The sequence below is a fragment of the Bos taurus genome, chromosome 6, assembly GCF_002263795.3.
Source record: "Bos taurus isolate L1 Dominette 01449 registration number 42190680 breed Hereford chromosome 6, ARS-UCD2.0, whole genome shotgun sequence".
NCBI classification, from domain to species: Eukaryota; Metazoa; Chordata; class Mammalia; order Artiodactyla; family Bovidae; genus Bos; species Bos taurus.
In genome coordinates, this window is record NC_037333.1 from 90,400,844 (window position 1) to 90,646,018 (window position 245,175).

The 245,175-nt window shown below is 38.8% G+C and overlaps 3 protein-coding genes and 1 long non-coding RNA gene across 11 annotated transcripts; 2 read left to right on the forward strand and 2 right to left on the reverse strand.

The window, feature by feature from the left end:
• Nucleotides 1-10,845: 10,845 nt before the first annotated feature.
• CDKL2 (cyclin dependent kinase like 2) lies at nt 10,846-56,894 on the reverse strand. 3 transcript variants are annotated; one of them, NR_198862.1, is made up of 16 exons: nt 55,988-56,084; nt 54,906-54,990; nt 53,671-53,869; nt 42,837-43,031; nt 40,763-40,941; nt 38,984-39,096; nt 32,665-32,804; nt 29,912-30,000; nt 27,567-27,702; nt 26,118-26,416; nt 23,867-23,960; nt 20,502-20,625; nt 20,172-20,278; nt 13,967-14,055; nt 13,133-13,281; nt 10,846-12,947 (listed from the first exon to the last, which is right to left on the reverse strand). NR_198862.1 is itself a non-coding variant. In NM_001434815.1 (14 exons), the coding sequence occupies exons 2-13, from the start codon at nt 53,836-53,838 to the stop codon at nt 13,990-13,992; spliced, it is 1,710 nt and encodes a 569-aa protein (NP_001421744.1). In that variant the 5' UTR covers nt 53,839-53,869; nt 56,398-56,894; the 3' UTR covers nt 10,846-12,947; nt 13,967-13,989. The 3 variants fall into 3 exon arrangements, 1 of the variants encoding a protein (NP_001421744.1); XR_234993.4 differs by lacking the exons at nt 54,906-54,990; nt 55,988-56,084 and adding an exon at nt 56,398-56,894; NM_001434815.1 differs by lacking the exons at nt 13,133-13,281; nt 54,906-54,990; nt 55,988-56,084 and adding an exon at nt 56,398-56,894.
• A 102-nt stretch (nt 56,895-56,996) lies between these two features.
• Nucleotides 56,997-67,236, forward strand: LOC132345527 (uncharacterized). 2 transcript variants are annotated; one of them, XR_009494921.1, is made up of 3 exons: nt 56,997-57,077; nt 60,720-62,146; nt 66,553-67,236. It is a non-coding gene; the product is annotated as an uncharacterized lncRNA (long non-coding RNA). The 2 variants fall into 2 exon arrangements; XR_009494920.1 differs by having other exon boundaries at nt 57,003-57,077; nt 62,048-62,146.
• Nucleotides 66,962-159,633, reverse strand: G3BP2 (G3BP stress granule assembly factor 2). 4 transcript variants are annotated; one of them, XM_024993362.2, is made up of 13 exons: nt 159,463-159,633; nt 159,244-159,363; nt 84,142-84,260; nt 81,723-81,804; nt 80,845-81,018; nt 80,314-80,404; nt 79,333-79,435; nt 78,619-78,799; nt 77,540-77,638; nt 73,074-73,176; nt 71,711-71,839; nt 70,314-70,432; nt 66,962-69,926 (listed from the first exon to the last, which is right to left on the reverse strand). In XM_024993362.2, exons 3-13 carry the CDS (start codon nt 84,234-84,236, stop codon nt 69,654-69,656), a joined length of 1,449 nt encoding a protein of 482 aa, XP_024849130.1. In that variant the 5' UTR covers nt 84,237-84,260; nt 159,244-159,363; nt 159,463-159,633; the 3' UTR covers nt 66,962-69,653.
• A 220-nt stretch (nt 159,634-159,853) lies between these two features.
• On the forward strand, nt 159,854-241,038 carry USO1 (USO1 vesicle transport factor). 2 transcript variants are annotated; one of them, XM_005208071.5, is made up of 25 exons: nt 159,856-160,068; nt 180,595-180,681; nt 180,759-180,823; nt 187,901-187,977; nt 200,161-200,261; nt 200,664-200,766; nt 201,108-201,163; nt 205,377-205,497; nt 211,607-211,785; nt 218,490-218,630; nt 220,918-221,006; nt 221,385-221,539; nt 221,955-222,166; nt 223,818-223,838; nt 227,679-227,789; nt 228,121-228,239; nt 228,375-228,556; nt 229,037-229,158; nt 231,724-231,862; nt 233,034-233,197; nt 233,766-233,849; nt 236,124-236,222; nt 238,190-238,297; nt 239,278-239,493; nt 240,002-241,038. In XM_005208071.5, the coding sequence occupies exons 1-25, from the start codon at nt 160,003-160,005 to the stop codon at nt 240,089-240,091; spliced, it is 2,907 nt and encodes a 968-aa protein (XP_005208128.1). In that variant the 5' UTR covers nt 159,856-160,002; the 3' UTR covers nt 240,092-241,038.
• The last annotated feature ends 4,137 nt before the right edge of the window (nt 241,039-245,175 follow it).

Here is a 245,175-nt window from a genome sequence, read left to right on the forward strand (position 1 = left end):
AGATGGTCACACACTAGCTGCCTTCTCACATGGCCTTTTCCCTGCGCCTGTGTGCCTCTGCTGTCTCTCTTGTGTATCCACATACTCTCTTAGTAAGGACATCAATCAAATTGGATTTGGACCCACCATAATGGCCTCATTTTAACTTCCATCACCTTTTTAAGGTACTGTCTCCAAATATATCACATTCTGAAATCCAGTGGACAAGGCTTCAACATAGGAATTTGAAGGGGATGAGCTCAGCCCATAACAGGAGATATCCAATTTTGATAGCAGTAATTACAAACTTTCAGGAGAGCTGCATAATCTAGAGAGAGCTGCTTCCAACTCTAAAGAAAACAAGGGTTACAATGCTTAGGTACTTTCTTAAAAATTGAAGTATAGTTGATGTACAATATTATATAAGTTACAGATGTATAATACAGTGATTCACAATTTTAAAGGTTATCGGTTCAGTTCAGTTCAGTCGCTCAGTCGTGTCCGACTCTTTGCGACCCCATGAATCGCAGCACGCCAGACCTCCCTGTCCATCACCAACTCCCGGAGTTCATCCAAACTCATGTCCATCGAGTCGGTGATGCCATCCAGCCATCTCATCCTCTGTTGTCCCCTTCTCCTCCTGCCCCCAATCCCTCCCAGCATCAGAGTCTTTTCCAATGAGTCAACTCTTCGCATGAGGTGGCCAAAGTATTAGAGTTTCAGCTTTAGCATCAGTCCTTCCAGATCTCCTTTAGAATGGATTGGTTGGATCTCCTTGCAGTCCAAGGGACTCTCAAGAGTCTTCTCCAACACCACAGTTCAAAAGCATCAATTCTTCAGTGCTGAGCTTTCTTCACAGTCCAACTCTCACATCCATACATGACCACTAGAAAAACCATAGCCTTGACTAGACAGACCTTTGTTGGCAAAGTAATGTCTCTGCTTTTCAATATGCTATCTAGGTTGGTCATAACTTTCCTTTCAAGAAGTAAGCGTCTTTTAATTTCATGGCTGCAATCACCATCTGAAGTGATTTTGGAGCCCCAAAAAAATAAAGTCTGACACTGTTTCCACTGTTTCCCCATCTAATTCCCATGAAGTGATCAGTTATACTCCATAGTTATAAAATATTGGCTAGGACTTCCTTGGTGTTTCAGTGGTTAAAAATCTGCTTGCTGGGACTTCCCTGGTGGTCCAGTGGTTAAGAATCCACCCTGCAATTTAGGGGACACAAGGTCAATCCCTGGTCAGGGAACTAAGATCCCACATGCCATGGAGCAAAGATCCTGCATGATGCAATGAAGATCCTGCGTGCCGCAACTGACACCCTATGCAGCCATAATTTAAAAAAAAAAAAAAGAATCTGCTTGGTGCTAAAGGGCACACGAGTTTGATCCCTGCTCCAGGAAGATTCCACATACTGCAGAGCAACTAAGCCCATGAGCCACAACTACTGAGTCTGAGCACCCTAGAACCCAGGCTCTGCAACAAGCAAAGCCCCTCTCACCACAGCTAGAGAAAGCGGGCATGCAGTAACAAAGACCCAGAGCAGCCAAAAAATAAATAAATACATTAAAAAAAAAATTGGTTCTATTCCCCATGTTGTACAATGTATCCTTGTAGCTTATTTTATACCTAATAGCTTGTACCTCCTACTCCCTATGCCTATATAACCTTTCCTCCCTTCCCTCTCCCCACTGGTAACCATTAGTTTATTCTCTATATCTGTGAATCTTTTTGTTATAGTCACTGGTTTGTTGTCTTTTTAAAATTCTACATGTTAGTGAAATTCCACATGTTAGTGATATAATATTGGAGAAGGAAATGGCAACCCACTCCAGTATTCTTGCCTGGAGAATCCCAGGGATGGGGGAGCCTGGTGGGCTGCTGTCTATGGGGTCGCACAGAGTCAGACACGACTGAAGCGACTTAGTAGTAGTAGTAGTAGTGATATAATACAGTAGTTTTCTTTCTCTGTTTGACTTACTTCACTTCACATAATGCCCTCCAAGTTCAACAGTGTTGCTACAAATGGTAAAATTTCATTCTTTTTTGAGGGGCTGAATATATATGTACTGGGGGCTTCCCAGCTGGTGCTAGTGGTAAAGAACTCCTCTGCCAATGCAGGTGGACTTAGATGCAGGTTCAACCCCTGGGTCGGGAAGATCCCCTGGAGGAGGCACAGCAATGCACTCCAGTATTCCTGCCTGGAGAATCCATGGACAGAGGAGCCTGGTGGGCTACAGTCCACAGGGTCGCAAAGAGTCAGACATGAGGAAGCGACCTAGCACGTACATATGTACCACATCTTCTTTATTCTTCATCTGTTGATGGACACTTAGGCTGCTTTCATATTTTGGCAACTGTAAATAATGCTGCTATGAACATTAAGGCGCATGTATTTTTTTCATGTTTTTGGTTTGCTTTTTCTCCCCAGATACATACCCAAGAGTGGAATTGCCAGTGTATGGTAGTTCTATTTTTAGATTTTTGAGAAACCTCCATACTGTTTTCTGTAGCGGCTGCACCAATTTACATTTCCAACAGCAGTTTACAAGGGCTCCCTTTTCTCCACATCCTTACCAGTGCCAGTGCAGACTAATCCTCCAATTTTCATTCATTGTGAGCATCAGCTTACATTTGGCTACTTGTAAATCACACTTGGAAACTGTATTTCCAATTCATTCCAAAGATGTTCAGCACTCTTTTGGGATTAGCATTCTTCGAAGTGGGCTGATCCGCCTCCTGCCACTCTGCCTTTACCCTTCTGCTCACCTTTCATCATTGTGAGGCAAATTTACTTTCATAATTTTCCAAATTCTTTTCTTTTACTCAGGCTTCTCAGTGAAATCCACAGCTCCTCCTCCCCACAGGAATGCTCCCACCAGCAGAGCTCTCCTCCAGCCCCTGCTTCTGCCTCACTGACCTCTGAATCACCAGCAACTTGCTGACCTTAGGGGAGAACCTGATCCAATCAGAGACAAAGTCCACATACCTTGGGTCTCTTCGGCTCCCTCTATGCTTCTTAGAGCCCCTCGTGCTCAGATGCTAAGTCGTGTCCGACTCTTTGCAACCCCATGGACTGAAGCACACCAGGCTTCCTGTCCTCCACTATCTCCTGGAGTTTGCTCAGGTTCATGTCCATTTAGTCAGTGATGCTATCTACTTGTCTCATTCTCTGCTGCCGTCTTCTCTGTTTGCCAAATCAAATAGATTAAGCAATCCTCAACACTGGGCCCTTAAAAATGGGGAAAGAAGACCATTTATGGCATGGACAAAAGGGTAGATAATACCCCTCAAGTGAAACTCATCACAGGTTTTAGCACTTTTCCCCTTAGGACGAAAATCGCTTACAGTGAACGGGGTTTTACTGCCACCTCCTGGATCATGCTTGGCAGCACTGGGCAGCCATGGGCGGAGCCAAAGGAGTAGGGGTCACCATAGCGAAGTGGATGTAATGTCAACTACAAAAACTCCCGAGCTCAGAACTTTCATAACTCTCCTTAAATAACTTCCAGCCATCCAGGCAGCACTGACTTCTTCATTCCTCTACCCTAAAAGGGAAAAATGCCTCTCTCTCATTAACTTATTTTCTCCCAAGACTCAACAGAAGAAAGGGGATCTGAGATCTGACCACCTTACCTGGGATGACAAGTATAATTAAACATAGGCAGAACACATGATGACATAAATCAAAGCAAGATCCTCTATGACCCACCTCCTAGAGTAACAGAAATAAAAACAAAAGTAAACAAGTGGGACCTGATTAAACTTAAAAGCTTTTGCACGATAAGCAACCATAAGCAAGGAAACTATAAGCAAGGTGACAACCCTCAGAATGGGAGAAAATAAGAGCAAATGAAACAACTGACAAAGGATTAACTTCCAAAATATACAAGCAGCTCATACAACTCAATACCAGAAAAACAAACAACCCAATCAAAAAGTGGGGGAAAGACCTAAACAGACATTTCTCCAAAGAAGACATACAGATGGCTAAAAACACATGAAAAGATGCTCAACATCACTCATTATTAGAGAAATGCAAGTCAAAACCACAATGAGATATCACCTCACACTGGTCAGAATCGCCATCATCAAAAAGTCTACAAACAACAAATGCTGGAGAGGGTGTGGAGAGAAGGGAATGCTCTTGCACCGTTGGTGGGAATGTAAATTGATACAACCACTATGGAAGATGGTATGGAGATTCCTTAAAAACTAGGAATAAAAACACCATATGACCCAGCAATCCCACTTCTAGGCATAGAAGGAAACCTGAAGAAACCAGGGTTGAAAGACACATGTATCCCATTGTTCATTGCAACACTATGTACAACAGCTAGAACATGGAAGCAACCTAGATGCCCATCGACAGATGAATGGATAAAGAAGTTGTGGTACATATACACAATGGAGTATTACTCAGCCATAAAGATAAATGCATTTGAGTCAGTTCTGATGAGGTGGATGAACCTAGAACCTATTATACAGAGTGAAGTGAGTCAGAGAGAGAAAGATACATATCATATTCTAACATACATATACAGAATCTAGAAAAATGGTTCTGAAGAATTTATTTACAGGGCAGAAATGGAGAAACAGACATAGAGAATAGACTTAGGAACATGGGAGAGGGGAGGAGAGGGTGAAATGTATGGAAAGAGTAACATGGAAACTTACATTACCATATGTAAAATAGATAGCCAACAGGAATTTGCTATATGGCTCAGGAAACTCAAACAGGGGCTCTTTATCAACCTAGAGGGGTAAGATGGGGAGGGAGGTGGGAGGAAGTTTCAAAAGGGAAGGGATATATGTATACCAATGACTGATTCATGTTGAGGTTTGACAGAAAACAACAAAATTCTGTAAATCAATTATCCTTCAATAAAAAAATTAATTAAAAAAATACATTCTCCAGGCTGCATTGTATTTCCCAGTTTAAAATAATTTTTGATCTACAATATACTTTGTACCAAACTATGTTATCTGAATCTGGTGTTTGCCTTTGTTTTCAGGAGGTGGGAAACATACCTACAAAGGAAAATCTCCAATAGTAGAGCTGAAATCTGCTTCAGTTTTTCTTAAGACCTTTAATATCTTTCATTAACTAAAGCATAGTAACTTCAATACTTTGGCCACGTGATGCGAAGAGCTGACTCATTTGAAAAGACCCTGATTCTGGGAAAGATTGAAGGCAGGAGGAGAAGGGGACAACAGAGTATGAGATGGTTGGATGGCATCATCAACTAAATGGTCATGAGTTTGAGTAGACCCCGGGAGCTGGTGATGGACAGGGAGGCCTGGCGTGCTGTGGTCCTTGGGGTCACGAAGAGTCGGACACGACTGAGCGACTGAACTGAACTGAACTTTCACCCAGTTTGGTCCCCATGGTAAATTTTTCTAAGATTTACTCATTTATTTTTATTTTTGTCTGTGCTGGGTATTCGTATAGAGTGAGGGCTTTCTCTAGTTGCAGCGAGTAGGGGCTACTCTTCACTGTGAAGCATGGGCTTCTCATTGTAGTGGCTTGTCTTCTTGCGGAGCACAAGCTCTGGGCACATGGGCTCTAGAGCACAGGCTCAGTAGTTGTGGTGCATGGGCTTAGCTGCTCCAATGCATGTGGGATCTTCCCAGTTCAGTCCAGTCCAGTCATTCAGTCATGTCCAACTCTTTGCGACCCCATGGACTGCAGCACGCCAGGCCTCGTGTCCATCACCAATTCCCGGAGCTTACCCAAACTCATGCCCATTGACTTGGTGATGCCATCCAACCATCTCATCTTCTGTCATCCCCTTCTCCTGCCTTCAATCTTTCCCAGCATCAGGGTCTTTTCAAATGAGTCAGTTCTTCGCACGATGTGGCCAAACTATTGGAGTTTCAGCTTCAACATCAGTCCTTCCAATGAACACTCAGGACTGATCTCCTTTAGGATGGACTGGTTGGATCTCCTTGCAGTCCAAGGGACTCTGAAAAGTCTTCTCCAACACCACAGTTCAAAAGCATCAATTTTTTGGTGCTCAGCTTTCCTTATAATCCAACTCTCACATCCATACATGACTATTGGAAAAACCATAGCTTTGACTAGACGGATCTTTGTTGGCAAAGTAATGTCTCTGCTTTTTAATACACTGTCTAGGTTGGTCATAACTTTCCTTCCAAGGAGTAAGGATCTTTTAGTTTCATGACTGCAGTCACCATCTGCGGTGATTTTGGAGCCCAAGAAAACAAAGTCAGCCACTGTTTCCACTGTTTCCCCATCTATTCGCCATGAAGTGATGCAATTGGATGCCATGATCTTAGTTTTCTGAATGTTGAGCTTTAAGCCAACTTTTTCACTCTCCTCTTTCACTTTCATCAAGAGGCTCTTCAGTTCTTCTTCACTTTCTGACATAAGGGTGGTGTCATCTGCATATCTGAGGTTATTGATATTTCTCCCGGCAATCTTGATTCCAGCTTGTGCTTCCTCCAGCCCAGCGTTTCTCATGATGTACTCTGCATGTAAGTTAAATAAGCAGGGTGACAATATACAGCCTTGACGGACTCCTTTCCCGATTTGGAACTGTTGTTCCATGTCTGGTTCTAACTGTTGCTTCCTGACCTGCATACAGATTTCTCAAGAGGCAGGTCAGGCGGTCTGGTATTCCCATCTCTTTCAGAATTTTCCAGTTTGTTGTTATCCACACAGTCAAAGGCTTTGGCATAGTCAATAAAGCAGAAATAGATGTTTTTCTGGAACTCTCTTGCTTTTTCAATGATCCAGCAGATGTTGGCAATTTGATCTCTGGTTCCTCTGCCTTTTCTAAATCCAGCTTGAACATCTGGAAGTTCATGGTTCACATATTGTTGAAGCCTGGCTTGGAGAATTTTCAGGATTACTTTACTAGAGTGTGAGATGAGTGCAGTTGTGTGGTAGTTTGAGCATTCTGCCTTTCTTTGGGATTGGAATGAAAACTGACCTTTTCCAGTCCTGTGGCCACTGCTGAGTTTTCCAAATTTGCCAGCATATTGAGTGCAGCACTTTCACAGCATCACCTTTTAGGATTTGAAATAGTTCAACAGGAATTCCATCACCTCCACTAGCTTTGTTCATAGTGATGCGTACTAAGGCCCACTTGAGTTCACATTCTAGGCACTTGCATCAGCAGGCAGATTCTTAACCACTGGACCACCAGAGAAGCCCCATGGAAACTATTAGTAGTATTTTCTAATATGGTCCAGTTGTAGGGAGGTACGTTCTTATACACTGTTGCTGGGAATGTAAATTGGCACGGCATTTCTGGAGGACAATATGTCAGAATCGATCAAAATCTAAGAGGAAGCATACCTTTTGCATTTTCAAAATATCCCTGGTGAGCACTGCGACTGTTTCTCCAGCATCCATTCCTTGTTTGCCTCCAGCTGGGTGGAAGCCAGGTGGTCATTAACCTAGACCCATCAGTATAATCCCGTTTCCTTTTGCTCTTTCATTAATTCAAAGAAATTTAACAGAGACCCAAGCCAAGCAGTGCACACCATTCCCCTGGCTACAATGTTTGATTCAAGGTGAGCAGTATCCAAATCTAATTTAATTAATGTGAAGTTTTGTTTACGGCTGGAGAAACATGCTTCCTCCTCTGTAAATGGATGAGGTTACTTGTAGCTCCAGGAGTCTAAGCTCCAAAAGTTCATATTATCTAAACAAAATACATATATATTTTTTTTTATTGATTCCAGATCTAAGTAATCATGTTGTTGTTCAGTCGCTCAGTCATGTCCAATTCTTTACAACTCCATGAACTGCAGCAAGCCAGACTTCCCTGTCCACTATCTCCCAGAGTTTGCTCAAACTCATGTCCTCAGAGTTGGTGATGCCATCCAACCATCTCATCCTCTGTCACCCCCTTCTCCTCCTGCCCTCAATCTTTCCCAGCATCAGGGTCTTTTCCAATGAGTTGGTTCTTCACATCAGGTGGCCAAAGTATTGGAGCTTCAGCTTCAGCATCAGTCCTTCCAATGACTATTAGGGTTGATTTCCTTAAGGATTGACTGGTTTGAACTCCTTGCAGTCCAAGGGACTCTCAAGAGTCTTCTCAACAAACACCCACAGTTCTATCATTTATTAATTGAGTGACATGATAAATTTCTTAAGCTTTTGAAGCCTATACTTTGCCTGTAAACCATGACTAACATTCCTACCTTCATAGGGCTTCTATTCCTATTGTCAGATAAAAATCACAGAGCTAGATGGTTTGGAACAGAAAGAGGTTATAAAAAAGATGTGGTTCGCAATCTTTAAAGACACAGACATTTTGGCGGCGGCGGCAACTCTGGGTATTGACCTCGCCCGTCTGTGTGCTTTCAGAATCTGGCCCTGACTCTCCCGGAGGGTCTAGAAGTAACTCAACAAACAGCTTTTCTATTTGAAAAATATATAGCGGAGGAGACAGACAGGTAGGTATGTGTGTAAGCAAATGGACTGATCATCAAAGGAAGGAGACTAATTGTAGGTTTGACAGGGACAGAGTAAAGGGACAATGTAAGTGATTAGTTAATCTTACTAGGGGAGTGTAAGTAGGAAAAATATGGAAAATCCCTGTAAGTTAATGATAGCTCAAGAAAGCAAGTTTGCCTAACCATAAAACCAAGCAGGCTTTCTTAGCAACAAAACCATGTAACAGAAGCACGAGACATGCCCCAAAGCAATAAAACAAGGGTGGCATGAGGCCCACCACTTGCCCAATAAACTCAGTAAGTTAATGATCCCTAGGACATGCTCTCTGCACACATAAGAAACAACAATAATTTGTGGACCTAGATGAACCACGTAGGGACAAGAAAATTCCCCTGCTCAACCTGGAGAAGGAACTGATGATAGAAGCACAGAGTCTAGTCAAGAGAGACAAGGAAGTTCTTCTCCCCCTCCCCACTTTTCCTTTGACTGTAAAATTGTAGCCCAGTAAGTTCTCGGTATGCAGCATTTCTTGCCCACCCACTTGTAAGCCTCAGAAGCGTCCTATTGTAATAAATCACTTATCTACCACTTTTCTCTCACTGAATTCTTTCTTGTGCTGAGACATAAAGGACTATAGTACCAGACCTCGTCAGAACCCCTGAAACAACACCAAACAGTTTGGGGTTCAGGAGAGAAGTAACCAGTGGAGACATTGTTGTGGGACAGAAGGACTGTTTTCAATTCAAGCAGCAGTTAATGGAGGTCGTTTTCCAAATTTAGAGGCACATGCGTGTGTGTTCAGTCACTTTAGTCATGTCCAACTGTTTACAACCCTAAGGACTGTAACCCTCCAAGTTCCTCTGTCTGTGGAATTCTCCAGACAAGAATACTGGAGTGGGTTACCATTCCCTCTTCTAGGGGATCTCTTGACCTAGGGATCAAACCTGTGTCTCTTGTGTCTCTTGCACTGACAGGAGGATTCTTTACCACTGAGCCACTGGAGAAGCTCTAGAAGCATGAAGATAGCTAAATGGAGATAAACTGATACAAAAAAACCTGTTCTCTTGACAGATTGGAGATCCTTCCCTAATGTAAGGAGAAGAAAACATGCTGAATTGAAATATTTTGGTTTCACTTTCCTGACTCCTCATTTAATTCATGTTAACCAATAACACAGTTTCCAAAATTTGGCTAGAGCCTTCCTCACTTCTACAGGAGATGATCCTACACGCCAAAGTAGAACATGAAGGGATTAAATAAGGCTATGCAATGGAGGGAAATAAAATTTCACTGAAAGCAAAGGAAAACAACATTTTGTCGGTGAGTTTTTGTTTTGTTTTCAGTTTCTCAGTATATAATAACATCACAAATATCCACAATAATAATATCCAAAAATATCTACAAACACAAAGCTCTAAATCACAAGTTACTTACAAGTGATGACAAGTGATTTGTGGTAAGGTACTTCTCAGAAAGACATGTTAAGAAACAGATAAGCTTTATCATAATTATGAGCTTTTCTGGTGGCTCAGTGGTAAAGAATTAGCTTGCTAATGCAGGAGACTTGGGTTCTATCCCTGGGTCAAGAAGATCCCCTGGAGAAGGAAATGGCAACCCACTCCAGTATTCTTGTCTGGGAAGTCCCATGGACAGAGGAGTCTGGAAGGCTACAGCCCACGGGGAGGCAAAAGAGTCAGAGACCACTTAGTGACTAAACAACAACATGGTAATTACACTTTCGAGTTACTTCATGTCTGAAGCTACAAAGAGAGAAAATAAGACCTTTTAAAACATAATGTGAGAACATACTTTTTCATTCACATGGAGGAGTGTTAAGGGTTCATTTCTAATGCTAAAACACAACACAAAACAATGGGAAAAAATTCATTTAGTCGAATTTTCTAGGACCAGCCTTAAAACCTGAAAAGCAGTGATGCCGAGGTCTCTAATTCCTGCCAATGGTTCGGTTATAGGAAGCAGGGCTTAGCAAACAAGTCAAGTACATTTTCCCACCTAGTGTAACACACAATTTACTATAGATTCAGCCTTGTAGCAAAACTAAAGTGAAGGAACCAATGATGAGAGTCACAAGAGAAAACACATCTTCTGTGTCCCCATTTCTATAGGATGTTAGCTATCCTAACCAAGCAAGGCATTCTCTCTTACCAAGCAAGGTATTCTCAATCAAGAGAACCAGCTTCTAAGATTGAGTTTGTCACAGTTTTTACCAGGTCGTCTTTACAAGACAAGTAAAGGACAAGACAGGGCCAGGCTGCTTGTATCACTGGCTGTACAAGAAAATTAACTTGCTATCCATTTCCTAAATTTTGAAAAGAAAATTAATGGATTATTTCAAACTTATCTGTTAAAACTATACAGTGCTGCATGCATTATTCATGGTCGCAAATAAAAATCAAGCAAAAACCATATATGGAGCTCAGTAAGATATAATATTTATTAATTTTAAAACATACATACACACAGCAAGCCCATTTCCCCCACCAGTACATACATATATTTTCTATTAGTAAGTGGCTTAATCATATCCTTGTAGGTGAGAAAAAGTTAAAAGTAACCTCAAACTGAAAAGAGGGATTATTTTGGTTCAGTATCTATGGCCCCAATTTGCAAAATCTTCTTTTTCAAGTAGTTCTGCAAGTTCTAACCAGATAAGATCCTCAAGTCTCAACCTGGACTTACAGTAAATCATTTTTAGTTCCTTAACTCTGAAGTTCACAATATGTTTTAATAAACAAAAAAATGCCCAAAAGCAAATATAGAAATGAGAAGGTTATTGATCTTAGATCCTTAGACACTGAGATGATATTTTCACACTGATCTATAAATTAAAATAACATAGAAATAAACTAGCGAAACACTTGGCTTTTTAAGTATCATCTGCTTTCCATGCTGTAGAGTCTCTTGGCAATATTTTTAAAAGTAAAAATAAAATAATATTTTAATGTACTTATACACAAATTTTCTTCAGCATGTTAGCCATAACAATCTAGTCAAATACTTGATCAGAGGTTAAAGATAGAACCTCAGAATCAAGACCAAATTTTAGCTGAACTACCAATAGACTCCACATTGGAGCCTCTTATTTTGCCTCCTCTGAAATGTCCTATTCTTTTGAAGCCCAAGTGTCTAAGGTCAGAATTTCAATATTAAGCTCTTTAGAGTAATAGAGAAAAGTGCTAGTTAAATTTGGGAGGCATTCTAGCCAATGCCTTTTGGAAAAAAACAATATGTTGTTAATAGGTTAAGGCAAAAAAAAAGTGTCCACACAAATTCTGGTCCCCTTAAAAACCATTCTCTAAATGCAGAGCATGACTTACAACCCAGAAACCAAAAACCTGCAGTCCAACTGGTTTAACATTACCACCTAAAAGTTTGGACCAGAGCACTAGAAAAGATGTATGTGCTGATGGTAAATGATTTTGCACCTTGATAAAAAGTTTTGGGGAAGGCCTAAGTATTTGAGGAAACAAGGAGAGAGGAACATCTCTAGGTTCTGTCTAATGTCACCTTCAAACTATCAGTGGGACAAGAGAGAAGTCCTCACAGTCGACATTCCCTCCCTAAAGCATTTCCAACTGGGGAGTTTCATAGACACTGAGCCAGATAAGAGTAATCAGCCTGAGTCAACTGGTATAACGAAGTTTCAGTCCTGAAACTCTGTATGGTTACCTCTGTTTTTTTTCAAATGAGAAGCACAGTACTCAGCTCCAAGATAAACTTAACGAAATTCTTCTTCACCATTCATTTCAATCACATTCCTACACACAGGAACATTAGCACTAGAATCTTACAAAACAGAGGACTGTCCAATGCCAGAATCACACTAAGTTATTAGAAATAATGGTTTCTTTGCAAAATTTGCTTTAGTGTGGTTCTTAGAAGATCAGCAGAGGCCAAAATTCCCATAATAACACTGATCAAACATTAACAATAATCACAGAAACCAAAGATACACTTCTATCCATAGAGAGTAGTTACTTTTCTCCTTAAAGCATAGAAACAAGCAAGATTTTTAAATTTGTTTTATAATTAAGTTTGGGTAAAGGAAACAAAATCTTTTTTATCTTTTTTTTTTTTTTTTCATTTTCTTCAATTGATCCTAGTTTTGATCATCTACCTCCACTGAACTCACTTCCAAATAAATGTACACATTTATATAGATAGCAAACAAGATTCAATGCATAAACAACAAAACCTTTTAAATGCTTCTCTTTTATTTTTACTCACTTTAAATACACAATCTACTAATAGTAAATACACATTCATATAACAAGAACCCTATCACTATGCTTTCATTTGATACATCTTGAAATAGCATCAACGGACTTGAAATGTGAGGGGATAACAGTTATTCAATCTTCCTGTGAAACACATGGATGATGTCTTTTCTTCTGCTGTAAGGCTTTTCTTAGAAAATGCAGGCAGTTCAGAAGTCAATGCTCAAAGCCATGAATCTCTGCTCCTAGAATTCTGTTGCACAAGAATGTTCTCTCAGGTACCATAGCAGCATCTAAAAGCAAAGGGGGATATATGCCACCCAATAGTTCATATAAATTCCTGCTAGAAATTGATTTCTACCTCTCTTGCCTTCTTACCCTGTATATATTGATAGTCTTGGTAGGTATTACGTGGTTTAAGAAAATCATGAGTATCAAAAACAAGATTTTAAAGACAGTCTTCAGGATAATTACTCACCAAAACTATCATGTGTAGCACATCCACTTTTATATAAATAATGACTAATTTTGACAAAACAGATCCAGGTTTTAAGAGAGCTTGAAGTTTACACAGTATGTATAATGAATGCATTGTAATGACTTCCACTAGGGCCTTGGAAAGGACCTCTAAAAATGAGAAATTAAAATTTAAAATTTGTTCACGTCACAGTAAATTCACATTTGGTGTCACAGACATTCAAAATACTTTGTGGAGGTTGAAAGATTAATTCTAACAACACAGTTATGAGAATGTGGGATTTTATTACCAATACATTTCACAGAGTTAATGAGATACTCAATTTTGAATGACGTGTGTGAGCTCACATAGAAAAGTATCACCCCCAAAAGGTCTGATTTCGGGGGGGAGAAGTTTTAGCATTAAAAAGTTCTATTTAAAAGGAAAGCAATCACTGGGTTTAGTGCTGATACCTCTTTATTAGGAAAAGGATTATCTAGCAATCATTTGCTCTTTCTTGTTTTACAAGCCCAAAGGGCATATGACTGATAAGAGAGATAAGTCCGTATCCTCCTGGAACATTTCTCACCCTAAATTCACATTACTGTATCCAATAAAATACAGCAGATTAGTTTAAAAGCAAGAGATGTAAACTCTATGAAAAAGGATTTCATCCCAGAGACAAATGTTACTTCTATTTTTTTAAGTGGTACAATTCTTTGTCTATCAGGAGTTCCCACAGAGCCAAACATGGAAGAATATTTTGGCTGGGAATCTGTAACTTTAGCAAGCTATTAACACAAAACATTTCCCATGAAGGGTAACACAGCTCCAAGTGTGAGAAATCAGACCTACCCAGTTCAGAATCGACAGGCCACTCAGTGCTGGTGTTCCACGGGAGGCAAATCAGCCTCTGAATCATCTGACAGGGGAGATTTTGATACCTGGAAGTTAATAATTGAGCATAATAGATTCTCAGTAATTGCCAAAGTCCTACTTCCCCCAAAGGGTTAACTATTCATATGTATAGCTCAAGCTGCTTATACAGAAAAAGATGAAGTAAGGGCTTCATCTTACTCTCTGACCTCGTTGTTGATATATATGCTAAATGATACTTCTGATGTGCCAGGGCAATGTAAACCTGCTGTAACCCATGTTTACTACCTATCAACAAAATAAACAAATCAAAACCATTTGAAAAAAATACAAAAAAAACAACTGAGGATGAAGGACAAGAGTCAAAACTTGGAGATACAACCCTTCGTGTGGGAGTAAGTTTCCAGTTTTGTTTGTTTTTCACCACTGTGACTTTGCCCAAAGGGCAAGCCCTGCTATCAGAGTAGTGAGGAAGTGCAAGATAGATCAGTAGAAATTACTCAATCTGAAAAACAGAAAAAAAGATTGAAGAAGGTGAAAAGCCTCAGGAACCTGTAAAAAAAAAAAAAAAAAACCTACCCAAAGGTCTACCATATAAGTCACTGGAATTTCATAAAGAGAAAAGAAAGATATGGCAGGAAAAAATATTTGAAGAAATAATGACCAAAACTTGCCAAATTTGGTAACAGAGATCAGTTTGCAGATTCAAGAAGCTCAGCAAATTTCAGAAGGATACACTCAAAGAGAACTATGCCCAAACATAAGATAGTCAAGCTAATGAACACAAAAGACAAAGATTAGATAGTGAAAGCAGCTAGAGAAAAATGAAACACTTCATACAGAGGAACAATTCAAATACCTGATAATTTTCCACCAGAAACTGTAGTGACTAGAAGACAGAGAAATAATTATCTTTATAGCACTGAGAGAAAAAAATTCTTTTTTAAAAATCTACCAACTCGTGCTCTATATCCAGTGAAAATATATTTCAGGAAAGAAGGCAAAATAATAATGTGATTCCCAAATGAAAGAAAAGTAAGAGTTTGTCATTATCATACCTGCTCAGTAAAAATCATTACAGGAGGTTTTCCAGACAGAAGGAAAATAATATCAGAAATTAAAACTGTAATCTTTATGAAAGAAGGAAGAACAACATTAAAAGTCAGTAGCTAGGTAAACATAGAAAACTACTTTCTTTGCATAAACTGCTTAAAATACTTATTATTTATAGATTATTTATAGAACAGTCTTTTGGACTCTGTGGGAGAGGGAGAGGGTGGGATGATTTGGGAGAATGGCATTGAAATATGTATAATATCACATATGAAACGAGTCGCCAGTCCAGGTTCAATGCACAATACTGGATGCTTGGGGCTGGTGCAATGGGATGACCCAGAGGGATGGTATGGGGAGGGAGGAGGGAGGAGGGTTCAGGATGGGGAACACATGTATACCTGTGGCGGATTCATTTCGATATATGGCAAAACCAATACAATATTGTAAAGTTAAAAAATAAAATAAAATAAAATACTTATGATTATTTTAGCAAAAAGATAATATAGTGTAGTGAGGCTTTCTATGTATGTGAATAAAATACATAACTCTAACATAAAGTTCAGGTGTGCAGAAGAGATATAGGTTTTGAAAGATTCTACATTTTATAAGTGATACAATACTTATTCTAAGTAGACTATGAAAAAATTAGTTGTATACACTGTAATCCTTAGAGAATTCATTAAAAAAATAATGCAGAGATTATCACCAAAGAACCAGTACTAAAAATACCTAAATACAAAATAAGACTGGAAAGGGAAAACAGAGGAACAAAAATAACTAATAAAAAAATAGTGCTAGATCCAAACACTTGAATAATCACATTAATGTTAATTGGCCTAAATATTCAGTGGTAGGAAGGATTCTAAAGATATTCCCCTAAGATATCTGTACCTGGTTAGTCAATCGAACTCACTTAGCTACTTCTGTGAAAGAACTTTGAAATTAATGAACATGAAATTAAAGAACATGAAATTAATGAACATGAAATTAATTTAGCAATTCAGCTGACCCTCAGAGAGATTATCCCAGTGGGCCCAAGGAATCACATGTGCCCTTAAAAGCGGAAGAATGTCAGAGAGGTGAGGCAGATGAGTTAAGAGTGAGTCAAAGGAGTAAGAAAGTTTCAACCACAGTTGCTGGCTTTGAGGCCTGTGGAATTAGGCCATGAGCCATGTGAATGGCCTCTAGAAGCCAAGAACAACCCCCAAGGTGTCAGTCAGAAAGGAAACGGGACATGAGTCCCACAACCACATGGAACTAGATGCTGCCAACTACTTGAATGAGCCTGGAAACAGATTCCCCCTCTAGAGCCTCCAGAGAGAAACGCAGCCCTGCTGATATCTTAATTTCAGCCTATGAGACTCTTAAGGAGACCAGCAGCTGTACCTTGACTTCCAACCTATGGAAACTGTGAAGCTGAACAAATGGAGATTGTTTTAAATTGGTAGTAACTTGTTAGAAGAAACAGAAAATAAACAGACGTTCCAATTAAAAGAATCAGAATTGACAAAATGGATACAAAGGGAAGATCCTAATTTATCTGCTGTTGGCAAAAGAAACACTTAAAACATAAAAACCAGATAAGCTGAAAGTAAATGAAAGTATTGATAGAAAGACACACTATGAAGACAAATAACTGTAAGTACACTGGAGTGAAGGCTTCCCAGGGGGCACTAGTGGTAAAGAATCCACCTGCCAGTGCAGCAGATATGAGACGTGGGTTTGAGCCCTGGGTCAGGGCAATCCCCTGGAGGAGGGCATAGCAGCCCACTCCAGGATTCTTGCCTGGAGAATTCCATGGACAGAAGAGCCTGGTGGGCTACAGTCCACAGGATTGCAGAGAGTCAGACATGACTGAAGTGACTTAGCACGTACGCACGCTGCAGTGACTATTTTAATCTCAGATAAAATAGACTTTGAGGCACAGAGCACCAAGAGAGATAAAGTGAGAGACTTCAAAATGATAAAAGAGACAATGTATCAGAAAGACAAAACAAGTATAAATGTGTCTGTACCTAATAAAACAGATTTTTTAAAATACCTGAAGCAAAAATAAACAGAAAAATAGACAATGCCACAATCATAGTGAAAGATCTATCAAGATCTTTCAGGAACTGATGGAACTAAACAAAAAAATCATCAAGAATATACAACGTTTGAACATTATCAACCTTAATCGAATTTCACATTTATAAAACACTACATCCAACAACTAATTATATACATTATTTTTAAGAGAATAAGGTTTATTCACCAAGACAGACCATGTGCTGGGCCATAAAACACATCTCCATGCATCTAAAAAAATCGAAATCATACAGAGTATATTCTCTGATCACATGAAGTTAAAATTATAAATTAATAATAAAGTATCTAAAGAATAACCAAGTGTCTGTTAAACAACACATTCCTAAAAAATTATTGGGTTAAAGAAAAAATTACAAGGGAAATTTTTTAAATGTTTGACCAGAATGATAAAGAAAATATAACATATGGAAATTTGTGGGATGAAGCAAACAGTGCTTAGAGGAAAATATTTGAAGTTATGTCTGTAAATATAAAATGTGTAAGCATGGGGTGGAGTGAGGAGTGGAGACATATTCCATGGATTAAGCAATATTTCACTTACAAAATCTATCTTACAGATTGTTCCAGAAGGTATATAATAGACTTTTATAAATGTGAAAATGTTATGTAGTTCAGTGCATTGATGAATACCAGAAAGTAAGGGTGCAAGGCAGGTCACAGCCTCAGAAGGCAGGCCCTTGGCTTTCAGTCTCCAGTTACGTCTCTTTCCACCCAGATTTTCCACACACAAATTCATGTTATTTTGGTGTTAATCTGTGCTTTTTCAATACACCTACTTTCTCTTTCATTGTATTTTAAATACAAATGGAAACTGAACAAATAACTTGAGAGGAAAAATGCAGAACCAGTTTTCAGATATAAAACGATTAGTTTAGAATGAGAAAGAAAAATATTGAAGAAGGGGGAAGGCAGCCAAAGCTTTTCTTCCATTGCATGCAACTAGATTGAGCTGCTGTTGCTGCTGCTGCTAAGTCGCTTCAGTCGTGTCCGACTCTGTGCGACCCCAGAGACGGCAACCCACCAGGCTCCCCCATCCCTGGGATTCTCCAGGCAAGAACACTGGAGTGGGTTGCCATTTTCTTTTCCAACGCATGAAAGTGAAAAGTCAAAGTGAAGTCGCTCAGTCATGTACCGACTCTTCGCGACCCCATGGACTGCAGCCTACCAGGCTCCTCTGTCCGTGGGATTTTCCAGGCAAGAGTACTGGAGTGGGGTGCCATTGCCTTCTCTGTAGATTGAGCTATGTTGACCCAAAAAGTGCTTTGAACAATAATGTGCTCACAAAGAGCAAGTGGGAATTTTTGCCTTTAAAATCTGCTTTACATTTAAGTTTAGACGTACACAAGGAATTTCCCGCAACACTGTAGTTCCTAAAAATAAAATCTGTGGCCATGCTTCATCTTCACACAATAGGAATTTGTTTAGCTTTAATGATGTTGCTCCCGAAATGGCTGGCAAGGGATAAGGCAAAAAGCAACAGCTGTCTATAAATATTTTTCTCAGAATCACTCGGTAACTGCCTCTGTAATTTGTTATCCTCAGCAACAGCATTCCCCTTGTTTGCAGAGTTGTACAAATTATTTCAGGAGTAACAGTAGGAAAAAGTACCCACATAGAGGAAGAGGGTACGTACAGGGGCTGTTTATGAAATGGAGATACTTAAACAATCGGGATGGGGAATTCCAAAATAAAAGTTGCATCAAGCAGAAGTGAAAACTTGTTTGAGGAATAAAAGTGGGGGGAAAAAAGAAGTAAAGGGAAAAATTCAGTGATGCATGTCTCAAGTTTGTTGTTAGTTATGGATGGCCCAAGAGATTAAAAAGTTGGCCAGTTTTCTTAGGGATATGACTGTTGTTGATATGAAAGGAACAGAAACATAAATATTCTGGAGAGATACGAGAAATTATAGAAAAAGACTATATGGAATAGAAAATCTCTAGCATGAACCTAGAGGGGTGGGATGGGGTGGGAAGTGGTAGGGAGGTTCAAGAGGGAGGGGACATACGTGTACCTATGGCTGATTCATGTTGATGTATGGCAGAAACCCACACAATACTGTAAAGCAATTATCCTTCAATTAAAAATAAATAAATTTAAAAAGAAAATCTCTAGCATGGATGGAGCAGATTGCCCTAGGGAAAAGTGTCAAATAAACAATACATTTTAAGAGGATAAAAACAATTCCAGAGTTTAACTCTTTGAAAGATGGGTAATATTAATAATTTTGGTATTATTGCAGTGAAATGCCATAACCTAAAATAAAGAATAGGTATATTAAAGCCACAGCTAGGCTAAATACACACACACACACACAATTTTTTAACCTATAAAAAACTGATCACTGTAAGCTGGGAAATGTTTATGTAAATATATATGTAATAAGGGTGCTTAATGCAATGAATCATAAAATAAAATTTAACATGCAAATTTTATGCTGCTGCTGCTGCTAAGTCACTTCAGTCGTGTCCGACTCTGTGCGACCCCATAGACGGCAGCCCACCAGGCTCCCCGTCCCTGGGATTCTCCAGGCAAGAACACTGGAGTGGGTTGCCATTTCCTTCTCCAGTGCAGGAAAGTGAAAAGTGAAAGTGAAGTTGCTCAGTCATGCCCGACTCCCAGAGACCCCATGGACCGCAGCCCACCAGGCTCCTCCATCCATGGGATCCTCCAGGCAAGAGTACTGGAGTGGGGTGAGATACCACTAATAAACCTACCCAATCAATAAAAGCAAACTCTCCATATGACACTTTAAAAGGAAGTATGTGTGCGTCCTAAGTCACTTCAGTTGTGTCTGACTCTTTGCAACCCTAAGGGCTGTTGCCCACCAGGTTCCTCTGTCCACAGGATTCCCCAGGCAAGAATATTGAGTGGGTTGCCATTCCCTCCTCCAGGGGATCTTCCCCACCCAGGGATCGAACCCACGTCTCCTGCAGTTTCTGCATTGTAGGCAGATTCTTTACTGCTGAGCCACCCAGGAAGCCCAAAAGAAAGTATGAGACAAACCCAAGTTCCATGAAACCTACAGACAGTATTTCTTTACCTGCTGTAATGCGATACTGGGAGTGTGCAAGTCAATTGTGGCCAGAGACGGAATTCGAGATTCTGAAAGATTTTTGTTCTCTTTCTTTATTAGCCTGGAATTCCGAGCTAGACAAAAATAACCATAAACAGTGAGAAAATGAGACGTTTTTGTTTGTTTTTCACATTCTATATCTGTCCTTCAGTCTGTAGTTATTGTACATAAGTCTACATTTTCACATACTTAAAGATGTAAAGTTACTAAACATTTTTAATATTGTTAGTTTACTTAACATACATTTTAAATAACGTATACAAAAGGGCTAAAATAGGAAAAGCATTATAAACATACCGATGCCTTCCAGGGCTTTTAGTTCAGGGAGATGATTATAATTTAGTTCAGGCAAACGGACATCTGTCTTTGAGTATTCCCTTCTTTTCTTATTTGCCTGAAGTAGGCTCTTTTCACTAGCAACCTAATATCATCAGAATGGTTAACACAAATGAATTAGCTTCCAGGTAAGCTTGTCCCCTTTTCATAACTATTATATTCATATCTTAAAATTTATGGAATTCAAAAGCTGGAATAATATACAAAAGCTGGAATAATATAAAGTTTGAGGAACACTAATAACAAATGAAACAACTTCACCCAGTTATTTCAAATCTCTTCCTATTAAATTTACTAAAATTGCTAACAAGTGGGGTGCTTGGTTGCTGAGTTTCTCCTTCTCCCTCCACCAACTGGCAAGCGTCACAAGGTTAAAAGATGGGCATCAGTGTCCTTTCAGGCCAGCAAGGTCAGGCCTTATGACACTTGCTGGACTTCTATGCAAATAGTTGTTACTGACACCTGAATTGTGAATAGTTCATCTTGTTACAGATCACATCGCCTAGCACACTTTTCACTTTCCCAATGGTAATCTTGTTACTCATTTTTTTACATTTGTCCTTGTCTCCTTCCTCAGCATTAGCAAATGATACTATCTTCCTAGAAATGCATTTTATTAAGGTATAAAGGATAAAATTATTATTCAAATTATTTTCCTAATCTTTCTTAGTACTATTACTTCATATTTTATAAAGTCTGGAAAAATAATAAAGAACAGCAGTAGCACTTCAATTCTGCACCTTTGTGAGTTTGACATTTCCCAATCTGTTTCCTTTAAGAAACACAGAAACTCTACAATCTTTTCCACATTTTCAAAACAGATGATACACAGAGATATTATATGATTTGCTAAAAGGAAAAAACTACATATAGATGATGAAATCATATGTATGTCCATGTATATACACATACATGTATAAACAGTGAAATATACACACAAAGACTATAATGACAGTGTTAAGCCCCTGAGGGTCCAGATGTCTTGAGTTTAATATTCTGTGAACTACTCTGCCTCCCAGAAAGTCTTCAGAAGTCCTGTAGTGAACTTTTGAGTTTCTTTATTTTGGATGTTTCTATTTACTCTTTTAATAGAATTAGTGCTAAGCCTCAAGTTTCAAATCAACTATAAAATAAAATAATTAGTTTAAAAAAAAACTATCCACAAGTAAAAAACAATAAAATAATGAGTATAAACTACTAGATTTGTATATTCAAAAAGTGACAAGTTAAAATACATAAGAGATGTTTATAATAATATACTTATCTACATCTCAGAATCAGGGTACAAAGCATGGGAGAAGGGTATTGATATTCAACCTAGAAGTTGAAGAAAGTGTATGCTTAGTTCTGCCTCTGTTAATTTTCATTAAGAAAAGACCCCATGGGTCTTCTCCCCACTAATCTTTACCTCCTTTCTTGAGTCCCTGTTCCAAAGGAAGATAAACAGAAATGAGATCTAAAATTATCAGCCAGCATTGATTATGTAATGCCTGAAAGAAGCCTGATATCAATGGCAGCAAAACGGTGTTGAGCCAGCTACTTTGAGAAGCCTTGCTGATTAAAATAGTCTTCCAAAGGAGATCAGGAATGTAAAACACAAAAAAAATCCATAAATAAATGAGCAGAGTATAGCAAAAAAAAAAAAAGGAAAGTACTATGGATACAGAAATTATAGGCTAAGAATAGTTAAAAGAAAAATAAATGCAATGTCTCAATCATGAGAGATAGGAAAAGAAGGGTATACTTTTCAGCTCTGAGGATGATGAGAGGTAGAGAAGGGAAAATCATGAGAAAAATACTCCTTTGGAAATATACATCCATACCTCCCTGTTCCTGGCAGAAGAATCCATTCACCACATTTCTTAAGCAGTTTAAATGCATGTGACACTATTCAAGGTGTGGGGCAGAACAGTGATGAAAACAAAGAAAGCACAAATTCCTCCTGGGAAGTTTCCATTCAGGGAAAGGGGTAGCGGGGAAAGACATTACATAAATAAGAGAATACAGAGGATGTCAGGTAAGGCAATTAGGGGTGGGGAATTAAACAAGGGGAGGGGAGAAAGTAATAGGAGACAAAATGAGTTAAAACATTTGAGAAGACTTCACAGTAAGATTTCATGAAAGTCAAGAAAGAGAGAAAGCAAAGTCTTTGGATTATCTGGGGTAAGGATACTCTAAAAGGGAGGAAACAGCAAGTGCAAAAACCCAACTGTGGGAGCATGTCTAGCCACGTTCTAGGAATAGCGAGGAAATCAATGTGATTGGACTTGTTTAGTTGCTAAGTCATGGCTGACTTTTTTGCAAGCCCATGAGCCCCCTGGGTTACCATTTCTTACTCCCAGGGATCTTCCCAACCCAGGGACTGAACCTGTGTCTCCTGCATTGGCAAGTAGATTCTTAACCACCGAGCCATCAAGCTGGATGGACTGCAGTGATCAAAAATGAGAGTAGCCAGGAGTGGGATGGAGGGATGGCGAGGGTAAATCACTCAGGGACCAAAAGGCCCTGAAAGCACTTTGTTTTTTCTCAGAGATAAGAAGCCAATGGAGGGTTTTGAGTGGAAGAGCAATGATGATTCAACTTAACTTTTAAAAGAAGACTTCTGGCCTGATAATATTCCTCTCAACCTTCAGAAGACCTCTGAACCTTGACATGATTCTACTACTACAATCTGACACTATGTTTTAATTTGTTTATTCTCTACTAGACCACAAGCTCCTTGAAAAAAAAGATTAACTTATTCTTCTCCAGTGTTTTCTGCTTAATGGATAATAAATATGTTAAGTGAATAAATAGAATATTTCTACCAGAAATCTGATCTGGGTGAGATAAGATAATTTACCTTTTCAAATCTACTCTATAAAAGTACTGATCACCAAACATTAGGTTAAGAAAATTTATGATTACTGAAAAAAATTAAAGCAGGTCATTTTAACAATAACATCTTTTTGACTAAAGTATAGTTGATTTACAATGTTGTGTTAATTTCTGCTGTATAGGAAAATGATTCAGTTATATATACATTCTTTTTTATATTCCTTTCCATTATGGTTTATCTTAGGATATTAAATACAGTTTCTGTGCTATACAGTAGGACACTGTTGCTTATCCATTCTGTATAATAATAACATCTTACATTTAAATTTCTAGATTTATAAAACTTAAACTTGACTTTGATGGTCTGGGATGATATATATATAGTTAAGTTTCTACATTATGATGTATCTCCCAACAAAACTCTCAGTTCTTCACTATCATGTTTAATATTAATAAAACATAGAAATGACTAATGCTTGCTCTTCTACCACTGAGAACAGTTCACTTACCAATGTGGTCACATTAATATTATAAGCTCCTGGTGGAGAATGTTTATTTGGTTTAACAAATGGAATACAATACTTCTTGGTTTTCTCATCCACTCTGTAACAAAAACAACAAAAAAATTTACATTAGAAGCAGTAGTAATTATTTTTTTCAAGCACAAAATTAAATGACCCAACACCAAGTGACATGAACAGACATGAATTTGAGCAAGCTCCAGGAGATAGTAAAGGACAGGGAAGCCTGGTGTGCTGCAGTCCTGGGGTCGCAGAGAGTTGAACATGACTTAGTGACTGAACAAAAACTTACCACCCAGTGACATGCAGTTTAATCAGAATTTACTGCCTATTCTTTTCATTCCAATCCCTGAGAAAGGCAATGCCAAAGAATGCTCAAACTACTGCATAATTGCACTCATCTCACACACTAGTAAAGTAATACTCCAAGCCAGGCTTCAACAATACGTGAACCGTGAACTTCTAGATGTTCAAGCTGGATTTAGAAGGACAGAGGAACCAGAGATCAAATGGCCAATATCCGCTGGATCATCGAAAAAGCAAGAGAGTTCCAGAAAAAACATCTACTTCTGCTTTATTGACTATGTCAAAGCCTTTGACTGTATGGATCACATTAAACTGTGGAAAATTCTGAAAGAGATGGGAATACCAGACCACCTGACCAGCGTCTTGAGAAATCTGTATGCAGGTCAGGAAGCAACAGTTAGAACTGGACATGGAATGACAGGCTGGTTCCAAATAGGAAAAGGAGTACGTCAAGGCTGTATACTGTCACCCTGCTTATTTAACTTATATGCAGAGTACATCATGAGAAATGCTGGGCTGGATAAAGCAAAAGCTGGAATCAAGATTGCTGGGAGAAATATCAATAACCTCAGATATGCAGATGACACCACCCTGATGGCAGAAAGTGAAGAAGAACTAAAGAGCCTCTTGACAAAAGTGAAAGAGGAGAGTGAAAAAGTTAGCTTAAAGCTCAACATTCAAAAAACTAAGATCATGGCATGTGTTCCCATCACTTCATGGCAAATAGATGGGGAAACAGTGGAAATAGTGGCTGACTTTATTTTGGGGGGCTCCCAAATCCCTGCAGATGATGACTGCAGCCATGAAAATGAAAGACGCTTACTCCTTGGAAGGAAAATTATGACCAACCTAGACAGCATATTAAAAAGCAGAGACGTTACTTTGCCAACAAAAGCCCATCTAGTCAAGGTTATGGTTTTTCCAGTAGTCATGTTTGGATGTGAGAGTTGGACTATAAAGAAAGCTGAGCACTGAAGAATTGATAATTTTGAACTGTGGTGTTGGAGAAGACTTGAGAGTCCCTTGGACTGCAAGGAGATCCAACCAGTCCATCCTAAAGGAGATCAGTCCTGAGTGTTCACTGGAAGGACTGATGTTGAAGCTGACACTCCAATACTTTGGCCACCTGATGCAAAGAGCTGACTCATTTGAAAAGACCCTGATGCTAGGAAAGATTCAAGATGAGAAGAGGACGACAGAGGATGAGATGGTTGGATGGCATCACTGACTCAATGGACATGAGTTTGAGTAAATTCTGGGAGTTGGTGATGGACAGGGAGGCCTGGCATGCTGTAGTCCATGGGGTCGCAAAGAGTCAGACATGACTGAGGGACTGAACTGACTACTAAATGCCCACAGCCACACCATGCAACAGCAGACATGCAAAACCAATTATTTCTTTTATTATGACAACCTCTTTTTGTGTTATTAAACTAAATAGCTATAGAGTCTCTTCACCTTAAATAATACAACTCTATTTTCTTAGGACTCGGTAAATTTTTTGATCAAATGCTAATAATTTTCATCACACTGGCCAAGAAGTCTTTTGAAACAGCAACCTGACAAGAAGCAATAGCAGGGACTTCCCTGGTGGTCTAGTGGTTAAGAATGTGCCTTGCATTTCAGGGGACGTAGGTTCAATTCCTAGTCAGGGAACTAAGATCCCACATACTACAGAGCAACTAAGCCTGTGCACCTCAACTCCTGAGCTGTGCCCTCTAAAGCTGGTGTGACACAACTAGAGAGTCTGTGCACTGCAACAAAAGATCCTGTGTTTTGCAAGACCTGACACAGCCAAATAAACAAATAATTTAAAAAAAAGAATGAAGAGTATCCAGAAGTCTGAAAGTAATAATGCAGGTCGTTGGACTGATAAATATTTGCAGCTTGTAAATATGTAAGAACATTTTGTTCTTATTTTCCTAATTCATACCTGTAACTCTGAATTCCTGAGATAGTTCCCATTCCAGAAGTAATAGTGGGAGCTGTTGCAGAAAGATTGTGTGTGAGTGGGGGAATTGCCATGCCTGGATTTCTTGTTTGGTCCACGCTGCCATTGCTGCAATCTCGGAGGCTTGTTGAAGGCACTATTTTGACGGGGCTCATCCCATTGTCATTGAGACAGCTGGCATTTGAAGCTCGACTCGCTTTTTCCACTTTTTCTCCATCTGTTTTTGATCCTTTTATTTTAAATACTTTAGAATCCTTAGTTTGGGGATCAGCATTGGTATCCTGTTATAAAATATTAACAACATTGATGATCTGAGGAGAAGGAAAAATCACCTTTTCCTATGAAGTACTTGTCAACAAAAGCAGAATTCCAGAGACAACACCTTCTTGTGCTCCAGTTTTTTCTTATTCTACCTATGGAACTAAAACTAAACCTGGGATTCTCAGACACCTATTTCAAATGAAAATGCAACTCACACGAGCTCTGACATATATATATCAGATTTAATGATGTATACATAGAACTTCCCTTGTGGTCCAGTGGTTAAGAATCTGCCTGCCAATGCAGGAGACACAGGTTCAGTCCCTGATTCAGGAAGATTCTACTTGCCAAGGGGTAATTAAGGCTGTGAGCCACAACTGCTGAAGCCCGAGTACTGCAACTGCTGAGCTCGTGCCCTAGAGTCCATGCTCCACAGTAAGAGAAGCCGCTGCAGTGAGAAGCCCACACACTGCAACTAGAGACAGCCCACACGCAGCAAAGAAGACTAGCGCAGTCAAAAATAAATTACTTTAAAAAAAATTATATATACACATAAGCAGGTATACACATATCAAATTACAGTTCAGTGGAAAGCAATGAAAGAGGACTCAAGCATGCTGACTTTTGTTCTCATGTATTTAGAGTCAGGGAACACAAAATTGAGTCCTCTTTCTTCTTTGGGTTCATTTGAGAAAATGTGAGTGAGTTGGTGGTAGATTTGAATTATCTTACTGAGAACAGATTCTGGATAATTTACCAAGAAAAGCAAATTTCAAATAAACTGAGTACCAAAATCTCAATTTTTAAATGCTCTACTTTATATACAATTCTAAAAATTATATTTTTCTCTCCTATTATCTAAGGGGGAAAAATGGTGTATATATTTGCATATGAGTGTACACAAGCATGTCTAAATGTTCTTGAATGAGTATGATTTCCTGACAAGCCCTATTATACAGATTTGTGTACAGTAGGCACTCAGTACATGATATCCTAAGATTTTTTTTAAAACAGGTAATGTCTACAGAAAATACATTTTTATAACTAAGCTAAAAGTGAACTTGTTAACCACTCAGGAAACTTTTAAGATCTTCAATATCCCATACCCCCCTCAAATTTAAGGATATATTAAACTTAAAATTTAATATGCATTAAAACATGGAAATTTACCTGTACCACAAGTGTTTTTCTCTCTTCACCCAAGGACTCATCCTTTTCCTTTTCCTTCTTTCTGATTTGAGATTTTTTAGATAAAGAAATGTTTCTGACATCTTTCTGTACTTTTAACTGCAGTTCCTGAGGAAACCTACATAAAAAATACATTTGTCAATAAGACTGTATGAAACAGTAAATTTAGTAAAAATTGGTGTTCAAGATACTTATCTTTAAGAATTGAGTATTAAACTAGACTGTGTTATTCAAAATGAGAAATGAGGTTTCTGCAGACCACTGGGGATCTCTGAAAATCTTTCAGGAGGTTCATAAGATCAAAGCTCTTATCTTATTATGAAGGTGACTTCTTTTTCACCATCTGACATTTGATGAAACAAAAAGCAATGGGGGGTAAACTGCAGGCACCTTACCAAGACTGAAGCAGAGGCACCAAACTTTACAGAGGTACAAAATTTTACAAACCTTACACAGACTTTATTATATTCTTTTAGTCACAAATTCTTAAGTTTAAGTTGGAGAGGGGGCAGTTTTGTTTAAGAATGTCCCTGATGGAACAGTAAATATATACACACACACACACACACACACACACACACACACATTATTAAATCTATACCCCTGAAAAGGTACCTCCGCTGCAAATTAAAGTGCAATGGTTGTCTTAAGAAAAGCACTTGTGTAGCTGGTTGAGTTACAAGCTAAACTAGCCACTTTCTTCATGGAACATTATTACTTGAAAAACTGACAGAAACATTATTACTACTCAGACTTGGGGGTATTCAGCAGATATTTTCTTTTAAAAAATGAACACAGGAGTGTGTTACTTCAAGGAAAAATCCAATATATTTGTGTTAATGATAAAATTCACATTTTTATAAAAAATTAGAATTTCATTCAACTTGTATCCACTACTGTCAACTTAGCAGTTCCTAATACTAAAGGTTTTTCTGATGAGAATGTGACTTTTTTATATAGTCCAATGAAATGTCAACATTACTAAAGTTCTATATAAGTTAGCAAAAGAGTATTTTCCAAATGACTAAATTGATGCTTTTGAATTGTGGTGTTGGAGAAGACTCTTGAGAGTCCCTTGGACTGCAAGGAGATCCAACCAGTCCATTCTGAAGGAGATCAGCCCTGGGATTTCTTTGGAAGGAATGATGCTAAGGCTGAAACTCCAGTACTTTGACCACCTCATGCAAAGAGTTGACTCATTGGAAAAGACTCTGATGCTGGGAGGGATTGGGGGCAGGAGGAGAAGGGGACGACAGAGGATGAGATGGCTGGATGGCATCACCGACTCGATGGACATGAGTTTGGATGAACTCCGGGAGTTGGTGATGGACAGGGAGGCCTGGCGTGCTGCAATTCATGGGGTCGCAAAGAGTCGGACACGACTGAGCGACTGAACTGAGCTGAACTGAATGAATGATTCTACAAAAGCATGCATGAGTAAAAGATCTACTCAAAGTGTAAGACAGACAAGTGGATTTTCATGTAATGGGAAAAGAAGTTCATTGATACGGTTTCAGATTCCACAACACAAGCAACCTTTAAGAAACACCACTGTCCAGTTTTGGTACAGTATCAGAGTTTTTTGGTATGGAATCAAAGAAAAATACCCACAGTGATCTAAAACAACTAGCAAAATTCTCTTCCATTTTCCAACTACATATTTATGTGAGGCCACAGTTTCTCTGTATACTTCAACCAAAACAACATATCATAAGAAATCGAATGTGGAAGCAAATACGAGGATCCAGTTTTCTTTTACTAAGTTAATAATAAATAGATTGGCAAAAACATAAAGCAATGTCATTGCCACTTATCTCACTAATTTTTGTTTCGTCAGCTGCACTGATGCCAGCAGCTGGAGCAGCACAGGAGACTATGCCAGCTACTCTGGCACACACAGGTTTGGCACATGAACGTCTCCATGTACATCCACAGAGTCAGCAGTGTCATAGGACTGGGTATGGTGTAAGTTCAGCAGCAACAGGAGATGACACCTTTGCAAATACATCAGAACCCAAGATGATAGCATCTCACAGCTGGTAGCAAGACCAGAAATCAGTGACCTGAGTGACAGAGGTCATCACAGGGAGAGAAAGAATGGCATGAAGGGACTGTTTCGTGAAAACCAAGAGCCCTAAGTTAGCGAATGCAGGGGACCACTCCTAGGAATGTGTTGTTGCTAAGGGCGAATGGAGGTAGGGTGGTAAATATTTGAGATCCTATTAGAACAGGTGGGTAAAGAAACACTGTTTGTTACTGTTATGTACTGCTATGGGGACCTTACTTTAACTCTAGGTTGATGTGACATACAACACATGGTACCGTACCTCTCAGCAAATCCATCCATATGGAAGAAATCATGGTGCAGGAGCTCAGCACAGAAGGGCCTTTTGTCTGGGTCAATATGTAAGCATTTCTGGGAAACCAAGGAATATATATAGTTCATATCAAAGAAAAACTGCCTACACTTACATGTCTAAACATAGAAAATTCTTCTTCAGAGTCAATGAATTTTAAACATCTATAATAAGTGATAAGGAATAAAGCACAAATCTAGACAGTGACCACCAATGACTGCTAGTATCACAGAAAGAAAGACCACCGGACATTCAGTGTCTCTGAATATACAAAAAGCTCTTATGAAGTATCCTTGCCAAAAACTCAACCTAATTCCGATCAAGCTCTAGCTCTACTATGAGTTTATACAAAATATGGGACATGGAGGAACATATTAAACTATACTATGTGAAAAATTCTATGGGAAAAACAACCTGTTTTCTTTAACAGATAAATGGCAAGGTTTAAACAAAAAACAAAGAGGTGAAGAGGAGCTTGTAAATTAAGTGTCTTAAGAGACATATCAACTGATTGTGATCTCTAGACTTCATGTGGATCCTAATTCAAACTATAAAAAGGAATTATGAGAAAATTAATGAAACTTTGAGCACTGATTAGACATTTTACATTAAGAAATTTTTGAGAATTTTTAAAATTTACAGTACTTGCAGAATGGAAGGGAAGGGAACTACTCTGTGCTTATTATTGTGCTAAATACTTGACATAGATGATTTCATTTTATCTTATTCTTTCATTTTCATATAGATTTTATTATATCTTGTTCTGTCCCTGTGGAGCCACTCACAGCTAGTTAAAATAGAAGGGACTCAATAAGTAGCTTTACAATAACAAGAAAATTATACAAATAATTAAGGTATTTGTAAGTGAAATATCATAATATCTGCAATTTGCTTCAAAATACTCCAAAAAAATGTTGCTGAGGGAATTCCCTAGTGGACCAGTGCTTAAGGCTCTGTGGTTCCACTAATGGGGCACAGGTTCAACTCCTAGTCAAGGAAATAAGATCCCACAGGCCACACAGTAAAAAACTGATGAGAAAAAAAAATTCCTAAGTGTGTGGATAGGATAGATGAAATACTTCCCAAAGATTTTTAACCATTGTAGCTAATGACCAGCTTATGGGGGTTCATGACACCACTATTTTTTCTACTTCCTTTTCTATGTTTAAGATTTCCTATAATAAAATGTTCAAAAAGTCATATGATTCTACCATAAGGGACATAAGCTGGACAATCATTTTACCTTTATTCCTTTTAAATTTCTTTATAGACAGATCATAAAGCTAGTCTAAATAAAGAATATTTGGATCTGTTACATTAGGTAGAAAAATAACAATGTATTTTTCTAAGAACTTGTTGTAACTATTCATAAGCTTACTAAGCTTTTTTTAAATGAGTTATTTAAAGAAGTAAAAAAGCAAAAAATATCTTAGCTAAATGTTATGTGACCCTGCTCTTTTAGAGATATTTATTTTATCGACACTTTAGGACAGGGACCTCCCTGGTCGTCCAATGGGTTAAGACTTCGTGCTTTCACAGCAGAGGGCATGAGTTTGGGTTTGATTCCTGGTCAGGGAACCAAGATCCAACATCACACATGCCACATGGTGTGGGCCACCCCTCAAAAAAACAACACTTTAGGACAGTCCTTGGAGAAGGCAATGGCACCCCATTCCAGTACTCTTACCTGGAAAATCCCATGGGCGGAGGAGCCTGGTAGGCTGCAGTCCATGGGGTCGCTGCTAAGAGTCGGACATGACTTGAGCAACTTCACTTTCACTTTCCACTTTCATGCATTGAAGGAAATGGCAACCCACTCCAGTGTTCTTGCCTGGAGAACCCCAGGGACGGGGGAGCCTGATGGGCTGCCACCCATGGGGTCGCACAGAGTCGGACACAACTGAAGCGACTTAGCAGCAGCAGCAGCAGCAGGACAGTCCTAACTAATGAGGGTTTTTTGAGCTAATAATTCCAAAAGGTCCACTTTTAGAAACAACTTGATCCAGTGAGAATGTTCCTAATATCTTCCTCAATTAAATACAAGGCAAAGGGGATGATCTTCTAAAAATTAGCTTCAGTGAATCTAGTGGTTGAACAAAACCGCTTTTTCACAATAAACTACAGGATCATGATCTGTAGACTTTAATACTTTAAATTGAAGCCCTAGACTTTAATACTTCTCTACTTGTCTTTTCATTTTCTTATCCTATTTTCTTCTTTTTTCCACTTATACAAGGCCTGCATTTTAAATGTTAAACATTAAAAACACATCATTATGGGACTGTTTTCACACTTAAAACATGCTAGATAATACAAAATGATTTTTTTTAAAAAACAAGCAAAATTTTCAGGACTTTATCTCTGACATTCCTCCATCTCTGTTCCCACCAAATCAAACTCTTTCTTAATGTTGTTGTTGTTGTTCAGCGGCTAAGTTGTATCCAACTCTTTGTGACCCCGTGGACTGCAGCACACCAGGCTCCCCTGTCCTCCACTGTCTCCCCATGTTAGCTCAATTCCTGTCCATTGAGTCAGTGATGCTGTCTAACCATCTCATCCTCTGCCGCCCCCTTTCTCCTTTCTTAATGTACAAAAATTTAAGTTGTCAGAGGAAACTGTTGACCGAAAAGATCAAGTAGACCAGGAAAAAAAGAGAAAATCAAATACACATAATGTAAATTCCCTGTCAGAAAGAGCAAAAAAAAAAAAAAAGTATTGATTACCTTTGCTAAATCAATCACAACTTCAGAGAGTTTGGGATAGCGTCTTTCCAGAGGTACAGTTTCTTTGATTTCAGGCAACCTTACTCCAGCAAACACAGGATTTTTATAAAACAGCTCCTGATGTCTTGGAATTAGATTCCCTGGCAGTGAGAATGGCACACATCTCTGTCATTATGCATTATAGGACAGGTGGTATAGAGTAGAGATGAGAGGAACTCAGTATGTAAAGTGGGGACTCTCTCAGCATGCAAAAGCAACCAAAGACAGTGCTCTTATTGTGGTGGTGCCTGGCAGTCATTGTGGTGGTTTTAACACAAAGTCAACTCAAAGGAAATTGACATTCATATCTCAACATACTCATTCAGAAAAGTTCCCATGCCACTGTGTAGAAACTTGAAGACATGAGGGTGGAGCTTAGGAAAAGGACAGGTAAAGAACACTGTATAATTTCTTTTAATTGTATAAAAAATACTTTATTTCCAACAACAAAGCACAAAATTGCTGACCCAAACTGCAAATACTAATAGTTGTATGGTCAGAATCTAATCTAAATAAATAAGTTCCACTCTTTAAGAATGTGATTTTTACCCAAGTGATTTTGGCCTGATTTAATCACTTTTGTCTTTACTCTCAATTTTAATACCTAACCTAATATAAATTACCCAGATAACCACGATGGTGTGATCAATCACCTAGAGCCAGACATCCTGGAATGCAAAGTCAAGTGGGCCTTGGGAAGCATCATTATGAACAAAGCTAGTGGAGGTGATGGAATTCCAGTTGAGCTATTTCAAATCCTAAAAGATGATGCTGTGAATATGCCAGCAAATTTGGAAAACTCAGCAGTGGCCACAGGACTGGAAGGGGTCAGTTTTCATTCCAACCCCAAAGAAAGGCAATGCCAAAGAATGCTCAAACTACCCACAATTGCACTCATCTCACACCCTAGCAAAGTAATGCTCAAAATTCTCCAAGCCAGACTTCAACAGTACGTGAACTTCCAGATGTTCAAGCTGGATTTAGAAAAGGCAGAGGAACCAGAGATCAAATTGCCAACATCCGCTGGATCATTGAAAAAGCAAGAGAGTTCCAGAAAAACATCTACTTCTGCAGTATTAACTAAGCCTAAGCCTTTGACTGTGTGGATCACAACAAACTATGGAAAATTTTTAAAGAGATGGGAATACCAGACCACCTGACCTGCGTCCTGAGAAATCTGTATGCAGGTCGAGAAGCAACAGTTAGAACTGGACACGGAACAACAGACTGGTTGCAAATCAGGAAAGGAGTACGTCAAGGCTGTTTATTGTCACCCTGCTTATTTAACTTCTATACAGAGTACATCATGCAAAATACCAGGCAGGATGAAGCACAAGCTGGAATCAAGATTGCTGGGAGAAATATCAGTAACCTCAGATACGCAGAAGACACCACCTTTACGGCAGAAACCGAAGAACTAAAGAGCCTCTTGAAAGAGACGAGTGAAAAAGTTGCCTTAAAATTCAACATTCAGAAAACTAAGATCATGGCATCCGGTCCCATCATATCATGGCAAATAGATGCGGAAACCATGGAAACAGTGAGAGATGAGAGACTTTATTTTGGGGGGCTCCAAAATCCCTGCAAATGGTGACTGCAGTCATGAAATTAAAAGGCACTTACTCCTTGGAAGAAAAGCTATGACCAACCTAGACAGCACATTAAAAAGCAGAGACATTACTTTGCAAACAAAGGTCCGTCTAGTCAAAGCCATGGTTTTTCCAGTAGTCATGTATGGATGTGAGAGTCAAACTATAAAGAAAGCTGAGCACCGAAGAATCGACACTTTTGAACTGTAGTGTTGGAGAAGACTCTTGAGAGTCCCTTGGACTGCAAGTAGATCCAATCAACCTATCCTAAAGGAAATCAGTCCTGAATATTCACTGGAAGGACTGATACTGAAGCTGAAACTCCAGTACTTTGGCCACCTGATGAGAAGAACTGATTCACTAGAAAAGACCCTGATGTTGGGAAAGATTGAAGGTGGGAGGAGAAGGGGATGACAGAGGATGAAATGGTTGGATGGTATCACTGACTCAATGGACATGAGTTTGAGTAAGCTCTGGGAGTTGGCAATGGATAGGAAAGTTGGCCTGCTGCAGTCCATGGGGTGACAAAGAGTAGGACACGACAAGTGACTGAACTGACTGACTGACTGGATATAAAATACACATATGAAAATTCTTTTGTAAGAAACCCCTGTGTTGTTTATGGAATTTCTAACCTAAACACTTAATCCTCAAGATATTTCCCCTCATTTCCATTTTCCAAACTCCTTCACCCAACAGAAAGTTGACATTTCTACAAATATGAGAAGACTTTGATAATGTCGCTTTGAAATTCTGTCCAAATAGCAAAAGTCCTAACTGAAGCAAGATTAAATTACCTTGGAAGTCCCTGTGCCACTCAATGTAAAGATGAGAATGAGGTAATAGTCATATTATATCAAATGCTTGCTGACCCAAAGATAATATGATCCTTTGTATTCTCTCTACGCATGACTTACTGAATGCAAAAGTGCAGAAAAATTTCCAATGTCTGGTCTTTTCTTTAGAGGGGAGCTGGGCAGAAGGACAGGTAAAAGCATTATTAGGATCATATGTCAGATAGACAAAAGCCAGGCAGAGGGTGAATGAATGAATAAATACATCTATATATATTTATATATATATATATATATATATAAAGGACAGAAATGGTATGCACCTAACAGAAGCAGAAGATATTAAGAAGAGGTGGCAAGAATATACAGAAGAACTATACAAAAAAGATCTTCAGGACCCAGATACTCACGATGATGTGATCACTGACCTAGAGCCAGACATCCTGGAATGTGAAGTCAAGTGGGCCTTAGAAAGCATCACTACAAACAAAGCTAGTGGAGGTGATGGAATTCCAGTTGAGCTATTCCAAATCCTGAAAGATGATGCTGTGAAAGTGCTGCACTCAATATGCCAGCAAATTTGGAAAACTCAGCAGTGGCCACAGGACTGGAAAAGGTCAGTTTTCATTCCAATCCCAAAGAAAGGCAATGCCAAAGAATGCTCAAACTACCACACAATTGCATTCATCTCACACGCTAGTAAAGTAATGCTCAAAATTCTCCAAGCCAGGCTTCAGTGATATGTGAACTGTGAACTTCCTGATGTTCAAGCTGGTTTTAGAAAAGGCAGAGGAACCAGAGATCAAACTGCCAACATCCACTGGATCATGGAAAAAGCAAGAGAGTTCCAGAAAAACATCTATTTCTGCTTTATTGACTATGCCAAAGCCTTTGACTGTGTGGATCACAATAAACTGTGGAAAATTCTGAAAGAGATGGGAATACCAGACCACCTGACCTGCCTCTTGAGAAATCTGTATGCAGGTCAGGAAGCAACAGTTAGAACTGGACATGGAACAACAGATCAGATCAGATCAGTTGCTCAGTCATGTCCAACTCTTTGCAACCCCATGAATTGCAGCACGCCAGGCCTCCCTGTCCATCACCAACTCCCGGAGTTCACTCGGACTCAGTCCATCGAGTCAGTGATGCCATCCAGCCATCTCATCCTCTGTCGTCCCCTTCTCCTCCTGCCCCCAATCCCTCCCAGCAACAGAGTCTTTTCGAATGAGTCAACTCTTCGCATGAGGTGGCCAAAGTACTGGAGTTTCAGCTTCAGCATCAGTCCTTCCAAAGAACACCCAGGACTGATCTCCTTTAGAATGGACTGGTTGGATCTCCTTGCAGTCCAAGGGACTCTCAAGAGTCTTCTCCAACACCACAGTTCAAAAGCATCAATTCTTCGGTGCTCAGCCTTCTTCACAGTCCAACTCTCACATTCATACATGACCACAGGAAAAACCATAGCCTTGACTAGACAAACCTTTGTTGGCAAAGTAATGTCTCTGCTTTTGAATATGCTATCTAGGTTGGTCATAACTTTCCTTCCAAGGAGTAAGCGTCTTTTAATTTTATGGCTGCATCACCATCTGCAGTGATTTTGGAGCCCAGAAAAATAAAGTCTGACACTGTTTCCACTGTTTCCCCATCTATTTCCCATGAAGTGGTGGGACTGGATGCCATGATCTTCGTTTTCTGAATGTTGAGCTTTAAGCCAACTTTTTCACTCTCCACTTTCACTTTCATCAAGAGGCTTTTGAGTTCCTCTTCACTTTCTGCCATAAGGGTGGTGTCATCTGCATATCTGAGGTTATTGATATTTCTCCGGGCAATCTTGATTCCAGCTTGTGTTTCTTCCAGTCCAGCGTTTCTCATGATGTTCTCTGCATATAAGTTAAATAAACAGGGTGACAATATACAGCCTTGATGAACTCCTTTTCCTATTTGGAACCAGTCTGTTGTTCCATGTCCAGTTCTAACTGTTGCTTCCTGACCTGCATACAAATTTCTCAAGAGGCAGGTCAGGTGGTCTGGTATTCCCATCTCTTTCAGAATTTTCCACAGTTTATTGTGATCCACACAGTCAAAGGCTTTGGCATAGTCAATAAAGCAGAAATAGATGCTCTTCTGGAACTCTCTTGCTTTTTCCATGATCCAGTGGATGTTGGCAATTTGATCTCTGGTTCCTCTGCCTTTTCTAAAACCAGCTTGAACATCAGGAAGTTCACGATTCACATATTACTGAAGCCTGGCTTGGAGAATTTTGAGCATTACTTTACTCACGTGTGAGATGAGCACAATTGTGTAGTAGTTTGAGCATTCTTTGGCATTGCCTTTCTTTGGGATTGGAATGAAAACTGACCTTTTCCAGTCCTGTGGCCACTGCTGAGTTTTCCAAATTTGCTGGCATATTGAGTGCAGCACTTTCACAGCATCATCTTTCAGGATTTGGAATAGCTCAACTGGAATTCCATCACCTCCACTAGCTTTGTTTGTAGTGATGCTTTCTAAGACTCACTTGACTTCACATTCCAGGATGTCTGGCTCTAGGTCAGTGATCACACCATCGTGATTATCTGGGTCATGAAGATCTTTTTTGTACAGTTCTTCTGTGTATTCTTGCCATCTCTTCTTAATATCTTCTGCTTCTGTTAGGTGCATACCATTTCTGTCCTTTATAGAGCTCATCTTTGCATGAAATGTTCCTTTGGTATCTCTGATTTTCTTGAAGAGATCCCTAGTCTTTCCCATTCTGTTGTTTTCCTCTATTTCTTTGCATTGACCGCCGAACAGACTGGTTCCAAATAGGAAAAGGAGTACGTCAAGGCTGTATATTGTCACCCTGCTTATTTAACTTATATGCAGAGTACATCATGAGAAACGCTGGACTGGAAGAAGCACAAGTTGGAATCAAGATTGCCGGCAGAAATATCAATAACCTCAGATATGCAGATGACACCACCCTTATGGCAGAAAATGAAGAGGAACTAAAAAGCCTCTTGATGAAGGTAAAAGTGGAGAGTGAAAAAGTTGGCTTAAAGCTCAACATTCAGAAAACGAAGATCATGGCATCTAGTCCCATTACTTCATGGGAAATAGATGGGGAAACAGTGGAAACAGTGTCAGACTTTATTTTTGGGGGCTCCAAAATCACAGCAGATGGTGACTGCAGCCATAAAATTAAAAGACGCTTACTCCTTGGAAGGAAAGTTATGACCAACCTAGATAGCATATTCAAAAGCAGAGACATTACTTTGCCAACAAAGGTCTGTCTAGTCAAGGCTATGGTTTTTCCTGTGGTCATGTATGAATGTGAGAGTTGGACTGTGAAGAAGGCTGAGCACCGAAGAATTGATGCTTTTGAACTGTGGTGTTGGAGAAGACTCTTGAGAGTCCCTTGGACTGCAAAGAGATCCAACCAGTCCATTCTGAAGGAGATCAGCCCTTGGATTTCTTTGGAAGGACTGATGCTGAAGCTGAATCTCCAGTACTTTGGCCACCTCATGCAAAGAGTTGACTCATTGGAATCCCTGATGCTAGGAGGGACTGGGGGCAGGAGGAGGAGGGGACGACAGAGGATGAGATGGCTGGATGGCATCACTGACTCAATGGACGTGAGTCTGAGTGAACTCCGGGAGTTGGTGATGGACAGGGAGGCCTGGCATGCTGCGATGCATGGGGTCACAAAGAGTCGGACACGACTGAGCGACTGAACTGAACTGAACTGATATATATATATAGAGAGAGAGAGAGGGAGAGATGTTTTCCTATTTGCTCCCTATATTCATTCAAAACACACACATCATCTTTAGTGTACCAACAACTTGCAAAATCAATACAAAAAGAAACACATAGGAAAAAATTACTAAAATTTAAAATACAGATGCATAATCTTACCTAAACACACCATAATATGATATAACTGATCAATATCAGAATCTCCAGGAAAGAGGGGCTCCCCCATGAGCATTTCAGTTACCAGACAGCCGATGGCCCACACATCAACAGCCCTGAAAGAAAAGCACGGTGATGTAAAAATCGGGATCCTGATATGTTTCAGTTCAGTTCAGTCGCTCAGTCATGTTGGACTCTTTGCAGTCCCATAGACTGCAGCACTCCAGGCTTCCCTGTCCATCGCCAACACCTAAAATGTTTACTATGACTGAATCTGTTCTGCATATTGTTGCTGTTGTTGTTCAATCACTAAGTCATGTCTAACTCTTTGCCACCTCATGGACTGCAGTGAACCAGGCTTTCCTGTTCTTCACTATCTCCCAGAGTTTACTCAAACTCATGTTCATTGAGTTGGTGATGCCATCTAACCATCTCATCTTCTATCGTTTGCGTATTACTATTTTTGTATTCTTGGTATCAAGAAAAGTAATAGTAAGCCTTAAATTATGCTCCCCCCAATTTTTTTCTTTTATAAACTTAAAGTATTAACTTCCAATATTACATAAATCAGATTTCAGGAAACTTCAAGCGTGTGACACAAGGCTTCCAAAGAGTCAAAATGCTTTGTTAAGTATACTTTACTCTGGAAATAAGCCTTCTGGGTTTGTTTTCAGAGGCTACTCATTTTTATTTACACATAATTTGAACAAGGTTCCTCAGTCTATCCAACTAGACACTGAAAACAGCATACCAGAACGAGATGGTTACTGGGGACACAAGCAACAAGGAGAACAGAAAGCTAATATGGAGAAAACAGAAAACCTCTCTTAAAGAGTGGTCACAAGAACTTAGACTATTCTGGCATCATTACCATAGGAACTACTACCTTGAAATTGCTTAAGGCCATAGCTGGTACAGAAATTACAGTATGGCAGTAAAATGAGAGCTCAGAGTAATCAAGAAAATATTAAATGATATATGCTCTAAAAACAGAGAAATTATAGAAAATATTTTAGAACAATTTCTATTGAAACTGGTAAAACCTGCAATCCCTTCTTCTTTGAAGAATTCATTTATGAAGACGATTTGTATTTTTAAAATGGTTCACTTAATTCCATTTCTACACCCACCCTTGCCCACTCTACTCAGCCTCAATGCAAGTGTCAGACTTACCTAATCAATGTTACCTCTCTTTACAAGTGATAAATATATCTATTTCTAACTTACTGTTAAAAACAGACCATTTACTCACCTTGATTTCTCAACCTCTAAAATAATCATACTCATACCAACCCATTTCACAAGAATGTTTAAAAGGGAAACACAAAAATGATTACAAATCACTTTCTAAAGTTTTCCAAACTGAAAACTTCCTTTCAGTATTAGAGGGATTTTTTTTTTCTTAACGTAAGAAGTGGGATTTATTTAGAGAAACACACTCCACAGATAAGGGTGTGGGCCATCGCAGAGGGCGAGTGTTGAGTCACTAAGTCATGTCTGACTCTTTGAAACCCCAAGGACTGTAGCCACCAGGTTCCTCTGTCCATGGGATTTCCCAGGCAAGAGTATTGGAGTGGGGTGCCGTTTCCTTCTCCAGAGGATCTTCCCAAACCAAGGTATTGAACTCGTGGCTCCTATATTGACAGGCAGATTCTTTACTGCTGAGCTACCAAGGAAGCCCAATTAGAGGGATTGTCATTATATTGAAAACATATTCCACTTTATCAAAAAAAGAGAGTCAAGTCTGCCCTCTGCACCCCCACCTTGCTGACGACATCTTACTTGCCATACTTGACATCACCAACCAACAGCTCTGGAGCTCTATACCATCGTGTTGCCACATAATCAGTATACACCTCCCCAGGAGCTGCCAGTGTCCGTGCAAATCCAAAATCACATAGCTTGACAACGCCGGACTGGGAGACTAATATGTTCTCTGGCTTAATATCTCTGTGAATAATCTATGAGATAAAAAGCAGAGTATGACATATATTGATCAGCACATCAAGTTAAGCGAGTTAACTTTTTTTTAGCACTTGTTATGTGCAGGGCACTGGTTTTGTCCCTATAATGAAGACAGATAAAAGCAGATAAAGTTGTTCCTGCGTTTAAAGAACCTGAGACCTAGCTGGGGAAAAAAGAACATTTATGTTTGAAATTTTATTTAAACGATTAATGATATTGGATGAAATATATGTTGCTGTTGTTGTTCAGTCACTAAGGCATGTCCAACTCTTTGTGACCCCAAAGACTGTGGCATACCAGGTTCCTCTGTCCTCCACTATCTCCTGGAGTTCACTCAAATTCATGTCCACTGAATTAGTGATGCTATCTAACTATCTCATCCTCTGCCAGCCCCTTCTTCTTTGCCTTCAATGAATTTCCAATCAATTGCTCTAATAATGAGGGCTCTCAAGACTAAGAGAATAAAGCTATCACTGAAGACTGCGGTGGTCAGGGAAAATTTTTGAGGAAAAAGGTGGGCTCTAAGACAGGTGTTTAACACTAGTGTGACCTAGATAAATGTAGAAATGAAAGGGCAATCCAAGTGAAGGGGACAAAAAGAGCAAAAGAGTGAGAATGGGAGTAGACCAGTAGCCACTAGGGAAATGTTTTTCCTGGAATAGAGGTTACTTACTAGGTTATGCCTCAACTGCCAGCCTGGGAAGTCTGAGCTCATGTCAAGGTGATGGGAACCCATGGGAACCCATGACATGACCCATATGGTGTTTAAAGAAGATATTGAACATTTAAAGAAGGCCATGAACAAGATAAAGCAAAGAGGGCGACTAGAAGTGGGGAGAAGGGCAGTGGGACAAATATGAGGTGATAGATTGAGGGTGTGAGGAGAAGAGGACAACAGAGGATGACATGGTTGGATGGCATCACCAACTCAAGGGACATGAGTCTGAGCAAATTCCAGGAGATGGTGAAGGACAGGGAAGCCTGGCATGCTGCAGTCTGTGAGGTTTCAAAGACCTGGACGTTTCTTAGCAACTGAGCAACAAAAACAAAAGGCCTACGCTAGTCTGGTGCTCAAAGGAATGGAAAGGAAGAGGTGGAGTGTGGGAATATTCTAAATCAACAGAATTTAGGAAGTAATCTCAGACACTTTCCTTAAACCTGGGAATCTAAAAGAATGGTGGGTCCATTAACAAAAATAGAAGAGTCTAGAGAAGGTTAATTTTGGTTAAGAATAATTAGCAGTTTAGTTTCAGCAATATGTGTTTTTAGGTGGATTTCTGAGCACCCAAGTGGAGGCATACATCAAGCAATTATAAATGTAAAGAGGCAAAAAATATAAATTTTTACATTTGTAAAAATTATAAATGTAAAAAAGGTCAGTTAGTTATAAAAGAGAGACTATGGAAAGAGAAAAGAGGACACTGGGAAACAATAGTAGAAATTCTAGACCTAGGCAAAACAAATTATTAGGTCTAATTCTCTAATACAAGTAAATTTTATTTTGAAAATTTTGAAAATATATTTATTGTAAACTCTTGGAGGACCAGAAACTGGCACTGCTGAGCATTTTGCATAGGCTAAAGTTAGTAGCATAGCTACTAACTTCTATTATATCCTAGATATCCACAGTAAAGGCTAGTTAATAACATGCATAGCTCAAGCATATAGAGTTGAAGTAAACTGATGTCTGTAACTTACTTTCAAATAATGCATAAATAAATCAGGCAGATTAATAAGTAGACAAATGGAAGAAAAGATGAATAAATATTTCATAAAACAAATATAACAAAATGTTAGCAAGTATAGAATCCAGTGATAGGTATATGAGTGTTCACTGTATATTCTCCCAACTTTCCAACTTTATAAATTATTATTTAAACTGAATACTTACATTGTGACTGTGACAAAATCCAATCCCACTGATAACCTGAAACAAATACTTTTGAACTAGTTGGTAGTCTAGTCCATTTGGAGAGAGCTCCAGGTCATCAAGAACCGTATGGTCAACAAATTCAAAGACTAGGTACCATCGCTTTTTTTTCTTACATACTTCCAACAAATTCACCAGATTTTCATGCCTTAGTTGCTATCAAAAAAAAAAAAAAGTGAAAAATAATTTTTTTGAGGACCAAATTATTAGTAATAGTCACAGTCTAAAACAGATCTCAGCACAAGAAAAACATCTAAATAAAATGCATAAACAGTATAAATTGTGAAACTATATCCTGGCTTTTAAAATATGGTAAAAGACCTTACTGCTCCATTCTCCTCTCAGAGAACACAACAAAGCCAATAAGAAAAAGAAGGGTAGCTTCATCTTTGATGAAATTAAGAATGATCTAGGACCCCAACCCCCAAAAAATGAGGTGGCGCCATCAAGGTCAAACAGGAGTCTAGGGAGATACCATAAGATTATCTGTGGTTACAAAGCTGGCAGAGCAGAGTTTTCCAAAGCTGATGACATACCCTGAAAAGAAAAACAAAACCAAAAAAATACCCTTCTTTGATATAATGAGAACAGGGTTCACAGACTGTCAGTGAAAGCGTCCTAAGAACTGAATGGCACCAGGAAACAAGAGGGGAGGGGTGAACAGTCCCATAGAAACTCATCTGCTAGAAGCAGTCTGTCAGTGAAATCAAATGGAAGGCAAAACGATTCATTATGAACAAACCTGCAATTACAAGTTTCAGAGAAATTAAGGAGAACGTAAATAAATCCCACACTAGGGCTTCTGTTGTTAGGAATGTCACTGTGAACCAGGGTGGATTCCTGCTAGCCTGGAACAAGACCATGGCTACTCCTGAAAATGAACCTCCTTCAGAGAGCTGGCCCAGAAGGGTCTCACTTTGTTGCAAGATAAGAAACAATCAAAAAGGAACAAATTCAGAATCTATTCAGAGATACTCTGTAATGTAATATGGGAAAATAATATTTTTAAATGATTGTATGTATATGTATAACTTATACATATATAAGTGTATAATAATACACTTATAATAATAATATATAATTATATATATTTATATATAATTATATAATATAAAAATATATATAATTATATAATAATATATAATAAGTGTATAATGATTCACTTTGCTGTACACCAGAAACTGACAGAACATTTTAAATCAACTATCTGTTGTTGTTTAGTCACTGAGTTGTGTCCGACTCTTTGCGATCCCACAGACTGTAGCACATCAGGCTCCTCTGTCCTCCACTATTTCCCAGATTTTGCTCAAACTAATATCCATTGAGCCAGTGATGCCATTCAACCATCTCAACCTCTCTTGCCCCCTACTCCTCCTGCCCTCAATCTTTCGCACCATCAGAGTCTTCTCCAATGAGTCAGTTCTCATCGTGTGGCCAAAGTATTGGAGCTTCAGCTTCAGCATGAGTCCTTCCAATGAATATTTAGGGTTGATTTCCTTTATAATTGATTGGTTTGATATCCTTGTAGTCAAGGAGACTCTCAAGAGTCTTCTCCAGGACCACAGTTAGAAGGCATAAATTCTTCAGCACTCAGCATTCTGTATGATCCAGCTCTCACATCCATGCATTACTAATGGAAAAAACATCAGTTCAGATCAGTTACTCAGTCGTGTCTGACTCTTTGTGACCCCGTGGACTGCAGCATGCCAGGCCTCCCTGTCCGTCACCACTCCTAGAGTTTACTCAAACTCACGTCCATTGAGTCAGTGATGCCATCCAACCATCTCATCTTCTGTCGTCCCCTTCTCCTCCCGCCCTCAATCTTTCCCAGCATTATGGTCCTTTCAAATGAGTCAGCTCTTCTCATCAGGTGGCCAAAGTATGGGAGTTTCAGCTTCAGCATCAGTCTTTCCAATGAATATTCAGGACTGATTTCCTTTAGGATGGACTGGTTGGATCTCCCTGCAGTCCAAGGGACTCTCAGGAGTCTTCTCCAACACCACAGTTCAAAAGCATCAATTTTTTGGCACTCAGCTTACATCGTAGTCCAACTCTCACATCCATACATGACTACTGGAAAAACCATAGCTTTGACGAGATGGACCTTTGTAGGCAAAGTAATGTCTCTGCTTTTTAATATGATAAGTTGGTCATAACTTTTCTTCCAACGAGCAAGCATCTTTTAATTTCATGGCTGCAGTCACCATCTGCAATGATTTTGGAGCCCCCCAAAATAAAGTCTCTCACTGGTTCCATTGTTTCCCCATCTATTTGCCATAAAGTGATGGGACCAGATGCCATAATCTTAGTTTTCTGAATGTTGAGTTTTAAGGCAACTTTTTCACTCTCCTCTTTAAAGAGGCTCTTTAGTTCTTCTTCACTTTCTGCCATAGGGTGGTGTCATCTGCATATCTGAGGTTACTGATATTTCTCCCAGCAATCTTGATTTCAGCTTGTGCTTCATCCAGCCTGGTATTTCTCATGATACACTCTGCATAGAAGTTAAATAAGCAGGGTGACAATATATAGCCTTGATGTACTCCTTTCCTGATTTGGAACCAGTCTGTTGTTCCATGTTCAGTTCTAACTGTTGCTTCTTGACCTGCATACAGATTTCTCAGGAGGCAGGTCAGGTGGTCTGGTATTCCCCTCTTTCAGAATTTTCCACAGTTTGTTGTGGTCCACACAGTCAAAGGCTTTGGCATAATCAATAAAGCAGATGTTTTTCTGGAACTCTCTTGCTTTTTCAATGATCCAGCGGATGTTGGCAATTTGATCTCTTGTTCCTTTGCCTTTTCTAATTCCAGCTTGAACACCTGGAAGTTCATGATTCACATACTGTTGAAGCCTGGCTTGGAGAATTTTGAGCATTACTTTACTAACATGTGAGATGAGTGCAATTGTGCGGTAGTTTGACCATTCTTTGGCACTGCCTTTCTTTGGGGTTGGAATGAAAACTGACCTTTTCCAGTCCTGTGGCCACTGCTGAGTTTTGCAAATTTGCTGGCATATTGAGTGCAGCACTTTCACAGCATCATCTTTTAAGATTTGAAACAGTTCAACTGGAATTCTATCATCTCCATTAGCTTCCTAGTGGAGATATGATGCTTCCTAAGGCCCACTTGACTTCACAATCCAGGATGTCTGGCTCTAGGTGAGTGATAACACCATCGTGATTATCTGGATCATGAAGATCTTTTTTGTATAGTTCTTCTGTGTATTCTTGCCACCTCTTCTTAATATCTTCTGCTTCTGTTAGATCCATACCATTTCTGTCCTTTATTGTGCCCATCTTTGCATGAAATGTTCTCTTGGTATCTTTAATTTTCTTGAAGAGATCTCTAGTCTTTCCCATTCTATTGTTTTCCTCTGTTTTTTGCACTGATCACTGAGGAAGGCTTTCTTATCTCTCCTTGCTATTCTTTTGAACTCTGCATTCAAATGGGTATGTCTTTCCTTTTCTCCTTTGCCCTTTGCTTCTCTTCTTTTCACAGCTATTTGTAAGGCCTCCTCAGACTGCCATTTTGCCTTTTTGCATTTCTTTTTCTTAGGGATAGTCTTGATCACTGCCTCCTGTATAATGTCACAAACCTCCATGCATAGTTCTTTAGACACTCTGTCTATCAGATCTAATCCCTTGAATCTATTTGTCACTTCCACTGTATAATCCTAAGGGATTTGATTTAGGTCATACTTGAATGTTCTAGTGGTTTTCCCTACTTTCTTAAATTTAAGTATGAATTTGGCAATAAGGAGTTTATGATCTGAGCCACAGTTAGTTCCCAGTCTTGTTTTTGTTGACTGTATAGAGCTTCTCCATCTTTGGCTGCAAAGAATATAATCAATATGATTTCGGTATTGACCATCTCGTGATATCCATGTGCAAAGTCTTCTCTTGTGTTGTTGGAAGAGGGTGTTTGTTATGACCAGTGCGTTCTCTTGGCCAAACTCTATTAGCCTTTGCCCTGCTTCATTCTGTACTCCAAGGCCAAATTTGCCTGTTACTCCAGGTGTTTCCTGACTTCCTACTTTTCCATTCCAGTCCCCTATAATGAAAAGGACATCTTTTGGGAGTGTTAGTTCTAGAAAGTCTTGTAGGTCTTCACAGAACCATTCAAATTCAGCTTCTTCAGCATTACTGGGTGGGGCATAGACTTGGATTACTGTGATATTGAATGGTTTGCCTTGGAAATGAACAGAGATCATTCTGTCATTTTTGAGATTGCATCCAAGTACTGCATTTTGGACTCTTTTGTTGACTATGATGGCCACTCCATTTCTTCTGAGGGATTCTTGCCCATAATAGTAGATACAGTGGTCATCTGAGTTAAATTCACCCATTCCAGTCCATTTTAGTTTCCTGATTTCTAAAATGTTGATGTTCAATCTTGCCATCTCCTGTTTGACCACTTTTAATTTACCTTGATTCATGGACCTAACATTCCAGGTTCCTATGCAATATTGCTCTTTACAGCATCGAACTTTACTTCTATCACCAGTCACATCCACAGTTGGGTGTTGTTTTTGCTTTGGCTCTGTCTCTTCATTCTTTCTGGAGTTATTTCTCCACTGATCTCCAGTAGCATGTTGGGTACCTATTGACCTGGGGAGTTCATCTTTCAGTGTCCTATCTTTTTGCCTTTTCATACGGTTCATGGGGTTCTCAAGCCAAGAATACTGAAGTGGTTTGCCATTCCCTTCTCTAGTGGACCACGTTTTGTCAGAACTCTCCACCATGACCTGTCTGTCTTGGGTGGCCCTACACGACATGGCTTAGTTTCATTGAGTTAGACAAGGCTGTGGTCCTTTGACTATACTGACATTTGTTAGAAAAATGATGTCTCTGCTTTTTAATATGCTGTCTAGGTTTGTCTCAGATGGTAAAGAGTCTTCCTGTAAACACAGGAGACCCAGGTTCGATCCCTGGGTGGGGAAGATCCCCTGGAGAAGGGAATGGCAACCCACTCTAGTATTGTTGCCTGGAGTATTCCATGGAGGGAGAAGCCTGGTGGGCGACAGTCCATGGAGTAGCAAAAAGTCATACACGACTGAGCAATTATCATTTTCATACTTTCCTTCCAAGAAGCAACGTCCTTGAATTTCATGGCTGTAGTCACCATCCATAGTGATTTTGGAGCTCAGGAAAACAAAATCTGTCACTGTTTCCACTTTTTCCCCTTCTATTTGCCATGAAGTGATGGGACCAGATGCCATGATCTTAATTTTTTGAATGCTGTGTTTCAAAACAGCTTTTTCAATCTCCTCTTCCACCCTCAACAGGCTTTTTAGTTCCTCTTCACTTTCTGCCATTAGAATGATATTCCTTGCATATCTGAGGTTGTTGATATTTCTCCCAGCAATCTTTATTTCAGCCTGGCATTTCACAGGATATACTCTGCATATAAGTTAAATAGGCAGGGTGACAATAGATAACATTGTGTGCTCCTTTACCAATTTTGAAACAGTCAGTTGTTCTGTGTTTGGTTCTAACTGTTGCTTCTTGACCCACTTACAGGTTTCTCTGGAGACAGGTAAGGTGGTCTGGTACTACCATCTCTGTAAGAATTTGTCACTGTTCTGTAATCCATAGAGTCAAATGCTTTAGCATAGTCAATGAAGCAGAAGTAGATGTTTTTCTGGAATTCCCTTGCTTTCTCCATGATCCAACAAATGCTGGCAATATGATCTCTGATTCCTCTGCTTCTTTGAAACCATCTTGTAAACTATAAGTTCTCAGGTCATGTACTGCTGAAGCCTAGCTTGAAGGATTTTGAATACAACCTTGCTAGTATGTGAAATAAACAAAATTGTACAGTAGTTTGTACATTCTTTGGCATTGCCTTTCTTTGGGATTAGAATGAAAACTGAACTTTTACAGTTCTGGCCACTGCTGGGCTTTCCAATTTTGCTTACATATTGAGTTCAGGACTTTGACAGCATCATCATTTAGGGTCAAGAAGCAGCAGTTAAAACCAGAGACAGAATATCTGACTGGTTCAAAATTGGGAAAGGAGTACAAGAAGGCTGTATACTGTCACCCTGCTTATTTAACTTATATGCAGAGACATCAAGTAAAATGCCAGGCTGAATGAATCACAAGCTGGAATCAAGATTTCTGGGAAAAATGTCAATAACCTCAGATATGCAGATGACACCACTCTAAAGGCAGAAAGTAATGACGAACTAAAAAGCCTGTTGAGGAGAGTGAAAGAAGAGATTGAAAAAGCTGGTTGAAACTCAATATTCAAAAAACTAAGATCATGGCATCCAGTCCCATCACTTCATGGCAATAGAAGGGGGAAAAGTGGAAACAGTGACAGATTTTATTTTCCTGGGTTCTAAAATCACTGTAGATGGTGACCACAGCCATGAAACTCAAGGACACTTGCTCTTTGGAAGAAAAGCTATGACAAACCTAGACAGCACATTAAAAAGCAGAGACATCGTTTTTCCAACAAAGGTCCATCTAGTCAAAGCTATGGTTTTTCCAATAGTCATGTACGGATGTGAGAGTTGGACCATAAAGAAATCTGAGTGCCAAAGAATTGATGCTTTTGAACTGAGGTGGTGAAGACTCTTGAGAGTCCCTTGGATAGCAAGGAGATCAAACCAGTCAATCCTAAAGGAAATCAACCCTGAATATTCATTGGAAGGACTAAAGCTGAAGCTGAAACTGCAATACTTTGGCTACCTGATGCAAAGAACTAATTCATTGGAAAAGATCCTGATGCTGGGAAAGATTGAAGGCAAAGGAGAAGAGGGCAGCAGAGGATGAGATGGTTAGATAGCATCATCAACTCAATGGATGTGAATTTGAGCAAACCCTGGGAGATAGTGGAGGACAGAGGATCCTGGCATGCTACAGTACGTATCCACAAAGCATTGGACACAACTCAGTGTCTGAGCAACAACAACAAAATGCACCTAACAAGAAAGAATCAAACTATATGATGCAAAAATTGAGAAGTGCAGGGAGAAATACATGAATCTTCTATCATAGTTGGAAATGTCAACATTTTCAGAAATAGATCTAAGTAGGCAGGTAATCAGTAAGGCCTGAGTTGAACTCAAGAACACAATCCAACAACTGGGTAGAACTGCCATCTATAGACTACTTCATCCAACAACAGAAGAAGTAACTTTTTTCTCAACCTCATGTGGAATATGCACCAAGATATACCACTCTGTGGGCCACAGAACACAGTAATAAATTGAAACAAAGAAATCATGCAATGCCTTCTGTCAGATCAAATGGAATTAAACTGTAAATCAATAACACAGAGATAACTGGAAAATCTCAAAATAGGTGGAGATTGAACAATATACTTCTTAATTAAATTAAAACACAGGCTATCTGTTTCATATTATCCCCCATCCCCCTCTCTCTTCCTCTATTGCTCTGCTTTTCTTTCTAACAGACCAAAGCTGAGATTCAGACTTCATTAGAGAAGGCATGGCTGCCATAGCCATGTACAGACTGCCATCGGTGAAGACATGTGCCACAGGACGTCAGCCAGCCAAGTGGAGAAAGTGCAGGTGCACCAGAGGTGTTCCATGAATGATGCTGATACAAGCTACCAAGTCCATCATGTGATCTGCTCCCTTCATGACAAAAAAAGGACCCACCAGGAAGGGAAGCCTCTACTGACAATGCCTAAAATCATACAAGCTGGCAAAAGGAGAACTGTTTGCAGAGGCCCCCTCCAGTTTCACAAAGCAGAGCAAAAAGGAGTGATTCAAAGCTGAAAGTTGATATATGGCACAGTAGCCCATGAACATAGAAGAAAAAAAATCTTGGGAAGAAAACGTCTTCACTCTAGCCTCAAATTATTCCTAAAAAAAATAATGTTTCAAATGTAATGTCCAGAGGAAAAAATAAAGATAACCAGGGCATGCAAAGAAATGTTACTATAAGTAAAAAAAAAAAAAAAATCAGAAGATAAAGTTAATCAAAACAGATGCAATATGAGTTCAGATATTGGAATTATCAGATATAAGCGACTATGCATAAAAAGTCAATGTCAAAAAACTGAGGGAACCTGAAACCATAAAAAGTGATACAATAGATTTGAACCCAAAGAAAAATTCTAGAACAGAAAAGTTCTAGAAAATTTCTGAATGTTAGTGCCACCAAGCACCCTTAAGGGTACCCTCAAGAGCCTCATTTAAGCAAACATAACTTCTCTCAGAGGGTAAGATAACATCATCCAAAAACTCTATAGAACTTTTAGAAATTAATACTGGCATATCAAGAGATAAGACTCAATCAAAAACCAAGAGAAAAAACAGACAATGGAAATAAACATGTGGGAGATCTATTTACTGGACACAGACTTTAGAAAAGCCTGTGATTTAAATAGAAAGCAAAATAGAGGGTCTGGCAGCAAAATGGAAATTATAGGGAAAAAAATCAAATAAAAAATTAGAACATTAAAATATGTCTTTAAGAAATCAGTGGGTGAGCTTAACAATAGATTAGATATAGCTGAAACAGAACTACTGAACTGGGGCTTCCCTGGTGGCTCATTGGTAAAGGATTCGCCTACCAATGCAGGAGACGGGAGTTCAATCCCTGATCGAGAAAGATCCCACATGCCTCGCAGCATCTAAGCCTGTGTACCACAACTGCTGAGCCTGTGCCCTAGAGCCTGGGAGCTGAAACTCTTTGAGTCCACAAGCCACAAGTACTGAGTGCCCTAGAGCCCATGCCTCACTAGAGAAAAGCCCACGCAGCAATGAAGACCCAATACAGTCAGAAACAAATAAAATTTTAAAAAAGAACTACTGAACGGAGGATAGGTCAAAAGAAAATCTGTAGAATGAAGCAAGGGAAAACAAAAGGATGAAAAACACAAAAGAATATAAGACACATATAAGGAAGGTCTCATATATGAAACTGAAATCTTATATGGAAAAGAGAAAGAATGGGACCGTAGCAATATATGAAACAATAATAGCTGAGCATCTTCTAGAAGTGACAAATGACATTATTTTATAGATGCAAGGGCCATAAAATCCAAGCAAGATAAATATAAAGAAACCCACACTTAGGCATATTATTGTAAAAGTGTTGAAAGCCAAAGTCAAAGAGAAAGCTTCAATGCACCCACTAAGGAATGTCTGACCTTTCAATAGAAGCAATGCAAATGAAAGCCAGCAGAACAGTGTAATGTTATCTTGAACATATCAAATGTAACTAACTGCCAACATAGAGTTCTATATCCTGTGAAAACACTCTCTTAAACAGAAAGCAAAGACTTTTTTTGAAAGACAAACACAAACGGACAACATTCCTTACTAGCTTCAAAGAAAATAAAAGGACATGATTTAAGTACAAGAAAAATGATCCAAGATGGAAGCTCAGAAATGTAGGAATAATTGATAAATAACGGAAAAGACAAATATTAGGTATTTATTAAAGGAATAAGAATCTTACATAGTACATACTCAGATCACAGGGCAATTGTGTTAAAACTAAATAATCTAGGGAGAAAAACCTAGAAATTTTCCACACGTTTGGAAATGAAGGAAAATGAGAAAACATTTTGCACGGCTAATCAAAATTTCTAGGACACATACAAGCTATTCTTAGAAGGAAAATGACAGCCTTAAATGCATATATGAGGAAAAAAAAAAAAACCTAGAAATAAAAGAAGTTAGGCGTATAACTCAAAAGGTTAGAGAAAAGAACTATAAAATAACCCACCCAAAATAAGTAGAAGGTATAAAATGCTAAAGAACAAAAATTAATGAAATAGAAAAGAAATACACAACAAGAAAGACCAACAAAGCCAAACACTGGTTCTTTCTAAAGATAAAACGGATAAACTTCCAGTTAGATTGATGTGGGTGGGGTGGAGGAGGGAGTTAACATAGCAGGTCTGAGATTTTTATCCTTAGAAAGTTGGCTTGCAAAGTGAGCCCTTGGCTTGTACCTAGGTACTTGGATTTCAGAAGTGTTCCTTCATTTCTAGAACTGATAAAGTGACTCATGGTGCAAACAATATGGTGTATGCTGAATACCTGCAGTTCTACTAAGAGTCTGGAATTTTGGTGCAAGCAAAGCAAGGAGTACCTCTATGACAAGCCCCGTAAAAAAAACTCGGCACTGAGTCTCTAATGAATTTCCTCACTAGACAATCACACGTAGTGTCATAACTCATTGCTGGAGGAAATTAGCGCATCCTGTGTTAAGCCACTGGGAGAAAAGTGACAGATTTCCTCTGAAATTCACCCCATGTGCCTTTTCCCTTTTCTGATTTTACTGTATATCTTTTTACTTTAACAAGTCATAGCCAAGAGTACAACTATTTGCTGAGTGCTGTGAGTCCTCCTAATCACTGAAACTTGGGATGGTCTTTAAGACTCCCAACACAGCTGTTGGTAAATAGATAGGCAGACAGATAGAGAGAGGGACAACAAATACTTTTAAAATTATGTTCTGGGACTTCTCTGGTGGCCCAGTGACTAAGACTCTGGGCTCCCAATGTGTTGGAGACCTGGGTTCGATCCCTGGTCAGGGAACTAGATTCCACATGCCACAACTAAAGATCCTGCCTGCTTGCAGTAACTAAGACCTGGAGCATCCAAATAAATAAATAAATAATAAAAAATTATGTTATGGATAAATGAAAACTCAGATGTAATCCTTCTGTTTATTACCAAAAGAGAAACAAAAATCTATACTTTAAACTTACTTATGGAAATAAAACAAATATTTAAAAAGCACTTTCTAAAACTGTTGACCAAGAAACAACTCTTTTTTTTTTTCAATTCAATATACATGTTTACTCACCTTTAGTAACTTGATTTCTCGCATGGCAATTTTTTTAACCATTTTATCATCATCACTTTCTAAGAACTTCTTGATGGCCACAATTCTTCCACTATCTTTATTCCTACACTTCATCACCATTCCATAGCTCCCTTCTCCAACCAATCCTAGGTTCTCATATTTTTCCATTTTAATTCAAAACCACCAGGAATTTTTCTCTCTGTGGGAACCGAAATATGGCATTAATTATGTTGAATACATTAATTCCTCTACCCTCCCAAATTAATTCTTCCCCACCTGTTTTCCATATTAGAGCAGACACTGCATTTATAGCTGTCCTGTGTATTTATTCCCATCTAAGCTATGTTTTCAAAATATTCACATACATTTCATAATAGACAAGGCAAGTGGAACTGAAGCCATTAACTTCAAATTTAAATAACTGAATGTCATGTTAATGAAATCTCAATATATTTTTAATGCAGATAAAGCAATGCTTGAACTATTATACAAAACAATTACAGTCTACCTTAGAAAAATACAATTCCTTTTCACTCAGATGTGAAAACCAAGTGAATCTGGTTTTAGTGAAGATAAAATTTATTTTTTTACATCAGGTTTAAAAGATCAAAATTGAGGATCTTTATAGTCTTTCTACTCAGTCGAGGGAAATATTACCAAGTTAACACTAACAACTTCTGATAAACTTTTTTTTTTAACTTTTCTTACCATAGTAATTAAATTCTTACATTGAACATACTAAATAACAGTCACGCAGTATGTAAGAAGATTTTTTAAAATTAAATGTTAATGTTCCAAATATTGTATTTCAAAAATCCTTTTAATGATTAATCACTAGAAGTATGATTATTTGAATTTTGTGTTTAGAATTATTTTGCATCACATTATATGACATTTTCTGAAAAAAGGCAATCCTAACAAATTCTGTCTTACTTTACTAATGATTGGTGAAGGACTAGCAACCATTCCACTTGATATTTTGGAATAGAAAGAAACTTTTCAGTCCAGATACAGTTAGGTTTTAATTCATAAGTTTTGATTGTCAAGAAATATAAAAACTAATAAACTACAACCTCAAAGTTAAATTTATTTTTACATGTGTTTTGGAAATTAAATTCCAGAAGCAGAAAATAAAAAATATTGCTTTTAATTCCAATGTGATTCTAAAAGTTTTGGGAGGAAAAAAAGTCTTTGGTACTATATTCCAGCTTCCCTGGTGGCTGAGAAATAATCACCTGCCAGTGCAGGAGACACAAGTTCAATCCCTGGGTTGGGAAGATCTCCTGGAGAAGGAAATGGCAACCCACTCCAGATTCTTGCCTGAAAAAGAAAATCCCATGGACAGAAGAACCTGATGGGCTACAGTGCATGGGGTCACAAAAGAGTCAGACACGACTTAGCTACTAAACAACAAAATATATATTCAAATGATGATTCATAATTGAAATTCTTTAACCTGACAACATAGAAACACTCATTCATAAAACTCGGAAAGAAACAAATTCTTACCTATAACATTAGTTGTGTACTTATGGCAATCTAAAATTAATTTACCCACCCAGACTGTGAAGTGTGATATTTTCCTTTCTTCCCTATTGGTACACTAATGACTAAGACAAATATTCTCTTTGTTCTAGCAAACTGTGAAAACCCAATGTATACATTTTCATCAGTTTACATTTGACAATTTAGGATATATATATATATATATATATATATACACCGGCTATTTTTGTCCTTGGTATGATAAGCCTAAAGTCTAGTCTTTAGTAACATATGCTGTCTTAGTGATAGGAAAAAAATTAAGGAAAGAAGAAAGAGAGAATTACACTGATAATTTTTTCCAAACACTGACATTTTATTTGAAAGTTAATAGACAGAGGTTAAATGAAATATATATATATATGTTGATAAACATGGAAAATCAGAAGATTGATCTTCGAAAGGAGAAAAAATAAATCCCAGTCAACACCAACCCAATTATGTCATTATTTTACTACCAGCTCTGATAGGAGGTTCTCCCATAAACTGTCCCTGACACTAACTTGCCATACATTTGACATTTTAACTTCCATTTAACTTCTATTAACTATTTTAAAATAAAATGTCAGTGTTTGAAAAAAATCAATGTAATTCTCTCTCTTTCCTTAATTTTTTTTCCTTCCACTAAGACGGCATATTTTATTAAGGACTAGACTTTAGGCTTAATATACCAAGGACAAAAATAGCTGGAATCTATAACTTGAACCATTTAAAAAAAATTTGTAATTGGTGTCCTCAATATTTGGAAATGCAAAGTGAACAAAATTAAAATTACCTTAAGCATGTCACAAGCTAACATTCTGCAAGTTAACTAATCCACATGTACTCTCCAACCAGCTGCACACTGGGTCACGGTACATCGAACACACTTGCTTTTTCAAGTGGCATTGCCCACAAATACCTTAAAAGTATCAAGGCTGAAAAAGCTTCTTGTTTCGTGAAACGGTTACTCATAAACCATAACTTCTCATGCCTTCTACTTGTAAATGTAAAGGGTGATACAAACTAAAAGGAAATCTGACCAATTGGCAATGCGGTAGCTCTGGACATATGCCAAGGAAGCATAGGGTTCTTCTACCAATAATTTAGATAATAAAAATAACGCTGTTTTATTGTGTTAAAGACACAAATCTATTATAGGTGAAAGAACGAGATAATTGAAGCTTTAAAAAGTATTGTACTTACTGTTTGTTTTAAATCTTTCCGCGTGGAAAGTCCCAAAGGTTTTCAACTTGGAGACAAAATTGAGGTGAAGAGCATCTTCTTCGCAGGTCTAAAAGATGCTAACTAGCAAACTAGCAATTCCACAGCTGTCTTTATTTCTTCTGCGGACGCAGTCACGGGTCCCAGGTGAAGCAGGCAGGTAGGCAGATTGGCCTCAACCCGCCGCAAGCTTACACTCAGGAGAACCGCGGGCCGCATGCTGTCGTCGTCAAGGCAACGACCTCACTCTGTCCCCAACCATAGGCACAAAGTCTCCAGAGAGAGATACGGCCGGGGTCGAAATGCGTCCACGGCAGGCACCAACACCTGTTAAGGCCAAGGCCTGTACGGAAATTAGCTAAGGTGAGAGGGCACCGCCCCGCAGCTCTTAAGATGCTTGGTCCTTGTAGTCAGTGAAACGGCTCAGCTCTGGCAAGCCCTAAGCGAAGGCGTTGGCCTCCAAGCTGCAAGGGGGCGGATCCTCACCCGCCCAGGCCCGCCCCCGAGTGCGCCAAGCCGCCCGTGTTCTGATTGGTTGAGCTCTGTCGTCAAGATCTCTGATTGGCTTGGCATCACCCATCCAGCCAGTTCACCTGGGGCTCGGCTCTCGATCTAATCTCTGATGCGCAGACGCTAGAATCAGCATACACCTACGTCCTCAAGTAAGGGAGCACCTTTCCTTCTTTCCTTCGGTGGGAGATCTCTCTAGACTGGGAGCAACAAGCGATTCTGGTGCTCACGGAGAGGCTAAAAGTGGTGGTGGTTTTGTAGGATTGGGTGAAAATGGAAGGGAGAAACCGTGAAAATAGTGCGATGAAGCGTTCTTCAAACTCCTCCACTGAGCCGGGAAGTGGGCTCTGCAGCCCTCGCCCGGGAATGTTCGGGCTTGGAAGCGATTCGACGCTTCCTTTCCGGTCTGGGCAGTGGGGCCAGTGTGGGAAAGGTAGATGAGAGTGACAATATAGGAGGTGATAAGTAAACGAGGCAAGGTGAAGGTAGGTAAGTGACGACAGAACTGACGTTAGAAGGGACCTTGGGGAGGACAGCCTGGGCACTGAAAGTGAGGGAAATATTTTGGAGATAACGAAAGGGGAAGGGAGGACAGGGATGAAATAACAGGAAAGTGGCTAAGACGGTTGGGGAACTAAAAGACATGAGCAATACTGGCATATGACAGACAGCCAAGCAGGGTGCAGTTAGGAATGCTATGTTTAAGGCAAAGACTAAGTCAAACCATGATTAGGCAAAACTGGTAGGTCAGAATCATGCAGATGCTTAAGTCACACACACACACACACACAAAACAGGGTTTTTCCTCATTCCATACCTCTGCAAGGTAAGGTATGAGGATGCCTTAAACTGTTATTTTCACATTAAATCATAAAAACCATTTTATAATGGAATTTGGTCTCTGTAATTCCTTGATCCAGTTAGGAGTGTGTCCTGGATAGCAGAGCTACTAAAAACTGAATTGTACACTTTAAAGGGGTGAATTTTATGTATGTGAATGATATTGCAATAAAACAATAGACATACAGGAGGAGAAGAAATTCATAGCTGGCCCAGAAATCTTTTTCAGTAAATTTATATATTTTAGCTTTGAGCAGCCCAATTCTTTCTCACCTTAGCAGTCATCTGTTAAATAACTCGGCAACAATCATTCTCTATGTATCTGGATATCCCAAAACAATGTGCTTCAGTCAGTTTCTTGCAAGAAAACTTTAAAAAACCTCTCACTTAGGTCTCATGAGATACTGAATGATCATGGGATTTTGGGATCACTTCAGCTGAGTTACCAAGTGAACGGAAGGGCCATAAAATCTTCAGACTAAAAAAGTAAGGTTATCTTCAGTATTTTATGGCTCATGCAGCTATGAATGCATTCTATCATTCTATTAAAACAGACTGACTCATTTTGCAGTTCTTGTTCTTTGATGGAAAGATGGACATTTGTCATAGAAAAGATAATTCTGTTCACAATGTAGTAGTTGATTCAGTGACTCATTGCCACATTTAAAAGTGTTTAAGACAAATAGATTTGGAAACCTAAAGTACAATACTTGGTCAAATTCAGTATACACTATATTTGATCTGTCAGTCACCAACACAGTTATATCATAATAGTATAAACCTGGAATCCATTCCTCAAATATTAAAAATAGCATATTCTGTTTGCACTGATGACTCTTACAAACTCTCCCTTGATGTTCCCTCTCTCCCTCCAGCCTCTATCCCCTTCCTCTGTTTATATTCATAGCACTCATGCATGCTAAGTTGCTTCAGTTGTGTCTGACTCTGTGCCACCCTATAAATGGCAGCCCACCAGGCTCCCCAGACCACAGGATTCTCTAGGCAGGAATACTGGAGTGGGTTGCCATTTCCTTCTCCAAGATATTCATAGCAAACCTACATAAAAAATTGTTAATTTCCTGTTCTCTCTTGGGCTTTCATCCTTCTCACTTCATTGGAATAGTTCTTCCCAAAAGTCACTACGACCTATATAAAGCCATCTGTGTGTGGCAGACTACTGGACACTCACAATAAGCTGGCTCCTTTTTTCTCTATGTGTGGCTCGCTTATTTTCTGAAATTTCCATTGCAGTTAGGGGTGGTCATGTGACTGAAGTCAATGGAATATGAGATGTGTACCATTCCCAGACCTTGCCCATGAAAATCTCCATTCAAGATCCTCCATGTTACTTTTGCCTTCCATCTAGCAGTAATGGAGATGATTATAATGTGATCTTCAAACCACACTGTGAAGCTGGTAGAGCCTTCATTCATCTAGGTCCCTAAATGATTGTGTGAGGGAGCGACTACTGACCTCTTCACCACCACTCCTTTTTTATATGAGGGGGGAAAACTATTGCGTTTGAACTACTACACATTTCAGGGTCTGTTTATTTTAGCAGTTGTGTATTATTCACTCAGCCATGTCTGACTCTTTGCAACCCTATGGATTGTGGCCCGCCAGCCTCCTCTGTCCATGGAATTCTCCAGGCAAGAATATAGGAGTGGGTAGCCATTCTCTTCTCCAGGGGATCTTCCCGAACCAGGGACTGAACCTGGGTCTCCACATTGCAGGCAGGTTCTTTACCATCTGAGTGTCCATCTAATTATTTGACCTCTCAGCAGCATTTAAACAACTTACTATACTTTGCAAGACAAATTCCCAAAACTTAGCTTCCCTTGACACCAATATTTGCCACATTTTATCTGTTTTCTCTGCATGTTCTCCTGTTGTAGAACCCTAAATGCGGGGATTATCTGAGCGCTGTCCTCAGCCTCTTCTGTGCTCTCTTGCTAGATGATCTCATCTAACCCAATAGCTGCAAAGACCTATACTGACCAATCACAGCATAGCACTCTCAGAATTCCAATATCATACTGCCTTACATTTTTTCTTGGATATTCAATTGGCATACAAAACATGGATACAACAGAACTGGTATTTTGTTTGGGCCACACCATGTGGCTTTTAGTTCCACAGGGATTTTAGTTCCCTGTGGCAGTGACAGCCCAAAATCCTAATCACTAGGCCACCAGGGAAATCCCTAAGAGAAATGTTGATTTTTCCCTCCACATTTAATTCATGCTCCTTCATCTCCTTCTCTATCTCAGTAAGAGTACTGCCTTCCACCCAAGTTGCTTCAAAATCCTAGGAGTTATCCTTGAATATTATCTTTCCCTCACATTCAAAATTCAGTCCATAATGGAATTTTCCCAGTAGTCCAGTGGTGAAGACCCCACACTTCCAGTGCAGGGGCAAGGGTTCAGTCCTGATGGAGGAACTAAGATCCCACATGCCATGTGGTGCAGCCAAAACAAGAAGAAAAAAAAAAAAATCAAATCCATTATAGTCTTATAGGTTGTATCCCAGTTATTAACTGACCATTTATCACCATCTTCACTACTCCAAGAGACCACTGCTATAACACAGCATCCCTTCCTGACAGGCTCCTCACATCATTTCCTTGCCCAGATGCCTACAATCCCAGTTCAAGAGTAAAATCCAACTACAGGGCCATCCTCAATTTAGCTCTTACCTACCTCTTGACTGGAGAAGGGAACAGCTACCCACTCCAGTATTCTGGCCTGGAGAATCCCATTGGCTGTACAGTCCATGGGGTCACAAAGTCAGACATGACTGAACGACTTTCACTTCACTACCTCTTGATATCATCTGCTTACTATCATGGCCACACTGGTATTAATGTCCTTAAACACACCAAGCTCCTTGCAAGCACAGCATTGGCTCTATCTGGAATGCTCTTCTTCCTTAAAGCTGCCATCTCTTCATTTCAGATCTCAAATGTACTTCCTGAAGCCTTTCATACCACCCCTGGGAGTGATGAAGGAACAGCCCATCTCCAGTCACTATTACATCCTCTACTAGCTCTATCTACTATTAACCATATGCTATTGGAAAAGCAGTCAACCCCACTGTGCCTGAGTTTAATTCATCTGTAAAATAAATAGGACTCCTCACAGGATTCAGTGGAAACAGTGGAAACAGTGTCAGACTTTTTGGGGGCTCCAAAATCACTGCAGATGGTGACTGCAGCCATGAAATTAAAAGACGCTTACTCCTTGGAAGGAAAGTTATGACCAACCTAGATAGCATATTCAAAAGCAGAGACATTACTTTGCCAACAAAGGTCCGTCTAGTCAAGGCTATGGTTTTTCCAGTAGTCATGTATAGATGTGAGAGTTGGACTGTGAAGAAAGCTGAGTGCCGAAGAATTGATGCTTTTGAACTGTGGTGTTGGAGAAGACTCTTGAGAGTCCCTTGGACTGCAAGGAGATACAACCAGTCCATTCTAAAGGAGATCAGTCCTGGGTGTTCTTTGGAAGGAATGATGCTAAAGCTGAAACTCCAGTACTTTGGCCACCTTATGCAAAGAGGTGACTCATTGGAAAAGACTCTGATGCTGGGAGGGATTGGGGGGCAGGAGGAGAAGGGGACCTCAGAGGATGAGATGGCTGGATGGCATCACCGACTCTATGGACGTGAGTCTGAGTGAACTCCAGGAGTTGGTGATGGACAGGGAGGCCTGGCGTGCTGCAATTCATGGGGTTGGATAGAGTCAGACACGACTAAGTGACTGAACTGAACTACCTCACAGGATTGCTATTGGAACTAAATGAGTTGTATTATGCCCAGGACTAATGAGGACTGAAACTGTTTGTCTGTTGCCTCCCTCAAAAACTACAAGTTTTCTGAGGGTAGGCTGCATCAGCTGTATTGCCAGCCAGCACCCAGGGAGCAGAGTTTCTGGCACATGTGTTAAGTCATTCAGCCATGTCACTTTGTGACCCGCATGGACTGTAGCCCGCCAGGCTCCCCTGTCCATGGAATTCTCCAGGCAATACTAGAATGGGTTGCCATTCCCTTCTCCAAGGGATATTCCTGACTCAGGGATCGAACATGGGTCTCCTGCATCACCACTGCAAGCAGATTCTTAACTGTCTGTGCCACCAAAGAAGATGCTAATATTCACTAACTGCTGTACAAATCTTTCTCACTGCCTTCACACATATTGGTAATTTCACTGCTTGCTTTGAAACATCACTAATCCTTCCTGGTAAGCCACATTCCAACTGAAATGTCTCACATCTGTTTTCTATTCCAGGTCACTATCCTCATTGCTACATGTCAAGTAGAGCTTTGTTTTCACCTCTCCAAGCTTTAGTTCACCTCTTTAAAAATAAAGGAAAATCAGATTATCAGAGTAAGTTGTAGTAACCTAAATAAAATAATAGGTCCTCAAAAATTTTCTCACAGTATTTAACAGGTATTTAGTTTCTGTTCCAAGTCTACACCCTGCCTCATTACTTTAATTAATGCTGAACTTCCTGAATGTTGTAGTTCCTGATTAAAGGATCGTTAATTTTAGGCCTACTCATGCTGGAAACTGATATTTTTCAATTTTGTAAAATAAAGCCAGAGTAAAATTCACTGCAAAGTTTAAACTCTCACTGCTTAAAACTCATCTTTTTTCTAAAATTACTTTTTGAAGCAGAGCAACACTTTTAGCTAATCCAGTATTTCAAATTACTTCATGCTTGTGTAACTATATACACTTTATGAGCCTCCGTCTCATTGTCCATAAAAGATAACTACACCTGGGTTTGCCTAAATATTAGGTCAGATATTGGAGAAAACTCAATTTTGAGAGATGAAAATGGGTGTAAAGATATCTATTTTACTGGTTAGTTTTTATCGATTTGTATACTTATGCTATTTAGAACTTGCCTCAATTCCTTTCAGACACCTAATGTCAGCTGCCAAAAAATAACCTAAATCTATTTCCCTCCCCCTCAGATATCACAACAGCCTCCAGTTTCCATTCTTAACCTCCTACCTAACCTGTACACAGCGTATCACTCACATGATTAACTGTCTTCATAATTAATGGCTTCATGTTGCAATTGAAGGAAATGGCAACCCACTCCAGTACTCTTGACTGGGGAATTCCACGGACAGAGGCTGGCAGGCTATGTAGTCCATGGAGTCACAGAGTTGGACATGACTGAGTGACTAATGCTTACTTACTAAACAAGTTTTAGGATTTTTTTTTTTAAATCCTATTTTGTGGAAAATGCCATTGGAATCTTGAAACAGACTGCACTGAATCTGTAGACTGCTTTAGGTTAGTATAGTATATATGTAGCAATTAGTTTCTCCAAATAAACTCAGTATGTGGGCTGCTTACATGATCCAGTCTAGTTCACCTCTTACCACTTTGCCACCCCTTGAACCCCAATTCCACCTATCCCAGCTTCTCATCAGAGAAGGCAATGGCACCCCACTCCAGTACTCTTGCCTGGAAAATCCATGGATAGAGGAGCCTGGTAGGCTGCAGTCCATGTGGTAGCTAAGAGTTGGACACGACTGAGCAACTTCACTTTCACTTTTATGCATTGGAGAAGGAAATGGCAACCCACTCCAGTGTTCTTGCCTGAAGAATCCCAGGGACAGGGGAGCCTGGTGGGCTGCCGTCTACGGGGTCGCACAGAGTCAGACACGACAAGCGACTTAGCAGCAGCAGCTTCTCATTACCCTCTCCACTTTTCTAATTTCGTAGGCTTTACATTAGTTGGTCCCTCTGACTGGAGTGCTCCTATGTCCCATGTCAACTCTAGGTGACTGGGGAACAGTCTCTAAAGTTGCCACTCAGTTGCTTTGTATTATCTTCTTTTACATCTTATTTACTAAGGAACTTCTTGCTCATGTATCCTCAAGAACAGGGCCTGGGGCACACAGGTGCTCAATAAACACTTGACAAACAGTGTTAAGTGGTCTGTCTTCATTAAAACAATTATGAAGGAAAACACACCCCCACACCCACCAAGCTGTTTATAGAAATCATCCATGGGTTACACTGTCAAGTTCATTCTGTGGGATTATCTGTACTTTCTACAATGGGCACAGCATGCTTTTTTGTGTTAAAACACAGTACATAAATCATTCTATATACTCTTTTGGAAATTAAAAGGCACGAGTCTAAATTACACTCTCCTATACAGCTTCTTCTTTTAGGTCCACTTCATATCAAAATCCAAGAGGGTTCCACTAGCACTCCTGCCTCCCCATCAAGAAAGCATGGTTTTTTAAAACATACACTTTTTTAGAACACTCCTGCCTCCCCATCATGAAAGGCTGGTTTTAAAACTTTCTACATATCACTTTGCTTTTGTAGTTATGCAAGGGAACAACTTTGGATTCTTTGATACTACCTTTTTCCTCACCAAGACCAGGCTGTTTTACCCACAAAGTCTTTCAAATTGTTGAGGTTTCTAACATCACTCTAGTCCAAGCTAGTACAACCACTCTACTATCATGGCTTACTGAAATACAGCATCCTTTCATCCAACTTACTCATTAACTCCTTCACTTTGCTTACTCTGTAGCCAGGTATTTCAAAATAGAATTACCATCCTACCAAATAAACCAACTTCCTATTGTTTTTGTCATGAAGACCAACCTCCTCACAGTCGGCTTCCTAGTTTTTCCTTAAAAAAAAAAAAAAGGATGGAACCTGAGCTCCCCCGGAGGTGGAAGCACGGAATCTTAACCACTGGACTGTGAAGGAAGTCCCCTTAGCTACCTTAAATATGCAACCACTGTTTCAGACCTTTTAACCTGAGAGCAGGGAACCTTGTTTTATTTCATTATTTATCAACAGTACCTAAAACACACCTGGCACGCAGAAGCTCAATCGTTAATGAATTAAATAAGCCAGTGAAAGTTAATCAGAATAGCATGAACAAATGCTATTTGTTCCTCATCCTGAAAAATGGACAGAAGGGAGACAAAGAGAAAATATTAAGCAGAACAGATGAGACTTCAAACATTTTTAGGCTAACAGAGATGTTCACTATCACAGAATTAGGTATGCACACCACTTAGAGAAGCATGGCAGTTAGAAAACACATGGCTTTGGACTTCTGAATTTTGAATTTCAAAGGGCTTGCCTCATAGCTCAGTTGGTAAAGAATCTTCCTATAATGCAGGAGCCCTGGTCGGGAAGATTCTTGCCTGGAGAATCCCATGGACAGAGGAGCCTGGCAGGCTACAGTCCATAGGTCACAAGAGTCAGACATGACTTAGCAACTAAACCACCACCAGGACTTTAAAAGGGGACAAGGCAAAATAGGATTAAAAAAAGAAATGTTTGAAACATAATTATCAGTAGACAGTAGAAATTCAACTGTATAAAAAAAAGTAACAGGCAACACTTAACTGAACGCCCCATACACTGTTCCAGGAGCTTCACGTATTAACTCACTGAATCCTCACACTCCTCCTCCTCAGTCTACAAATGAGTTAAACAGGAGCACAGAAAATGGCTAACCACTGAATGGTGGAGTTCCCATTCAAGGCCAGGCTATCTTCAAAGCCCACTTCTTATCATCACACTACATGAAATTTACTGAATGGACAATATACTGAAGCTAAGGTAATTCCTGGCCTAAATGAAACCATTCAGAGAAAACTTGTGGAGAAAGAGGCTGAGGACAGAAAGGATAGGTATGTGTGTAGGGGGCAGGTGGTGGTGGTTATGGGGTGATGAGTTTATTGTCATAAAACTGAAAGCATTCCAAGTAGGCAGCCAGCTTTATCAAAACTTAGGAGATCAGGGACAAGAGTAGTAATCTTACTGTGAATGTTTAATTCTAAACTCTCACTTATAGTATTTTGCCCAGTATTTGGTAATGCTAAAAACCAATTTCATTTCCTATTAATTCTTAAGTACAAGGTGTGGTTACATACTACATAAACAGATTGGAAGACTTCAATTGTCAAAAATACCTTGAAAACTGAAGGAATTCTGACTTAACTATGCAAATGGCTTTAAACAAAACTACTGACATCTTTTATGATCTATTAAACTACTCATATCTTTTATGAAGGGAAATCTTTCAGAACATAATAAAACATAATTCATTTACCCAGTCATTTAAGATACTTTAGAATTCTGGCATTAAAATGATCAAGACAATAATTAGAAAGTCTTATGAAAACAGACTGAAAAGGAAAAAAAAAAAAAAAATCAAGTATTCACCTGAAGTTGAAATATAAATTATGATGAGCAAGTTATCCTGAAGAAAAAATATGAACATCTATTCATTACATTTTCATTTACTTGATACAAAGACTATATTATATAACAATTGAAACGAAGCATCATGTGTGGTTCAACTTTCAAATATTTTGTTCCATATTTCCTGGACCAAACGATATTTTACTTCTTCAAATTTGTTTTCAATATAGTATGGTACATACATTTTATCCCTTCTGAATGTTTTTCCATAGCCATAAAATTAAATGTTATTATACATCATAATTGAAAGTGAGCCTAATAGACACTTAAAAAATCTTAAGTCTTACTTCCTAAAAGTACTTGAATAACAGTCTAGCTTTTCTCCAGTACAAACTAGTAAAGATTGATTTACGGAATCTTCATACAGTGTTATAAATATATCAGGAAAAATTCACTTGTACTATCCCTGTTAACAAAGTAAAAGTCTCAAGTTCTAAAATTACATATGCCTTATGATTTTATTTTTCATTTGAAGAATATATTTGTTAATTATGACTGAATGATTCTTTTCCCTTTTAATATTCTTTTAGAGCTTCACAAATTTGTTCCAATTGCTGAACTGGTCATGTCCATAACTTCAGATCACCTCGATCTTCCCATCCTCTCTTCCTTCTGAGATGAAGTAGCAATCCTTTGGAAAACCCAAGATTATTAAAAACAAATAAATAAATGTTTAGTAGTCTGCTTCTTACCTTCCTCACCACTTATTATTCTGGTCTAACATTCTCTATCTTGTTTATCAGCTATCTAACTGAACTGGGATCTATCTCAGTTCAAGTAATTATGTTCAAGTCTTACTTAAATAATTTATGTATCAAATTTCACAAATAATAATCAGTTGATTTTAGAACAATTCCTTATTTTACTGAGGTTGTGTGAAATGCCACTGGGAGAAAATATTTCAGAACACAAACCTATAGATTAAATTAGGGACATAGATAAAATGCTGCAGACATCAGTAGTTTATTGTTTGTTTAGTCCAAACACATTCAAAATGGAAACTCAAAGAATACTTTCCACCTGAAACAATTAAACTAGATACTACTAGCATATAATGCTTAACACATTACAGCAATAAAGATGGTAATCCATTGTCTTCTATACCTACTAAAGCCAAGATGGTAAAGCCAATTTGGTTGCAATAGTGTCATAAGGATAGAATAGAATATTACCATCCAAAAAATAAAAACAAACAAACAACAACAATAAAAAAACCCAGCAAATAACAGTTATGGTAGATGAATATTTTTACTCTGGTTCACTGAAAAGGGGACAAAATGTTAAAAGTCCACAGTACTGCAGGTGAACAATCACCATGTAAACTTCTCCATGTGATGTTTTAATGTTTTATTCATGGTATGTAGAGACTGAAGCTGAATGGCTCTTTGCTTTAATTTTCTATTACACTTAACATTTATCATTACTTTTGGTGCCAGAACAGTTTTCATGGGCGGTAGGGCAATATCTTGGATTGAAAATTTTATATATATATATATCAAATGAAGGAAGAGAAAGAAATGAAAGAGGAACAATATGCTATATATATAAAAAAAAAAACACTGACAAGAAACCACTTATTTAAAAGCAGTTTGAATAAAAGCTTCAAAACTCAAAAGTAATTTTCTTGTAAGAACTTCAAGTACTATACATTAGAAAGCGTAAATGTATTTCAAACAGGAAAAAAAAATCCTTAAGCCCCCCAAAATGGAAATTGAGAAATCTGTGTCCCCAAAATATATCCAATAGTGCAAGACTTTTCCTCGAACATGGAAGACCTCATTCAAGGGGGGGAAAAAGGGATAGGCTTAATTTTACTTACATTGCCCGGTACATGGAAAACAAAATATGTGCATCATTTGCTAGTTTACTAAATAGCAAACAGTTTCATAATTAAGAAACAGTTTGCTATTATGTCAAGTGCATTTTTTGTTTGCTTTTACTAAGACAGAATGGAGAAGTCTTCCATGCTACAAGCAGCTTTAAGTGGTCACACTTATTTACCCCACTCCTGGCCTGAAACATCAGAAACTGGTAGGTACCAAATACTCCAAGCATAAAATCGGATATCCTTTGTCATATTTGTGGTTTACCGGAACTTGCTATAAAGACAGACAATAATCCAGCAGCTACAAACTTTGCTCACAGAATTGTTTAGAGATTCATGTAAAAATAAAAGATGTCGTCCCAGACTTAAATTCAGAGCCACTCGGGTGCTGACATCAGGTCAAGAATTGTGCAAAATGAATGACAGTTCCCTGCCCCCCCAAATAGAAAATGCAAACACTTAAGAGCTGCTGTTCTTTTCTCCGAAAATTGCAGTATCCTCACTTCAGGTTTACGTGCCATTTATGGAATCTGACTGCTTTTAAAAGGTCACTAAAAATGTACATCAAGTTGACTGACTTTTCCAAGCACCTCTCAAGTGATACGCTTCAACGTTCACCTTCAGGTTAAGAGAAAAGTCAACAAGAGACTTTGACTCAAATAACTGACTTCCTCCTTCACTCTCCCTCCCAAACACACAAGACTCCCTCCCACAGAGAACACAAAGTTGTTAACTCAAGAACAAGGTAAATAATATTCTAGTTAATTTTACTGATTTTAAAGATACTGCAATTTTTATATACTTCAATGATTTCTCAACATTTTGCAGCTGTTTGGCTTTGCAGCACAGCAATTTATACACTATACTGTACAAAATTACCAGCAAGACTGGAATGATGTATTAATAGAAGGCACCATCATGCGTATTACATTACCAGAGAACAAAAATACAGTAAAGACAATTTTCACTGTACACAGCTTAAAGAAAGGAAAAGGGGGAGGAGGAGTGTGTTGAGCAGCCAGCCATCCCTGTACTGAAGAGGGGCAGGTAGAAAAAAACCTTAGATATGGAGCTACTAAATCTGGTCTAATATTCAAGACCATAGCATTTGAAGTTCTGATCTTTATTTAGTTCATAACTAAATGACTTCCTTCTGGAATATACTTGTAGTCTTGTTAAGGTTTATGTGTACACACGCTGGTCACAGCAAGCAGGTAAAAATGCCCTCATCATTTCACAAACTATGCTCTACTGGAAAAAAAGATGAAAGATTTTTTTCCCCTGTTGCCTCCTGTTGCAGATGTCAAGGTTAATGAGTTCAGAGTACCCATTAGTGCATTCTGATGAGTGCATAACAAGTTTCTGTTGGTTTGTATTTTTGGGGGGAGCCAAGAAAAAAAGGCAAGATTCTCCAATTGCACAAATTGCACTATTTGTGTTTCCAACAATAGGCAGAAACAGTAACACTTAAACAAAATGTGCAGCAGAGGATTTTTTTGACTCAAAGGACCTGAATTCAGTTGGGCATGTCCTTTTAAGTTCATTTTGTTGTAGACAGTTTAAGATATGGTCATTTCTCAGTCCTTAATTCTCCAAGTCTAGATTTATAAATTAACAATGCGAATCTTGTTGTAAAATTGGGGAAATAATGTCCACCTCAATTTAACTGATAACTGAAAGATGCTTTTCACATCAAAGAAATGATCAAAAAGGCTGTGTCACATTCCAAAGCCAAAAAAAAAATTAACAAGAATGCAAACACGATGAATAATGTACCACTGCCAAGACTCTGCCAAGAGTGGAGCCTCAGCGACGCTGTCCTGTGAAGCGGCCTTCCATCTGCCCAGCTCCTCTCCCAGAGCCAAGTTTCTGTGCCATGCCACCTCTCGGAGGGGGTCCTCTTCCATCCCGGTCGCGCATCATTCCACCGCCCACTATTCCCCGGGGACCACCAGGACCTCGATCACTGCGCCTAATATCCCGGCGGTCATCACCACCACCTCGAGTTTCTCGCTCTCTGGCAGCTCTTGTCTTTTTCTCTTCCACATTTAAACGTACTTCCCCTCGAAACATAATTGGCTTTAAAAAGGAAGAAAAAAATGTACATGGGCAGGTTAGACAGTAATAGTGGTGTAAGAAATAGTGATTTTCTTACTTTCTTACAGAAGTAAGAAATCACTTACGTAAGAAAGTAAGAAAATCCTAAAAGACAAAAAAAACTTTCAAAATTCTCAACATGCAATCTATTCTCAATATCCAACTTTCTTTACCAGAGTAAATAATGAAACAAATTTATTTTAAAATGACCCATACCTCAAATTTTAAAACTACTAACACATCTTTATTCTTTGCATAAATACTAGTTCATAGTAAACTATTTTTAACTGTACCATTTAAAAAAGACTAATGCACATTAAATACAACAGGAATAAGAAGGTATTCAATCATGCCATTTAAGTCACTTACTTTTGCAATTAAGATTCTCTGAACTGGTTCAGAGTCATCAAAAACCACAAAACCAAAATTTGGAAGCTTTCCCCCAACACCCTTGGTATTGATGCGAAGTTCCACAACATTTCCAAAACCTGTGAAAATATACATTACACAAAGGATAAAATAAAATATTTTAACAGGATATTTTGTAACTTTAACAGTTCAGAATGAAATACCTCATTCTCCTGATCCATTTCAAAACACAACTTGCAAGCTGCTATAGCCAGTGCACATTAAGATACTTTTCACTCTTACAGGTCATTCACTTAAGATGCCAACAACTAGCCTATTCTGTTGTCCTGCATCTTTATCAGTCCATTCAAAAGGAAAAGTTACCTACACATTTTAGAGAGACAATTTTATTTTCTATATTAGATTTGTATTTGCCAGATGAATCCCATTTCCAAATTTAAGACTGATTCACTCAGCTCTCTCTTCTAACCTCTACAGAACCAGGTCAATCAACACTAAGTACAGTCACTGGGAAACATCTGATATAACCTTATACTCCTGACCAATTAAAGGTGGCTGGTACCTAGAGATATACATACTATGTACAGAGGTAAATGTTTTTTTAAAAATCATATTATGAAAAAAGAACTCTACTCAGTGTAGAATATATATACAATAGAATACTACTAAGCCATTAAAAAGAATAAAATAATTCCATCTACAGGAACATGGGTGGACCTAGAGATTGCCATACTGAGTGAAGTCAGACTGAGAAGGAGAAATATCATATGACATAATACATGGAATCTAAAAAGAAATGACACAAATGAACTTACTTATGAAACAGAAACAGACTCACAGAGAACGAACTTATGACTGTGGGGCGGGGAGCAGATAAAAGGGAAGGGATAGTTAAAGCAGTTTGGGATCAACATGTACATGCTGCTATATTTAAAATGGATAACCAACCAATAAGGACCTACTGTATAGCTACATGGAACTCTGCTCAATGCCATGTGGCAGCCTGGATGGGAAAGGAGCTTGAGTGAGAATGGATACATGTGTATGTATGGCTGAGTTCCTTCACTGTTCACCTGAAACTATCACATCGTTAATTGGCTACACCCCAATATAAGATAAAAAGTTTAAAATAAAAATGGGTAACTAACAAAGGGGAAGAAGAGTCTAAAAAAATTTTTTTTTAAAAAACTCTAGAATCTACAGCAAATCAAAATAGTTGTCAAAAATATTTGGCATTACCGTCAATTATCTGGAATATAATGTTATGTGAAAATCCTGATTATAACAACAGAGTACTTCTCCGAAATAAAAGTCAAGAGGAATAAGTCTTATGATTAGAAAAAAAATTCTCTTCGCCTCCTGCTTAATTTTACCATAAAGCAAAGTAAACCACTTACTCATGAAGAACTCTTTTAGTTCATTTTCATCAATATCATGTGGCAAGTTACCAACAAAGAGTTGATGACTATCTGGATAGCGAATTATTCTACGGTTGTCAGATTCATTCTGTTCAATATCTCCTCTGCCTGAGAAGAGGAACAGAGCAGATATTAAAGCTTACAATGTCATATAATAAAAATTAGTTCAAAGCAATGAAAGTTAAAAACCCTAACACTTGATATTCTTGTTTTAGTTTAATAAGATAATAAGCTCCTTTGAGTTGTGGAACTGCCTATTATTAGTAGGTTAGTTAGAAAACAACATGACACTGAAGTGTTAACCGAGGGTACTGACTAGACTGCTAAAGTCCCTTCTTCGAGATCTACTGGTCTGATCATGTGAAAGCCAAGTATCAGAAGTATAAGTATTTCTCCTTAACCAAACTCTTGCAATCACCCAGGCACCAAACTGCTTTTAGATAGTGAGATGTGTTTGTACTAAATATTTGTTTAGTACTTTACAGTTCACAAATTAATCTTGTATAAAAGACTGTTGTATAAAATTATAGCCAAATCAGTAAATTTAACAGCAATAATGTCATTTATATAACCTTTTATACACCTTAGGGTGCTCATATATACATATATAAAATCTTATATGATCCTCCCACTAACACAAGGAACAGAATGAGGCATATAAAGAAAAGGCATCACACAGAAAAAATTTGTGTAGTAACTGAATGGTTTAAGAGAATGTCACAATTTAAGGGTCTTACACAAAATAACAAACTCAGTGACAAGGTTGGGATGAATCCCAGCTCCCATAACTCCTGGTTTAATAACACACTTTTATTAAAAAAGTATATTTTCTAAATATGATGTATACTATCTCCCACCTCCTCCCAAAAGCAATCTAAACATATTCATAGAATTCAAATAGAGGTTCTACATATATTAGCTAACAATGGAAACAAGTCAAAAATCATGGCAACTTACTTAATACCTAAGACAATCAAAATAAGAAGAATCAGGGTGTGCTTATTGTTTATCTGTGAAGAGATAAGAGTGCTAAGTAAGAGAGTAGGTTATTGGCAGCTCGGTTTTGAATTCTTAGAACCAGTGACAATAACCAAAGAAAATGTGTCTCAAAATTCTCTTATTATTTTCAAAATACATGTCTCTATGGCATGTCAACTAATTTCCCCCTCAAAGTTGTTTTACCCAGGCTGTATATATATCAGATTACTTTAGCCTTTAAGCAACTTGGTACTAAAAGGATTTGCATATAAAATACATTATAATTAAAAAAATTTTTTTCAGTTCAGTTTTCTCTAACTTTTCAACTGCTAACTGCTGAAGATCACAGGAGGGGCTGACTCACCTGGTCTTGGTCCTCTAGGAGGGAAACCAGGTCGTTCTCTAGGTCGTTGTTCACGCACACGAGGTGGCTGAGATTGAACTTCTGGTTTAGCTTCTACTCTCGGCTAAAATACAAGGGAAAAAAACACATTATAAAGAAACACATTCCACAGGAGAAAAACAACCAAACTAAAGCAACAACCAAGTCACCAGCAGGCATTATGGTAATTTTAAGTCTAGAATATTTTTTAGTGTATGTCCTATATATGTAAAACATAAATTTTTATAAAGATATTCTGTACCAATCTAGGACTGTAGGGTAAATTTTGTTTTCTCACTCTAGGTTATAATTCATAATAAGCTGTTTTTTACAACCGTATTTTTTCAATAAAGTTACATCCACATTGAGACAGATACTGCTACGAAAGTAAAAAAATGCAAGATGAGCCATTTCATGTAAATACATATACAAAATAAAAAGCTGTCTTTATCTTTGGAAGATAAAAATATATGATACATACTTCTAATTATCTAGTTTGCTGCCCTTCAAATTTAGTGTTCATATAAACTCCACATCATGAATAATTTTTTAAAATCAATATTTTGGTAATTCAAAATATAAAATTTAGTATACTCTGGCACCTAAAAATACTACCTTAAAGTTAAGATGCACACAAAAAACAATATAGGAACATGTTTATAGCATCTCAAACAGTCACAGAAGTCCTTTAGCTCCCTGTTATTCTTCCTTATGAGAGAGGTATGCATTTAAGGACTGACCCCAACAATGTTTCTCAACTGTTTCTTGAGGGTGGTAGAAGAAGTAATAGATCATTTTAAGTTACCCTCCAAAAGTTTCTGCTAACTGCTAAATACATGTAATTAAATAACTATGTTAAAAATATAACATGACATCTACATCTATTACCTTTTCCTTCATACATGGCATTTTCAGTATTTCCAAATTCTTCAGGCAGTCTATTGCCCAAATATTTATGGTCCAAGGAAGAGAGAAAACATATGCACCTTCAAAGAATGCTGAAAACACTCAGCAGGAATATGGAGAATGTGTCTTCAAATCAGAAAACTAGCTGTCTTTATGGCTGACCACTTCTGAGTACCTCAGCCCAAGAGTGGCTCAAACTCTTTCATAATTTATATAACTGGGATACTATGATTTGCAAGGACAAATTTTGATACAAAGAGCTATGTTTTTTCCAAAAACAATTTATAGTTTCACCCACTGTAACCAAAAGGTATATTATCTCCTATCCTAGCAGTCTTTAATAAATTTGCCTGTCTCACTCAGTTATTTTTCTTCTAGATTTTCTACTTCTCTCAAAATGAAATTGCTTCCCATGTTCTAAAATTTTTAGCTAAAAAAAAAATTTTCAATGTCTAACTCTTTCAGGTATTTAAATTATTTATGTGTACTTATTCCTACAAGGACCATATCTTATTTCTACACCAGAAAAAGTACCAAGTACAGTGCTATTAAACACAGATGTTCAGTAACTAATGGTTCATTTAAAGTTAAATTATATTTGGTTCTCTAATTCAAAACATGTAGAAGAATGTTCTAGCCTGACCAGGGAACCAACATTACAGCCCTGAGACCACTGCTATCTGTATTTAGAATTTAAGACTACATAATAATTTGAGGATATGATGCCTGGAAAAGGCAAGTTATTTAGAAATTTCAACTGAGGAGGGCAGGGCCTAAAAGCACAACTTTAACAGTATGAATAAAAAACCTTATTAAAGAACAAATATTTTCTAAAGTTTGATGAAGCTAGTACTTAAGGAACAAACATAGAAAATCACACTTTTTAATTTAAATATCTAGAAAAACCTCAATTCATTCAATCCAAGAAAAAGAATTCTAGCTGACTGATTCAGATTCTTTTCAAAAGATTACTGAAACAAAAATAACTACAAGTAGCAAAACAAAAAGGTTCTTATTATCCTTTAAGGATTTAATATTAAAAACACAAGTTTAAGTAAATTCCAACATCTTACAAATAACCCATACATGAATTTAGCAACTTTTTAGATATTTGATGTCAGTACAAGAAAAATATGAGACAAAAAAAAAATTATCAATATTTCTTTCAATATATGTCAACTAAGCCAGCTGTGCACTTACAATTCTTCAGGACTAATTTCATGAAAAATTCTTGCTCCAAGGAGATAAAGTAACTAAGACAACCACATACAACCTTCAGGGCCTGAAAATTAATTCCATGCCACCAGAAAGTGTGCTCACATGACAAATTCCACAAATGAAAGCAAACAGAATATGAAATAAAAATGAAACCATCAAATCAACTCAGGAATAGCAGGTAAAACCACAACTAATGTGTACTTCAACCAAACAAAAGCTATTTAAATGAACTGATCAACTTCCAACAAATCTTCCAAGAAAATAACTTAACTACTTCTAAACTAATGCCTACCAATACTTTGGAATTACATTTAATTCTCCTTTTATTAATGTGTGCTAAGTCGCTTCAGTCATATCCGACTCTTTGCAACCCCATGGACTGGAACCCATCAGGCTCCTCTGTCCAGGGCAATCTCCAGGCAAGAATACTGGAGTGGGTTGCCATTTCCTCCTCCAAGGGATCTTCCTGACCCAGGGATCGAACCCATGTCTGTCTCCTGCCTTGGCAGGTGGGTTCTTTACTACTAACACCACCTGGGAAGCCTTTTATTAATAATCGATGCTCAAAGTGTTAAGGAAATGGATACTATACCAAAGTGACAAAATAAAACTGAATGGTTTATTAAATCAAAAGGAAAACAATTATGAATCCATTCTTATACAGCTTAAGGAGATCAGAAACTTATTTTAAATTTTAAATTATAAATGTTTAAAATTCTGTCTTAATAAGGGGATAAGTTATTAAAACACAATCCAGTCTCTTACTTTTTTTTTTTCTTAAAATTTTATTTCTCTAGACAAGAGGCTAGGATCTAATATAATGTAATATATAGACATGACTTAGATACAGCACTCCTCTTCTTTGATGTAAACACTCCTCTTCTTGATGTAAACACTCTTCTTTGATGAGCAGAGATACACTGCCCTCCAAGGCCTGAAGAAACCTACAGGCTTGCATGGGTATCCAACTGCATGAATTCGAAGCCCTGTTGTTTTATTTATATAGCTGTCTGACCTTAGGTGAAGTACTTGAGGTCTCAATTTACTTGTCTGTGAAACAGGAATAATAATAGTAACCATTCTCACAAGGTGGTTGTAGGGATTAGGTAAGAATAAATAAGTACTTTGCACAATGTGTGGTGCCATACTAAAGGCATAATAGGCATTAGTTACTCTAACTTTTAACTAGCGCTAAGTTTAAAATAAATGTAGCCAACTCTCTGAAATTCAAGTAATAATTCAAAAGATTCCAAACACAAATCTGGTAAGAAATCAAGAATTCCAAAAGAAAATTCAGAAAATCACTTATTGAGTCTTCAGATGGGTAGAAAAGTACAATCAGTACTTGGCAAAATAATTTTCTTCATTAAGACAGACTTCTAGTTTGTGATCTGAGGTAATTACTCAGTATTTCCTGAATATCTAGCTGGAAAAAAAAAGAAAAGCTACCACAAGGCCATGTATTCTATTACATAGCTAATTATGTGTACCAACACCAGGCAGACTGCCTAATAATTCCTAGCTACTTTTGAAATCTCACACTTTCAATGTTTAGAGCACAGAAAGAGGTGTATAAACACAATTTTATGTGCACTAACCATTTTACATGTAAATTTTATACCAGAATGAAGCTTGACTCAAAATGTAGGAGAAGTACTGGACACCCTTTAACTGTGCCTATTTACTTTAGAATTGGGTTAACTCTCAAGTATACTAATGAACACATTAGGTAGCCAGTGTCTTTATTTTTCAATGTTTTTGAAAGCTCTGAAGTGGGTAAGATGATAAACAGACAAAAGGCAGAATACTAGAATGATCAGTTAAGGTAAACACTACAGTCATAAGTTGGTACAGGCTTCAATTAAACAGTATGAACCACTTACAGACTGAGAGCTTAGGCAGTGGTTTTTTGTTTTTGTTTTTTTTTTTTTTCAGTTTTCTGTTTAAAAAAAAAAATAACAATGATTCTTTATAATGCCATACTACTCTGTGGCTTTCAAATTTTTTCCCTAAAATATTTTTGCTAAATGATATTTTAAACTTATACAAAGGACTTTTTTGGTTATTTTAAGAAGGCTTTTAAATGACAATATATATTGTTAAAACTAACTAAATCTGTATTTCACACACCCATACCCCAAATACCACCTATGTAGATGATGAATGGAGATCTGGCGCTTAAAGTGGGTGCAACTGACATTTAATACAATTTTTTTGTATATTTAATCCATAATTTCTGATTGACTCATTTTAAAAAATATGAAAAAGATAAGCAATTGGCAATGTAACAAGGATACAATCCAATGTGTTCACAGATTGGTTACCTGTGAGACTGGTGCTTTAACATGGGGTGGAATTCCAGAGGAAGAAACAGTGCCACTAGGAGGCAGGTTTTTACTGGTCACTGAAGCCCAGGAGAAAGCCTGCAGGAAATGCAACAAACCTAGACTACTAATCATGGAAAACCACCAACATTCCTATAGGGAAACTTCCAAATATATATTTTCTTTTCATTTCTGAACTATTGCTCTATATTGGAGGACTCCTAAAAAGAAAGGCACACACACACATGCCAGTCTATGTGCCAGGTTTCAAAATCTCATTATGCAAGATTATGACTGTCTGAACTACTAAATAAATCCACAAGCAAGTTCCTATATACTCTAAGTAGATGAGCAAGTGGCAAGCAAAACCACTAACAACTACACATGCTAGAAAAATAAGAACCTAATAGAATCAATTTATTTCCCCTTTTGGGGGGAAGATAAGGTGTTGTGATGGCGCTAAGGGGAGAGAGAAAGGACAGGAAAGAAGAGAGTACTAGCTGGAAACTTTAACAGACATTCACAAATAGAACAAGCAATCTCCTCCTCTCACTACCCAAATATACCTACTTTACAGAAAGATAGAAGATGTTTTAGGTAGGTTTAAACGAAACACTATGGGTATCACTCATCTTTCCAAGACAGTTTGGTGTAGTAAGGAAATTGTTCCCATTTAAACCAGAAATAGCACACATATCACTTGTTTTAACAATAGGCCAATTTGTTTTAAGTTGGGAAACTGCATGACTCCTATTTGCATCCATGTGTAGAGGACTTAACACAGAATGGAAGAGCAACTCTCAGCTTTATTACATGGACTCGAATAATTTCATGTATGGTACTAAACACTGCACACAGATAAGAATCAATCTTAAATTTTATTCTGAGGGGTGTTTTTTAGGGGGTGAAGTACGATTTCCTCAGAATTACCAAAAAAAACCCCACAGCTTCTTTCATACACATAAAAAAGCATAGTTTACTATTCAGCAATTAAACACAACAGAACAAAGGTCATGCTTCATTAATGGCACCGTATGAAAGCGTGATGTTATGGGTCTAAAGAGTTCCTCTGATCTAACCTTTGGTGGTTCCTGTGGCAGAGAAACAGGCTCAGCAGGCGGAGGAGAAGCAGACTTCTCCTCTAACTCTTCCAAGTTCTTCTCCTCCACTGGCGGTTTCAGCTCTTCAGTCTTTGTTTCAGATTCGGGCTCAGGTTCAGGTTCATGTGAGGATTCTTCTAAAGGCTCCTCTATGCCATTACTACAACAAAACATTTCGTTCCCTTTTCAGTAGGAGTGAAATGATCAACTTAAATAGGAGAAAATCCAGCATTTCTCTAATTAATGGGCAGAACAAGTAATACACGAAGTTCACTAAGAACCAGAAGGCAGAAGAACAATACTCTCAAGCAGCATTTCTTTAACCTAAATGTAAAAACTGGATTATTCAACATGTTTACTTTAGCACTAACTATTAGGAAATAAGGAAATAAAGAATAAGGAATAAGGAAAACCCATTATTTAAAAAATAAAATGCCTACTCTGTGTTGTCCCAAACAGTACACATTATTAGCAAGTGATTAGTTTTAGGCCAAACCATGTTCAATTTTTGAATTAAACGTTTTAAGAATGCTTTCCAAATTTCTTGCATATAACATGGTAAATACTCAGGCACTGGCTACATAGCTTTATCAAGAATTTACTTTCAGCAACAATTCTAGGAACAAAAACCACTTGCAACTACATGATATGAATAGTTTAGGTCAAATTTGGCCTTGCAAGCACTATTCTTACGTCACAGGGTGAGCTTCATAGTAACCACTGTTAGCATTCTCCTGCACAGGTTCTGGAGACGGTTGTCTTTCCTCTTGTTCTTCCTCTACTTCATCTTCTGATTCTGACAACACAAAATACACCACATCTTTTTTTAGGAGGCTTACTACACAATTTCATATATGTATTTTTAATGTTCAAAGAAATCATAAAATAGTTTAAAAACAGCGTGTTTCTTGACAGTACAAAGGCACTTAATATTCCTTGTTCTCTTAAAAAAAAGCAAGCAAGATGAAGTTTGGAATTATGCTATTTTTTTAAAAGATCTATTAGTAAGAAAAGGAAAGGGTAGGAAAAAATGGTCTTTTTTTTTTTTTTTTTTTAATATTATTTATTTGGCTGTGCCATATCTTAGTTGCAGCATGTGGGTTCTAGTTCCCTGACCAGGGATCAAACCCGGGCCTGCAGCATTGGGAGTACGGGGTCTTAGTCACTGGACCATCAGGAGAGTTCCCAGAAAAAATGGTCTTAAAGTCATCACTCGGTTTCCTTTGCCACATTAATTCAATGAAGCAATAATGACAGAGAATCAGAAACGCGCTGATGTGTATCAACAGAAGATTAAATAATTATGGTACAGACAAAAAAATATCAACAGCTAACAAAGATACATTAGATGAAAAAAAAAGGCCTAGCTTTGAATCAGCTACTTCCACTTTTAGGAAAGTATCAGTTGGTATAGAATACAATAAAATTCTGTAGTAGGCACCGAATTCTTGGTTATCTATAGAGAATGACATTGAGGGAGATTTTTTTCCACTTTCTGTGTATGAATTTTATATAAAAAACATCTGTTTTTTAAACAAACAAACAAAAAAAAGAAAAAGGAGCAAAGGGGCTTTGACTCAGTTACAGAGTCAAATTTCTGTAAGTTTCACACTTTACATGTCATTAAAGAGTACTGATACCAATAAAACCCTTGTATCTTAAAAGGAACCTCACCTTCATCAAGTTCTGGTTCAGAATCACCAAATACTTCATCTTCATAACGAAACATATCATTGTGAACATAAAACTTATTTGGAACAGATCCCTATTAAAAAAAACACCCAAATACTCCATAAATACCCATAAACGTGGTATGACATAAAAAGAATAAAGTTTTTATTTTAATACACAAATAATATATACTGAATATAATTTTCCAAAGCTGAACATGCTATAATGTTAATATAAAGAAAATCACAGAATACCTAAACTCAAGAAATGACTACTTTCAAACTATTAAATAACATACTTTTAATATTATTTCTGTAATCTTAATCATCTGTTTGCACATCTGTATCAGGATCTCATTTTTTCTGCTAAATAAAGCACAGAAAGTTCAAATAAACGAACAGGTCCAACACAGATTTCTCAAAAACAGCTATATGCATACCTATACCTATAAGAGGAAACTCTAGCCACTTCAAGCAACTAGTTAACTGCAAAATGAAATCACATAAATGAAAATTAATTGAAATGAAAACTTACTTCAGGAGCCAGAACAAAGGTTTGCATAAACTTCCTCTCTGGTTGTCCACTGTTAGACAGCAAACCCATGACCTGGACCACTACTCCATCACTCAAGGTTGCATGAGCATCCACATGACGAATTTTAGTATGACATTCACTGAAGTTCAGAGATAATACTTTGTGGTGTATATCCTTTATTAGGAGAAGGTGGAGAGGAAATATAAACTCATGATATTGCATTACATTTTTAATACTAAGTTACCTATTCAACACTACAGACTTCCACCGATTTCCTAACAACTCTAGAATACTAACTACTTAATCTCTCTGCCTCATTTGAATCCATTCCACCATGCTATGCATTACTGACAGACCCATGCTCCATAAACTATGTTGACTACTACATGACCTCACATGTGGTTTTACTTTACTGCTGTCTGCATTTCTTCTTTCAATTTCCTCTTGTTTGGTAAGGCCAATCCTATAATTCAGAGACTAGCTGAAATCCCACATCCTCTACAAAGTCATAAGGAATATATTTCTACTCACTCCTGTAACATAAGGTTTAGCCCACATTTCTATAAATGTTATACACTGTCTCAACTGTTTCAGGTATAAAATACACCAGTGATATAAAAATGTCCCATTTTCTCTTTTGTATCCATGCCAATGTTAATACTGTGCTTCCTACAAAATCAATGTTTATAAGAACTCAAAGCACATTTGACAGGTATTGCAACATAAATTTTAGCACAGCTAACTGATCACACTCAAGAAGAAATCCATGGGCACAAGAAGGCTATTTTCCAACTCTCTAACTTAAAATAATCTTAACTTAAGTTAAAGTTTAAATAAGTTAAAATAACCTTAAATATGTATATGAAATTGACACTTACATTTTGGCCATAGACAGCCTCCTGGGGCTTTCCACTAGCATCTACACCACCATGAACATAAGAAGAATTCCTGCCATAAAACCTGAAAAAGCATTGATAATGATTAACATAAAGTTATGAAGAGAAAGACGTCTAAGAGGGAGTAGAGTCCCGGTATTAACCAGAGCTAGTTTCCAGCTCTAGCTCTGTCACTCATTAGCTGTGTAACCTTGAGACTTACAGTCTTCAAGTTCACTTTCCTTGGTAACTTGGAACAAGAGTGACTTCTCCACAGAGTTATTATAAGGATTAAATGAGCAATGACATAGAATTCTTAGTGTGCCTGGCTATTAGTTATGCTGTCTTTAGCTATTCTCATCTTACTGTTATCTATATGCTGTTAAGTGGGAAAATGAGACATTCAAAATATATTCTAAATACTGATGCTGCTATTTATTTACCCATTTTTGTCAAATATAAAAACTCAGTTGTTTAGATCTGTTTGGAATCAGATACTATTTAACATTCATTCTACTAAGAGTTCCAAATGACTACTAATTCCAAAGGCTAAGGTTAAAAGTTTAGATTTAAATTAATTGAAATAATTCAGAGATCAAGTTTAATATATATATATATAATTTTAGCATCTAATATCTCAATATTTTTATACTGCTCTTAAGTACATGATAAATTAGTGTTTCTCTGGTATTAACATAAAGCAACTAGGAGATCTTCCTAAATTAAGGTTATCAAATATGCAAAATTAATTTTCTCATAAAGAGAACTCAGCTCCTACTGCAATAAAACATGAAGACTTCCTCTATGACAAACAACATTCTCAGTGCACTACACATGTATTGATTCATTCTAGTCTAACAACTTCAGGACTAACCTAAGTGCTGTTATCTAAATGAACAAACTGAAGTTCAGAAGAGGTTAAATTAACTCCTCAAATGTTACACACCTATCAAGTCAGAGCAGCTGACTCCAGAGCCCATGCTTTTAACCACTACCCATATTTTTTTTTCTGTTTACACTGTTCTCTGCCATGTACTACTGGCAAGCATGTATACAGTTATCATTTGGACAATTTGGCTGTTAAGTGTGCATAAGAAAAGCTTTAGAGAAAATCATACCTTTGATTTAACAGTTCTATTTCTAGGAAGTTATCCTAAGGAAACAACTAGAAAGATGCACAAAAATGCACGTATAAGAAAGGATATGCACTACCGTGTTAGTAACTGAAAAATTTTAAACAAACTTAAATGTTTTATTAATAGGGAAATCTGCTATACAAGCTAAGTATAAAACAGAAGTCTGTGCTGTTACCTGAAATTATGGTAGAGAGTCTTGTTTTTCCTTGTTATAAAAAGGAAAAGTTAAAAATGCTAATACCTACACTGTGAAGACAAAATTTCAGATAATGAAAAGCCTTAATAATTCCATTCTCCCTCAAACTCACATATACTGTCAACAGGAATGTTTCTATTTTTATAATCAGAAAAATGTACAGGTACTGATTCTTTTGGGGGGTGGGGGCAGTGTTAGTTATCTAAAAATGTCTCCTGGAATAACATAGGGAATATTACACACATGCTTAACAATGGCAGGGCACAATGCAAAATAGAACTTTAGAATGCCCAGCACATTTATAAAGAGAACCTATATATAAAAGAGAAAAGTCCTTTAACATTCTTTCCCATACGAAGCAGCAATGACGTACTTCTCCTTAAGTACACAGAAGTACACATCTGGCTAGTGTGTTCTACAATAAACGCTGGCACAGCCTAATCCTTACAAAGGTCTCACTTATCTTTGACCTACTAAAAAATACAACAGGTAGAACAAAAATTATAAATACTACTCATAATATAAATCAATTTCATTTCAATCTCCAGAAAAAAGTAAGCTCATACATGTCTTGCCAAACTAGTAAACAAGGCTACTGTTGCCATCTCACAAAGGAATATTCTCTTGTGAATCAATCTGAAGGAATTTTCACAAATGAAATCAATTAACTGATTCATTTCCTAACACTGCTACAGAGAACTTTTAAAAACCACACAAAAACCAAACGAAACAACTTAACCTGTGATTTCCATCAAGACTAGAACCCATTAGTTGGTAAAGTCTGTGGTTTAAAAAAGAAAGAAAGAAACATAAAATACCAGACTATGTAATTGTGTATGTGTAAGTGGGTATATAGATGTGAATGTGTTATATAATGGGATCTGGTAAGTGTTTTTCTTACTGTAGATTTCATTCAAGGAGGAAACTTGAAAAAGATGGGTTTTATGTCATCAGTTTGTTAAAATATTGCATGAGGTTTGTAAAGATACTTGTCAGGACACGAGGAGACAGGAAAGACAAAATTTATATGTAGTCATATTCAAGAAAATAAAAGTAAATAAAAATAGTAAATAATCCAATTAAAATTTACCTGTGTAAATATTCTGGAGCTTTATTCAGCAAAGTATAATATTGCCTCACAAACTCCCGCCCTACAAGCAGCGGACTGGGCTTCTCCATAACCATTTCTTTGCTGCACAATGTCAAATACTAGGGAAACAAACATAGGAATAATAATTCTTAAAAGTCATCTTTGTTAAATACCATGAAGCAAATTTTCTTAGACATTCAAATGAAAACAAAATATCACTTATTAAAAAATAACAGTAAAATAATAAATTCCCAATAACTACTTATAACCTCCAACATTTGCCATTTCCTCTTTATCTCTATGTCTCTATTTCTTGATCTCCCTATGTCTCAATACAAGGGGAAGTGGCATGTCCAGTGCTGTCTCAGACTAGGTGGCACCATAATAAAGTCTTTTTACTCATAGTATATTTTTCCTTTGGGGAACATTATCTCCTACATTCTCAGACTCTAATGGTTTGTTTTTGGAAACTAGGCAGAGGGCACAACTCAGGGCTTGGGAGATCATACTTATAGACAGCACTAGCTTTTGTCTTCTTTATGTAATACTCTAGCCTTCTAGGGATTAATTGCACTGTTTCAAAATGATAACAATTACCATTAAAAATCAGCAATACTCTAAATACTCAGATAATGGTGTTTCACATTTTGTGTGTGTCTTTTCAACCTTTCTTGCTATTAATTATCTAACTACATGTCAGGCACTGTTCATAGGAAGTGGGATACCTCAGTGAACAGGACTCTAGCCCTCGGAGTTTATAATCTATCATGGAATACAGACAAGCAAATAGGGAACAGAATGGCTTAGGTGTGACCTAAACGTACCTCTAAGCCCCAACTCTCAAAGATAAACAAGTAAAAAATAAAAATAGAAACATAATCTTTCATCATTTAAAGTAAATAATTTATGTCTATAGCCCTCCAAACAGTAAAAGTCATAACACTAGGAATTAAGAGAAATGGGAAGAAAAAAGAGAAAATATGAGTATCACTAGTTTAAATACATATATACACACGTTTGTGTGTGTGAAATTACTGAGCAAATCAAGATGCAGTTTAAATTCCTGTTAACAAATAAACTTCAACATGGGTTTTTCTGCTGCACTAAACTTGCTGGATCTTAGCTCCCTGTCAAGGATCAAACTCATGCCCTCGGCAGTGAAAGCGAGAAGTCCTAACCACTGGACTGCCAGGGAATTCCCTCAAAGTAGGTCCCCCTTTAAAAAATTTCACAAAGATAACCCACCATTATCATTACAACTGTGATGCTTTTTCAGATACCAGCCATAAAGGAACCTACAGATAAAACTCTATTAAATTAATCCTGGTGACTCCCAACTCAATTTTTACACAATGCTGTATTAGTTTCCCTGTTTCTCCTTTTGCGATTGTCTTGAAAATCTCAGTTGATATTAAAAAAAAAAAATTCTTTTCCAGTGCCAGGGTCTGGGGGGAGGAGCAGTTGCAAGAAGTCCTTGAAATAGCCGAGAAACAGGCAAAGGAGATGGAAGAGGAAGGTAAGGCTTCAAGCAGTAACAAAAAGAGGAGCAGAGAAGCTGGAGGAGCTAAAAGCGAAGGCCATGCGGAAGGTGCCCTGGGCCACAGGCAGAATTTGGAAATCTGGCAAAAAGCTGTTCCTTATGCCTCAGGTGATGGTAATCCTTACTTCCACTGCTGTTTAAACCCTGCATTCTCTTCCATAACATTTTTTTGCCACCTATAACTAGAATAAAAGGCTTCCCTGGTGGCTCAGTGGTAAAGAATCCATGTGCCAATGCAGGAGTAGTGGGTTCAATCCCTGGAACAGGAAGATCCACTGGAGGAGGAAATGGCAACCCATTCCAGTATTCTTGTCTGGGAAATCCAAACCCCATGGACAGAGGGGCCTGGCAGGCTACAGTCCATGGGGTCACAAAAGAGTTGGACATGACTTGACAACTAAACAACAAATAAGCTAGAATAAAATGCTGTCTTGGAGCCCGTGGCACATTCAAGAAAAGAAATGTTCACAGTGGCTTATCCCTTCAGTTCTCCTTTAGTCATTTCTATCCTAGTTGTGAGGTCAAAGTAAACCCAGCCTAGAATCCAGGCAGTCTGTTCTTCAATCTTTGCTCTACCTTAAATTTTGTGCCACCTACAATTAAATCAACTCATTTAAAAAAATTAAAGCACAAAGCAAAGTCAGACACAGTCATTTCAGGTGCCATTAGTTTCCCCCAAACCTAAAAACCTCCAACAATAAGAATTAACAAATCCTGATGCATAAAGAGACTTACTTGCTATGTTTAAAGAAATGAAGCAGGGACTTCCCCCCATGGCTCAATGTTTGAGAATCCACCTTGCAATGCAAGGGGATGGGGCTGATCCCTGGTTTGGGAACTAAGATCTCACCTGTCACAGAGCAACTAAGCCTGAGCACTGCAACCATTGAGCCCACGCACCACAACTAGAAAGCCCAAGCACAAGGAAAGCTCCTCTACGACAAAACGAAGACACAGCCAAATAAACAGTCTTAAAAAGTAATGAAGAAAAAAGACATAGTATTTTTATTAAGAATGACAGGCAAGGTTGAGGAACAGGAGATTTATCTAGTAAAATTTTATAAAACAACAAAAATGTGGAAATTATGCACATTTACTACTACTGTTAACAACTGATGTTAAGCTGTGGCAAAATACTAACTTACCCTCTGAATAAAATATTATGTACAAAACAGTTCTGTTCAAAGGTCAATGACAAAAAAACACTATTAGGCATTGTTTCTGAGTTTGGGGATTCTCACTTTTCCCTCTTTTTCTTCTCTACTTCAGATTTTCTTCAGTGAGACTTTGTTACTTAACCCAATTTCCCATCACATTTATAAAGTACACATTCACCTGCCATTTTTGTCACCTACGTATAGCCAAAGTAAAAAAAAAAGTGTCACACAAATCAGTATCAAAGAAAGGTCAAAATACACTGGAGTTTTTGTAACAAAGTTCAAGAAAGGCTGCACATTGCCCACTACCTTTACAGTCACTGAAGTTGACGGCCATGAAGCCATGGTATCATCAATTTAGATCAGAGAGACAGGCAAAGGAAACTGGCGGTGGGGGTAACTTTTTACTTGATTAGTCAATAAATTACATTTATTCAAAAATAGATAACCTGAAAAGTGAACTTTGAATGGGGAATGAGATAAAGCAGTGCTAACCTGGTAAAAGCCTAAACAAACAGCTATACAGAAGAGGCTGTGCAGAGTCCAGTTTTTAAAAGTTACAGGTAGACTCCCAAAGGGAATATAGATGAAATGAAGATGTTACATAGAGGAAGGTGTTCCAATTAAATACACTGACTTAAATGGACTCAATTTAGATGGCTAAAATATAATTGACTGATGGGAAATAAACTACATTAACCAGAAAGTAAAAAGTATGGAGGGGAGGGGTATGGAAAGCAACCTCACTCTACTTTTAACAACAGGTTAATTTATGTATTCTACACAAACAAGGGAAGCTACAAGGGCTTCCTTTGTAGCTCAGTCGGTATAAAGAATCTGCCTGCAGAGCAGGAGACCCAGGTTCAATCCCCGGGTCAGGAAGATGCCCTGGAGAAGGAAATGGCAACCCACTCCAGTATTCTTGTCTGGAAAATCTCATGGATACAGGAGCCTGGTGGGCTGCAGTCTATGGGGTTGCAAAGAGTTGGGCACAACTGAGCAACTAACACTTACACTTACTTACACAAACAACTGCCATCTTTCAGTTTTCTCCCCTCGAGTGGGGAAATGCATTCACAGAAAAGAACCCAAGTCACAGGCAAGAAATTCACGGGATTTGGGTCCTTTCACTTATGTTTATATATAAAATAAAACCCTGAACATGAAAGTAAGGAAAGGGTTTTAACTAAGGCCATGAAGAAATCTTAACCTTTTGAGATGGTGATCTCTCAACTCACAAATTAAGAAGTGATCTTTAGTCAAGCATACAAGACTATATAATTCAACAAAGATAGCCAAGATTTAAGAATACTTATGTACAAAAAGAATCTTCAGAAGGTTGTTAGCCTTTGTTAGCCTCAAATCATCTTCAAAGAGCAATTATCATCTAACACCTTTTTACAGAATGTCAAATTCCCCTATAAAGTCCTACTTTCTCCCAAAACACATAAATATATGGAGACTGTTGTCACACTGGAATGTACAGTGTAAAAGGTACTCTTTTCCTGTCAGTTAAAAGCAATATCATCCTATTTATTCATCAAGATACCAACCTGATTACATCTGGCTTTCCACACTATTTAACAGAACCTCAACTATCTCAGAGGTCATTCACTAACTCTGCCTGTAACTCCTGTGTATCTTCAAACATCTTTTTATTTGTTCCTGTCTTTCCCCTGAATTCTCAAAGTACTTTTATCATGCACTCGGTTCAGTTTAGTCACTCAGTCGTGTCTGACTCTTTGTGACCCCATGGACTGCAGCATACCTGGCCTCCCTGTCCATCACCAACTCCCAGAGTCTACTCAAACTCACATCCATTGAGTAGGTGATGCCATCCAACCGTCTCATCCTCTGTCGTCCCCTTCTCCTCCCACCCTCAATCTTTCCCAGCATCAGGGTCTTTTCAAATGAGTCAGTCCTTCGCATCAGATGGCCAAAGTATTGGGAGTTTCAGCTTCCTTCAGTATCAGTCTTTCCAATGAATATTCAGGACTGATATCTTTTAGGATGGACTGGTTGGATCTCCTTGCTGTCCAAGGGACTCTCAAGAGTCTACTCCAACACCACAGTCCAAAAGCATCAATTCTTTTCAGTGCTCAGCTTTCTTTATAGTCCAACCCTCACATCCATATATGACTACCGGAAAAACCATAGCTTTGACTAGACAGACCTTTGTTGTCCAAGTAATGTCTCTGCTTTTTAATATGCTGTCTAGGTTGGTCATAACTTTTCTTCCAAGAAGCTATCATGCACTCTGCACTCTATTAATCATATTCTGACCTAAATTACTAACCCTGCATCTATCTTAGTCTTCCCCTTCTCTACTCCCCTCTCAAATATTATAATCCAAGTTCTCCCTTAAATGTAATTCTCTAGAAAGTCACGATTCTCAAAAATCCAATGACCTCAGTCTTCTACCAGTCTGCATCACCATTGATGCTCACCTCCTCCTAACGCTTCTAGATTTCTACCATGAGGCAACTTTCCTTCTCATTAAAATGCAAAGTTCTCAAGGTCTGTCTGCTAATGTGGCAATTTCTGCTCATCAAACAGCTTCATCTCCCAGATTTATCTCAATTTGTATGTAGTCTCTGCTAGAATTCAAATTTGACACCTTAACCCCTTGCTGAATACGTACACATGATCTCATAAGTAAACCAATACATACACTCTCTTCTATACAGATAGAGCAGTTTCCTTGTTTCTGTTAATGATGCCACCACCTTTTTTGCTTTAAAGCTCAGTCCTTGCCCTCTTTAGAGGGAGGGCCCTTTTAAAGAGTGACTTGTCCTCTTTAAAAAGCTTCAAACTAAAATCTTGACAACTCAAAAATCTCTTGGAATTTGATCCATCCTTTCTGTTTCCCACTAAATTCAGACTCTTTCAATTCTTTCTCAAAAGGCTTCCAAACTGGTACAGTGGATGGGAATTTGCCTGCCAATGCAGGGGACAGGGGTGAGGTTCCTGTTCTGAGAGGATTCCACATGCCATGGAGCAACTAGGCCCGTGCACCACAACTACTGAGCCTCTGCGCCTAGAGCAGGTGCTCAGCAACAAGAGAAGCCACCTCAGAAGCTGGAGCACAAGGAAGGGCAGCACCTGCTCACTCAAACAGAGAAAGCCCACAACATAGCAACAAAGATCCATCACGACCGAAAAGAAACAATTTTTCTAAGTTTAATGCCCTCATTAAAAAAAAAGTCTTCCAAACTTCTGTATCATTGTACACATAAAATTGAAACACGTGCATTCAGTTTGAAGTATTATGTCTTCCAGAGAAATCCAGGCTGACATACACAGACCTAATCAACATTTCAAATGTACCTTCCACTACACTTCTCACCTCTCTAAACAAATTCTATGCTCTTAAGTGGTTCAGATGGTAAAGAATCCACCTGCAATGCAGGAGACTTGGGTTCAATCCCTTGGTTAGGAACATCCCCCAGAGAAAATGGCAACCCACTCGAGTATTTTTGACTGGAGAAACCCAGGGACAGAGGAGCCTGGAGGGCTACAGTCCATGGGGTTGCAAAGAGTCAGACACGACTGAGCAAATAAGCAAGAGTATCATACCATTTAGCATCTTTCCCTGAACTTGCAATTTTCATACTCTAGGCTACTGTCTTACTTCATTCAACACCAGCTGGATAAATAGGTGGGACAATACAAACTCATTCAATATTTATTAAATACATACTATCTAAGTGCCAGAAACTATGAAAGGAAAAAGAGAGGTGAATATGACAGACTTGATCTGCTGCACCAAAGAAATTTCAAGTCCAGTGGGAGAAAGAATTCCTAAATGCAATTATCTAATGTGATAAATGCTATGCTGCTGCTGCTAAGTCGCATCTGACTCTGTGCGACCCCATAGACGGCAGCTCACCAGGCTCCCCGTCCCTGGGATTCTCCAGGCAAGAACACTGGAATGGGTTGCCATTTCCTTCTCCAGTGCATGCAAGTGAAAAGTGAAAGTGAAGTCGCTCAGTCGTGTCCGACTCTTCGAGACCCCATGGACTACAGCCCACCAGGCTCCTCCGTCCATGGGATTCTTCAGGCAAGAGTACTGGAGAGGGGTGCCATTGCCTTCTCCGGATACATGCTATAGCCCTACCACAAAGAATGTACCACTTGAATTGGAACAGGAACAGAAATCTGGCATGCAGAAGATGAAGTGAGTATTCCAAATCAGAACTATTAATAAAAGAGAAAATATTTAGGGAACGACCATCTCTTCAAAACCATCAATTCTCCTTCATGGGTTTTTCGAAAATATACTCAAGATCCTATTCCAACCCAACCTGGCTTTCTTAGCTAAGTCCCTCAGGCAGGACTAATCATTTCTTCTTCTAAGTACTATGTGTATCATCTTTTGGCTCTTTTTATTAACATGTTTAGTCCTAGTAATGTGTACATGTGCACAGGCATAACCCTCTCCTGTTTGGAAGATTCCTTAAGTTAAGGCTAAACAAAAGCCTGGCAGTATTATGCTTCCAGGAGATGCTCAAGAGATTCTTTGCAGCATCTATCATTCCTTTGTACTTAAGAGGATTAAAAAAAATTGTTGAACAAATCTGTGATGCTGAAGACTTCTAAAGGGAATTCCCTGGTGGTCTAGTGATTATGACTTCATGCTTCCACTGCCAAGGGCAGGGGTTTCATCCGTGGTCAAGGAACTAAGATTGTGCATGCCACAAAGCACAGCCAAAAAAAACACACAAAATACTCTTAAGAGAAGGAGGCTACCAAAATACAAAGGTATTTCAACAGTTTCTAAAAGTGCTATGAGGGATATAATGTACATGATCAATTTAAGTTATTAACACTGCTCTATATTATATATGAAAGCTGTTAAGAGAGTAAATCCAAAGAGGTCACATCACAACTTTTTCTTTCTATTCCTATAATTTCTTATCTGTATGAGAGGATGGATAGTCAAACACTTATTGTGATAATCACTTCATAATGTATGTTAAGTCAAATCATCTTGCTGTACACAAACTTATATAATGCTATGACAATTGTGCATTAGTTTCTCAGTTGTGTCTGACTCTTTGCAACCCCATGGACTGTAACTGGCCAGGCTTCTCTGTCCATGGAATTCTCCAGGCAAGAATACTGGAGTGGGTAGCCATTCCCTTCTTCAGGGGATCTTCCCCAACCAAGAGATCAAACCTGGGTCTCCTAAATTGCAGGCATATTATTTACCATCTGATGCAATGTGGGAATGATAGTGAAAAAATAATTTAAGTCATTAATCATGTAATTTCAAAACATTTTGAAAGCCAATATTTTACACTCTAGTTTTTTTTTTTTTTTTTTCTTTTAGCTGCCCCAGCCCTTAGTTGCAACCCTGGTAGCTCAGCTGGTAAAGAATCCTCCTGCAACGCAGGAGACCCTGGTTCGATCCCTGGGTCAAGAAGTTTCCCTGCAGAAGAGATACGCTACCCACTCAAGTATTTTTCAGCTTCCCTGGTGACTCAGACGGTAGTAAAGAATTCGCCTGTAATGGAGGAGACCAGGATTCGATCCCTGGGTTGGGAAGATCTCCTGGAGGAGGGCATGGCAAACCACTCCAGTATTCTTGCCTGGAGAATCCCCATTGACAGAGGTGCCTGGTGGGTTAAGCCCATGTGCCACAACTATTGAGTCTGTGCTCTAGAACCCACACTCAGCAACAAGAGAACGTACCACAATGAGCAGCCCCCACTTGCTCCATCTAGAGAAAAGCGCAAGACCCAGCAAAGCCAATAAATATTTTTTAAATTGGAAGTTAAAACCATAATGACATAGCACTAAATACCTTTAATAACGCTTACATCAAAATCTAAAAATACTGAGTGCTTGCAAGGATGGGAAAAGTTGGTAGGAATTGAAAAAAGGTACAGTCACTTTGGAAAACAGTATGGCAGTTTCTCATAAAAGTAAACATACATGTCTCATATTACCCAGCAATTCCATTCCTAGATATTTATGCAAAAGAAATTAAGCATATGTCTACACAGAGAACTATATGTTGTTTGCAGCAGCTTTATTAACACTCAAAACCCGAAAACAACTAAATGATCATTAGCCAGGTGAATGAACAAACTGTGGTAAATCCAAATAATCAAATACTACTTGGCAATAAAAATAATTTACTGATGGAGAAGGAAATGGCAACCCACTCCAGTATTCTTGCCTGGAAAAGTCCATGGACAGAGGAGCCTGGCAGGCTGCAGTCCATGGGGTTACATGACTGAGCATGTGTGCATGAGGGTGGAGGGTCACGGGTTGGTAGCAATAAACTGGTAGAACTAAAAAAAAAATAATAATAATAATTTACTGATAATGTGCAGGTAGCACTAGTGGTAAAGATCCACCTGCCAGTGCAGGAGACCTAAGAGACATGGGTTCCATCCCCGGGTTGGCAGCCCATTCTTCTTGTGTGGAAAATCTTATGGACAGAGGAGCCTGGCGGGCTACGCTGCATTTATAGGGTCCTAAAGAGTCAGACACAACTAAAGTGACTTAGCACGCAAAATGCAACAACATAAACGAGTTTCCAAAGTATTACTAAAAGATAAAGTTAATGCTCCCCTTCATGTATCACTGTGTTCTCCTGGTGAAGGGGCCTGCCTAACTCAATGAAGCTATAAGCCATGCCCTGTCGGGCCACCCAAGGAGGACAGGTCATAGTAAAGAATTCTGACAAAACATGGTCCACTGGAGGAGGCAATGGAAACCCACTGCAGATTTCTTGCCATGAGAAACCCATGAAGAGTATGAAAAAGCAAAAAGGTATGACACCAGAAGATGCCTCCAGGTCAGAAAGCATTTGATATGCTACTGGGGAAGAAAGAAAGAAAGAAAGTGAAGTCACTCTGTCGTGTCTGACTCTTTGCGGCCCCGTGGACTGTAGCCCGCCAGGCTCCTCTGTCCATGGGATTCTCCAGGCAAGAATACTGGAGTGGGTTGTCATTTCTTCTCCAGGGGATATTCCCAAACCAGGGATCGAACCCTGCCTGCACTGCAGGCAGATGCTTTATCCTCTGAGCCACCAGGGAAGCCCTACTGGGGAAGAAGGAAGGGCAATTACTAACACCTCCAGAAAGAATAAAGCTGCTGGGCCAAAGCAGAAATGATGCTCAGCTGTGGATGTGTCTCATGGTGAAGGTAAAAAACAATACTGGATAGGAACTTGCAATATTCAGTTCAGTTCAGTCACTCAGTCGTGTCTGACTCTTTGCAATCCCATGGACTGCAGTACGCCAGGCTTCCCTGTCCATCACCAACTCCCGGAGCATACTCAAACTCATGTCCATCACATCGATGATGCCATCCAACCAGCTCATCCTCTATTGTCCCCTTTTCCTCCCACCTTCAATCTTTCCCAGCATCAGGGTCTTTTCAAATAAGTCAGTTCTTCACATCAGGTGGCCAAAGTATTGGAGTTTCAGCTTCAACATCAGTCCCTCCAATGAATATTCAGGACTGATTTCCTTAAGGATGGACTGGTTGGATCTCCTTGCAGTCCAAGGGACTCTCAAGAGTCTTCTCCAACACCACAGTTCAAAAGCATCAATTCTTGCCAGCACCCAGCTTTCATTACAGTCCAACTCTCACATTCATACATGACTATTGGAAAAACCATAGCTTTGACTAGGCAGATTTTTGTTGGTAAAGTAATGTCCCTTTTTTAATGAGACATTATTAAAACTTTTTAGTATACTATCTAGGTTGGTCATAACTTTTCTTCCAAGGAGCAAGCATCTTTTAATTTCATGGCTGCAGTAACCATCTGCAGTGATTTTGGAGCCCAAATAGATAAAGTCTCTCACTGTTTCCACTGTTTTCCCATCTATTTGCCATGAAGTGATGGGACCAGATGCCATGATCTTAGTTTTCTGAGATCTTAGTTTTCTGAATATTGAGTTTTAAGCCAATTTTTTCACTATCCTCTTTCACTTTCATCAAGAGGCTCTTTAGTTCTTCACTTTCTCCATAAGTGTGGCGTCATCTGTGTATTCAAGGTTAATGATATTTCTCCCAGCAATCTTGATTCCAGCTTGTGCTTCTTCCAGTTCAGCATTTCTCAATATGTACACTGCACATAAGTTAAATAAGCAAGGTGACAATATACAGCCTTGATGTACTCCTCTCCCGATTTGGAACCAGTTTGCTGTTCCATGTCCAGTTCTAACTACTGCTTCTTGACCTGCATACAGATTTCACAGGGGGCAGATCAGTTGGTTTGGTATTCCCATCTCTTTCAGAATTTTCCACAGTTTGTTGTGATCCACACAGTCAAAGGCTTTGGCATAGTCAATAAAGCAAAAGAAGATGTTTTTCTGGAACTCTCTCGCTTTTTCGATGATCCAGTTGATGTTGGCAATTTGATCTCTGGTTCCTCTGCCTTTCTAAATCCAGCTTGAACATCAAATTCACAGTTCATGTACTGATAAAGCCTAGCTTGGAGAATTTTGAGCATTATTATTGCATAGGAACCTGGAATGTTAGGTCCACAAATCAAGGTAAATTGGATGTGGTCAAGCAGAAGTGGACAAGAGTGAATATCAACATCTCAGGAATCAGTGAACTAAAAAGGACAGGAATGCCTGCATTTAATTCAGATGAACATTTTATATACTACTGTGGGAAAGAACCCCTTAGAACAAAAGGAATAGCCCTCACGGTCAACAAGAGTCTGAAATGCAGTACTTGGGCGCAACATCAAAAACAACAGAATGATCTTGGTTCATTTTCAAAGTAACCATTCAATATCACAGTAATCCAAGTCTATGCTCCAAACACTGATGCCGAAAAAGCTGAAGTTGACCAGTTCTATGAAGATCTACAACACCTTCTAGAACCCCCCAAAAAGATGTTCTTTTCATCATATAGGACTGGAATGCAAAAGTAAGATGTCAAGGAGGTACAGGAATAACAGGTAAATTTGGCCTTGGAGTGCAAAATGAAGCACAGCAAAGGATAACAGAGTTTTGTCCAGTGAACACACTAGTCATAGCAAACACTGTTTCCAACAATACAAGAGAAGACTCTACACATGAACATCACCAGATGGTCAATACTGAAATCAGACTGATTCTGTTCTTTGCAGCTGAAGATGGAGAAGCTCTGTACAGTCAGTAAAAACAAGACCTGGAGCAAACTGAGGCTCACTCAGATCACAAGCCCCTTATTCCAAAATTCAGACATAAATTGAAGAAAGTAGGGAAAACCACCAGGCATTCAGGTAGGACCTAAATCAAATCTCTTATAAAAATACAGCAGAGGTGACAAGTAGATTCAAGGGATTAGATCTGGTAGACAGAGTGCCTGAAGATAAGGGTGGAGGTTCATGACACTGTACAGGAGGCAGTGGCCAAAACCATCCTAAAGAAAAAGAAATGCAAGAAGGCAAAGTGGTTGTCTGAGGAGGCTTTACAAATAGCTGAGGAAAGAAGAGAAGGGAAAGACAAGGGAGAAAGGGAAAGATACACCCAACTGAATACAGAGTTCCAAAGAACAGCAAGGAGAGATAAGAAGGCCTTCTTATGTGAATAATGCATAGAAATAGAGCAAAACAACAGAATGGAAAAGAAGCAAGACTTCTTTCAGTATGGGAAGTATGTGAACTGAGAATTTCCAGATGTACAAATTGGATTTAGAAAAGGCAGAAGAACCAGAGATCAAATTGCCAACACCTGTCAGATCATAGAAAAAGCAAGAGAACTCCAAAAAAATATCTGCTTCTGCTTCATTGACTAAGCTAAAGCCTTTGACTGTGTGGATCACAGCAGACCGTGGAAAATTCAAGAAACAAGAATATGAGACCACCTATCTGCCTCCTGAGAAACCTATATGCAGATCAAGAACAAGAGGTAGAACCGGACATGGAACAACGGACTGGTTCAAAACTGAGTACATCAAGGCTGTATGTATGTTGTCACCCTGCTTTTTTAACTTCCATGAAGAGTACATCATATGAAATGCCCTTGTCAATCAAGATTGCTGGGAGAAATATAAACAACCTCAGATATGCTGATGATACCACTCTAATGGTAGAAAGCGAAGAGGAACTAAAGAGCCTCTTGATGAAGGTAAAAGAGGAGAGTGAAAAAACTGGCTTAAAACTCAATGTTCAAAAAACGAAGATCATGGCATCCAGTCCCATCACTTCATTCTGAACAGACGGGGGAAACAATGGAAACAGTGACAGACTTTATTTTCTTGGGCTCCAAAATCACTGCAGACGGTAACTACAGCCATGAAATTAAAAGATGCTTGCTCCTTGGAAGACAGGCTATGACAAGCCTAGAGAGTGTATTAAAAAGCACAGATATTACTTTGCCAACAAAGTTCCGTATCATCAAAGCTATGGTTTTTCCAGTAGTCATGTATGAATGTGAGAGCTGGACAGTAAAAAAGACTGAGTGCCGAAGAATTGATGCTTTTGAACTTTTGTGCTGGAGAGGACTCTTTGAGAGTCCCTTGGACTGCAAGGAGATCAAACCAGTCCATCCTAAAGGAAATCAACCCTCAATATTCATTGGAAGGACTGATGCTGAAGCTGAAGCTCCAGTACTTTGGCCACCTGATGTGAAGAGCTGACTCACTGGAAAAGACCCTGATGCTGGCAAAGATTGAAGGCAGGAGGAGAAGGGGACGACAGAGGACAAGATGGCTGGATCACATCACCAACTCAATGGACATAGATTGAGCAAACTCTGGGAAACAGTGAAGGACAGGGAAGCCTGGTGTGTAGTCCATGGAGTCACAAAGAGTTGGACACACAACTGAGCCACTGAATAACAACAAGAGCTCTCTCCAGGAAAATCAGATACCAAGGGAACATTTCATGAAAGAATGTGCACAATAAAGGACAGAAATGATAACGACCCAACAGAACCAGAAGAGATTAAAAAGAGGTGGCAAGAATACACAGAAGAACTATACAAAAAGGTCTTAATGGCTCTGATAACCACGATGGTGTGATCACCCACCTAGAGCCAGACATCCTGGGGTGTACGTCAAGTGGGTCTGAGGAAGCATCACTACGAACAAAGCTAGTGGAAGTGATAGAATTCCAGTTGAGCTATTTCAAATCCTAAAAGATGATGCTGTTAAAGTGCTGCACTCAATGTGTCAGCAAATTTGGAAAACTCAGCAGTGGCCACAGGACTGGAAAAAAATCAGTTTTTTTTCCAATCCCAAAGAAAGGCAATGCCAAAGATGTTCAAACTACAAGATAATTGCACTCATTTCACATGCTAGCAACATAATGCTCAAAATCCTTCAAGCTAGGCTTCAACAGTATGTGAAATGAGAACTTACAGATGTACAAGCTAGATTTAGAAAAGGCAGAGAGGAACCAGAAATCAGATTGCCACCACTTTGTTGGATCATAGAAAGAAGCAAGAGAATTCCAGAAAAACATCCCCTTCTGCTTCATAGACTACTAGAAAGCCTTTGTGTGGATCATAGCAAACCGTGGAAAATTCTTTCAGAAATAGGAGCACCAAATCACCTTACCAGTTTCCTGAGGAACCTGTACGCAGGTCAAGAAGTAAATTATTAACAGAACTGGACATGGAACAACAGACTGGTTCAAAATTGGGAAAGGAACACAAAACTGTATACTGTCACTCTGCTTATTTAATTTATATGCAGAGGACATAATGTGATATACTGGGATGAATGAATCACAAGCTGGAATCAAGACTGCTGGGAGAAACAGTAAATTCTAGAATGCTACAAATCCCATCTTCGGGGCGGGGGGGAGGCGGGGGGGAAGGGATAATACAAAAAGAAGTATACAAGATAAAACGTGTTGTGGATCTAGGGGAAAAAAAAACTTCATATCAATTCATACCACCACTGGTAAACTATTTATTGAGTATTAAAAAGAGTATAATTAATTTTGTAATTTTAAAACACTTTAAAATTTTCACTTGTTTTTTGATAACCATAACAGATATATGTTATTGGTTCGAAAACATGGCTCTAAAATAAAGATCGAAAGTGTGAAAATTAATTTAGCACTACTAGCAGAGCAAAAATAATCTGACATTATGCCTACATTAGTGACAATTTATTGTTAAAATCTTGAGTGTGCTTAAATATTACCAATTAATTGAAGATAAAGTTGAGCAGGTGGAGTAGGGGAACAGACTAGTAAAGTTCTACCATGCTGGAATTTAAAATGAGCAGCTACACAGAGAAACAAAAATAAAGAAACTTACTGCCTAGATGCAAAGGTACAGTGGAATTTTGTTTCCAAGAGGTAATTTTAAAAATATCTGGTATACTTACCTGATACAGTACTGTTTTTTTTCTGATAGCCTAATGGCAACCCACTCCAGTACTCTTGCCTGGAAAATCCCATGGATGGAGAAGCCTGGTAGGCTGCAGTCCATGGGGTAGCGGAGAGTAGGACACGACTGAGCAACTTCACTTTCACTTTTCACTTTCATGCATTGGAGAAGGAAATGGCAACCCACTCCAGTGTTCTTGCCTGGAGAATCCCAGGGATGGGGGAGCCTGGTGGCCTGGTGTCTGTGGGGTTGCACAGAGTCGGACACGACTGAAGTGATTTAGCAGCGGCAATGTTAAATTAATGGTCTTGAAACCAAAAATGTAATAATATACTGAACCCCAACTGTGGAACATCAGTTCATATGCAGTCATTAAAATATTGTCAAAGGCTAAAACCATAAGGGGAAAAAATGAAATACAAAATTTGCAACTAAAGTACGATTTCACTAACATGAAGGGCAATGTATGCACTTGGACAGGAAAATGAAATTAATTCTTTAGATCTACTACTGCAAAATAATGATCAGTGTAGAATACAATACAAAAGATAAGGTTATCCAAGTGAAATACTTCTGTGTTCCTTTAACCCTTTTTAATCTTAGGGATCTCTGAAATGGCACCTCCGTTCTCTACTCAGTAATAAAATGGCTCTATCTACACATGATCATAAAATCTAGCTATACTAAACTGCTAAACACCTAGCTGCACCTCAACCATATATAAGTATCAAAGTGAGTGAGTGTTAGCTGCTTAGTCGTGCCCAACACTTTGCAACCCCATGGACTGTGGCCCACCAGGCTCCTCCTTGTCTGGGTATTCTCCAGGCAAGAATACTGGAGTGGGTTGCCATTCCCTTCTCCAGGGGATCTTCCCAACCCAGGGCCCAAACCAGGGCCCTCCATATTGCAGGCAGATTCTTTTATGACTGAGTCACCTGGGAAGCCCCTTAAGCATCAAAGTGCAGAATTGAAAATTCACTCTTCAAAGACCCTGGAATATTCTGACCACCATCTATAAGGAGTGATGAGAACTGCAGTATCTTTAACTCTAACAGTTGGGGATGGGGAATTTCAGTTATTGCAACTAATTACATGAAATTCCATCACAATTTAATACTTAGAAGAAAAAAGTCCAAAATAAAAACTGCTAAAAAGTTGAGACCCCATGTTATCTTGTTTTTTAAAAAAGAAGCCAAAAGAAAATGACATTTTGGAAAACAGAAAAAATTCTACAAAAATAATTTTTCAGTATTGTGAAGTTAGAAGTAGTACTCTATCTTGCTTTCTACTAAAAAAAAAAGTAAGATCCTATAAAGAGGATGCAGTTTTCTTATCAAAAACTATGTTACCAAAGGCTATGTCTATGCTAGGACAGAACTTATCTCTACTACTGAATAATTATCCCACCCTTTCCTCTCTAGAGCCCCTCACTCCTGGCTGGCTCACACTAGTCACACCCAGGTCCATTGTCACTGAAGCAAGGACTGCAATACCCATTCTTAACAGCTAACCCCATATCAAAATTGAAACCTTTGGAACTACCAAAGGGTCTCTATTTAAAATGACTTGACCAATCAAAACAGCAATGCTTATCTACTGAAAGCAGCAACCTTCAATTTGTTGTGGCACCATGAAATGAAAGCATCACAAACAAGATCTAAGCACCAGTCACAGAAATAAGAGATAGTTGTGGATTAAGCCTTTTCTTTCAGAGGGCCCCAAAGGTAAGGAGGTGAGTTTTTAAATTCAGAAAGTATTAAAAGTGACCAAGCACTGAAGTGGAAATGCTGCCCCACAAAAATTAGTGTGTATTTATATTATGCTTTAAGGCAACCTTAAACAAGTAACCTACACATCCCTTTACCTCCTTCAGATAGATAAGATAATAGCTTCATTTACAGAAAAGGAAGCCACAATGTTAAGAGCCTAAGGAAAGTAGTTCAAAGTCCCCCAGTTACGAGAGAGAGCATTTGAAACCTGGTCTCCTCCCTAGGACAGTGATGTTTTCATTATATCTGTTTAAGAACTACCACTTTTGAAGACCATCCCAGGATGCAAGAATGTAAAAAAAAATTAAAGTCCAACTGTTAGTTTATTTGATACTGCAGGAAGAAGTTAAAAGACAAAAGACAGTAACATAAAAGGAAATCCACAACAGTCATCCCAACATACCTACAGTATCAACATACGGTAAAATATCTAGAATTTAAAAGATAAAAATAAGCTGAGGGACAGCCATCAAGAAACTGATTACATTGCTGCTCAAGCCAGTCCAGAGTTCCAGGAGATGGAACTTGTTTGTTCTGTCAGCTTTTAAATGTTTCCCGTGGAAAGAGTCATGTCTGTGAATTAAATTCTACTGAATTTAAGTTCAGGAACAACCCTCTAGTTTGTAATTATCAAAACCAGCCTTGAAAAGGGGTCATTCCTCACCTCCATACCCACTCAGTATAAAATATGTTGGGAAAAGTCTTACTTAAAGCAATCAAGGGAAGAACTTTCAATCCTGATAATGGGCAATTAACAGCAATAATTCTTCAGGACAAGGAAACTGTTAACCTAAAGACACTACTGGTAATTATATATTTTCAGTAACTAACCGATAGGGAGATTTTCTTTTTATTTTATTTTTTATTTTATTTTATTTTTTAAACTTTACAAAATTGTGTTAGTTTTGCCAAATATCAAAATGAATCCGCCACAGGTATACATGTGTTCCCCATCCTGAACCCTCCTCCCTCCCCATACCATCCCTCTGGGTCGTCCCAGTGCACTAGCCCCAAGCATCCAGTATCATGCATTGAACCTGGACTGGCAACTCGTTTTATACATGATATTTTACATGTTTCAATGCCATTCTCCCAAATCTTCCCACCCTCTCCCTCTCCCACAGAGTCCATAAGACTGTTCTATACGGAGATTTTCATTAAGTGAACTGTGGATAATGAAAATAACCTACTACCAACAGTGCCAATACTATTCAAACTCAAGAGCTTTCTGGTAGCAATTCTCCTCACCTACTAACTACTCACTCACTCGACTACCAAATTCAAGACATTTACTTCTCCTTCCATTTTTGGTCCCTATCCACTCCACAAGCATTCTGGTTCTTTCCTCTTGCTGCTGCTGCTGCTGCTAAGTCGCTTCAGTCGGGTCCGACTCTGTGCGACCCCAGAGACGGCAGCCCACCAGGCTCCCCCGTCCCTGGGATTCTCCAGGCAAGAACACTGGAGTGGGTTGCCATTTCCTCTTGCTACTCACTGACAAATATTTCAACCCTGAATATTCAACAACTTGAACTATAATAGCTCCTAAATAGAAAGAAATCTATTTGAGGTCCTTATCCTCCCTTCAATTCCTTGCTAACTTTTCAGAATTAAACAGCCTCAAGAGATGAAATCATAACACATGTTTTCTCTTGGCTAATCCCAAATATTTAACGGGAAAATAACATCACCAAAGAAACAACACATTTCAGTTTAAACGAATCATACCGTCTATTTTCTGAGACCAGGAATTTTGGACATCAAAAGGACCACTGGATACTAACAGGGCCAAATGTTTACTCTGAAACTTTGTTCACATGCCTAAGGCTATATTAACTGCCAAATATGGAGCTAGACAAGGAATTCCCACTTTCTTCCCCTCTAATATAGGAGGCTCCCCAAACTGCAGTTAATGTTTCACGAATCCAGGTACATGCAATGCTAACATTTGAAAGACGAGCACGAGCTGCTAAAGCCAGTATTTCGACACAAGTTATTATCACAACAATCATATGGGGACAAGACGGAATAACTTTGCTATTATTCCAGCTTCGGTGCACGTGTATGGTTTTGTTTTTGTTTGATTTTTCAGACAGCAAAGGCATTGACCCTCCAAAAAAAAAAAGTTCTGTTAAGAAACTAGGCATACCTTGGAGGGAAAAAAAAATTGATCTATGCGGAAAATTGTAGCTGCAATCTACACTCGCCCCAAAGCGGCACAGGGCCATCTTAAGAAATCTGCCTTTAGAGATGCAGGTAAAATTCGATCAGATGCAACTAACAAAATTAACACAACCTAGGGACGCTATGTTCCTCCCCTTGACTATCCTTCCCACTCTCCCCAAGAAAGAGATGGGAAAAAATAAATAAACCCCCTCCCCAGAGCAAACATCTCTTCTATTCCTGAGTCAGTAAGAGATCGCCTGCATAAAAGGGCACGGAGAAGGAACACGTTATATATAGCCCGGGTTTCAGAACTCGTCCGGGATAAAACCGAGGCGGGTCAGAGACCGCGGAACACCAGGTACTGGGTAAGCAAAGCGGCGGCTGCTTCAGACCCGGATTCTGTTTCCGTGCAGAGAAATGGTGCCCGGAGGCCGCTACTTTCGCATCTGCGTCGCTTCTGCCTCCGCCGACACAGCCTCTTTTCCCCTCCCCCACGGGCGGGGCGGCAGCGGCGGCCTCCCCGTTCCCGGGGAACCGGGAGTAAGAGCCACAAGAGTCGGGGACGAGTGGGGGGCTGCGCACCTGAAAACACACTCTCCGGCAAGCCCACTCCCCTACGTCCCGTCCGAAGCCTCTATCAGCGCGCCTTTGGGAGCCGCTGCGTCCCCTTACCCAGCTCGCCATCTCATCCCCAACCAACACCGGCCCCACCTGTGCCCTCGGAGCCCTCTGTCCGCACGACGCGCGCCGGTCACCTCCCTGCCCACGCGGCCTCCCACCCCTCACCTGAGAGGAAAGGCTCGGCTTCTCTCACGCACACACCAGCAGCGTAGGCAGCCGGCAAGAACAATGTCTCTCTCGGCCTCAACACCTCCGACACTGGGGCTCACGTAAAGAACGGTTGCCGCGGGCCGCTGCGCGCGACGGGAATGTCCCCTTCCGACCACCACACCGACCGTCCTTCCCGGCCCCCGTACACACCTCCAACCAACAGCGGCGGCGGGTACGTCGCGCGGAGGTCAGCGGGAGAGTCGCCGAGGACCGGCTGCAGCAGGTTCTTCTCACTCGCCGCCCCCTCCCTCTGACAAATCTCAAGCCTAGGAAGCCGGAGAGCCGAGAGCAGGTTCCGCTCACAACCACCTCTTCCCGGGCGCCAGGCGCTGCGGCGAGCGACAAGGAACACGGACGTCCCGCCCCCTTTGCCGCCGCCCCCTCTTATTGTTTTACCCCTGCCGAAAGGGCTGGGGAACCCCCCAGCACGGCTTCAGCCAATCAAGCATCTCCTCCGCGAGCTGGACCCAACCTTCTCGCGTCCCTCTGCGGAGCACGCGCAGAACGCCGCCGCGCTCACGTACTCTCGCTCCCGGAAAGCCGGGGAACCGGAACCGGCCTGAAGCCGGGGCGAGAGTCCGCTGATTTGACGTCACAAGGAGGCTGCCTTTCTCCGGCCCAAAGCTCGGGCCTCGTCGCCCTTCGAAATCGCGGCGTAACAGGAGCCGGGTGGCTGCAGCGCTGTGCTTTTTGCGCTGTGCCCCTTTGGGGACTGATTTTTCTGGTCCTTTTATATTATTAATGTTAAGGGGGAGAAAATGTAGTGATTCTTCTTTCTGAACTAGGTATCTGCAGGTTGCTGCTCTAGACGAGCATATAATGCAGTCAGTGGCTTTAGCTGCTTGCACCGTAAACTCAGCCTAGGAAATGGAGGTTTTTAAGCTCCACGGAGAAGGGCACATCCGTTCAAACAGGTTTAACGCAACATACATTATAGGGCCTACTGCATTCTAGGTACTGGGATGTAGAAAAAAATACGACGTGGCCTCCACGGAGAGGGGGGCATTCTATTTCTTTGTGTGCCTGTTCAGTGTTCAGGCGTTGCTAAATACATGCTAAGCATTTTATATGCCAAAGCAGCTAAAAGGGTGAAATCCCAGGAGATATCAGGATTACAGCCCTGTCCTAGATCAGACTTGGCCCCGGGGACATAGCTGAGAAAACACTAGACACCGACTCTCATGACCTTGATTCATGGAAAAAGCCAAATCTGCTTACAGTCAAGGAAGCCACTTTGCACCTTAGTTCTGGCAATGTTTCTCAGGGACTATCAAGACAGCTGAGGAATTTTGGAAAGGAGGAGCTGAGGAAACGGTGAAAGAAATAAAAGGCAATTAGGAAATGCCCATATACAGATAAAATGTAGGGATACACATTTAAGCAGTTTTCTTCACAATCCTATTAAAGCAATTTAAAGGTTTTTTTCACGTGTGAAAACAGGTTTACGGGGCAGTGCCAACATTTGAACCTTCAAAATCTACACTTTTAGGTTGCTCAATCATTTTGTTATATGCAAAATACATGGGCTGTCACTTTTAGGAAGTTAACTTTGACATGGTTTTCCTTAGAAGTAGCATAATACATTAAATGCATATTGCCCTTCATATCTAATACTTATGTACCAGCCACTCATCTACTTTAATTGTTTAATCCTCACAATAACCCTATAAAGTAGTTACTATTTTTATGCCCATTTAACACATGAAGAAACTGAGGCTTAGAGAGGTCAAGTGACTTGCCCAAGGTCACCAGCTGCTACTCTGGTGGAGCTGGGATTCAAACACAAGCAGTCTGCCTTTTTTGTACACTCCGTGGCATGCCCTTTACCACAAGCTATTAAATATTCTCATTGTACCAACCTTTCTATTGGTTGACATTTCTGTTTCCAGTTTGAAGCTCTTATGCACTTTTATTCTTCATGTGCTCAGTTGCCAAGTTGTTTCCAACTCTCTGCAATCCCAAGGGCTGTAGCCCGCCAGGCTCCTCTGTCCATGGGACTTCCCAAGCAAGAATACTGGAATGGGTTGCCATTTCCTTCCCCAGGGGATCTTCCCCATCCAGGGATCAAACCTGCATCACCTGCATTGGCAGGCGGATTCTTTACCACTGAGCCTCCAGAGAAGCTGTGATTTTTCACCAGGTACAAAAATTTCTCTAGATCTGTGATTATCAGAAATCAACATGCATCAGAATCACCTGGAGAGCTTGTTAAACCACACAATGCTGGGTCCCATTCTCAGGGTTTCTAATTCAGCAAGTCTGTGTTAAGGCCTGAAAATCTGAATTTATAATAAGTTACCAGGCACTGCTTGCTGCTCTAGGAACCACACTTTAAAAACCACTGATCCATGGGAGGGATGTTCAAGAGGGAGGGGACATATGTATACCCATGGCTAATTCATGTTGAGGTTTGACAGAAAACAAAATTCTGTAAAGCAATTATCCTTCAATTAAAAAATAAATTTTTAAAGAAATAGAAGATTAAAGACAAACTAAAAAAAAAAAAACCACTGATCCACACCATGGGTTGGCAAATATACACTGTTAGGGGCCAGACAGTAAATGTTTTAGGTTTGGAAGCCATAAATGTTCTCTGTTACATATCCAACCTCATCTGCATTTTAAAATACTTTGAAAATGTTAAAAAATATTCTTAGCTCTGTCCATGAGTGCTCAGTCATGTCTGACTCTTTGCAACCCCATTGACTGTAGCCATCAAGGCTTCTCTGTCCACAGAATTTTCCAGGCAAGATTACTGGAGTGGGTAGCTATTTCCTACTCTAGGAGATCTTCCCGAACAAGGGATCGAACCTGAGTCTCCTGCATTGGCAAGTGGATTCTTTACCACTGCACCACGGGAAAACCCATTCTGAGCTCTTGGGCTGTGTAAAAACAGGCCTCAGACAAATCTTGCTCAAAGGTTTAGTATATCAGTAGGTGGAGTTATTGGGAAAAATGATTCCGTTATCTTGAATTTTTATTGAAATACCTGAAACTGCTTTCCTAAATCATTATTTTTACTTCGTAAATGTCTCTCAAGACTGTGACCTTTGAATATCTCTCCGTACTTAGAGCTGCTACCTGGATTCAGGCCCCCTTTCATCTTTCCAGAATGATTGCAACAACCTCCTAAGTAAGTAATCTCCCTGTCCTACAGAAATAAACTCCATGAAATACTCACTCCTCTTCAGGCAGTATGGCAAGGAGACAAGTATAAATGTATTCATTCAAGGGCTCAAGTCAAAAACTTCTGTTTTTCTTACACCACACAGCAAATCACAGTAAATTTCTGTTCCCTCTACCTTCAACATTTTTCTAGATTAAACACTTCTTACTACTATCACTGCTATTATTGTAGTTCATACCACCATCGCCTACTGCAGCAACCTTTTATTTAGTCTTGATGTACTGCTCTTATTTAACTATGGTTTAGCCTCACAGCAACCAGATCCTTTAGAGCTATAAATCAGATAACATTCTCAAAACTCTTCAAAGGCAGCACAATAAAATCCCAAGTCCTTACCATGCAAGGTGTCCCTAATTTAGTCCTCACTTATTACTTCCACGTCTTTTCTTACTACTTTTTCTGTCATACACCTCAGTCCTTCCTTTGACACTTCACATTCCCACCCCAGTGTGGGTCTTGGATGTGAACCTTCATCAGAATTCTGTGAAAAATCAAAATAAACTACATGTACTGATTTCCCAGAGTACACTGAAATACTTCATTCAGGCATTCTAAAAAATAAACTAGGCATGATTTTCCCTTACACAAACTACCCTTCGTAGAATTTCAATTAACCTTATACTGCTTAAACAGTCTACTAGCTTGTCTAAACTATTTTGTGACTATTTTGCACTCTATAGTATATATTTCCTATGTTCTCTTCTAGGTTATTTTTTTACAAATAGTTCATCAAATGGTAACCTACACATTGTCTGGCAGAGTGTCCACTCAGTAATAGCCTATAGGGTTCATTCATTAATTTCTCAATACATTCATTCAGTGGCCACTGTTGAGTGCTATCAAGCAAAGCACTAGGCTCGAGATGAGGCAAAAATAAGCATGTTGTCTTCAGGAAATTGGGAGGCGGGGGAGAGATAAAGCGAGAGGAGAAAAGAGAAAAACGAAAAGGTAGGGAGAGACAGGAAAAGAGGGAGAGTCAGAGAAAAACAGGAAGGAGGGAGGCAGTGACAACAGACAGTCCTGTTAGGTGACACTACACTGCTACTGCTGCTGCTGCTGCTGCTGCTAAGTCGCTTCAGTTCTGTCCGACTCTGTGCGACCCCATAGACGGCAGCCCAACAGGCTCCCCCGTCCCTGGGATTCTCCAGGCAAGAACACTGGAGTGGGTTGCCATTTCCTTCTCCAGTGCATGCAAGTGAAAAGTGAAAGTGAAGTCGCTCAGTCATGTTTGACTCTTAGTGACCGCATGGACTGCAGCCCACCAGGCTCCTCCATCCATGGGATTTTCCAGGCAAGAGTACTGGAGTGGGGTGCCATCGCCTTCTCCGGACACTACACTAGGGATACTGAATAGCAATGTGTACTTCATCTTCCTAACCTTCATTGAATTTTTGAATTTATAATTTATTATCTGATATTTTCCCTCTCTTACACACACACCTTGAAAGTTCCACAAAGAGATACTGCTATTTGCTTCTCCAGTCCAGCACTCGGTACTGGCCCACTGAAATTGCTCCCTAAATTGCTCCCTAAAGTAGCTGACAAAGCCTTGTGAGAGCAGAGGAAGGAGAGCACCAAAAGAGAAAAGAGAGCACCACCACTACTGGACTTCTAGTAGCTTTTATACTTTTGCCCTAATTTCTAAAACAGTTTATGATTTTTATTCTTTCTTGATGAATAATAATAGTTTTTAGACTGTGGATTTTTCCCTTGCCTATAATTTAGGCAACATCCCAGAGGTTTTATTCATTACTATTATATTCTAAATATAGAAATATATATTTCTATTCTAAATATATAAATGTATTCTAAATGAGCTTCCCTGGTGGCTCAATTGATAAAGAATCTGCTTGCAATGCCAGAGACCCAGGTTCGATCCCTGGGTCAGGAAGATCCCCTGCAGAAGGGAATGGCTACCCACTTCAGTATTCTTGACTGGGAAATCCCATGGACAGAGGAGCCTGGTGGACCGCAGTCCATGGAGTCGCAAAGAGTTGGACACGACTGAGCAACTAACTCGTACTCTAAATTGTCTGGAAGTATATAGTATCTCTTCTTTGATTCAGTTATGGTTTAGAGAGAGTTGAGATTGTCTAAGCAGTGTGGATTTTTAAACACTTTATTTTTCCTTGCTTTAGTGCTTGTAGTCTGTGAGTATGGTGTGTACATTTCTGTGCTTTGTAGAATTTGTTATTTTCCTTTGTGGTCTAATAGAGGGACAAGTTTTGTAAGTTGTCTATAAAAGTCTAGTTCTATTGAAATATTTTTACTGTTTTTTAATTTCTTTTCATCTTTCTAATAGTTTTTACCTTTTTAACTTTTTATTTTGGAATAATTTCATAGATCTGAAAATTTGCAAAAATAATAAACGGATACCCGTCACCTACATTCCTCAAATGTTAGTATTTACCACATTTGCTTTCTCATTCTCATTAATTCTCTTTGGCTTGTCTCCTATAGGTGGTCAATTCCCTGAGGACACATTTCAATTGCTCCTGCCTTATCCTGTGCACACATAGTGCTGTGCTTACACACTGGCACTCAGTGATGGCTCCTGAACAAACAAATCCAGGAGTATCAAAGAAACCTGCAAGTGGTTATTATGGATACTCTACCAGACAATTGATAGAGTGTCATGTGACCTCCATCCATAAAAAAGCATCTAGAAGAGGTTCTAGTTGAAATTTTCTTTGGACATTCTTTACCCTGAACACTTTAGTGTTATTTCTTAAAAGACTAGGACATTTCCTTCTATATCCACAATACAGTTATCGAAATCAGGAATTAACATTTATACACTACTATAATCTGAGTGAATGAGTGATAGTCGCTCAGTGATGTCTGACTCTTTGTGACCCCACAGTCTGGAGCCTGTCAGTCTCCTCTGTCCATGGAATTCTCCAGGCAAGAATACTGGAGTGGGTTGCTGTTTCCTTCTCCAGAGGATCTTCCCAACCCAGGGATCGAACATGAGTCTCCTACATTGCAGATTCTTTACCATCTGAGCCACCAGGGAAGCCTATAATTTATAGACATTCAGATTTCATCAACTGTCTAATATCAAAAGGAAAAATTGTTTTCTAACCAGGATACAATTTAGGATTACAAATGAATCTAGTTATCATCTGTCACCTTAGTCTTCTGTAGTCTAAAGTAGTTTCTCTGTCTTCTTTCATGACCTTGATATTTTTATTATTATTTTTTAAATATTTATTTATTTGGCTGTACCAAGTCTTAGTTGAAGCATGTGGAATCTAGTTCCCCACCCAGCGATCAAACCTGGGCCCCCTGCATTGGGAGTGCAGGGTCTTAGCCACTGGACCACCAGGGAAGCCCCATGTCCTTGATACTTTTAAAGAGTGCAGGACAATTATTTTGAAGAAGGCCCCTGCATTTGGTAACCTATGTTGTTTCATGGTATTTAGATCTAGGTTATGCATTTTTGGCAAAAATACCAGGGAAGTACTGTTCTGTCCTCAGTGCATGATGGAGGCATGTGATGTCCATGTGTCCTATTACCAGTGATGTTTGCTTTGCTTGGTTAGTGCAGTGTCTGAAGGAATTCTCCACTACAGTTACTATTTTTCCCTTTGTAATCAGTAAGTACCTTGTGTAGGCGACTACTTTATGAGATTATATACATATCCCATTTATCATCATACTTTCACCCAGTTTTAGCAGCCATTGATGACTCTTGGCCGAGTCAGTTTTTGTAATAGTGGCTACCTAGTCATGATTTTTCTAATTCTATAATTCTTAGTTATGACCAACCTAGATAGCATATTCAAAAGCAGAGACATTAATTTGCCAACAAAGGTTCGTCTAGTCAAGGCTATGGTTTTTCCTGTGGTCATGTATGGATGTGAGAGTTGGACTGTGAAGAAGACTAAGCGCCGAAGAATTGATGCTTTTGAACTGTGGTGTTGGAGAAGACTCTTGAGAGTCCCTTGGACTGCAAGGAGATCCAACCAGTCCATTCTGAAGGAGATCAGCCCTGGGATTTCTTTGGAAGGAATGATGCTAAAGCTGAAACTCCAGTACTTTGGCCACCTCATGAGAAGAGTTGACTCATTGGAAAAGACTCTGATGCTGGGAGGGATTGGGGGCAAGAGGAGAAGGGGACGACAGAGGATGAGATGGCTGGATGGCATCACCCACTCGATGGACGTGAGTCTGAGTGAACTCCGGGAGTTGGTGATGGACAGGGTGGCCTGGCATGCTGCAATTCATGGGGTTGCAAAGAGTTGGACACGACTGAGCAACTGATCTAATCTGATCTGATCATTGTTTCCACATTGATCAGCTGCATTTCTACTATAGGGAAGACCTTTTCTTCTTTCTCATTTTTAAAAATTCTTTTATTTATATCAGTGTGAACTCCCAGATTCCTATTTGATAATCCATTACTATTAATGTTTATTTTCATGCTCATGTTTCCCCCATTTGACCAGTGGAAGCCACACCAAGTTAGTTCTCGTGTGTTATAGATTTTAATTGCACGCTATTTGGTGCATAAAAATAAACCACTATATCTTTTCAAAAAGTGAAAGAAAACAAAAAGTCACAAGGGCCTAAGAGAAGACAATGGCAAGTAGAAAATAAATTTAGAAATATATAGGGGGCAAAAATGTGATGATTAGGTATGGCAGGTAAGGGAAAAGTTTAGGATAGGTTCCTTTGCTGGATTTGTCTGAGTGACAAAAGAACCACCATTAATATTCAGTGAGAAGGGGAATACAGAACTTTGGGTTTCTTCTATCCATATGGGTATATAAAATATTATACTAGCTACTTCATTCAATACTTTCTGATCTTAATGCCACCTTAGAAAGATCTCTGACCACTGAATCTAAAGAAGCCCCCGTCACTTTCCATCTCTTACCCTGCTCTACTTCTGTTAATAGCACTTACCACTATCTGACATTCTATTTATTTTTGGTGATTTTTTTTTCGCCCGTGGCTTGTGGGATCTTAGTTCCCCAACCAGGGATCAAATCCAAGTACTTAGCAGTGACAGAGCTAATCCAGTGGATTCATAACCACTGGACCACCAGGGAATTCCCAATCTTTTGCTGTATGGCCTCTCCAATAAATCAAGTTCCATAAGGACTCAGATTTTGTCTGTTTTGACCAATGCTATATCTGTGCCACAAAGGAGACATTCAATATCAATTCATAAATAAATAAACGTGTATGTGTGTGTGTATGAAGGGAGAGAGGGATGGGGGGATAGAAAGAGGGAGAGAGATGGGATCATAATTAACATTGTTTTGCGAGACATTATGTTTTTTTCTTAACAGTGTAACTGGATATCACTTTATATTGCTGCTGCTGCTGCTAAGTCGCTTCAGTCATGTCCGACTCTGTGCGACCCCATAGACGGCAGCCCAACAGGCTCCCCCGTCCCTGGGATTCTCTAGGCAAGAACACTGGAGTGGGTTGCCATTTCCTTCTCCAATGCATGAAAGTGAAAAGTGAAAGTGAAGTCGCTCAGTCGTGTCTGACCCTCAGCGACCCCATGGACTGCAGCCTTCCAGGCTCCTCCATCCATGGGATTTTCCAGGCAAGAAAGAATACTGGAGTGGGGTGCCATTGCCTTCTCTGCACTTTATATTATTAGTACTTAATTCTTTTCAATGGTTACATAGGTGAGGAATGACATCCTAAGCTTAGAGACTTTAAGCTAAATTACAAAGAAAATTATGAGGATGGAATCAAAATAAATATAAGCTACGTAATAACACATTTCTGCTACAAATTTGAATCAAAAGGACTAGTAAACTTCATAAGAAATCAGTATGAAAACCTAACCAATAGATATGCAAAGTATGTCCCATTTATAGAAAAAAAGGAATTAGCATTAAACATATATGAAGAGCTGTTAAATGGAAACAATGCAAACCATAAATTGGCAAATATTTTTAAATGAAAACATCCAATTTTCAAAAAAAAGATACCTTGTACATTTTTGTCACAAGTAAATATTAATTCATGCTTCTAAAAAAAGAAATTTAGCAAGACATACCAAAAGCTTTCAGATATCTATACTTTTTGGGTCAATAATTCTACTTCTGGGTATTTATTCCTCCTAAGATATGCACCAAGAAATTCACTGTGATATTATTTATTATCATTTAAAAACTGGAGGCATCTTAAATATCCGATAATAGTGAATGGTTAACTATGACACATATCCTTGACACATATACATCAAAAGCTATAGATTTAAATATTTAAGAATATATTTTTATGTTATATATTTATATTTTAGTATGAAATCAAACATGTTTATGAATCAATCTTAGGTTAAAAAATACAGTTGATACTTTGGTTGTTTTTGTTTTGTTTTTTTAGGTAAGAAATGGATTTATTCAGATTCAGAGAGAAGCGCAGTCCACAGACGAGTGTGGGCCATTGCAGAGGGCAAGTGCGGCCAGTTTTGGGTTTTGTTTTTTTTTTACTAAAAAAGGAAAAGAGATCCAATCACCATCAGCAGGTGAATTTTTTAGAAGAGTAAAATTATTAGAATTATATTAACTGATGCTGATTTTTATTATAGACTCCAGCATAAAATACTTCACTGACATTATACTTTATAAAGTTTTTTCCTTTACATCCTCTCATTTCAATCTTATTGGTCTTTGAAGATCAAACAATTCCATTACCACAATTTTGCTGATGAAGTGGGTGTTTAAGAGATGACTTTACAAGCATGTTTAAGGACCACACACTTATTCTATATAAGCAAGATAGGACCCAAAACTATGAAGACTAGGCATCAGAAGGGAATCAAATCCAAATCCTTAAAGGATTCTTAGTGTCTTTACTCATCACAATTTTAACCTTTCAAGATTTACATAACATTTAACCTTTTGAGACATACATAACAAATGTCTTGGACCTGCTACCAATTCAGTTAGTAAGGAAGGATTAGACTGCCAGCAGTATAGTCTGGGCTCTGGAGCCAGGCTGCCTGGATTTGCATCCCAGCTTCATCTCATTGCTTGCTAAATGTATGACCTGAGTATATTTCCTCTATATGACCTTGGACAGGATGCTTAACTTTTCTGTGCTTCAGTGTTTCTCATCTGTAAAATGGGCCATAAATATCTACCTTACGGTCTTCCCTCATGGCTCAGTGGTAAAGAATCCACCTGCCAATGCAGGAGACACAGGTTCAATCCCTGGGTCAGGAAGACCCCCTGGTGAAGGAAATGGCACCCCACTCCAGTATTTTTGCCTGGAAAATCCCATGGACATGGAAGCCTGGCAGGCTACAGTCCATGGGGTCACAAAAGAGTCAGACATGACTTAGCAACTAAACAACAGCAATGGTATCGACCTTACTACAACATTATAAAGATTAGATCTGTTAATAAAAGCCAAACACTTATACCATTCCTGGCACATGGTAAATGCTCAATAAACATCAGCACTTCATGTCTGGCTCATGAAAAAGTAAATGCATCAATTGCTTTCAGCTGATTCCTTTTTCACTGCTCACTGCTTTGCTCCGAAGGAACAACTTAAGAGTTGTATATAGCATTTTATGGTTTTCAAAACACTTTCAAAACATTACCTCATTGCAGTTTCACAAGCAATTCACAAAGCAGGCAAGCTGCACAAGGCTAAAAGTGGCCAATTTAGAAAGAGACCCCAGAGTCCCCCATGGCTAATTTAGTGCCACTAAATGATGAACCCCCTTAGCCTTGGATCAAGCCTTCCTAATTGAAAACCGGTTTCTCAAGAATTTCAGGACTCTCTTGGTGCAGCTGGCTCCTTTACAAAGCTTTTTGATGCAAAGAGAAATCTACTTTGGTGAGTAGGATAAACCTCATTCCTTTTAAGGAAGAAGAGGGAAAAGACCATTATGGACTGAAGAACAAAATGTTCATTTCTCCTGAAATCTTTCCATCCATTATCTTTGTGAGACTGGGACAGGCTAGGACTGAAGAGATGTTCTTCCTCTCCATTCAGGCATTATATGTGAAAGTGTCACACATACATAAAGTGCATAAAAAACTTGTGCACCCTGCCCATTTGTTGTTCAGTATAAAATGTAAATAAATGACTGCTATAGATGCTGGATTTTCAGCCATGTAGCTGGTTTTGATCACTAAAGTCTTCAAGTAGAGGAAATTCTAAAAGCTACCAAGCTTGACAGAATAAAGGTTGCAAAGTCTTGAGATAACTTCCTCAGAATTTAGAGACAATAATCTCATCATAAATCAACACCTAAAGAAATAGGCTTGAGATTACAAAAGTAAGCCACCCTGAATAATGGTTTGTAAATTCTAATGAATTCTATCCAATGCTCAGAAAGTCATGATGACAGCTAAAATCGCCTCAGGCTAAGTGATCTAAGCGATATAATAATACTAACAACTAAAGATAATATAAATAAAAGAAGAGTCATCTGCCCTGAGTTGCCTGGAGTCCAGAAAATGATGACTTTGGAAAGAAGCTTCATCAGTGTTTATCTTGCACTGTTCAGGGTAGACTATATTTGGCAGACATTTAGCCATCTCAGGGCTACAGGCTGTGTTTAATTCTTCAGGACTTTGGCTCAGACAGTAAAGAATCTGCCTGCAATATAGGAGACTCAGGTTCGATCCCTGGGTTGCAAAGATCCCCTGAAGAAGGGAATGGCTTCCCACTCCAATATTCTTGCCTGGAGAATTCCATGGACAGAGGAGCCTGCTGCTGCTGCTGCGTCGCTTTAGTCATGTCCGACTCTGTGCGACCCCATAGATAGCAGCCCACCAGGCTTCCCGTCCCTGGGATTCTCCAGGCAAGAGCACTGGAGTGGGTTGCCATTTCCTTCTCCAGTGCATGAAAGTGAAAAGTGAAAGTGAAGTCGCTCAGTCGTGTCGGACTTTTAGCGACCCCATGGATTGCAGCCTTCCAGGCTCCTCCGTCCATGGGATTTTCTAGGCAAAAGTACTGGAGCGGGGTGCCATTGCCTTCTCCCAGAGGAGCCTAGTGGGCTACAATCTGTGGGGTTGCAAAGTGTCAGACACAACTGAGCAACTAACACTACAGTCTGAATATGAGATGCCTTGAAGGTATCCAGGCTTTCCTTGTGGTTCAGCTGGTAAAGAATCTGCCTGCAATGCGGGAGACCTGGGTTCGATCCCTCGGTTGGGAAGATCCCCTGGTGAAGGGAAAGGCTACCCACTCCAGTATTCTGGCCTGGAGAATTCCATGGACTGTATAGTTCATGGGGTTGCAAAGAGTTGGACACGACTGAGCAACTTTCACTTTTTTCTTTTGAGGTTATCTACCTCTCACTAAGCACTCCGACCCAGAGGAGGGTCCCTGGTCAGTGGATATTCTGTTTACTGGAAAGGCGTATCTGCTTCTGTGAAAAGGCATTCTGGGGTCATTAATCAGTCTCCAACGGATTGAGTGTCAACTCCTATCCCTGAGCCAGATTTCCTCATGGAGGGATGAGGGGCAGAGAGAGGTTGTACCATAAGAAGCCAGAGCTGAGGACCAAATCCTCCCCTTAAATACAGAAGGATGAAACACATGGGATCAAATCCCTTTTTCTTCACTGACTAGTTTTGTTGACACTGGTCAAGTTAGTTTATTTCTTTGACCTTTAGTTTCCTCACGGATACATAGCCAACTTTAGGGGACTTCCCTGGTGGTCCAGGGGTCAAGACTCCGTGCTTCCACTGCTGGTTCAGTCCTGGTCAGGGAACTAAGATGCTGAATGCCACACAGCATGGCCAAAAAAAAGAGCCAACTTTAGGGTTGTTGGGAGGATTATTTGTAGTGTTTAGCACAGTGTCTGGCATGGTAGGTGTAAGAGTCTGATTCCTGTTATAAAACTGAGGCAGATCTTCAACAACAGGGGACCCCAACACAGCACTTCACAAAGTTAGAAACAGACACTAGCCCAGGACCACCCTCCCTCCTTCCAATCTTCATTCTCCTCTTGGGTCAAATACTTGGTTTGACAGTGCAAACAAACCACAGTAAAAGACTTCGTCTTAAGTAGACAAATTCACGAGGAGGAAATGGATACCATACCTTTGAAAGCAGTTTATTCAACTAGTCTCTTTCAACAACCAGGCTACAGAATTATTCAGGGCAGTAAAAAGCCAACTGTATGCAAAATAAAATGCATTCATCAGCAGACAGAAAACTTAAAAAGTGGTAGAGCTGGTGTGAAACTTCTTCTCATTGGAAAAAGATCATCATAAAAATCAGGTAGCTGATACACAGTGAAAGTATTTTGGCTTTCTTCTGCCTTAGCCAATTGAGCGCAAAATACAGCCAATTCCTCATGCAAAGTGTCAGCATCAGCCCTTAATTTCACCCACACATTTCCAGGTATGACCACTTCCTTGTGGGTTCTTGGCTTGCTGAACTCTTGGCTTCCGGCAGAAGAACACGCCTCTGAGTTTTAACCTCAGCAGGAAGCATATAAGAGGTTTATGATTAAGGCAATAATCTTCCTCACAATGAAAGATTTGTCCTACCCTTCTGGCCAGACCATCAGCCTGACTTATATATATAGATATATATCTACCCTTCTCCTTCCAGGTTGCAGCTCTGACATCTGACTTGTTACCTTGCACTCTCTGGGTGAGCCCTGACAGTGGAAATACATTTCCAGGGTCCTGGCAGCTGGCTCAAAACTGACAGAAGCTCTCAGTGACATTCTCGTATATAGCTGGGCTTCAGAGATCCCAGACCTGATCCCTAACTCCAGAGCCAGGACCCCAGATTACTCAAGTTCTGGTGATGACCTGAAAAGGGAATGGCAACTTAAAAGTTATTGACCAAAGGACTTCTATGCACACGAAAGCAGACCCAGATAAAGTGTGTTCATAAGAGCAATAATGTTGGAAACAGTTTTTCCCTAAGCCACCAAGAGTTGTAGAAAACCCAAGGAACTTTCAGCCTTTTAAATGTCAACAAAAGAGTAATAAGAGAGTTTGGAGGCTTCTCTATAAGCAGAGTTGGGAAAAAATAAAAAAGCACTAAGAAAGACTGTTTCAGATTAAGTAAATGTGACTTCCTTAAATGCTGCTCATAAACCAGAAGTTTTTAATCTAAGTCTCAGCATATTTTGAGGGGTGGAGATAGAGGATGTTTAGGAAACCATGATTTTGTACATATGCGTGCATGGATCTTTTTTGCCCGGAAGGTCCACATTGCATTGCCTTCTAAAATATATCTAACTTAAAAGGTTAAGAACTAATGATCTAAACCACATTCTTCTTCAGTGTGTATCATGGTAATAATGAGTTGTTTATTTAAAAGAAGGCTTTACAATATAAAGAAGCTATTCTCATTCAAAAGCCATATTTAACTAAAAGTCTATGCTAATCAGTGACTTTAGTTTACCACATGAAGGGATGCTAAACTATTTCCTGGTTTTGATGTTGACTACAGTGAGACAGGATGTCAAATTGGGGGAGATGGGGTGACAGTTGCACAGGACCTCCCCACATTAATCTATCCTTATTTTATTGCAAAATCAAACAGTTAAAAATTTTAAAACATAAGTTCTGGAATCTGGAGGAGATTTGTTCTTAAACCCAGCTCTGCGTTTATAACTTGCACGATGGTGGAAAAGTTATTAAGTTCTCTGAATCTGTAAAAAGGCACAATTGCAATTCCTATCTCATAGACCTGCTGGTACAGATATAAACTATTATGATTACTGTTAGGGCAAATGCTCACAGCCTGGATATCAGCCTTCACTGGGTGACAGGTACATGGTTTTCATATATGGTTGTTAAAGTGGAAATTGTTGCCTTTGGTGTAATCTTGGAAACAAAAATCCTTAAAGTGGCAGTAAACAGCATAAACAAGGAACTACTTTTCAGAAATCAGAAGAAAGAAAATCTAGTTTAACAAAGACCATAGCGAAAAGTGAAAGTATTAGTCACTCAGTCGTGTCCAACTCTTGAGACCCTGCCAGGCTCCCCTGCCCATGGAATTCTCCAGGCAAGGATACTGTAGTGGGCAGCCATTCCCTTCTCTACGGGATCTTCCCGACCCAAGGATTGAACCTGATTCTCCTGTATTGCAGACAGATTCTGTACCGTCTGAGCCACCAGGGAAACCTCAACAGAGACCATAAGGGGTTAGTAAAGGAAGGAACACACAAAAGACACACAAAAGCAGATGAGGCAAATTTTCACAATGTGTACACCAGTCCATATTTGCTCAGCATCATGGTGTGCTTAAGGACTTAGAATCTTCATCTAGATCATTTCTGTTTAATAGCAGACAAAATAATAATGATACTGGGCATTGCACAAAGCTACATGTTTTCCATTAAGGATTTAAACCTAAAGCTTGGAAATTGGCCAATATTATGGCTTTTAAAAGAAAAATAAAAGGATAGTTATATAAGTCATCATTTTTATTAATAGTTTGCTTTCAAGGAGTATCTATACTAAGGTTTAAGACGGAGGTTTGCTCAGGGTGCAGTGAGAACAAACAGAAGGGGCAATGACATCAACCTGGAGGCTCAGAATTCCTGGAGATGACACCCGAGCTGAATCTTGACATAAGAATGAGCCATGCTTCCCAGGTAGCTCAGTGGTAAAGAATCAGGCTGCAACAGAGACGTGGGTTTGATCCCTGGGTCAGAAGACCCCCTGGAGAAGGAAATGGCTACCCAATCCAGTACTCTTGCCTGGGAAACACCACAGACAGAGGAGCCCGGAAGGCTACAGTCCATGGGGTCACAAAGAGTCAGACACAACTTATCAACTAAACAACAACAACAAAAGAATGAGCCAGGGAAGAAAGTGCAATGGTTGACAACAGCTGTCCCAGGCAGAAGGAAGAGCAAGTACAAAGCTGGAGCAATGGTGACATGTATTGGCAAGAATAGGCAGTTTGGTGTTACTACAACATCAGCTTCAAGGCTGAACACAATATCTCAAAAAGGAGGGGGGCAGGGTAAATGGCATTTAAAGAAATTTTACCTTTAAGCTTTTCCACTGTATACAGATCCCAGAAAAAGTATTTGCACAAACACTTTGATCCCAGAACCTACTTCTATGACAGGCAAAGATGACAACACAGAGGTCTAAGAAAAGCCGGGCTTAATTTCCATGAAAAAGCTCCGCATTTCTTCCCTATTTTTCTGCACAAACTGAGAAAATATAGAGATTTTAAATACTTAAAAGCAGTTCTGTTTCTTTCTCTTGGACTAGGAAGGGGTCTGATGACCTTTGCTATAAAATGTGGGGTCTTAAAAAGGAATCACAGAGGAAGCTAGAATGACATTTAGTCAAAGAAACCCATAGAAGTGACTGGTTTCTGCCAGTTGGCTTAAGGATACATATTTCATATCATTTTTGGAGATTTCTGGTCTGAGGGCTAAACATCATTGCTCATTTTATGGGCACCGGAAAGCAGTATCTAGTGAAGGAAGCATATTCATTGGTTACCTGGGTGTTCTTTGGAAGGAATGATGCTAAAGCTGAAACTCCAGTACTTTGGCCACCTCATTCGAAGAGTTGACGCATTGGAAAAGACTCTGATGCTGGGAGGGATTGGGGGCAAGAGGAGAAGGGGACGACAGAGGATGAGATGGCTGGATGGCATCACCGACTCGATGGACATGAGTTTGAGTGAACTCCGGGAGTTGGTGATGGACAGGGAGGCCTGGCATGCTGCAATTCATGGGGTCACAAAGAGTCAGACACGACTGAGCGACTGAACTGAACTGATGTTTGTTGCATGTATTTAAATGTTGCAGAGCCTTCATTTTTAATACTTCTGTTCTGGTTGGTCTCAAACCAAGACACTGACCTCACACCCCAGTTGCTCTGTGATATCTTGGCAAACAGAGCACAGCCCAAGATGCACATCCCCCACCCTTGCTTTCAGAGCCTCCCTAAGAAGAACTAAAGAGCCTCTGGATGAAGGTGAAAGAAAAGAGTGAAAATGCTGGCTTGAAACTCAACATTCAAAAAACTTAAGGGCTTCTCTGGTGGCTCAGGGGTAAAGTATCTGCCTGCCAATGCAGGAGGCACGGGTTCAGTCCCTGATCTAGAAAGATTCCACATGCCACGGAGGAACGAAGCCCGTGTGCCGCAGTTATTGAGCCTGTGCTCTAGAGCCTGGGAACTACAACTACAGAAGCCTGCATGCGCTAGAGCCTGGACTCCACAGCAAGAGAAGCCACTGCAATGAGAAGCTGCTGCTGCTGCTGCTGCTACTACGTCGCTTCAGTCGTGTCCGACTCTGTGCGACCCCACAGACAGCAGCCCACCAGGCTCCCCCGTCCCTGGGATTCTCCAGGCAAGAACACTGGAGCGGGTGCCATTGCCTTCTCCAGCAATAAGAAGCTGGTGCACCACAACTAGAGAGTAGTCCCCACTTGCTGCAGCTAGAGAAAAGCCCGCACAGCAATGAAGAACTGGCACAGCCAAAAAAACAACTTAAGATCATGGCACCTGGTCCTATCACTTCATAGCAAATAGAAGCAGAAAAAGTGGAAGCAGTGACAGATTTTATTTTCTTGAGCTCCAAAATCACTGCGGACAGTGACTGCAACCATGAAATTTAAAGACACTTGCTTCTTGGAAGGAAAGTTATGCCAAACCTAGACAGTGTAGATATCACTTAGCCAGCAAAGGTCCATATAGTCAAAGCTATGGTTTTTCCAGTTATCATGTACGGATTTGAGAGTTGGACCATAAAGAAGGTTGAGCACCCAAGGACTGAGGCTTTCACATTATGGTTCTGGAGAAGATTCTTGAGGAGTCCCTTGGACAGCAAAGAGATCAAACCAGTCAATCCTCAAGGAAATCAACCCTGAGTATTCACTGGAAGGACTGATGCTGAAGCTCAAGCTCCAAGAAACAGAAAATCTAAACTCTCGCCCTGCATTTTATTAGCTGTATGATATGAATAAGCTATCTGATTTCTCTAAACTGCAGTATGACTTTGAGACATACCTAGGACAGAATAGGTTAGTTGCCCTTCCTTTTATCTTTCCCTTCAAAAACTAGAGAATCCTATTTTATTTTTAAAAGCTGTTGTCTTGGAACTATTATCAAGCTTCATTCCAATCTTCTGTGTCCTGTGTCTAGGACTTGCTCAGACTCCTTCGCCCAAGTCACTGAACCCCTTGTCCCCTGGCTCCCTGTTCCCTGGACATGTAGATTGGGAATGTGATCCCTGCCTTGGATGACCTCCCAGGATTTGCTGTCTAGACCACCTGTCAACCCACTGCTGATTCTGGATTTTCCTGCTTGCTGCTGAAAAGCCAACCATGCCACACAGCAGACTTTGAGTTTGACCTTCAAGATCAGGTAGGAGTTAGGATTTGGATCAATGGAGAGAACTCGGTTGGGCAGTCCAGCTAGTGGGACATGAAGAACAAAAGGAAGAGCCAGGAAAACACAAGGTATCAGGGAACATGGAGGAGCTTGGAGAGGATTTCTGGACAGTAAAAGGGCAAACTAGGAACCCACAGGCCAGATTCAGCTCACAGTTGTTCTGCTTAGTGTCACAGGGTTCAAAAGATTTTTAATTGGTTGCTAATTTTATTTATTTATTTTTTTTTTGGCTGCGTGGCATACAGGATCTTAGTTCCCTGACCAGGGATGGAACCTGTGCCTCCTGCAGTGGAAGTGTGGCGCCCTAACTGAAACAGATGCCCAAATTCTCTTGAAAAAGATAACAATTTGACAACATTGAACCCACAGTCCACATGGAAACAATGGAAAGAGCAGTAGATGCTATCTGTTCCCTTGGGATGGGGCTCCTCCCTCCAGTCTCTGTAACCCCCACTGCCACCGGCTTCGTGTCTTCATTTACTGACCTGCCTCTCTAGGTGATGTATAATTATTTAGTCAATTAGAATGGGAGGTAGAGAAGAAGAAGAGAAGGAGGAAGAAGAAAGAGAACCCCCGCCTATTAATAATACTAAAGTGTTATATCAGTGGGATGGGGTGGGAGGTGGGGGAGAGGTTCAAGAGACAGTGGACATATGTATACCTATGGCTGATTCAGGTTGATGTATCGCAGAAACCAACATAATACTGTAAAGCAATTATCATTTAATTAAAAAGCAAGAAATTAAAAAAAAATAATGCTAATGAGTTATATCAAATCCTCACACTGTACGAAAGTACAAAATGTTGTATGTCAACCGTATCTCAATAAAGATATCTCAATAAACTGTGTCTCAATGAAAAAAAAAAAAGAATGAAAAAAATACTAGAGTGTGTTCTTGGAAGACCTCCAATAGCACACCAGTAAGTGTGGACTGTGGCCTGGGATGAGAGGTAACTACAAGCATTTTCCCACGTAGTAACACGATAAGATGAGTGCTTGAAAATATTTTAGGTACAACTTGAATAAATAAGTACATATATCAAGAGTGCTTCCTTAACTTTATGGGACACTGGCAAAGCCAGGCCCTCCAACCTTTAATATGCTGTGCAGTTGGGAATAAACAATAAAAAATAATGCTAAGAAAATTAGTAATTATAAAAAAAGAAAATATATTTTAAAGGTAAGTATATCTTCATACCTCACCAAGTTCCATGAAGAATTTAAGATGACACTAGAAGGTAGGATGAGCTGAAGTGTGAAGTACCACATCTGGAAATAACAGCGGGAGGGATTTTCAGAAAGTATGAGCATGAAGTAAGTGAAGCAATGGAGGCAGTTGGGATAGCAGGACACAAAAAAAGGCCAGACTTTGAGAAGGGCTAGCAGGCAAGACTTAGGGACAGCCAGAGTAGCCCTATGGCTTAAGGCCCAGTGCCCAGGAGGCCTGGCCCATGAGGTGTGGGACACAGCACTCATGCGGCTGGGAAAACACAAAACAAGATTTGATTGGGAAGGGACATGGTAACACTCATCAGCACTTTCAGTTCAGTTTCAGTTCAGTCGCTCAGTCGAATCCAAGTCTTTGCAACCCCATGAATCGCAGCACGCCAGGCCTCCCTGTCCATCACCAACTCCCGGAGTTCACTCAGACTCACGTCCATCAAGTCAGTGATGCCATCCAGCCATCTCATCCTCTGTCCTCCCCTTCTCCTCCTGCCCCCAATTCCTCCCAGCATCAGAATCTTTTCCAATGAGTCAACTCTTCGCATGAGGTGGCCAAAGTATTGGGAGTTTCAGGTTTAGCATCATTCCTTCCAAAGAACACCTAGGACTGATCTCCTTTAGGATGGACTGGTTGGATCTCCTTGCAGTCCAAGGGACTCTCAAGAGTCTTCTCCAACACCACAGCTCAAAATCATCAATTCTTCGGCACTCAGCTTTCTTCACAGTCCAACTTTCACATCCATACATGACCACTGGAAAAACCATAGCCTTGACTAGATGGACTTTTGTTGGCAAAGTAATGTCTCTGCTTTTGAATATGCTGTCTAGGTTGGTCATAACTTTCCTTCCAAGGAGTAAGCATCTTTTAATTTTATGGCTGCAGTCACCATCTGCAGTGATTTTGGAGCCCCCCAAAATAAAGTCTGACATTGTTTCCACTGTTTCCCCATCTATTTCCCATGAAGTGATGGGACCAGATGCCATGATCTTCGTTTTCTGAATGTTGAGTTTTAAGCCAACTTTTTCACTCTCCTCTTTCACTTTCATCAAGAGGCTTTTGAGTTCCTCTTCACTTTCGGCCATAAGTGTGGTGTCATCTGCATATCTGAGGTTACTGATATTTCTCCTAGCAATCTTGATTTCAGCTTGTGCTTCTTCCAGCCCAGCATTTCTCATGATGTTCTCTGCATATAAGTTAAATAAGCAGGGTGACAATATACAGCCTTGATGTACTCTTTTTCCTATTTGGAACCAGTCTGTTGTTCCATGTCCAGTTCTAACTGTTGCTTCCTGACCTGCATATAGCACTTTCAGGGCCTCAGCAAAACAGGCTTCAGACCTAGAGGGAAAGTGAAATTCTTGGAAGAAAAGACAAGCAGTATTCTGGTGCCCAGGAGGAAAGGTGGTATAACTGTAGCCCTTGCCAGGTACCACAGGCTCAATTCAGGCCTACCTGGGTTATAGCAGTAAGACTCAACTCTAAGATCTGTCAAATTGTGATCCTTCTCAGTTGCTACCATGATCATGTCCTAAACAAGTTGAGTCCAAGCCTGGACGTGTTGGGTGCTAGTGTCCAAGGCCTCAAGTTTGTTTTTGGCTTTTTTTTTTGGCTGTGCCATATGACATGCAGGATCTTAGTTCCCCAACCAGGAATTGAACCTGGGCCCCCTGCAGCAGAAGTGAGGAGTCTTAAACCACTGAACCACCAGGGAAGTCCCCAGGTCCTAAAGTTGAAGGCAGGAGTTGAGCTAAGAAGTCCAAGGTGAGCCAAATCAACCTGGATACCCCCAGAAATTAGCCAGAAACATGGATCAGGAGCTCAGGAAATAAGTTGAGCTTGAAAGAGAGATTTGGGAGCCAAAGAATTGAAGCTAAGGAGTGAGCTGTAAGACAGAAGCACAGGTGACTCTCACAGCCTGAAGTGGAGCTGCAATTAAGGCATGAAGGGAGAGGAAGCAGCTACCATAGTAGTCAAAGACTCACACAAAACATGGGTAGAACAGAATCACTTAGCATCACAGAGGATAAGAGGACAAGAAGTTCAAACAAAGGGCCTCTTACTAGTCACCTACCAAAGAAAGGACACACAGCAGAGACTGAAATGATGTCCAGAATCCGGCTGGTAACCTTCAAAAGAATTTTCACAAAACCAGATCTCAAGGAGTTAAGAGTAGGATGTTAGAGGCTGCCAAACAAATCGGTTGGTATTTATGGTAGTAAAGTTTGAGCTGTGTTTGTTTTGGCTGTGGAGTTGCTAGGCTATGACAAGCACACACTGAACTCCTGCCCCACTACCCGCCTTTTACGTCAGGAACTCTAAGATATCACCTGGATTACTCAGTCTTCAGTTCAGTTCAGTTCAGTCGCTCAGTCGTGTCCGACTCTTTGCGACCCCATGAACTGCATCATGCCAGGCCTCGCTGTCCATCACCAACTCCTGGAGTTCACTCAAACTCATGTCCATACCTGGTCCTGATTAATAACGTATTGGTTGCATTTCTTCTTTTTCGACGTGGAAGTCAATGGCTCTCTAATTCCAACTCTGGTTGCCAACAATCCATCATGGAGTGGGCTGTGTTAAACAAAGGACCACGGGGCTCATGCCTTTGAGAACAGAAAGAGGGTTACCAAGCAGCAGACTGTGAAGAAAGGGATACGGTCTTGCCCTCCGTTTCGTATTTGTTTTTACTTGCCAGTGCCCAGAGGCCTTGGCATAATACACTGAAAAGTGTAAATAATGCAGGCATGGCCGACAATTGCCAGCCTTCTAGCAGTTGTCCCCAGTCATCAGTGTCATCATGGAAAGAGGACTAAATCAGGAATGCGGACACCAATGGGCAGGCTGCTAATTTTATAATTGTAATCCTTTTACAAAGTTCCCTCTTCACATGCATGAAAAGGGTAACATGAAGTTGAATTCACAGCATTTTCCACATGGCAGGTGCTCAAATAGACGTGTTTAAGTAGTCAGAAAATGGTCACTTGTAAAAAAAAGTTAAGAAAAAAGAAACATGACTCCCTTAAAAGGTAAAAAACTTACATTCGGACTTTATTTTCATCCTCTTTAAAAAGACAAGTAGATTGGGCTTTTTCATAGGCAGCACCAAAACCAGAAACCTTAGTGAAAATAACTTAAGAAAATTAATATCATAAAGTTCATGTATTTTGCTGAAAGATTTATGGACAAAATGAAATGATATCTGGCATTGAATATAACAAATAACATAGGGGAAGTAGGTAAGAATACAAATAAAATAAGGTTAGCTTTGAATTGATCATTATTTAAGCTTGGTGACAAATATGTGGAGATTTAATATAACCACCTCTCTATTTTTATTTGTTTGACATTTTCCATACGATAAACTTTGTAAAAGTAATACTTTTATAAGTAGGATAATATTTTGTAAATAAAGTTGAAAAGCAAGCAATGAACTAGGGGGAAATGATGCAAGATGCTGCACTATCAGGGTTTATATCCTTAAGGGAGAAAGACTTCTTACAAATGAATGATAAAGACTAACAGCTAATAGAAAAAAAATGCCAGGAATGGGTAACTCACAAAAGAAGAAATACAAAAAGCTAATAATCATATGAAAACATATTCAATTTCACTAATGATGGGAGACAGAACAATGGCCCCCTGAAGGATGTCTGAGTCCTAATCCACAGACATGTGAATATGTTATTTTACATGGCAAAAAAGGGATTCACCAGATGTCATTGATTAAGCATTTGGGGATGGGGAGGCAGTCCAGAATTATCTGGGTGGGCCCAAAGTAATCCCAAGGGTCCCCTAGAGAGGGAAGCAAGAGGGCCTCTGTTAGAGAGGGAAGCAAGAGGGCCTCTGTTAGAGAGGAAGGACAAAAGAAGCAGAGTCAGGACGGAACTTCAACAATGCTATGTGGCAGGTTTTGAAGATGGAGGAAGGGACCCATGAGCCAAGAAGAGCAAGTAGCTTCTAGAAACTGGCACAGGCAAAAAAACTGATTCTCCCCTGGAGCCTCTGGAAGGAAGCAGTCCTGCTGACACCTTGACATTAGCCCAGTTCCAGTGCTGGAGGAAAACACAACGCTGGCTGATCTCACTTTAAATTTCAGCCCACTGACTTCCAGCAGGCCCTTAGGGACCCTACCACCACAGGCACTGCAATCATGCAACATTTCCTATCAATTCACTCTCCTAAAAGACTATATCACAGCTTCTCTGTCATCCTCAAGGTGCCAGCTTCCCCCACTTCCCCCCCAACACATGCTCTTTGGTGGTGCTGTCTGCTAGAGAGACTTAATTCCACAACAGTCAAGAGTGACGAAGTCACTTGCACACTCTCCCAGCTGTCAGCATCTGCACCCACCCACTCTTCTGCCCCACCTGCTGCTTTACCTACACTGCGCTCTCACCTAAGGCCAATCCTCCCTTCTCAGGTACTCAAGAGCATCACTCCTGCAGTTCTCCAACATCACCAGTCTTTCTCTCCACTGGATCATTCTCATCAGCACATGCTATCTGCTCAGTCGATTCACTCATGTCTGACTCTTTTCGACCCCATGGACCATAGCCCACCAGGCTCCTCTGTCTATGGGATTTTCCCAGCAAGAATTCTAGAGTGGGTTCCCATGCCCTCCTCCAAAAATCTTCCAAAAACCCAGGGATCACACCCGCGTTTCCTGCGTCTCCTGTATTGCAGGTGGATTCTTTACTGCTGAGCCACCAGAGAAGCCCTAATAAATGGACTTTAAAGCAATAACAAACTTTCCTACCACATTCCCCTCTAGCTACCATTCCATTTCTCTGCTTCTCCTTAGAGTAAAATTCCTCAAAAAAGAGTTTTCTATACTTGGCTGTCTCTAATTCCTCTTCTCTTTTTGTGCCCATTCCCGTTGGTGCCATGCTCAGCACAGAGCTGCATGGTAGGAATCATTTCCATTTACAGAAGAGAGAACTTGTTCAAAACCACACATCAGTTCACAGCTGACTCTGAAGGCTGGGCTGTTCCTATCCACTGCTTCAGCTTGGCCCTCCCACTGTCCTTTCTTACTTTCTCCCACAAATTGGACCACTCAGCCAGCCTCCTGTAACACTAGGCCTATGTGCATGTCTTATAAAGTGTTTATAAGATTTGATTCTAATTAGTTTATGAGCCACAGCATACTTTATTGATTTTGAAACTATTATATTTCAGATTTTATCTGCCTGTTCTCTTGTAGCTCTTGCTTTTAGGGAAGATCTCATGAATATTCCTCCATATCACCAATTCGTTTATTCATTATTTTCATTTTCAGTAATACATACTCAACGCAAAAATGTAGAAAATGGGAAGCAAGACTACATCGGCCATAATTATGCCATTGAATACAAATAATGTTAGCACTTTTATTTCCTTCCGTTTAAATATGTATGCTTTTTCTAGTTATAAGCATAGCAAATATGGAAAGTAAACCTGTATTATCCATTAAGATATGCAAAGAAATCAACATAAACAAAAATAGGAGGACTTAAGGACATGAATGGATGTTTTAAACATATGAATGTTTAATTCAGCATGAAAAAAATAAATATCCATCAATAAAAGGTTAACATAATATATTTCCTCTTCTGTAAATTCAAAATACTAGTACTTTATGATATTGTTATAAGAACTAAATCAAAAAATGTTTAGAAAGCATATAATATATTAAACACAACTGATCAGAAAGCATATTATTTGTATAACAGCTTATCTCCTCAACCCTATATTTTCTAATAAGCCCTTTCCAGCTCAGGTCAAATTTCTTTAACTTGGCATCATTATTCTAGAAAGCCTCATTACTCTTTGGATTTCTAGGTTCCAAAGAGATGAGGTCATTCTGTCAACCCAACCGATAAAGGGTATTTCTTCTTCTGTGTCCGTCCTACTTCCCAAAAAGATAAGGTCTGCTACATTATTTTGTAGGTATTGGATCTTTTCTCCAGCTTTAGCCATAATTTACCAGTTCTAACCTTTCAAGAGTTGACCGCTCAGCCTGCGCTTTTCCCTTTCTCTTTTGGTGGCTACTTCCTCACAGTTTTTATTCACTTCTTCTCCCTTGGGGTAGCAAGCTCTGGTCTTTTTAATCCTGTATTTAGTTTCCATGTCCGTCTTTGGCATATCACAAAAATCAAGCTAAAATAAAACTCCCAGCAAGTAGGAGAATGCTTGCACAATAAATATTTCTTGAATGACCAAGATTATTTTTTACTATCATAAAAAGCAAAAAGGGTGCTGAAAATATACTATTAGAGTTTATTAGAAAGTGAAAGTGAAATCACTCAGTCCTGTCCGACTCTTTGCGACCCCATGGACTGTAGCCTATCAGGTTCCTCTGTCCATGGGATTTTCCAGGCAAGAGTGCTGGAGTGGATTGCCATTTCCTTCTCCAGGGGATCTTCGAGACCCAGGAATCGAACCCAGGTCTCCTGCATTGCAGGCAGATGCTTTACCATCTGAGCCACCAGGGAAGTTTATTAATTCCACACTTAAAACCAGGAGAAGATTAACTAGAATTAGACTAATCATTCTAAACCATTTGGTTTGAATCAAATTGTTTTCTTACTCCTCTTAATTTGCTAAAAGGAATCTTGTTGAGTAAACAATATTTTACGCTTGGAACAACAATGTCATCTGGATCCAGTAAATAATATCCTGGTCACTATGTTTGTTTTTATTTGTTTTATATTCTAGTCACTTGTTTGAAGGTTTCTGGGCTCAAATACAAATACTGATATAATTTGGGAGAAGAATTTCATCCAATTATCTTCTACCCACTGGAATATTCTAGAGTAGAAAGGTCCCGAATATGTCACTGTAGCATAACACTTATTTTGAGCAGAAGGCATTTGAGTTCTTGAAATCTCTTGTCTGGGTAAGAGCAGAGCCTCCCCAAAGAACTCAAAGAACCCAACTGTCAGAAGTCAACCAAAGAACATTCTTATCACCAGAGATCATGAGAAGTCACCACACCACACCAACACAGACATTGTCACAAAAACTACCATACTGTCTCCTGCCAAACCTATATGCAGGTCAAAAAGCAACAGAACTGGACATGGAACAACTGACTGGTTCAAAATTGGGAAAGGAGTACAACGATGCTGTACATTGTCACCCTGTTTATTTCACTTCATTTGAAATGCTGGGCTGGATGAAGCACAAGCTGGAATCAAGATTGCCAGGATAAATATGAACAAGTTCAGATAAGGAGATGATACCACTTTAATGGCAGAAAGTGAAGAGGAATTAAAGAGCCTTTTGATGAGGGTGGAGAGAAGAGTGGAAAAGCTGGCTTAAAATTCAACATTCAGAAAACTAAGATCATGGCATCTGATCTCATGACTTCCTGGCAAATAGAAGGGAAAATGGAGAAGGAAATGGCAACCCATTCCAGTATTCTTGCCTGGAGAATCCCAGGGACAGGGGAGCCTGGTGGGTTGCCCTCTACGGGGTTGCACAGAGTCGGACAAGATGGAAGCGACTGAGCAGCAGCAGAAGCAGCAGCAGCAGAAGGGGAAAAAGTGGAAGCAGTAACAGATTTTATTTTCTTAAGCTCCAAAATCACTGCTGACAGTGACTGCAGCCATGAAATTCAAAGATGCTTCCTCCTTAGAAGGAAAGCTATGACAAACCTAGACAACATATTTAAAAACAGAGGCATCACTTTGCTGACAAAGGTCCATATAGTCAAAGCTATGGTCTTTCCAATAGTCATGTATGGATATAAGAGTTGGACCATAAAGAAAGCTGAGCGCCCGAGAATTGCTTTCTAACTGTGGTGTTGGAAAAGATTCTTGAGTGTCCCTTGGACTACATGGAGATCACACCAGTCAATCCTAAAGGAAATCAGTCCTGAATATTCATTGGAAGGACTGATGCTGAAGCTCAAGCTGCATCCAAGACTTTGACCACCTGATGCAAAGAGCCCTCTCACTGGAAAAGACCTTGATGCTGGGTAAGAGTGAAGGCAAAAAGAGAAGGGGGCCGCAGAGGATGAGATGGTTAGATGGCATCACCAACTCAATGGACATGAATGTGAGCAAACTCTGGGACACAGTGGAGGACAGAGGAGCCTGGAATGCCACAGTCCATGGGGTCGCAGAGTCAGACATCACCACCAACTCCCGTGATACTTCTCAGGGCCCATTTACCTTTCCAAAAACTTGTCTCTTTTCCAATACAGGCCCTTTCTCCCTCTCCCTTCTCTTAAGAAGTCTCTTGTTTTCCTGCAAATGCCCTTCTCCCCTTCCCTTTCCTCCATTAAAATGGTATATAATCCCCAAATCCTAACTTCCCCTAGAGTCACAGTCTCTGTGAACTCCTATACATACATTAATAAAAACGAATGATTGAATTGTGTTTTTTTCCTTAACTGTCCTTTGTCAGTTGAATTCAAAGGCACTCCAACAACTGAACCTAAGAGTATAGAGCAATTCTTTCTCCTTGACAACCTGATAATCCAATATTTCACGGCAAATACTCAGTTGTAAATTTCTAATAGGCCCTGCTATAAGTATAAGCATTATTTATCGTTGTATTAGCAGAAGCATGGGCTTCTCTGGTAGCTCAGATGGTAACAAATCCACCTGTGATGCCAGAGACCTGGGTTGGGAAGATCCCCTGGAGAGGGGCATGGCAACCCACTCCAGTATTCTTCTTGGAGAATCCCATGGACGGAGGAACCTGGCGGGCTCCAGTCCATAGAGTCGTAAAGAGTTGGACACAAATGAGTGACTAAGCACAGCACAGCATAGCAGAAGTATATTCAGAAGCTACAAGCAAGGTGATTACTGCCCGGGACATCCCTGCCCACCAGGCCCAGGCTGGAGTTTGGAAATGAGATTGGCATGAGAAACAGCAGAGATGTGTCAATGGCCCAGAAGAGACTTCTAAGTGCTTCCATGAGGTAAATCTGGACCTAACCGGACTGAAGACCCTTCTCACTGACAGAGAAGGGCAGTTGGTCAACATTGAAAGGATAAAAGAAAGGCACCCAGGGCCCAGTCTGGAGGTGATTCCTGCAGCCCAGGGCTACCGCCACTCCCCCACTCCACTTCCACAGCACAGAGAGCAGTCTCCTAACTTCCTCTGCTGAAGGACTGTCCTTAAAATCACTCACAAGCTTCTGTTCCAACGGAGCAGGCACTTAACAAGTAAATGCTTACAGAAGGAAGGAAGGAAGGAAGAAGGCTCCCACAAGCAAGCTTCTGAGTGTAATCTGGCTTCCTTGTAACTTCCTGTGGGAAGAAAAAGTGCTGACAAGTAGTCTCTTCCTTCCGACAGTTACTACATCTTCTTACACATTAACAAATGAACAGACTTCAGGCTGGTGCAAGGTTCAGTTAGCAGAAGCCAGTTTCTCTGGGTTTCAAGCAATTTATGGACCAGTTGTGAGGACTAGACACTCAGAGATCTGACACAGTATGAGGGAGCAGTCCCTAGTCCACAGAACTCCACCTGTCCATCCTCCCATCCAGGACACTTGCCAATTAGGCAACTTCCACTGATAGCCTCTCCCCCTGGCCATCCTTTCATTCAACAGCTATTTACTAAGTGTCTACAAGAGTCCTCCCTGATAGCTCAGTTGGTAAAGAATCTTTCTGCAATGCAGGAGACCCTGGTTCAATTCCTGGGTCAGGAAGATCCGCTGGGGAAGAGACAGGCTACCCACTCCAGTATTCTGGCCTGGAGAGTTCCATGGGCTCACAAAGAGTCGGACACAACTGAGCAAGTTTCACACACGAGTCAAACACTAACCTGGATGAAGGCCTGTGAAACAGACAAAGCTGGGTTCTTGGCCTTCTGTAGACCGAGGTCTGCTGAACTATACAACAGGGAAATTTAACACAGCTGGATAAAATCTGTGAGAGAAGCAGATTCTGGGGGGTGGGGCACTGAAACGGAAAGAGAATAGCCAACTTTGTGGATGGGAAGTGGCCTAGGCAGAGGGTAAGCAGGGGCAAATTCCTGAAAGTAAGAACAGTTAGGAACTGAAAGTTATTTACTGAAGCTGGAGTTTAGGAAGTTGGGGTAATGAGAGGGCAAATTTGAAGCCTCAAGGACTTTTATAAATCAAACATTTTAAATTTTATCTGAAGGCAATGGGGAAGTACTGACTTATGTTAGCCAAGAGAGAAACCAGAAATAGTTTCCTTCTTAAAAATATCACACAGGGTCCAGTAAGAACAAAGGAAGGAGCAGGAGAAAGACAGAAGGCAAGGTGTGCGTTTAATATCTTAGGCAACTGGCCTAATATCTTACGTTGCATTCATAATTCCTTCCCCACTTTCACTATTCATTTGACTTATAAAATGTTTTCAAGGTCATTTCATTTTTTTTATTATGAGGTGGATTAGAAGATCTATTTTGACCTAAATATAATTTCATTTTATGGCAATATCTCTCATCTAATCACAGAGGAAATGTTTCTCTTGATAAATATACTTTGGTTCTTAGGCTAAATGCCCTCTGTAATTTTTCTAAGAATTTTTATTTATTTATTATTTATTTTTAATCTCTAGCCCTGCCCTGAGATTTCCTAAACTCAGTGCCCAATTTAGGGAGGATATGCCCAGAAGGGATAATCCCCACAGAGGGGAGGGTACGTTTAACTCCCTGAGGTCCCCACCTGTAGTTCCTCAAAGATGCAAACTGCCCACCTGAGGAAACAGAACACCCACACCAGCCTGAGCTGCACCTTCAGGCTACCTAAGAGGTAAAAGCCCACCAAGAGAAAACAAGATCTGTTTTATTCTCAAAAGCAAAAGCACAGAGGCAGAACCTGAAGGAGGCTCTAGTTTACCCTTTCAATGGAAGTCAAGATTATGGACTAGAGCCAAATTAAATCACTTTTGTAATTTCTTACAGATTTTCCTAGGCTTGTTTCCAGTCAGTTCCCCAGCAGGGATTAGCTGTAAAGCTTATTTAGAAAACAAAAGGCTTGTGCTGAGCAGGACTGCCTGAGAGCACTTCCCACCCACACTGGGCCTGGGGAGAGGGGTCTCCCAAGAAAGAGTGAAAGTGGGGGCAGCCAGGCCAGGAAAGAAGGCGGGGGTAGGGGGGGGGCACATGTGGATCAGTTCCCAAGGGACACTGGAAATGTTTTTCTACAGTCACCTATGACAGTTCACATCTGAGCACTGCCAGTGTCCTTTAGAGCTGGTAGAGGGTGAATAAGGACCTGTAATATAGCAGAGAACTATATTCGACAACGTGTAATCATCCATAATGACAAGAATCTGAAAAAGTATATATAACTGAATCATTTTGCTGTACATCTGAAACACAACATCGTAAATTAACTATACTTCAATAATAATAATAATAATAAAAACATAAAGAGCTTCTCTGGTGACTCAGTGGTTAAAGAATCTGCCTGCCAATGTAAGAGACACAGGTTCAATCCCTAGTCCAGGAAGATTTCATATGCCTTCAGTTCAGTTCAGTTGCTCAGTCATGTCTGACTCTTTGGGACCCCATGGTCTGCAGCATGCCAGGCTTCCCTGGCCATCACCAACTCCCGGAGCTTGCTCAAACTCATGTCCATTAAGTTGGTGATGCCATCCAACCATCTCACCCTGTCGTGCCCTTCTCCTTCTGCCTTCAATCTTTCCCAGCATCAGGGTCTTTTCCAATGAGTCAGTTCTCTTCATCAGGTGGCCAAAGAATTGAAAGTTCAGCTTCAGCATCAGTCCTTCTGATAAATATTCAGGACTGATTTCCTTTAGGATTGACTGGTTTGATCTCCTTGCAGTCCAAGGGACTCGAGAGTCTCCTCCAACGCCACAGTTCAAAAGCATCAATTCTTCGGTGCTCAGCTTTCTTTATAGTCCAACTCTTACACGACTACTGGAAAAACCAGAGCTTTGACTAGACAGACCTTCATTGGCAAAGTAATGTCTCTGCTTTTAAATATCCTATCTAGGTTGGTCATAGCTTTTCTTCCAAGGAGCAAGCATCTTTTAATTTCATGGCTGTAGTCACCACCTGCAGTGATTTTGGAGCCCCCCAAAATAGTTTCTCACTGTTTCCATAGTTTCCCCATCTATTTGCCATGAAGTGATGGGACCAGATGCCATGATCTTAGTCTAAGATCATGACTTGGAGCAACTAAATCCCTGAGCCACAACTACTGAGCCCATGTGCTGCAACTACTGGAGCCCAGGTGTCCCACAGCCCGCTCTGCAACAAGGGAAGCCACTGTAATAAGAAGCCAGTGCACGGCAACTGTGAGCAGCCCCTGGCTGCCACAACTAGAGAAAGCCCCCACAGCAGCGAAGATCCAGCACAGCCAAAACTAAATAAATAAAATAATTAAAAAGAAAACAAAGTGTTAAGGGAAAGGGAAAGGGAAGTCGCTCAGTCATGTCCGACTCTTAGCGACCCCATGGACTATAGCCCATCAGGCTCCTCCATCCATGGGATTTTCCAGGCAAGAGTACTGGAGTGGGGTGCCATTGCCTTCTCCAAATTAACCTAAGAGTTCATCAATAGATTGTTGGCTACAGAAATTAGGAATTATCTGGGTAGTGATATTTTATAGAGCCATGTGAAATATAACATTAATCTGTATAGCACCATGAAAATAAATATAATATATTAATTCAAAGATACTTAACAGTATAACTTCCTTTCAGTAAAAATACCCATCGAAGTATCAGTGATGGCTACCTCGAGAAAGTGAGATTTTTTTAACTTCATTCAATTCCCTACTACTTGATTTTTTAAAAATGGAAATAATTATTTTAAAAATCAAAATTAAAGAAAAGCTATTCAATTCTGAGTACCCGACAAGCTTTCCACGTTTTAACCAGCAGTAAGTAGACCCCAGGAAGTGGTTGGCCATTGCCCTACTGCACCCCAGTGCCTAGTACCATGCTTGGCATGGTGGTGGTGCTTGGTCAATAAGCCAGGTCACTCTTTAGTAAAGTGAGGTGGAAGCACATGAGAACATAGAGCTTTTTTAATCCTAAAATCTGAGTCAGTTGGTAGAGGGTAAAGGAGCTGTGGGAAAGGGCTATGAAGGAGGAATGAGTGTAAGGGCTTCTCAGTACCTAGATCATTGGATATCAGAAAGCCTTACTAGCCTTGAAACCAGTGGATTATTTTAAGAACAGCTATAACTTATTGAGCACAGGAAGAGTGCTTAGCATAGTGAGTGCTTGCTATATGCCAGGTCCTGTTTAAGATTCTTCACATGTGCACGTGTACATATTGATATATAACATAACACACACATCTTACTCATTTAATCCTCAAGTAGTCGTATCAGGTTGGCTCTATTATTCTATTTTATAGTTGAGGAAATAGTCTCAGAGAGGGTATATACGTAGCAAGATATCATTCACAGGTGAGTCCTTTGGAAACTCTACTAAGATTCTACTAACTCTTGGACTTCAGCTAGTCTAATACACCTGAATATTGAGGCAGTATTGAGTATTCTTGCATAGTCTCATGGACTCTCTAGCCCCAGTGGATTTGAATCCCAAGCTGTGCTTCTTTCTGGCTGTGTGACTTTGGCCAAATAACCACAAAGTGGCATGATAACAGTAGGTACGCTACTAACCATCTAAGAGTAGTTATGAGGATTGTTTTAGCTAATACCTGCAAACCCCACTCCAGTACTCTTGCCTGGAAAATCCCATGGACAGAGGAGCCTGGTAGGCTGCACTCCATGGGGTCGCGACTGAGCGACTTAACTGTCACTTTTCACTTTCATGCACTGGAGAAGGAAATGGCAACCCACTCCAGTGTTCTTGCCTGGAGAACCCCAGGGAAGGCGGAGCCTGGTGGGCTGCCATCTATGGGGTCGCAGAGAGTCAGACGCGACTGAAGCGACTTAGCAGCAGCAGCAGCAAAGTCCTTAGAACAATGCCTGGAACACAGTACATGTTCAATAAAAGTTAGCCACTACTAAGGGTCCACATTAGATCACAAATAGCAAATCAGAGTGCAAAGGACTATCCTGATAGCAGCGAGAAATGAAAGCTAACAACCTTAATAACAAAAGGGAAATGTAAAAGCATAAATAACCAACTATAAACATAGAAACGTGTTTGATGGGAGAAGAGCATAATAAAAAATATGTGGGCATGACACATGGTCCTTCAGTCCGGCACATTCATAACCAGGTGAGGGAGAAGGAATGAACTTGAAATAATATCTATAAAATTTCAAATAATCATCAAATTGATGAATACCATTTATATTTCTTCTATTGGTTAGCTTTATTAGAATCCTGAAGAAAAAGTAAAAGTGTCAGTTACTCAGTCATTTCCAACTCTGCAACCCCATGGACCGTAGCCCACCAGGCTCCTCTGTCCACGGAATTCTTCAGGCAAGAATAGTGGAGTGGGTTGCCATTCCCTTCTCCAGGCAACTTCCACACCCAGGGATCAAACTCAGTTCTTCTGCATTGCAGATAGATTCTTACCTACCATCTGAGCCACCTATTGGATAGCTTTATTAGAATCCTAGGATTTAACACATCAATGCAGAAAAATGTTGATTGACCTCAGTCTTGCCAAATGTAAATTTTATAAAATTAAAATAAATTTGTATCATTCAAATTTTATAACATTTATTCAGAGCAGAATTGGATTTAATAAAAGTAGAATCTATTATTCAACCTGTGGCAGATTCATTTCGATATATGGCAAAGCCAATACAATATTGTAAAGTTAAAAAATAAAATTAAATTAAAAAAAAAAGATTGAATCTTGAGAATAAAGATGTAAACATAATCCCATCCCAATGGAATGAATTAGCTAATCTGATTTTCTTAGTTGTTATTCTTAATATCTGCTTTTTGGCCAATTTATATAGATATTTATTTCATAGTAAATTCAAATGCATATGCAACAAACAGACCCTCTATGATAAGAGTATGTGGGGTGGGAATTTACAAAATGAGTTAGGACAGTGCTGAGTGCTGGAGTGGTTACTCCCTGCTGGGGACAGGTGTTGTCTGAAAGGAAGCAGCCTCAATGCCAAACCAGGCACCGTGAGGGTGGTTCTAAGGAAGACTGGCAGGTCTCTCCCTTGCCGTGTCTCTTACTCTGATAAGGGATCTTGCATTTTGTTCTGCCAGACCCCAAGCACCAAGTCTGGTAAATGATTCTTCAATGCTGGGAGTAAAAGGGCTCAATCTGCATCAATAGTTCAAGAGCTAGAAGACAGGATCAATACACTCTCCTCATAAACCAGATTATAAAGACTGGCATCACTCTAACTCTGAGCGTTTATTTTCCTGTGGTTAGCTCTTAGCAGATAGAACCCAGCTTGAGTCAGGCTCAGCTGTAGATCTGATTCATAGCCAGTGATGGGTCCACAGCCACGGAAGGGAAACGGTGCCTCCTAGAGGCCACCATGTTGGTGGCAGAAGTAATTTGTGAGAGACCTAAAGAGGTACTCTTGCCTGGAAAATCCAATGGATGGAAGAGCCTAGTAGGCTGCAGTCTATGGGGTCAAGAAGAGTTGGACACGACTGAGCAACTTCACTTTCACTTTTCACTTTCATGCATTGGAGAAGGAAATGGCAACCCACTCCATTGTTCTTGCCTGGAGAATCCCAAGGACGGGGGAGCCTGGTGGGCTGCCATCTATGGGGTTGCACAGAGTCAAACACGACTGAAGCGACTTAGCAGCAGCAGCAAAGAGGTACATCGTGGGGACACAATGATGACATTATGGTCCTGCTGACCTCTCTCCACTGGGATCTTCTTCAAGTATAAAATCTGAAAGTTTGCGGCTAATTTTTACTTCAAAAGTGTACTTTTTTCCCCCCACAAAATTATCTATCAGAAACATTGCTAACCGGTTAATCATAATTCCTTTCAATTCCATCAACTCACCTTCAACTGCAACTTGATGCTAAAGTCAGAATATTTGTGTCCCCCTAACAAATAGGGCCTTTGAGAAGTGATTAGATCATAGTGCCCTCAAGTTGGAGGCCTAAGAAACCTCCCTGGTCACTTCTGCCTTGTAAGGACACAGCAAAAAGACAAAAGTTTATGAACCAGGAAGTGGATCCTCACCAGACATGAAATCTGCCAGTGCCTTGGTCTTGGGCTCCAGTCTTCAGAACTGGGAGAAATAAATTTCTCCAGTCTATGGTATTCTATTTCAGTGGCTCAAATGGAGTAAGACCCTTGGGTAATAACAAACCAGCTCTAATGATGCTTGGCTTCAATTTTATTAGAGGATATAAGATAAAGTTGGCTACTTCAGTGTAATGTGGGAAAAAAGCTTACCTAACATACCACCACCGGAGAAGGCAATGGCACCCCACTCCAGTACTCTTGCCTGGAAAATCCCACGGAAGGAGGAGCCTGGTAGGCTGCAGTCCATGGGGTCGCTGAGGGTCGGACACAACTGAGCGACTTCACTTTCACTTTTCACTTTCATGCATTGGAGAAGGAAATGGCAACCCACTCCAGTGTTCTTACCTGGAGAATCCCAGGGACGGGGGAGCCTGTTGGGCTGCCGTCTATGGCGTCGCACAGAGTCAGACATGACTGAAGTGACTTAGCAGTAGCAACATACCACCACATAGCAAGCAGGTACTAAGCACTAAACTATTATTGAACATTAATGATAATTTATAACTTATATAAAAGCCAAAGTGTAGGCTGTTTGGACTATTTCTTAAGTTGGTAGATGACTCAATATGAGAAACCAAGAGAGCAGCCTCTTCTTGCCTACATAAGTTCTGGCAAGATCACAGCTTTGTTTCAGACTGGAAACTGGGAAACACTGTTACAGGGTGGTCCTCTGTAACCCACTGGTGAGAGTTCCCCTTCTCACAAAGCATCTACTTCTCCAAAGAGGGAAAGCTTACTTAGGGGAAGTCGCCTGGTTAAGCTATGGCAGTGGTCAGGAGAAGTCAGTGACACGCCCAGGGAGAGATGTGGAAAACCAGGAAAGGGCACAACCTCTGCCTTCTGAAAAATCTCAGCTCAAATCCCAGTAGTTGAGGTCTATGACCTCTGCAAGTTACTTAACCTCTCTCCTTCGACAGTTAGTTTCCTTTTGCATAAAGGAGATGAAAGTAAGGAGGTTGAGACCTTTAGGAGACAATATATGTAAATTGCTTAGCATAAGAACTTGCTGGTAGTAACTACTGGAACCACTGGAGTGTGGTAGCCTATCCCTTCTCCAGGGATCTTCCCGACCCAGAAATCAAACTGGGGTCTCCTGCATTGCAAGCAGATTCTTTACCAAATGAGCTATCAGGGAAGCCCAGTAACTGCTGTTGTTAGGAACTAATACCAACTCCCACTACACTCAGGTAAAACCTAACAGCCTAAGGGGTCTTCACAACAGGATGCAGCAAATCGTCTGTCTTCCCACCCCCTGCCCTCTCCCACTACACTATAAGCCAGGATAAAAGAGAACACAGGCAATGATAATGAGGGAGTTGAGTTGTGAGGTTACACTGAATATGGGCTGGGGTCCAGGCAATCGCCAAAGCCACTTGCAAGTTTGGCAGCCGACAGGCAGTGAGTCGGCAGAGAAAGCAGGAGGAATGGAACAGACTCACCGAAAAAAAGCATAGGCAAGACTATGAGACCATAAAGCCTGACACAGATAGAAACACATACATCTCCACCACACACACACTACCTGCCTGTCGACTCTTCGGTTCTCATGAGGCCAGCCTGGACTTTCTAAAGATTTCTTTGAAGATTCCCCTCTATCCTTACAAGAGACCCTTCTTGAGCTGAGTTCCTTTGCAAGATTCAGGAGGGACTCCAGACTCTCAGGGAACTTCTTCACAACCTTAAGTGATGCAATCTCATTATAACAGGAATAGAAGCACCATCATGGCTGAGGAGAAAAGTGAACCAGAGAGAGGATGGAGGATTTGGAGACAGAGATGTACGTATGAACCTCAGTATCTACATGTTTTAAATCTTGTAATTTTCAGAGACCCAGAGGTCTCTGACAGTTAATGAAATGTCATTTAAAAATGTTGAGACAAAAAGGAACGCATTGAGTCAGTTCTAATGAGGTGGGTGAACCCAGAGTCTATTATACAGAGAGAAGTAAGTCAGAAAGAGAAAAATAAATGTCGTATACTAACGCATATATATGGAATCTAGAAAGATGGTACCGATGAATCTATTTGCAGGGCAGCAGTGGAGAAACATACAGAACAGATTTATGGACACGGGGGAGAGGGGAGGAGAGGGTGAGATATATGGAGAGAGTAACATGGAAACTTACCTCACCAGATGTAAAATAGATAGCCAGTGGGAATTTGCTGTATGACTCAGGGAACTCAAACAGGGGCTCTGTATCAACCTAGAGGGGTGAGATGGGGAGGGAGGTTCAAGAGGGAGGGGACATATGTATACCTATGGCTGATTCATGCTGTTTGACAGAAAATGACAATATTCTGTAAAGCAATTATCCTTCAATTAAAAAATAAATAAATTTTTAAAAAATGTTGAGGAAGAGGCAAGCTACTGAACGAGTAGTGGACCTCCATTTCACCCCAGTGGGACTGTTACTGATTCTTACTCCTTCTCAGAAAAGGTATTCATTCATTCTTTTATTCATATCTTAACCATTTCACGACAGAGATTACACATTCTAGGAGTATTTGACAATGTGAGGATTTAAGAAGGTCACAGGTATATATCTCAGAAATATCCTGATCCTAAGACACTCTTTAATTGGCTAGGGAGGGAAGGAGGAAGGGCGAGCTATCTAAACCTGGGAAGACTTCCGCATCTTTCCCCAAGACAAACTCATGTATGTTAAGAATGAAATTTATTCCTGGAATTCTACTATTGTTCTCTACCACCGTTCTCTTTTTATCCCCGCCATTGTCCTTTTTTCCTCTGTCTTGCCCTTCTGAAATTGCCTCTTGATACAGGACCCTCCTCCTGCATACTCTGAAACCCACTTAGGTCTCCCCTTCTCAGATAGTACCTAATGGTCCTCTCTTTAATTAAAATGTTCATTCTTACAAAGCATGGCTTTCATTTAGCTCCTGAGGTATATAACAGAATTAATTCATACTAACGTACGAAGGGCAGTTAAGCGTGATGATGACGTACTTTTTCCACCGACATTTGCATTTTAAAAGAAGATGTTTGTGGATCCATAGTCCTTCATGGTGTACTTTTATGCATTATAAACAATTGTTGGGAAGATATTTTTTTCATCCAAGGGTCTTTCCAGGACCTTTTAAATCACACTGTCTACCCCCACTAGAGCATGTTTCACAAAGATGAACATTTTTATCTGTTTTAATCATTGCTGAACCTCCGATGCCTAAAGCGGGATATGGCATACTCATTGCTCAATTAATGTTTGTGGAATGAATGCCAGGATTTAAATCTAAGTCTGTCTGACTTTGAACTGTAATGTTCTTTCTACTGTATGAAGCTCTCTTTCTTATAATTAATCTTTTCCCCTGCATGCTAAGGCGCTTCAGTTGTGTCTGACTTATTGTGACCCCATGGACCCCACTAGGCTCTTCTGTCCATGGGATTCTCCAAGCAAGAATACTGGAGTGGACTGCCATTTCCTTCTTCAATCTCTTCACCTACCTTACAGTAAAAGAGAAAAGTAAAGAAAGAATAGAAAAGAGGGAGGAAAAGAGATGGTACCAAGATGGATAAAATGAAATTAGGCTCAGGCATCAGCTGCAAATTGCGACCCCTTGGGTCTCTCCTCCAAAGCAAACTTAACAGTTTTGTCTGGGGCTCCTGATGTTTCCCTTCTGAAAACGTTTCTACTTAATATCTTTTCTAATCTTGCTATATATTTGTGATTATTTGGGGGGCGGAGAAGACGTATTTGTTTAAAGAAAAATATATCCAGTAGAAATTGTGGAGCAGTTGAAAGAAGAACCCATGACCCATATCCTTCCACCAAAATATAGACAATCTGAATTCACATCCTACATTTCTTTCTAGGTTTCTTCCTATGCATACATTTTAAATATTTACTCAATTTTATTTGCTTATCTTTTTTTTTTTTTTTTGGCCATGTCATACAACTTGCAGGATCAGCTTGCTGGATCTTAATTCCCTGACCAGGGATTAAACCTGTGCCCCATGAAATGGAAGTGTAGAATCCTAACCACTGGGCCACAGGGGAATTCCCCATATATTTTAAACTTAGCTGTTAGTTTCCCTGGTAGCTCAGAGGGTAAAGAATTGGCCTGTAATGAGGGAGACCCAAGTTTGATCCCTGCGTTGGGAAGATCCCCTGGAGAAGGAAATGGCGACACACTCCAGTATTCTTGCATGGAGAATTCCATGGACAGAGGAGCCTGGTGGGCTAGAGTCCAAGCAGTCACAAAGAGTTGGACACAACTGAGTGACTAACACTCTCAGTTTTCATATACAATTTTGGGCATCCTGATTTATTTTTCTACCATCATATTTTATTTCTGTCATGTACTGATATTATTCTCCTCCATGATATTCAGTGTAAAATTCTGAGTTAAATGAAGTGAGGTTTTCTGCTGCCAGTTGGTATTAAAATTTCATGTTCTTTCATACTGATTCTGTGACAAGGGAATTTTAAAATTCCAATTCTTATTGTTGGCAGGAGACAAAAGAGTTTTACAATTCTCTCTTTCTGTTAAATATTTTAAAAACTACAAAGAATCAATAAAACATGTGGTTGTATTTATTTATAGTGCTGAGCAAACACACTTATTCTCTAACCATTTTTCCCTCCCAAGTTTTTCCAGATTATGATTCCTGGAAAAATAAATAGCCATTGCCCCAAAAGAGAACAATTGCCTGGGACTACACAAAAAGGAACATGCCCAAATATAAAGAAATTAAGTCAGGTTTTTATTTACTTAACATACATATAATGTTATCTTCATCTAGTGAATAGAACCATTCCATAAGAGTTGTATAGATTAATATAGAGTTTTATATATTAAAATACTATAGAGGTAGTTTTAGTCATATAGCTGAGAAGATTTAAGTGACTACAGAATGTTTAAAACCAGCAAAAGGAAACTATGGTGTAGGAACCAGACTAGGGTTTGTAGACCTGTTCTGTTATTTACTAGCTATGTGACCACAAGTGATCAAAACAACAAACCAATTTCTGTTCCCATAGGTAGGGGAGGAATATTTTAAAGTATCAACCATGTTACAGGTTCCTTGGTAGACGTTTTACAAAGACCATTTAATTGAATCCTTATGACTCTGTGCTTCCAATGCAGGGGGCTCTGGTTTGATCTCTGGCCAGGGAACTAAGAACTAAGATTCCACATGCCCCACAGTGCTGCCAAAATTTAAAAACAAAAAAGAAAAGTTAATTCTTATAAAAGATGCTATTGGGTTGGCAAGTTGTAGTAAGCTTTTATTCTCCCCTCTTTACTAAGAGAACCCCAATTTTCCTGGGGAAACCAATATGCTTATACCAAAAAAAAAAATAATAATATAATAATGCATTTCCCAGGCTCTCTTGGGATCCAATTAAGGTTGGATGCGGTTCTTAAGGAGCTTCCCTCGTGGCGCTAGTGGTAAAGAACCCATCTGCCAATTCAGGAGAAGCAAAAGACTTATGTTTGATCCCTGGCTTGGGAAGATCCCCTGGAGAAAAGCACAACAACCCACTCCAGTATTCTTGCCTGGGAAATCCAATGGACAGAGAGGCCTAGTGGGCTATAGTCTGCTGCTGCTGCTAAGTCACTTCAGTTGTGTCTGACTCTGTTCGACCCCATAGACGGCAGCCCAACAGGCTCCCCCGTCCCTGGGATTCTCTAGGCAAGAACACTGGAGTGGGTTGCCATTTCCTTCTCCAATGCATGAAAGTGAAAAGTGAAAGTGAAGTCGCTCAGTCGTATCCGACTCTTAGTGACCCCATGGACTGCAGCCTACCAGGCTCCTCCATCCATAGGATTTTCTAGGCAAGAGTACTGGAGTGGGGTGCCATTGCCTTTTCTGGGGCTACAGTCTGTAGTGTCGCAAAGAGTCAGACAAGACTGAACCAACTTCGCATGCACAAGGACGCGGTTCTTAGCAAAATAGGTAGAGGCTGAAAGATGGAGCTTCCAGGAAAGGTTTTATGCAAACAGCAGACTGTGTGTGCTCAGTCGTCTGACTTATTTCCTCCTCCAGGGGATCTTCCCAACCAAGGAAGATCCCCAACCCAGGGATCAAACCTATATCTCCTGCATTGGCAGGAGGATTCTTTACCATTAGTGCCATCTGGGAAGCCCCTAAACAACAGACTGGCAACTACTATTGCTTCAGGTAACAATTATCAATGGATCTTAGAACCGAAGGGTGAAAGTTTGAGGAGAAATAGGATATTTAGCAATATTAAAGCACATTCCTCAAATGATACACATTACTATCAAATGGAAAAATAGTTAAATGTACAGTAGAGAGGCAGACAACACCTTAAACAAAGGATCAAAATTAATATCACTAATAGTGGGGCAAGTATATGTTATATATCTCCTGAGATGATGCACTGTGAGAAGAAGAACATGTCTGGGATATTCCTAGCAAAGATGCCAAAGATGCACCATCTGAACTTAATCAGGAAGATCCGACAAACTCCACTTGAGCAGTATGGTGCAAAGTAAGATCTAACCTGTATCCTTCCAAATATCAAATTACAAAAGACAAAGACAGAGAACCATTCCAGATTAAAGGTGACTATAGACACATAGTCTTGGTGGAGAGGTCTTACTGAATGTGGTCCACTGGAGAAGGGAAAGGCAAACCACTTCAGTATTCTTGCTTTGAGAACCCCATGAACAGTATGAAAAGGCAAAATGATAGGATACTGAAAGAGGAACTCCTCAGGTCGGTAGGTGCCCAATATGCTACTGGAGATCAGTGGAGAAATAACTCCAGAAAGAATGAAGGGATGGAGCCAAAGCAAAAACAATACCCAGCTGTGGATGTGACTGGTGACAGAAGCAAGGTCCGATGTTGTAAAGAGCAGTATTGCATAGGAACCTAGAATGTCAGGTCCATGAATCAAGGCAAATTGGAAGTGGTCAAACAAGAGATGGCAAGAGTGAACATCGATATTCTAGGAATCGGTGAACTACCATGGACTGGAATGGGTGAATTTAACTCAGATGACCATTATATCTACTACTGTGGGCAGGAATCCCTCAGAAGAAATGGAGCAGCCATTATGGTCAACAAAACAGTTCAAAATGCAGTACTTGGTTGCAATCTCAAAAACGCAGAATGATCTCTGTTCGTTTCCAAGGCAAACCATTCAGTATCACAGTAATCCAAGTCTATGCCCCAACCAGTAATGCTAAAGAAGCTGAAGTTGAACGGTTCCATGAAGACCTCCAAGACCTTTTAGAACTAACACCCAAAAAAGGTGTCCTTTTCATTATAGGGGACTGGAATGCAAAAGTAGGAAGTCAAGAAACACCTGGAGTAACAGGTAAATTTGGCCTTGGAATACGGAATGAAGCAGGGCAAAGACTAATAGAGTTTTGCCAAGAAAATGCACTGGTCATAGCAAACACCCTCTTCCAACAACACAAGAGAAGACTCTACACATGGACATCACCAGATGGTCAACACCGAAATCAGATTGATTATATTCTTTGCAGCCAAAGATGGAGAAGCTCTATACAGTCAGCAAAAACAAGACTGGGAGCTGACTGTGGCTCAGATCATGAACTCCTTATTGCCAAATTCAGACTGAAATTGAACAAAGTAGGGAAAACCACTAGACCATTCAGGTATGACCTAAATCAAATCCCTTGATTATACAGTGGAAGTGAGAAATAGATTTAAGGGACTAGATCTGATAGATAGAGTGCGTGATGAACTATGGATTGAGGTTCGTGACATTGTACAGGAGACAGGGATCGAGACCATCCCCATGGAAAACAAATGCAAAAAAGCAAAATGGCTGTCTGGGGAGGCCTTACAAATAGCTGTGAAAAGAAGAGAAGTGAAAAGCAAAGGAGAAGAGGAAAGATATAAGCATCTGAATGCAGAGTTCCAAAGAATAGCAAGGAGAGATAAGAAAGCCTTCCTCAGTGATCAATGCAAAGAAATAGAGGAAAACAACAGAATGGGAAAGACTAGAGATCTCTTCATGAAAATTAGAGATATCAAGGGAACATTTCATGCAAAGATGGGCTCGATAAAGGACAGAAATGGTATGGACCTAACAGAAGCAGAAGATATTAAGAAGAGGTGGCAAGAATACACAGAAGAACTGTACAAAAGAGATCTTCACGACCCAGATAGTCACAATGGTGTGATCACTGACCTAGAGCCAGACATCCTGGAATGCGAAGTCAAGTGGGCCTTAGAAAGCATCACTACGAACAAAGCTAGTGGAGGTGATGGAATTCCAGTGGAGCTATTCCAAATCCCGAAAGATGATGCTGTGAAAGTGCTGTACTCAATATGCCAGCAAATTTGGAAAACTCAACAGTCGCCACAGGACTGGAAAAGGTCAGTTTTCATTCCAATCCCAAAGAAAGGCAATGCCAAACAATGCTCAAACTACTGCACAATTGCACTCATCTCACACGCTAGTGAACTAATGTTCAAAATTCTCCAAGCCAGGCTTCAGCAATACGTGAACCATGAACTTCCTGATGTTCAAGCTGGTTTTAGAAAAGGCAGAGGAACCAGAGATCAAATTGCCAAAATCCGCTGGATCATGGAAAAAGCAAAAGAGTTCCAGAAAAACATCTATTTCTGCTTTATTGACTATGCCAAAGCCTTTGATTGTGTGGATCACAATAAACTGTGGAAAATTCTGAAAGAGATGGGAATACCAGACCATCTGACCTGCCTCTTGAGAAAACTGTACGCAGGTCAGGAAGCAACAGTTAGAACTGGACATGGAACAACAGACTGGTTCCAAATAGGAAAAGGAGTACGTCAAGGCTGTATATTGTCACCCTGCTTATTTAACTTATATGCAGACAACATCATGAGAAACCCTGGGCTGGAAGAAGCACAAGCTGGAATCAAGATTGCCGGGAGAAATATCAATAATCTCAGATATGCAGATGATACCACCCTTATGGCAGAAAGTGAAGAGGAACTCAAAAGCCTCTTGATGAAGGTAAAAGAGGAGAGTGAAAAAGTTGGCTTAAAGCTCAACATTCAGAAAACGAAGATCATGGCATCTGGTCCCATCACTTCATGGGAAACAGATGGGGAAACAATGGAAACAGTGTCAGACTATTTTTTTGGGCTCCAAAATCACTACAGATGGTGACTGCAGCCATGAAATTAAAAGACGCTTACTCCTCGGAAGAAAAGTTATGACTAACCTAGATAGCATATTGAAAAGCAGAGACATTACTTTGCCAACAAAGGTCCATCTAGTGAAGGCTAGGGTTTTTCCAGTGGTCATGTATGGATGTGAGAGTTGGACTGTGGATAAAGCTAAGCACCAAAGAATTGATGTTTTTGAACTGTGGTGTTGGAGAAGACTTTTGAGAGTACCTTGGACTGCAAGGAGATCCAACCAGTCCATTCTGAAGGAGATCAGCCCTGGGATTTCTTTGGAAGGAATGATGCTAAAGCTGAAACTCCAGTACTTTGGCCACCTCATGAGAAGAGTTGACTCATTGGAAAAGACTCTGATGCTGGGAGGGATTGGGGGCAGGAGGAGGAGGGGATGACAGAGGATGAGATGGCTGGATGGCATCACTGACTTGATGGATGTGAGTCTGAGTGAACTCCAGGAGTTGGTGATGGACAGGGAGGCCTGGCGTGCTGCAATTCATGGGGTCGCAAAGAGTCGGACACGACTGAGCGACTGAACTGAACTGAACTGAACTGATGGACACATAACATCTGAATGCAATGTGTGATCCTGGTTTGGTATTGGGCCAGAAAGGAAAATAATTGGGACTCCTGGCAAAATTTGAATAAGGTCTGTAGATTAGATAATTGCATTGATATCAGTGTTAATTTCCTGGATTTGATCACTGCACTGTGTTGTTTAAGAAAACGTTTTTGTTGTTAGGAATTGGGTACTAAAATAAAGGGATATCATGCTTACAAATTCTTTCCCAGATGGTTTAGGGGAAAATGCATAATTTAGAGAGAAAAAAATGATAAAGTAATTGTGATAAAAATGTTAACATTCGAGGAATCTGGATGAAAATATTTAGGAATTCTTTGTACAATTTTTGCAACCTTTTCTCAATTCTAAAATTAATTCAGCATAAAAGTTACATGAGTAAAAAAGTAGAGGATGGATAGATAACTTGTCCATAGATAACATTTGATCTTGACCTTTCTCCTTCTTTCTTCCCAGATAAGGTTACAACCACAATCAGCTTTTAACAAAAAAGACAATGCTTTGAGCCAAGCATGGCTTACCAGAAAAGTACCAGCTTAGATCCCAGACAATTTGTTTTAAGGCATTCTTTGGTTTTCTTTTGCAAGGCAGTAGGTAATCAAAACCAAGACAGGAAAGTTAAGTCTAATTTGCCTAAGACTACACCATTCCAAAGAGGTAGGACCCAATTCTGTTGAAGTTTGCAAACAAAACATTCCTTTCTACTCTATACCATGCTGAAGCCCAGGCTTCACTCTCTGTGAAAATACAAATAAGAATTTCAGCACTCCAGAAGGAACCTATAGTGGGAAAGAAGCTATTGCAGGGCCTGGCAGAGAGGACAGACACTCAAATGTTTGCTGAATCAGTAGCTCAGGAAACCAAGCACATCTGTTTTCAGTATTCTGCTATACTGAGCTATTTTTAAGTACTGAAGAAAAAAAAACACTGTATTTATGTGGGTGTAATACTCTAGCTGCAGATATTAGTCAGCAGTTTCATTCAGTTTCTTGGATCTCATTCTCTACTGTCTCCCCTTTCTCTTCTGTGACTGTTCTCTGCTTCACAGAAGCCCCACTAACCCCCTCTGAGCCCCTTCCTTATCAATCAGCTCTTGCAATTCCATCTCCCACCTTACCCCTCCCTCAAAAAGGGAGGAGCTGAGTATGAATTAGAGGAGAAAATTTCTACAAATAAAGAGGCTCATTCTGCCAGAGAGGTCAGGAGTTAACACGCAAGAAGGACCATCTTTCCTAAATTTGACAAGGAAAAATAAAAAACAAGGAGCCCAAGTCTCTGGCCAGAGCCGAGTAGCCACCTATAGACCAAGACTGCAAAAGCCCCAAACAGAAAAGTGAAACGTAAGGAAAGGTGCTGAATTCAGGCCTAACCAGCCCATCAGGTATGCAAGATACAGCAGAACTTAGAGTCACTCATTCTGTTAAAATGAAATGGGTTATATTTGTAGTTTCATTGATATGTTTTCAATGGTTATGAATTTTGCTTTTAAGAAAACAAAGCTCTTGGTATTTACTACACCATGAAATAAGTACCTAAATACAAGTATAGTCATTTTGCTTCCCAGGTGCCAGTACAGAACCCACCTGCCAATGCAGGAGATATAAGAGACTGCAGTTTGATCCTTGAGTTGAGAAAATCCCCCCTGGAGGAGGGCAACCCACTCCAGTATTCTTGCCTGGAGAATCCCATGGACAGAGGAGCCTGGCAGGCTATAGTCCATAAGGTCACAAAGAGCTGGACACAGCTGAAGCTACCTAGAACGCACTCACATAGAAACTTGAACCACATCTAGACAGCAGCACCTGCACAAGAAGACTGGTTGCTATTTAGGACTCATCATGCATATACCTGGGAGAGAGGGAGCAGTTTAAGGACTTGGGTCTGGGTCATCTTGGGTCTCACCAACTGTGGCCCTGCCCTGGAAAGGCCATGTGTGTATTGGGGTATTAGAGGTAGGGAGAGGGTTCATGCATGCATGCATGCATGCTAAGTCGACTATTTTCGACCCTATGAACTGTAGCCCGCCAGGCCCCTCTACCCATGGGATTCTCCAAGAAGAATACTGGAGTGGGTTGCCATGTCCTCCTCCAGCAGATATTCCCAACCCAGGGATCGAACCCGCATTTCTTACATCTCCTGCATTGGCACGTGGGTTCTTTACCACTAGCGCCTCCTGGAAAGCCCAAGGAGAAGGGAGTGGGAGAATAAGCTGGAGCTCTTCTATTTCTTTATATTACCCATGACTAGTGTGGTATTTGAGATCCTGGGCAAGGCAGCATCAGGAACAGTCGAGCCAGAGAGAAGGCTTCTGTCCTCGGCCTCTCTGCTCTCATAATCTTCTATCTTCTATTCCTCTGCCCATCGACTCTTGAGCTGCTGGCAGACAATTACGTCCACAGCCAACTCCCTCTTCTTTCCTCAAACTGTATGCCAGTTCTGGACCCTCCATCTAATATCTGCAACTTACTGCTGCTGCTGCTAAGTCACTTCAGTCGTGTCCAACTCTGTGTGACCCCATAGACGGCAGCCCACCAGGCTTCCCCATCCCTGGGACTCTCCAGGCAAGAACACTGGAGTGGGTTGCCATTTCCTTCTCCAATGCGTGAAAGCGAAAAGTGAAAGTGAAGTCGCTCAGTTAGGTCCAACTCTTAGCGACCCCATGGATTGTAGCCTACCAGGCTCCTCCTTCCATGGGATTTTCCAGGCAAGAGTACTGGAGTGGGGTGCCATTGCCTTCTCCGGCAACTTACTGAGCTTACCCCAAATTCATGTAGCGTGCTGGTTGCTTATAGTCAACATCATTAAAGAACTGGAACTGGGGAGAGAGGAGACCTTGGAGATCTGGGCTGGCTTTGAAATGCTCTGGTCCAAGTCAGTTACCACCCTGCTGGCCCTGGAGGCCCAATCTACATTGACAAGGCCCCCTGCTCTTGTACTCACCTGACCACAGACTTAGGCAGATGAGACAGTCAGCTGCAACTGCCTGGTCGTGGATTGCTAATGAACATGGCAATAACTTCACGAGAAGTTACCTTAAACTTCCAGGAAGTCTTAGCATCACCCAGTAATTCGAACTTCAAAAGACTTAGTTTAGCTGTGGAATGGGGCAGTAAAATCTTCAACCCCATTCTGGCTATTCAGGACTTGCCTGTTTAGCTAGCTGCAGGGAGTGGGGGAACACAGTGGGTGTGGAGAGATGACAGTCAAATTCTCTACAGGAGATAAGAGTGCCTGGGCCTGGAGCTGATAAATTTATCCCTCAATAAACACTCTTATAGGACTCCCCGGTGATCCGGCGGTTAAGAATCCCCTTGCCAAGGCAAGGGACATGGGTTTGATCCCTGGTCCAGGAAGATCCCACATGCTGTGGAGCAACTAGGCCTGTGTGACACAACTACCCAGCTTACATACTTAGAGCCCAAGAGCCACAACTACTGAGCCTGCGTTCTAGAGCCTGTGCTCCAAAACAAGAGAAGCCACCGCAATGAGAAGCCCACACACCACAACTACAGTAGCTCTCCACTTGCAGCAATGAAGACACAGCACAGCCAAAAATAAAACTAACTTAAAAATTTCAGTCTTACAAAAAGTCCTTTGGAACTGAAAATGGGATTTCCTAATTTAAGTGTTTTATTAAGTAAGCACTTCTCTTATATTTTCCGAAGAATGGAAACACACCTGGACTGTACTCTTGTAAAAAGTGGGTATAGATATAGCTTTGCTTGCAGATATAAATACAAAGCAATGTAAAATTACTTTTATTAAGTAATGCAACATGATCTTTTGAACATTTTGTAGAGCAACAGTACTTATGCTAGCTAGTGCTAGTGGCAGGCAGGAAAAAAATATTAAAAAAAAAACCAAACTGGCAAGCAGTCAAGTCCATCAGGGATGTAGCAAGCATCTATTGTTTTTCCTATCCTGATAAACTTTCTGCTGGCCCAGTAGTCCAAAGAAAGTCCCTGTTTCCCTGTTCTTATGCCATACGCCCATTGCTTGTTTTAGAGATGGGCATGTAAACCAAGGCCTGTCAGAGCATCTCACACACTGGACTATAGGAATTCACCCAACACAAAGGTACATGCCCCAGTAAGGTCCAGTGAGTAATAAGAGGGCTTTTGCTGGGATTCTAAGGAGAGAGGTAAGGAGTCTTCCTCTATAAACTTGGACCTGGGAGGTTACAGGACTGCAGGAACTGACAGCAAACTTGCCCTTGCAGAGAGTCAGAGAAAGAAACCAACAGAAAGAGCAGAGTCCAGATAAAATAATTAAAGTCCAGATCCTTGAGAGATTATCTGGATGTTTCCCAGAGCAAGTCATGTCTGAAGTAACGGACTTTTCTGTAACATGAGCCAACAGTTTGAAGTGAGTACTGTTATAGGGTAGTATCTTTAAATGTTCAGTTGTTAAGAAATTGATGATATGCACCAAAGATACCTAGGTCTCCACTCTGACCTTTATTATTTACTCTGTTTCATGCACTAAAGTACTAAGCACATTAAAGCTATTATGTAATAAAATTCTAACCACCACCACATGAGGAGGATATTATTATCCTTCTCAAAACAGATAGAGAAGGAATTTGCAACCTGGACTCTAGAGCATGTGAAACTACTTGATTATTCAGGTCCTTGCCTCGGTCACGTTTCACATCTCTTAAGAGAGGTGGCTATCCAACATTTTAGCCTCTTTTCTTCCAAATGACACAGGAAGTATGAACAAATGAAATCCAAATGGAGCAGGATGGGGCCCCAGAACCCTCTATCTTGTACCCCCCTCTTCCAAGGAATTCCTAGGGCTTCAAAAAATATTTTAAAAGCATTTCACAGAACACAATAAGAAAGGATAAAGAATACTTCTTGTATGGAACAATTTCCAAGAATTATTAAATAGGAAAATGTAAGGTGCAGAACAGTTTATACAATGTGCTACATTGATTTGTGTTATTAAAAGAGAGTACATATACATATATGTGTATCTGGAAGGATAAACAAGAATTGTTTATATTTGCCTGGGTGGCCAAGGAATAGTAGGAAAACTTTTTGCTAAGTACACTTTTGTCACTTATATTTTAACCACGTGAATGTATTATCTGTCTTAAAGAAGGAGAAGGAGACAACCATGATGACAATAATTACATTCGTGTAATGAATTTCAAGCCAGAGTGAGCTTGCCACTGGGAGGTTGAAATGGTTCTCCCAACGGGCTGCTATCTGATCCCCAAAATTTAACTCCTTTCTTCGACATTTATCTTTACATATGACTAAGTGTTAATTACTAAATTGATTGCTGAAAGCAAACAAAATATTCATAAACTAAATTTAATCAAATTTTCTGAGGAAAATTTTCTCAGACTCTGTTGAGGAAGTGTGGGCACCATGCAACGTCACAGCGCTGCAGAATTTCTGCTTCCATGCATACAAACTGAAGCTGGGAACTTCCTCATTTGAGCTCATTCATCCCTTAAAGAGCTACTAAGTGCTGACCATGTGTCATATAATGTGCTTAAGCACTGAACACAGAACCTGAAAGTGTTAGTCGCTCAGTCGTGTCTTGACTCTTTGTGACCCCACGGATGTACCCTGCCAGGTTCCTCTGTCCCTGGAATTCTCCAGGCAAGAATACTGGAGTGGGTTGTCATTCCCTTCTCCAGGGGATCTTCCCAACCCAAGGATCAAACCCGGGTTTCTTACACTGCAGACGGATTCCTTACCATCTGAGTCACCAGGGAGAGCTATAGAAGAGAGAACAATTTACAAAAGGGCACATTTAAAATCCCTACCTTATGGGTTTACATTCAGGTGATAGTGGAGAAATATACTATAAACAAAATAAAGATGTAAAATAAATACTATATTCCATTAATCCTATGATGAACATTTCTTCACGTTTTATGAAACCTAAAATTGGGATGCATTTTTTGATAGGTGGCATCTTACAGTCAAAGCTATGGTTTTTTTTCCCAATAGTCAGGTATGGATGTGAGAGTTGGTCCAAAAAGAAGGCTGAGCACCAAAGAACTGATGCTTTTGAACTGTGGTGCTGGAGAAGATATTCTCCTTGGACTGCAAGGATATCAAAACAGTCAATCCTAAAGGAAATCAACCTTGAATATTCATTGGAAGGACTGTAGCTGAAGCTGAAGCTCCTGATGTGAAGAGCTGACTCATTGGAAAAGACCTTGATGCTGGGAAAGATTGAAGGCAAGGTAGAAGGAGGTAGGATGAGATGGTTAGATAGCATCACTGACTCGATGGACACGAATTTGGGCAAACTCTAGGAGACAGTGGAGGACAGAGGAGCTTGGCATGCCACAGGCCATGAGGTCAAAAAGAATTGGACGTGACTTAGCAAATGAATAACAATAACAATCTTTTTTCTCTTTCTCTGAGGTACACTTGATGGCATCTTAGATCTGATGAAATACAGAAAAATAATATATATATATATAAGAATAAAGTAAGACTGATACGGAATACAGAGGACCATAAGCAGTGCAGAGGAAGAAGGAGTATGGGGAGATGGCAACTTAAGAACAGTCAGGAGAGACCCAAGTAACATTTACGTGTGCATCCATGCACAGTTGTGTCTGACTCTATGCGACCCCATAGACTTAGTCCGCCAGGCTCCTCTGTCCATGGAATTCTCCAGGCAAGAATAATGGAGGGGTTGCCGTTCCCTTCTCCAGGGGATTTTCCCTACCCAGGGATAGACCCCAGGTCTCCTGCATTACAGGTAGATTCTTTACCGTCTGAGCCACCAGCGAAGCCCAAGTAACATCTGAGCAGACTTAAGTAAGGTGAAGCAAGTGAGGCATTTCTCTATGTGGGTAGAGGAGCAGGCATCCAAAACACAGCAAAGACAAGCACAAAGGCCATGAGGGGAGATCAAGTTTCAGAAACCTAAGGAAGCCAGTGTTGCTGGAGTGGAGGGAATAAAGCAGGAAGTGAGTGAGGTCAGGGAGACAACAGAGAGGCCAGATTACACAGGGACTTGTAGACCACCTCTCTACTTAGTGCATGATCATTGTCTTGAGTCTAGAGAGGTCAGACAGGGTAATACATAAGAGCACAGGCTTTGGAGTCAGATTACCAATTTATGTTCCAGCTCTGCCACTTTCTACCTATATGACATCAAGCAAGTTACTCTCTGTCCCTGTTTTGTCACAGGAAAAATGGGGCTAATAACATTATTCAGTTCATAAGGTTGTTGGGAGAATTAAGCAATTTATTTCTTGTAAAGTCCTTTGAATAGTCTAGCAAAGAAAGAGCACAAGTGTATTTGATACTGTTATTATTGATTGGTTCTGAATGTCAATTACTGCTTCATCATTATCAATTTATTTTGCTGTGTGTTATTTGGTTAATGAATAAAATTTAATGCAAAATTTTATCAACAATATTTTTGAACCCTGACTTTTCCAGTAACTAGTCTTTAAAAACCTGTATGTGATTGATACATTTTAAACACAAATTATCACCTCCACTCATCCTCCAAACCAGGTATGGACAAAACTCCACCGCATTACCACCACCCTCAACCAATCTTGTGTAATGATATTTCATTGTTATTGTTGAGTTTGCTATAGAAAATAAGAAAGGATGAGGAAAGTGGGCCACTGAAGAGAGCCACTGAGCTAGGGGATTGGAAGCAAGCAAATCTAAAAATGAATTTCAAATCAATGAGTTTTGTTAATTGTTCTATTCTCAGAAAAATCACTTTTATTTACCCAAGTTAACATTTTGAAAACTGAAAGTTACTCAGTCGTGTCTGACTCTTTGCAACCACACGGACTAAACAGTCCATGGAATTCTCCATGCCAGAGCACTGGAGTGGGTAGCCTTTCCCTTCTCCAGGGGATCTTTCCAATCTAGGGATCAAACCCAGGTCTCCTCTGCATTGCAGGCAGATTCTTTACCAGTTGAGCCATGAATTATATGTATTTTAATGATTTGTGGCACTCGATTCTTTACCAGTTGAGCCATGAATTATATGTATTTTAATGATTTGTGGCACTCTCCCATTGAATAATTAGATTTATAAAAGTGAGAAGTATAATGGCATAAGTCGGGCAGTCACAATTTTTTCATGTTTTCTTTTCCTTTATTTAAGAAACGGTTCTTGAGCATCTGCTATACTTACTGAAATTTAAAACAAAGCAGGGCATTTTGGAAAGGTTGGTGCCTTAAAACAATTCTGCTAAAATGTGAAGGCGCTGCTTTTTATTACCAAATAATACATGTAATAGACATCCATGAGCCCCACTCTATCTCAGAGCTTTACCCCTAGAGGTGAGGAGAGGCTCAGGGAGGGGTGAGACTTAAGGACTAGATGAAGTTCTTTGCAGATATTACTTGGTAATAAAAATGCTGAGCATTTATTGGTTACTTTTTTTAGGCTGCAAGGAAATGCCCTGGTGGAAAATGTCTAAAGCAAACTGTCAAGTGTCCAGTTTTAAAAGAGAGGACAATGCTTAGTGTACAATATTTTTGGCAGTATGATCCCCACTGTTCTCCAACTCACAGAAGCTTAAAACCTTGGCACTAGCAAAGGAAACTGCACCATAGCCTTTGTGATATGTGTTATCTGCAAACCCACCTTACAAATGAAAAAAAGGATCTTCCTCCTCATCATTATATTCATATATCCTTTAATGCTTTTCACCTTTTATGGGACAATGCTAAGCCACAGAGATATAAAAATGAACAACACATTCTGCCATTAACAGTCTGGCTCAGTAGGCATTTACTGAGAGCTTATCAACATATCAACAACTGCAAAGGAATAGCATATACACATGTATCTAGATTTCAGGGAGAGCTTTCTGAAGATACCAAAGTTAAATTTTAAGGAACTAGCAGGAGTTTCCTTGATGAAGTGGAGGAAGGGGAAGGACATATCCAGGCATATATCCAGAGTATGTGGGGGAGGCAGGAGCTGAAAAAACAGGCAAGAGCCAGAACATAACAGGCCTATACATCAAGCTAAGGAGTTTGGATTTTATTTTGGGGTGAATGGGCAACAACTGGAGGATTTTCAGACGAGGACTAAAGTGGACAGACGTTTTGTCATTGTCAGGCTCACCCAAGAGTGGACTTGGTGACTGGAAGAAACCCAAGGCTTAAATGCTGACAAACTAGTTAGGAAGCTATTGCCCGTAACCTTGGTGAAAAATGATGAGAACATAAACCATGTCAGAGGCAGAGAGCATGGAGAGCAGAGACCTACTTGAGAAACAGTCTATAAATAGGCATGACAGGATTTGACTACTACTGGACATGTGGGGGTGAAATCCAGAGTTTCAGATTCCTCCCAGCTTCCTCCTTCCAGCTTAGGCAATTATTTGGCTAGTGGTACTAATGAGTGTGGCAGGGCACATGAAAGAAGCATACTGATTTTTTTTTTTTAAGGAAGGATGGGGAGTCTGAGACCTGTGGGGCATCCAAGGGGAGTGGTGTATGAATCAGTTATAACTAGACTCTGCGCTTTTACGTTCAAGACATTGACAAGACTACTCCATAAGCATGTGTATCTGGCACTCTCATTTCGAAAGAAACAAGGCATACCGATTTGAAAAACGAATATTTTTCATGCTAACTGCCCCCGCCGCCCCCCCACCCCACCCCGCCCCGCCAGCCACACACGCTGAAAATGTAGGAGTTTAGCATTAATAACAAAACATCATGTTCCCTGCTGCCAAACTGACACTGCAGATTAAGGTATTTTCTCTAGTAAGCCAAACGCAGGGTTGGATTGGTTTCTTCCTCACACCCATAGAAAATAGCGGTGTACCTGGTGTTTAGATCCAGGAATTCCTTTTAGCAGGTTGGAAGAGCAAAAGCTGAGAAATGCGCCCTCCCGTGGCAATGGAATGAGGGGGCTCAAGTACCCTATTTTTCACCAAACAAAGCCCTGTAAAGAAATGTAATTTGTGGAGATGAGAAGGCCACAAAGCTCGTACTGCTATACCGCAAAACCAAATGAACCCTCCCAGAGGCCGGGACCCCTTACCTGTCACGTCGGCCGAAGGAAAATTTCACTTTCGACTCAACAAAATATAACCCCAGACTTGACAGCTTGCAGTAAGTCCCGCCCGGCAACAATTAAACACCTTGCAAGCCAAAATGCATACAAAATCCGTAAGGTCCCCTGCCGGCAGGGCCGGGCTCGGACCACGTGGGTGGTTGAGGCCAGCAGGAGGCACCAGCCGAAGGCGGGAGTGGGAGGTGTGTTCTTACGGGGGAGGGTGGAGCCTACGCAGTGGGCGGGGCTTGGGAGGACCCGGGCTACCAGCCTCCTCTTGCCTACTTTCCCCCTTTGCCTTCGCCCTTCGAGCCGCCACGTAACGCCACGTAGCCGCGCATGCGCATCTCAACTGGTGGCGGACGCTGTTTCCGGGCTTAGGGGGCTGGAGCGGCCGCTGAGTAGGCTGTGGCGGTGGCGGCCGGGGAGTGCAAAGTGCAGGCTTGGGGGTCAGGCCCTGCGGAGGACAGGGGAAGTTAATCTCTTCTTTCCCGAAAAGGCCGGTAGAGCCCGCGGCTGAGCGGCAAGATGAATTTCCTCCGCGGGGTTATGGGGGGTCAGAGTGCCGGACCCCAGCACACAGAAGCCGAGACGGTGAGAGGAGCGGCGGGTCCGGGACTTGGGAAGGGTCCGGGCAGAAACCGGGACGGAGGACATAGGGGCCCGGAGGTCATCCCCTGCGCGTCACCGTGGGCCGGGAGTCTACATGCCGCCTCCCTTTTTGCCCCCGTGTCTCTCTTCCTCTCCTGAAACCCGCAAGTTATTCCCTCACACCCGCAGCGCAACCCGCCGCGCGGCGGCTTGGCCCTGATGACAGCAACCGCGCCTCGGAGCTCCGCAGGCCGCTTGGTGGTGGTCCGCGGTGGTACCACCGGGAAAGGCATCCGTCGTGGGCAGAAGTGGCCCGACCTGCCTCCCACGCCCTGGGGCCGCGGGCCTGTCCCTCCCGTTTCGCCAGTGTCTTCACTGGCGGTGATTAACTAAAGTCCACCTCCCTCGCAGTCTGGAATGGGGCTTTGAGGAAGACTGCAGGAAGTTTAAAACCCAGCAGTTGACCAAAGCAAGTGGCTAAGAATAATACGATAGTTTGGGTCACAAAGCCACCTGCCCCTGCCCCTGCCCTTCAACTGGAGGCAGGTCGTTCTTCAGGTATCATTAGTTCGGACCCCGTTTTTCAGCCTCACCCACTATTTGGGAAATACTCGCTTGGACGTTGTGGGGATCTTTCGCGCTCAAAATGCTTTGGGAACACGCGTCCCTTCCATTTTCTCCCCATTCAGAAGTCTGAACTCGTGGTAACAGGATTTGCAGCGTCACTTTAAAAAAATTGTTAGCTACTCAACACAGTTTTTGATAAGTTGGTTCGATTTTAGGTTTAGGATAAATCTCGAAGTTTGGTTAGTGTCTGTTAGGAATAAGTGTATGACCTTTTTTTTTTTTTTTTTAACTATTGGTTTGAGGGTAATTTTAGGTCTACAAAAAAGTGACAAAGTATGACATTGTAAAAGTAAACTGTGGTTAGTATTCGTAGACACTACTGGATTGTCTATGAACGTTACTATGTTCTGTGTTACTAGCATCCTGAAGGTTCAATAATAGCTTTCATTTGTCAGGCTCTTACCTTATGCTGGGTACTGTGTTCTTTGTAGTTTACATTTTCATTCTCCTTAGATCCCCAACCACCTTGCAGGACAGGTGACAGTGTCCTCACTTTACAAATGAAAACTTGAGGCTTAGAGAAGTGAAGTCACTTGACCTAAGTCACACTGCTAGTAATGGAGCTAGGATTCAACCAAAGCTTGCCTTACATCAAAGCCTAGACTTTATTGCTGATGTCTGCATTTTAATACATATCTGGGAATTTTTGAAATATATGTAATTATTAAAATTCATGTCATCTGAGTTAGAACTGTTTGAAGCAGAAGCTGAAAGCTGGTGAATCTGCTTTCCTTCATTTGAAAATCAGGAGATTTCACACACGGTCATGTGCACACACACATACGTGCACACATACACATACACATGCTCTATTCAGATTACCATAGTCAGCCCACCTCTTCAGCTTTTGTTCATGTATTTTATATTTTTGTTTGAGGCACCAGGTTTTAAAGTGTGGTTTATTAGAACTTGATTTGAATCCTTGCCTTCCACCTCTCATTAGGTTGAACAGGCAAGAGATGACTAATACCCTATGAGTAAAATCAGAAAAATGCCTACTCTGATGGGTGTATTGAGGATTAAGTGAAATAAAAGATGGAAAGAAACTAGCACTTAGTATGTGTTCAATAAAAGTTAAGTTTTTATTACTTTTTTTTTTTTTTTTTCTTTTTTGGCTGTGCCATGCAACATGTGTGATCTTAGTACCCAGGCCAGAGACTAAACCTGTACCCCCTGCCTTGGGAGCTTGGGGTCTTAACCCCTGAACTGCCAGGGAGGTCCCTTATTACATGTTTTCAGGAAAAGAATACTTTCTTTTTTTGTTTGTTTTTTGTTATAGTCAGTCTTGTCACAATGTCCTCTCCAGAAAAGATGGTATACAACTAATTGAATATAGGATTTTAAAGCTGAAAGGCCCTTTGCACATCATCCAGGTGGAACCCCATCATTTTACAAATTAGGAGACTGACGCACAAAGCACTGAAGCCACTTGCACAGTAATGCAGAGCTGAGACTAGAGCACTTTGATCTTGCCATAGTGAATGGAACAACATAGCTTTTATATCATGATTTCAAAGTGAAACTGGAATCACTTGTGTATCATGTATATATAAACTGAAAGGGAAGTGGGGGGCCCTTGTTCTTGCCTAACCTTGAACGTGTATATCAAAATTGGAAAACCAATGTCTTCTGATGAGAATTAATAGTTTACTCTGAGTTACTATTTTATTTCACCATCTCATTCCATCAGGAAGAGTAATTGGTATACAGGGTCATAAGTCACTAATTTAGGAGTATTTATAGAGCATTGGTAGACTGTTGGTATAATATTAGATCTTTTAATTGCTGATTTGATGTGACCTGGATATTCTAGTTGCCCGAGCTTAGAATTTCTAACTTCTGCTTTATCATTATTTTGTAGTTTTGTCCATTTCTGCAAAATTATATTATTTCCATTGTGGTTTCCCTTCTTTCTTGCTTTTCTCATATTTTCCAGTGGAAAGCCTCTTTTCATTGTCTTAAGTTCTACCTCTCCTTCAAAAATCCGTCATGGATCCCTGCCCTAATTTGCACCCCTTATTTTTCCATCCACTAAACTGCAGATAATACTTCTCCTCTGATTAATCTTCAGATTAACTAGATTGTACATTTCTTAGACTTTCTACCTTTTATATCTGCCCCATCTCTTCTAGACTCTTAAGCATCTTTGGTGCAGTGTTCATATATATTTAATCTGTTTTTCCATAGTAGTACTCAATATTTGTTAAATCATTTTTTACGATATTATGAAAGAAATCACAGATCTATAATCATAGCAACTGCAAATTACTAGGTGTTAAAACAATGCTTTTTAAAGACTGTAGGAATCAAAGTTCTGAAATGATTGAAATTCATTATGTCAAACTTTTTACTCAGGGATTTTTCAGATTTGCTGTGCTTTGACTGCTTTCCTGCTTTTCCTTAACTCAAATTTCTTCTAAATGTTTGAGTTGTATCATTGATTGTATGGTACCTAGCTTTTCATACTCAGTTAACAGTAACTTTGGACTGGTATTAAGATGTTCTTTAGAAACAAAGTAGTAAATATTTGTGTTTATATCATATGATAGTCAATAATTCTATAAAGTTCGAAATATTTTAAGTCTGGAGTTTCATTCACATTAAACCTTTCATATTTCATAGAGTCAAATAGTTTTTAATTTGATTTCTCTTTTTTACTTCAGTAGAGAAAGGCAGTAACTGATTTCTGATGATTAAAGTCTCCTTAGCCTTGACATACTTTGCTAGGTCCAGATAAACACTGATTTTAGTAAATATCCTACTCATTTGTTTGAGTGCTTGTGCTAAGTGCTATGTCACCTCAGTCCTGTCCAACTCTTTGTGACCCAATGGACTGGTAACCCACCAGGCTCTTCTGTCCATGGGATTCTCCAGGCAGGAAATACCAGAGTGGGTTGCAGTGCCCTCCTCCAGGGGATCTTCCTGACCCAGGAATTGAACCTTTGTCTCTTTTTTTTTTTTTTGAGGTTTAAAAGTAATTTTCTGGGCACATGAATGAAAAAATTTTAACTCAATGTTAATTTTTCATTTTGGAAGAGTGATTGTTTCAAGTAGCAAATTGCATCTGAGTATGCTTGCACCATTATTTTTATTTTCTTTCACTATAATTACCTTGCCCAAATAACAGAGCCTCAAGATCACAGCTTCCTAGAAGGGACAGGATTTAAAGCACAGATATTTACAAGAAAGTTTTCCAAAATTAAAAGAAAAAAAAACAACTAACATCAAATAAATCTCCTTGGCTACTTTTAAAAAGTAGGTTAGTAAAGAAAGAGTTTGTTTTCAACTTGACTATAACCATTACTTGGGCCCACATTAAAAATATTTGGAACCTATTGAATTGCTATTGCTTTGTAGTTCCTGAATTTTAAAATACCCCATGGATATTGTCTGCTCAGTGACAGTTAAAAAATTGTTCTGCTCTCACCCATCCAACACCTTCATCCTGGGTAGTGATCCTGTTTCTTCCAGGCATGAAGAACTGCCAGTCAGTGAAGGCTCCAGGGTCTAGGCTTCTGCCATTCCCAGTGATATCGTCTGTCTCAGACATCAGACTCTACCGTTTCAGTCTCACTTTCCCTCGTCAGCCAGACTATTGATCTAGTGGGTCCCCTACACACTGCACGCTGGGAAGTTTTAGGTGTCACTTTCACACTGAACAGAGATTACAGTGCGACTGAGGAGCTCAAAGTCATGGATTGTTCACTTCTTTTCAGTCCATTGAGTGAAAACGGACGTGTACACTAAAACAGTTCTTCCTGCATTTCCAGATACAGTATTTGGTAGGATATTGAGCCATGGACGGCCCGCTGGTACCCCAGCGTTGTGGAACCATCTTCTATTTCAACTTGTCTACAATCTCCTAAATATTTGGTAGGATACTGAGCCACGGATGGCCCACTGGTACCCCAGCGTTGTGGAGCCATCTTCTATTTCAACTTGTCTACAATCTCCTACATCAATTTAGTCCTCTTTTTTTTTTTTTTGAACCTTTGTCTCTTAAGTCTCCTGCATTGGTACACAGGTTCTTTACTACTAGTTCAAACTGGGAAGCCCTTTTGCGAGGTCAGACATGCTAAATTTTCCATCTACCTTCCAACTAATGTCTTCTTTTTTTTTTTTTTGAAGATGAGTTTCTTGCAGATTCCAAGAAAAATGTTAACTATTTGTGATGATAAATCATAGGGGTGGGGTTCTCTTCTCAAATTGTGTCTCAAAACATGAAAGCTGCAAAAGTACAGAAAAGATATGTAGAATTACTGTACTGCTAAAGTGTCTTTTTTTAGATCAGACTTTGGTCAGCTGACTTGAAAAGCAGAAGGGCTATGGACACAGCTGTAGTTTCTTTTAATAAAAATTGTTATTAAGGAATGTGCACTTAAATTTAGACATAGTTTTGGTTTAGTCGAGCACATTATATACCACGTTACTATAAAATGTGTAGCCTGAAACTCCTATATCTGGGTTCGTGGTTCATATTCTGTATTAATAACCCAGTCAGTGTTGGAACTGGTATGTGTTTTCTCTCTTAGCTCTTACAGTATCAGAGAAAGCCATAATAACGATTTGTGTTTTGATCACTATACCCAACCAAAGATGTCTCATATTCTTTAAAAGTAGTGCCTATTGAAAACTACATGGCTTTCTTGAAGGTTAATCATGTAGAGTATTTGTATCGTTTAAAATTTACATATCAAAGGGTGTCCCAAAGAATGTGAGTAGCTGTAGTTGAAAGGATTTTGTTACTAAAGACATATCCTGTGTGATGGTCAAAAACAAACAAAAAACCTGATGTTTGTACAAGGTTTATTAAATAAACAGTATGTTACGCTTTCAAATATTTTCAAGATAGAGTTAGAAAGTAAGTTGTGTTTGCCAAATCTAATTGATCATATCCTTTTTCTCCCTCCAGGAAACCATGTAGGTCTAGTGTTTTGAGAAACATATATTCGATAAAATGTTCCAGGATAAATTTTTTAAAGGAATGCTGCATTTAAAATAGAAGCCCTTCGTTATCATCAGCTTTATAGAGTTCATGAACTCTTGCCCTTTGGGTAACCTATAAATAATTCTTGATGTTTTATGATTTATAATTGTAATCACTTGAATTATCTTTTAGGAGCGAATATAAGAATTCCTTATGTAAATTTGTCTTTTTGTACATGTTCCTCTTATTATTTATACTGCTTTGTCTGGTTTTTCTGTTGTAGATAACCTAGAAAAGGCATGCTTATTTATATTTTTATACCTCAGGCAGAAATACCATAAACTCAGTGTAAAAAGTCACAAATTTTTATAATTTATAAAATTTATAATTAAAGTTGATAATTTTAGTTTATAATTTGGAAACTATATACTGTTAGACTTTGAAATGCTAGCATTTGTGATAGGTTATTTGTTAGACAAGTTTCAGTATGATGCCTTGCTTAAAAGCATGTGCTTTTGGAAAACAGGAAATTTCTTAGAGAAAGCATGGAGAATACATGAAGCAGTATATTATGTTGGCTAACTTATTAGCCATTCCATTACATAATTGTAATGGAAATAGATTATGTTAGGTTTATGGATTGATCTGAAAAGAGACTGTTGTTTGACTTTGTAATCCCCCCCACCCACTTTAAGATTGAAACAGTTCAGATCATCTGAAGATAAGTCTGGCTCTTGCTTTTTTTTTTGTAAAATCTTCTCAGTGATAGAATTTGTTTTAAAACAAATTTCTGGCTCTTTCTGTAATCAAAACCAGTAACTTTTTATTTCATTAAAACAAATCAAATTGACTGTTGATTAGCATGAATTGAAGAAAGTAGGGAAAACCACTAGACCATTCAGGTATGACCTAAATCAAATCCCTTATGTTTATACAGTGGAAGTGAGAAATAGATTTAAGGGCCTAGATCTGATAGAGTGCCGGATGAACTATGGAATGAGGTTCGTGACATTGTACAGGAGACAGGGATCGAGACCATCCCCATGGAAAACAAATGCAAAAAAGCAAAATGGCTGTCTGGGGAGGCCTTACAAATAGCTGTGAAAAGAAGAGAAGCGAAAAGCAAAGGAGAAAAGGAAAGATATAAGCATCTGAATGCAGAGTTCCAAAGAATAGCAAGAAGAGATAAGAAAGCCTTCTTCAGTGATCAACGCAAAGAAGCAGAGGAAAACAACAGAATGGGAAAGACTTGAGATCTCTTCAAGAAAATCAGAGATACCAAAGGAGCATTTCATGCAAAGATGGGCTCGATAAAGGACAGAAGTGGTATGGACCTAACAGAAGCAGAAGATACTAAGAAGAGATGGCAAGAATACACAGAAGAACTGTACAAAAAAGATCTTCACGACCCAGATAATCACAATGGTGTGATCACTGACCTAGAGCCAGACATCTTGGAATGTGAAGTCAGGTGGGCCTTAGAAAGCATCACTACGAACAAAGCTAGTGGAGGTGATGGAATTCCAGTTGAGCTATTCCGAATCCTGAAAGATATGCTGTGAAAGTGCTGCACTCAATATGCCAGCAAATTTGGAAAACTCAACAGTGGCCACAGGACTGGAAAAGGTCCATTTTCATTCCAATCCCAAAGAAAGGCAACGCCCAAGGATGCTCAAACTACCGCACAACTGCACTCATCTCACACGCTAGTAAAGTAATGCTGAAAATTCTCCAAGCCAGGCTTCAGCAATATGCGAATCGTGAACTTCCAGATGTTCAAGCTGGTTTTAGAAAAGGCAGAGGAACCAGAAATCAAATTGCCAACATCCGTTGGATCATGGAAAAAGCAAGAGAGTTCCAGAAAAACATCTATTTCTGCTTTATTGACTATGCCAAAGCCTTTGACTGTGTGGATCACAATAAACTGTGAAAAATTCTGAAAGAGATGGGAATACCAGACCACCTGACCTGCCTCCTGAGAAATTTGTATGCAGGTCAGGAAGCAACAGTTAGAACTGGACATGGAACAACAGACTGGTTCCAAATCGGGAAAGGAGTATGTCAAGGCTGTATATTGTCACCCTGCTTATTTAACTTATATGCAGAGTACCTCATGAGAAACGCTGGACTGGAAGAAACACAAGCTGGAAGCGAGATTGCCGGGAGAAATATCAATAACCTCAGATATGCAGATGACACTACCCTTATGGCAGAAAGTGAAGAGGAACTCAAAAGCCTCTTGATGAAAGTGAAAGTGGAGAGTGAAAAAGTTGGCTTCAAGCTCAACATTCAGAAAACGAAGATCATGGCATCCGGTCCCATCACTTCATGGGAAATAGATGGGGAAACAGTGGAAACAGTGTCAGACTTTATTTTTGGGCTCCAAAATCACAGCAGGTGGTGACTGCAGCCATGAAATTAAAAGACACTTACTCCTTGGAAGGAAAGTTATGACCAACCTAGATAGCATATTCAAAAGCAGAGACATTACTTTGCCAACAAAGGTTCATCTAGTCAAGGCTATGGTTTTTCCAGTGGTCATGTATGGATGTGAGAGTTGGACTGTGAAGAAGGCTGAGCACCGAAGAATTGATGCTTTTGAACTGTGGTGTTGGAGAAGACTTTTGAGAGTCCCTTGGACTGCAAGGAGATCCAACCAGTCCATTCTGAAGGAGATCAGCTCTGGGATTTCTTTGGAAGGAATGATGCTAAAGCTGAAACTCCAGGACTTTGGCCACCTCATGCGAAGAGTTGACTCATTGGAAAAGACTCTGATGCTGGGAGGGATTGGGGGCAGGAGGAGAAGGGGACGACAGAGGATGAGATGGCTGGATGGCATCACTGACTCGATGGACATGAGTCTGAGTGAACTCCGGGAGTTGGTGATGAACAGGGAGGCCTGGCGTGCTGCGATTCATGGGGTCACAAAGAGTCGGACACGACTGAGCGACTGATCTGATCTGATCTAGCATGAATTATTTTAGTCCTGTAGTCGTAGTTAGGGAAGTTCTCTCCAAAGAAGTTATAACTGTGTTTTAAACCTCCTGAAGGCAAAGTTATATCAAATAAGTTGGGGGATTTCCCTGGCAGTCTCATAGTTAAGACTCTGGGCTTCCAGTGCAGGGGTACAGGTTCCATCCCTGGTTGGGGAATTAAGATCCTGTATGCATAGCAGCCAAAAAATTTTTTTTAAAAAGGAAGGAAGGAAAAGAAAAAAGTTGGTATTAGGTACTTGATAAGTATCTGTTGAATAAATGATTGAATGGTTGAATTTTATTTTTTTAAATTGACATTACTGTCATTTTCGCATGTCAGTTAAATAGTTACTGAATACTAGAAAATATGAATTTCTGTTAGTAATTGTGAAAAAATATTGCAAACTGCTTTATGTCAGAGTCCTTTAAACGTACCTCAGCATCCTAGTTTTATGGTACCTTCTCTTTTTCCTGTCTTAATTCTCACTGATTTCTTATTTTCATATTCCTCATCTCAAATTTTTTTTCCCTATTCATTCCTTTTCCTTTTGCTTCTTTTTTGGTCTCTTTTGTGTATCACTGAGTAAAAATAAACTATTAGTAAACAAATTTTCACTATTAGTAAACAACAAGCAAACAAATTCAGATTATGTTGTGCTTTCGTGGTGTGTCCAACTCTTACGATCCCATGGACTGTAGCCCACTAAGATCGTCTGTCCATGGAATTTTCCAGGCAAGAATACTGAAGTGGGTTGCTATTTCCTACACCAGGGTATTTTCCTGATCCAAGGATTGAACCCCCATCTCCTGCATTGGCAGGCAGATTCTTTACCACTGTGCCATAGGTTATGAGGTTGTAATTCTGTGACTATGCCCACTTTACCAGTTATTAATGGAATTTTTTGTCCTTTTCATATTTTTCTTGACAAATGAACTTGTGAATCTCACATGACAATCTCATCAGGCAAGAGTCCTGATACATAATCACCTCCATGAGCTACATGATGTTATACATGTTATTTTACTAATTAGCCTTTTAATTTTTTTTATACAAAATGGCAAACAATACTAGTAAAGTTTTAAGTCCTCTTTGACTACCATCTCCAATTTCAGTTCTGTTTCCTGAAATAACTACTGTTCTTATTTTGGTATAAATCCTTCCACACACTTATAAATAATCATGCAGTATGGAATTATATATTTATATGAGCATGTTTATCTCTTTTTCATAAATGATACACTGTTTATAGTGTTCTGCAGCTATCTTTTTCATTGGTATGTCTTGGAGATATAAAAACATATTAAAACATAAAGCTACTTTATTATAAATTACTTAAGACACCGGATTTTTAGTTTTCTTAACTACGTACCCTCTTCTAAGAGACTATATCTTGATAACAAGAGTGAGTGGTCAATTGTTCAATTTTGTCTGACTCTTTTCAATCCATGTCTAATTCATCACTGTAGTTATCTCTGAGAAAATCGAGTACCTAGTTAGCATAGTATGAATTCGTTGAAATACTGCTGTCTCTGAAGTTTTTCCTTCTTATTACTCCCTTCAATCCTTTTAAATAAAACTGTGGGTTAAATTTTACTTGTATGTATGATTTCTCGTTAGAACTGGGTTTTTTGTTGTTGTTAATATATAGTACTCTGTTTAAGGCAAGAATCACAATATCAAGTCCCAGCAGTGTCAGGTGGGCAACACCATTATTCAAGTGAAGCAGGTCAGGTTAGAAAAGAGAGCAGAGAGGCCTGGGATGGAACTGAACCTGCATGTCCTGCCTTGAGAGTGTAGCTAGTGTTCAGCTTCACCTAGTTGCTGCACAGCTTAATGGTTTTAAATCCCATCCCCATACTGTAAACACGTGTCTTTTTCACAGCCTGTTTAGTGTCATGTGTTTTGCATTTTTGTGCTTTTTGTTGATTTCACAGTTAAAACTGGCCCCAAGTATAGTGCTGAGCTCTTACCTAGTGTTCGGAAGGGTAAGGAAGTTGTGATGTGCCTTAGAGAGAAAATATGTTTGTTAGATTAGCTTCCCTCAGGCATGAGTAATAGCGCTTTTAGCTGTGAGTTCAGTGTTAATGAATCAAGATGTATATTGAGCAAGATGTCTTTAAACAGAAGCACACATTAAACAAGGTTATGTATTTGATCCAATGATGAAAATGTTACCAGAGGCTCATAAGATCCTAGGCCTGTATTTCCCTTAGGTACAGTGGTTCTGCTGCTGCTGCTGCTAAGTCACTTCAGTCGTGTCCGACTCTGTGTGACCCCATAGACGGCAGCCCACCAGGCTTCCCCATCCCTGGGACTCTCCAGGCAAGAACACTGGAGTGGGTTGCCATTTCCTTCTCCAATGCGTGAAAGCGAAAAGTGAAAGTGAAGTCGCTCAGTTAGGTCCAACTCTTAGCGACCCCATGGATTGTAGCCTACCAGGCTCCTCCTTCCATGGGATTTTCCAGGCAAGAGTACTGGAGTGGGGTGCCATTGCCTTCTCCGGTACAGTGGTTCAGTATCTGCCAATTCAGTGTCCATGATAACTGTAGAGCCTAACTATCAGGAATCACAAGCACCAGTTGTGTTCAGAAAGTAGATGAACAGTACGTCAGTCAGGTGATCTGTTAAAGCAGGTACTAGAATAAGAGCAAAGGCTGATATATTCTGGAAGTGTCTTTAAATGTTTCTGTTATTGAAGCACTAGTTGAAAACATGCTTATTATAAATAATCCAAATCAATATATAGGCTCAAATTGCCCCTTTCTTCCTCTCTCCACATCTTATTTCCCGTTACCAGGAGTAATCTCAAAGGAAGTTTTGTGTACATCCTTCCAGAGTGTTTGCTTTGCATTTACCAATGTTTATCACATAAATGAGTTTATTTATAAACTAAGATATTTATATTCACAGATATTTGATTTTTTTTTAATTTTAGCAGTAGGTGTTAGAATATTTCTGTTTACTAATTAATGAACGTAGTTGGGTCCCCACAGCAAGAGGTTTTTTTTTTTTTTTTTAATTAAAAGTTTCTTTGTTTCAAGTAAACAGGCTGAAGTGTCTTTTTTGGTTGTTACCAGTATTCTGTGATATAACCTTACACGTATTGACTGTGCATTGACTTTTGAACAACACCAACCTTCTGCACAGTGGAAAATCCTCCTGTAATTTATAGTTGTCTCTGTGTATCCTTTGTTCCTCCATATCCTCAGATTTAATTGATTGAGAATCTATAGTATTTGCTGTTGAAAAAAGTCCAAATATAAATGGACCTGCACAGCTCAGATCTGCTGTTCAAGGGTCAGCCACATTTACATCTCTGTTGATTCAGGCAGTAAAATTCTGGGAAGGTCACTTGTTTCAAGTCCACAGAATGGTCATCTAAAATGTTGTGCCTTGGTAGTATGCTCTGATGAGTACTTTGCTAAAAGGCTTAGGGAAATATCTGACTTTTTACAAAAGTAGACAGGATTCATATTTTCTGTATTGTAACTCTTTTGATCAATAATGGCAGCAAAATGTTACCTGAAAAGGAGCAAGGTAGCATTAAAATCCGTGGGATTTAAACTTGTAATTCCTTGGTAGGTAAGAGTGTCAACTAGGATAACAGCCTTTGACTAGTAAATTCATGCATTTTTCTTTAAATTACTAAGTGGCCTCATTGGTCAGTTTCTGAGAGAGTGAGTTGCTGGCAACAAAGTCCCTCACCTCAGGATCCCATTTGGGACACTGGATAAACATATTCTTCAATTCTAAAATACTGTCCTTTTTTCTTCTGATGGTAAGGGCCTCTTTCACTCTGCTTCCCTGCTTTTCTGCTTGCTGTATTCTTGTTACCCTTAACCTACACGTCCACCAAACCCAAATCACTGCTTAACTTGAGGCCTTCTGACCGGCTGTGCTATCCAAAGCAGTATTGTCCTTCCAGTCTCTGTCTCATTTCTCTATAATCATTTCCTTCATCATACTAACTATTTTCTATATATTTCTTACTTGTTTTTAATTTATTCTGTTGTCTCCTTGCTTTTATAGTCTCATTTGAGTAGGTACCTTCTAAAGTGATCCACTGCTGTTTGCCCGAAATAGAATTTTGCAGGCCCCAGCAAAATATTAAGCAATTTAGCAGTATTTCTCAAACTGACTGTGGTGAAGGACCAGTGGATTGGTTTCCCCACGCCCCCTGATTTCCAATTCATCACAGACCAATACTTTTGTAAAACAGTAAAAATGGATTGCTAGGAAAAATGAAATGACAACACAGACACTCATACTCAAGAACATATAATATACAAGCCCAGTTTTTTAAAATTAAACAACCATAAATGTAACCAGTTGTTACAGAAGTTGCTAATTTATAGTCTTAGTTTCTTTCTTTTTTATTGAAGTATAATTGATTTATAATATTAGTTTCAGGTGTACAATGTAGTGGTTTGATATTTTTGTACATTACAAAATGATTACCACTATAAGTCTAGTTACCATCTGTCACTATACAAAGCTACTGCAATATTATTGACTATATTCCCTATGCTGTACATTATATCTCTGTGACTTATTTTATAACTGTACCTCATCTCCCTCACTGTTTTACTCATCCCTCACGCCTTCGCTTAGTCCAGTTTCTGAATTTACCTTGTCACAAACACGACTCTGTGGTTGCACTGACCATGGCTCCCATGAGGGTAGCAGCACTCTACAACATTTTTTGAATCAATAAATGAATCACCAACTTCAAAATTATGGCACCGAGTTCTTCAGACTCTGTCATTCCCATTCCTTTAACCTTACCAAAGCTAGAATATTCTGAGATATTGAAGAGTGATTGCTGATTCATGTCAAACTTCAGCTAGCTTATTCACTGATGTTTTTTGATTCTCTGAATCTTTTTTTTTTCTAATGATAAGAGAGACATTTGAATACATACTTGTTGAAGGAAAAGCTGTAGACGTATGTAAAGTGAAAAATGAAAGTGCTCCAGGAATGGGCATTGAAGGTACTTCTGTCTTGTTCCTTTTCTCTTACGGTGCTGGAGTGGTTGTTCTCGTAATTATGAATGCACATGTGCATGTATTGCCCAAGGACGAAATGCTAGAAGTTGAATTCTAAACAGTAGCTGTTTCAGACATTTTATTCTTTCTTCTCAAGCCTCTTGGCCTCTTAAATTCAGTTTTTTCAAGTATCCTTTTGCCTTATCTATCTCTACAGCTCTTTGCCCATTGTCGGCACCCTAATGTATTTTTTTAAAAAACCTTACTTCATGTTTGTTATAATGAACTGACATATTTTCTGTAACTTCCTTCTGTTCCAGTTCATCTTTATTATCTCAGCCAGATTCTTTAAAAGTGAGTGTATTAATTTCTGAAGTACTTATATATGGTGCTGCCTTTTTCTTAAATCCCTGGTAGCTTCTGATTATAGCTTTCCCAACATAAAGCTTCAACTCCCTTGGAACAAGGGGCTATTCCATCTGTACGCTGGCTGGGAAGTTAAGGCCAAGGCTAATCAGGGTTGGTGGTGGGGTGTAGTGCTAGTGGAAGCATTTCACAGAAACTGCATTTCCATGTCACCCTGTTCCAAGGAAGAAATCTTGCAATGCCTGTAGTTTGCAGCAGGTGCTCAGGCTCACATTTCCCTGCACAGTGTTAAGATAAGTGTAAGGCAGTGTAAGAATAGTAGAAACAGCATGGGCTTTGGAGTGAGACCGCTATGGCTCAGTTAGAATCTGGACCATACCACCGAACTAGCAGTGTACTTTGGGGTGCATTTCTTCATCCCTGAACCTTAGTTTCCACTCCTGTAAAATGTCTTACAAGTTTAGGTATTGGATCAGCTACTATAAGAGAGGTCTAACCAGGACAAGAGTTTGTGTCTTTCTCCAATAAAAGTCCCATTAGAAGGTGATCCCTTGTGTAGGTTAGTTATGCTCCTCAGGGTGGTCTGGGGGCCTAGCTGCTGCTTTTTATCTTGTTTTGCCATCCCCTACAATAGTGTCTTGTTGAAGATGCTTCACTAGCATCAGGTTCAAGTCCCAGGCTGAGGGAAGGAGAAAGAGAAATGAGCGTATAGCTTCCTTTTAAGGACATGACTTGGAAGGTACAACTCACTGACCAGAAGGTAGTCACTTTCTATGCTTTGGTGTAAGGAGAGCTTGGAAGGTAGTCTAGGTGGACAGCCTTTGTGCCCAGCTAAAACACAGAGGGTTCTAATAACTCAAAGAGGAAAAGAATATAATGAACACAATTATACTGCATTTAGTTGGTGTTTCAAGTCAGGAATAAATAGAATAATGGCCTTTGAAATATTAAATGGTCTTTGAAGTATTTTAAATACTCTGAATAGGAGTTAAGTATATTTGTGCTACAAATTTTTTTCTTGGTAAATGCCAAAGCCTTTGACTGTGTGGATCACAATAAACTGTGGAAGATTCTGAAAGAGATGGGAATACCAGACCATCTGACCTGCCTCTTGAGAAACCTGTATGCAGGTCAGGAAGCAACAGTTAGAACTGGACATGGAACAACAGACTGGTTCCAAATAGGAAAAGGAGTACGTCAAGGCTGTATATTGTCACCCTGCTTATTTAACTTATATGCAGAGTACCTCATGAGAAACGCTGGACTGGAAGAAGCACAAGCTGGAATCAAGATTGCCGGGAGAAATATCAATAACCTCAGATATGCAGATGACACCACCCTTATGGCAGAAAGTGAAGAGGAACTATAAAAAGCCTCTTGATGAAAGTGCAAGAGGAGAGTGAAAAAGTTGGCTTAAAGCTCAACATTCAGAAAACGAAGATCATGGCATCCGGTCCCACCACTTCATGGGAAATAGATGGGGAAACAGTGGAAACAGTGTCAGACTTTATTTTTTGGGGGTCCAAAATCACTGCAGATGGTGACTGCAGCCATGAAATTAAAAGACGCTTACTCCTTGGAAGGAAAGTTATGACCAACTTAGCATATTAAAAAGCAGAGACATTACTTTGTCAACAAAGGTCCATCTAGTCAAGGCTATGGTTTTTCCAGTGGTCATGTATGGATGTGAGAGTTGGACTATAAAGAAAGCTGAGCGCTGAAGAATTGATGCTTTTGAACTGTGGTGTTGGAGAAGACTCTTGAGAGTCCCTTGGACTGCAAGGAGATCCAACCAGTCCATCGTAAAGGAAGGAGATCAGTCCTGGGTGTTCATTGGAAGGACTGTTGTTGAAGCTGAAACTCCAATACTTAGGCCACCTGATGCGAAGAGCTGACTCATTGGAAAAGACCCTGATGCTGGGAAAGATTGAGGGCAGGAGGAGAAGGGGACGATAGAGGATAAGATGGTTGGATGGCACCATTGACTCGATGCATATGGGTTTGGGTGAACTCTGGGAGTTGGTGATGGACAGGGAGGCCTAGCGTGCTGCGGTTCATGGGGTCACAAAGAGTCGGACACGACTGAGTGACTGAACTGAAATGTCACCTAAAAAATACAGACCTGTGTTTGACCTAAAATATGGCTAAGTCTTTGTAAGGTTTGAAACATATATAATAATTTCCTTTCATTTGGTTTCCACTGTCTGTGAAAACTAGGAGCATAACACTTCATCTTGGAGAGATCACTTACTCAGAAACTTCAACTCTGTGAAATATTATTACAAGGTAATAAGGCTTTCTCACAGCAAAAGTAGAAGTTGCAAAGTCCATGTACTCAGTCTTGAGTTGAAGCCTGAATAATTTGGAGTTATAGACATATTACCATCTAGCTTAATTATCAGATTGCTCACTGCAAATCTGCAAAATTTGAATGATCTGTTAGAAACAAAAGCCTAATAGGATAGAAAAAAAATACAAAGGAATCATAGAAGTTTAGTAATAATGAAGTTTGTTAACATTTATTGAGCATTTATAGTGCCAAGTACTGTTCAAAGATTTTTATATTCATTTCTTCATTTACCACGTAAAACATCCCTGTATCTGATATTGGTAAGGACTTAGGCTTAAATGCCAAGAAAGCTTATAATTATGTTCTTTAAGAAGCCAGAGAAGGTTGTAATTAGTTTTAGATTGCTATCAGAAATCAATAAAATGAAAAGGCCGTTTTGGTCGCTGACAGAAAGTTACTGAAATAGCTTAATTATGGCTCTGGATAAATAAGCTGTTCTTACATTCATTTTTGACTTATTGATTTTGCAGTGTGGTGATTTAATTGTCTTAAGGCACTAGAGAGAAAGTTCGGATTAAAATCACCAGTTGAGAAGAATATGTGCTTGCCACTAAAACCCAAGTTTAATAGATGAAAAGCATGTTTATAGTCTTTTTTTTCTTTTCCTTTTGTTTGGCTGTATCACGTGGCTTGCAAAATCTCAGTTCTCCAACGAAGGACTGAACTTGTCTATAGCAGTGAAAGCCTGAAGTCTCAACCACTAGACCATCAGGGAACTCCCAGCATGTTTGTTGTCTTACAAATAGTCTTGAGACATATTTACCCAAACTCAGGAATTTTTATATATACATAGTACACTTTAAAATAGTGATTAGTTTTTAAGTTACATTTCACAACTTTCTGAAAAAACTACTGATTTTATTTATTAATCAAAGTTAATTGAAGATATATAATTTGAACTCATTAGAAAAGAAATCTATCTTTAGCTAACAGTTTTATCTTACAGTTATACACAGGAAAACTCTTTAGCTTTAGGAATTCTTTAAGCTGAGAATAGTGAGATTTGTGTTTTCAGAAGATAATTGTTTAGTTTTTCTCCTGGTTAAAAAAAAATGAGAAAAACTGTCAACCAGTTAATAAAGAGAAAGTTTTATTCCATTTTTGAAAGTCAATATAATTACTAAGAAATACAGTTTAAGGTAGGAATAATTTCTAAATGTGAGCAGGAAAACAATGGGAAAGAATGGGAAAGACTAGAGATCACTTCAAGAAAATTAGAGATACCAAGGGAACATTTCATGGAAAGATGGGCTCAATAAAGCACAGAAATGTTATGGAACTAACAGAAGCAGAAGATATTAAGATGAGGTGGCAAGAATACACAGAAGAACTGTACAAAAAAGATCTTCATGACCCAGATTATCACGATGGTGTGATCACTGACCTAGAGCCAGACATCCTGGAATGTGAAGTCAAGTGGGCCTTAGGAAGCATCACTATGAACAAAGCTAATGGAGGTGATGGAATTCCAGTTGATCTATTTCAAATCCTAAAAGATGATGCTGTGAAAGTACTGCCCTCAATATGTCAACAAATTTGGAAAACACAGCAGTGGCCACAGGACTGAAAAAGGTCAGTTTTCATTCCAATCCCAAAGAAAGACAATGCCAAAGAAAGCTCAAACTACTGCACAATTGCACTCATCTCACATGCTAGTAAAGTAATGCTGAAAATTCTCCAAGCCAGGCTTCAGCAATACATGAACCTTGAACTTCCAGATGTTCAAGCTGGTTTTAGAAAAGACAGAGGAACCAGAGATCAAATTGCCAACATCCTCTGAATCATTGAAAAAGCAAGAGAGTTCCAGAAAAACATCTATTTCTGCTTTCTTGACTATGCCAAAGCTTTTGACTGTGTGGATCACAATAAACTGGAAAATTCTGAAAGACATGGGAATACCAGACCATCTGACCTGCCTCTTGAGAAACCTGTATGGAGGTCAGGAAGCAATAGTTAGAACTGGACATGGGACAACAGATTGGTTCCAAATAGGAAAAGGAGTACGTCAAGGCTGTATATTGTCGTGCTGCTTATTTAACTTCTGTGCAGAGTACATCATGAGAAATGATGAGCTGGAGGAAGCACAAGCTGGAATCAAGATTGCCAGGAGAAATAACAATAACAGATATGCAGATGACACCACCCTTATGGCAGAAAGTGAAGAAGAACTGAAGAGCCTCTTGATGAAAGTGAAAGAGGAGAGTGAAAAAGTTGACTTAAAGCTCAACATTCAGAAAACTAAGATCATGGCATCTGGTCCCATCACTTCATGGCAAATAGATGGGGAAACAGTGGCTGACTTTATTTTTTGGGGCTCCAAAATCACTGCAGATGGTGATTGCAGCCATGAAATTAAAAGACACTTACTCCTTGGAAGGAAAGTTATGACCAACCTAGACAGCATATTAAAAACAGAGACATTACTTTGTCTACAAAGGCTATGGTTCTTCCAGTAGTCATGTATGGATGTGAGAGTTGGACTATAAAGAAAACTGAGTGCCAAAGAATTGATGCTTTTGAACTGTGGTGTTGGAGAAGACTTTTGAGAGTCCCTTGGACTGCAAGGAGATCCAACCAGTCCATCATAAAGGAAGGAGATCAGTCCTGGGTGTTCATTGGAAGGACTGATGTTGAAGCTGAAACTCCCATACTTTGGCCACCTGATGTGAAGAGCTGACTCATTGGAAAAGACCCTGATGCTGGGAAAGATTGAGGGCAGGAGGAGAAGGGGACAACAGAGGATGAGATGGTTGAATGACATCACTGACTCAATGGACATGAGTTTGAGTAGACTCCGGGAGTTGGTGATGGGCAGGGAGGCCTGGCATGCTGTGGTTCAACGGGGTCGCAGAGTCTGACTCGACTGAGCTGAACTGAACTGAGAATGAATAAAATCAAAAAGTCAAGCTAGGCTTGGTTAACATACTGCATCTGTAGTGTGAAGAAATGCAAATCAATATAGTAAAGACTTAGAAATTCTGCATTGCAGAAACCTAATTTTGTATATAACCTTATGTTTCCCATTGGTTGTGATCTTAGGAAGTCTTAATATCTTCTGGGACACTGGAAGTCTACAGAACATAATTTGGAAAACACTATATGTATTTAAACACCATTAATTTTGATACATCAGATGCAAAATTTGTGACATGCCAAAATCATTTATAGAATCCAAGTAAAAACTGTTATTAAAGAATGAACAATAGCATAATAAGATAGGAAAAAACTGTTGGAGCTATAAAGGACCTGAGTGTAATGGTTTTAAAAACTTCTTTATCACATGTTTTCCATGTGTTTTCATCCTTTCTATGGCTTTTCATTCTCTTAACAGTGTCTTTTGAAGAACAGGAGTGATGAAGTCCAAATTATTATGTTCTTCTTTTATGGATTGTACTGTTAGTATATGTGTCTGAGAAACTCTTGCCTAATTTAAGGCCACAAGCATTTTCTCCAGTGCTTTCTTCTAGAAGTTTTATAGTTGCTTTAAGTTTCCAAATTCTTCTCTAGTGCAGTTTTACATACATACACAGTTTGGTTCTTTTGTTACAGTGAGCTCACAATTTACATAGTTTTACAACTTGCTGTTTTTTTTTTTCACTGTTTATTAAATCATAGTATTTTTATGTCAGTACAGTTAATATCTTTTGAGTAGTTTTAATAGTATTTGACTGGCAAATATACCATAATTTATTTAGTTTTTCTTCTCTTGATGGACAGTTGTTTCTAATTTTTTTCTATTCTAAACAATGCTCCAAGGTTTGTTTTAAAATTCAGTTCAGATTTCAATTCCTGAAAATTTATTAGAGACTTAGAACATTTCACCCTTCTAGATTTTTGAGGCACACTTAAAACTAAATATTTGATAAACAATTTCTGACTATTCTCATTCAGATATGTAGTGGAAACATTATGGTGAAGTTATGATATAAACAATCATCACTTAAAAATTTTTGTTTATTAACTTTATTAACACATCATATACCATAGCCCTAATGGATCCTTCTTAGTTCAAAGAGCTGTAATAGTTATGTTTGCAAAGCTCTGATTCTACTAATTTGTTTTAATTTTTCGGTTTATATGACTTAACCTTCTTTGACTTCTCTTCTACCACTTCCATTTTTCAAGTCTCTGTGAAAAATCTATTTGATATTTGTAACAAGATTATAATACTACCTAAATAGTGACATCCTTTTTTATTCCCCTCAAATTAAATGGTATAAATTTTGGAGGAAACTTTATGTATCTTTTTTTTTTCTTTCTTTTTATTCTATTTATGTTATTTCATTTTTCCATGACAGATTCAAAAGCTTTGTGACAGAGTAGCTTCATCTACTTTATTGGATGACCGAAGAAATGCTGTGCGAGCTCTCAAATCATTATCTAAGGTCTGTAACACTTTATCAGTTATTCAGGTTATTAAGTTGGATATTCCTTTCTTAAATAACATTTTTCTTTTGTGCAGAAATATCGCTTGGAAGTGGGTATTCAAGCTATGGAACATCTTATCCATGTTTTACAAACAGATCGGTATGTCTCTAATGATTTTTCTCCCTAATTTTTCTTAAAATTTTAATTAATTTGTTTTAGAGTCACTGTTCCAGAAATGATTAAGGCTACTAAGTTTTTACTTTCAGTTGTCATTTTAATAAACAGTTATTGGGCACTAGATCCAAACCATTGTGCTAAGCATTTAGGACAGACATAATCTAAACCTTCAGGGATTGAGAGCTTACCATTATATAAAAATGGAATGAAGTAACTTGTCCAATAAAGGTTTAAAATTTGGAATTTGAACAAATTAATGTATTGGTTTTCACTTAGGTATACTATAGCATACTATTCTATAATATACATATTATATGTTATATCAGTTATCTAGACTTTGTCTTTCTGAGGGGAGAGAAGTAAACTCATACTAATAGAGGGAAGTCTTAAGAGAAGAGTCACTCAGCCTAGTTTTTGCTTTTTTAGTTTCTCTTTAAGAGAGCATCTGCATCTTTGTTTTTAATTAACAACTGTACAGGAATAACTTTAGATCTTATCTCTAGTTAAATATATCTTTCAATCTTTAGCTGCTCAGTTTACATTTCCACCATATCAAGATCTCTTCACAGGTGTCTTAAATTCAAAATGTTCAAAAGTTAATATGTCTCTGGTTGTCCTGCTAATACTCCACCGCATCCCCTCACCCGCCTGATCCACTTCAGCTGCCTTTGACCCAAGTTCATCCCAGTTAGCACCTTTCCATTAAAATAAGAAACGGGAGGTTTTGTGCTGAATTCATCCCTCTGCTTAACCCATTATGCCCATCCAGACAAAAAAAAAAAAAAGCTGGAATCCATGAATTCTCTTGATTTCAATTGTCCTAGTTTTGGCTCTCAGTATTAATCACTTAAGTCATTTTCACAGCCACTGTATTAGTTATCTATTAGTGTGTAATAAATTACCTCACAGCTTCCTGGCTCAAAATAACAAATATTTATTATGTCACAGTTCCTGTGGATCAGGAATTCAGAAGTGGCTTAGCTAGGTGGTTCTGGCTCAAGCTCTCTTACGAGATTGTGCACAAGATGTCAGCCAGGACTGGAGTCATCTGAAGGCTTGACTGGGGCTGGAGTATCTGATTCCAAGATGGCTCACTTACCTGAGGCAAGAGGCCTCAATATCTCATCTTGTTGCTCTCTCTGAAGGACTGCTTTAGCATCCTCATGATATGAGAAACTGGCTTCTCCCAGAGCAAGTGATCTTAGAGGGAGAATAGAGAGAAAACCACAATGCCTTTTAGGACTTTGTCTCAGAAGTCACCTATTGTCAATCCCATTACATTGTACTTTACTAGAAGCAAGTTAATAAGTTCAGCCTGTATTAAAGAAGAGGAGACTTAGGGTCCACCTTTTGAAGTGAGCTGTAACAGAGAGGTTTTTTGTTGTTGTTGTTGTTTTACATAATTTAAAATCACCCACCACCTCCAGACTCTATTTTTTGCCTCTGACCTCTTTGTCTTTCCATTCATTTCAAGAATATCTGTCTGAAATGTGAATCTTCTATTACTCACCTGTTTAATGCATTTAACCAACTCAGTGCAGTGTGAAGTGCAAGTTCCTCAAACAAAGCAAAGCATATAAGCATTTTAAAATATATATATATTTCTTTCTTTATTTGGCTGCATCAGGTCCTAGTTGCAGCACACAGGCTCCAGAGCTTGTGGGCTCAGTAGTTCCAGCATGTGGTTCTAAGCATGTGGGGGAGCTTATTTCCCCCACCAGGGATTGAACCCATGTCCCCTGCATTAGATTGCAAGTTCTTAACCACTGAACCACCAAAGAAGTCCTGCATGTAAGCTTTTTAAAGACTTAGATGCTGCCTGTCTATCAAAACTCATAACCTCTTTTAAAATGGTATTTCAGCAATGCCCAGCTGCTTGTTCATGCCGAATAGAATCTTTGCTATCCTCCTCAGTGTAACTCACGTTGGCCACCTTTGAAAGCCAACTAATTCTTGTTTTTGTTATTTATTCATTTGGCTGTGCTGTGTCTTAACAGCCCATGGGGTCTTTGCTCTTTGTTGCAGCATGTGGACTCTTAGTTGCATTTAGAATCTACTTCTCTGACCAGGGATCGGACCTGGGCCACCTGCATTGGGATCGCAGAGTCTTAACCATTGGACCACCAGGAAAGCCCCCCAAAGCCAGTTAATTCTAATGTGTTTGATTGAATCCATTGGATGTTATTCCAGAACTGTCTGTTATTAACACTGGAGTGGGCAGCTGCAGGACTATCTGTTATTTTAACACCAGGTGGGCAACTGCAGTAGGAAGAATAATGGTCCCCCAAAGATGTTTATATTCTCTCAGCACGACCTATAAATGTTACCTTAGATGGCAGAAGAGACTTTGGAGATATGATTAAGTTATGGATTTTTAGATAGAGAAATTATGTTGGATTATCCAGGTGGGCCCAAGGTAATCCTAAGGCTTCTCAAAAGTTGAAGAGGAATCCAAAAGAGGAGGTCAGAATGAGGTAAAATGAAAAGACCTCCATCTGTCTTTGCTGGTTTTAGAAGTGAAAGGGGACCTCTAGACCTGGAAAAGGCAAGGAAATGGATTCTCCCTGAAAGGCATCAGAAAAGAAGGCACCCCAGATGAGAGCTGACTTTAGTCCACTGAGACCCATTTCAGCTCTCTGACTTCCAGAACAGTAAGATAATATATTTGTGTTATATAAACTACTGAATTCGTAGTAATTTGCTACAGCGTCAATAGAAAAGTAATAAAGTAACCCAATTTTGCTATCTGCTTTAAACAATACTCTTAAGTTACGAGAAAACAAATGTTAGATCAAAAAAATTAGTGTGATTATTAAACATACATGTAATTTTTTTCATGTATCTTTATGCATGCATTTCTCATTGAGTCTTACAAAACTGGTTATGAAACAACTATCTTGATACAGAAAACAGAATGCTTCCCCTTATATAAAGTGGCCCTCATGCATTGGAGAAGGAAATGGCAACCCACTCCAGTGTTCTTGCCTGGAGAATCCCAGGGATGGTGGAACCTGGTGGGCTGCTGTCTACAGGGTCACACAGAGTCGGATATGACTGAAGCAACTTAGCAGCAGCAGCAGCAGAAAATAGTAGTCTTGATACAAAGGTTAAGAAATATATTTTTAAAAACATTTATTGAACATTTACTCTGTGCCAGGCATTCATAAGGTGTACCATGTAGAAATAAGGTGTACCATGTAGCCTTGTGAATATGTGAACTAATAATTGATCGTGTTAGAGGCTGATGGATGTTTTATTATGCCTCTTAGACAACAAAGCCAAACTTCTGTGAACCTTCTTGTGTTTTACTCCTTTTCTTGTGTCAAATTCCATTTCCTTTGTCTTCTCTATTTATCTGTTATCTTCTGTTCTCAAAACATGCTACAAGTGCTTTCTTAACTTCATTGATTGCAAAGGTATATATTCTGCAGCCATCTCTTTCCACTTCTCATCTTCATTACTCTTTTATGCTTATGCTCTTGGGCCACCTAATACTCTAAGAATCCTTCAGCTGAATCCTCTTCATCCTTATCCCCTTCATCCTTGGCTGCATCACACAGAGCTGTGTTCCCTTTCTTGGCATGTCTTGAAACTCCATCTGTCCATGGGTCCATTCCTCTTAAAACTTGAGGAGCAACTGCTTATTCTCCCAAGTCTCACATTCAGGGCCTGAAAGTTGTCTGATGGAAACTAGTGTTTCCAAACCATGTCACCTCAATAGTTGTTTTTTTTTAAGTGTACATTTCAGTGGTTTTAGTATATTCACAAAGTTGTATAACTATCACCACTATCTAATTCCAAAACATTTTCATCACTTCAAAAACAGTCCAGTATCCATTAGGTGTTATTGCCTAGTGCCTACCACCCCCGTTCCAACGTTCCAATTAGTTGTTGCCTAGCAACAACTAATCTACTTTTTCTCTGTATAAATTTGACTGTTTTGAACATTTCATATAAATGGAATCATAAAATGTGGGACTTTTGTGTCTGGCTTCCTTCACTTAGCATAATATTTCAAAGTCCATCCATGTTGTAACATGCATTAGTATATTTCATACCTTTTGATGGCTGAATAATATTCCAGGAAAGATCCCCTAGAGAAGGAAATAGCCACCCACCCTAGTATTCTTGCCTGGGAAATTGCTTGGACATGGAGCTGACAAAAAGAATAGGACACAACTGAGTGACTAACAAACACACACACACAGATATAGCCTATTTGTTTATCCATTCACCTGTTGTCAGACATTTGGGGGTATTTCCATTTTTTGACTGTTAGGAATAATGCTGTTAGGAACATTTGTGTACTGGTTTTTGTGTGAACATATACTTTATATAAAAGAATGCAATTGTTGGGTCATGTAGTTTAACTTTTTGAGAAACTGCCAAACTCTTAACATGGGGGGCTGTGCCGTTTTACATCTTAATCTGCAGGTGTAAAGGTCCAGTTTCTCTTCACCAACATGTTTTTATTGCCCTTTTTTAAAAATGGCCATCCTAGTGAGAGTATCTTGTAGTTTTCCTTTGCACATACCTAATGACTTACGCTTTGCATATTCCTAATTATTGTTGAGTGTCTTTCCATGTGCTTATTTACCATTCATGTGTCTTTATTAGAGAAATGACTGAGCCTTTTGCCTAATTTTAATTTGTTTGTCTTTTTTTTTAAGTTCTCTTTTTATTGTTCAGTTGTATATTATTCTGAATACAAATCCCTTAATAGACATATGATTTGCAAATGTTTTTTCCCATATTTTGGGTTTTCTTTTCACTTTCTTAATAGTGTCATTTGAAGGACAAATGTTTTTACTTTTGACAAAATCCAGTTTATCTGTTTTATCTTTTCTTGCTTATGCTTTTAGTATCATATCTTAGGAAACCATTGCCTAATCCAGGGTTTTGAATATTTGTACCTGTGCTTTCATCTAAGAGTTTTATAGTTTTAACTCTTATATTTAAATCTTGTATCCCATTTTGAGTTAATTTTTATATAAGGTGTGAAATTGGAGTCCAGCTTTTTGCAAGTGGCTGTTAATTGTCCATCACACCATTTGTTGAAGATACTGTTCTTTCCTCATTGAATGGTCTTTGCACCCTTGCCAAAAATAAACTGAAATAAATGTTTGACTTTATCTATTTTATTATTCTGTGTCTGTCCTTATGCCAGTATTGTCTTGATTACTATAATTTTATAGGAAGTTTTGAAATCAGAAAGTGTGAGTCCTTCAACTTCATTCTTCTTTTTGAAGATGATTTTGGCTATTCTGGATACGTTGCATTCCCAGCATTCCCATACAGGTTTACGATCAGCTGGTAGCTGGGATTTTTATAGGGATTGTGTGATTCTGCAAGTCAAGTCGGGGTATATTACCATGTTTACAACATTACATCTTCCTATTCATGAACACAGAATATCTTTTCATTTATTTGAGTTCTAGATAATTTCTTTCAACAATGTTTTAAAGTTTTCAGTGTATAAGTCTTGGACTATAGTAAAATTTTATTTCAAAGTATTTAAAACTTTTCTATGTTATTTAAATGGAATTTAAAATTTTTTATTGTCTGATTGTTCATTGCTAGTATAGAGAAGTACAGTTGATTTTTTTTTTTTATGTTAAGCATGTGTCCTTCAACCTTGCTGAATATATTTACTAGTTCTAATAGGTTTTTAGTGATTTCCTTAGAATTTTCTATGTACAAGGTCATGTCATCAGTGAATGGGATAGTTTTAGTTCTTCCTTTCTAATCTGTATGTTTTTTATTTCCTTTTCTTGCCAAATGCTCTAGCTAGAACCTGTAGTTCAGTGTTGGGTTGAAGTGGCTAGGGGAGACATCATTATCTTGTTACTGATCTTTAGGGGTGAAGCGTTTAGTCTTGCACCATTACATATGATGTTAATTGTCAGATTTTCATTTTGAGGAAGTTTCCTTCTATTCCTGCTTTCTCAAAGGTCTCTTAAGAGATGTCCCTCTTAAGTTTCTCAAAAACAGATAATAATAATTTTAAAAATCTATTTTATATGATATTTACATCCTCTGGTTGTGACCCTCTGTCCCTCATTTTTGCTTTCACTCCTCATCACTTCTTTATATTTATTGAATCTTTCTGACCTGTGTCTCATTCTTGCTTTTCACTCTGAATGCCATCATCTTCCATTGTGCTTTCAAATTATATCTGTTTATCAACAACAAAAATATACTTCCTTGGACTTCCTTGGCAGTCCGGTGGTTAAAAGACTCTGCACTTCTAATGCAGAGAGTATAGTTTCAATCCCTGGTCAGGGAACTAAGATCCCACATGCTACAAGACAAAAAAAAAATTATACTTCCTGAACAAAAGAGAAAAAGATAAAAAAACTTATACTTCCTGAAACAAATGAGTAAAAGGAAAAACTTTTATACTTCCTGATGTTATAAATGTCGTAAATGTTTACTGTAAATTTTTTTTTTTTTTAAGAAAATAAAATACAGATCAAGGAAACAAATTCGAGAGATCCAACTAGAGATAACACTTTATAACATATTTATGTTATAAAACATATACGTAAACATACACACAGACTTAAAAAATTACCTGGCTTGTGCTGATTTTGCTTGTTTTAAAGTTGGATTTCTTTTCCAAATTGATTTATAAGGTTTCCTTAAAATATATACATACACACATGAAAATATATATATGGTTTTTCATAGATGGGATCATTCTTCACATTGATTTTTGTATTCTGTTTTTTTCCTACTGGCATTAAATCAGGGGTGTTTTAATTACCATGTCATTAAACATTCTTTAAAAATACATTTTTTAATTGCTGCTATATATGGATTTACCACACTTTTAAAAAATATTATTGGACATTTAAGTTGCTTCTAATTTTTCAGTATTATTACAAAAATAGACCTTTATACGTCTTCACAGTTTGCACTCTGATATTTTCTTAGGGTAGGTCTTCAGAAGTGAGATTAGTGTTTTATACAATCTTGTTAAAGAAAAGTCTATAAAATAGTCATAACAGCTTATACTCTAACTGGCAGTGTATAAGTGTAATAATTTCTTTCTTCCAGTTCGGATTCTGAAATAATAGGTTATGCTTTGGACACATTGTATAATATAATATCTAATGATGAAGAGGAAGAAGTAGGTAAGTTTCTTTCATTGTGTTTTCTGTACATAAAATTAACTGGATTGTGCCATTTTTGCTGTTTTAGGGTTGATTTTATTTTATAAATTTATTTTTAAGATTTTTTTTCTTCTTTTTTGTTCTAATCAATAAAGGGAAAACATTAGAAAATATCTTTAAGATGACTGCTTCGTATGTGATTTGGAGGTGGAATTAGATTCTTCTTTTTAAAATATATTTTTCTCTCTTTATTGATTTTAGTTAAGCAGAATGAATATTAGTAGTCTCTCAGTTAAATAATCATTTTTGGCTATTGATTAAAAATCAAACTTTTATTTATATGTTACATGGTGAGCAGTATGAAGTTAGAGGAATTGTTCCTGATATATACTTGAATTTCTAACATAGATCTTATGTTAACTTTTTTATATTTGGAAGGTTTTTTGTTTTTGTGTGTTTACTTTTTGGCCGCACCATGCAGTTTCCAGGATCTCAGTTCCCCAGCCGGGGATTGAACCCAGGCCATGGCAATGAAAACCTGGAATCCTAACCTCTTGGCCACCAGGCAAATCCCAGCATGTGAAATACTTGACTGGAAGTCCGTACATTTTATTCCATGTATTGTAAAAACAGACACTGAGTAACATTTTCCAATGCTATTGAAGAGTGCTTTCCTTATTTCACATTGACTGTTGCAATAGGACATAGCGGGTTTTTCATTTTTCTAGACAATCTAAAGGGTGATATTCATGCATATTATAAGGCTAATTTATACTGAAATTATAGGGTCCTCCAAAATCTGAGTAGGTAACATAAAGAAATGTATAGATAATATTGTGTACACTTATTTTATTAAAGTAAAAGTGTAACAGAAATATGTATAGATATTAATTTCACAAAATACCAGTAATAACATTTGAAACTGGGTTGTGTTGCATAATCACAATTTTTTAGAGTTGAATATCCTTTCTCTTAAATTTTTATTTCTCTGTAATGTCTACCTCATGACTTTATTAATTTCTCAGGAGTAAAAAAATCTTTAGTAAACATAATTTGGTTCTCATTGAAAAAGAGGCTGTCAGTTACATAATAATACTTAAATACAGTACCACCATTTTGAAGAAAAAGATACTTATTTCCACTAGTCATTTCTCAGAAAATTAGATGCAGTTACACTTATTAGAAAACATTAAATTTTTTCTTAGTTGTTTCAGATTGAAAATTTAGCTCTTTTTTTTTAAGTAATTTTTGTGTTTTTAAAAAACTGTTTAGCATCAATTAGGTGATATTCCTTTGTTATAAATTCATAATCTGCTGCTACTGCTGCTGCTAAGTCACTTCAGACTCTGTGTGACCCCATAGACAGAAGCCCACCAGGCTCCCCCGCCCCTGGGATTCTCCAGGCAAGAACACTGGAGTGGGTTGCCATTTCCTTCTCCAATGCATGAAAGTGAAAAGTGAAAGTGAAGTCGCTCAGTCGTGTCTGACCCTCAGCGACCCCATGGACTACAGTCTTCCAGGCTCCTCCGTCCATGGGATTTTCCAGGCAAGAGTACTGGAGTGCGGTGCCATTGCCTTCTCCAAAATTCATAATCTAGTAATGTTTAAGTCCATTTTTTTGCTTCTGTTAATGTATTTGGGCTCCTTATTTTTAATTTACCATCCAAAAAGTGATTCTTTGGATGAAACAGGGTAAACAATTGTAGAAACTACAATAGTGGAGTCATTTTTTCTAGGAAAGATTAAAATATGAACTTAGGCTAATAGCCTGAGTCAATTTTTAGAAATCTAGATACTGAGAAATAGGGTCTTCAATTTTATTATTGATACTTTCTCTTTACTGCTTCATTAAAAGATATTTCTTAGCTGACATAATGAACTTCATTTTAAAATGAATTCAACTTCATTGGAGTTATTTTAATAACCCCTCAATTTATTGGTAAATATGTCTCATAACTCTGCATATATAGCACATGCTACATCTATTAGAATATCTAAAATATGTGAGTAAAATGAGTATGAAGCTCTTCCTTTAAGAAATTATATTGCTTATTTGATGTTTTTAAGCTCTTATTTATTTTATTGTGAATACTACTACATAAAAAAGTTTTCTTTATCACCCACTTTTATTTATTTTGTCTACCTTTTCAGATGATGTTGAAGGTAAAAGATTGCATTTAATATGCATGATGCTTTTAGGCATAATTTCTGATAATATAAAAGGACACTGTCAAGTGAGTTTCTTCTGGCTGGTAAAAAAAAAAATCTTGAGATTTATTTTAATATATAAGAATTCCTTCATTAAAAAGCAATATTTTATAATCTTATTTTATCATTTCTATGACTACAAAATTATTTATTGTCCAGGACACAGAAAATATTCTAGTACATATTTTAATGAAATTAAAGTTTTTTCTCTGGTAGGACAATTTATTTGAATTACTTCTTATGTGTTTCCAGGGGGGAATTTTTGAGCCAGTTTATTTAAAAATAATATTTGAATATGTATACATATATATATATACGTGTATACATATAAATTTTACCTATATTCAAGAAGAACTGGAAGGTATTCCAGTTCAGAGAATACTTATATGTTGATATTGTCCCTTTAAAATTATGCGTGCACAAGGCCTGGTTACTGACATTTTTTAATATTAATTTATAAAACTCACCAATATTGCCTTTTTTCTAGTGGTCCGATTCAATTTCCATTTACTTTTTAACATTGATTCTTCTTTTCCTCATAGTTAATTTAAAGTAACCACTTTTTTTTGTTTTACTATTTTTCCTGAGATCCTTAACTTTTTAAAATGAAGAAGAAAAATCCTCATCTAAAGTAGGTTTAAAATGGTACATGACAAAATTTCCTATACCTAACAAAAAGCTAACAAAGAAACTAACTTTTAAGCTATATAACATTACCTTTTGTGAAATTTGAACCCCTTGTTTCAAAATAGATAATATTGACCACCTAATTAATTAATATGCCTTGAGTCTTGCGAAAATGCTGTGTCCTTGTTGAGTAGTACTATTATTGTTTCGTCATATTTATAGAGTTTAAATTTTACAGTGCTTTTATGTCCATTATCTTATTTGATCCTGTTAGCAAACTGTGAGGTAGGTAATATTTTTCTCTTTATTAAAGAGAAACCCCAGAGATATATAACTTACATAAGATTGTCTACTAAGTAGGGTAACAAAATTTTTTATACCTTTTTTTGTATTCCGTAGTTTTCTGATTTAATAATCAGAAAAGCAGACAGATGTTTAAAAGTACAGGTCTGCTTGTTTAACTAATTGACCACAGTGTAAAAGATTACTTGTTATTCCCTCCCTCTGAGTTATAACTACTTTTATCAGAATATCTCTTTTGTCCTCCATAATACGGATTATGAACTTAATGTGGAGTTTCAACGAGAAGGTCCAGAATGTTTTTTAATATTGTTTATATAACTGGAAAAAACACAACTGTAAATACATTTGAAGAGTAAATGTATATATACATATTTAGTTAAAAGCCACATAAATAGGTGTGAAATATTTCCAGAGGTTTACATGGACTTTTTAAAAAGCAATCTTTAATTTGATATGCCTGTCTTAGGTTTATTTTCACTATAATTTCAAAATGTCATTTTGTTCTTAATTTTTCATTTGGGATTCCCTGGTGGCAAAGAATCTGCTTGCCAATGCATGAGACTGGAGTTCAATCCCTGGGTGGGGAACATCCCTTTTAGAAGGAAATGGCAACCCACTCTAGTATTCTTGCCTGGGGAATCCCATGGACAGAGGAGCCAGGCGGGCTACAGTCCATAGGGTCGCAACAGAGTCAGACATGACTTAGTAACTAAACAACAAAGGGATATTTACTTTTACAAGTTATAATAAGTATACCAAATAGTACATAAGCTATAGGATGTTAAAAAATAGACTTAACTCTAGGATTTTTCAAATAATTATATTGGATGAAAAGGGATTATTTACATGTTTCATACTTTTGCCTACTTACAAAAACATAGTATTTCATGAGTCTAGTTTTGTTTTACAATCTTTAGATATAATTAGTGTTGTAATTTTAGCTTGACTAACTTCCACATCAAAATAGCTTTGTATGTTACTTTAATCACTTAGCAAATTTTTGTGGGACTCTTCATTAAAATTTAGAAGTGCTGTCTTATGACTGTAACTTGAAGGAAGTGGAGTACATCTCACTAACACTTTTTTAGTTAATATTAAATCAGAAGGAACCATAGATCGTTGGAACAGGTTCATCTTTACTAGTTCAATTCAAAACATAGATCTTAATTATATACTGCTAAGCTATAGTATTTTATAGAGTATAGCTACAGAATGAATTGCATGTGTAGTATTAAATCTACTTCTTGCTAAGTTATTAGTTTGTGCTCAATGCCTGCACTAAATTAAACTTTTTCTTCTGTTAAACTTGTGTTCCTTATAGTAAAGCACAAAAGTTCTAGAGTTCTCTGTATTAAAAGGTATCTGTAGTTAAACATAACATACTGTATCTCCCTCTGAAATGTCACAAAATTTACATTAATGTAGTAAATATTGAGAATTCTGCAAAAAGGAGCCTATTCAGTTTTGTTTAATCCAGATATATTTGTGTACCTGTGCTTGCTTTCATGAGATACCTGTTAACACATGCCACACAATCCTGGATTTTGAGAAATACTAACCAAGACTTAAACCACAGCTTGGTTATTTGCATTTGTCCACATAAAAATATTTCATAGGAAGAATCCATCAAATCTGTATATGGTTTTCCTCCCTTCCTTTTAAGATTAACTTATAAGTTTGAATATTCTCCCAGATGTCAATCTTTTTTTTGGGGGGGGGGGGGGCTGTACTGTGTGGCATGTGGGATCTTGGTTCCCTGGCCAGATATCAAACCCATGCACCCTGCAGTGGAAGCATGGACTCCTAAGTACTGGAGCGCCAGGGACGTCCTCCAGATTCCATTGACTTTTATTTTGAACCCTTCTCTAGAGGTCACAGTCTTTGGGCCCAAGGGCATTGTCTGTCTTACGTGAAAGGTTGTTTGACTACTTAGTATTTTCAATAATAAATAAGTTGCTAACATTAAAAATGGGGTACATTAATATCACTTTTTAGATTTTGAATTGCTAAAAAAATCTGAAGACTGATGACACCTGGGCCTGCACTGTCCCATGGCAGCAGTCAGTTGGGGCTGAGGAACTGCTGCCTTCCTTAGAAGAGCACATAGTCTCCATCCTCCTTGTGGTCTTACAGCTGGCCTGCTTCATTCATGTACATTACTGTCTTGTCCCTGTAGTATATTCTCTACTATATTCACAACACTCATAAAAACCATTTTAAAATAAATTATATTTCAAAAGCATTATTTTGTTACTTGTATACCCAAGTGTGCTCTCATGTAATAAATATGAAAATATGCAAATATGCAAATGTAAAATAACCCTACAAAGCATCACAATTAGGTCATTGCATTGCTGCGATTGTATTAATACTCTCTTAGAAGGAAACAGTTCTAAGGCGGAGACAGTTAAGCTACTTGCCTATTCAACATTTCTCATGTATGTGGAGAGTTTTTCTCTTGACATGTGTGGGCCACTTTTTGCACAGATTTTCTTTGCTTTTTTATCTATAGATTTTGGCTAAGTATTTGTTCTTGGTACCATCCCCCACATAGCCATGGTTTGTTAGGGTTCCAGGGTAGCTAAAAACAAGATAGGCTCATTAGCCCAGCAAACCTTGTGAAATTTTATGGGATAAAGGGCATTTACCATACCATGGGAATCAGGGCTATTTTTCATGGCTGATTCTAAAGAGGGAGATTTTCAAAAGGTTTTATTAGCTTCCAAATTCTCGTATCTTTCCCAGTTTCTTTGTTATCTCCCTTCCCATCATCACATCACCTTGCAAATAAAATGGAAAGGGAGTGCAGTTCCTGCTACTTACCTAGTCTGTTTTTTTCCAACTCCATAGGTAAATTCAGCTTTGAGTATTGAAAACCACAATGTACCATGCAGAATTTTACTTTCAGAGATGTGTGAATAATCAGGGCACAGGATTTTATCTGCTCCCAAAGGAACAGCAGGAAATCTTTTAAGCAGATCAGTGATAGATATTGTCCCTTGAGTCCATGCTAGTTATGTTTGAGTATTAGACTTCCTTATGATTTTATTAGGCCTTTGTTACATCAAGCCTTTGCCCCTTTAATAGCCTTGACATAATAATTATGCAGTAACATAATGATAGCTTTCAGATGTAGTTTTTTTAATCCCTTCATGTCGTCCTCTACCTGTTTTCCCTGAAATAATGGAAATACTGCAATGGAAATAATGACCGCTTCCCTAGGCAATTCTTCTGAAACCACCATTAATCTAAAAAATTGAACTAAAAGGGGAAAAAATTGTTTACTGATGTCAAAAATGAAGCAACTTTATTTGGCATCCGATCAATCATGAACTCAAGTAGCTACTTAGTTTAGTAGATTGGATACAACTTTTATGAGAAAGATATAAGGTAAAATATCAGTGACAGGATTTGTTTACAGATAAGCATGTTTCTGGAAATATCATAAGTCATACTTTTTCTTAGACATCTTTTGCATCTTGGTGTAATACTCATTAATAGTAACCTTATAAGAATTTGAAAAATTTTTTGAATCATTAAAAGAAGACTGTTATGTTCTGTATAATTTTGAAACTTGAGGGAATTCCCTGGTGGTCCAGTGATTAGGACTCCACACATTAATTGCCAAGGGCCCAGATTGGATCCCTGGTCAAGGAACCGACCAAAAAAAAGAAAACTAGATAATATCAATGCATGTAGATGTATAGTGTGTTATAAATCTTAGAACTGTGGTTCTTAAGGGCAGTTCGGCCCCTCCTGCCACCTGAAGGACATTTGTCAATGTCTGGAGACATGTCTGGTTATCCCAACTTGAGTAACTGTAATGAATTGCAATTGGCATCTTGTGGGTAAAGGCCAGGGGTGCTGCTAAACATCTTGCAATGCTTGGGGAGCCTCTCACAACAATGTCATTGTCAGTAGTGCCAAGGTTGAGAAATCCTGTGTTAGGGATGATGATGATCATGTCGTCGTTACTGTTATTGAGCACTTATTATTCACCAAACACTGTGCTAGATGTTTTAGTTACTCAAATCCTTACGGAAAACCCTGTGTAAAAGAAAACTGTTCCCATTTTACAAGTAAGGAATCTGAAGCTTGTACAGTTGGGCTCTTTGCCCAAAGTAATGTGACTAAATGGATGAAAATGGGTATAATCAGTCTGACTTAAAACCTTTGTGAGCTTTCTTTTCACTTGACTCCCTTTCAAAAAAGTCTCTGACTATACCACACACCCTAGCCATTCTGTTCATAAACAAATTCTGCCTGTGTTAGCAGTGCTACTTTATTTCTCAACATGTTAAGTTCAGAGATAGTATTTGACAGGTAATTGCTCCTTTCTCCTTGAAACACTTCTTCATTCATTTCTGTCTCCCTGATTTTCTTCCTGTCTCACTGGGCTACTCTTTCTTTGTCTCATTTGTTGTTTTCTTTCTTTTCTCGCCAGTCTTTTTAACATTGGAATGTCCCAGGGCATGGGTTTCTTTCCTTCTCTATTTTTTCCTTCAGTGGTCTCATCTAGGCTTGTGACTTCAAGTACAGTCTGTATGCCTGCCTCTCAAATATCTATGTCCAACCCAGACCTCGCCACTGATATCCGTATATGTATATTCAAATACTTAACTTGATGTCCCCAATTAGATTTTTTCCTTCCACACACAACTTTATTGAATTATAATTAAAATATAATAAATGTGTAAATATACAGTTTGATGAATTTTGACATATGTATAAATCCATGAAACCATCACTACCACCAAAATAATGAACATATCCAAGTTTCTTTGTGCTTGCTTGTAATCAGTTCCTCCTCCTTCTATCCCCATTTAATCATAGATCTGTGATTACTGTAGATTATTTGCATTTTTCTGGAATTTTTATGTAAATAAGATCATACAATATATACTCTGTTTTTGGTTTATTTTGGTCTGGCTTCTTTCACTCAGCATAATTATTCTGAGTTTCATTCATAGTGCATATCAAGAGTTTAATCCTTTTTTTATTGCTGTTGTATGAATATATAACAAAATGTTAATCCCTTCCCTTGTTGGTGAGCATTTGGATTGTTTGTCCAAGTTTTTAGCTGTTACCCTTGAAGCTTCTATGTACAAGTCTTTTTGTGGACATACATTTTCATTTCTGTTGAGTAAATACCAAAGAATAGATTAGCTAAGTGATAGAGTAGGTGTATGTTTACCTTTACAAGAAATAACCAAACTGTTTTTCAAAATAGTTATACCATTTAAAATTCCCACTGGCAGTGTATAAGAATTCTATTTCCTCCGCATCCTGTCCAATACTTTCTATCTTTTTAAATTTTAGCTGTTCTGATGGACGTGAAATAGTATCTCATGGTAGTTTTATATTTTCACAATAAATAATTATATTGACAGTTTTTCATGTGATTATTTGCCACCCATATACTTTCTGTGAAGTTAAGTGAAAGTCGCTCAGTCGTGTCCAACTCTTTGCGACCCCATGGACTATATAGTTCATGGAATTTTCCAGGCCAGAATACTGGAGTGGGTAGCCTTTCCCTTCTCCAGGGGATCTTCCCAACCCAGGGATTGAACCCTGGGTTCGATCCACATTGTTGGCGGATTCTTTACCAGCTGAGCCACAAGGGAAGCCCAAGAATACTGGAGTGAGTAGCCTATCCCTTCTCCAGAAGATCTTCCCAATTCTTCAGGGATTGAACCAGGGTCTCCTGCATTGCAGGTGGATTCTTTACCAACTGAGCTATCAGGGAAGCCCTTTTACTTTCTTTGGTGACATATTTATTCAGATCCTTTGTTCTTTTTTTTTTATACTCGATTGTCTTCTTATACTTCAGTTTGTAAGAGTTCTGTATATATTCTAGATAAAAGTCCTTGTGATATATGTTTCACAAATACTTTCTCTCAGTCTTTGACTTGCCTTTTTATTTTCCTAACATTGTATTTTGAAGAGCAAAATTTTTAATTTTCATTAATTCCAGTCTATTGATTATTTTTCTTATATAATTTGGGCCTTTTGTTTCCTATTTATGAAATCTTTACCAAACCTAAAATCACTAAAATGTTCTCCTATAGTTTCTTTTAAAAGTTTTAGAGTTTTAACTCTTGTGATTAGGTCTGCGAACCAATGGGTCTGTTTCTACACTTACTGTTCTGTTGGTCTCTATGTCTTTCATGTTGCCTGCATGACGCGGTATTGGTTACTGTGCGTGTGAATATGCTCAGTCGTGTCCAACTCTTTGCAGCCCCCTGGACTGTAGCCCACCAGGCTCGTCTGTCCATGGAATGTTCCAGGCAAAAATACTGGAGTTGGCTGCCATTTCCTACTCCAGGGGATCTTCTTGACCAGGGTTCTAACTTGCATCTCTGTGTTTTCTGTATTGGCAGGTGAATTCTTTACCCCTGTGCCACCTGGGAAGCCCCTGTTGGTTACTCTTATCTTTATAGTAAATCTTTACCAGTGTAAGTCCTCCAACTTTGTTCCTTCTCAAAACTATTTTGGCTCTTTTTGGTCCTTAACACTCCCATATCAATTTTAGAATCAGTTTGTCAATTTCTACCTAAAAAAAAATTGATATTTTGATTGGGATTCCGTTAAATCTGCAGATTGATATGAGAGTAAACTGATATTTTAACAATTTTGAGCCTTGTAATACAAAAGCTCTTCCCTGGTGGCTTATTGATAAAGAATCCACCTGCAAATGTAGGAGGTGCTGGATTAGGAAGATCCCCTGTAGCAGGAAATGGCAACCCATTCCAGTGTTCTTGCCTAGGAAATCCCATGGACAGAGGAGCCTGGTGGGCTACAGTCCATAGGGTTGCAAGAGAGTCAGATATGACTTAGCAACTAAATAACAACAACAATAATACAGGAACGCAGTATGTATATTATTTAAATCTTAATTTCTCTCATCACCATTTTGGAGTGTTCAAAGTATATAGATTTTATACATCTTTTATCAGAGTTACCCCTAAGTCTTTAATACTTTCTGGCACTCTTAATTGGTGCTATTTTTAAAATTTGAATTTCTAATTTTTTATCATCAGTATATAGAAATGCCATTAATTTTGTATATTGGCGTTTTATTCAGAAACTTTGCTAAATTCACTCTCTAATAGGTTTTTTGTAGATTCCATAGGATTTTCTACATAAACAAGCATAAATACAGTTCACTTCTTTCTTTTCAGCCCATAGGCCTTTTATTCTTTTTCTGCCCTGTGACACTAAGAACTCCCGTATGATGTTGATTAGAATTGGTGAAATGGATATTCTTGCATTTTTCCTCATCTTAAGTGAAAATCATTCAGTCTTTTACCATTAAGTTTTGATGTTAGCTATGTTTTTTGTAGATGCCCTTTATCATCCAGTCTTATGACTATAAAGATCATTTTTATGTTTACCATTCTAATATATATGTCCAACCCAAACCCATCCACTGACAGTTATGCTTTCCTTTATCCAGTTGATTGATAACCCCACTCAAGTTTTTATGTGCCTCAAACTGAACACATTCAAAACTAAACCTCTGGTTCTCTATATATTCTCAGCTTACTTCTTCCAGTGTTTGCAGTCTTCAGTAAGTGGCAGTGCCGTCCTTCCACTTCAGGCTGAAACCTTGGAATCACTCTACCTTTTATTTTTCTCCCCTTCTCACAACTCCTCTAAGGAATATGCCAACAAATCCTGTTCCTTCTATTTTCATAAGAATTATGACCACTCTCCAAGCCACCTTCACTGCTTACCTTGATTATTGCCTCCTAAATGAACGGCCTATTATTTCCCTCTTTCCCTTGGCATCTTCTTAGCATAGCCAGACTAGTCCTTTTAAAAGTAAAGTGTATTTTAAGTAATATAGTTTTAAGGTTCAGAAACAGTGAATTCTTCTACTGATAAAAAAAGATGATAAAAGAAATATTTCTTAGGATTTCTGAAGGATGAACCCAGCATATTAATCAATATGCTAGAAAATAAGGTTATATTAATAACTTAGAATATGAAAACTTCTGTTTTCTACTTTGGTCTCTTTCTTTTCTCATCAAATAACTAAATGAGATTATCACTATCAGTGTTGGATTGTCTTGCTTTTTTGGTCTGCTGTGTTTTTTTCTATTTCTAAAGTATATTAATATTAAAATCTAACATTTGAAAAAAGAACAATTTGAGGGATAATAAATATGTTTGATCTTGACTGCCAACTCCATTGTTTATAGTCACTGCCTGGAGCAGTATGTGCAAAAGGAATAGCTGTGTCTGGAATAGGTGAGGGGATGGGAGTAGTGTATTTGCCATCTCTATATTGCATTTATAATGTAGGCAGATTTTAAATGCTAATTTGCTTTGGCAATTGTTGCTTCAGTTTTTAGTGACCCTTTATATTTTTTTTTTGACAAAGTGCATTGAAACAACAGATAAGGAATTAAATCTTAAAGACAAATATAAAATCTTTTAAAAAATGAATGAAAAATTACATGCAAATTCTGGTTTTACCGCCAAATAACTTTATAGGATGTATATGTTAATTTTTTTGAAAAAGATACTGAAGAATCTTTAGATGATTGGTTTAACTTTAAAATTAAGTTATTTACCTCAGGAACACTAAGAGACTAAGAGTCAGCAAGGACTATGTGTTAAGTAATCTTTTGCGGGGAGGGGATTTTGGGGTATGATTTACATCCATTAACATTTATTCTTAGGGGTTGTGTAGTCCTGTGTGTTTGGGCAAATTATATAGTAGCATAACCAGTATCCAGTATCACATTTGAGATAGAATATTTCCATCACCCCAGTAAGTTCCCTTGTACTCTAACTAGACGTTTAACCTAAAAATGACCTTGAGAAAATGTGGAGATCTAAATATATTTTCTTTGAATATCATAAACACTTAAAGAATAAAAATTTCTTTAAATGACACTGAAAGTAATTTTAAGGATATATCCTTCCAGCATAATCGTGATACCATTTCCAGCCACACTGTTCAAGAAAATTACCGTTTCTGCTTAGCTTCTTCAGCAAAACAGACACTTTAAAATAATAAAGCATCATGTTCAAGTACTTTATCTTTGAATATTACAGAAGAAAACTCCACAAGGCAGAGTGAGGATTTGGGAAGCCAGTTTACAGAAATTTTCATTAAGCAGCAAGAAAATGTCACTCTTCTCTTATCTTTATTGGAGGTAAGTAAAGAACTTTGTTGTTTTTGTCATCTTAATAAGCTTCTTTTGTTGCCCTTTTGGGTGTTACTGAGGAAGCAATACATATGTTCCTTTTTAAGACAGTGAAATTTGTTGTATCGTTGCAAGAGATTCACGTGTTTGTTTTAAGACCTGTGCGATCTCTTCACATACTGTCTGCTTGTTTCCATTTTTACAAAGTACAGTTATATCTAGTCAGTAACAGTTTAATCATTTTGATCATTTATAATTTTTCTTTTTATTTCTTAAATTACTTTTTTAAAGTTTGCTAAACTCTTTTTGTTTGCTTATAGTTTTTGGTACCATACTACTAATTGAAAAAAAAAAGTTTTTCTTGAAAATATGAATTACAAATGTTAAATATTTTGAATTCTTGTATTGTAGGAGTTTGATTTCCATGTCCGCTGGCCTGGCGTGAAGCTTCTTACTTCTCTTTTAAAACAACTAGGGCCTCAGGTTCAGCAAATTATTTTAGTCAGTCCCATGGGTAAGTGACTCATCTTCCTTATATTATTTTGATATAAAAGTGAGGATCACGGACTTCTCTGGCAGTCTAGTGGTTAAGACTCTGCACTTTGAATGCAGGGGGTGTGGGTTCTATCCCTGGTTGGGGATCTAAGATCCCACATGCTTCATGACAAGGCAAAAAAAATTTTTTAAGTCAGGATCATAAAAAACAAAACAAAAAATAAAACAACAAAATAACAAGAAAATAAAAGTAAGGATCACTTTTATAACTGAAATGATGTGTTAATAAATTGTTTATAATTTGAATCACTATTGGTATTTTTGATCTGCCAGTGTTTTACACATGGTTATATGTTCTAGGTGTTTCAAGATTGATGGACTTATTAGCAGATTCCAGGGAAGTTATACGTAATGATGTAAGTTACATTTTTTTTAAAAGCCTCAGAATATGCAGCTTTTATTCTCTCTTTGCAAATGAAATCTTTGATGACCCTTTTTCAGAGTTATAAGAAATTAGATTTGGAAAATTGGGTTAATGGTTTAGACCTTTTAAAGTTATATACAAGGCCCCATTATTTCTTTGTTTTCTGCCTATTCAGTATTTTGGTTAGACAAATAATTTTGCTATTCAAATTTATGCCTTCTACAAGTTTAGGATTTCTTCCATCTTTTTCTGAAAGGTTGTTCTGATCCCAAACTGTGCCTCCAGAGAGAGTACAGGAAACATCCCTAGACATTGAACTGCATAAACTTAACAGTTAAGTGCTGCATTTGAACTCTCCACCCTTAATTGATTGAATATATTTCAAAGGATTTTCCTTGTAATCTCTATTTAACTCACATGATTTGCTCCGATTTAATATTTGCATATACATTTGAGTATTTTATATTGACCAGTACTGTTTTGTTTTGATACAGTACTGTTTAGCTGCTTGACCATTTTTTTTTTGTTATCTACAACTTGACCAAAACCACAATACTTTAGATGGCAATTGGAAAAATCTTTCAAGCTAAACTTTAGAGCTAGGAGATCTTATCAGACTAATTTAGTCTCCACACTTACACTGAGAGGCCAAGGTGCACAGAAACCGAGTGGCTTGTCCTTCATTGGGGATGTCTTATACCTCTTTGTATCTGTGGCACCGGCCTTGCTCCTTCCTCATCTTAAGTGCTAGTGAACACCATTTGGGTTGTTCTTGGTCTCACAACTGGTTCATGGCAAAGCAAAGACAAAACTGAAATGCTCTTGACTTCTTAACCACATAGACAGTATTTTTAGTTTTGTATTTAAAACTTTGTAGTATGTATGTGAATGCAGTATTATAAGTGAAGAAATAATATAGTAATGAAATTCATAAGGGCTTTTTAATTTTTTTTTAATTTATTTTTTAATTGGAGGAAAATTGCTCTAGAATGTATTGATTTCTGAGGACATTTTTTTATTCCTTAATATTGTTTTAAGAATTGTGTACCTATTAGGAATTTTGAGTGTCTTTTCTTGACTAAAATACTACTATGTGTCTTAAACCCGAATTTGTTGTTCTACTCCTCTCTTGGCCCTTAGTTCAAATAAGATACATACCAATTAATAAAGAATTATTACGTACATACATACAAACTAATTAATAAAGAAATTCTCTCTTCCTGTATTGTTATTAGTATTATTATCATTTATTTTCATTTTCAGATACAATTTGTGTGTGTATATAACTGCATTATCTTGGTTTTTAAATATAGCACTTCTTTTAACTATCTAGTGTTTTTCTTTTTTCCTACTCCTAACCTTTTTTCCTGTTTTTGAGACGGATAAAATGATTCTCTATTTATGTTGGTTTTCATTAATTTTACAATTAGGGATTAAGTTATATTTTTGCTATAATGTTTATTAGATTTTGGAGTTTTACAGCCGTCTTTCCTTTGGTTTAACAAATTCATTTGAATTTTTGCATACTTATTATTGAGCATTATGTAATAAACAGCATATTACAGCGTATAGCGATCAGAAGAAACTAACCAGCACGCTGGCGGTCACTAGTGGCACTCTGTGACTGCCTAGAATAGTATACTGCTTCCCCTCGCTCTTTTGTATTGTTTTCTTTCCTCATCCTTCTGTTTAAAACTTTGATTTCCTTCTTTTCTTTCTTTTTAATGTTTCTCATTGCATACAGTGATAGTTATCAACATGACTAAATCGCTCAGGGAGCCTATTGGTAAAGATTTTTAGTCTCAGTTTGTTCCATATTTGAAAAATTGATTTTGATCTGGATTTAGAGAATTAGTTAGTCATTTTTCATAGGTGCACTGAAATATCATATTTATTCAAGTTAGTGCTTAAAAATTAGTGAGAAAGGTTGAGAAAACTCTAGGTACCAGCTCACATCTAAGTGATAGTCTGTAATTGCATTCTTTAGTTTATTATTATGAGAAATGTAAGCACACACAAAAGTAGAGAAAACACAGACAAACCCATCCCCTAAACCCCTTAATTTTCAAGATTTTATTATACTTGTTTCATCTACTCCTCCCCTCACCATTCTCCTGTATTTTTTTTAATTTATGTCTTCTCCTTTATTTTTAACTGGAATATTTAAAAGGAATCAACCTATCTGATTTCACTATTTCTGTATAATTTCACTACTGCATACTTCAGTATACATGTAATGTGTATCCTTATATAACTACAATGCAATTATTGCATTTAATGAGATAACAAGTGTGTCTTAGCCCTCAGTTTAAATAAGATAACTATTCTGTACTCAAGTTTCCCACTTGTCTCATAAATGTCTTTCATAGTTGGTTTCCAAATCAGGATCCAGACAAGGTTCTCTCATTACATTTGACTGTTGATGTCTTACTTTTCTAAAGGCCTTGATTAGGTAGGTTTTGGTTCACCTCTTTGCTTTTCCCTGGGTGAAGCAGTTTGCAACACATGAGGAAATGAAATACCTGGCTGTCTCATTTGTATGATCAGTGGATTTGATTCAGGTGATGACATTCAGATCCCTTCATAGATCCTTTTGTCCATTATAGCCTATCATTCATGAATGAACATTGCCGGAATCAGTAATTTTGTTCAGAGTTTCAAAATGATGGTTTCTAGAACTTGTCATTCTTTTACATTTATTCAGTGGTAATCTTCCTCAAAGAGGAAGTTTACTTCATGGAACAGTTTATTTTATTACCCTGAATTACAATTCATATGTGAAAGGAAGGATAAATCGATAAATCCCTTTAATTGCCAATTTTTAAAGTCAGGAATTGGTGCCCACTTATTTCAATGACCAATGAGTGTATACTTTATTTTCAATAACATTTTAGTGGATATGTCTGAATAGAGGAATACCTCTCATAATAGGTAGAAGAAACTGAAATGCATTGAAACCTTGGGTTCTGTGGGGGCTGTTTTATTTCCTTTAGTCCTCATAAAAACCCTCTGACAAAGATACCATCCTCGTTTTACACATGGGTGTACTGAGACTTACATTATATAAATTACACACAGAATTTAAGTAATTTGCTTCAAGTTGCACAAGCAGTTAACCAGAACTTTAAAAAACCCGCTGTATCTAATTCATAGCCTTAGTGTTCTTCCATTGTATTTCTTCCTCCTTTGTTAGCAGTTAAGCTCATTAAGTAGGAGAATTTGACGTAACCACTTTCGCTTTCTCATATTAATGTTGAGAGTGGACAGTCAGAAAGATGAGTAGGACAAGTGCAATAAGGCTGTGGGCGTTTTTTGTCTTGTGTGAATACTGACCTGCCCAGTATGGACAGCCGACAGCTAATTGGCCTCTTAGGCACTTTTGAATTACCTAGTTGCTATTCCTCTTCTTTTAAGTAATATCTGCTTTTTTCATTAAATATTTTCTATCTCTTTGACCATTAGAATATTGTTAGACTCCCTGTGAGCTCGTAAAATTCTTGTTTGATAGTGAAATAAGCAGAAATGGTTAACAGTGAGTTTTTCTTGAATGATAAGTAGTTGCAGATATATAAACTAAATCTGGCTCAATAGGAACTAAGTAAAACTAAAAATCATAATCAAAGACTACAGAGAATTGTTCTGTACTAGACATGCTATTCATGAGACATGAATTCTCATCCTTCCTTTTTTTTTTCCCACCTGTCAACTTTTAGAATTAAATCTGGAGAATTTGCGGGCTGAATAACTACAAGAATAGTTGAACTTTCCCTGCTAGAATGTGGTGGTGTTTATTGACTTATATTATTGATTTCACAATTTCTTACTGTTACTATTGTGAAGTACATACAGAGGCATTACTGAGATAGATACAATCATGTTCAGCTCTCTTAGACCACAGTGAAAGCTATGTAATGATTGATGAATGAGCAAGAATTGTTGTATATTTGTATTGAATAGTGAAAAAAAGAACTGAATTAGGAATTGCTAAACATGGATTCTAGTCAGGGTGGTCTGTCTTTTGAAATCTGTATAGTTTAGGGAGGCAAATTACTCACCTTCTGTATCCTTTTTTGCCCTATCTGTAAAGCAAAGGAGTTGGACTTGTAAAATTCCTGCCACTTCTAAATTTCCGTGATTTTTAAAGTAATCTTTAAATGTCTTTAAAAAGTTATATTCCACTCAACATTATCTTTCTTCTCCATAAGGGCGTCTTACTACTGCAGGCACTAACAAGAAGCAATGGAGCAATCCAGAAAATTGTTGCTTTTGAAAATGCTTTTGAGAGACTACTGGACATTATTACAGAGGAGGGAAACAGTGATGGAGGTATAGTATGAAGAGATTGATTTGAGAAGGTTCCTTTTGTTCTCATTGAATTGTTAACTTCTGAGGAATGCAACTGAAGGCAGAAAGGAGGGCGTATGCCTTTTTTTGTTGTTTTGTTAGATGTTGAAAGAGGCTTTCCTGAGGGAGGATGGAGGCTTTACAGTCTTTCTTTCTTCCTCTGTGGTTTGTTGAGTATGGATTTCTTTTTACTTATCCTGCTTAATATTTCTTAGACTTTCAGAATCTGTTGGTGTCTTTCCTCATTTCTGGAAATCTCAGCTATATCTCTTCCAATACTGCTTTGTCACGTTTTTTGAAATCTTCCTAAACTCAGAGTCAGTTCTCTGTTATCTGACTAGATTCTCCCCTTATCATCATACTTTCTCATCTGTGTTTTCTGTCTTTTTATCTTTCCAGATTTTCTTCTGGATTATTTCTTCTGATTATTTCCTATTTCACCAATTCTCTCTTCACCTGTATTTGATCAGCTTTTGCATGTATCGTTGAGTTTTAATTTTTCTTTTCTGTAAGTTCTATCTGGTACTTTGGCAAATTTGCTAGGTAATTTTTTACAACTTCCTTTTTTCTGTATATATTTTCAATTTATCTTTTCATTTCTTTAAATGTAAGAAACAATTATTTTATGGTCTCTGATAATCCTAGTATTTTAAGTCTTGGTGGTACTTTGCTCTACTGGGTTTTACACATGGTACAATGTTTTTTGTGTACATGGTTTTCTTTTACTGTGTTTTGTGTCATACTTAGAATTAGTTACAGGAATTTGAATCCTAAGATGAAGGTAATTTCTTGCAAAGAAAATGTGTTTGTCTTTGGCAAGCCCTGGGGTTATAGTTTATCTGGGATCACCTTATTCCAGATTGAAGGCTTGACATTTCCTGGACCATTCAGGCAATGCAAACCCAGGCCAATCTATGAGTGCTGCTGCTGCTAAGTCGCTTCAGTCGTGTCCGACTCTGTGCGACCCCAGGGACGGCAGCCCACCAGGCTCTCCCGTCCCTGGGATTCTCCAGGCAAGAACACTGGAGTGGGTTGCCATTTCCTTCTCCAATGCATGAAAGTGAAAATTGAAAGTGAAGTCGCTCAGTCGTGTCGGACTCTTAGCGACCCCATGGACTGCAGCCTACCAGGTTCCTCCATCCATGGGATTTTCCAGGCAAGAGTACTGGAGTGGGTGCCATTGCCTTCTCCAAATCTGTGAGTACTGGTTAACTTTTCACTGTTTGCCCCCTGGGGATATGTCCTTTTGAGGTTCTGGTTTATTAGGTGAAGAGTTTTCTGTTAGATTCCTTGCCTACCTTGTGAATACCCTTGGCTTTGATTTATTTTCCTTCTGTCCCATGAGGCTGTCAAAATGAAAAGTTTAGATTTATCAAAATTGAGAAATGTACCACCAGCCAAAAGGTACTTTTATACTTAGCTAGCTGTGTAGATACCCATTTTCTTGTCACTTTTAGCCTGCTGTATAGTCACTTCATTGCTCTTAGACTTTTTTTTTAGTTCAGCATTTTTAGATACTTTTAGTGAGAAATTGATCAAAAAAACCTAGCACCAGAGTCAGAGGAGAAAAATGAGTATATTTGCATTCACTGAACTGAAGTTAGTAAGTATCATAGTATGGTTGAGAGTAGGCTTACTAATCTGGAGGGCAGGGCCACGCTGGTGATAAAGATTTGGGTCATTAGAATATAGATGAAACAATAGATAAGCAGAAAAGATTGGATGAGTTACTTAGGGGTTCCCCAATGGTTCAGCGAGTAAAGAATCCACCTTTAATGCAGGAGACACAGGTTCAATCTCTGGGTAAGGAACATTCCCTGGAGAAGGAAGTGGCAACCCACTCCATATTCTCTCCAACAGATAGAAGACCGTGGCGGTCTATAGTCCACAGGGTTGCAAAGAGTCAGACACGGACTGAGCACACATGCAAAGAGAGAGAGTTATCTTACTGAGATTTTATTTCATTACTTAAATTAATAATAAGATTAAGCATATTTTCATGGGTATGTTGTTGTTCAGTCACTGTCATGTCTGACTCTGCGACCCCATGGACTGCAGCATGCCAGGCTTCCTGTCTTTCACTGTCCCCCAGAGTTTCCTCAAACTTGTGTTTGTTGAGTTGCTGCATCCAACCATCTCATCCTCTGTCACCCCTTCTCCTGCCCTCAGTTTTTCCCAGCATCAGGGTCTTTTCCTATGAGTCAGCTCTTTACATCAGGTGGCCAAAGTATTGGAGCTTTAGCTTTAGCTTTAGTTCTTAAAATGAATATTCAGGATTGATTTCCTTTAGAATTGACTAGTTTGATCACCTTTTAGTCCATGGGACTTCCAAGAATCTTTTCCAGCACCACAGTTTGAAAGCATCAATTCTTTGGCACGTAGCCTTTTTTATGGTCCAACTCTCAAATCCGTACATGATTACTGGAAAAACCATAGCTTTGACTATATGCTTTGTCAGGGAAGTGATGTCTCTGCTTTTTAATATGCTGTCTAGGTTTGTCAGAGCTTTTCTTCCAAGGAGCAAGCGTCTTAATTTCGTGGCTGCAGTCACCATCTGCAGTGATTTGGGAGCCCAAGAAAATAAAGTCCATCACTGTTTCCACTTTCTCCCCATCTATACGCCATGAAGTGATGGAACTGATTGCCATGATCTGAGTATCAGTTCAGTTCAGTCGCTCAGTCCTGTCTGACTCTTTGCAAACCCATGAACCTCAGCACGCGAGGCCTCCCTATCCATCGCCAACTCCCGGAGTTTACTCAAACTCATGTCCATCGAGTCAGTGATGCCATCCAGCCATCTCATCCTCTGTCGTCCCCTTCTCCTCCTGCCCCCAATCCCTCCCAGCATCAGTCTTTTCCAGTGAGTCAACTCTTCGCATGAAGTGGCCAAAGTATTAGTTACAGCTTTAGCATCAGTCCTTCCAATGAACACCCAGGACTGATCTCCTTTAGGATGGACTGGTTGAATCTCCTTGCAGTCCAAGGGACTCTCAAGAGTCTTCTCCAACACCACAGTTCAAAAGCATCAATTCCTCAGCGCTCAGCTTTCTTCACAGTCCAACTCTCAAATCCATACATGACTACTGGAAAAACCATAGCCTTGACTAGATGGACCTTTGTTGGCAAAGTAATGTCTCTGCTTTTGAATATGCTATCTAGGTTGGTCATAACTTTCCTTCCAAGGAGTAAGCATCTTTTAATTTCATGGCTGCAATCACCATCTGCAGTATAGTCACTGTCTATTTTTGTGTATCCTTGAACCCTTTGAATTACCTACTTGCCCATTTTTATGTAAGTTCATTTTTCCATTTCCAGTTGATTACTTGGAAGCTCTTGTATATTCTGGACACTAATCATTTGTTGATTATATATGTTGTAGTTATCTTCTCTTAGTCGGTTTATAGTGTTTCTGTTAAAGTTTAAAATTTTAATATAATCACGTGTTAGATTTTTTTTATAGTTTATGCTTTTGGGTTTTATTTAAGAAATCTATCTCTATCTCATTGTCATAAAGAGAGGTTCCATCACTTTCTTGTACTAAAGGCTTTAAAAATTTGTCTTTTGCATTTAATTAATAGGGATTTTCTTTTGAATGATGGTATAAGATTTGTGATCAAATTTCATATATGTGAAGGTCTGTTTCTGAGTTGTGTGTTCTATTCCATTAGTGTTTGTCTAGTTCTACACTAAAACCATACTTTCTTAATTACTAAGGCTTCATAATAATCTCCTATTAGAATATTGAAAGAATTTCCTATCTTGGCCCTCTTCATAATTTGTCTTAGTGTCTGTTTTCTTTATTCTTCATTTAAGTGAAACTTAATAGCTAGTCAAGTTATCTGAAAATCCCAGTTGGGATATTTATTGAAAATATACAGAGTCTAAAGATTAAAGAGAATCATCATTGACTTTTTCTCTCCATGAATCCAGGTATATCTTTTAATCTATTCAAGTCTTCTTTTTATCTCTTTCAGTAATGTTTATAATTTTAAACACAAGAGTTGTATACCTTTTTTTATTAGATTCATTCCCAGGCATCTTATACTTTTTGTTACATATGAATGAAATCTTTCTTTTTAATTACATTTTCAAATGGTTACTATTTGATTTTTTATATATTGATTTTGTATCCAGTTATCTTATTAAATCATTAGTTCTCATTGGACTTTATGTGTAGATATGGTATCTTCTACAAATAGTGTAATCCTTTTTTCTTTCTTTCATTTCTTATACCAGTTTTCTTGTCCTCTTTGTCTCATCACACAGACTAGGATCTTTGGTGGTGGTTTAGTCGCTAAGTGGTGTCCAACTCTTGAGACCCCATTGACTGTAGCCTGCCAGGTTCCTCTGTTCTTGGGATTCTCTAGGCAAGAATACTGGAGTGGGTTGCTGTTTCATTCTCCAGAGGATCTTCCTGACCCAGGGATCAAACCCAGGTCTCCTGCATTGCAGGCAGATTCTTTACCATCTGAGCCACTAGGGAACCCCATTGGAATCTTTAATACAGTATTAGAAATAATTGCTGACTTTAATGAGAATGTTGATGTTTCACCTTTAACTCTGATTTTTGCTAAGAGTTTTTATCATGAGTGAGTCTTGAAGCAAAGAAAGAGGAATGCATAGGTGGATCATAGGATTTTTAGAGCAGTGAATCTATTCTATGTAACTGTAATGGTGGGTACATAAAATTAATACATATGTTGAAACCTATAGAACTTACAAAGAATGCGGCGTAATGTAAACTATGACCATGAGTTAATAATGTATCAGTATTCATTCTTCAGTCTGACACATGTACCTCACGCTAATGCTAAATAGTAAGAGCAGTGGACACTGGCAAGGAGAGAGATGTGGGAGTTCCCTATATTTGTTTCTCAGATTTTCTTTAAACCTGAAGGTGCTCTGAAAAAATAGTCTTAATTTTTAAAAAGCAATTAATTCTTACAATCATACATCTCAAGTAGTAGGCACAAAAGTGTGGGTATATACACAGAGGAACCTACTCACTATGAGCTTTCTTCATAGGCTTTGCAGAGGAAACAGAGCTCTTTGCCTAGGAAGCCTGAGGAGTGACCAGACATCTGTAAGGAAAACCAGGGAGGGAGTCATTAGTGTTTTAGAAACCAAGAGAAGAGGAAGTTTCAAGGAAGAGGCATTGAGACAACAATCTCTTAGAGATTATAATGATTGATTCATTTAACAAATATTTAGTAGGGCTAAATATTGGAAGACTTCCCTGGTGGCTCAGATGGTAAAGCGTCTGTCTACAATGTGGGAGACCTGGGTTCGATCCCTGGGTCGGGAAGATCCCCTGGAGAAGGAAATGGCAATCCACTCCAATACTATTGCCTGGAAAATCCCATGGACAGAGGAGCCTGGTATAGGTTACAGTCCATGGGGTCGCTAAGAGTTGGACACGACTGAGCGACTTCACATGCATACATGCATACCTTGTATACGGGGCTTCCCTTGTGGCTCAGCTGGTGAAAAATCCACCTGCAATGTGGGAGACCTGGGTTCGATCCCTGGGTTGGGAAGATCCCCTGGAGAAGGGAAAGGCTACCTACTCCAGTATTCTGGCCTGGAGAATTCCATGGACTGTGTAGTTCATGGGGTTGCAAAGAGTCAGACCCAACTGAGCAACTTTCACTTTCACTTTACCTTGTATATGTCTGATGTCTTATCTCTATATCTGCTGAGGATACAGAGGTAAGTAGGATATTCACAAATTCCTGTCTTCATGAATTATAATCTAGTGGAGAAGACAGATGCTACATAATAATAAAAGGAGCAGGCTACTGTGAGAGCATATAGCTGGTGATCCTAACCTAGTCATTGGATCTCACTAATCATTCTTGAAGAAATGATGTGTAAGCTGAATGTGAAGAAACTGTGAGTTACTGAGATGAGTGGCTAGTCAAAAAGAGAAGTCAAGAGATCCCTGGGGGACCTGAGGAAGAGCAGGCTCACTGCCGTGCATGCTGAGGAGATGCTGTGCACGGAGATTTTTGTTTTTAAAATGTTTGGGGATTGAATTTTCCTTCAGGTTCTATCAGCCTTCACATTCCTGTGTTTTACATTCTTTCTCCAGGTATAGTCGTAGAAGATTGTCTGATTCTGCTCCAAAACTTGTTAAAAAACAACAACTCCAATCAAAATTTTTTTAAAGAAGGCTCATATATTCAGCGTATGAAACCTTGGTTTGAAGTTGGAGATGAAAATTCTGGCTGGTCTGCACAGAAAGTGACTAATCTGCACCTAATGTTACAGGTACACTGTCCTCAGACATAAATTTGGTAATTTTGACAACAATCCTTTCAAAGAAAAAAAAATGGCTTGCCTTTGGTCAATCCAGGATGTTGAATTGGTTTCAGGTGGGCTTTAAAAAAAAAGTAAGAACGTTCTGATATGGAGATTTGCAGTTATATTCAGAGATAAAGATTCCCTACTTCCCACACATACGCTTTGTTTCAATAACTGTTAACATCTGACAATACTGTTTCATCTTTTATTCCCCTCTCTTGCCTTTTTGGGTTATTTTAAAGCACATCCAAACATATAGTTTATTGATAGGTTTTGCACTAGAAGATAATAAGTTAGCTTGTTAAGTTGAATTTTTTAAATCTACTTTCTTCATTTAAGGTTCTAATATCATAAATTTTAGTATTCAGAATATTAAGTTCAGCATAGAAATTCATTCAGTAAACATTCACTGAGAGTCAGACACTGGATGCTTGGAAGTGGATGATGATGTCCCTACCCTCAAAGATTAATAGTCTTGAGTTTTATGTTTAATACAAATTAAGTTAACAAGTCACATGTAATTTCATTTAAGCTCTGTGGTGAAAGCTTGGTGGTGATGGATAATAAAACTGAAGACAGTAGGATCCCAAATGAATTCTGTATCAGAAAATTATGACATTTTTAAAGTATTTTACTTGTTTATCCCTTTATTGATCCCTCTTGTCCAGACCCTTAAGTTTATACCAGTTTCCTAACTTACTCTCTAGTGATTCTTGTGGGTCTTTGAGTGTCCCTGTGTTCGTAAAGTCGTGTTCCTCAAAACTAGGTGGTTAATCAGACTGATAATTAGAATCTGCATATTGTTGCCTTCTCTGGGAGTTTCCCACGTAGGGTTGACTGATAATCAGGGTGACCACATGCCCCAGTTTACCAGGTCAGTATTCACTTTGTAATTACTAATCGTGTCCTCTTTCACTTCAGAAGTGTCCCAGTTTGGATAATAAACTATAGTTAGCCTATTTAGAATATGCCTTAAAAACTGTTAGGGAATTATTTTACAGGAGAACATGGGCAGAATCTGTTGATATTCCCAATTTCATTGTTTCTATTTTTACATGTCAGTATCACACATTTCAAGGCTATTAGTTTTTAATGTTTCAGAAATAGTGTCCCAGTGGTAAAGTTGATATCTTTGCTCAACACTGCCTTCTTAACAAAGGAAATTCCTCTAGAAAAATGATTTTCAAAATGTGATTAGAGAAAATGAAGTGTTCTCATGATGTACCAGTTACATATATATTTCCTTCCAGAGTGAGAATCTAAACTGCTTGAGGAGCTTACTCATATTTTATAGCTTTGGGTACTACCTAAAGAATTAACTTTTGCAAAAAGTAATTGTTAACAAGAAAGTCACTTGATAATAAGTAAAGCACTATTTTACCAAAAAAAATTTAGAATAGAATGTTGCATATAAACAGAAAAACAGTATTCTAGTTATATATGGAGAAGGCAATGGCAGCCCACTCCAGTACTCTTGCCTGGAAAATCCCATGGACGGAGGAGCCTGGTAGGCTGCAGTCCATGGGATCGCTGAGAGTCCAGCACAACTGAGCGACTTCACTTTCACTTTTCACTTTCACACCTTGGAGAAGGAAATGGCAACCCACTCCAGTATTCTTTCCTGGAGAATCCCAGGGACATCGGAACCTGGTGGGCTGCCATCTATGGGGTCGCACAGAGTCTGACACGACTGAAGTGACTTAGCAGCAGCAGCAGTTATATATAGAAGTAAGTTAGTTCTTTAAGTATTCTTCTAGAAAGTGAATAAACTAGATAGTAGTTATTGAAGAACATAAACTTCAAAATAAAGAAACTGAGTTTAATTCACTGTAGTGTATTCTCCATTCAAAGATGAAGTAGTTGATGTATTTCATAGCTTCACAGGCCACAGGTTATCTTCTGCTTTTCAAACTATTAGAAGGCTTTCTTGATAGCTTTATTGCTTATATTTAGGGTTGCTTATATTTCAAGTTCTTGGTTATATAACAAATGAAAATGCATTGTAAATGGTGATAAATAATCCTTTTTGGATATATATGTCCTAACTGGAATTATTCATCATCCCAGTTATGATAGACTTCTAAGCCACTAAAAATTGAAATTGATCCACTTGAGGATCATTCATTTAAATTTCTAAATTAAATGTGAAGAAAGCATCTTTTTGAAATTTTTTTAGTTGTGAAACATTTAAATTTTTTCCTGGAATGATAATTTCATGACTATTTCTACCTGTAGGAATCCCTTCTATTCCATTTTTTGGACCGATACTGCCATTGACGCTCAGAAAACTCATTACCTAATGAGAGACTCCTTTTTGTTGTTGGATAGTTCTAATTGTAAAAAGCGTAATCTATATAATGAGTCAAAATCTGCCTGGATATAACATCTACAAACTTCCCCTGGTTTTTCTCTCTGGGAAAATATAAATCAATTTTTTGTGATATTTTGCATATTTATAATATATTTGAATATAACTATTAGTTCTTCACTTATTTTCTTATTGTTATAAGTATTACCTCTTTCTTCAGCCATCCCTCCTACTTCTTTGTTATCTAGAAATGTGATTATTTATAGCATCAGTTAAGATCAGATCAGATCAGATCAGTCGCTCAGTCGTGTCCGACTCTTTGCGACCCCATGAATCACAGCACGCCAGGCCTCCCTGTCCATCACCAACTCCCGGAGTTCACTCAGACTCACATCCATCGAGTCAGTGATGCCATCCAGCCATCTCATCCTCTGTCATCCCCTTCTCTTGCCCGCAATCCCTCCCAGCATCAGAGTCTTTTCCAGTGAGTCAACTCTTCGCATGAGGTGGCCAAAGTACGGGAGTTTCAGCTTTAGCATCATTTCTTCCAGAGAAATCCCAGGGCTGATCTCCTTCAGAATGGACTGGCTGGATCTCCTTGCAGTCCAAGGGACTCTCAAGAGTCTTCTCCAACACCACAGTTCAAAAGCATCAATTCTTCGGTGCTCAGCCTTCTTCACAGTCCAACTCTCACATCCATACATGACCACTGGAAAAACCATAGCCTTGACTAGACGGACCTTTGTTGGCAAAGTAATGTCTCTGCTTTTGAATATGCTATCTAGGTTGGTCATTGCCGGGGTCCAGCCTCGGCTGATCCAGGGTATTCGAAGGGGAGATGGCGTCGGCAACTTATTTAAATATTCATCGAAGATATAAAGAGTAATAGAATGAGGATAGCTCAGTAGGAAAATTCAGTGGAGAAAAGAGGCTGAGTAGCTTGGTTTACGTGGAAAATCAATATAGCCTGTGACACCAGGTTAGCTCTGACCATGGAGGCCACAGGCGCCCTCTCAAATAGTGGAAGGTGCCCCACCTTAGACACCTTCTTGAGTGGGTCTCAGAAGCCCAGGCAAATAAATGATCGCAGAGGACCTCCATGCTCCAGATGGAGACTCAGCCGGAATGTGAAAAGAAAGAATGACATGGCGAGACCAAGCTTTGGTGAGCAAGGCCCGTAGCTTTATTTTCAACTGGGGCTTTTATACCCTAAGTTACATATAGAGGATAATAGGGGATGTGAAATCATGCAAAGTCAGCAGTCTTTGATCCTTATCAAAAACCAGGATTTCTTTCCTGCAAATTTATCGTATACAAATGGTTTAGGTGATTTACATCACCTTCTGGCCAGAAGGCCTGTTAACATTTATGACTCTTGACAAAGGTTTGTCAACCTTATTTTGACTTATTTTCTCTAAGAGTAATTATTTTAAGGTTTGGCGCCATCGTCCGAAGGTGTTAGATAAAGTTGCATTCCTATAGGGCAGAGGTACAGTGGGTTTACAACAAAGGAAAGAATTTATTACCTTAAGGGTAAAGTTGCTAACACCAAGGCCACTACTTATTTTTTCTACATACCAACAATATTAATTAATACACATTCAAGGATACAATACAGGGGATGTGGAAACTTGGCAGCAAGCATTGGCTCATCAATGAAATCTTTTACTAGTTTTATTCTGACAGTTTTATTCTAACTCTCTGAGAGGCTCTAAACTATTTGAATATCTTAAGCTTCCCGTGCCTCTCAAGACTGAGAGACTGTAAACAATCGTATGCATAGCTGTAGGAGTCCGGGTAAACTTGTCAGGCGAGTTAAAGAGCTATATGAGGGGTTTAGATTTAAACACTCCTAATGCCCAGGAACTTTATTAATTGGAGCTGTAAGTTAACTCTTTGTCAGAGAGAGCGAGATGGTGGTGGGGGACAGCCCCCAGTAAAGTCAGAGGTGAGAGCACAAAGCAAAAAGTTGGCAGACTCTGGTTTTTGGGGGTAGATGCTCGAGAATATCCAGGGGGACTCCTGAGGCTCGATCCCACCTTTGCGTATGCCGAGCCTCCTTCCTCATGACCTTTGTCATGAGTGGAGTGCCTCTCGCCAGCTCCCGGCAGGTCATAACTTTCCTTCCAAGGAGTAAGCGTCTTTTAATTTCATGGCTGCAGTCACCATCTGCAGTGATTTTGGAGCCCCAAAAAATAAAGTCTGACACTGTTTCCACTGTTTCCGCATCTGTTTCCCATGAAGTGGTGGGACCGGATGCCATGATCTTCGTTTTCTGAATGTTGAGCTTTAAGCCAACTTCTTCACTCTCCACTTTCACTTTCATCAAGAGGCTTTTGAGTTCCTCTTCACTTTCTGCCATAAGGGTGGTGTCATCTGCATATCTGAGGTTATTGATATTTCTCCTGGCAATCTTGATTCCAGCTTGTGTTTCTTCCAGTCCAGCGTTTCTCATGATGTACTCTGCATAGAAGTTAAATAAGCAGGGTGACAATATACAGCCTTGACGTACTCCTTTTCCTGTTTGGAACCAGATACCCAACTGCTGTTAGATGACATTAAGGAATTATTAGGTTTCCCCCCGGGTTTGATCCCTGGGTTGGGAAGATCCCCTAGAGAAGGAAATGGCAACCCACTCCAGTATCCTTGCCTGGAAAATCTCATGGACAGAGGAGCCTAGTGGGCTGCAGTCCATGAGGTTGCAAAGAGTCAGGCACGACTGAGCGACTAACACTTACATAAGGAATTATTGTTGATTTTGTTAGGTATAATAATGGCATGATGATTATATTTTTAAAATCTTTTTATCGGAGGCATATAGAAATATTTATGGGAAAGACAACACATAATTTGTTGTTTGCTTTAAATACAGGTATACCTCAGTTTATTGTGCTTTGTAGATAATTTCACTTTTTACAAATTGAAGGTTTATGGCAACCCTATGCCAAGCGAAGTCTGTCAGCTTTTGTTCACCAGCACTTGCTCACTTCATGTCTCTGTGTCACATTTTGGTAATTCTCACAGTATTTCAGACCTTTTCATTATTATTTGTTATGGTGATCTGTGATCAGTGGTCTTTGTAATTGTTCTGTGGCACCACGAATCACGCCCTTGTAAAATGGACAACGTGATTGATAAATGTGTGTGTTTGACGGCTCCTCTAACTGACCATTCCCTGTCTCCCTCTCCTCGGGTCTCCCTAACTGCTGTGATGTAAGTGTTGAAATTAGACCAGTTAATAACCTTACAGTGGCCTGTAAGTGGCCTCTAACTGTTCAAGTGAAAGGAAGAGTCGGATGTCTCTCACTCTGAATCAAAAGCTTGAAATGAATAAGCTGAGTAAGGAAGGCATATTGAAAATGAAGATAGGCTGAAACCTAGGCCTGTTGTACCAGTTAGCCAAATTGTAAATCCAGAGGAAGAGTTATTGAAGGAAAGAATAAGTGAATACATGAGTGATGAGAAACTGAAGCAGCCTTACTGCTAATGTGAAGAAAGCTTTAGTGGCCTGGATAGATGATCACACCAGTGATAACATTCCCTTAAGCCAGAGGCTACTGTAGAACAAAGCCCTAACTTTCTTCAATCCCATGAAGGTTGAGAAAGGTAAGGAAGCTGCAGAAGAGAAGTTTGAATCTAGCAGAAGTTGGTTCATGAGGTTTAAGGGAAGAAGTCGTCTTCTTCATAACATAGAAGTATTAACACAGGTGAAACAAGTGCTGATGTAGAAGCTGCAGCAAGTTAATGAAGGTGGCTACACAAAGCAACAGATTTCCAGTGCAGATAAAACAGCTTTCTCTTGGGAAAAGATGCCATCTAGGACTTTGATGGGGCTTCCCAGGTGACGCAGTGGTAAAGAATCCGCTTGCCAGTGCAAGAGATGCAGGAGGTGTGGGTTCAGTCCCCGAGTTGGGAAGATCCCCTTGAGGAAATGACAGCACGGGGTAGTACAAAAACTTAGTTGATTAAGCAGTGACAGGGTTTGAGAGGAGATGGCTCAGACAGTAAAGAATCTGTCTGCAGTGTGGGGACCTAGGTTTGATCCCTGGATCAGGAAGATTCCCTGGAGGAGGGAATAGCAACCCACTGTAGTATTCTTGCCTGGAGAATTTCATGGATATAGGAGCCTGATAGGCTGCAGTTCGTGGGGTGGCAAAGAGTCGGACATGACTAAGTGACTAACACTTTCACACCAATTTTGAAAGAAGTGTGTGTAAAATGCTGTCAAAGCATTGCATGCTGTAGATCTGGCTGAGCAGTTTGGGGAATCCATTACACAGGTTTTCTATTCATATAGATCAAATTCGTCTCAAGACTTTTCAAATCTCTAAAAGACAGATTTTGTGTTCTCTTTCTTTTGCAGCTTGTTCGTGTACTAGTATCTCCCAACAACCCTCCTGGTGCTACCAGTAGCTGCCAAAAAGCTATGTTCCAGTGTGGCCTACTGCAGCAGCTTTGTACTATTCTAATGGCCACTGGAGTTCCTGCTGATATCCTGACTGAGGTAAACCACGTGATGGCAGTACTCTGTGGAAGCTGAAATCAGGAAGCCTAGGAAGAATCAGATATCAGCTGAATGAAAAGCAGCAATTGTTAACCATTCTTGTCTATTAAATTCCTTACTGACGCTATAAAGTATAATTAGCAGCAATTCCAAAAGGTGTATTCATTCCGCAAGTTTAATAGCACGTAAATAATGTTAACGCTTAGAACATTTCTTGTTAATTTTATTGTATTCAACAGGAGTGCACAGTAATAATTTATATTTTTAATTTTGAGAACAGTATGACTTAGTCAAGTCAGACATGAGTCTTATTCATAGAATAATAAATTCTTTTTCCTTGACATATCGCATTTTCTTTTTCCTACCTATTAAGAAAAAGAAGTTAGTTTGAAGGAAAAAAAGGTTTATTTAAATTTCTTTTCTCAAATTAACACATGTTAATTTTTAAACGTTAAAAATACAGATAGTAGTGAAAGTTTTATAAGAAAAACTATCTTTGGACTCCCTCCTTCCTATCTAAGCCTCACTTCCCCCTATATAACCGTCCCACTTTGCTTCCTCCTGTCACCCCAGTAATGTATTTTTAAATTGATAATCATAATTTATAGTTTTGTCACTATTCCAGTATTGTTTCTTGCTAAGCCAAACAGAGCCCCATACTTTTTTTTTAATAATCTTTTTTCTTTCCTGAGTTATAATAATATTCTTTTTCATTTTACTGATTTTCTATCAATGCATATTAACACTGTCATGTGCTTAACAGTATGTTCCCCACTTCAGGCCTTCTGGAAGTTCCCTATCCTCTTGCTCCCATATGGGCTGCTTATTCCCTTCTTCTGTCACACAGCTCTTATCCTGGAACTTACCTTTTATTTATTTATTTGCATCTTCATTGTGTGTAGCATGTGGAATCTAATTCTCTGACTAGGGATTCAACCTGGGCCCCCTACGTTAGGAACATTAAGTCTTAGCTCCTGGACCACCAGGAAAGTCCCTATCCTGGGACTTTGATTCACTCTGTCTAATGATCCTTTTATTGGAGAAGGAAATGGCAACCCACTCCAGTGTTCTTGCCTGGAGAATCCCAGGGACGGCAGAGCCTGGTGGGCTGACATCTATGAGGTCGCACAGAGTCGGACACGACTGAAGCGACTTAGCAGCAGCAGCAGCAATGATCCTTTTGCCATGCTTAGTCGCTCAGTCAAGTCCGACTCTGCAACTCCATGGACTGTAGCCCACCAGGCTCCTCTGTCCATCGGGAATCTCCAGGCATGAATACTGGCAATGGGTTGCCGTGCCCTCCTCCAGGGGATCTTCCCAATCCAGAGATCAAACCCAGGTCTCCCTCATTGCAGGTGGATTCTTTACCGTTTGAGCCCCCAGGGGATCCCTTGGTTATCTAGATTCTGTGTCATTTTCTACCACCCCTTGGTTCATTATCTTATTTTACTTAACTTCTTGAAAGGGGGTGAATGGCAAGATAATTTGGTTTTAGCTTTTTCATGTCATTCCTCCACCTTCAGAATTAATCTAGTATTTGGTTAGGTATGGAATTCAGAATTGGAAATCATTAACACTCAACTTTCAGAACATTATTCCAGTGTTGCTACTAAGAAGTCTGAAGCCATTTTGAGTCTTTTTGTATAACCCACTTTCTTTCTCTAGAATCTTTCTTTCTGGTTTGTTTCTGAAATTTACTGATGAGGTGCTGTATTACAGACTCTACCTCTCAACCCCACTAAATTTTAGTACTTATTGGGCCCTTTCAAACTAGAGACATAAGTACTTCAGTTCTGAGGAAGTTTTATGTGTTCTTTGACAATTTCCTGTTTTCTGTGTCTTGAACTCTATTAATAGATTATTAGACTTTCTGGACCCAGTGTCTTTTTATTCTTTTTACTTGGAGGTTTTTTTCAGCCTCATCCTTAAATTGAATTTGTAATTTGTTGCATTTTAAATATGTTCTCTGATTTTATTTTTAAGCATCCTTTTTCTTGCTTTGTAGAAATAGTCTGTCTCTTAGAGGATATTATTAATTTTAGTTTTTTTTTGAGATTTTAAATGCATGTGGTCAAGTTTATTTTTAGTTGGAGGCGCTTAGTGTTTTAAAATATAATCTCACAAAAGTGTTACAAGATTATAACGCTATAACTGACATTTTTGTTATCTAAGTTTTGTTGTTTAAAAGCAAAAAGCAAAAGAATGTAACATTTTCTTCTTTTAAAAACAGGGTTTTTCCTTCAACTCACTTTCTCTAAATTTTCTTCTCCACTCATGTTCATTACAGACCATTAATACTGTATCAGAAGTTATTCGAGGCTGCCAAGTAAACCAAGACTACTTTGCTTCTGTAAATGCACCTTCAAACCCACCAAGGTAGGAAAAGAGAAATGCTGAGATCCCGCAGACGAATTAGTATATCTTGTCTGCACGTCTTATTCTTTTAAGGAGTTCAGTCCTGTGTTTTGAAATAAGAAATTATCTGACAAGATAAATATGTTGGTATTTTAAGAGTTTCCAGTCTTCAGAACCTGTGTATTTGTACTCGGGTATCACTTCCTAGCTGTGTGCCTTAGCAAGCAGATCACTTCATTTCTCTCAGCTGCAGATATCTTTTCTGTGAAATGGAGATGAAAATAGTTAACTTGCTGGTATTCTGGCTGTGGCTTTTCAGTCAACAAAAATGACTAGCTATTGATTTATGTACGTAGACTGCAACATTTCTTTTTGTTCTTTTCTTTTTAAATGCAACAGACCAGCCATCGTAGTACTTCTTATGTCCATGGTTAATGAAAGGCAGCCATTTGTATTACGCTGTGCTGTTCTCTACTGTTTCCAGTGTTTCTTATATAAAAATCAGAAAGGACAAGGAGAAATTGTGTCAACACTTCTGCCTTCCACTATTGATGGTAAATAATTTAATTCTAACTTTTAAAATAAATAATTATCTTTTAATAGTAAAAAATAAATGTGCAGTAGATATTTAAAATGTATAATATTAGTATGTAATGTAATGTTTAAAATATAACATGTCCTCTCAATTTGTTTTAGAAGTGAAGTTTTTAATTAAGGTCATAATTTCTGGAATATACCATCATCAGTTTGATGCCTGAAGTGTTCTAATATTTCTTTGTTTTGCTACTTTCCTTTCAAGATACTTTTTTGTCATCTTTTAAATTTTATTTTGTAAAAACAGACTTTTGAAAGTGTTACTTAATACTGCTAATAAACAGATTTTTAAGTATTATTTCATACTATTTTTGTGTGTTTGGAAACAGCATAATTCATTTTCACCTTATTGTTATCTGCCTGCCACCTTTGTAGCAACAGGCAATACGGTCTCAGCTGGTCAGTTGTTATGCGGAGGTTTATTTTCTACTGATTCGCTTTCAAACTGGTGTGCTGCCGTGGCCCTTGCCCATGCTTTGCAAGAAAACGCTACCCAGAAAGAACAGTTGCTCAGGGTTCAACTTGCTACAAGTATCGGCAATCCTCCAGTTTCATTGCTGCAGCAGTGCACCAACATTCTTTCACAGGTAAAGTGACCAAGATTTCTCTAGGGAGGGGGTGGGAAGTTTCATTTTGATGTCAGTGACACAAGGATTTAAGGCTGTCCTTAGTAGATGCAGATGGAAAGGAAACAAGGCAAAGACTGCTCATTAGCTCACTGTTACAAGAAATGGTTTTGTGGAGAGAAAGCAGGAAATACTACTCCTATCAGGGGTTTTGCCAAATAATGAATAAGGTCTGCATCAGGATGGAAACACATGTTCTGTACAGAAAGTTGGTGGGTTGTTTTTTTTTTTTTTGAGGTGGGGAATTTGTTTTCTTTTTATATCATCCACATAATAATTTCTCTTACTGCTCAATAGCTGAATTCGGATCAGTGTATGAGAGGGAATAGAATAAAGTGGTTCATAGCTGTGTACCTTGCTCTTTCTCTTCCCAGGGCAATTGATCTTCCATTCAGAAAACAAAAATAAAATACCAATCCATTGCTTATATAGTTAAACAGTATACATACCCCTTGATGTTTGTGAGCTCTCAAATCCTCCGAACCCCAAGGCGTATAGTTTACCTAGTGAGATGTAAATAAACGTAAGATGTTTGCATTCCTTTAGACTCCTAATAAAAGTATCGAAGCTTCATTGAAATGTGAATGCTAAAGGATTGATATTTAGGAATATCCCTTACTATATTTAGTTGATTTGCCCACATGTGCCAGCCTTGCTGTTTAATGATTCAGGTTGATGCTTAAGCAAAACTTTAAAGTCATAGACATTCAGAATCATTCAAGGAGAGTGAAAATGTCCATAAGTCTAAAATTGCTCTATCCACTGGTATTATCTTATTCCTTCCCCATGATATGTGGAGTGCTTCTCAGTTTTTAATTTTGCCGCACTTGTTGAATTGTTTTATTGTGAGCTTTTAAAGAAACATCAGTACCATCCATAGGGAGTTATAAATTAAGGCTTAAAAATTAGCTAGTGCAAAGAGAGTTGAACTCTTTCTTTGTTATTTAGAATCGGTGTACTTTGATTGAAAGCCTGCTTTATCTTTATTATTTATCTTAGTGATTTTTAGAAGTACTCCAGAGTATTCATAGTCTTATTTATTTAATACTTGTTTATCTCTTGTTGCTGTGTATGGAAAACGGCTTTTCTTTTTTTAATTTTGTATTAGAGTATATTTTATTTACAATGTTGTGTTAGTTTCAGGTATACAGCAAAGTAAATCAGTTATACATATATCCATTCTTTTTTAGATTCTTTCCCATAAAGATTTTTACAGAATATTAAGTAGAGTTCCCTGTAGAGTTCCCAGTAGGTCCTTATTAGGTACTTATTTTAAATATAGTGGTGTTTAACAGCTTTTCTTAAGCCAAATAGTAATTAACTGTCTGACCATCATCACCACATAGTTAGCTCTAACATTGCAATTCTAACTAACACATAATGAGAAATCCTAAAGATAGTGGTGTTTTCCCACTTTGAAGTAATCACAGTGCTGTAAAATTAGCCTTTCTCCTCTAAAATGTACATACGTTGGTATAATAAAAGATTAGATCTTCCTGTTCCAAACTGTTGGCTTGGGTTGCTAGAGAGACTGTATTTGAGGGATTTTTCTGGGTATACATTTTTCTCAAGCAGTAATATTTTCAAATAATCTTTAATGTATAATTTGCAGGGCGATAAGATCAACCGACGGGTATGTATCACTTGTTTGGGCTTAGGCATTTCCTCCTACAGCCAGCCTTTTTCTTTGTCTTGGGTTTTGTTAATTGTTTTTTTTTAACTGCTTGTTTGAAGTTACATCCTACTCACACTTGTATGTGTCAGCAAGTTAATCTCTACCGTGACTCTCGGGTTTCTCTCTGGGTACTGTAGTGGTGTTACTAAGGACTGTGGGAGTGAGCATCTGAAGCTCTCCTTGTGCTTCCTCTGGGGATGCTTGCACTTTCTGGAATTCCTTGGTTTGGGGTTTTTGGTGTGATTTTTCACCCGAGCTTGCTGCTTTATTTCCAATGAAACCATTTCAGAGGTAGTAAAATTTAAGAGTTAAAAATTTTGTTTTTAATCAGCGTATGAAAGAATATGTTACTTTTCTATTATATAAGTTATTGAAAATATACAATAGTAAGTATAAATTTGTGATTTGAAAGAGTTTAAACATCTTGAGTTATTCTGGGTGTTATGTATGTGCTACACTACCATTTCGGGATTCGTTTTTGATGTGTGCTAGGGGAGAGTATGATTTGTGTTTGATTTTGATCTGTTTTCTGGGACACTTGGCCAAAAAGTGTGTACTTTTAATTCCATATTTGGGCATGTGTTCAATTATGCAGCATGGATACTAATAACTGAGGTTCTTTTGGGAGTTGTATCTTTGTGTATGAGCATGATTTAACGTGTGTTAATACCTCATGCACAGATATGGCAGCTTTAGCTGTCAGAATTTTCAATACTAAGTAAAGAATTTTATAAGTGTGCATGTCATTCATTTAAAAGGGAAATTTTGGAAAGTATAATTTATATACAGTAAAATGCACAGACCTTAAGTGTTCAGTCTAATGATTTTCATGGTTGAATATATTTCTGTAACCCCCACCCAAGACAAAATGTGCAGCATAGTGTTCATAATCCCACAAGTTCCATCTAGTCCCTTTCCTATTATTCTCTGTCTTCAGAGGCCACCACTAGGAAGTAAATCTGATCATAATACTCTTGAACCTCATTTTAGTACTTAAACACTAGTTGTTTAAAATGTTAACTTTACATATTTTTATTATTAATGTATTTTTAGGAATGATACTTTATTTCTTCTGAAATGTTTGAGGTTCTCTGCAACAAGATTTGAAATAATTCTCAGCCATTTTTTTTTTTTTGCAGTAGATGTGTAATTCAAATGCATCATGCAATTTATGAATGGTAGGCAGAAGTATTTGCAGATAGATAAAGGTTCCAACAGTATTTTGAAACATTTTTAGTTTAGATAGAGCTTTTTTCCCCCCTAAAAAAAGAGAGCATTTTTCACTAGTTAACAAACTAAGATTTTTGGTCAGTTTTAGCCTCTCCCACTTTTTTAAGGCTCCCTTTAATGATACTTTTATTTATTTATTTTTTCAAGCTGGAAAAAATTCCAGTAGTAGATTGAGTACATCCATGTTGTCAACATGTAAAAATATTTGACTTTGGTTGTTTCTTACAGTGGGAGATAATTGATAACAGAGTTTTTTTCTATTTTTTGCTGTGCTGGATCTCAATTGAGGCACACAGACTTTTCGATCTTCATTGTGGCAGGCAGGATCTTTAGCTGTGGCATATGAACCCTTAGTTGCAGCAGGCAGGGATTGAACGTGGGCCCCCTGCGTTGGTAGTCGGAGTCTTTGCCACTGGACCACCGGGGAAGTCCAGGAGAGAGAGATTTTAATAGTGGTTAGCGTCACTATAATTAAATGACATCATGATAGAGCAGTGAATTATTTTTTCTAAATCATATATTAAAAAATTAACATTTTGTTATTATTGTTATGATCCTATTGATGAGAACATGTTTAGAACTTTCATTTCTAAATAAAAAGAGCCCTCCATGACTACTCTGGTTGAATTTCTTTCCTGTTTTTTTTTTTTTTTTTAATTTGTTAAATTGGAGGATCATTGTTTTACAATTCTGCTGTACAACAGCATGAATCAGCCATATGTATTCATATACCCCTCCTTTTCTGAGCATCCCTCTCACTTCCCCCGTCCCACCGCCCCCCGTGCCCAGGTCATCTCAGCATTGAGCTGAGCTGAGCTCCCTGTGCTATACAGCAGCTTCCAATTAGCTATCTATTTCACACATAGCAGTGTACATATACAGTTTTAATTAGGCTCATTCCTAATCAGAATTGTTGCTTTAATAAACAAGGTGTTCCATTCTGTCTTCTACCTGGTTCTAACCAGTTATGTTTGACTTTGCTCTTTTTAACCTTCAGCTAGACCCCAAAGGACATACTTTTCAAAATTGAACCTAATTCCATTTTTGTTTACTCAGACATCAGTCAGTGATTTGATAGAATGCCCTTGTGTATACAATGTCAGTATGTTTGGTGCCTGCAAATGGTATTCCCATAATAAATTTTATTTTCAGTTTACCTGGGTAACATGAAGATATACTGTGGACACAATAATGACATAAAGGCAAGGAAAAAGTAAAACTAATGCTTTATGTAAAAACTAAATCATGCTAATTAATGCTTACTTGGCATTTGAAGAGGTCTGATTTGAATTTAATTAAATGTACTTGAAAAAAGATTATAGAAAGGCCAAGATATTGCCATTAAGGTTCATGAAATTAGAATAGTCTGGGTGAGTGATAGAAATTTTTCAAAACATAGTAATAGTTGCTTTTGTATCCATCCCTTGTCTTGATTTTTAAACAGTTGTATTTTGGAAATTTTCTGAAATTACTCCCAAAGTAATGCATTATTGTGCTAATTTCCATTATCTTCTTTCAAGCAAGTTTTGTTTTGCTTAAACAGAAATGCAGGTTATGTAATATAATTTGGGCAAGGTCAATATTATGGCCACCTGATGCGAAGAGCTGACTAATTTGAAAAGACCCTGATGCTGGGAAAGATTGAGGGCAGGAGGAGAAGGGGACAACAGAGGATGAGATGGTTGGATGGCATCACCAACTCAATGGAATGAGTTTGGGTAGACTCCGGGAGTTGGTGTTGGACAGGGAGGCCTGACATGCTGCGTTTCATGGGGTCGCAAAGAGTCGAACACGACTGAGCGACTGAACTGAATATTAGGAACTAAGAAAATACCTCATATAAGGGATATAAATGTGTTGTATGAAAATTTAGGAAAGTGTAATGTTGATGGACATGCTAGTTTCCAATATTGTTTAACATATTAGCAGCAGTATAGTTAGTTAGGGGTTTGAGGCACTTAGCTAATTTAAATAAATCTTTTTCTTCTCCATTATGCTTGTGATTTCTCATTATTTGGCATTTCTCAGGAGTTTGTAACATGGTTTAATTATTTTCCTGTTAGAGAAATATATTCTTTAATGGAATTTAACTAAACAATTCAGGAGATTATGTCTTTGGTTTTGCGGTTTGGGGTTTTTTTTGATATTTTTTTGAAGGAGGTAGAATTTGTATTTTTATTAGAAACTAGTTTTTTTTTTTTTTAATTCTTATTGAAGCATATTAAATTTGCCAGCAAATTTATGCTAAAGCGTTTTAAGATTGATAAATTATAAGCATCCACATCATGTATTTCTTCCTGAGCATATCAGGTTTTCCACTGGCAATATTTTAGATAACCTGGTATATGCTTATAAACATGGATCAAGTCTAATTTATGCTCTCTGTTTCAGAAGTGCAGTCCAAAGAGGACACAAGAGTGCATTTTCTTGTTCAATTTTTAAAATCCAGATTCCTGACACATCTTTTATAAGATGTTAAATGTCTTTTTATGTAGATGGGGAGGGATCTTAGGGCAACTTCAAGTTTGAAAAGCATAAAAAGATTTCTGCTAACTTGCTTTATTGCAGGGAAGCAAAATACAGACAAGAGTTGGATTACTAATGTTGCTTTGTACCTGGCTTAGCAACTGCCCCATTGCAGTGACACACTTTCTTCACAATTCAGCCAATGTTCCATTTGTATCCTTTATGTTTTAGTAAGATGCATATAAGTATTTATCTTTTCTATCTTTTCTATTTCTTCTTCTCAATTAGAGGTAGCTCCATGCCTCAAATGTTTGCATTCTCTTTATGTTGCAGATTTTTAAACGGTTAAGGTGATAATGATGCTTGCTTAAGCTGTGTGTGTGTGGGGGGGGGTGTGTGTACATGTATACCACTGTTTTATGTTTTCTTGGCTTGCGTATAGAATTTCTTGTTGAAACTTACATGAAATACATGTCAGATTCAAATTGTAAAATGAAGTATTCTTGATATTATGAACCATTAGTTTTCTTAACAGAGATTTCAGCTTACAGGACAAATTGCAGAAAATCTTGGAGAAGAGGAACAGTTGGTCCAAGGCTTATGTGCTCTCTTGTTGGGCATTTCAATTTACTTCAATGATAACTCTCTCGAGACCTATATGAAGTAAGTAAGGGGAAAATGATTTGCTGATGTCATCAGTAGATAATGATAAATTTTTTTCTGCCAAAGCATAATGTAGACCAGGCTTTTCTGTTTTGTTATGACTTTTTAAGCATCTCAATATACTTATCTCTGTAGAGAGAAACTAAAACAACTGATAGAGAAGAGGATTGGCAAAGAGAATTTCATAGAGAAACTAGGATTTATTAGCAAACATGAGCTGTATTCCAGAGCGTCTCAGAAACCCCAGCCAAACTTCCCCAGTCCAGAATACATGATATTTGATCATGAGTTTACAAAACTGGTAAAAGAACTTGAAGGTAAGACGACAAGAGTTCCTCTTGACATTCATTAAAAAGTACCTATGATTTTATTTTATATGTATATTCTGGATGCGTGCAGATTGATTGTATGATAAGCCTAAAAGTAAAAGTATCTTTTTTTAGCTCTTGCTCTGTAGCCCACTGAAGGACTGTGGGCACTCAGTGAGATTGGAAAGAAGACTTCTGATCTCTCATGCAGTTGTTGTTTAGTTGCAAAGTCATGCCCGACTCTTTTGCGACCCCATGGACTGTAGCCTGTCCATGGGATTTCCCAGAAAAGAATACTGGAGTGAGTTGCCATTTCCTTCTCCAGGCAATCTTCCCAACCAAGGGACTGAACCCACGTCTTTTGGATTGGCAGTCAGGTTCTTAACTGCTGAGCCACCAGGAAGCCCAAAGGCTCATGCAGTTAGGCCATGTGTTTTTACTGATAAGTCTTGATAATAAAACAGTATTTTTAAATGTCTTCTTTTATAGGTGTGATAACTAAGGCTATTTATAAGTCCAGTGAAGAAGATAAAAAAGAAGAAGAGGTGAAGAAAACATTAGAGCAGCATGACAGTATTGTGACTCACTACAAAAATATGATTCGAGAGCAAGTATGTACTGATAAATTGTATACAGTCTCTGTTATACCAGAAGTTTAGATACTTTTCTGAGGCTTCCCTGGTGACTCCAATGGTAAAGAATCCACCTGGAACGCAGGAGACCCAGGTTCAGTCATTGGGTTGGGAAGAGCCCCTGGAGAACGGAATGGCTACCCACTCCAGTATTCTTGCCTGGGGAATCCCATGGACAGAAGAGTCTAGCAGGCTACAGTCCATGGAGTCGCAAAGAGTTGGACATGACTAAGCACTCATACTTTTCTGCTTTAGGGAAGAATTTCTCTTGGCATTTCTAAATGCAAGAGGATATGCAAAGTAAAACTCATCATTAACCTAAATAATTCAAAAGCGTCTGAGTATTCAGCAAACTGAGAGCTTAATATGTGTTTAGCAAGTCTAGTAGTAAAGATAATCAAAGGTGTATGGCAGCTCCTACCTAATTTATCTGGGTAGGAGCTTGGGGAAAACAGAGAAGCTGAGTCCCACTAAAAGAATAACTATGAGTAAGCTTAGCAAAAGGAGAAAGAAGGAAGACACATGTTGCTGATGTGTACACAGAATCTTTGTTGGCTATATAAAGGGAAATTTGAGAGGCAGGGCTGGAGGGAAGGAAGGATATGGTGGTGATGGGTGGAAATTAGGGAGCTGACAATGATGATAGTGACTGCTGGTTTTTGTTTCCTGTGTTGTGGGTGCTCACTTAAGCACATTTAAATACTGTCACATTTAATTTTCACAGCATTTTCACAATATCCCTACAAAGTAGGGGAAGCTATTAGAATGGATAATGATAAGTTGAAACTATAGTTTGAAAATCATCAACTGACATTTTCTCTGCAGGATACCAGTCAAGCCCACACTTGCATAGTATTCAGCACCTTAGCTTCTTTACATTCCTTCAAAGCTGTGTTTCTTGGTTTTCTTCTCTCATTTAATTCCTCAGTGTGGCATATGTACCTTTATTGGAATGGAATCCTAGAAAGTGCTGCAGTATTATCTGTAAAATGAGATTACTGGTGTTAAAGTTTGAGGGTCATGAAGACAGTTTCACGTGAGGCAGGTCCACCGTCCCGTTCCTGCACTGCCCTCCAGCCTCTGCTGACTGCACAGCTGAGGCAGCTGTGGCAAGGAAGAGCTTTAGGGTAGAGCCCTGTGAATGAGAGCTACCTCCACTTTCTTTTCCCCACAATGTATACTGCTGGCAATGAAACTCTAAAAAAGGATAAAAATATACTGGAGGTATATTGAGCATTCAGTCTGAGCTTTTCAGTTTATAAGCAAATTAGTAAATTAGAATCATCTTTGAATGATCCAAATTTGAATCATTACTCTGCTCATGGTTATTAGAATTTTTCATCTATCTTAGTACAAAATCACAGTCATTTCCAGATGGTAAAATGTAATCTTTACAACAGTGGGAAATAAGAACTTGGAAGGCAATATTATAGCCTATACTTGGAGCTGATAAATATGGTTGATTTGGAAGAAGAAAAGAGTGATTTGACACAATTACTATAATGACTCTTCTTTAGAAATGTTAATTTTAAATATTCTCACCAATTAGAACACCATTTGGCAATTAGGCAACAAGCCTCAAGAGCTATAAAATGTTTATATAAACTTTGAATTATATTTGGAACCCAATCCTAAGGAAATTCTCCAAAATTGTGAAAAACAGTTATATTGACTAAGCTGTTTATTGTAATAAAACTATCATTTAGAAAAATGGAGAGCAGCCTTCATGTTGTTTTTGAATATAAATTATATTGTATCTCCTGATTAATATTAGGAAATTATGATTGAATAGTAGGCAAATTAAAGGTTAAAAAATGATGTATGGACTGATTATGATAAGTTTAAAAAACTTGGATTGGAAAAAAATTAGAAGAAAATAAAGATACAGATCACATTCTAACCAGTTAAAGTAGGAGGTGGTAAGAAGTGAAAGCTTTTTCTTAAAATCTAAATGTTCTATGATTGTCTTTTTTTGTTTGTTTTAATTTTAACGTGGACTGTTGTTAAAGTCTTTACTGAATTTGTTACAGGATTGCTTCTTGTTTTATGTTTTGGTTTTTCTGGCAAAGAGGCATGTGGGGTCTTAGCTCCCTGACCAGGGGTGGAACCCACACCCCCTGCATTGAAAGGAGAAGTCCTAACCGCTGGACCAGCAGCAAAGTTCCCTGCTTGTCTTTTAGTGTTAAAAGTAATAAAGATGCATACATATGGAAGCTTAAAGAATTTGGTATATACATTTTTTAGTTTGATGGACCATAAAATGAAGTTTTTAAAATTGACACCACCACCCCCCTCCCACCACTGCCCCCAAACCAAAACTCACAGTGAGACTGCAGGTTGTGTCATGTAGTGGGGCCTTGAAATCTTACAGTTCTGCTACCCGTTAACGGCCTTAGTACATATATTGTGTTATTGCTTAATTATTGAATGAGTTTGAAAATGTTGAGTAGTTTAACATCCTCATCCAAAGTAATCTCTAATTTTTAATTTGTTCTTAATGCTCATTAGTATGAATTTAAAACACTTGAATTGTTTGTTTCACAGGATCTGCAACTGGAGGAATTAAAGCAGCAGATTTCTACATTAAAATGTCAAAATGAACAGCTCCAGACAGCAGTCACACAACAAGTATCTCAGATTCAGCAACACAAGGATCAATATAATCTTCTTAAAGTACAGCTAGGTAAGTGTAGCAGCTGCTGCTGCCGCTAAATCACTTCAGTCGTGTCCACCTCTGTGCGACCCCATAGACGGCAGCCCACCAGGCTACCCCGTCCCTGGGATTCTCCAGGCAAGAACACTGGAATGGGTTGCCATTTCCTTCTCCAGTGTATGAAAGTGAAAAGTGAAAGTAAAGCTGCTCAGTTATGTCCGACTCTTAGCCTGCAGCCCACCAGGCTCCTCCGTCCATGGGATTTTCCAGGCAAGAGTACTGGAGTAGGGGCGCCATTGCCTTCTCCAAAGTGTAGCTGGCCATTCCTATTGTAGTGTCCCCAAGAGATTATTCTTGTGGGCTCATCTTTCTTTAACCTTAATCGCTGTGACAGAAGTGTAAGTCAGAATTTGAAGTCCAATCTCTGCTATCCATTGATTCTCAACCTTAGCTACCTACACATTGAGATCCCTTGAGTTTTTTTTTAATACTGATACTGAGACGCCCACTGAAGTTTCTAATTAAATTAGTTAGGGACTGGGTCCAGGCATCAGTGATTATTACAAGCTCCCCAGGTGATTCTAATGTATAGCCAGTTTTGAATGACTGGTCTAGCCTTTCCTTTTTTTTTTTTTAATCTGCAAAGTGGAGCTGAGATTTAAATGAAGTAATATATATAAAATTCTAGTTTGGTGTCTGGCACATGCTAAGGGCTCAAATGCTTGTAAATAGTCTTCATTCTATACTGCTTATGATTGGAATGCTAGCTGCTTAGAAACATAGTTTATTTATATGAAGGTGACCAAAATTTTCAGAAGAAAATAACTTTTACTTCCTCTATTTATGACAATAATTCGTCAGTTCTTTTAGGCTGTGTAGAAAGCTATTCTTTTGTGAAGATTTCTAAAAAGATTTTATTTTCTCTTATATTAAGTGATAGAATTGGAATTGAAGCTACTATAATTCTTAATTTTAGATCACTGAGCCAGTTTAGTCTTAAGACTGTGCTGTTTTTCCTCCCAGAAACCCTGAAAACATCAGTTTGTTATTTTGTCAGTGCACTGTTTTGCAAAGATGAAATGTGCATACAAAAGTGCCTCCAAAGTAATTATTCAGGAAATTATGTATTTTTTTACACTTGAATTGTCAGCTCAAAAAATGAAAAGTTTCATGTTGACTTCTCAAATTTTATGCCTAATAGGAAAAGACAGTCAGCATCAAGGTCCTTACACTGATGGGGCTCAGATGAATGGCGTTCAGCCAGAAGAAATTAGTAGGCTGCGAGAAGAGATAGAAGAATTAAAAAGTAATCGGGAACTTTTACAAAGTCAACTGGCTGAAAAAGACTCTTTGATTGAAAATTTGGTAAGTGAATGTTATAAAATCGAGGTCAAAAATAATTCTCATTATCCTGCTTGTTTCTATTTCTGGATCCCTTAAGCTAAAGTTATCATTTTAAGGTTTTAGAACGTGAGCTCTGGAGTCAGACTGTCTAAAGCATCAGTGCATCCTGGCTAACTGAATTTGAGCAATTTAGTTAACCTCTTTAAACTTGTGTCCTGAGCTATAAAATGGTGGTGGTGGTATCTGTTCCATTGCTGTGAGATTTAAATGAGGTACTCCATATCAAACTCTTTTAATACATGGAAATCACTCAGTAAATACCTGCTTTTATGCTCTTTTCTTTATATTAGCTCAGTTAAGTGCTTAGATTGAATAAATGACTTGGTATGAGTTGATTAGCTATGGAAATTTTGTTGACAAGATGTGCTATGTTGAAATGTTATTTTGGGCATAAAATTTTAAATGTCAGTGTGGAATTTTTTGGTGTGCGTGTACCAGGCATAGCTTATGTGTGTACAGTTTTGTTTTGTTTTTTTCCTCACTATTTAAACTGAATTTATTTCACAGTTTATCTCTCTGCTCTTTGTAGAAATCTTCCCAACTATCACCTGGCACAAATGAACAGTCTTCAGCAACAGCAGGAGATTCTGAACAAATTGCAGAGTTAAAACAGGTCACTTTTCAGCTTGATTCAGGCTCTGTTTTGTCTTGTTTTAATTATAATAGCGTAACAGCCCTGCATTAATCTAGAACTGCTTTGTCATGCGTCTTCACTTCTCTATCAAGTGAAAACAGCCATTTGAAAATACAGAAGCCGTTTTAATTGTACAGTAATGGTATTTTGCTTTTTATGGTGTATTTATTTTTCAATGGTATACTTTTTAATAGATCTCAGCATCTTACCCAGATTGTTTGTAGATTGTCAGTAAGCAATTAAGGAAACTTTAAATAAATTTATAAGCTGCAAATATGAAGATACAAAATCTTGTGCTTAATTTTCTTGGTAACTGCTTGGTTAAATGTATTGGGCATTTAAATCGTTCTATCCAGAAGAATGTTGGTTATTAGAATTGGAAAAGGGAAAAACAGAAAGTAAACTTGTATGTGTTTCAGTTAGATGACTCTAGCTAAAAATAAAGCAAAATAACTTTTTCTGCTGTAGTAATTTATATTGTCTAGAAAAGCAAATGTGCCTTTTCTTCCTTCTATCCCCCTCTCCTTCCTTCATTTTCTATAAAAGGAATATATGTTTCTTTAAAAAAAAAAAAGTAATACTAAAAAAAGAAATTAATAGCTTGGCCAACCTAGGACTGACTTCCTTCTCCAGTAGTCAGCTGGTCCTCACCCTCTGACATGCCTGATCAGATGGGAATGCCTGGACAGAGAGTAGCAAAATGTCTTATTTTGGCAATGTCTCTGTACCCTAGAGTGGATTCTACAATGAAACATTTTAAAAAATAATAATATTTGTCAATAATGATTTACAACTCTCCAATAATGTGGCCATAATGTTTTGTTCTTATGAGGAAGAGTTAATATGCTGTTTTGATTTTATGAAATCTAAAACTATATTAAAATGAAATTAAGTTATTAGTATATACTCTTAGTCTATAAATCCCAAGTAAAAATTTACTTTTCATATTTCCCAAAGATATATTTTAAATAACAGTTTTGGGTTTTTTTATAATATATAGTAAAATAGAGTATAGAAAGAAGACCAAATGGTCCATAATTTTTACATAACTTACTTTGATAACTGAAGAAACAAAACAGTCAGAGAAAAGACATGTATGTTCATGATAGAAAATAGTAAGAGAATAAAACACTTTTTACATGACAGCATCCTCATATCTCCAGACACTGCCAGATACTGTGGGGTAAGATTGCCCTTGGAGGAGAGCCACTGTTAGAATTGCTTCATTTTCCTGGACTTGTTTTGAGGGGAGTGAGCAAGAAGTTTGGAAACGTCAACCTTAATACATAAGCTTTCAGTTAATTCCACCACTTTCACTACACTACTACTGCTTTCATCAGCGTTTGGTGGCCCCCGAGTCTAAAACCATCTTATTTTGCCCATTCCAAATAACATACCTCTAGTCTTCAGACAAAAGAAAAGGAGACATTACCTGAGGCATGAGTTAGGACAGGGATTCAGTGCTCTATTTCTAAGCAGACTTTCAGCCAACCCTGCTGGGTTTTTGTTATTGTTGTTGTTTTTACTTATTTGGCTGAATCGGGTCTTAGTTGCAGCGTGTGGACTTTGTTGCTCTGTGGAATGTTGGATCTTAGTTCCTGGGCCAGGGATCAAACCCACGTCCCCTGCATTGCAAGACAGATTCTTAACCACTCTACCACCAGGGAAGTTCCAACCCTACTGTTTTTGACCCCAGTTTTACTCACAGTTCCAAAACATCTGGTGGTACCAGTTCCCAGGCTTTTTGGTAGTTCTGCATTATGAATCAGGCAGCAGCGTGGCTTTCTAAAAGGTCAGCTTCTGTTTCAGCTCGCTCAGGTGTGCCAGTTGGTTACCATTGTCATTTGCTTTTGGAAATTCCACAGTTTAGTGCTATTTTCTCTTCTCTTATTCTCTGTCCCTGTGGGTTTCTCCCTCCTGCCTGTCCTTTCTCAGTCCGTCTCTCCCTCCTTCTTCCTCACCTTCCTCCCTCCCTTCTTCCCACCTTTTCTTCCTTTCCTCCTTCTGTCCTCCCTTTGTGATTTTTTACACTGGATCTTGCAAGGAAGCAGAGGTGAACATGTTTAATGTACACATTTAATTCTCCATCTTGAACCCAAAGTTCAAGAGTACTTCTTTCACTTAAATTTTAAAACTTGGAAGTGATGATTTTAGAAGAGCCAAGGAAGAAAATAATTTCTTCCTGTAAATAGACATTTCCTTAATGAAATTAATACTATTTAATGTCACAACCCAACTATTTTTGTCCCTTAGGAACTGGCAACTTTAAAGTCTCAGTTAAACTCACAGTCTGTGGAGATTACCAAACTACAGACCGAAAAACAGGAGCTGTTACAGAAAACTGAAGCATTTGTAAGTTATTGTTTTTTGTTTGTTTGTTCTGAAAGGTAGTATATACAAGGTCAGGAGGTTATTTCTCAGCCACTATGGAAAAGAAGCAAATTTGTCAGCACCTTCCATTCAGGTTATTCATTAGCCAGAGTTTCAGATACATAGGCTTCTTGGCCATGCAAACAGTGTATCATAGTCAGACTTGCCAGGTCAGTTTTATCATTTAGTTATGGTTTATTTTGTTGGCATTTTATTTGTTTATTTGGCTGCCCTAGATGTTAGTTGCAGTGTGTGGGCGCTAGTTCTCTGACCAGGCATTGAACCCCATTGAACCCCCTCAATGGGAGGGCAGACGCTTAGCCACTGGATCACCAGGGAAGTCCCTGTTGGTCTTTTATATTTCATCTCATCATTCAGTCTAAGCTGGCAAGTTTTCTGCTGGTATAAAATTATCAAAAACCTTATTGGTGACCCATGCAATTCCCAGGGTTCCAAGCCAACAAGGAGGAAGGTTCTCCTGGATCCCTCCTGGGGAACCACATCTCTATTCCAGCTTCTGCAGAGATGGTTGATTGGGTCCATGTGCTACATGAGTAATCTCTTCACAAACGGTTGTGCAGCCACACACTTGGTGTTTCACTGGGACATGCTTTGTCGTTGACTGCAGTAGGGATAGGCCGGGAATTTTCTAAATCATCAAGTTCGGACTCCCTTTTGCTTAACAGTTCCTTTTTCAATCCGTCTTTATCCTCTCATATTTTACTGTAAGCAGCAAGGAGAAACCAGGTCACACCTTTAATGCTTTGCTTAGAAATTTCCTCAGCTAGAATAGTTCATCACTCACAAGTTCTGCTTTCCACAACACTAGAACATAAGTCAGCCAAGTTCTTTGCCACATTATAACAAGGATCACCTTTTCTCCACTTTCCAATAACATGTTCCTCGTCTCTATTTCTGTGCACGCGTGCTCAGTCACTTGAGTTGTGTCCAGCTCTACGTGACCCCATGGACTACAGCCTGCCACATGACCCTGTCTATGAGATTTTCCAGGAAAGAATACTGGAGTGGGTTGCCATTTCCTCCTCCAGGGGATCTTCCCAACCCGGGGATCTAACCTGGGTCTCCTGTATTGGCAGGTGGATTCTTTACCACTGAGCCATCTGGGAAGCCTCCTCATCTATGTGAGACCTCACCAAAACTTTTAACATCCATACTTCTACCAGCATTCTGTTTATGATGCCATGTGTTTTCTCTGAGACCATAGAACCTTTCTCTACAGCCTGCGTCTTTCTTTATGAGCCCTTACTGGTATTGCCTTTAATGTTCATATTTCTACCAACAGTGTCTTCAAGGCAGTTGAGACTTTGTCTAACATGAACCTCAAAATTCTTTTGCCTCTTCCAGTTCCAAAGTCCTTTCCTCATTTTAAGGTATTTGGTATTTGTGAGATCAACACCCCCACTTCCCAGTATTTTGGAAGAAAAAAGATAAGGGAAGGACTGAAAATTTTTGATTTAGGATTACTTCCTATAGCTCTTAAGAAAATACTTGCATTTTCCCAGTTAATGGCATTCAACTCAATTTCCGCACTCATCTGTCTCTCTGAAATGATAGTATAGTCTTAACTTATAGGAATTTTATGAGGAAAAGACTGAAAAGTGTTCTCTACATATTAAATGCTATGCCGTAGCTACATTAGAGCTGTGTCATTGATAACTTGCCTGACCTGGCCTTGAGGCTGCTTAAACCAACCTTCCTTATACTCTGATGAGTGCTTATACCACACCCTTCCTGACCCAGCCTCCTGCTCCACTGTAAGGGCAACTCATCTGTTCAGGGAGAGCACGTTATTGAGGGTAAATGCTGAGAGAATTAAATTTTTCTGTTACTGGAAATAAAATTTCAAAATAGCAAGAAAAATCATCATTAGAATTTCATATTGATTATAACTTTAAAGAAACTTTTTTTTTTCCAATTTTTACTTTCAGGCGAAATCAGCTCCTGTACCAGGAGAGAGTGAAACTGTAATAGCTACAAAAACTACTGATGTAGAAGGAAGACTGTCAGCATTATTACAAGAAACTAAAGAGTTAAAGGTTGGTTTGGTGAAACATTTTATTCATTGTATACTATGTGAAATGAAGTCCAGGGAATTTTATTTTATTTCATTTAATTTCTCAAATTCTTGGATTTATGAAGAAAGTTAATGGGACATAATCTTACCTCACAATAAGTTCATTCCTATTTTGATGACTAAAGGTGGCACAAATGAATATTTTTAAATGCTGTTTCAAATAATGGTATCAAATATGTAAAATAAGATTGTATATGAGTGTACTTGAAAGTAAAAGCACATGTTTAGTCAAAGTAAAAAAGAGTTAAGTTTTCTTATCAATCTCTAATCACAGTAAGAAACAAGGAGTATAGCTTTGGCTAATACACAAGCCATAAGCTAAAGAACACAGATACCTTAAATCCTACCAGCCTATTGTGTGACAGAAAAATCAAAACAGATAGGATGAAGTAAAGAATGAGGTAACAGTAATAAAAATGGAAAGGTAGGAATTAAAACATGGCAAGAGGAAGATAAGTGATTCTGCCTTTTGGATTGTGGTCAAATTATTTTATATTTAAGCTATGGATTTTACTTGAAGCTATCTTTCTTTCCCATTTAATTGTATATGTGAAGTTGGGATAATTTTTTTTTTTTTTAATTTGAGTCCTAATTCTGGTGCTAACCAGGCTTCTGTAAGATGTTAATGTCTTTATTTATTCCTCTGATTATCTGAAATAGTAGGATTTTTTGAGGAGTAGGGTAATTAAAACTATTTTTTTGTTGTCGAACTCTGATTTTCACAGCAATCATCTTTGATGTATAGCCTAACATAAATTCTCATGTTACTAGATGACTTTGTGTGTGTGTGTATTTTAAAATCTCTTGTCCCCCCAACACCTAACCCCCAAACTCTTCAGATTGTATGAGTACAGAGATCTGTCATAGAAAGAATATATTTGTTAAAACCGTAGGAGAGTGAATACTAATTTTTGATTGTGATTTTCACCTTTCTTTTCTTAGAATGAAATTAAAGCTCTGTCTGAGGAAAGAACTGCTATTAAAGAGCAGCTGGATTCATCTAACAGTACCATTGCCATCTTACAAAATGAGAAAAACAAGCTCGAGGTGGACATTACAGATTCTAAAAAAGAACAAGATGATCTCTTGGTGCTGTTGGCCGATCAAGACCAGAAAATATTTTCATTAAAGAATAAACTCAAGGAACTTGGTCATCCAGTAAGATTGCGATGTTTCCAAAAATGGTTTATATGTGTTTCTTTATGATGTGTTTTTAAACATTGTCCTGTGTCATGGGAATGTTGGTATGCTCGTATATCAGCACTACCGGCATAGATTTGTAGGTATGTGAATTGACTTAAGACACAGATTAGATGCAGTTTCCAGCTTTTGTTAACTCTTCTCTTTCAGAATCTGAGCCTGGAAGGTGACTTGATTTATTTGTTCCTGTGGTAACAGAGACACTCACCATCCAAATGTACCATCCCCATTTGGCTGTGTTGGTTCAGATTTATGTGTAGAGTTGTAGCCATCTAGCAGCAAGTGAACCTGTGTATCTTGTCGCATATTAAAAATAACAGGAAACCTTGAATATTAAATCAAGGAAATCAGATGGCCCATAATCTATTATATTTACTAAAGAATTTATCCTTGGAGTAGATACCATTTTGTGTTGAATGTGATGTGACCAGATCTTCATAATGTTAAATGAGTATTTTCCCTTTAGGTTGAGGAAGAGGATGAACTTGAATCCGGAGACCAAGATGATGAGGATGATGAAGATGAAGATGATGGCAAGGAGCAGGGTCATATCTAGCTTTAAAATCTCTAGGAATGATAGAGACTATATTGTAACTTTGAAGATGGAGTCTTAAGACAGTGCTTTGGTTTGCCTCCACAGAAAATAAAGATTTAGAAACCAAGCGGAAAACATTCACTAATACAACTATTGATGTATTTTTTAAATGATGCCACCCATGTTGATAATCCTGTTACTCTAACTTTATGTAGAATATACATCTTTTATTGAACCGAACTGTTCCAAAATATAATTTGCAAAGAACTACAGATACCAAAAATATACCATTTTTTTCAGGCATGTGGTGGCAGTGCTATTTGCCTTAGTTCATTGGTTGTTTATGGAGTTCTGTATTTGTCTGCTATTTTTACTTTTCAGAATTTGTGACTTTTAAGTACTAACACATTTGATTTAATGTATGTTGGAATCACTGTTTCTAAATTAAGTATTGGAGTTCCTAGCTAATGATTTCCTTTTGAAGAAATGGATTTACTTAAAGGCAAGATAGCATGGTCTGGGGGTAATACATCATCAGCCCTTCACCCAGTATGACTCCTGATGTGAGCAGGACAAGACAGTTGAGCATGAGTGCCTTGACACTTGACACGGCGGTGTTCTGTACCTAGTGAAGAAGGCTGCAGACACGCAGTGAAGAGGAGGAGGTTTCTGAGAAACTTTTCCAACAGTGTATTAGCATGTGTTTGGTTTTGATTTTATTTTTAGCTAAACATTAAAACACATTACAAATTAACAGCTCATACAACTCAGATTTAGTATTATTATTTGATTATTATAAAACATATTATGTCCCTAGTTTTAAAAAAGACTCAAACTATGGTTTATATAATTTATTGGCATTTTTGCTGAATAGGTTTAAGTCAGATCATAGATTTTTAAAAAAGCAATGAAGCAATGTGTCAAAATTTAATGTTTTCGTAATAAAAATAGATATTATGTTCACTTAATTCCTGGTCTTGGTTCCCTTTTTGAGATTTTGAGAGTAGTATTTTGTTCTTTGTAAAGGATGAAGCAGGGAGAAGCGGTGAGAAGCGTCCTTCTCTTACTAAGAGGACTTTGCTATAACTGGGTGATAACAGCAGTCTTATCATTTAAATCTAACAATTGGGATTCCATAAGATTGGAGGGAACTTAATTGGAACAAAAACAGATGAAGTAGGGTTTGGATGTTTGTAAACTGAGCAATGGAGTTCTTTCTTCACAATGATTTTTTACTTAAACTAGCTCCAATACGTTGACCACCTGAGGTGAACAGCCAGCTTATTGGAAAAGACCCTGATGCTGGGAAAGATTGAAGGCAAAAGGAGAAGAGGATGATTGGATGGCATCACCATTTCAAGGGACATGAACTTGGGTGAACTCTGGGAGATGGTGAGGGACAGGGCAGCCTGGTGTGCTGCACTCCATGGGGCCACAAAGAATCAGACACAGCTTAGTGACTGAACAATGACCACAGGCTTATTTAAAGGCAAGACAGCAAGAGAGTTGGGCATAATATATTTCATCTACCTCCTGGTTTCAGTAATAATTTGAGGAATCCACTAAGGGGCACAGACTTTTAAAGGAAGTATTGAAAAGGGAGATAGATGGTTGTGTGTTACAGAGCGCCCATGAATACGTACCACATCCCACCCCCTCCCACACTGCCACACCTCTGGAGATGGCATCAGCCATCAGAGGACCATGTGATTATTACCAGACCAGCTCATACTGTGTGATGTTCTTCTAAAGTTGACACCATGTGGTGACCTCTTCAGGCCAATATTATAAGAATAAAGAAAAGTGGGTCAGGAGAAGGAAGAAGACTTCCAAGAATAACAGAATACCAAAGGTCTTCAGAAAGAAATAGCTGCAAAATCAGTGATAGTTTGCCAGAATTCAGTCACTCAGGCTGGCTTGGAGTAGAGAAGATGCAAGAAGCCCTCGAAGCTGCACAGTCCAGCCTGGAGCCCAAAAGGACACCTTCCTAACGTAGCCATAGTTTGGGGGTCTTGTTTGTTTGTTTGTTTTTACCTGAATTGCTTCTGAAGCCTCCTAACTCAGTCTCCATCTCCAATTGGTTGTTGCCTCTCCGGGCCATCCTCAGTATTCACCACAGTAGGCCGTCTAGTCAAGGCTATGGTTTTTCCAGTGGTCATGTATGGATGTGAGAGTTGGACTATAAAGAAAGCTGAGCACAGAAGAATTGATGCTTTTGAACTGTGGTGTTGGAGAAGACTCTTGAGAGTCCCTTGGACTGCAAGGAGATCCAACCAGTCCATCTTAAAGGAGATCAGCCCTGGGTGTTCATTGGAAGGACTGATGTTGAAGCTGAGACTCCAATACTTTGGCCACCTGATGCGAAGAGCTGACTCATTTGAAAAGACTCTGATGCTGGGAAAGATTGAGGGCAGGAGGAGAAGCGGACGACAGGATGAGATGGTTGGATGGCATCACCGACTCAATGGACGTGGGTTTGGGTGAACTCCGGGAGTTAGTGATGGACAGGGAGGCCTGGTGTGCTGCAATTCATGGGGTCTCAAAGAGTTGGACACAACTGAGCGACTAAACTGAACTGAAGCTTCCTGAAATGAAAACAGGAGCCAGAGACTACAGTTGCCTACTGTTTGGAGTCCTTAGCCAGGAGGATAAGACCCTCAGTGCTCTACCACTCTCTAATTTCGCTTCCTTCAAGAATATTTTAGAACTATGCCAATACATTAGCTATCATGGCACATAACCTTCTTTTCATCCTTCACTTTGCTTTTGAACATGTTTCCTCTGTCAGCCTTCACATTAAAGGCTATTTCTGGACTTCTCTGGAGGTTCAATGGTTAAGACTCCACACTGCAAATGCAGGGGGTGCAGGTTCAATCCCTGGTCAGGGAACTAAGATCCCACATGCTGTGTGGAACAGCCAAAAAAGAAAGAAAAAGGTGGTGGTGAGGGGGGCCGGCTATTCCCATGTATTGGAAACTACAACAGTGGAGCAGTCATAAAGCACAAAACATACTTTTCCTTATTTTAAGTTTTATTCAAGTACAGTTGCATGTCTCTGGCATGTCAGAAAAGAATAATCATCCAAGATTACTACAAGAGGTTAAGTAACAGCTCACATTTTAAATGTGTAAGTTCAGTTCAGTCGCTCAGTCATGTCTGACTCTTTGCGACCCCATGGACTGCAGCACGCCAGGCCTCCCTATCTATCACCAACTTAGTTACTTTGAACTTATGCTGATAGAAAATCAAACCTGTTCTTGAAAGTTGTGTTGCAGCGAGGTAGAGGCCTCATAATGCTCATCAGAACAAAAGCTTTACTGTTAGAGCAAAATGCATTCATTCAATGAATATTTACTGAGTTTATAAATGAGACAAAGACCCTTCCCCATTTAACTTCCCCATATATCTGGCAGCGTAAACAACAGTAAACACATACGTAAGTATCAAATGCTTTGTAGCTTCTAGAAAGGAGTTTTTATTTTACTTTGATGGGAAGCTAGAGAAGTGATTAGATCTGGTTTGTATTCATAAATTACTTTCTCCACTATGTCGAGAATTGTCTTTGGGGAAGAGGTTAAGAAAGAAAGCCAGGGGACTAGGTGGGAGGCTATTGGCCTCATCTAAGCAAAAACAGATATAGTTCAGACTACACTGTAGGGGTGGTAGGGTCTAAAATGGTGGAATTGGGGATACATTTTACAGGTAGACCCAAGAAGACTGGTTGGTGAATTGCACGTGTCTGGGGAGTAGAGGAGCAAGACAAGAATAACTCGTGGGGGAAGGTGGGAGGAGCAGGTTTGGTGTGGGATCTAAAGTTGTGTGTTAGGCTTGCTAAATCTGAAACCCAAATAGATATATTTCTGCAAATAGATGTTTGGTAGGCTGTTTGGACCTAATTAGGGCTGGAAAAAAATAGTCTATAGATGGAATTTAAGCCCATCCATCAGAGTAAGTTCTTACAGAGAGTGAGTATAGAAAGAAAACAGCCAAGAACTAAACCTTTGGATGGCTCAGCCTTGAGTTTGGGGAAGGATCTTAAGATATATTAAATGAACAATGAAATCATCTTATCCAGAGCAAATTTGAGCCTTGGAATTAAGGGAAAAACAGCAAGCTATGACCTTCAAACTGGTTTCTTACTGCAATTCTGAAAAATGAAAAAAGCCTTTTCCAACAGCTTTAATGAAAGACATCATCAATATAGACTAGTTCTTTACTAGTGAACCTAATCAAACTGTTTTCTTTGTTAAGAATCTGCCCTGCTAACCAAATAGAAGATATATATCTAAAGAAAATAATATCCTTTGAAAAGTTTCATTTTAATGCAGGTTACTTTATCAAATTGTCCCTTTTGTGGATTAGTGACTTTCCCTTCCAGGAACTGTAAAATTATTCTTGCAGTTCTATGTCTACAACTCAGAAACTTTAGGGTTTTCTATAACCTTTCAGAATTAAAATAACTGTTTGCAGAGGGGAAAACATTGAGATATGACGCACAGTATCTTAAATGTGGTTTCCCTTCCTTTGGATTAACTCTTTTTTTGTCTTGACGTAAGTTTTTCCACATTCACTCTAAACAGTTGTGACTAGTCTTAGTTTGAAAAAGTTTTACACAGCAACCTTGCTGCAATTATATATTATCTTTGATTTTGCTTATTACAAAAACATGAGACCACTTTGTAATTACATTATCCTACCTATGAGAATGTAAACAGAAGTTCCATTAATTGCTCTGCTAGTCTTTTTTTAGCTCTGGCTTTTAATTCTAGTTTTATTTAAATGTATTGAATCTAGTGGAATATCTATAGAGGTAAAGCTCACCATTTTGTGACTCTTAACAAGCTCTCTCACCTCTATGGTTTCATGTTGCTAATACCCTGAAATAATAATAAATAACAGGGGAAAAGGTGAGATGTAAATTAGTTGCTGCAGTGGACATGATGTGGGCTTTCTGATCCTTTTTTCACCCTTGTGTTCTAGATCCAAAATGAGATTGCATAAATAAAGCCTGTGAAACAAAAAGCAGGCAAGTGTTACACAACAAAAATGGTTAGCATGTTTAAAAGTAGGATGAGCTGAATAAAAGCCTAAATATTACCTAGGTT

What these genes read in the sequence shown, in the direction of transcription:
- G3BP2 (XM_024993362.2), bottom strand. Translation starts at nt 84,236, where the DNA reads ATGGTTATGGAGAAGCCCAGTCCGCTGCTTGTAGGGCGGGAGTTTGTG. An exon ending in AGGCTGTCTATGGCCAAAAT is followed by an intron (nt 81,019 to 81,722) that starts GTAAGTGTCAAT and finishes CTCCTAATAAAG; the next exon opens with GATATACACCACAAAGTATT. An exon ending in TATGAAGCTCACCCTGTGAC is followed by an intron (nt 78,800 to 79,332) that starts GTAAGAATAGTG and finishes GTTTTGTTGTAG; the next exon opens with TAATGGCATAGAGGAGCCTT.
- CDKL2 (NM_001434815.1), bottom strand. Translation starts at nt 53,838, where the DNA reads ATGGAAAAATATGAGAACCTAGGATTGGTTGGAGAAGGGAGCTATGGA. An exon ending in GATTTTGTCACAGTCACAAT is followed by an intron (nt 40,942 to 42,836) that starts GTAAGTATTCAG and finishes TTTATCTCATAG; the next exon opens with ATTATTCACAGAGATATTAA. An exon ending in TCAGGAATTCAGAGTTACAG is followed by an intron (nt 23,961 to 26,117) that starts GTATGAATTAGG and finishes TTTTTGTTACAG; the next exon opens with AGTGGATGAGAAAACCAAGA.
- USO1 (XM_005208071.5), top strand. Translation starts at nt 160,003, where the DNA reads ATGAATTTCCTCCGCGGGGTTATGGGGGGTCAGAGTGCCGGACCCCAG. An exon ending in AGCACACAGAAGCCGAGACG is followed by an intron (nt 160,069 to 180,594) that starts GTGAGAGGAGCG and finishes TTTCCATGACAG; the next exon opens with ATTCAAAAGCTTTGTGACAG. An exon ending in GCACCAACATTCTTTCACAG is followed by an intron (nt 222,167 to 223,817) that starts GTAAAGTGACCA and finishes TATAATTTGCAG; the next exon opens with GGCGATAAGATCAACCGACG.